This window comes from Vipera ursinii (assembly GCF_947247035.1).
Source record: "Vipera ursinii genome assembly, chromosome: 4".
Taxonomy (NCBI): Eukaryota; Metazoa; Chordata; class Lepidosauria; order Squamata; family Viperidae; genus Vipera; species Vipera ursinii.
The window spans coordinates 12,202,307-12,460,338 of NC_139514.1; the positions used below are offsets into that span (position 1 = coordinate 12,202,307).

Genomic DNA, 258,032 nt, shown 5'->3' on the forward strand with positions numbered 1-258,032 from the left:
ATTGAGCCAAAAATTTATGCTACTAAATGAGACAATTAGGTGAATTTTGCTCCATTTTACGATCTTACTTGCCACAGTTGTTAAGTGAATCACTGCAGCTATTAAGTTAGTAACGTGATTGTTAAGTGAATCTGGCTTCCACATAGATTTTGCTTGTCAGAAGGTCACAAAAAGCTGATCACATGACCCCGGGACACTGCAACCATCAGAACTATGAGACAGATGCCAAGCGTCTGAATTTTGATCATGTGACCCTGAGGATGCTGCAATGGTCATGTGAAAAATGGTCATAAGTCCCTTTTTAGTGCCAATGAACTGTTGTAAGCCAAAAACTATCTGTATTGTGGTTTGGATTGTTGTTTTCTTGCCAAAACTATAACTCAGTGGTCCACATCAGTTAGATTAATTAATTTCATAATGGAATTGGCCCTGACAGATGAGAACTCATCTATTAAAGGAAATAATTTAAGAGCTCAGCTTGTTAAAAGCAACCAAATGTTGGCAGAAACTTCAATGTTTATTGACATTTTTGCTCTCTTGGAGGTAAGTAATAGCCAAATCAATGAATGCAGCATGAAATATAATTTCTATTATTGATGCCCCTGGATTGACCATAATAAAGAGAGAATAATGAAAGTGGCAGACAGGAAAAAAGAATTTTTTTTAACAAATGAAAAAGCAGAAATGTTAAATACAGTTGAACATAGCCCAAGCAGTCTATAGTGAGACAGCCTGATTTGAAGCAATAGTTTTTTATTTATCAGTTGTCATAAACGTACTGCTGCCATAATGAATATATAAGCTATCAACATCACGTAGCAAAATAAAAAACATTGCGGTCAAATCTCTGCTTACGCAAGAAATGAATTATAATTATGAATTATAACCAATCTCTGAACGGTAGAGGTTAAGACACTCGCCTCACACTCAGGAGACTGAGAGTTCAATCCTAGGCAGTAGCAGATGCTTCTCTATTAGGCCGCAAAGAGAAAATATCTGCTGCAAACTCTGCATAGGTGTCAGGAAGGGCATCCGGCCAGCAAACGCTCAACTCCATTCACTAACCCTGACTCCACCCTTGTGCAACGGATTAAAAGTGGTTTTTTTTTAAAAAAAAAAACAATCTCTATATCTGAACCAAGACTCCTAGTAGGGTGGTTGTGAAGACAAAGTGAGGGAATTTTATATGAGAAATATCTACTCAAATAGAGGTCAACTATATGAAACCGCTGGGTGAGATCATTCGTGGCTTTGGAGTTGCCTGATCTCACCCAGCGGTTTCATATAGCTTTTTCTTTCGACCCCAAACCACCCCAGTGATGCCCTCAACGTGATGTCCCGTTGCCTGGAGGCGGTTCGGGTCTGGATGGGGAGGAACAGACTTCAACTCAACCCCGACAAGACTGAGTGGCTTTGCATACCTTCATCCCGGGTCTATTCGGATATTCCATCTCTTTCTATGGGGGGTGAATTATTACCCCCTGTAGATAGGGCTCGCAACTTGGGAGTCCTCCTAGATTCACGGCTCACCTTGGAAGATCACATGGTGGCTGTGACTAGGGGGGCTTTCGCCCAGGTTCGCCTGGTGCGCCAGTTGCGGCCCTATCTAAGCCGGGATGATCTATGCACGGTCACTCACGCGCTTGTGACCTCTCGTCTAGACTACTGCAACGCTCTCTACATGGGGCTTCCCTTGAGGACCACCCGGAGGCTCCAACTGGTACAGAATGCAGCCGCGAGAGTTGTGTTGGGAGTCTCCCGATACTCCCATGTCACACCTCTGCTCCGTGAGCTGCATTGGTTACCAGTTGTCTTCCGGGTGAGATTCAAGGTACTAGTAATGGTGTTTAAAGCCCTACATGGCAGGGGTCCGGAGTACCTTAGGGAACACCTGCTGCCGGCGTCGACTTCCCTCCGCCCTGTGCGCTCCCACAGAGAGGGCCTCCTCAGGGTGCCACCGGTCAGAGAATGTCGACTGGTGGCCCCCAGGGGGAGATCCTTCTCTGTGGACGCCCCGGAGCTATGGAACCAGTTACCGGTTGAGCTCCGGACGGCGCCCGATCTTCGCTCCTTTCGCCGCGATCTGAAAACATACTTGTTCGAGCAAGCCGGCCTGGCCTGAGGGGGGATTGGTGGGGTTTTTATTATTTTTATTGGGGTTTTTAGTATGTATTAATTGTATTTTTTAATTGGGCATGTATTTAATTACTTTTTATCTTTTGTAATTACTGTGTTTTATTCTTGCCCTGTACACCGCCCTGAGTCCTTCGGGAGAAGGGCGGTATAGAAATATTAATAAATTAAATTAAATTAAATTAAACTTCTGGAGGTCTCATCTGGAAGTGCACCTACTTTCTTGACAACAGTACAGAAATAGCTTCTGTAGTTGACTTCTTGGGAGGGAGGCCTTGCTCATGGTCACACTCATGCCTTGCTCACCTCCCATCTGGATTCCTGTAATGCACACTACCTGGGCCTGCCTTTGAAGACCTAGAATGGTCCAGAATGCAGCAGTGGGATTGCCTATGTAACCCCTTCTGTTATGCGAGCTACACTGACTTACAGTTTCTTTCTGGGTGCAATTCAAGGTGCTGGTCATCACTTTTAAAGTCCCACATGACACAGGACCATGCTATTTGAAAGTCCTCCTTTCTCTAAGGACATCTGCCTGGCTTACCAGGACAGATAAGGTGGGCAATAACCGAATCCCTTCCTGTAAATATTTCCTGTGATGGGAGCTAGAAATCTCTTTTCCGTGACAGCCTCTGCCCTATGGAATCCTCTGCCCACTGAAGTTTGGTAAGCCTCCACACTTTTAGCCTTCCAAAAGCCCTTTAAAGACCTGGCTTTTCCCTCCAAGAAGAGGGGGATCAACCTATTCTCCAAACATCTGAAGGTAGAATAAGAAGTAATGGATGGAAACTAATCAAGGAGAGGACCGACCTAGAATTAAGAATTTTCCTGATGGTATATAGGGCAGTGATGGCGAACCTTTTAGAGACTGAGTGCCCAAACTGCAACCCAAAACCCACTTATGTACAGTCAGGTGCCGGGTGGGCGTGGCCCATTGGGTGGCCGTGGCTAGAGTGCGTATGGCCTACTGGGTGGGCGTGGCCAGTTCTACATCGTTCGCATCAAGGGTGCCTATGGGGGCCTGGGCAGGAGTGGGACAGATCTGAGGGTCTCTGGCAGAAGGAGGGTCTCTGGGCCAGGGCCAAGGCAGTGGGAGCCGTTCCCTCACTGTTTCCAGGATGGCTTCGCGGGCCGGATCTGCCCCCCGGGCCTTGTGTTTGACATGTCTGCTATAGGGCCTGCGTTAGACCAACTGAAAGTTAGAAAAAAAAATGTAAATAAGTAGGGGGGCAGAAGACGACGAATCAGCGGTGAGAAAAAGAGCTTTTCTGCACCTGTGGCAGTTGCGCTGAAACAGTCTGTTTCTCATGTGGCCCTCTAGGAAAATTAATAATAGTATGATCCACATTCTGTACCTCTCACCATTCTTGCACGTCACCAATTCTGTCAATGGTGTCCCCTCCCACTGTGTGTGTATGTGGGGGGGGGGAGAAGCAGGTCCAAAGTCTCCCAGGACTCCAAGGAGCGGGAAACGTAGCACAGGGTGCTTCAGAGAGCAGAAAAGGACTTCAGAGGTCCAGGGCAGATGGGCTTGAGACTACTCTAGGCCTTCCAGGACCTTTTTTGGCCCTTGAGACACCCTGTCCTCCCCTTAACTTGGCTGTGTGTGCCGGCATCTCGGGAAATTCAGATTATTCCATCGTTAACTATGGGGGGGTGAGATATTACCCCCCGTAGATAGGGCTCGCAACTTGGGTGTCCTCCTAGACTCACAGCTCTCTTTGGAAGATCATATAGGAGCTGTGACTAGGGGGGCCTTCGCCCAGGTTCGCCTGGTGCGCCAGTTGCGGCCCTATCTGGACCGGGATGCCTTGAGCACAGTCACTCATGCACTCGTGACCTCCCGTTTGGACTACTGCAACGCTCTCTACATGGGGCTGCCCTTGAAGACTACTCGGAGGCTCCAACTGGTGCAGAATGCAGCCGCGCGAGTTGTGGTGGGGGTGTCCCGACACTCCCATGTAACACCTCTACTCCGCGAGCTGCATTGGCTTCCGGTTGTCCTCCGGGTAAGATTCAAGGTGCTGGTTACGACCTATAAAGCCCTAAATGGCATGGGTCCGGGTTACTTACGGGAGCACCTGCGGCCGGCATCAACTTCCCTTCGTCCAGTGCGCTCCCACAGAGAGGGCCTCCTTAGGGTGCCGTTGGTCAAAGAGTGTCGACTGGCGGCCCCCAGGGGGAGGGCGTTCTCTGTGGGCGTGCCAGACCTGTGGAACCGTTTACCGGTGGAGCTCCGGATGGCTCCCGACCTTCGCTCCTTCCGACGTGACCTAAAAACATATTTATTTGAACAAGCCGGCCTGGTCTGATGGATTTAGGGGTATTTTAATGTTATTGTATTAATTGTATTGAATTGGGCTGTAATATTTAATATTTTTTAAATTTTTGTATGTTGTATTTTATTGTATTGCCCTGTACACCGCCCTGAGTCCTTCGGGAGAAGGGCGGTATAGAAATTAAATTATTATTATTATTATTATTATTATTATTATTATTATTATTATTATTATTATTATTATTATTATTATTAACAAATGCATCAGGGAGAGGAGGGGGGGAGATGTTAAGCAAGGTGATCACATGGTTGTCTCACTTTTAATGACCATCATGACTTGCAACCATAATAGGCTCCGTTATGGTCATCAGTCAAGAATTACCTGTAAAGAAGTCCTTCCTTTATCCGTTCTGAATCTCCTCACGTACAGATCCCATGGCTGATCCAAAGTTCTAACCTTTCTAAATTAACTTTTATTGAAGAAAAATTACAAAATAAAATATTTAAAGGGGAAAAAGAATGCAAGGGGGAAATGGTGAGGAAAAAAAAAGAATATGGAAAGAGAAGAGAAACAGGTTGAATCATGAAAAAAAATGCCTTCCAATCTTCTTTACAGCAGTTATAAATGCACTAAAAGGTTACCTTCTTTCAACTTGCATAATTCCCTTCTTTTAATAATCTCTAATGTTGTAAAAGAAAACTTTATATTTGTAGTTTTAAACCGATTTAATAACACTGTTGCTATTTTATGCTGTTTTTTATACGACAGACTATTTATTAAAAGCGTTCGGTAAATAAAAAAATAATTCAAAATGTTGGGAAAAGGGGAAATGGCTATAAATATCTGGGCTACGTCTAGATCAGGGGTAGGTAACCTTGGCTCTTTTATGACTCGTGGACTTCAACTCCCAGAATTCCTGCAGAATTCTGGGAGTTGAAGTTCACGAGTCATAAAAGAGCCAAGGTTGCCTACCTCTGGTCTAGATAGGTAAAGGTTCCCCCGCACATGCGTGCTAGTCGTTTCCGACTGTAGGGGCCGGTACTCATGTCCGTTTCAAAGCTGAAGAGCCAGCACTTATCCGAGGACATCTCCGTGGTCATGTGGCCGGCATGACTAGACGCCAAAGGCGCACGGAACGCTGTTACCTTCCCACCGTAGTGGTCCCTATTTTTCTACTTGCATTTTTACATGCTTTCAAACTGCTAGGTTGGCAGAAGCTGGGATGAGTAACAGGCGCTCACTCTGTTACGCGGCACTCGGGATTCGACCCGCCAAACTGCTGACCACCTGATGGACAAGCTCAGCGTCCTAACCCACTGAGCCACCTGGCCTAGATACTGGAGCAGTAAAGATCTCGTTGCTGCCTTCTACTGGCTGCATGAATTTATGCAGTTCAGATATTATAGCCCCATAGAAGTGGAATGGGGAAGGTACCTCTTTCACTTACCATTAAAGTCAATCAAGTACATGCATTTTCTCCTCCTCATAGAAGTATGCATAAAAATAATTTCACCCTCATCTAGGTAAGTGACATTTGCTGTTGCCATAGGGTTTGAATTTCTTCCTACTAGGTCTTTTTAACGTCCCTGAGGGCAAAAATATCCAGGCTCAAATTACCTTGCTTTGGACACATCGTGCAGACACAGATCTTTGCTGAGAAAGGTGGAAAGGAAGAGAACTGCCAGCAGCAAGGTGGCTGGTGTCAATTACTGTGACAATGAAGACACTGTTGGAAGACTTAAGGGACTGGGTTGGGTACAGATTCTCCTGGAGAAAACCCTCATTGATGTGGTGGCTAAGAACGGATCTCCACAGTCCATCAAAAAAAAAGAGGCTCTCCAATTTAAGAAGCCTGCCAGCCCAGCGAAACGCACTGCCCAAGTGCAATAATTCAACAACTCCTAACAGCTGCAAGCACAGTGCATGGAGAGTTAATTGACCTATTTATTGCATATAATTGGGCACATTATTATAATTAAAGAAGCACGCCTTTTATGGTTGCTATGCAGTTTTCCAGCCTTTAAGGTGGCTGTCGGGGGGAAGAATGGGCAAACACGTAGAGAAGGAAACATTTTTGCTAGCTGATGTTCTCCCACTCGGCCTCCAGAAACAGAATATTTATATGTTGTCCGCGTTTCCACAGAGCTCTTAATGCTGTAATAAAGAAAGGTAGTGGATTAATTTGAGAATCCTAAAATAGGAAGGTTTTCTTTACGTGCTCTTTTTAATGTTTCAAGTATGTTATTATTCTTAGCTGCGCTAATGGCCCTTTAGAACGGAGGGAGGGAGACTATAAAAGTAATAAATATCTTATTTTGTATTTTTATCCCATGTCTATCATGAGTTCAGGGTGCTTTACATAACAGAAACCCTGTATGGTAGTTCAGGCTGAAAGATAACAATTCTCTCAAGGTAGGAACAGAAAACCTAGGCATCTGAGTTTTATATTCCCATCCTAACCATGACCCCAAACCTACAAACTGAATCAAAACTAATCCATCCAAAGTTGATAGTGTTGTGGCTAAATATCAGCGGTGTGATTTGGCATTTAAAAACTCAAAACTAAGGATGAATAGCACAAGCTTCTTGTTAAGAGTCATCCACAGATTTGAAGTAAGACATCTGTGGCACACAGCATTGCTTCGTGTAAATCATGACGTGCCTTAGCAGATTGTTTTTCCAATTCAGCAACTTTTTTTTAAGATGTATGGATTTCAACTCCTAGAATTCCTCAGCCCATGAGAATTCCCAGAATTCTAGCTGAGGAATTCTGGGGGTTGAAATCCACCCATCTTTAAGTTGCCAAGTTGAAAAAACCCTGCCTTAGCACAATGCAAAAGGCTTGTTCAAGAGGCCATTGCTTAATGCAATCATATACTACTATTCCCAGCTATTGACAATGCTAACAGAATGGGCAAAGATTGTGCAGGTACTGCTGGCTAAGAAATCTGAGAGTTTAGGATTTAGATTTATAAGGGAAATCAAAATTAACTATTAGGAAATAGCTTTGAATTATTGTTTAGCCCAGGTAATATGGACTTGAGATGGACTTGAGATATTAAAGGATATTTTATTAGTAAGTGGTGAGGTACTAGGATGAGAAATAGAACATCTTTATGAAATAAAATAAGAATATATTTAAGTAAGTAACATGTGTATTTTAGATACGATAATTTTTATGTAGTGAAATAAAGGAAATTTGGGTTGCCCGAAACGGATATTAAAGGTTAAATTGGAATGCTGGAATAAAAAATTGAAAATTAGGTAAAACTTAAAAATAGGACATGGATATGTATAAGCAAAAAATATATTGATAAAATGTTTTAACTGAGCGTGTTATAATTAGAAATTTACTAGCTTAAATATGATAGAGCAAATGTTAAAGGAAATAGAGAAGGAATTTTTGATGAGGTAACCTGAGATACGTACTAAAGGTTTTGTTACTGAACTACTGACTGCCCAATCACCATGCTGCTTTCCAAATACTTAAATGTAAAACTGGAAAAACCAATAAAATTTGTTATAAGAAATCTGGGAGTTTGTTGTCCAGCATGCCCAGATAGCGTCAGGTTCAAGACTTCTACTTTATGTAATCACAGACCGCAAAATTTGTATGCCTAAAATGCAGACTCTGCCTGGCAACTTGAAGAGCTGATCACTGTTGACAGAAACATGTCAGATGGACCCACGATAAGACTCATTAGCGAGCTATTTTCTAATGTAAGCTGCTTCTGAGATCAAGCATACAGACGCTTCTCTTAGTCCCTTTATATATGTTATAAAATAACGTTTTGGACAGTCTTCCCCCCCGAAATCACAATAACATCCTTGCAAAAGCCTCATCTTTTTTTTTAAATCCCATTTATATCCCGCCCTTCTCCGAAGACTCAGGGCGGCTTACAATCTAAAGCACAAATCAATGTGCTTAGCAATAGCCTTCATCCTATGTATATGCCTGCTTATTAGGGCTTTTGGGGGGCCCCCAAGCGGCATTATTACAAAGTCAGCTTATTGCCCCCAACAATCTAGGTCCTCATTTTACCTACCTCAGAAGAATGGAAGGCTGAGTCAACCTTGAGCCTGGTGGGACTCGAACCTGCACTAATTGCAGGCAGCTGGTGTTACTTAAGGAGGCATTAGCCCACTGCTCCACCAAGGCTCTTGCATGATTTAGACACGTGAGTTCTAAATGCACAGGAATTCTTGCTCAGGTCATAAAAATCAAAAGGGAGCCTATGATTTAGACGCGGAACACGCAGCTTTATAGCCCCACTGAATACAGACAGTCCTCCCACTTACAACAATTTGTTTAAGTGACCGTTCAAAGTTACAACAGCACTGAAAAAGGTGACTTATGACCGTTTTTCATAGTTACGACCATTGCAGCATCCCCATGGTCGGGTGATCAAAATTCGGCCATTTGGCCAGGGGTTCATATTTATGACAATTGCCGTGTCCCGGGGTCCTGTGATCCCCCTTTGCCGCTTTAAAATTTCTGACAAGCAAAGTCAATGGGGGAAACCGGATTCACATAACCAAGGTTACTAACTTATCAACTGCGGTGATTCACTTTAACAACTGTGGCAAAAAAAGTCATAAAATGGGGCAAAACTCAATGTCTCACTGAACAGCAGAAATTTTGGGCTCAATTGTGGTCGTAGGTCGAGGAGTACCTGCACACACCACTATGAATAGTGACCTCCTAAGGTGGAAAGCTGAGCAGAAGCCTACCAACCTGCCAATGTTCTTTTTCTGGCAGTTACCCAATGTTATTTCTACCAGTTTTGAGTTTCTACCATCCTTGCTGCTCTCTTTGATTACTTTCTTGAAGACATTTCATTACCCAAACTAAACAACACTGTATTGCACTGATGACATTACCTAGTATGGGTAATGGAACAAAGAAAACAGCCAAGCTCAGAGAGCAACAAGGGTCCCTCATTTCAACCCTGCGCTACAAATATTTTCCTTTATCGCTACACTCCCCCATCCCTGCCTCCATTTAATTGGCAAGCATTGTCGCAATTCTAGACTGTGCACACAGTTCAAAAAATGTATGCCAGAAGTGCTTCAGAACTTGGTCAAAAGCAAGCATCTTGAAAAAATGGGTGCTACCGCTTTAAAATTTCTTAAAGCAGCAGCACTACTTTTTTTTACTTTTTTTTAAAGCAATGTATGAAATGACCACCCCAAACTATTGAAATAAGGCTGCAGGCTTGCAGGCATTTGGTTCAGAACATCATCCACTTTTGGAGGGTTTAAAAGATGCTTTTCGCAAAGGGAAATAAGTGAGACGTGAAAAACCAAGTCCACATTCACCTTTGGGAAATCCCAGAATCTTTCCCACGTATTTAACTCTGCATTTGTGCAATCTCAAGCATAAACTGGACCCCATCTCATATAACTTTGCGGCAGTTCTTAGTGGACTTGTTTAACACTGAACGTGAATTTAAGGCCATGGCTATGTCAGGAGCACAGTTCACAGGAACCCTGAATACTTGAAAATGAATTACTGCATTGCAAAAACCCTGCCGGAGTCACTCATTTCTGCCAGTTTCTAGGCGTACGGACTTCAAATCCCAGAATCCCACAGCCAGTATGGCCGTAGACGAGAATTCTGGATATTGATGTTTATAGTTTTGGAAGTTTAGGAAATACTGCTCTAAGGCTTCTGCAAGAGAACGCAAGTGGGTTGTGGTCTTGTTTGATTTTAAATATATCTTGCATCAAGAGGGAAAAGCAATAGTAGCATTGAGACTTATATGCCGCCTCATAGTGCTTTACTGTAGAGTTCCCCAACCTTTTTGGGTTGGCGGCCCGGAGGGGGGAGAAAAGGGGATGGTTTTGTGGGAGGGCAGGTGCATGTGCGCACACATACAGGCGCATGAGCACCCACTGCTCACATGAGTAGGGCTGAGAGCACCTACGAACCTCGCATGAGTAAGGCCCTGGCTGCCTGCGATGCTCATGCGTGGGGCCACAAGCACCCGTGATGCTTACAGGAGGCTAAGTATTTGCGACACTCACGCGAGTGAGATCCCGAGTGCTTGCAACGCTCGGGCCGTGAGTTCCTGTGATGTTCGCATGCGTGAGGCCCCGAGCGCCCGTGACAGTGAGGCGAGTGAGGCCCTGAGCGCCCGCACACACCAGCCAGCCATTCACACGGCCCGGTTGCGAACAGTCCATGGACCAGTAGTGGGCTGTGGCTCACCGGTTGGGTTGGGGACCCCTGCTCTAAGCGGTTTACTGAGTCAGCATATTGCCCCCAACAATTTGGGTCCTCAACCTTAGAAGGATGGAAGGCTGAGCCCCATCAGGATTGAAATCCTGGCAGTGAGCAGAGTCAACCTGCAATACTGCATTCTAAGCGCTGTTTCTCCAGGATTTTTTCTTTCATGAAGTGTGAATTGTTTAAAAACCAAATAACACCAACATGCTAGCAAGTCTTCCAATATCTCAGGAGCTGCCCCAAAGAAGAGGGAGTCAAGCTATTCTCCAAAGTGCCTGAAGGAAGGACAAGAAGCAACGGATGGAAACTAATCAAGGAGAGAAGCAACCTAGAACTGAGGAGAAATTTCCTGACAGAACAATTAACCAGTGGAACAACCTGCCTCCAGAAGCGGTGAATGCTCCAATGCTGGAAGTTTTTAAGAAGAGACTGGACAGCCATCTGTCTGAAATGGTATAGGGTTTCCTGCCTGAGCAGGGGGTTGGACTAGATGACCTCCAAGGTCCCTTCCAACTTTATTATTCCCTATGATTTAAAATAAAATCAGAGGGAAAGTAAGGCTATTTCTTCCTCTGGACATAAGGTATCCTAAATACAGGTAGTCCTTGACTTACAGCAGTTCATTTAGTGACAATCTGGTTACAACAGCACTGAAAAAAGTCACCCATGACCATTGCAGCATCCCCATGGTCACATGATTTACCTTCAGATGCTTGACAACTGGTTCATATTTATGACGGTTGCCGGGTCCCAAGGTCATGTGATCAACTTTTGCGACCTTCTGACAAGCAAAGTCAATGGGGAAGCCAGATTCACTTAACAACCGGGTTACTAATTTAACAACTGCAGTGATTCACTTAACAAATATGGCAAACAAAAGTTGTAAGATGGGGAAAAACCCGCGTAACAAATTTCTCATTTGGCAATATAAATCTTGGCCTCAGTTGTGGCTGTTGAGAACTACCTGTTGTACTCAGCTGTTTAGCCACAATTTGCCTTTTACCACCACTGCCTTGGATTTCCTAGAAATCAGTTTTCACATTCTACAACACTCCTACACAGCAACTTTTCCAACATCCAAAATGGCAGCCACTGAAGCCTGCACAGATATATGACAGTGTTTCATTAATGAGCCATACACAGACCCGGGAGTGAGTTCTTACAAGCATGCAAACACAACCACATCAACTGTGTTCCACAGCTGCCACATCATGTGAAAAAAAAGACACCAGGTTGATGTTTTGGAGCTTACTTTAAGTGGACCTTGTCATCTTCCTTGGATTTACTCTATTAATGGAATGTGACATTTAGTACTGCTCACACAAAACTCTGTATTCTGAAATAGCTGCTCAGTTTACTTAAAAGCTAAACTTTAATGTATGCTACTTGCTCACACCGCAAGGCTTTGGTCTGTTTAACATACCTAGCTGATTCCCTCTGATGGGTGCCCAATTCACATGTTCTCTGCAACCAGAGGTTCTCACTGACATGAGACTGCCATAAAAGCAGCCTTGAACAAGGTCTGTCAAGGCAATCGTTCCTAGCCATCTTCCATAAATGCTACAGCTGCCGGTCCAGAGGTCCCAGTCAGCACGGCCTCTTGTAAGGAATTGTGCGACTTGTCATTCCAACGCACATGGAAAACACCATATCGGAAAAAGCTGGATTACAGACAGAGGTTCTACTAGTAATAGTGCACATACCACCCACCCTACGTAGTGCTTTACAGCACTCTCTGGGCGGTTTACGATGTAGAAGCGCTATTTGCATATTACCCTCCACAATCTGCGTCCTGATTTTACAGGCCTCAGAAGAATGAAAGGCCGAGTCAACCTTGAGCCCCAACAGGATCGAACTTCAACCTGTGGGCAGAGTTTGCCTGTGATACTGCATTCTAACTACTTTGCCACCAGGGTTCCTAATACAAGAAATGAAAAGTAGGGTATTTATGGTGCTCCAGTTATTGCCTCATCAATTCCCAGTGGTATCCCTACTATTGACCAGGCTGGCTAGGGCAGCCGAGAGACGCAATACAACAGTGCTTCGGGGTCCATGGATTACCCACTCCTGCCTAGACTGTATATTCACCTCTTCCTCAACAATTCATGAGGCATCTTTCGGCAAAAGCTAAAACATGTTCTAACTAGCCAAACTAGAAAAAGCTGTAATCTCCTCATGTCCTATTCTGCTGTTCAATTTGTACAATCAAATGCAACTGTCTTTTTGCAATAGCGGTGTTGAGGTCCCACAGGAACTCCATCAGCAATCCTTTCAGCAGATTCTCCATAGGAACAAACTGTAAGACCTGCTGGGAGGACCTGGAGTCGAGGAGGGTCCGCATAAGTTTATTTAGCTGTTGCAAGTATTGGAAAACTGAGTCTGGAAGACCTCGGTATCCAGCGCAGAGCAAGACAGCGTTGGTCCTTAGAGGCTGAGATGACGTGGAGCAAGCAAAGGAAACATGCTGGAAACAGTTCTGCAATATGAAGACTAAGCCAGCCATAAAGCGGGTGAGGCAAGAAAGAACGGGCAAAACCAACGCATCTCCTTTTTGAAGCTGAGGAAGTGCACCCAAGAGGCATTCTAAAAAATGCAGTTGATACTTTGGTTCTCCGTCGTGTAGTAAAGAACAGCTAAAAGCCAAGAGAGATGCTGACTCCACGTTTTTAACTTCCAAGCCAGACCTACTTTCATCATCATCAAACGGCGGGAAGCCTAAAACCAAGCACTTCTTTCTTGGGCTTGTGCCATCTTTGTCTGGAATATATTCACAATATTCCATAAGTTCTGACAGTTCAGACAGCACCGACGACGCTGTAAGAACACAGCAAAATTGGCATTCTGCGTACGTCGTTCTTGTAAGGTCACCGTTAATAGTTTGGCCGACTAGAGATTTTTCAACGGCTTCGTTGAGGGTCTTCAATACCTCACAGTCACAGAAGGGGGAAAAATTAACTCTTGGCAATTGCTGGCCTTCCAAGGTGTACCATAAACGACAGTCGAGGTTGCCGGGGGCTCCTTCTAAAACACAGCCCTTCCCAACATTACCAAAAACGTGTTCATCAATCCACTGGTTAAGGCATCCTTTTACTACCTTATCTTCCCAAGTCAGGGATTCCAGCAGTTTTCTCTCGTTGTAGGTGCAGAAATACTTGTTCCTCTGTCCAAACCATTTGGAATTCATGCTATAGCCAGCGTGAGGCTTCTTCACCAGCCAGTTATTTCGGGAAATAGGTTTTAATTGGAACCTCTGCAAGAAATATGTGACACAGCATTCCCGCAAAGCCTTTAACCTGGCCTGCTCCGCCTCGTCCATATAGTCAAAGAGTCGGAGGTTTTCTGAAATCGTCTCCGTTTGGTGCTTGTGAAAGAATAAACAGCATTCTTCATGGACCTTGAGAAACGACTCTGGAATTAGGTGCTGGGGAAACAGAGCTTTTGTCACCAGCTCTGACCCAAAGTTCTGCAGCATCTTAGATAAGGTGAAGTGAATGGCCTCCCGGCCCAAATAGCGCAGACAAACCACATAGACCTCAGAGTTCCCTGCTTTACTCGTAGCAGGTTTAAAAATGTGAACCTCCTCAAAGGAACAATTGAGGAGAAATAGCAGGTTAACCGAACTATGTTCAAACAAGGTGAACATCTTCAGAACAAAAGAGCCTCCATGGCCCAAAGTCATTAGAGCAGTGACAGTTTCACAGTAATGCAACGGAGAAACTAACGTCTCTTGCTCACCTGGGTTGCCCTGGCAATCAAAACTCCCGTCTGAGGTGACCAAATGAACAGTGGCCATGTTGCTTATGAAATGCTGCAACCCCGTGAGGTGATTCAGACTCGTGACATCTCCGGTATTCTCTGGACCAAAATACCACCAGGGCAAAGTATTGGCAATAAGCCGGTCATCCATAATCATCATAAGAGTATCGTTTGCTTCATGGTAGGGATTCAAGGTATTGGCAACCCAGTTCCAATCACAAGGGATACGGTGAGACTTCAGATAATGGTTGAGGCTGGCTATAAAGGCGCCAGGGGCCTCACATAGATGAACTGAGTTGAGTTCGCCATTTTGTAGCGCATCGCTCGGGAGAAGAGGAAAACTGCAAACGACCTCGTGGAATTTGCACCAAGCCTGAGTGCACAACTCGGCATTGACCGACTTCTTGACGTGGGCAATAACTTTCCCTGCTTTGTTGGTGAAGGAGGTGTGCTGATGCCACTCATCCAGTTGCTTATCGCTAAGTTTGTTCTTGACTTCGTTCAAGGAATCCTTGAGAGCCTCAAGAGAACTGAAGGCTTTGTGATTGGAGGTAAAAACCTGGCTGGGATCAGGCAATTGCCACTCATTGTTGGCTGGTTTGGTATACGAAAAGGTCTTCTGAAACAGTTTTTCGATTTCAGCAAGGATATCTGTGCCAAACTGGTCAAGATTTATAGACTGCTCATCATACGTGGCCTTCTGTCTATTCATTTTCAGATCCAGGAAAATCTAGAAAGAAAATGAAGAGCTTAAAGACCAAAGAAATGATTTAAGAACTCAGTAAAACACTTCCTTGACTTTTCATTTAGCGCAAAAAGAAAAATAAATTTCCCCTATGCGCTGAGCATTTCAGGTTAGAAGAAAAGATGAAACAACTATGAAAACAAAAACTTATATCCCAGTAATCAGGCAGATGAGGTGTTCTTGCCATACTCTTCCTATTCAAAACATGCTTTTTCCCAAACTGTGTATTGAGGTTAACAAATCCCAATATTTTAAGTACTGGGATTCAAGAGCAGCAGAGAATTCTGGGGGATGTAGTTGTAGTACACACAGTATATGTAAATGGGAAGGCGGACCCTGAATGAAAAGTACGTTAAGCACCAGAAAAAACGGAAACCTTCTAATGAGAATTTAGCATTTATTCTCAATGTAAAGAAAACTTAGGAGATCTCTGTTTTTCTTTTTAAAAAAATAGAATCAAAAAGGAAAAAGTAAAATATATAAATGCGGATAGTGATTGTGATTTTTATTTATTATTTAATTATCCATCTTTATTATTTTGATAAATAACTCAAGTCCATGAGTTGAAGTCCATGAGTCATAAAAGAGCCGAGTTGCCTACCCCTGACCTAGGAGTATTAGATATGTTCACCACCTTGAGTTAATAAAAATAAGAAAGGTAGAATAAAAGTAAAACCAAACCTTACCAGCTCATAGAGCCTGCTGAACTTAATGAACTTTATATGCAGACATGAAGAAGAATGTACCATGGCTATAAAATCCTAAGCGTGTCTAACTAAAAACAGTTTTCAAAAAGTACAATGATTTACTCACAGATAAATGAATTTTGATTTACTGTAGGGTTTTTTTTTGTTTTAGAAGGAAGGAATGCATTGATTACTGTTCCGAACCTCGTTGCAAATGCTGTACAAAGTTCCAAGTTCTACCTATTATGGAAAAGAATTCCAGTTTCTGCATGAAATAATCAGTCAGTTTTTGTTTTTACAATCTATTTTCTAAGTTGGCTGTAGTGGAGTTTTTAACCAGTTTTATTGATTGGCAGCACCAAACCTACTCACCAGGGTGACACCTGGTTCAATACTTGATGAGATACTACCAGTCACAGGAAATACCAAGTTTATAAACTATATTGGGAAGTTTAAATAAAAAGCAGAAGGCGGATCAATTTATCTTGTTGCCCAAGAAACAACATGAAGTTGTCCACGAAGTCACCGGAAGCTCAATTATGGATTCCTTTCAACTGAAGGTTTCTAAGGCAGCTAAACCCAATTGTACCGTATTATAAAATCCATCAAAAGCTATTTTTATAATAAAAAGCACTCTACAGAGAGAGTGCTAACTAGCAGATGACCGCAAGGAATATAAATCCTTCCGTTCTCTACCATTCACTCAGAACTGAAGAAGCTTCTTGGATGAGAAGCAAAATGTCTTCAAGGAAAAAACAAGAAAGTACAGTTGCCTCTTGAAAAAGCAGCTTTGGGAACAACCATGACCTGGATGACTGAGAATCCCCATAAACATGAAAAAATTTAGAAATATATCAGTATCATTGCAAAAAACAGAACATGGGAAGAAAAAGAAGCATGAATGGCACAATCCTCAAGTCACAAGGCCAAAATCAGCCAACATGGAAAAGTTAATAAAGGCGCAAGAGGCATTTCATCCAATATCAAAATTATTATAATTATGAATTATCATATTATCGTACATATCATTATTAAGAAGAAGGTGGCTGTCACATTGATGCAGAAGAGCATGACATCCAGTTTCTAATTTCAGGCAGAAACTCTACATGAAGTAGTTCTTGCAGAACAATAATTAACATTGTTTGACAAAGAGATGATTTTTGCCTTTTAGATATTACCCTCTAGCATACCAACAAGAGGCAAAATTTAAGCATATTCTTGTTGTGGATTATGGGAATTCTACCAGGATGGGGAACTCTGGCCTAGAAACTAGGACAAGGAAATGCATTAAATAGCTTCAGGGATCCCAGATAGATGCTCTTATGCAGGGCAATCCAACCTGGGCAACTTTAACACTTGTGGACTTCAACTCCCAGAATTCTCCAGCCAGCTATGCTGGCTGGGGAATTCTGGGAGTTGAAGTCCACAAGTCTTACTCGTCAAAGTTGGACCACCTTGCTCTGGGATCTCACAGCATCTGGCCAGATCTCGGCAGCCTTTGATGAACAGACAGCATCTCTTAAAGGATGTTTAAAATTTAAAAATATATGGACCAGCCCTTCCCACCAATATGAGCCACCCTTTTCGACATGACTTAACCCACCACCCGTTAACCGAGCCCCTCTTCATCTTTTCTAACCTGGCAACTCTCAAAAGTCCTCAGCTTCGGCTCCCACCATACCCTGTCAACAGATCCCCTCTGCTAGGGCAGAAAAATTCGGGGGGGGGGAAAACTCCCCTTCTTTTACAACTTCACCTTCTTTGAAAACAATTCTTACAATCGCGCCTAGGCTGAAACATCCGTCCAACTGATACACATGCGCACTTCCGCCTGTTCGGTTCCCGAGTTATTCAGAGAGCGCCTTGAACGCATGCGCGCCTGAAGGGGGAAAAGAAAAAAAAAAAGTCGCTGCGCGTGCGTAATCTGCCGCATTGATGTTAGGGCGTGGAAACAAAAACCTGCTGGCGTTTTGTTTGTTTTTTTGTGTTTTTTAAACAGACGTACATGCGCAGAAAGACTTTCCCCCGCGAGAGCCCGCCCTCGGTTCCCCGCCGCATTCTAATTGGACGAGAGACTAGCGAGGCGGGAAGGCGCGCGTTCTGAGTTGGCGGTTGATGGAGCGGTTATGACGCAAGCGGAAGCGGCTTAGCAGAAGCTGTTTGAAGAGATGCCCCTGAGGGTGAAGGAAGAGTGTGGGGTTTGGTGCGTACGTGGGTCTGTTGTCCTGATGGGGTCTGTTGTCCTGATGGGGTTGAGGACTGGGGAATTAATGGTTACAACAATTAGTCAGTGGAATGACTTGCCTCCAGAAGTTGTGGGTTGCTCCAACACTGGAGGTTTTTAAGAAGAGACTGGACAGCCATTTGTCTGAAATGGTATAGGGCAGGGGTAGGCAACCTCGGCTCTTTTATGACTCATGGACTTCAACTCCCAGAATTCCTGAGCCAGCTTGGCTGGCTCAGGAATTCTGGGAGTTGAAGTCCATGAGTCATAAAAGAGCCGAGGTTGCCTACCCCTGGTATAGGGTTTTCTGCCTGAGCAGGGGGTTGGACTAGATGACCTCCAAGGTTCCTTCCAACTTTATTATTATTGTAATCCGGGACCGTGTCCGACCTCTCTCTAAGTGGCGAGGCTTCTTCGATGAACCTGGGGCAGTCACGTTCTCTCAGTGTGGGCCATACCGCAGGATTGTTGTGGGGAGAAAAGTCGGAGGAGGGTGTAGGACGGGGGCGGGGGGCTTCAAACTCTGCCCTTTTATGACTTGTGGACTTCAACAGATGGGTGACCTCTCGTTTGGACTACTGCAACGCTCTCTACATGGGACTGCCCTTGAGGACCACTCGGAGGCTTCAACTGGTGCAGAATGGGGCTGCGCGAGTTGTGTTGGGGGTCTCCCGATACTCTCCCATGTTACACCTCTGCTCCGTGAGCTGCATTGGCTGCCGGTTGCCTTCCGGGTGAGATTCAAGGTGCTGGTAATGACCTATAAAGCCCTACATGGCATGGGTCCTGATTACCTGCTGCCGGCATCAACCTCCCTCCGTCCAGTGCGCTCCCACAGAGAGGGCCTCCTCAGGGTGCCTCCGATCAGAGAATGTCGATTGGTGGCCCCCAGGGGGAGGGCGTTCTCTGTGGGCGTGCCAGACCTGTGGAACCGCTTGCCGGTTGAGCTCCGGATGGCCCCCGACCTTCGCTCCTTCCGGCGCAATTTAAAAACTTATTTATTTGAACAATCTGGCCTGGTCTGATGGGTTTGGGGTTGGATTTAGTTTTAACACAGTTTTATTATTGTATTATATTGGGCATAATTATTTAATTCTTTTTAACTCTTTTTAACTTTTGTTTTTATATTTTGATATTTATTGCCCTGTACACCGCCCTGAGTCCTTCGGGAGAAGGGCGGTATAAAAATTTAATAAATAATAAATAATAATAATAACTCCCAGAATTCCTCCGCCAACGTTCCTGGCTGAGGAATTCTGGGAGTTGAAGTCCACAAGTCACAAAAGGGCCGAGTTTGAAGACCCCTGTTGTAGGAGTTCCCTCTTAAGCTCTTTGCGGGAGCTTAAAGGGGACGTAAATAAAAGCAATAATGAATACTTATTTTATAATATTGTGAGATTTGCACCGGTTTACGGTGACCTGGCTTGTGGGTGACCCCAAGAAATGGAAGTAAAATCGGTAAACTGCCTGTAAAAGGGTTGTGGGATGACAGCGAAGTAAAAAAGAAAACCAAGGTTTTATTGAAAGTGCTAAATTTAGCTAATAATGGCCATTGTAGTCAAGTGGATAATATGTTGGAGTGTTGTCATAGAGACCCAGGTGCAATTATACCATCAACCATGGAAGTTCCCTGGATGATTGTAGGCTACTCATTTTTTTCTCAGTTCAATTAACCTCACAGGGTTTTTATTGGGAAAAATGAGAGATGGGTGCCCTGTGTACCCTTCTTTGAGCTCTTGGAAGAAAAGCGAGATATAACTCTAATAAAATAGTATTGCGTGAATTTCTTTAAGTTTGGCCCTGTGGTGTAAATTTTTGTTTTTGAAATGTCCCTTTAAATCGGTTGCAGAATTGAGATTTGTGGCATTATTAAGGCTAATAAATCTGGAGAAATGCAACATGTAATAATTTAATTGAAGCTTGAATTGTGCATGCATTTTTAAGATGGTAAGGGCAACAGCATAAATAGATTTTCTTTAATACAAAATGGTAAGCTGGATACACTTGTTTTATCAGCAGTAAAGAAAAATTAATATCTTTAGAGCTAACAATCTTGTATAAGAGAATCTAAATTCATGACATGGTCGCTTCATGGAATTAGCAAAAAAAACAATAGAATTGTTGAACTGACAATGTCCCAGCCAATATAGATCAGTCTCTTTGTAGTTTTGTCTGGAATTGGTGAATAATCAATGGATTCTGCAGCAAACCTTATTTGAACTGGGAGAGGTGATTTGGAACACATGTTGGTGCACACATTGCAACTTTAGCATCCCCTTAGATTAATATGCAACTTTTTTAAATAATTACTATCAGATTTGATGTGCTATATCACCTTTTCTACTGTAAATCTGGGTTGCTGCATAGTACTAATAACATTTGCTAAATGCGCATTGGAAGCAGAAAAAGGAAGGAATCTGTACACAATAAAGTGAAAGTGTCTCCCTGAAATTTTGCTCAGCTCCTGGCTATATCTTACAATTTTCTGGGTAACAATTTAGAAATGGCTTCTTTTTCTCTTCTTGCGTTATGGTTTTAGGACTTGGGGAATTTAGTCTTCAGCAGTAGGATTTCCTTGTGATATTGTATCCATTCCAGCCCTGTTTAGTTTTTTCATGACAAGCAATAGGATTAGTGTTGTTAAAAGGTCTGTAGCTATTCCATTGAGATGCATACTTGTAACTTGGATTATTTCAGTAATAATAAAGCATTGCAGAAAGAATCAGAGGACCATCCAAGAAAGTTGTAATGGGTAATGCTGCTTAACTTAACTAGAAACCACGTTTTTCTAGCACTGGTACTTTACCCATGCAAGTCTGTTCTTGGATAACATTACAGGGCACTATAACTTGCTGTTAAGGAAATTAACAAACAGTGTGCTTAGGCCAGGTGTGTCTATGCTTCCTGAACAACTATATCCTGGATTGTCTGGGAGGCACTGTTTCTAGAAGGGGAAGATTTGTTTATAAAATGAAAAAGTCAAGTTTTTTAATGTTTAAATAGCACGTAAGCGTTAATGTAGTATTCTGCATATACTTTGTGTATGCACAAGCGTGCATTTTATTAGTGAAATTGTTCTTACAGATAAACTCTGGCTGTTAGTAAAGTGATAACTACTACTTGTATTTCATTTATATCTGATCCCACTTAAGATATGTGTCTGCATCTTATAAAATCAATGGATTCATTCATGTCTCTTCCTGGTATAGGAATTTGAAACCCATAAAAGTTTATATCATTTCTTAGCCTTCAAGATGCCGCAAGCCTTTCTTTCCATAGTAGGTTGCAGTGCTGGATGTTTCTCAAATAATTTGCATTGCTGTAGAAGTGCAGAGCATTGAATTGGCCTTACAGATAGTCCTCATTTATTGACCACTTGTTTGGTGACCATGCTAAAGTATAATAGTGCTGAACAGGTGGTACTTACAACCAGTCCTCAAAAGTTCTGGCTGTTACAACACACCCCTGCAGTGTCCTGTGGTCACATGATTTCTATTTCCGATCTCCCTGCTGGCTTTTCACAAGCAAAGTCAGTGGGGAGGCCAGCATGAAAAGTTACAAGTTGTTCTGGTACGTTCCCCTGGTTGTCCTGTAATAACCCTGGATCACACACACACAGGCCTTCCAGTGCTCACAGAGGCATCCCAAACCCTCTCCCACACCTCCCTTAACTTCATCCTTTCCCCATTCTTCTATGGCACTCCCATGCTCCTTAAATGGGATTCCCACCACCTTCTGCTTAACCAGTGATGGCAAACCTTTTAGAGACCGAGTGCCCAAACCACAACCCAAAACCCACTCGTTTATTGCAAAGTGCCAGAGGCGCATTGTGGTGCCCTCGGGGGGGGCAGGGAGGCACTTCTGAGTGCCGCCTCTGGCATGCAAAAACCAGGGGCGCAAAAATGGCCACCGTGCTGCAAAGCGCTGATACAAGGCGCTGCACCATGCAAGAATGGGGCAGGGCTAGTGAGTATCACGCAGGCACTAGCCCTGCCCCATTTGCAGCACACGCATGCTCGTGGCCACACCTGCACACATGCATGCTGTTAGGCATATGGTGTTAGCCTACAATGTTGGGTTGAAAATATATTAACCATAATGCTATGTCTTTAAGAAGTTAATTGGCCAATGGGTGTGTAAGTGTTCTCATGGCCATAAGAGGAAGCTAGGAATGTAGCTTCTCTCTCTCTCTGAATTCACTGATATCTACTGTTACTGTTTTTGCTCTGCTGTTGGTTTACTACTGTTGTAACCTGAACTGTGTATTGACCTCTGGACCGGTAAGAAGACTTTGTAGTTTGGACTGTTGCTATTGTTTATGACCTGGACTGTTTATTTTTTGACTGTGCATTTTTGTTCTTACACCACCTCAAAAGTAAACTACTTTTTGTTTTTATAACTCAGTGTATTCCTGTGTGTGATTCTTGCTGCTCTCAGTACCCTTCCTTGTCTGTGCAACTCTTTGGTAGCACAAGGAGACCTCTGCACAATAAATTCCTTAACACATGCAAAATGCTTCCCCCTCCCTATTCTTTAAGTCCACCAATCTACAATGGTTGGTGTCCTCTGCTCTACCACCTCTACTTGAGTTTGCTAGTTGGCTGCTTTGCCTCCTTTGTGCTGGGCGGGGCTCCTGCTCTGGGCGGTGGCGGCGTGATGGTCCTGCTGCTGCCAGCAGTGGTGTGCGTGCCAACAGAGAGGGCTCTGATTGCCGCCTCTGACACGCATGCCATAGGTCACAGGTCTGCAACCCGCGGCTCCAGAGCCGCATGCGGCTCTTTCAGCCGTCTCTTGCAGCTCCCAGTCCTCTGCCATGTGCAGTCCAAAAAAAAAAAAAGTGGGACTAAAAAAGTTCAACCAATCAATTCAAATATGCAGGGTAGGTGCATATCTCGCCTTGGCTCCACTCTTCAGTCAAACTCTGTTCTGCGCATGCTTGCATGTATGCGCACACGCACATATTTTTTGCGGCTCCCAGTTTTTCATTTTGTGAGGGAACCGGTTCCGAGTGGCTCTTTCACTGTTTCAGGTTGCTGACCCCTGCCATAGGTTCTCCACCACTGTCTAAGGCACGGGTCTTCAAACCTGGCCCTTTTATGACTTGTGGACTTCAACTCCCAGAGTTCCTCAGCCAGCGTGTCTGGCTGAGGAATTCTGGGAGTTGAAGTCCACAAGTCATAAAATGGCCAAGTTTGAAGACTCCTGGTCTAAGGGTTATAACAGCAATAGGAATTATTGCTAAGTGATGCAGTCCCATGATATCACATTTTACAACGGCATTGCTTGGTTACAACAATCCCCATTCCAACTGCCATTGTAACCTGAGGACTACCTGTATTTGCTTTTGTGGGGATTTTGGGGGGATAATTACCTAATGTAATAAATATGCTGTTTTCTCTGAAAGGGAACTTACACTTCTCTTAACTACATATGGAACAATTGCATTACGAAATAATAGATAATCGAAATAGTGGAAAATAATGTTTTGGAAAGATCCAACTGTATTTGTAATATCAAGAACTATATCGGCCAAACTGCTAAGACAATCTTGTTGGAGTGCCCTGAAAGCCTCAAGGATTAATTAAAAAAGATCTTGAGAAGTTTATTGATTAAAGATTTTTTGAAATTATATCCATTAGTGCCGTCTTCAGCAGCTCTTTTCTTTTGAAGCTGTTGTTGCAGCACTTTTTCTTTTATAATACGTATTAAATTATCCTTTGCCCTTTTGTCCACAAGAATATCTGCAGCAGTGCGCTGAAGCTGTGGGCAACATATTCTTTAAAATACACATGTCCTTGAGATGCTTTTAAATTGTGTATATTTGCCATCCTCAAAACTCTGTTTATCAGAACAGCATTTCTATGCCTTTCACTTGAACTGAGAAATTTGAAAACATGAGAGTATGGCTGAAAACAGAAGAGAAATACACTTATCCAATTCAATACCCACCATTCCTTATATTTTCACCTTTAATGCATATTGACTAACTTTAAAAGCATTTTGTATGAAAGGTCAGAACCCTTCTTGCCTTTCTGTCAGATCACCTTTTGTAACAAAGTAAATGGACTACTATGTTTTCAGTGTATATTTCCTTGGATACAGATGTCCATGTACAGCACTGAAGTGGTTGAAAGGTTGTTGATGAAAAACAAAACAACCTCTATGATCCATGAGAAAAGCTACAAAGCCAGTAGATTTTTTTAAAACTTGCATAATCATTCTGTATACCATTAAAATAACCTTTCTTGTCTTATTATACTCTCTCTCTCTCTCTCTCTCTCTCTCTGTGTGTGTGTGTGTGTGTGTGTGTGTGTAAAATATAAATATATAGGGACTTGATGGCTCAGTGGGTTAGGACGCTGAGCTTGTCGATCAGAAGGTCGGCAGTTTGGCGGGTCGAATCCCGAGTGCTGCGTAACAGAGTGAGCGCCTGTTACTCATCCCAGCTTCTGCCAACCTAGCAGTTCGAAAGCACGTAAAAATGCAAGTAGAAAAATAGGGACCTCTACAGTGGGAAGGTAACAGTGTTCTGTGCGCCTTTGGCGTCTAGTCTTGCCGGCCACATGAACACGGAGACGTCCTCGGACAAGCGCTGGCTCTTCGGCTTTGAAACGGAGATGAGCACCGGACCCTAGAGCTGGAAACGACTAGCACGCATGTGCGGGGGAACCTTTACCTTTAATATAAATACATTGTACATATATTGTATATAATAGTACTGTGTTAACTTTTTGACTGAGATATATTGAGGCTAAGCACATTTTCCTTGTCTTTGTAAATGCAGCATTGAATAGTAATTGTAACCAACAATGAGAAGAAAAGTGGCGGGCAGACTTAGACTTAGTCCTAATGAAGAAGCTCAGCTGTTGAAAGAAGAACATGAAAGAAGAAGAAAATTAAGGCTACAACAGGTATGGTTGCATTGGGAGGAGTCATTTATCTTTGAGGAATTAAAAAAGCAGAAACTATAATCAGCTGTTAAGTGTATGGCAACAGTGCATTCTGTGGAGTGGGGCAAGATCTATACTACCCTAGAGCTGCAGAGGTGTCTGGGAATAATCTTTTACATTTTCCAGTGATCTTTAACCTCTTCCTGGCTCCAGATTTAGGAGGAAGGATGGGATTTTCTGTTCACTGTTTCCATGCCGGCCAAGCAGACAAAATGTACTGTATCATAATCAGCAAGTCCAAACTTCCAGCTCTGGGAAGGGAATACATGACACTAATTTCTTTATTGCTAAGATCTCTGAGGCATGAAGTTAGGATTAGAAAGCAGGGAATTACTTTTCACCAAAATAAATGGATGGCATAGCCCAGTTATTTTATTTAATTTATATACTGCCCGAATCAACACTTTGGTGGTTCACAAGTTAAAAAAAAATAAAACAGTGAAAAAGAAATAGAAGAATATAGTGGTACCTCAGTACTCGATTGCTTCAAAACTCATGTAATTTGGTATCTATGCATTTTGATGCGAAAATGTTGCCCTGATACTCATTGTTTGTTTGGTACTTGACAAATTGCAATCGGAAGTGGGGGATAGCGATGGAGAATGGGCAGGAAGTTGGCAATGTTGGGAAGGACGTTGCAAAAGGAAGCAGGGGACGGCTGCAGAGGTCAGACAGGAAGTCGGCCATGCTGGGAAGTTCGCAGACATAGGAAATGGAACAGATAGGAAGTCCTTCCCTGCGGAAACAAAAGGTCACGTGGTAAACTACGTGGTTTGTTTGGTACTCATCATTTTTAGTAATTGTTGCGCCTCTCAGGACCAATTAACGAGCACCGAGATACCATTCTAGACAAGAATAAGGAGTAAAAGATGATAAAAACCAAATAGGAATGAAAAAGAGACCTCACCTTCCAGTTACTTCAAAACACCTGCCCTCTGCATGCAGGTGCTGCTACAGATAAAGCATGCTTATAGGTCCTAGTTAACGTTGGTGTTTAACCGAATAAGGCCAACCTGCTCCAACCCTGCTAGATTGAATCAGCCAGACAAGTACGTGTTCCATCATGTAAGCAGACTGCACACAGTCAATTGAAATAAAACAATAGCTGGAAATCGGGATATGGCAACTGGGCTGCATGGTAAAGCCTTCTGTGGAATTATTGACCAACAATGTTTCTCCTTTCCCCCCACCCCCAGGTCAGGGAACAGGAGTGGAATATTGCTTTGCAGATCAGGCAAGATGTTAAGCAGCGAAGAGATGAACACCTGAAGCAGTTGGCCGAAGAACTGGCGGCAGAATGGCAGAAAACACAGGATGAGAAGATTAAAGCTCTGGAAAATCTATACCTGTCAAGTTTAAGAGCCATAGGAGAAGGGCATAAAGAGGCAAAGGAAAATGTAGGTAAAAGATCGGGTCACTTCCAAAGCTTCCCGCAGATACTGTGTGTTTTAGTAACTGTATGATTTGTACAAATTTGTATTGAAAAGTTGGTGTAAACCAGTATTTTTCAACCTTGACAACTTTTTAAGAGATGTGGACTTCAACTCCCAGAATTCCTCATCCAGCATGACTGGCTAGGGAATTCTGGGAGTTGAAGTGCACACATCTTAAAGTTGCCATGATTGAGAAACACTGATGTACGCATTTGTTTCACTAGTAAGATGTTAAGGACATTTTCTCTTTTTACTGAGGAAATGTAGAGATAGTCCTCAAGTTATGACCATTTTGTTCAGTGAAGTTGCGATGCCTCTGCGTATAAGGACGTGCAACCAGTTCCATATCCCAGCAGCCACATGAACAGAATTTGATGCTTGGCTCATGTGTACGACTGGTTGCTGTTGCTAACCTCTGCTAGCTTCCCACATGCCAGGTCCATGCGGAAGCTGGCAGGGAAGGTCACAAGTCGCTTTTTTTCTTTTGCATGCATGGCAGTCTCCTGCTCTCTCACAGCGACCACCACTCCTGTCTGCCCTTGTTCGCACACATGCACACACCTTCCTTTTCTGGATATATCCTTGTGCTTCCACACACACTGCACCTTTTTTCCTGACCCTCCCTGAGCTCCTGCTGCAGCTCAGCATCCCAGCAAAATCTTGCTGGGTCTCTCCTACTTCCCTGTGGCACCTCTGCTTCCTCTTTAGTGACCTGCATATCTTGGAATGACAGCAACAACCAGAGCTTGCCCTGAATTCCTTTTGCTAAGTGATGCAGCGATGTGACATCGCCGTTTGCAACCACATTGCTCAGCAACAGCAATCCCAGCTTCTAATTGTCATTATAACTCAAGGACTACCTTAAGGCAAGAAATGAAACTTAATGGAACATTTGTTGATTTAGAGAAAGCATATGTTGTACTGAATAAGCTTGAACTGCAGAAGCTTTGTTGTACAAGAATAGAGTTGAAATTGGTGACTAAATGGAGTAAGAATAGCATATGGCAAAGTGAAGCATGTGTGAAACTAAATGGAATGCTTAGCAAATGTTCAATATTGAGCAAAGAATAGGACAATGATGTGTGATGTCTTCTTGGTTTTATTAATGTATTTATGGATAAATGCCTAAGGAATGCTTACGGTGAGAATTTGAATGTGCATGTAATTTTGTATGCTGACCATGGTGTGGTGTTTGTTCAGAAGTCAAATGATTTGCAGCAAATATAGATTATATGATGTGAAGAGGGGTATGGACCTGCAAATAAGGCCCAAATGGCACCAATGACCAAGGTACTTGTATTTGACAGGAAAAATGAAGTAAATATTCTATATTACTTATAAATATGCCAAATTAAAACAAGTAGATGAAATTGTCTGCATTGTTAAGATTTTTTTTATTAAAATGAGAATATGGGGAATATTTAAGCTGTGCAAATGATGGTAGAAGGACAGTAGTATTTTGAGAAGAATGAATGTGAAAAGAGGAAAGAAAAGTGAAAGGGGAAAGAGCAAGATTGTGAAAGTTTTGATTATTTGGAGTTTGCTACATTCTCAGAAAAAGATGAGAAGTTTAAAGAGAAGCGATGTATGAAGAGGTGAATCAATTCCTTTATAAAGTGTTTGCAGTACTCAGAGTTAGAGATAATTGCAAAGGTATGCAGTGGATATAAAAAGTCTACACACGCCTCTCAAAATGCTAGGTTTTTGAGATGTAGAAAAACAGGCCAAGATCATTCATTTGAGAATTTTTTCCACCTTTAACTGTGGAATTACTATACATTTTTATCATTTCCCCTAACCGATTTCAGTTTGTTTTTCAATTGAATTGTACAGTTTATACGTTACATTAAAGGGTACCTTCACTGTAATGTATGCATTTCATACATACCGTATTTATCGGCGTATAACACGCACCGGCGTATAACACGCACCTCATTTTAAAAAGGAAATTTCAGCTGCAGCTTCGGATAATGGGTCATTAACATTATATCGGCGTATAACACGCACACATCGTTTGCCCCCTATTTTCAGGAAGAAAAAGTGTGTGTTATACGCCGATAAATACGGTAGGTATTCTCTTAAGAAGAAAAGATAAGCAAATGAGATGGAGCACTCAAATTTGTAAAGATATGTTTGTTGGGGGAGGGAGGGAAGCTTACTTTTTCCAGGCACAATATTCTCTTTAAAGCAGGCGTGCCAAACTCGCGACAACACGTGACGTCGCACGACGTATTGCGACTTTTCCCCCATAGCCGGCAATGGGGTGGACGCGGTTTCAGTATGATGCATCTGGCCCGTGGGCCGGCAGTTTGACATGCCTGCTTTAAAGGGACATCACAGAAGAAGCGATGGAGGGTTTCTGCTATATACTGTCCGGAGTCAACCCCAAAGGTGCTTCTTTAAAAGGCAACCGGACTTCCTTTGTTTTTCCCTGAAGCTGTTTCACTTCTCATCCAAGAGGCTTCTTCGGTTCTGACTGAACGGTGGAAAATGAAGGATTGTTATTCCTTGCAGTTGTCTAGTTGCTAGCCTCTCTCTGAGAGTTGTTTGAGGCCATTTGGAGTTTTACCTTTGCCCTCAGGGTCACCTGAATAATGCAAAATGGTGTGGAACCTTCTTGCAACTGCTGAAAGGATTGTGTCGTGAACAGGAGATAGGTGATGAACGAACCTTTATTGTCAAAGTACAACCATGTATACGTTGAGATTAGCTGAGCCTCCCTTCGTGCTCCCACTCACCCCCAACTCACAGTGACAACAAACCCTCCATCTTATTACACCATGTGAATTAATTGCACCACACACCGGCAAGACGAAAGAGATGGTGCTAGACTTCCGGAGGAAAAAAGGAGGAACCTGCCCCACTTTACATCGGGGAGGACTGTGTGGAGAGAGTTTCCTCCTTTAAATTTCTGGGAGTCTACCTCTGCGAAGATCTGACCTGGAAAGTTCATACAACCCAGGTGGCCAGAAAGGCCCAACAGAGGCTTCACTTTCTCAGGGTCTTGCGGAAGAACAGGGTAGAACAACGGCTAATGACCCTCTTTTACCGGTCTACCATAGAGAGCGTCCTCTCGTATGGTATTGTGGTTTGGTATGCTGGTCTGACAGCCGCAGACAGGAAAGTATTACAGAGGGTAGTGAGCACAGCACAAGACATTGTGGGCTGTGCCCTGACACCACTGGATGGCCTCGCCAGGGCTCGTTGCCTTGGAAGAGTGAGGAAGATTCTCAGGGACGACTCACACCCTGGACGGTACCTCTTTACTCTCCTACCATCGGGTAGGAGATATAGGAGTATAGCCAGCCACACCAACAGGCTGAAAAACAGCTTTTATCCGTGGGCTCTTAGGCTTTTGAACGTCATATCCCTCCCCCTCTGTTGAGAGAGGGCGGTTCAATTTTAACCTAGATGGACAACCAGGACCTGGATGACTGAGAATCTCCATAGACGTCTCCAGAGTCAAGCAAACCTGGTTCTGGAATTTGTAGTCCCCAAACGAGCAAAAGCTCACCAAGTTGAAAATGGCTGCTTTGACTGCTTTTGTAGAGGCAGAAAATATACCAACTACTTTTTGAAAAGCAATTATTAAAATTAGTTTTCTTATTTAAGTTAACGTCGTGCGTAACGTGCTACCCGTGTCTGCCTGTTTTGTCGTTCCAAAGGAGCCTGATTTGGAGGCACTGGCAAAGCAAGCAGAAGAAAGGAAAGAAACAGCAAAAAAGAGGTATAAGGAAGCACTGAAAAAACAGAAAAGTCAGAAGGAGAAATTCCTGAGAGAACAAACCAGGTAACATTAAAAGATTCTTCCTTGTGTATGTATTTAAGTTTGAATTCAGCATTAATGTGACTGTCCAACTGAGCATGTTGATTTTGCCCTCCCCTCTAGTCACCTGCAAAAGCTGAAATGTATAAGCTGGGATATTAGGAAAAATTGCCAGAATTGAGGACTACCTCCACATTTTTTTTTCTTTTCCTTATTTTATTTATTTATTTATCGACTAACTGATTGGCTGACTTGGATCTGTATGCTGCTCTAATAAAACATAGATTTTGAGTGGTTCGTAAAACCTACAACAAAATAGCAAAGAAATAGACAAGTAAATAAATTGCGAAGTTTAGTACCCAATAGTGACAGATTTTATTTTCCTGGGCTCCAAGATCACCGCAGACGGGGACTGTAGCCAAGAAATTAAAAGAGGCTTGCTCCTGGGGAGGAAAGCCATGGCAAATCTAGACAGCGCACTAAAAAGCAGAGACATCACCCTGTCGACAAAAGTGCGTATAGTCAAGGCCATGGTTTTCCCAGTTGCAATGTATGGCAGTGAAAGTTGGACCATAAAAAAGGCTGAGCGCCAAAGAATTGAGGCCTTTGAACTATGGTGCTGGAGAAGACTCCTGCGAGTCCCTTGGACTGCAAGGCGATCAAACCGGTCAGTCCTAGAGGAGATCAACCCTGACTGCTCTTTAGAAGGCCAGATCCTGAAGCTAAAACTCAAATACTTTGGCCTCCTAATGAGAAGAAAAGACTCACTGGAGAAGAGTCTAATGCTGGGAAAGATTGAGGGCAAGAGAAGAAGGGGACGGCAGAGAATGAGGTGGCTGGATGGAGTCACTGAAGCAGTAGGCGTGAGCTTAGATGGACTCCAGAAGATGGTAGAGGACAGGAAGGCCTGGAGGAACGCTGTCCAAGGGGTCCTGATGGGTCAGACACGACTTCGCAGCTAACAACAACAAGTACCCAAAGGTATATTCAGACATCAGAAACAGACTATAAAAGGGGGCCTCCCTCTTCACAGCAGTTCGATATGCAAAGCCCTTTCGAACAATCAAGGGTTAATGATTTTTCAGAGTATCACCAGGGAGAGAAGCATGCAGTGCCTCAATATTCAGTCTTGAGCCCAGTACTGTTCACCATCTTCCTAAATGATGTAGATGAGGAGAATGTGTTCTATATCGGGTCCCCAGGCCGTGGACCGGTACAGGTCCGTGACTGTTAGGAATTGGGCCGCACAGCTGGAGGTGAGCGGCTGGTGAGCAAAACTGCGCATTCACGGGATCTAGGTTGTGTATTCCTCCTCCCCGCCCCGCTCCCCCGTCTGTGAAAAGATTAAATTGTCTTCCTTGAAATTGGCCCTTGGTGCCAAAGAGGTTGGGGGAATCCCTGTTCTGTGTAATCCTAGTAAAGATACTGTTCCAAAGAAGGATGGCTCTGAATGAGAAGATTTCTAGCTCACTTCACATGGCACTCTCTCTCGAGGAAAGACCCTGAAAAAAAATATTGTCTTACTGGACGGGCAGAAACCACTAAGAATTGGCTCCAAAGATACCTGGTCCCTATTGATGTAGGGCTCTATAGGTGACAACCCATAAGATAACCACCTTGAACTGATACCCAAAAAGTAACCAAGTAATGACCACAGCTCTGAACGGGGAGAGTGTTACATGATAATTCCTAGTGGTAATTATCACAACTTGAGCTGCTGCATTCTGAACTGGATCATTTCCAGGTGGTCTTCAAGGGTAGCCCCGTAGAGAATGGATTGAGGTAGTCCAAATGAAAGGTGCCTACGCTTTGAGTGATTGTAAGTAGGACTTCTTGGTTCTATAGCTAGGACTGTAAGGGATGCCCAGGATATAATTGTCTGAAGGCCTCCTAACCCCAGTTGTTATCTGCTCCTCAAGCACGCAAGTCAAGATTACTGACCAGTCCTGGAACATTTAGAATAGAATAGAAGGGACCTTGAAGATCTTCTAGTCCAGCCCCCTGCTCAAGCAGAAGAATCTTCTATGCCATTTCGGACAAATGGCTGTCCAGTCTCTTCTTAAAAACTTCCAGGGTTGGAGCATTCACAACTTCTGGAGGCAGGTTGTTCCATTGATTAATTGTTCTAACTGTCAATCAGTGGAATAACCTGCCTCCAGAACTTCTAGCCAAGGTAGTGTGACCTGGTCCAGAAGCAAAGACAGCAAAAAATTATCTCTCCATTTGTAGCTTAGAAGCCTTGGAAGAGAGCGGGGGGTCGATTAACCTGTTCTATTTCTTGCTACTTATTGTCTAAACTAGGCGGGCCAATGCGCGAAAGCATGCATTTGAGGTAGAAAGAGAAAGAGCTGCTAAAGTTGCGAGCCTGCCTCCTCCTCCCCCCCACCCTTTTGAAGTGAGTATTCTTTCCAAATAATTTACAAACGGCTGAAATTCCAGCACACTTTTAAGATGTGACCTTGCGATAATGGCTAATATAAGAATCTATAACGAGTCTAAGCATAACACTAATACCAGTTGGTTGATTGTAAGGGATTGGCAGCGTGAGTGTTGAGTGATCTTTTAGCTGGTAATGCAGCCAAAGCTATTAAAATCACTTTTGTCCATTCAGATTAATTAGTACATACCCGTGTTTTTCCCCGAAAGTAAGACCTACCCCGAAAATGAGACCTAGCTTGATTTTTGAGTATGGCCCTAATATAAGCCCTACCCCAAAAAATAAGCCCTAGTTTTGGGGCAAGGCACACAGCTAAAAATCAAGCTAGGGTGGAGATAGGGGTGTGGAGTCATGTGCCCCCGCACCCACTTACCTGGCAGCCAGATCTCTCCTCGCCAGCCCACGTCTGCGGCATCTTCTGCAACCAGGCCTGCATTTCGCAGCCGGAGCCCTTTCCGGAAGGCCTCTGCAGCCGAGAGCCGAGCTATGGATTCAATGCATTGCTCGGTTATCAGCTGCAGAGGCCTTCCAGAAAGGCCTCTGACTGCGAAGTGCAGGCCCGAGCTCCATTCTCAGCTGTAGAATGAAGCTGCTCGTTCGGCCACAGAGCGGGGCTTTCAGTGCCGGAGGTGAGTGGAAAAGACACCCCACCACTACCCAAAAATAAGACCTAGTGCCTCTTTTGGAGGCAAAAAATAAATAAGACTGGTTCTTATTTTTTGGAGAAAGAGAGTACATCAAATATACATCATGGCACTTGCTGAGGAAATTTTGAATGCTTTGGGAAAAGATTTTATTTGTTTCAACGTTTTTTCTTGTGCCATAATTCACTGAATGTTTTATGCAAAATGTTTCCTCTCTCTCTCTCTCTCTATCCCCCTCCCTCCCTCCCTCCTCCCTCTCTTTTGCATATGTACAGGTAGTTCTCACAACCACAGTTGAGCTCAAAATTTATGTCGCTAAGTGAGAAAATTGTTAAATGAGTTTTGCCCCATTTTACATCTTGCCACATTTGTTAAGTGAATCACTGCAGCTGTTAGTAACATGGTTGTTAAGTGAATCTGGCTTCCCCATTAACTTTGCTTGTCAGAAGGTCGCAAAACAGGGAATCGCATGACCCTGGGACACTGCAGTGAGCATAAATGTGAGTCAGTTGTCAAGCATCCAAATGTAAATCGTTTGACCATGGGGATGCTGCAATGGTCATAAGTGTGAAAAATGGTCATAAGTCTTTTCAGTGCCGTTGTAACTTCGAATGCTCACTAAATGAACTGTTGTAAGTCGAGGACTACCAGTATTACTGAAACATACAAATGTAATTGTTCAGACTCATGCTACTCAGAGAATCGGCATTGCCTCCTTTGTATTCAGTGGTCCTAATCAGAGATAATTAGTTCTTAAAACGCTTTGAAATTGATCGAACAAGTTAATTGTTACAACTTCTTTAATTTCAGGAAAGTTTAAGCATGTCTAATTTAGATCAAAGCGAGAACTTCTGGCTAGGATTTTGTTTTTTATACACAGGGCTTTACTGCTTCAGAATATTATATATTGCAGTTAATCTCCTTTTCTGATAAATGTTTAGAACATTTTGATGTTGTTTAATATTAAAAGTATGAGCTACAAGATGAAAGATGCATAAGTAAATTTAATCACAGCTGGAAATTCTCTAGCCTAGTTGTTATTTGTCACCCTTCACTGAAGTGGGAAGGGTAGTGAGGATATTAATGGCTACTGCTACAAGGACCCCTAAGCTAGTGTCTGAACACTACATATTTATTATTTATGGCACCATCTAATTATGTTTGGTTTTCAGTCCATAAAAAGTATGATTATTGTCATGCATTAATTTGCAGCATATTACAGATTGGAATATACTAAAAATGTAGGGTTCTTCTTAGGTATGCTATCTTCCTAAAGCTGTTTTATTATGATCATTAATTATGTATTTGTAATTTGTGCCATTCTTTACTGTTATTTTTGCTGATAACTTGTGATAGTTTATCTGGCAGGATTTGGCATTTTATATACAAGAGATAGCCATGCATTTTTTTATTTTTTTATTTTGGTGACTTCTAGTCTCAAAAAATCACTCTTGTAAAAGCAATGCATTCTTTCAACTTTTCAGAATATTGAATTGAAGACTATGCCTGCAGTGAAAATTAGTGATGTTGATAATTTTTCGATTAGTCGGCACCATATATTTGACCCATATGTGGACAGAGAAATGAGCACAGAACAGGTGATTTTCAGATTGCATGTGGTATATTCTGCCGTTATGTATTTTATCTATTAATTGAATACATTTATACCATGCTTTTCAGCCACAAAGTTTCTCAGGATAGAACATATCAATAAAATGTCTCTGTTTCCAGGTTCATAGTTTGGAGTAGGGGGAGATAAACAAGGAAAATGAGTTGTTTGTAAGGTAGCAATTCATAAGAGTTATAAACATCTATTTACCAGTTGAAATGAAAGCATTTTCTGATAATGCCCCAAAACATCTTGTAATGACTAGCTGAAATAGTTAAAAAAAGGAAAGATCTTCCTATAATCGCTTTTATCTCAGTTGCCTTAATGGAGTGGCAGACCTTTTATCCTTTTGTTGTGCCCTAAAGGTACAGTGATGGATCACACTGGGAGGAAAGAAAAAAAACTTCTCAGTGTATTAATGGGGGCCCTTTTCCTTCTGTCTCAGTGATAGCAAGATGGAAGAAGTCTAGAAAAATGTGAGCTCATGAGTTCGTGCTGTAAAATAAAAGGTTTGCACAAAGCCCACAAAAAAATAGATTTTCGCTTTTGTGAGGCTGACAATAGGAAGCCTGTTTCCAAAATTACAGCCACTGTTTCTGGTAGGCATTGCTGTCAATAAAAATGTCAAAATAAAAATGAAAACTTTTCGTCATTATCAAAACAAGTGAGGACTGTTTCCCCCTCCCCCCACTTCATGTATGCTTCTAAAAATTCTCAACTGGTGAACTAGCTTTGCAATACTAATTTGGTACAATTGAAAAAGGTACTACACAGAGCGAACGCGGACATAGAAATAGTAGAACTATTCACCCAAATTTCCCTTTTCATGCCTCATGTCTTTGGGAACGGTCCCTTTTAAAGACTGCTCGTGTGTGTATATCCTTTTTCGCTTGTCTTGTTGCATGTTTACATAATTCTCTAGAACAGGGGTGTCAAACTGCTGGCCCGCTGGCCGGATGCATCATGCCAAAACCGCGCCCACCCCATTGCCGGCAACGGGGAAAAAAGTCGCGGTACGTCGCGCCACATCACGTGACGTCGCGAGTTTGACATCCATGCTCTAGAACAAGGTTTCCCAAACTTAGGTGTGTACCTCCCTTGAGGAGTCCTGGTGGAGTTTTTGAAATTCTTTATTTTATTTATTTTATTTATTTTAATTCCATTTATATCCCGCCCTTCTCCGAAGACTCAAGGCAGCTTACAAGCTTAGCAGTAGCCTTCATTCTATGTATATGCCTGCTTATTAGGGCTTTCACACACACCCCCAAGCGGCATTATTACAAAGTCAGCTTAATTGCCCCCAACAATCTGGGTCCTCATTTTACCTACCTCGGAAGGATGGAAGGCTGAGTCAACCTTGAGCCTTAGTTGTATATTATTATAATAAATCCACTTTCCCCAAGTTTCACTTAGTTGTTTTCGTTGTTCATTTGTGTTCATTTTAGAGTTTTAGGGAAGATAAAATACATTAAGATTACACTAAAGGGAGATGCTGTGGCAAAATTTTAAGAACCTCTAGTCTAGAGCAGAGCAGTATAGATGCCATGCATGATTCTAGACTGTATGGGAACCTTTTGAGGTCCGAATATGTTGGGAGAATGTGTTGCCATGCTTTCCCCCAGGAAATGCATTTCTCCAGTATGGCAAATAGTAGCTTTTCTTTGGGACCGTATCATTGGTTCACATGCTAGATATAGGGAGGGGGCATAATTATCCCCTTTTCCCCCCCATCTTAGAATTTTGACACTTTGTTGATTTAAAGCTTCACGGTGGTCATACAAGCCCAACTCTTGGGTATTGAGGTTGGCCCCAAGTTTGTTTTGGTTTGATACATTTTAGCCATAGAATTTTTAATTATGATTTTCTTTGAGGCACGACAGAGCTTGGTTGTTAACTAGTTGCTGGTTGGTTGTCAGCCAGATGCTCGGTTGCTCGCCAAAGAGGAAGCCAAACAAAATGAAGAGCTGCAAAACGACAAAGAAAGAGAAAGGAGAGAACAGCTGGAAAAAGCCTATTTGAGAGGGAAACATGCCTTGAAGATGGTTCGGCTGGCGAGAGTAAGTAAAATGTAAACCTTGTGCTTTTTCAAACACGAGTAATAAAACGAGATTTAATAATTGCAAAGGATATCATCGCTTCAGTTGCTTTAAGAAAAAAAAAATCTTAACGCTGTTGTAAAGTATTTTGCTAAAATGTTGTGAGGTATTTTACCTTTAGCTTCCAGATTTGTAGTTGGAATGTTCTTTCCGTTGTCAGAGTAGAAATACATTTGATGATCTGAAAAGCCATCCTGCAGTAATTCAGGCAGAGAGGAAGAGGTTTGAGGCTATAAAAGTGATGAAATACAAACAGTATCTATGGGTGAAAAGTTGGCTATTAACTACTATATTGTCAGACCTGCTGCCACTTAATCCTCTAAATAGAAACAATCCTTGGCTCCATTTGTTGAGAAAGCTATAGTTTTATTAGAAGTCAAGTGTATAGCAATAACCCATAGCCAGAACTGAATCGCGGGCCAAAATCTGTAAGTTCAACTTTTCAGCTGGTGCAAACTGAATTTTAAATATAGTCATCTTTACAACATGACTTATTTTCAGGCAATTTTTACCCAATGACAATAACCAAAACTTGAACTGAAATAGTTAGCAAAGCGTTCAGCATTATACTTGTATTAGGAAAAAGATATGTGATGCCCAGTAGTTCTTTATTGAGAAATAAATATGCAAAGCACGTGTCGAGGCTGAGGATATGAATGTACTCGCACTTTTGTATGCAAATGATGGCGCTATTGGTAAAGGACACAAATAATTTGCTGTAAAAATTAGTTAAATTATATAATACAGTGAGCAACATGGATCTATAACTTAAATGTATTGAAGACCAAGATTTTTAGTGTTGGTCTGGAAAATGCAGTAAACAACTGCAAATTATATCTGTATGCAGTGTACAGAAAAGCTAGAGCAAGTGAATGTATTTATCCTGTGTACCTTGTTCAAATGTTTCTTCATCAATTTCGTCTACCAGATTCTGATACGGAAAAAACAAGTGATCTGTTCCAAAGAATAAATATTTGTCAATAGAGGTAGAAATGTTGTGTATAGGAATGTGTTTTTTTTATGGATATGAGGCTTGGATACGCCAAGAGAGACATAAAATATGTTAGATTTGCTGGAAATGGCTTAAGTTACGTGAAAGAAAGAAGTTATATAATCAAGATTGAATAGGTGCCAAATGAATATGGATGGATTACAGAAATGAGTGACCGGTATAAATGAAGTGAGTTGAAGTGGTTTTGTCATATAGAGAAAGGCAATGAGATTTACTTGTTACTGGCATTCAGTATCAATTGTGAACAATTCTGTTTGCTATTTATAACAAAGTAATAACCGTAGAGAAGAGAGACAATATTTATACAGGTGCATAAACATAAAAAAAAAACTTTTCTGATCAGTAGCTATTGAACTCAGAATGAATCTCGGTCCTGAGCGGAAAATGCAGCCTTTTTCTCTCTCTCATCCAATAGCCATGAAGGGTTTTTTTTTAAAAAAAATATTTTTTTTTAAAAAAAGTATAAACATATTCACACAATTAGCTTCCTTGTAAAAGTTAATAGACCGCCTTCCACATTGAATTCCTTCTGCACCTGCTGCTTGCTGGCTCCTACCTCCTTCCACTTCCTACTCTTGGTTTTGTCCTTGATCCCCTTGCCCAGCTGGAAACTCCTGGCATTCTTACCTTCGGTGCCCCATTCCGCCAGCCAAAACGATGGGCTGGATGTAAATCAAGTGCAGGTACTCCTCATTCAGAACTGTTTGAAGTTACAGTGGCAGTGAACAAGAGGACTTCCGACTATTCTTCACTGGTGCAGCTATTTCAGTGTCCTTGCAGTCATGTGATCGCAAGTCAGGCACCTGGCAACCAGCTCACTATTACAATGGTCCCAGTGTCCTCCTATCAGGTGATCACTGGCTCTGACCTTTACTGCCGGCAAAGCCAATGGGGAAGCTAATCGGAGGTTGCCAGCAATCACCTGATTGTGGGATGCTGCAACCACACCGTCGTAAATTGGCATAGTAACATGATGTCACATTACTGTCACTAAGCAGGGACTACTTGTAATAATAATAAACCTTTTATCTTACTCTGGGATCTTATCTTATGACTGAGTATTGTACCTTATGATTTATGATGATTGTATTTATGATTATGATCGTGATTTATCACTTGTTGCTTGTACGTACAGTGAGAGTTTATGCACCGGAGACAAATTCCTTGTGTGTCTAATCACACTTGGCCAATAAAGAATTCTATTCTACTCTTCTCTTCTCTTCTCTTCTCTTCTCTTCTCTTCTCTTCTCTTCTCTTCTCTTCTCTTCTCTTCTCTTCTCTACTCTACACTACTCTACTCTACTCTACTCTACTCTACTCTACTCCTGTTTCCTATATAACCTCTAATCTGTTTTGGTAACCCCCAACACCCAGATTCCTAGGACCCAAATTATGTCTCCGCTTCTCATAGCAATCCCCTATCAGTTTGCACCAGCTAATTACAGTCCCCTCTGTTATATGCTGTATATAACCAAAAAAAAATAGTAGGGCAAATAAATGAGTGAATTACTTCCAATTTGTATCTAAATTTGGTAGGCTGCATGACATACATCTAGATTTAAGTAGAAATACCCTTCTGTGGTATATAAAAGCTCTTCTTTCTGTTTCATAAATTGATTAAAATGGATGTTTATATGTTTCTTCACTTTATTAGGGATTAATTTATTTGTGATATTTTACTAATTCAGGAGAAACATTAGAAAATTGAGTTAGTAAGGGAGACTATAGATGGATTTACCTTCTCAGAATGCCTAATGTAATTTTAATGTACCTAATGTTGCAGAAAAAGGAAAACATTAATGTTTCATTTTGAGCAGCAATTAACAATATAGGTATTCAGCACACAAGAAAATTATCAGAATCGAAGCTATCATTTCATAATGAAGTATGACTAATAAAGGTTCGCTTTTGGACTATTAATCATCTTGAAAAAAGATGATTTGAAGCAATAGGTTCTACAAAATAATTTGCTTCAAAGTAACTTGCATTCCTGTATATATTAGGTGAGCACCTGTTACTCGTCCCAGCTTCTGCCAACCTAGCAGTTACAAAGCACGTAAAAATGCAAGTAGAAAAATAGGGACCACTACGGTGGGAAGGTAACAGCGTTCCGTGCGCCTTTGGCGTCTAGTCATGCCGGCCACATGACCACAGAGACATCCTCGGACAAGCGCTGGCTCTTCGGCTTTCAAACGGAGATGAGTTGGAAACCAACTAGCACGCATGTGCGGGGGAACCTTTACCTTTACCTTTTATATATTAGGTTAACATCTATATAAGTGTGAAAACTTACCCTATGATTTATACAGCTGAGGCTGCATTCTCATTAATAAATATGCCCTCTTTGCCTTTCAATTGATTTCTTTCTGAGATGTTTTTTACAAAAGAACAACAACAACCCCACCACACCTCTGTATCAAAACTGACAGTCAACGTTATGTCAATAAACTGGTGTTTTTAGGAATGACTTGTTAACAAAACATCTCTGCTTTAAAGGACAAGGAAAAGTTAATGGAAGAGCTTGAACAGATGCAGAATGTAGACCTGGCCCACAGAAGGCGGATCGTTGCCCAGATGCCCCCGCCACTGTTTGAACCGAGCTACAGACGGGTGGAAATCAAAGAAGAACGGCAGAGGGAGCTGGAGTGTGCCTTTGAAGACATGTACACTGGAAATATGAGTGAGCCTAATTTAGAACGGTAGACTTTTAATTGTACTCGAGGTTGATTCGGCTTTCCATCTTTCCAAGGTTGATAAAATGAGGACCCAGATTTTTTTTGGGGGGGGGCAATAGGCTGACTCTGTAAACTGCTTAGAGAGGGCTGTAAAGCACTGTGAAGCGGCATATAAGTCTAAGCGCTGTTTCTATATTGAATTTAAAACACGGACATTTTCAGAGGAAAATACCATTTCACAGTTGGTGAAGTCCAGTCACCGCTTCGCATGAAGCGGTCTGTGTACTCTAGAACAAGCATTAAATTTCTGCAGTGCAGGGTTTTTTTATTTTTTTCAAAAAATAAATAAATTAACAAGTCTCTTCAAAAGACACATTGGCATACTGTCAGATACAGGTAGATTTTACTTAGTAACCATTCATTTAGCAACTGTTTGAAGTTATAACCACACTGGGGGGAAAAATTGTGGCCAATTGACATCCTTCTCATTATCTTTACATACAGTGTCACATAATCCCCATTATTCTTCTGTGCCTTACCAGTGGAGTTTTTTTTTAAATTGTTATTATTCCCTCCCCCCCTCCCCCTTGCATTGAAGAGAAACTGGAGAAGAAGGAATTGGAAGAGAGTAAGCTGCTTGCTCTTCTGCACATCGAAAGCAGTGTAATCATACTGGGAGCCCAGGGCTGGGAGCCAAGGCGTGCTACAAAAATAGCCTACTGTATTCTCTTGCAATCCCTTCCTCTCTAACTGCTTCGCTCGGCAAGGGGAGGGAAAAAGACAAAGAGGGATTGGCTACAAAAATCATTTGCTTTCCCTCCCCCTGCTCAAAGAGCAGAGCATTTGGGGAAAAAAGCAATTTCAAAAGAGTAACTGTTTGCATAGCGTGCCCACATCTCCCAGCCTTAGATTGCCAGTGTACAGGAAGTCCTCAACCTATGACCACAATTGAGGCCAACATTTCCATTGCCAAGCAAGACAGTTGTTAAGTGAGTTTTGCCCCCTATTTTATGGCCTTTCTTTCCACAGTTAAGTTAATCGCTGGAGTTGCTAAATTAGTAACATAGTTGTTAAGTGAATCTGGCTTCCCCGTTGACTTTGCTTATCAGAAGATCACAAAAGGTGATCCCGTGGCCCTGGAACACAGCAGCTGTCATAAATAACATGCCATTTGCCAAGTGTCCCAAATTCTGATCAGGTAACCATGGAGATGCTGCAAAGGTCCTAAGTGTGAGAAATGGTCATGTCACTTTCTCAGTGCCATTGTAACTTTGAATGTTCACTGAAACGAATGGTAATCACATTGCTTTTGGTATGTGCAAGACAGCAAGCAGGCATTCAAAGGGTTTGAGAGTGGTTAGGAGGCAAACAAAAGCTGAAGGTGTGAAATTGATTCTTCTTGTCTCTAGCTGGAAAGCATAGTCATGGTCACATCATTTCCCACTTAGTGACCACTTCCCAATTAGGGTGTTTAGTGAACCCTTCCTGCGTTGATGCTGGGAACCCCTACCAGTTTATTGAGCCTTGTGCTGGTTTCCATCTAGTTGCAGTGGAAAAACTTAATATTAGAGACTTTCAGTGAATCTGTACCCATGGTACTTTCTTGGATTATTTGGATGCTCTTGATTAATGAGTTGCAGCTGACAGCCCAAATAAATTAGTTTCTACATGAATAAGAAGGAACCAAGAAGCACATACTGTAGTTTTCCTATCCTAATCTTTGTTTCTAATGTTTACGATTTGGGAAAGAAATCCATTTGGGAATCCCATCTGTTTGCTTTTAAGTGGATGGTGTTTCCCATTTTAACAGAAATGTATTTAGGGTTTGACAATGCTATTCACTTGCTAATTCTTAACAGCAGACAATTACAATTACCATATGGCTAAAGCTCTCATTATAAATTGTCTCACCATGAGATAATTTTAGCACAGTTAACCACGAATAGAAATAAAATAGTGGGATTTTTTTTACTCTATAACCTAGATCAGGGGTAGGCAACCTTGGCTCTTTTATGACTTGTGGACTTCAACTCCCAGAATTCCTGAGTCAGCCATGCTGAGGGGAAAGCGAGAGGTTTCCAAGCTGAGCCATGCTGGTTCAGGAATTATGGGAGTTGAAGTCCACGAGTCATAAAAGAGCCAAGGTTGCCTACCCCTGACCTAGACCATTATAATTTGGAAAAACAAAATATTGCACTGTTGATTTCATGTTGCTGTTTCTTTACGCAGAAATGAAAGGAGATCTTATTTTGCACCTTGATCCACAGCCTTTGCCAGCTCCCTCCGATGCATCTCAAGATGATGAACTAGAACTTTCCCAGGAACCAGAACCTGTATGTGACTTGCCTCCAAGATTGGAAAATGAGATGGAGGACAATGAGCCAAGCGGTACGAAGAATTATTATTATTATTATTTTGCTAAGAACTGAAAGCTGTAATCCAGCACTTCGTGCTTTCAGTCCACGCACGTGAACTGGCCATGTTCTTAGTCAAGCAAGATAGTAAAGGTAAAGGTTCCCCCGCACATGCGTGCTAGTCGTTTCCAACTCTAGGGGCTGGTGCTCATCTCCGTTTCAAAGCCGAAGAGCCAGCGCTTGTCCGAGGACGTCTCCATGGTCATGTGGCCGGCATGACTAGACGCCAAAGGCACACGGAATGCTGTTACCTTCCCACCATAGTGGTCCCTATTTTTCTACTTGCATTTTTTTTACGTGCTTTCGAACTGCTAGGTTGGCAGAAGCTGGGATGAGTAACAGGCGCTCACTCTGTTACGCGGCACTCGAGATTCGACCTGCCAAACTGCCGACCAGCTCAGCGTCCTAACCCACTGAGCCCTCAATAAATCAATAAAGCACAAGCTCCTTCTGCTTTGAAGTTTTTGCAGGACATGCTTAAAAAGTTAGTGGGACAGCAACAAAGCTCCATTGAAGGCAGAAGTGGGGCCTTCCCAAGAGTGCCAAGTTAGTACTCTCTACCAGTCAGCTGAACAGGAGGAAAGGCAAAGTAATTCTGCTTCCTCTGACTACATGGGTCTTGCTGGCCCCAATGCTTTCTGTTCGGTTGACCCTCAGCTTTTTCATACTCAGAAAATACTCAGAAACTGATAGGGAGGGCCTTCTCAGGGTACTGCCAGTTAAGGAATGCCGGCGGGTTATTCCCAGGGGAAGGGCATTCTCTGTGGGTGCACCGGCCCTCTGGAACCAACTTCCCACGGAACTCAGGACTGCCCCCGACCTTCGCTCATTTCGCCGGGACTTGAAAACCTGGTTCTTCGAGCTGTTTGGCCCAGACTGAGGGGTTTTAACAAATTTAATTTAATTGGGTTTTAGTTTAATTTCAGGGACTGTAATTTAATTATAGTTTTTAACTGCTTTTAATTTTTGTATGCTATGTATTTTAATTCTCCCTGTAAACCGCCCTGAGTCCTACGGGAATAGGGCGGTATATAAATTTAAATAATAATAATAAATAAATAAGTTGCCAAAGCTTGATCATGCCCCATTTCTGTATTGTTACCAAGGAAACTGCATGGATGTGCCCAGGTGGTCAGCAGAGGTCAGGTTCAGCTCAAGCTTAAATTGAACCAGTTGGATCTTGTGCAATAGTAGGCAGCATGGTGACAAGGCTTGGCGTGCACACTAGGTGTGATTCATATACTATCATAAATTGTGATATTGTTTGTTGGCTCAGCATGGTTTATGGCTTAGCAAGTTGTGTGAATGCTGCCAATACACCATGAACCTAAGCTGTGCATTTGAGATAAAGCCTTCCGAACTGATAGATTCTCCAAGTTTTATTTAAAATGCCTGCTCCGTGGCGTGTTTTGCATTCATCGTTTTGTGACTAGCCTTTGTGGGTTGCAATATTTTTAAGGGCTGCAGGGTAGTATCCTCAATAAATAAATTCCCTGCTTAAAATGTAGCCCTTAAGGCAGTTTTCCTGAAATAGTACGGTTTTTAAATTTTTGGTATCACAGAAGCAACTTGTTATAATATTCACTTGTACGATAGCTGTAGCCAGAAAGCTGCTGCTTCTTATTAGTGCTTTCAGGTTATTATTGCAGTTCATTTTATGTTGTTTTTGTTTTTAGGTGGTGAAGTGGAAAAGATATGCCAGCCTCCGGCAAAGCTAGCTCTAAAAAAGTTGCTAAACAAGATACGGAACCAAAAAGACCTTTGGACGTCAAGGTGTGACTCAGAGGCGCGAAGTGACATCGGGACAATCGAGTCAGGGACCATTTCTGGTGGAGGAGAAAAAGCCGATGGATTAGCATCACGGCCTGAACCTGAATCCAAGCATGATCTTGCTGCTGAACCTTCTGAAGGTACAGTTCCCCCCCCCCTAATTTGTCTGTACATCGAGAAACTGACCAAAATGATCATGGCTTTTTAAAAAGGAAAACAAAAGAAATCCACCAGCCCAGTGTCATCTCCATTTTGTTCATGCTGCAGCGAGAAGGAATTGGGTTGCTGCAGCTTAGATTCACGAAGACTTTTGAAGAAGTTAAAAAAAAAAGTATAGAATGTTGATGCACTGTAGTTGAATTTTATAAGGAAAAATCAGAAGCATAAATTATTAAACCTCAATATGGTGGACTTCTTTTAGTGAGATCCGTATAAAGAATTTATATGCCATTTACCATATTCTCCATAATTTCCTTCATATCTTAGTATTCTCCTATCATTTTAAATGTTTAATAATGTATGTTTTGCTTAAATTATTCAAACTCTCTGTAATCTAATGTTTTTGTTTATATTATTTTAGAGTTTCCAGAAATACTGGACCAAACTATTGTTGCTGGAAATGAACTTATAAAACAAGCGGAAGAGAAAACCACTAAAATTAGAAAGGAATTAGAAAGATTCACACAGGTACAGCTATTTTTTAGCAATATCAATACCTTAAGCGTTTTTGTAACACTGGTTTTTTCCCCCATATCTGAAATACTTTTAAGTGTTCCTTTGGTTAGGAATTACATTTAGCACTGTTATTTTCAAACTGCATTAATTCCTTTTTTTTCCTTTTTGGGGGTTGCAGAAGGCGTAGTATTTTTCGTACAGTGATATGTTTTACCTGGAAATCTATAAACATGAAAAAGAACGTTTCAATCAGTAGTACAGAATGGAAATATATGATGCATCAAATAATATCTAACAATAAAACTTATTAAACGGGTGAAGATAAGGACTGTGCTGGGTCAGGCCAGGCCATTTCCTGTAATCTGGAAGTGGCATGAACGTGACAGCCTCATCCCTTGGATTCCTTAATAACCAAACTGGATATGCCTGTAATTTCCTATTTGAGGAAAACTGCCTTAACAGCTGTATTTTTAAGCAGCAAATATTTGAACGTTTTAATAATTTGTCCAATCTCAGTCTAAAGTAGTCTGCAGGATACCTTTTTCCACTTTGCAAATATTAGATAAGCGAAGAAAGAAACCCACACAGGTCTTAAAGGAACAATGAATATTAGTTAACATAAATCTGCATATGCACATTTGAAAGTCATGATCATGCAAGGTTAGCAAATGCAGAAGTCAAGCTTCGGATACAGAGATCAGATTTAAGCAGTCATATTTAATTCATAAGAGTTCTTCCCACAATTCATGAATATGTTATGAACAATGCATAGCCAAGCTGACTGTTTTTCAATATGTGTGATTTTTTTTGCATAGCACTTGTGTTATAAAATTCTGTTAGATTTTACTTAGATTTTTTTTTACATTTTGCTTTGTTTGATTTGTATATATGTTTTATTTTAATTTGTAGGTGTAATTAAATTTAAACAATTATTTGAAAAGGACTGAATGATGTTAATTCAAATATTGAACTTTGCTGCATCGCTATTATAAAAGATGAAGGCAGTACAGGTAGTCCATGATTTATGACCACCGTTGGGTCCAGAAAATTTGTCATTAAACAACACCATCATTAAGTGAGGCATCATGGGACCACACTATATTTTACAATTTTTGCCATAGTCTTTAAGTGAATCACTGCAGCCATTAAATAAATCAGGCTTCCTGCATTGACTTTACTGGTAGGAAGCCATCTGAGAAGATTGCAAATTGTGGTGCTGTGACTGTGGAACACTGCAGCTGCCATAAATGTGAGCTGGTTTGCCAAGCGTCCAAATTGTGATGACAGGACTGCAAGATGATGCAGTAACCCTAACCTTAATGATGGGCCATGTCACTTTTTTTCAGTGTCATTACCAGTGCTTTTTTTGTAAAAGAAAAAGGTGCCGGAACTCACACATGTTATACAACCCGCCTTGCCTACCCTACAAGGTTCCATCCAAAAAAGGTGCCGGAACTCCGTTCTGAGCGTTCTATGACAAAAAAAAGCCCTGGTCATTACAACTTTTTTTTTAAAATTCCATTTATATCCCGCCCTTCTCCAAAGACTCAGGGCGGCTTACAAGCTTAGCAACTTTGAGTTGTCGTTCAACCAGTGGTTGTAAATTGAGCACTATCTGTAAGGATTGCCTCTTTATATATGACTCTTATGTAGTCTCTTTTAAAACAACCTGGGAATCTGGATTAATACTGGTAAAAAAAAGTATTAGTGCTCTCCTAGCAATATATTTAACATTTCTGCCAGGTATTATTTTGAGAAAACGTGAGTCCTCCTGCCATTAACATAGGATTCCAATTTGCCTGACCAGACAAAGCAGCAACAACAGCAGCAAACCACAGAGCAAAAAAGACAACTGGAAGTTGATTTTCTGAAGCCTAATGTGCAACACCAAGAGCAGGAAGCTAAGACAGAGCAGGAAAAGAAAGATCAAGAATGTCAAACAGAACAAAACGTTTTTGATTCTGTTGTGCACCAGAAGCAGGAAGCAGAATACAAGGTACAAGTAATGCAATTAGATAATGTGGTAGTAGAGATTATTCTCCGTGCTCATGGTAAGTTTGTAAAGGATCTTACAACAGTTCGCCACGGCCAGCTCACCGTGGCCAACTAGCCACAGCCAACTCACCATGGCCAAGTGTTACACTAATATCAAAGAAATGGTGGAATAGAATCATTAAAGAAGAGGTGCAAAAACAGGGACAAAAGGAAAGGTGACTGGCAAAATTTAAAACATTTTGGTATTTATTTTAAATAATTAAATTGAATTGTTAAATTGCCCTGCAGCAAGTTGTCCCACAGTGGGTTGGCCACGCTGAGTCGTCCTGCGATGAGTTTAATTCAATTAAATTTTTCTTTAGACTGACATTGCCCTGGAGTCACAGGCAGCCTGGTTTCCTAAAGAGGATGACCATCTAAAGAGGATTCACGACTGTCAGCAACGTCTGCTGATGCAAAACAGGTGGGTTTTGTTTTTGTTTTTTTGTTTTTTTGGTGTTGGGAGAGTCAGAATGTAAATTCTGGGATTGAATTTATTGGCATTTTTTGGACCCTTAGAATATTGTTCTGTTTGATCACATAATATGCCTGTTGTTGTAGGATGCATCAAGAATCGGTGGACGAAGCCAGAAGAAAATTAGAAGAATATCAGAATAAACTGCAGCAGAGATTCCAGTCAGTTTCCAGGGCATGGTTAAATCCCGAAGACAGACTTGCAAGCCTGAATTCTCTCCCTGATCCATTGTCACAAGCACAGGAGTTGCATCCGTCCCAGAGAATTAAAGCAACGACTTACACGCCATCCGAGAAGGTTTCTGTCGAAGAGCTGGCGCCATCGTGGCAGAAAAAAAACAAGGAGCAGAGGCTGGAACTTGCCAGTGAGGAGCAAGCTCAGCCCAGGGTTGATTCTGAAAGGCAAATGCCGGTAAATCAAAGGTGTTTCCATTTGGAACAAGGATCCTCTTCGCATCAGGAGAAAGAAAAACTGGATGCAGTGGGAACAACTGTGGCACGGTCATTGGAATTTCACAAGATTCCCGGATTGTTATTGCCAAACCCTGAGGATACCTCAGCTACCACCCAACCTGTTGTTCACATTCCAAATGCCCGATTCGTTTTACCTGAAGGTGATTCTCCAGGGGCTTCAGAAACCGTCTTGTCCGAAGCACCCATGCCTGACAAACCTCAAGCTGAAATGATTCTTTTGCCAACGTTCTTAAAGCACCGAGATATTCCTATGGAGAACAGGATAAACACAGTTTCTAACCAGACCCGCCATCTTCCTTTGCATTCGATTTCTTCCTCACGGCCTCCTGTAGTGGCCAAGACCGAGACCATCCAGGAGTCCTCGGCATCGAAAAAGGGACCTGAGGTTTTGTCCAGTTGTCCTGATATAGTAGAATTAAGAGACCAACTGCTGGCTTCCTCTGAGAGCATTGAAGTTCAGCAGGAGCACTTGAAAGAACTGCAGGAACGACTAGATGAGCAGCGGGAAACCCTCCTGTTTCGGCAGAAAATCCAGGAGGACTTGCTGCTGCAGAGACATGCCCAGCTGAAAGAAAAAATGGAGCGACAGCAAGAAGCCTTAAAAGGGATTATTAAACGGGTATGCTTTTTAGTACGAGAAAAAGAAACATTCAGACGTCTCGTCGGGGTCATTCTGAAAGAGGAAACACTCTAGTTGTCTTTCCATTGTTAAGGTAAAGGTAAAGGTTCCCCTGCACATGCGTGCTAGTGGTTTCCGACTCTAGGGGCCGGTGCTCATCTCCGTTTCAAAGCTGAAGAGCCAGCGCTTGTCTGAGGATGTCTCCGTGGTCATGTGGCCGGCATGACTAGACGCCAAAGGCGCATGGAACGCTGTTACCTTCCCACCGTAGTGCTCCCTATTTTTCTACTTGCATTTTTAGGTGCTTTCGAACTGCTAGGTTGGCAGAAGCTGGGACGAGTAACAGGCGCTCACTCTGTTACGCGGCACTCGGGATTCAACCCGCCAAACTGCCAACCTTCTGATCGACAAGCTCAGCGTCCTAACCCACTGAGCCACCGCATCCCTTTTTTCCATTGTTAGTTCTCATCTAAACCTATCATCTGCTTAGACTAGGTCCTGAGTAGGTGATCATTTAAAAGCTGACTTCAGTTAGCCATAATGCTCTGCAATTTCTGGATTTTTTGAAATAAGAAAATTCCGTTTTCCCTGGTTTTCCAGCAATTATCAATCTCATCTATTGCATTTTTGAAAAAAATCTGGTTATTGCTAGTACATTTTCTCTCACCTGCTGTCAAAAAAGACAAGATCGTAGTTGAGTAGCAAATCAGCAGAGGGAGTTTTATATCATGCATAGCTTGCAGTCCTAGAACCGTTTCTAATGAAATTCTGTTAAATGCAACAATTATCTTTTAATTCCAGAATCAGTTACTCTTTCAGTCCCTGGGTGTTGTGTTACATGTGGGGCACTAACATTTTCAAACAAAATCTAAACCTGCCAGTATTTCAAAAGATTTTATATAGGAACACAGGTTTTATAATATTTCTTCCCCATGAAATTTGAGGCATTTTTAAACTTCATCTTATATTTTAAAATGTTTTGAAGGTCTTGGAGATAGCTACATATACTCGTGTTACAGTCTCCAATTGCCCGTACTCTTAAGTATAAAACTTTGAACATTAAAAAAAAAACAACTAGATGTGTTCCTTTAATAAAGTCCACCATCTTCTTGGTCTCAAGAAGTTTGGATGACTTTTTAAACCAAACCTGGTTTTGAAAGAAAAATCTCCATCAGTCCAGTCCAAGTTGGGAATAATCAAAATGGAGACTGCTTTAGAAAGAAGGTTGTAGTTTATTGAAGAGCAGAGCCAGGTTTCTTTTCCAGATGGCTCTGGGAAAACTGACCACATGGAGCAGGGAGAGGTGGGCTTGTATACCTCCTTTGGGCTTTGTACTTGGAGTTCTTCCTGTTTGAGGCTTTGTATTTCCTGTGTCATGTCCTTTGACCTGAGTCTGAGTGTGTTCTTTTGGTATTGGTGGGTTAATCCTATTATGTCTCCTGTCCTTAGAATTTGGGTGGGGGTATGTAGATTGAAAGATTGAGGGCAAGAGAAGAAGGGGACGACAGAGAATGAGGTGGCTGGATGGAGTCACTATAGCAGTAGGCGTGAACTCAAATGGACTCCAGAAGAAGGTGGAGGACAGGAAGGCCTGGAGGAACGTCGTCCATAGGGTCGCGATGGGTCGGACACGACTTCACAGCTAACAACAACAACAACAACAAATGTAGATTTTAGGTGTCTTTGTCGTCTTAATAGCTTCCTGGCTCCAACCTTCCTGAATGGATTATCACATCTGCATTTCTAAAAGCTGTCCTCTGCCTAGTTTCTGCTTGGGGGAGAAGGGTTGGGGCTGGTTTCTGGGACCTGGTTTCTGTCTTTTTTTAAAAGATCTTCTCCGTTATTCCTTTGGGGAGATGTATTCTGCCTTTTTAATATTCCCCAAAATGTTTCTTTCTCTGGATTCTTCCCACAGTGGGTTTGCCACGTGGCATAGAACGATGGAAAGTCATCTTGTGTGATCAGACGTTACTCTCGGTACATTGGGCATTTACATCAGAAAATAAGTTTTTTTTTTCTTCTTTAAGGTAACACAGTCAAGGCCGGACAGGGATACAACAGAGGCAAAGCCCGACAGCCTCAGTTTGCTGAACGTGCTTCTTAATGAAGCGGAAGATGGCAAGCCAAAGCAGGTTCACTTTGATGATGTGAACAGCCATGCAGAAAATAATTCTTGGTTTCAAAAAGTGAACTCAATGGAACAAACAGGTAAGAGCGTTTCGAACATTGCGATGGGTGTTGGATTGCTTTCTTTCTCTTTCCGATTGAAACTGAAAGTGTGAATTTATGTTTCTAGGTCAGTAACCCTGTTCTGTCCTGTTCCTTTCCATTGTGGTCTGTTTTTGAAAGGGAAGAGCTTCCATCAATGACAATTTCACTGGAGAATATCTCACCTGGGTTTGGGTTCGGGACAGACCATTATCACTTCTGTCTTCGCAGTCAGTACAGCGAACGAACGAATGAATATTTTATTTGGTCGAATTTCAGGATACAAAGAGCATCTTACTGGAGATATATATTCCTCACTCCCACAGTTGATAAACTACAGTCCAGTAAAAGCCCCACTGAATCTTGAATCTTTACAGCAGAAATGGCAAACACAAGGCCCAGGGGCCGGATCCGGCCCACGAAGTGGTTTCATGTCGCCTGCGAACCCTTCCTAGAAACAGTGAGGGAATGGCCCCCGCTGCCTTGGTCCTGGCCCAGGCCAGCCGGGAGCCAATGTACAATTTCGTGGTGACCATCTATGCTGAAATGCATTCATTCTTACCTCCACAAGGCCGTCTGGAAACAGTGAGGGACCAGCCCCTGCCATGTCAGCCCCGCCCACTGGGCACGTGCTGGGGAGGTATCACCCTTTGTGAGGAATGAAGAAATGCACCATTTTCTGTAAGTGGCCAGCACATGGCCCTGCCTACTTCGGGCAGGCTAGGGGCTGGGCAGCATTGTGCTTCTCTTCAGATTCATGCCACCCAGCTCAGCCTCTCGGCACTGTGAGGAGAGCACCCCGCTGCCTGCCAAAACCGGGCAGGTTCGGGGCTGGGCAGCATTGTGCAGGTAACATCGACTCTCATGCTGCTTATGGCATCCCCTACCCCAGAGCCCACCAAGTCAGATATGTGAAGTGGGCGAGGGCCATGTGTTGGCTACTTCCAGGCGATGGTACATTTCTTCTGTCCCACTCCTGCCCAGGCCCCCATAGGTACCCTTGACGCAAATGATGTAGTGCTGGCCATGCTCACCCAGTAGGCCACACACACTCCAGCCACGCCCACCTAGTAGGCCACGCCCCCCCACCCCCCTGAGGGCAACCTCAGTGCTGATGCGGCCCTCAATGAAATTGAGTTTGACACCCCTGCTTTACAGGAAGATACAGATCTGCTAAGAACTATTTCTATAGCTGATGATAAATTTTATCTCTGGTGGAGAAACTCTCATGCAAAGCAATAGAATCATCATCATACCAATGAGGGGAGAATAAACAAGATAATAATGACAAATAGTAATATTACAGCCATATGAGTAATATTACAGCCATATATGAGTAAGTACATGTAGGCGTACACATCAGAATCATTATCCTTATATTGCAGGGAGAACAGCTTGTTTCACATAAAAATAGATGTAACTGGGAAAGTCTGAGTCCAGAGTCTAGGTTTCTATATAACATTTATCTCACCAATTCTGGTTCTGAACATATTTTTTACCTTGCAGGGCCATTTCAGAGCACGTGGACTAGAGAAGAGAAACAGAGACTTTCAAAGCCACCTTTGGTCAAAGTAAAACCAGGACTTGATTTGGAACAGCATGAACTTAGTGCTATACAAGAACTTGACACACCAAGGAGCGACAGATTTACCAGCACAGGTGAATTACGACAGTATAAATGCCAGTCAAAATCCTGTCTCTTTCTGCATTTAAGCACTTCCTGCTGGTGATGACCTATAAAGCCCTAAATGGTGAGGGTCCGGGATATCTGAGGGAACACCTGCTGCTGGCATCAAGTTCCCTTCGTCCTGTGCGATCCCACAGGGAGGGCCTTCTCAGGGTGCCGCCGGCAAAGGATTGCCGACGGGCAACACCCAGGGGGAGGGCCTTCTCTGTGGGCGTGCCTGCCCTCTGGAACCAGTTACCCGTAGAGCTTAGGACTGCCCCTGATTTTCGTTCATTCTGCTGGGACCTGAAGACCTGGCTCTTTGAGCTTTCCAGCCAGGACTGAGAACTTTTAATTTTTAACCTATTGCAATTGGGTTATTCATTAGAGTTAAGGGTTTTAGATTTTAATTAAGGATAATTTATTTTAATTTGTTATTAACTTTTGTATTGTCATATTGTTTTAATTGCCTTGTGAACTGCCCTGGGTCTTACGGGAGAAGGGCGGTATATAAGTTTAATAAATATAAATATAATATATATAATATATCCCATTAAACTGCAAAAGCATATTTTTGAGACAGCGATGGGCAGCCTGGAAGAGATGTCGCTTTCCTTCAATCCTAACCTTACTATTCCTTTCCTGTCCTTCATTACATTAAACGTAGCTTGTTTCAGAATACTTTCATGGTATTTTTTTTTATCAGATTCACATTGTGACTTGTTCTGTACAGGTATTGTGCCTTAGTGCTAACTTGGAGATTGTTTATATACAAGCTGCTTTGTGTATGTACGTGTGAAAATGTTCTTTTAGATTAGGCACAAAGAGAGTTTTGTCTTGCTGCAATGCACGTTTTGGGATACCTTCATTTGTCTCGTGAATTTTCGTCTTCTCAGGCTTATTGATGGGCAAGAAAAAGAAAAAAAAATAAGATAACAATATATTATTGATGGTTGATAACCGATGCATCATTCATAAGATATTGGCATAGATACTAACACTATTGGCAACTTGTGAAAAGCAGTATTTAACTAGTTTTTAAAACAATCCCTAAATCATTAAAAAAAACACAACCTGCTTGTTATCAGCCAAAATTATCATACAGGGGGAGCAGCTGCAAAATATAGCCTTGCTTATTTGTGTAGGAGTTGACCAGGTTTGAGTCCCTGTGCGCCCACAAGACCTTGAATGCCTCTCTTATCTCCCGCTCATTTCCCTTAACCGCCAGTTGGCCAGATTCTTGTTGAGAGAGCTTAACCTTGCAGTAAATCTTTAAACTCATTTGAACTGCCTGAATCTCCTGATTTCCCCAGCGCTTGACAATTTGCTTGTTTTGAAAAGATTTGTCTGGTCACCCCTACATTGTTAGGTGGGCAGCTAGCAAGAGTAATAAAAATATAATAGTATAATAAACACAATGCAACACAACAAACGAGAGAAACCAGATGGCCAATCCAACTACATCCAGGGTCCAATCTCACTAGGCAGGCCCCGGGAATTAAGCCAGCTCTTCATGGCTTTCCAGAAGTTTAAAACGGCGAGGTCTTAACGTATCTCAAGGGGAAGAATGTTCCACCGGTCAGGGACACTGAAAAAGGTCTGCCTTCCTGAGTCACCCTAGGACACTGAGACTTTGGAAAAAGTTTAGATAAGAGCAACTAAGATGATCCAAGGCCTGGAGATTAAAACATATGAAAAATGGTTGTAGGAATTGGGTCTGGCTGGTCCAGGGGTAGGCAACCTTGGCTCTTTTATGACTCGTGGACTTCAACTCCCAGAATTCCTGAGCCAGCATGGCTCAACGTGGAAACCTCTCCCTTTCCCCTCAGCGTGGCTGGCTCAGGAATTCTGGGAGTTGAAGTCCACGAGTCATAAAGAGCCAAGGTTGCCTAGCCCTGGTCTAGGTGGCAACTTTTAAAGGAGAGGATATAGAGCAAGCTCACTCTGTCTGATCCAGTGGGACGGTTGAACAGCAAGGACAGGTGTTTTCTAATAGACCTTTCCTCGTTGCTACAGAAATTTCAGGATGCAAAGAGCTTCTTACTGGAGATCCATTCCTCACTCCCCGAATTGATAAGCTACGGTCCAGCAAAAGCCCAACTGAGTCTTTACAGGAAGAAATGGATCTGCTAAGGACTATTTCTCTTGCTGATGATAAAGGACTAAATTCTGGTCAAAGCGTGGAGCACAGACAAGGCTCATGGCAAGATGAACCAATGTGGAAAGCTGATGGTTTGTATGACTCAGGTGAGGAGAGTTACCTTTTGGGAGAACGATGGCTTTTCAGTGGAAGCGGTGGCAGGGTTAAATTTCATATCAAAGTCAGGGACGATAAGCCAAATAAACTCTCTTAAATATCTATGTGTATATTTCATATTTAAGAAATATTCTCTAATCACCGCCGTGGAATCTTAACAAGCATTGGCGTTGTTTTTAGAATGTGATTTAAGGTCCAAGGGCTGGTTATGCAGCCTTCCTTAATGACTCCTCTCTTCATAGATTTGCAAGGACTTGGTACAGTCAAGAGTAAAATCTCGAGAAAGGGGAATATGGACACCTTGGATGAGTTGTTTAAAAAATTTCCTCAAAGATAGTAATTTTCCCTGTAAATAAATACAGGTAGTACAGGTAGTTCTTGACTTACGGCCGCCGTTGAGCCCAAAATTTCTGTTGCTAAGTGAGACAGTTGTTAAGTTAGTGTCTCTGAAGAATATCCTACATTTCTAAAGCCTGTTTAAATTATGACCTATGCAAATATAGGAACAGAAGACCTGGAGCTCTCCAGAACAATGTTTTCTCAACCTTGGCCACTTCAAAATGTGGACTTCGACTCCCAGAATTCCCCAGCCAAGTGGAATTGAAGTTGAAGATAAGTTGAAATCCACACATCTTAAAGTTGCCAAGGCTGTTGCAATTATTGTCAGCTCTCACTTGTGGAATTATGTCTATGTGTGACCACATAGAGTTAAACTTGAGTGCATCGTGGTTTGCCAGCTGCTTCATGTTGCTTCCTCTTCTTTATATTCAGTCCACTCCAAAGAATTTACTTCTATAGATCAAAATTTATCGAATTATTCCGCTGATAGTGGAAGAATAGTTACGTCTCCTGATCCATCATTGAGGCCAAACAGCCAAGTAAGTCGTAATAACTAGTGTTTAGTATGTTATATAATTGTACCGTTTACTTTAAACAATCTCGTTCTCTTTTAATATTTGCCTTTTAAATACTGTTGATTAGTACTCGGTACCTGGAAATCACATGAACAATACACTGTTCATGTTTTACACTTCATGCTACATAAGAAGCTCTAAGGCAGGGGTGTCAAACTCAATTTCATTGAGGGCCGCGTCAGCATTGCAGTTGCCCTCAGGGGGCCGGGTGGGTATGGCCAGGGTGGGCGTGGCCTACTGGGTGGGCATGGCTAGAGTGTGTATGGCCTACTGGGTGGGCGTGGCCAGCTCTACATCGTTCGCATCAAGGGTGTCTATGGGGGCCTGGGCAGGAGTGGGACAGATCTGAGGGTCTCTGGCAGAAGGAGGGTCTCTGGGCCAGGGCCAAGGCAGTGGGGGCCGTTCCCTCACTGTTTCCAGGATGGCTTCGCGGGCCACATGAAACCACTTTGCGGGCCGGATCCGGCCCCCGGGCCTTGTGTTTGACATGTCTGCTCTAAGGAGCTCCATCTGGCACATTAACTTGCATATGTTTTCCATTACAATTTTCCTTTTCTTTCCATTAATTTGCCCAAGATTTTTTAGATGGCAAAAATAGTGCAGCAGGGATGGTATTATTTGATATGTATGTAAATAACAGCATGGTAGTACGGTGTCTTCCTTAAAAGAACATTAAGCTTCATTTTGATTCGATTAAAAAAGTCATTTGCAAACAAAGTACTACATTTCTGAAGGCACTTTAAAAGATACACAGCTGAGACATACTGTATTTTATATTGTAATAGTACAAAATACAGATTTTTATCATTTAGTAGCCATAAAAGTGTCTTGAATTGCTTTACTGTTCCTCTGAGAGCCTCTTATTCACTGGTTCTGTGATGAGAAATAGCCAAATATGAGCACTAAAATGATCAGCTGATCTGTGGTGCATGATTTATATACTGTTCTGGGAAGCAATTCAAGCCTGAACCTGTGTGTGTGTGTTTGTGTGTATGATGATTTGTGAGTTTTGTGTGTGATGAATGAACGTATGAGTATAGTCTGAAGGTGGGTGGTTTTGCTGGAAGAGTGGGGGGGGGGAAGGAGAGCAAGAATGAGATTGACATGTTTTGAGCGATGATGAACCTGACATGTACTGACAGTTGAATACATGGAGGTTTCTACACTTGAACTGAGCTCAGAATGCAGCACGTTTTGATTTCAAGCACTTGTGAGTATAGCAATCTGGACTCACACACCTGTATAATACTCTTGTCCTAGGTAACACTATCAAACGCGTGGTCTCCGGGTCTGCTAACGCCGACAACTTGTACACAGCAGGTCCCTTGTGGCTATTTTACTTCAGAAACTCCTTCTGCTGCCAACTTTATAAAAAATCACAACCCAGATGATGATCTTGCTGGTAAAGGTAAGTTTGGGGCACGCTCAAATGAAAAGATCTTGACAGACCCGAACAATGGGCCCTATCCAACAACATGAAGTTTAATGTGGAAAAAAGCAAGGTTTTGCATTTAGGCAGGAAAAACCAAAGGTACAAGTACAGATTAGGCAAAACCCGGCTCGAAAACAGTAACTGTGGGAGGGACTTTGGAGTCCTAGTGGACAAACACTTAAAATATGAGCCAGTTTTGGTCAGCGCATTACAAAAAAAGATGTGAGACTTTGGGGGGAAAAAAGGTGCAAGGAAGAGCAACTAAGATGATTAAAGGTCTAGGGCAGGGCTTTTCAACCTTTTCACCCATTGTACCACTTTTAGGATATGGCAACATCCGAGTACCACCAGTCGTCTAGCAAGGTGTCAAAAACTTGATGACCAAAAAAAAAAAAAAGGGAAAAAAGTGATGGAAGTACAGGTAGTTGTCAGTTCGCTTAGTGACTGTTTGAAGTTACAGTGGCACTGAAAAAAGTGCCCCCCATGCCACAGCCAAGCAAGACACCTGCCTTCTGGGCTCAGAAGTACCAGGATCAGTGCTGAGCTCCATCTGGAGCCTGGCGCTGATCCTGGCGCTTCCGCTGAGCCCTGCAGCTCCAGCCGTCTCTCGCTCAGGCTTGTGCGGTGCTGCCACCGGTTCAGCTCATTCCCCTCCTCCGCTACCACTTTTCTAGGATGGTCACGTACCACCTGCCAGGTGCCAATGTACCACAGGTGGTACCCGTACCACTGGTTGAAAAGCCCTGGTCTAGAGACTAAAATGTATGAAGAACTGTTGCACGATTTGGGTTTGGCCAGTAGAGAAAAGAAGGACTAGGGGTGACATGATGGCAGTATTCCAGTGTTTGAGAGACTGCCACAAAGAAAAGGGTCAACTTATTCTCCAAAGCACCAGAGGGCAGGACAAGAAACAATGTTTGGAAACTGATCAAAGAGAGAAGCAACCTGGAATTAAGGAGAAACTTCCTAACGGTGAGGACAGTTAACCAGTGGAACAGCTTGCCTCCAGAAATTGTGGGCACTTCATCACTGGAGGCTTTTACGAAGAGACTGGACAGTCACTTGTCTAGAATGGTGTAGGTTCTCCTGCTTGAGCAGGGGGCTGGACTAGAAGACCTCCAAGGTCCCTTCCAGTTCTATTCTGATTGATTGGCCTGGCCTCTTTTTTACATTTTGCATAAATAAAATATACAATGACCTAGAACTCAAGAGTGCTTTTTTTTCAAAAGGCAACTGGGCTGTTTTTTTGTTTGTTTTTAATCGTCAGTACCTATCATTACATTATGGTTTTTTTTAACTTGAATAAAGTTGAGAATTATTTGTAATTGCTTTGCAGAGTCCTGTGCAGCCAAGCAGCAGACCAGCTTTTTCAGCTTTCCAGCAAAGGAGATCTCGAGCACTGCTTCATTTCTACAAAAATCTGATGATTCTTCAAAGCGTCTCAGTTCTCGCCCCTCTTTTGAAGAAACGGATTACGATGGAAGCAAAATCCAGGAAATAATAAACAAATACAAAAAAGATTTCGGCTGGTCATCACTGAGTAATGTATCTTCTGGCCATGGTAATGTAATTAGAAGATAATAAATGGAATATTCCAAAGCATTCTGTTCATTGTTTCCCATGGAATATACGGTTTTTATTGTGTGCAGTGAATGTGATTGTGGGAATGTCCCACAAACTTTACATCATACTGCGATGGAGTCCCCCCCCCCCCCGAAGGTTCCCTGGATCTCTGCATGAAGTACATCAGCTTGAGAGTGCACTGCTGTCCAATTGCTAAACAATCTAGATATCTGGGCATGAGTTTAGCCACCCCAGTAACTGCTCATACATAATTGAATGTTATATACATAATTTTATTCATTGCTCGTGCTGTATGTTTTTAAAATAATTCACTGCTCTGATGTCTTATATTTTGATAGACCTTTCACAAGCTGTTTTTGTGAATTTTTTATGCATTAATGCAACATTCTGTTAACACCATGCAAAGTACACACACACAATGTGTAGAGGATTAACAGAATTGTACTGACACAATAGACCTGAAGCTATGTCAGTGAAAAATTATTGTTTTAATATTGCATTTTTAAGTCGCTGTCTCTCTCAGTTTGTCATCTGGAAAGATTTGCATTGAGTTGGTGTTGCCTGTTGACACAATATTAGATTTTTTTTTTAGTATTGGCCAAATTTTCCTATTATGTACTCCAGGTGCTGTTTTAACTCGCCATTTTACGATTCCATTTTACTACACAATAATTAGTTTGTTGTCGTGGGCAGAGGAGGCAGGGTGTTGGGCACATAAGGTGTTCCAAATTAACATAAAACTTCTCCACTTCCTATGCATCGCTGGTTGGACCATGGTCTTGGATCGCTGTACAGGTAGTCCTCAAAATGCGACCACAATTGAGCCCAAAATTTCTGTTGCTAAGACAGTTGTTAGGTGAATTTTGCCCCATTTTACGACCTTTTCTTGCCATAGTTGTTAATTGCTGCAGTTGTTAACACGTCTGTTAAGTGAATCTGGCTTCCCCATTAACTGTGCTTGTCAGAAGGTTGCAAAAGGGGCCCCCATGACCCTGGGACACTGCAACGGTCATAAAGATGAATCAGTTGCCAAGCATCTGAATTTTGATCATGTGATCATGCCACCATCGTAAGTGTGAAAAATGGTCATAAGTCACTTTTTTCAGTGCCATTGTAACTTTCAACAGTCAGTAAAAGAATTGCTGTAATTCAAGGACTACCTGGCTTATTAATTGGCTTGCCTTGGAAGCAGAGTAAGAGAGTTATATCCAAGCACTGACTTTTATTAACAATGACGGCTCCTTCATTTTGCCTATTGTTTTTTTGCCCACAATATCTATCTATAGATATAGATAGATATAGATATAGATATAGATATAGATATAGATATATGTATGTGCAGGAACGCGGTGGCTCAGTGGGTTAGGACGCTGAGCCTGTCGATCAGAAGGTCGGCAGTTTGGCAGGTCGAATCCCGAGTGCCGCGTAACAGAGTGAGCGCCTGTTACTCGTCCCAGCTTCTGCCAACCTAGCAGTTCGAAAGCACGTAAAAATGCAAGTAGAAAAATAGGGACCACTCCGGTAGGAAGGTAACAGCGTTCCGTGCGCCTTTGGCGTCTAGTCATGCCAGCCACATGACCACAGAGACGTCCTCGGACAAGCGCTGGCTCTTCGGCTTTGAAACGGAGATGAGCACCGGCCCCTAGAGTCGGAAACGACTAGCACGCGTGTGCGGGGGAACCTTTACCTTTACCTATATGTATGTATGTATATATACACACACACACGTGTGTGTACGTGTGTGTGTGTGTGTGTATTGCCCATATTTGGGCCGACGAGGTGCTCAAAACACTACAGACAGACAGACAGACAGACATTTCACTTCATTTAATCCATGGATTCCCAGACTGTCAGTGTTCATTCTTGACACTTCCCGTCTGACTTCAAGTTTGCCTTAGTTCATTGTTCTGATGTTCCACATAAACAGTGGCATGCGCTATTTTCTTTGGCTTCTTGGTACATCAGCAGTTGGACCACCTTTTGACTTTAATGCAGCCACATCATAGGACCAGTGTCACTCATCCTTGCACTGTGTTTTTCAGTAGCTTGTTGGATATTTTCCCATCTGAGGGTTCATCTACCAGCATCACACTAACCTTGTCCTGGATGGGAATGTCTATCCTGTTTTCTTGGTTGAGCAGGTTGCCATTTCCCTTTCCAGTGCTTTGTATTCAGTCTGACTATCTGTTATAACTTGGTCATCCTAGGTTTGTGTAGTTCCCATGGTGACCACAAAGTAACAAGCCACAAAAGTGAACACTGAAACAAACCTGCGTGGTACCGTCTGAAATTCCGTTTCATTTCTTCTAGATCCAGCGGTTGAACTCGATGCTGCTGATATTGAAAGAAATTTTCCAAATTTTCACCGAGAACTTTTTCAGCCTTTGAAGCCGAGTTTTGACTTTGATATCTGCTCAACGCTTTTTCACTGCAGAATATCTCAAAACAGCAAAGACTTAAGCAAGGTATTTTGGAACAGAGGAAAACTGGGAACGTGTCTTCTTTTAAAAAGTTAGCTCTGGCTTAATGATCTTTAGAATACATTCATGAGGGCAAATAGGTAACTGCGGTTATGACACTTTTGCCAATGAGAATTAAGAAGTCAACACACAGAATGTATATATATAGAGAGAGAGACAATTGTGGTTTATTTCCATCATGGAAATCTCTGGACAAAGAGTGCTTTGGTCAACATTCAGATAATGTCAGTCATTCTCTCTTCTACTGTGTTGTTGGTTTATAAGAGGATAAAGAATGAGTCACTATGATATCAGGATAGACAGCTTACAACATGGAAATGCAAAAATAAAACAGTGATTTAGAGCAGCAGTCCCCAGCCTTTCTGGCACCAGGGACCAGTTTCAGAAGAAAAATTGTCTTCCGGGGAGGGGATGATTTTATGTGCAATCTAGATCCCGCACGTGCACAGATGAAACTTCACTTGCTCGCCTGTCGCTTGCGTGGCCCAGTTCTTAACAGGCCACAGACCGAGTTCGGTCTGCGGCCCGGGGATTGGTGACCCCCGATGTAGAGAGATCAGAGTTGGGCTAGGAACCATTCAAGTCTCCCTTAGTGCTGATAGCCTGATGGCATCAAGCTTCTTCTCAGCTAGATTGATCCAAATTCATCATTCCTGCCCTTAAAATATGAACTTCCCCCATGGGGAAGCCTATATTGACAATATTGCAACCAATCTTCTTGTCCAAAAGAAATATATGGGTGGCATACAAATTTAATAAATTATTATGGTCAGTCCTACAGTCAGCCAGATGTTTAGACTGCATTTGGCATATTTTTATCCATCTGTTCTTCTCAAGAACCTTGGATAGGCAGATGTTGACATTTGATGGTATTATTAATATTATTATTGTTTTGTTATCCACAAATGGAATGTCTCTGTTGATGAGATAATTAAATAATAATTAAAAAACTATTTTGTATTCCTGAGTATTTTCCGCATAATTCTACTATTATTTTCTGGCTGGAAGATGAAAGTGCTTATTGTCTGATTTTCTTGCATCAATGTCATTTGTGTCATAATGTTGCATAGTTGTACAGTTGACTTAACAGTTTTGTTGCTACATGAGAGTTGCAAAACTGTTCTGCCACTATTTGAATCCCAGTTATTCCGATTCTACCGCAGTATTTAGGTTAAGCTGAGAAAACTCCAAAAGATTTTAGCATGCCTTATGAAATTTTCATGCTATGCCTTGATTCTCCCTTGATGCATTTTTATTCTATAGATTTCAGATTTATCTAAGAGTCAAGATTTAACAGCTTCTACTCTGGAAGAAGGAAGCAACAGTACTTTATTTCTTAGCAGAGGAAAACTAAGCAGTTCTCAGCCAAAGGAACAGAGTAATGAAAGGATAAACCAGCCAAGGCAAGGTAATTGTTTAGTCCTTTGATCTTTGTAGTCAGGAAAATATTTTTAAAAATTAAACATTGCTGTTATTAACAAAAGGGGGGATATTTGAATAGGTGCTGACTTATTTCTGTTTGGCTTTGAAGTTTAGGTTCTGTTTGATCCGTGCTTCTCTGATTTAGAAATTGAGTAATTGATTTTTCCCAACAGATTTTACACAGCAAAGATATTTCTTATATATTAATGATTTGCTTTGATTTCTACAGCTCTCTCCCCCTCCCCCCCATGTCAGTAAACAACTCTGGGCAGCTCACAATTAAAATCTTAAAAACGTTTTAAAACAATAGAACAATATTATATTGCTAAGCAAGACAGAAGAAACATTTGACAACAAACCAGTTAGCAGATGTGTTGATTTTTTTGCTCACATCTGATAGCTTCCATGACATTTCCATCTGGCACTGAAAAATAATCATCATGACTTGGCTAATCAGACCTTAGGGGGGGGGAATTTTTTAGTGAGGAATTATAGCTTAGTAGTAGAGTGTGATTTTTCCCCCCATAGGGTCAGTCTGTGAGATCTTGAAAGTTCTAGTAAGGCCTTTGCTTGAGATTTTGAACGGGACAACCATCTGGCTTTAGATGAGCAGATGATTTGACCTGCTAGAAGACTACTTGTAATTTATTTTTAATATGAGTAATAATTGCTCCTTCTCTGCTTCAGTCTTTTAAAAATTCAGTAATATGCTGAATTTTACTGTAGTTAACTTCATATAAAAACTGGGTGTTTTTTTTTGTTTTGCCATTTCTCAGCTGTTCAACCAGTGGCCAAAGAATTGTCTGAACCCTTATCTCTGGAAAGTACCTTGCAGAACAATAGTTTTGGTAAATCTGGAGCCTTTAGTTTCAAGCCTGAACAAAACCTTGAGCTAAGCAAGAACTGTTGGGGGGACCTTGTAGTTATTTCACCCGAGACTGGATCATGTGAGGATCTGCAAGACGACGGTGACTCTCGCTATTTCTGTTCGTCCATCGAAAATTTTTGCAGCCTTACTCCAGTTGATGATCAAACCTCCATTTACGAGACGATTCCAAATTCTGGCACAAGGAAAAGTACTCACGAGAGGACAGAATTGGCAAAAGAGGGCACTAGCTCAAGGGCCGGGAGTCTCTGCTTCGTTGAACTAGCCACAACATCATCCAATGACAACAATGAAATGGAGACCAGGAACAGATTAGTCAAGGGGGATGTAGAAACTGACCTGACGGGATATGCTTTAAATTCCACGCAAGAGCAGAGTTTTCCAAGATCGAAGGTACTGCTGGCTTGGCCTCAAGAAATGAACTCTGGCAGTCCCTTTCAGAATTCTGCTCGGGAAATTACCAGCCAGCCAGTCATGTTTCCACAATCAAATATGGATGTCATCCAGGCTAAAAGCTCAGATTCCCGTTTGTCACAGTGTAGCATCCCTGTTTGGGTGAGTGGCCTGAAATGGAGACTCCTGGGTTAAATGTAAGCTGTCCTATTTAGAGACGATATGAAATGCACTGTTTTTCAGCTCACGAAAGCTGATTAGTCTAATTAAAAGATGAAGTGTAATAAATGAAGGTATAAAAATAACACCATTTAGTAGACACTTGCTCAAGTGCCAGTGGAAAGAACAACAAATTAACAGACATTTTATTTTATTTATTTATTCTATTTGGATTTATATACCGCCCTTCTCCCGAAGGACTCGGGGTGGTGTACAGGGCAGTTAAAACACAGTATACAAAGTTAAAATTAAATTAAATTAATTAGCCCATCACATTCTAAAAATTTAAAATTCCAATCCCTCAGTCCAGGCCGGCAAGCTCAAATAACCAAGTTTTCAGGTTGCGGCGAAACGAGCGAAGGTCGGGAGCCGTCCATAGCTCAACAGGGAGCTGGTTCCATAGGGCAGGCATATGCACAGAGAATGCTCTCCCCCTGGGGGCCGCCAGTCGGCATTCCCTGGCCAACGGCACCCTGAGGAGGCCCTCTCTGTGGGAGCACAGAGGACGATGGGAAGTTAACGCCGGCAGAAGGTGCTCCCGTAAATAATCCGGACCCACGCCATAGGCTAAATAATGTCAGAGCTAATCTGATTTCCCAAAGAGGATGGTCCGTGATGGGGTAGTTCCATACTGAGGGGTCCTGTTCCATCAATTTAAACTCTTTTGGTGGTATGGCTCACGATAACGACCTTTTGCCCTAAAGCAGGGTTCTCTAAACTTGGCCACTTTAAGACTCGTAGACTTCAATTCCCAGAATCCCCAGCTAGCATGGCTGGCTAAAGCATTCTGGGAGTTGAAGTCCACAAGTCTTAAAGTGGCCACGTTTGGAGAACCCTGCCCTAAAGGGTTGGGATAGAATTATGCAGTTCTTGGGGGGGGGGAAATGCTTGCCTCTGGCAGACAAATGTGTGTTTTTGTAGAAATCCCAATTATTTACTGTTTCCTGTAATTTTTAATTTTTTAGGAGACCCTTACAGGAAGAGGCATTATGGAAGAACCTGACCTGACGCTAGTAAGCTCTAACGACATCAGCACTGCCGAATCAGAGCTTATGCCCAGTGATCATTTGGAAGTTAGAGACCGTCCCCAGGTAAAAATTTGGGGGTGGTGTTCTGTCCCAGCCTACAACAGGCTCTGTTTTTGTGTCAGGGACAACCCCTTTTTCCTTTTTACAGTCAATAGGCTGGAAAAACCCAACCCAAATTTATTTACAGTTCAAACAAAAAAGCAACAGAATATTTCCTTCAATAAGTGAATCAAAATATCAAACAAGAGTCAACAAACAAGAGTTAAACAGAAGTAGCAAGAACAGACCAGGACTCTCTCAGAATGTCTTCAAACGGTTGCCTTCAGCAACCAGCCCCACCCACACCTTCCCCTTTTATTATCAGTCCCAAGGCATGGCTTCTCAATGCCTTCTCCTCCTCTCACTGAGTTGCCTCAGTGATTTCTCTGCTCTGCTGGATTGCCTTCTGCTTCTAGCGTCCCTGAACAGATTCACCTGTGACTCTTCTGAGTCCAACACCTCGTACTCACACAGCTGAGCCTCATGAGGAACATGACTGGAGGGGCCAGGCTGAGAGTCCTGCAGTGCATCAGAGCCTCCCTCGGACACCAAAGGCTCTCCAAACCCCTCCTCCTCAGAGTCATCGGACTCAGCTGCTGGGAGCACAGGCTGACACTGAATCACAACAGGTGGGGTCGGGGAGTGACAACACACATTTTAATTTGGCCAAAGTTGAAGAATGCTGGAATTATCTAGAATAGAGCGCTTTGAATTTGTTAGACCTTTTTGCTACTTCATAAGGTAATATTTGGCAAACTGCTTAACAATAACAACTGAGACCAGGATGGCTGTCACTAAGGCACCTTGACCACATCCCTTAGCGATGGCAATCCTGGCTGCTCTTGTAACCTTAAGAGGCACGGCTTGATTTGACGAAGGCTAGAGAGTACAAACTGTGCAGGCAGCAGGCTGCAATAGGGAGGAATGACTTAGAACCATCCTTGCCAGCTTTGTCTTTGCTTGTGGAAAACCACAAGGAGGCTGCAAATGGCAATCATACGACCCCGGCTCCTTGCAGCATAATAATGAGCCAGGTACCCAAGTGACTGGATCACTTGACCACAAGGTTGTTGCCAGGGCAGGGACTTCAGAGACTACTTGTACATCCATTTTGTCAGCCCTGAACTGTCACTGAACAAATGGACGTAAGCTGAGGACTGCCTATAATTAACGCCCCAAGGCCATTATATTCCAATTGAAAAGTACTTTTTTTAGCTTTAGCTATTCGTTGTTTTAGGTGCGCATGCCTCCCTTTAGTAGCTTTTCTTTTTAATGCATCAACCCTCATTACGCCGACAACACGTAACGTATTACTGTATTTACTTATTATTTTTTGACAGAGCAGAGGATTTTTCCCACTAAACCCAGAAGTGGATGAATTTCCCACTCAGTTGGACTATCCACCAGCAGCTCCAAGCCCTCAAAGTGATCCTGACCAAAGCTCCAAGCCGAGAGGTAGTATGTATGCAAATGTATGAGTGCAAATCTGAGCCTGTTGATATTCAGAGGTGATAGCAGCTTGAATTAAAAACTGTAATACTCAGGCAGATAATAGTCTTGTGAATGAAGGCAAATGTACATGTTCCAGGAAAATGTGGAAAGGATACAATCTGAGTCAGTCCCTGGGAGCAAAGACTTACAGTTCCAAGCCTTGGGGCTCATGCTGGAGCCCATTGTCGGGGGAACTTCTCTCTCTCCAGAACACGTGCACTGGGCTGTTCTACACGTTGTATTTATATGGTGCCTGGTTGTGTGTGGCTTTTAGTCGTTAATTAGGCTGTTGATGGCTGGCTCTTAAGTTGGCTTATAGACAGAGAAGTTCCCTACGAATGGGCTTCAGCAGAATCCCAAACCTTAGAACAGGGGTGTCAAACTGTCCAGATGCATCATGTGCAGGCCACGCCTGCCCTGGCTCCGCAAAGGCAAAGAATCGTCGCGGCATGTCACGTGACACGATTGAGTTTGACACCCGTGGCTTAGAAGATTAAACCTTTGGTCTCGGTGACTCACATTGGATCCTGCAGATAATAGTCTTGCTGCTGCTTCATTCATCAGATTGTTACAACATTCTCCAGTCTTGCATAGACACCCCCCCCCAAAAAAAGAATTTTAGTAAGACAGCTTTACTGATTTTCCTCTAAAAAGACTTTATAACATTTCCTGTATCAAACCCCATTGAGTAGCACTACCTTTGTATGCCACACTAAAGGAAAACTGCACCGAGCACATTCAATGACTGGTTTAATTACACTTGCATGCTTTTGCATTCAAGGTGCTTTTGTGGGTTCAGTCTTGCGTAAAGTCTGATACTACTTGCAGTATCTGACTCTTGATGTTAAGGCTGGTTTGCTAGTATTATTGCTATGCAAAAGGCTTCGAACTCAAAATCATTGCTAGGAATGTTACAAGCGTGAAAGAGCACAATTTTGGGTTGGAACGCTTCTGCCGTGATTAAACTGTTTTGTGTTCACACCGTTTCAAACCCCAACATTTGCCTTTAAAATGTTTTGCACATCCGTTAGCCATTAGCGATAAGGAGTCTGATCATTGTTCCTTATTTTCCATATTTATAATTGGTTATGCTCTTTAGAAGTCTTTTGCATAAATAGTTTCTTGCCCTCAAAACGTATTATGATTCTTGTTACTCAGTTTATTATATTTTTTTTTCAAAAATAACAGTGCTTTGTGGGGCTGGGTCTGAAGTTGTTGCAAATCACACTTCCTATTTGTAAAATGCATCTTTTTTTCCCCCTCACAGTAATATTGTCAGAGCTTGCCCCTGTCCACGGCAGCCTGCAGGAATCATTTTTGGAACGGAAGAAAGATTTCATTGAGAGATCTTTGAAAAGGGTGGAGAAACTAAAAAACCGAGAGCAAAGCTCTGAAAAGACCCAGAGTAAGGCACCGCCACTGAAAAAACCACAACTCCACCAACGAAACGTGAACTGGACACCTCACGGTAATTATCAGCAAACAAGTATAAATTGAGGGAATATGAAATGCGGACAGTCATTTTGCTTGGGGCCTTTGCAATCATCCAAACAATGAGTTGTTTAAAATTAACTTGTGACTATTGTGATTTGTAAACATTCCGTGGAGAGGGCAAGTGTGCAGGAACCCATGGGCAAAACCCCCACGCCTTTCTGTAGTTGTTCTCGTGTCTCAGTTTTATGCCAAGATTGGGAGTCATTTGCTGCTTGATGTACAATGAAAAGCAGTGGAGGAATTGCTTTTACCTCTTCTCTCTCCTGAAAGATTGTCTAATCTAAGCCTTGTGTTTCATGTGCCCCGGTTGGATTCTAGCGGCAGGTGTTCATCTTTTGAAGAAAGTGGAAGAAAAAAGGTGCTCTCCAGTTGACAGGAAAGCGGCCGCAGCACAAATGCAGCAACGGACTTCAAGGTATTACACACACACACACACACACACACCCAACTGCAGAGAAATTGAAACCAATGCACTTTTTAGCAAGCCATGTAATTTTAGCCGAAAGACCCGCCTTTTGATTGTGACTTTGCAGGCTGTAATCAGCACCTTGAGTTGCCCCCTGAAGCTTTACTGGCAGTCAGTGCAACCTTGCGAAGCAAAGGTGTCAATTTGCTGATCGCAATGCGTGCAGCTGCATTCTCGGCTGGCTGGAAGTTTCAAGGCCAGCCCCACACAGAACATTATTGTAGTAATCAAGCCATGAGGTGACTGGAGTGTGAGTGATGATCTGAAGAACCTCCCCATTTAGGAAAGAGTGCAACAGATGAAGCTGGGCAAAGACTTTCAAAGCTGCCCAGAAGCCTGGAATGGGGAAGGGCGACTCCCATTCCAGGATAAAGATGAAATATCCCCAAATATCCACAGCTATTCTGGCCCGGTAAAATTGAATTCAGCAGCATTTCCCTCCACATCCAGACCCTCAAAGTCTTCAGGCACTTTGGACAGGATGCTTTTTAGTTCTTTTCCTACATTTCAACACTGAATTTGTAATTGTCATGGCAGAAACAAACAAGTGGACAAGGCTTAAGTTTGCACTATAATTGCAGGTCTTTCTCTCTTTCCCCCCCAATCAATTTTGAGGTTGTTTAACCGCATTGTGAGTGTTGGCATTTTGCTTCTTTGTTTAGCACCCTGATAATACTGGGAAGTTCAGTCTAGAATGGGACTCTGCCATAGCAGTAGGGTTTTAAACTTACATCTATCTGGGCAGTAGTTGGTATTTCAAAAAAAGAAAGCACAAACACATATATAGGTATAGGTCAGGGGTAGGCAACCTTGGCTCTTTTATGACTCATGGGCTTCAACTCCCAGAATTCCTGAGCCAGCCACACTGAGGGGAAAAGGGAGAGGTTTCCATGCTGAACCATGCTGGCTCAGGAATTCTGGGAGTTGAAGTCCACGAGTCATAAAAGAGCCAAGGTTGCCTACCCCTGGTATAGGTTCTCCTGCTTGAGCAGGGGGTTGGCTGGACTAGAAGATCTCCCAAGGTCCCTTCCAGCTTCGCTTCGCTTCGCTTCACTTCTATTCTATTCTTTCTATTCCTATTTCTATTCTATTTATTCAGTTTATATAGCCGCCCATCTCATTCTGTGCAGCTTACAATAAAATGCATGAAATACACAATATAAAAAAGCAAATAAAAATAAAACACCTAGCCGGTCAGCCAGCCAGGAGACAAGCTCTGTGATATATCCAGGAACCAAAGCCAAGTTTCAAGGCCTTGTGGAAGGCCAACAGGAGCGGGGCCAATCTAACCTCAGGAGGGATGATGTACCAAAGGGCAGGAAAGGATTTCCTTCTGGATTGCACCAGAATGCTCTTCTTGACAAGATTGGGTACAGCAGGTGGGAACAATTGGGGAGGATTAGTCCCCACGCATTTCCACTAGAACAGGGGTGTCAAACTGCCGGCCCGCGGGCCGGACACATCGCAACGAAACCGCGCCCACCCCATTGCCGGCAATGGGGAAAAAGCTCCGATACGTCGCACGACGTCACGAGTTTGACATGCCTGCACTAGAAAGCCTGGGCCTAGGCATTGCTGTTTTTACTGTTATCTTGACTGGAAATTAGAAATTCTCCCGAACTATCGCTAGTCCCTTTGCACAAAGGATTTCCTTTCGAATTATTTACTGGTAACTGGAACAACTGTTTTCTTTCTTTCATAGACTCTATAATAATCTGGCAGAAGTGAAGAACAGAAAGGAAGAGAAAGACAGAAAAGAAAATTATGCCAGGAACAGGGAAAGAGCAAAAGAATTTCAGAAGGTAAAACATTTGCAACTGAATATTCCATCCCAGGCTCTAAAAGTAAAAACAAAATTAAAAAAAACCCTCTTAAATTTTGCTGCTTATAATTATTCTTTTAATTGTGAATCGAATTGACCGTAAGCTTAGGCATCGACTTAAAACAATATTTAGCATGAGAGGAATTCATCCTGTTTGCAATGCAGAAAACCAAATGTGGTTGGCAGCAAGCGCCAGAAGTAAAATCATTTTAATACCATATTGTTTCGTATTGTCTTTATCCAAGCAAGTTTAATTAAACAGCTGTTATGTTTTTCCATTGTGAACAAAGTTCATGAAAGCTACCAATATATAATAAAGGATAAGTCAGTTCCAATTAACGAGCAAAGCTTGATGTTGCCAATGATGCTGAACGAATGGCATAACCAGTCCTGGAAGTCCCAGCAGCCACGCCGTCACGATTGCCATTTGCAACCTTCCCTGCCAATTTTCCACAAGCAGTTCAGTGGGGAAGCCTGTAGAGAAGCTTGCAAGTTGCTTATGGCCCTTTTTCTCCTGAGCCCTGGAGCACAAAATCCCAGGCTTTTAATATTCCATTCTCACACTACTCCCCAGCCTACATCCAATTGCCACAGCACTTTCTGCTTCACTCACCCACCACCTTCCAGCCGCCTTTGGAGCCACCAGGCACGACTTCCAACTGGCTTCCCTACTGACAACTTGTGGGAAGCCAGCAGGAAATTGCAAGTCAGTCACATGAGGTTCTTGCTTTTAAAAAGGTGGCCTTTTTGTTTTAACGACAGCAATGAGGACTGCACTTTAGAAACACAATTCCAGTCCCAATTTTCAATAAGCAAAGGCCGATTTAAAAGGGGTGTGTGTGTAAAATGTGCAATATCCAAAAGGATTACCCACATATCATTGTAGCTGTTCAGGAGTTTGGCTCTCAGATCTTTCTGTCACCTGTGCCACATTTTGGTCACTTTTAAACTGCTAAGTGCTGTTGCTGTTATACTTCTGCCATTTATTCGTTGCTGAGATTATTTTCTTTCCCCTTCCTTTATAGAAAACATTGGAAAAACTACGAACCAGGAAAATCAATTTGAAAACCTAGTATTTTGCAGATTCCCACAAATGGAGGATAATTTTATCAGCGTTGAATTTGAGGTCTCCTTGATAATTAAATTATGTGGCAGAATTTGAGATAATTCACATTTGGTATGGATATCCTTGCAAATTTTCAAATGCTGTATATAGACCATTGTCTCCAATTATGGCTTTTCAATTCAAGATTTTTATTTTCAAATGTCATGTGTCTGCTTTTTGTACTATTTTAACTATTTATAATAAAAAACCTTCATTTGCAAAAAATGTAGAACATTTGCCAACTCATTCCAAAGCCATGTTCATTTTCACTTGCCTTTAAAAAAATTGTGCCGTCAGAATGGGAAAGGGAGATTTATGGTCAGCCTCCTGCCAAACAATCCAGAAGATGGAGAATGGAAACTAGTTGAAGAATCGCAAAAGCTACCTTTTAAATTTCAGCTGCCAGTAAGAGAAGACACTGAACACAGCTCGTACTTTTTCTTAACCTGCCTATTATTGCATTCATGAGCAGTATTATCTCTGACTCTACTATGTTGCTTTCTAGAAGCATATTAAAAAAAAGATATAATGTACACAAGATCAGGAAACAGAATTCACCGTTGTATGATTAATGCTTAATATCATTTATTAATCAAGCTATAATTAAACCACAGTACAGCAAAACTGCAAATACAGTTGGAAAAAGCTAGGTTATTCAAATAAATATCTGTTTTAACAATTAGAAGTATCCAAGAGTATGGCTGCTTAAAAGACACATATCGCAAGCTTTCGTTAAGAAAATAGTCACTCAGTGAATTCCACAATTTTTCAAGCATTAATGCCCAAATATTTGGCAGACCATTCTGTTCCAGGTCATCCCCTCAGCATTCTTTAAGTGCCAGCTACCTAAAATAGAAGAAGAGTACTTTTATGAGGTAAATCAATGTATTTTTGGCTTGGCCTTTTCTTTTCACCAACCCTCAAGGGAAATTTAGAGCTAGTTTAGCTGCTTATTTTGGTTCCCTGTAGCTCAAGGAAGATACTTCTTCTCAAGAGTGAATCAAATTTATAACGGACTTTCCTCAGCTTTCATTTAGCTATTCATCCTAAATGAGCTTACAAAGGGAGCCATCCAGATAATTTTGGCTCCCAAATGTGTCTCCTCTCGTATAGATCACAGAGCACTCCAAATCGCCTTGATATCCCGACAGAGGATTTCCATGTAAGGTCACCGCGTTAAGAGCTGCTTGTTGATCAGCACACAACCCTCTTTGAAGTGACCTTTTGCACAGCAACTTCCACAGCCTTCATTTTTACCTTTAGCTCGAGTCCAACTTTCAGCCAGCTTTGCAGATCCCCACTGAGATTTCCTCAGGGATATTTCGATAAAGGCTCACGACTGAAAACAGGGGAAAACATGGTAAGCATCAAGTGAATCTTGTTCGGATTTATTAATCTGTTTTAGATGAGAACGCAAGGAGAGCCAAGGTGCAAGGGAAGACACAGAAAGCTAGAGACATTCTTCAGTTTAAAGCTTTCAGATTCTGGCCCTCAATTCTTAATTTTCCCCCCCCTAATGTTCCCACCAGATTTGTTGCTACCATGGCAGCAGTGTAAAAAATCTAGAGGGGTTACTTTGCGGTCACGTCCACAGCATACCAGAAATAAGATTTTCTAGCAGCCTTGGTAGAGACCAAATACAGGTAGTCCTTTTATGACACCTGTTGGGCACTTGACAATGGGCTGTCCACTTTTATGGCCGTCTGCAGTTATGTGATCATTTTATGCTGGTTTTGGCAAAACCAGCTCCTAGTGAACCATTGCTTTGCTTAATGATTATAATGGATGGCCTGCTGTGTTTTGCCTAGCCTACACCACAAAAAAAGTTATAAAGTTGGGTCAGATGCATACTTATGACTGTCATGACTTACAACCATGATGGGCAAGCTCCAATACAATTATCCATCAAGGACTACCTCTAAGATATTAAGATCTAAAATAAAGGGTCTATTTATTTCAGCAATTAGCTGTGGGTTTTCACTTGCCAGCTTCAATGTGAAAACTGAAAGCAAGGTTCCACAGCTAATTATCATTTTAAGGCATTTGAAATATACCAGAATATGTTTTCATATTCTCCATCCTTGCAGCTATCTTCCCAGAATTTAGGACGCTGCAATCATATTTTCTTCAAGGAAATACAGGGTGTCTTGTTTCATGCTCAGAAACACTTCAGAATCTTGAAGTGTTTTAAGAAATCCAAATTTCAAGCTGAGCGTGGGATTATGTGCCATCAAGGCTCTAAAAGGCTACAATCAAAATAAATGAGGCAAAACTGGGCACATTACCTTTTCACGAACACAATTTCAGAAGGGTCTGCACAACTGATGTCATGTTCCCCCACACCTGCAGAGTGAGAAAGTATTTCTTCATGGCTGTCCTTTAGGAGGAACGCTTGGGGCTACCCTAAGATCTTTATTGTCTTGTAATTTTACTGCACCCATCAAGCACAGAGATTAATGGGTAAAACGAAATCACAAGTCCTTGCTTTATGAGGCGTTTCCAACGATAAAGAACCAACAGTTAGGCTCCATCGGGATAGACCTCAACATTGGCTTTTCAATATTGTTACATCTATACAGGTTCTATCTACTATTTTGGGAGTCAAGTTTTATCAGAATCGGAATATTTATTACATTTTACCACCTCCTAGTATTACATCAACTAATGTAGGTGTGCAAAAACCCCAGACAACGTTCAAATTACTGCTCACAATTTGAAAAATAAAAAAAGGAAATGAGATTCCATACCAAGCCGTGCCTTTTTCTTCATCTGAAGCAGCTGCAATTCACTTGTGCTATGGGCTCACAACTTGCAGCTGCAGAAAAACATAGATTGGAGTGCAAGGCTATCACAAACAAGTTAGTTAGCATTCTTCTTTTCCTATAGCCATGGGAAACTTCAGCTATCAATTTCCTACCTTGCAAGTTAAGTTGGGCTGAGATACACCAGCGAGCTTGATGGACTTTCTGCAAAATTTTATTTGCACAGACTCCTTATTTGAAAGAACTGCTGCTTTAGCTCCGGTTTTAAGGGACCAATCTCCAAGGAAAATATATTCCCCTGAAACAAGCAGCTCAATAAGGATTTCTCCTGTTCTTAAACCAGGGAGAAAAGACTAGGCCAGCGATGGCAAACCTTTTAGACACTGAGTGCCCAAACTGCAACCCAAAACCCCCTTATGTATCGTCAGGTGCCGGATGGGTGTGGCCAACTGGGTGGGCGTGGCTGCGGCGGTAAGGGCAGACTGGGTGGAACTAAAAAGTTCAATCAATTCCAATTTTGCAAGATCTTTTTTTTTTCATGCAAGAAGTTGAAATTGATTTTTAATTTTAATTCCATTTATATCCTGCCCTTCTCCGAAGACTCAGGGCGGCTTACAAGCTTAGCAGTAGCCTTCATTCTATGTATATGCCTGCTTATTAGGGCTTTCACACACACCCCAAGCGGCATTATTACAAAGCCAGCTTAATTGCCCCCAACAATCTGGGTCCTCATTTTACCTACCTCGGAAGGATGCAAGGCTGATTGATTGAAATTATTATTTTTTTGCACACAAGCAGCGGAGTTTATAAAACCCAGCTGAAGGCCTAGGACAGCACGTGTGCCCACAGAGAGGGCTCAGCATGCCACCTGTGGCACGCGTGCCATAGGTTCGCCACCAGGGGACTAGGCTATGTCACACAAACATTCAGGATTTTTGCTTTTCTCCTGATCTCCCTCTTACCCACAGGATCTTTTTAAACGACAGAAAAGCCTTTTAAGCTTATTTTCAAAGCTGTATGACAAGTTTCAGTTATTTCATCTAAAATGGCAACGGCAAAAAAAAGAGATTGATTTCTGGGGGAGGGGGGAGGAAATCTCTCTTGAAAAGAGCCGAGAGTTTGCACTCTATTCATTTCTGTCATCGCCAACAAGGAAGCCCCACTGTTCACCCACTCTTGTCTCCAGGGCGTTTTCTTCCATCAGTTACTTCCCATTATATTGAGAACCAGGTTATGCACAATTCGTAATCTCATCACCTGCTCGGCAATATAAAAATCCAAGGAATGTCATTGTCTACAGCAGGGGTCTTCAAACGTGGCCCTTTTATGACTCGTGGACTTCAACTCCCAGAATTCCTCAGCCAGGCATGCTGGCTTAGGAATTCTGGGAGTTCCAAGTCCACAAGCCATAAAAGGGCCAAGTTTGAAGACCCCTGGGGTCTACAGCAAAGGCCCAGAAAGTCAACAAGCTATTGTAGAAAGGCTACTTCAATCGCTTTGTTCAGAATGGCTGTTACATCACTCTCTCTGAATCAGAGCAGTTGAACATCAGGCCAATCATCACGACAATCTCCTCACCAGTCTTTTAAGAAAGCAACCACAATTTTCACCCCACGCTTTGGCGCGACCTTCTTTGCCGTTTTAAAATCCCTCCTACCGTAACCCACTAGATTCCAAACACACATCTACTTTTCTATTAGTAACGGTATCAGTTTCAGAATTCCTTCAATATCTTACCATTTCAGCCACCGGCAGCGATGGGAAGAGAATTATTTGTAGCTCAGGATTGAACAGTGGAGTCCTTGGTGCTTTCTGAGCTCGGCCATTTTCTTGCAGATATCTCATTATCAAGCTAGGTAACGTCATCAGTGTTAGCAAGGGAGTAGGGTTTTTTTCCTCATAATCTAGTACAGGGGTGTCAAACTGCCGGCCCGTGGACTGGAGCGTCACGGAGAAACCACGCCCATCCCATTTTCGGCAATGGGAAAAAGTTCCGATACGTCGCATGACATCACGAGTTTGACATGCCTGGTCTAGTAGCTTGCCTTGCTGGTAGGAGTGGCCTTGGTGGGGGTTTGCTGTTACGTTTGACAGGTCCTTGACTGAGTTATTGTTTGCTTCTCGATGGTTGGTCTAATATTAATCTTGGCATTAATCTGCTCATCTGGGTGTTTACTGATGGTGAGTAGTAGTTTCAATGCCTTCTGACTGCTAAATGGCGTTCCCAGACAGGATCTGCCAGTCTTTTGCCCGTTTATCCAGAGTGGCTGTTGTAGGCCTTGCAATTTATGTTGTAGATGACTCCCATCATTTCTTCTGGGGCTTCCGGTTTACTTCTATTTTGGAGGGCTTTAGTTGATTTGGGCGCTGCAGTGATGCCACGTGGTTGGAGTGGTCTGTTGAAGGCTGGTGTGGGCTTTACAACAGATTTGTTTCTAATTTGCCCTCATTGCCTCTGCTGAGAATATCCAGGAAAGGTTGGTCGTTTTCTTCTTCCCCACTTCTTTGAAGATGTCTTTGGAAGGTTTCCTTGCGTGGTCTCTAGCTGGTTCTTTTAAATTGTGACACAGGCGTCATCTACGTGCCCAATCTATATTTTGGGTTGTATGTACGGGAATGCTATTGACACCAGGAGGAGTTGTAGTATGGTCTCTGCTATTAGTCCTGAAAGTGTTGGTCCTGCAGGTGTTCCTATGATCAGTAGACAGATTTGTTAGTCGAACTAAAGGTATGTGGTTACGCAAAGGTTGATAAGGTCCATGATTCTGGTTACTTCAATTCTGGTGTATTTGCTTAGGTCAGTGCTGTGACATCAAACGATGAATATGATTTTGTCTTCACCTACAGTCATGTGTTGGATTATTTGGAGGCACTGGAGTTAGTGAGGAGTTATTGGAGTATTTGCTTCCCTCTGTGAGGTATCTGAGCTTATAAGTCAATCTTTTAGCAATACTGTAGGTTGTGGTTCCTGATGATACAACTGAACGGAAAGGTATTCCTGGCTTGCATACTTTGGGGCATCTATAGAAGTGGGGGAGCACAGGTCCACTACTTTTCATCCGCCACAGTCTTCTTTGGTAGATCTGCCCTTTCTTGGTGAGATTGCTGAGCGTTCTTCCTTGATCCAGGTGACTGTTTTTTTGTATCGGACTGGTGTTCACCGAGATGTTAAGTTATACTTTAATAATAAAGGTTCATTCATTCATTCATTCTTTTGCTTTTTGTGTACGTTCTGATGCATTCATGATAACCCTGGTTCAACCTTTGTCTGCTGGAAAGACGATAATTTGGCACTTCATTTTTGAGGGCTGCTGTGTCTTCTGCCTTGAGTTGGCTTTGTTCTTGCCTTCTTGTTTGGCGCTTTCTTGGGTCTCTGTGGGGGAAGGAATCCTCGGGTTTTAAATGCTCCCTCTAAGGCAAAGGTTTCTTGTTGGTTGGCATTGCCTGAGCTATAGTTTTGGCCTTTTCTGTAGAACATTGTGTTCTACAGTAGATAGTGGGCAGCTGGACATTATGACCAGCCTTTTGGGCTCCAGCCTTGGATACTGGGGTTTAGTTTGGCCTTCCTTTTTCCAGCCTGCTTTGGGGAAGTAGTCTTGATGTGGTTGTCAGCCTTTCTATATGGTCTGGTCCTGTTCCTTCAGATTCTCCATGGCATGTTATTTGTGTAGTCTGAAATGCGCACCTGGGATCATGAGTCGTATTTTCCGCCATCATCAGCACAGCAGCTTGAAAACCATCATCAGCCATAGACTAATACTTTGGGTTCCTTTAAAAAAAAGAGAGAGAAAATGTTTGCTTTGACTAAATCTGGTCGCTGAGTCTAAAGTTTCTTTTTTCCACTTCAATGAACAATGTATTTTATCGAACTGATTTACCCCGTTACTTATGGGTAAGGCTACACAAACAGACAAACTTTTTATCTTATGAGCTATCATATATATACATATCATCGCCAGCCAGTAGCAAAAAATCAGACACGGAGACTGATTTTTTTTTACCAAGCTTCCTGTTTGTGACGCAACAGATTCTAGCACTGACTTATAGACCTTCCAGTATTTTTATTTTGCTAATAAAACTGCAGGATAAATTTATCCCAGGTCTCATTGTCATCAATATAACTTGTTTTACAATGATGGAAGCATAACCTGTGTTTTCTGTAGCCTCACTGCATTGTTTGGCAAACACAAAATGAGTTGTGCCCGCACCGAATACTTCAAATGAGGCATGAATTTTAACTTGAGTCCACGTTACAAACCCCTGTATTCCCTTCAGGGGAAAGAAAAAAAACTATTATTCCCTTCAAATAAAAAAAAAACTATTACCTTCAAAGATTTGCTCAAATGATTGCAGCTTGATTTTACTTTTTGTTAGGATTTTTCTAGAATAGAAAATATTTTATTATGACATTTTTCAAGAACAGAGGCTGTATAATACAGGTAGTCCTCGACATACGACCACTACTGGGTCCAAAATTACCATTGCTAATAAGGAAGGCAAGTTAAATGACTAGCGCCCAATTTCATGGTCTTTTGGGCACGGTTGTTACACAAATCATTGCAGTTGCTAAGTGAATCATGCAGTTGTTCAACAAATCCAGCTTTCCCCTCAATTTTGCTTGTAGGAAGCCACCTAGAGGGCCGCAAATGCAGATCACAACTGTTGTAAGACTTCCAGTTTGCGCTGTAGCAATGCAGCTGAGGGACAGCAGGGCTCCGCTCCTCACGGGCTGATTTCTCCCTGCCGGGGGCCCTTAAAAAGTCTAAAGTCACTGCCAGAGAGGTGATGACGCAGGAGAGGACCCTCGTCGATCACAGAAAGATGGTGGTCCATCCATTTGATCTGAGGAAAGCCCTCCAAACTGGCAGAGGAAAGACTAGCTGCTTTTCTGTGGCTAGCCCAAAGCTACTGACAACCGAAGCAAGCAAGCACTAAATAGCAGATTGTGAACAGCATGCTTGGAACTGGGTGAGAAAACTGATTTTTTCTCTCTACTGCTTGATTCCCTGGAAAAGACAAATTCCCCAAAAGCAGGCTAGCCCAAAGCTACTGACAACCGAAGCAAGCAAGCACTAAATAGCAGATTGTGAACAGCATGCTTGGAACTGGGTGAGAAAACTGATTTTTTCTCTCTATACTTGATTCCCTGGAAAAGACAAATTCCCAAAAAGCAGGAAAGTCCCCAAATGCAAGAAGGGGATTTTTGCCCCACCCTTCCAGAGAAACAACTGTTGTAAAGTGCATGTGGTTGCCAAGTATCCAAATTTTGATCACATGACCATGGGGATGCTGCAACGGTCTTTAACTGCAAGGACCATTCGTAAGTCCTTGTTTTCAGTACTGCTGTAACTTCAAATGATTGCCAAATGTACAGTTCTTAAGCTGGCGGCTACTGTAATCATAGTAACATTCATAGTACAATGAAATAGAAGATATAACAATATGACTGGTTTTGGCAATCTCGAACCATTCAACAAGCTTCTATAATAAACACAATTGCTTCATCTTAGGAATTGTCTTCCTGCTGGCAGTGAAAACCCAGCAACAGATGGACTACTTGTTATACCAGCTACAGCATGGCGGCGTTAACAGGGGTAGTTCTTAAAACGCTGAATTTCCTTCGGTGCACACTGGTGAGCTTTTTGGCCCGAGCCAACACTTTTAACTCTTCCTGTCTCAACAAAAATACCAGGTTGCACAAGCACAGCAGCTTGAGAACCAACGATGCCACATGCTGAATTGATCTTGCACTGTTTTTTGAACAAGCCATCAGGAACAACTGCTGGATGCAGATACCATACAGTGCGGTTATCATTTTCTTTTTTTCAGAACTGCAAAGACATCTGTGTACTGCACAGCCCCCAACCACACTTTAATAAGGGATGTGAATCTTTCAGGAACATTCATCTCTGAAACTGATCCTTTCATGTATTTCAAGTACTAATTGGTGCCAATGTACCTTTATCTTCCACCAAAATTGGTTTTCCAATCTTTATTTTCCAGGAGCCTGAAATCAAGAATTGTCCACGTATCAGGAAACATTCTTATATGTCAAAATACCACGTATTGTGCTAAGCAATCAGGGGTTTAATTTTTCTAGCACAAAGGCTAATTGTGAAAAATGTGTTAACTTACAAAAGATAAATAATCATTTTAAATGCCTGTAGTTTCTGTGCTGTATGGGCAGTCCTTGACTTATGACTGTAATGGAGCCTGCCTGTCACGATCATAAGTTGTACTGGTCATAAAGCAAGGGCACTCACCTGACCAACCCAATTTTACAAGTTTGTTTCATGGCAGTCATTAAGCACACACCAGGTTCATTAAACAAACTAATAGCTCACTTTGGGCCAGTTTCGCCATATGCAAGAAAATGCTATATTTAGCAAAACCATTGTAAAACACAAGTCATGTGATGGTGAGATGCTGCAAACATCTGAAAATATGGCATAGTTGCAAAGTGCGGCGGGGAGTGGGGGGAGGAAGAGAACCGCAGCAGCCATTGGAACTTCTGAATTTGGGCTGCAAGTAACCCCAAAGAGGTCCGACGTATCGTTGATCATCATAAGTCAAGGACTACCTTAAAGTTTCTTGTACCAGTCAAAGAAACTTCATGCTTTCAGATATATTCTAATGTTAAATCCAGGCCCAGATATGATGATGTCCCTTCCTTTAAGTAACACAGCAAATACAAATTAGCTGTGGGTTGCGAAGAAGGTTGTATGTAGTCTTAGCACTGACTCCAACGGCTTTCATCTGAGAGACCAGTCAAAACCTGGAGTTGTGCTGCCAAACAACAACAGAAAAAATTCTAAATGTCTGAATACTTTACAAAACTACAAAACACAATTTATACCAGGGGTGGGCAACTCTGGCCCCCTTAACAACCTGTGGACTTCAACCTTGGGACTTCTGGGAGTTGAAGTCCACAGGTCATGAAGGGGCCAGAGTTGCCTACCCCTGCGCCTGTCTTTATCTTAGCCAATCAGTGGCAGAAAATCAAAGCTTTCCCCCCCCATGGATGTTTTAAAGAAACCCATTAGCCTCCATTTTGAACCAGAAAGATTTTTTTGTGGGGGAGAAGGGAATGATGCAAACTTACTTCCCACATAAGCTGAATTGCAGACCTTTTCTTTTCCAGATGGTATTGACAACCATTTACAAAGCAGAGCGCAAAAACCAGGGTGGTTTGGTTTTTTTTAGCATAGCTGAAGCTGGATCGCACTGCACCCGATGTTAGTTGACATCAGTCCATGCCACCTTCTAAATTTCTGTCCAGTTTTATGTTCTATTAAAGCCAAAGCTCAGACGCCAATCAGCCAGTCGAAAAATATTAAGCAAGCAATTTACCTCAAGAGTCGCTACGTGATGCAGTATCTGAAAGACAACTATTTGCAGAAACGGACACCATGTTTAAACTAGGGGGAACTCTGAGCAAACAGAATAGAATTCTTTATCGGCCAAGTGCGACTGGACACACAAGGAATTTGTCTCCAGCGCATCCCATACACCCATCAAGATACAGAGAGGAGCTCCAATTAAAAAAATTCAGCTGAGTCACGATGGCTTCATTGGCTGCAGAGATCAAAGTTGGTAGGATTTTTAGCTCTGTGGCAGCAGTTTTACCCATCATCTTTCTTACTCTGCTCCCAGATTAGAGATTTGCAAATGTAATCAATCCATCAAGGGGGCCATTGTGCCAGCCGATTCTTTGTCAACTTTCAGGAGGACAAGAAAAAACACAATGAACTTGCAAGGCATCACAGTAGACTATGAGAGGTCGAATGCATCCATTTTCCAAGCTGAGGCATTTCAGGAACAGTGAAATCACAAAAGCTTCTGCAAAGAACAATCAGGCCAGATCATTTTTTTGGCTTCATCCAGTCGTCCTCAAACTTTCATTTGAAATACTGCACATCGTGGAGGACAGTCAATGGTTTTGGCTAGTTCAAAAAACAAGAAAGAAAACGATCAGGTATGTATCAATTTGCAGCATTAACTCAGCTTCTATTAAAGATACACGTCATTTACTGTGGGTTTTTCAACATTTGTTCAGGTAGCCAATTTGTTCAAGTTGCCTCAAGCTAACAATTTCCTCTGCACTCAGTTCTGATCAGAGTATTAGGTTTAGTTCATTTGTGAATCATTTAGCAGTTGAACTAGAAACAGTCATCACAGGAACTATAGTGCAGATTTTAGGAGGGCAGTTGGGAAATAAACCTCCCATTTGGTTATCAACGACAAACACTTGCAGACACAGAACTTTTTATTGTACACCTTAGAAAGCTACATTACTTTTTGACGTAATCGCCATTCCAATGGAGGCACTTGTCACAATGTCTTACAAGGTTTGAAATTCCTCAGTAGTCGTCGCTGGGCGCCAAATCTGAGCAATAATAATAATAATTTTATTTGTATACCGCCCTTCTCCTGAAGGACTCAGGGCGGTGAACTGGGCAAACATATAAAAATACAGATACACAAAAGTTAAAAAAGAATTAAACAAAATGCCCAAGCTAAAACAATAAGTAAATATATTTAAAACAACAATAAAATCCCAACCCATCCCCCATCAGGCCAGGCCGGCTTGTTCGAACAAATAAGTCTTCAGATCGCGTCGGAAGGAGCGCCATCCGGAGCTCAACCGGCAACCGATTCCATAAATCCGGGGCGCCCACAGAGAAGGCCCTCCCCCTGGGGGCCACCAGACGACATTCTCTGACCGGTGGCAGCCTGAGGAGGCCCTCTGTGGGAATGCACAGGGCAGCCTGAGGAGGCCCTCTGTGGGAATGCACAGGGCGGAGGGAAGTAGACGCCGGCAGCAGGTGATCCCTAAGGTACTCCGGACCCCTGCCATGTAGGGCCTTGAAAACCATTACCAGAACCTTGAATCTCACTCGGAAGACAACTGGGAGCCAATGCAGCTCACGGAGCAGAGGTGTAACATGGAAGTATCGGGAGACTCCCAACACAACTCTAGGGGGGGGGGTCAAAAAATCCCAACGGGACTGCTTCAAAAGTCCTTGGGTGCGTCTAACGTTGTACGGGCAAGCATTATCATGAACCACCACACCAGAAGTGATGACCTAGAAAATCCCACCAAATGTGAAATGCCCAAGGAGTAACTTCTAATGAAGTTCACAGAGCGTGGTTCAACTATCAATTCAGACATCTACTGTGAAACATTATGAAAACTCAAGACGAGCCATCCATAACAGGCGCCGGGGCATGCTGACATCCGGCGTGGTGTTGGTTCACGATAATGCTCGCCTGCACACCGCTAGACGCACCCAAGGAATTTTGAAGCAGTTCTGTTGGGATGTTTTTGATCATCCTCTCCCCATAGCCCAGATTTGGTGCCCAGCAACAACTACTGAGGTATTTCAAACCTTGTAAGACGTTGTGACAAGTGCCTCCATTGGAATGGTGATTATGTCGAAAAGTAATGTAATGCTGTAGTTTTCTAATGTGTACACTAAAAGTTCTGTGTCTGCGAGTGTCTTGTCACTGATAACCAAACAAAGGCTCATTTACGAATTGCCCTTGTAGATCCAATTATATATCCTATAGAACAAAACACTGACATCCCCTTAAAAGCCACTAGCCTGGTAACGAAATGTTTGGAAACCAACCCACAAAGCCTGGAGAACAAACCTTCCTCCTCATTCTACATCTGAGCAACAGATATTCGGCACTGTAACATATATCCTTTAGTTGTCTGGATTACTGGATTTAGTGAGGGCTACTAAGAATTTAGAACTCATCGCCATACCTCATAAATGCAAATTTTAAGTGTTAAGAAAATACCTTTAAGATATTAGGATAAGAGGGGGAATGAAACGTATGTGCCCTCATTGTGACAAAACTGCGATTGCCTCATTGTCATGCCAAAATCTGTGCACGTGTTCTGAAAAGCAGTTATATCCTGGTGTAAAAGCCATTGTCTGATCAGAAAGAATTATACAGCTAAGCGCTGAGAGAGGAAAGAAAGAAAAAAATATACCTAAAAACCTGGCTTGTATTTTGCTTGCTTCTAAGAGACTTTATTAAGGTAGCTTGGATCTTCAGAATGGTACGTTTTATTTGCATGCCTCCTAGGTATTCCATTTTTATTTTTATTTTTTTTAAAAAAGTCCTTATTTCTAACAAAGTTGCCGCTCACTTTCGCCTTGCATTCGATTTCTTCTTTTTCTTGGGAATTTTGCTGCTTAATATGAAACAGCTGTTGTCCTGGAAAAGAGAAACCAGCAGGGCACTGAAAGAATGCCAGTATCAGAGCAATTAAGCAGAATCTCATTTCAAAAATGTATTTTGCAAACAAGCAGGCAGGCAAACCTGCTGGCATTCTGGAAACCGGTAAATACCTGGAATGTCCTGGGTTAGTGGTGGGGTCCCTTCTCCATTAATTTAGAAGGGGGGGATATCGTTAGCAAGACTTGCCGCCAATTCTTTTATCTTCTTCTAACTTACTCCATTTCCATTTTCTTTCCTTCTTTTCCATCTCCTTTTTAAGTCTTATTTTTGCAGGGCCCTGAACACAGAAAACTGTGGATCTAACACTTTAGTTTCTGCAACAAGCTGTGCAGCCTTATTCTGCAAGATCCAAAATTATGAGCAATAGGATGGCTGATAAGCCTTGATTTAGGGACAGGCCTTGATTTAAGACTGTTTACACCTTACAGAAAGTTAACTTACAAGTGAACTTGTGCTTACAAGCGTTGTATAAGCCCCAGAGTCATAATTGCAATTTGTGTGCTTGGCAACTAGCTCACACTTGCAACCAGTTGCAACATCCTGTGGTCGCTTGATCATAATTTCTAACTTTTTTTTTTGCCAACTCCCAGGGGGGAAAAAAACGGCCACTAGGAAAGCTGAATTTGCTTAATGACTGCTGTAAAAATTGGGTCTGTTTCAAGTTATGATGGCAATGACTAAGACAGAAATTCTGGTTCCAATTGTGGTTGTAAGTCAAGGACTACCTGTAGAAATATGGAAAGCAGGAATGCTAATTGTTACAATATCGTACACAATTAATTTTGCATTGGCCTGATTTCTAATGCATTTTCCCAAGATAGAGTGACAGAGGAATTGATGCAGCAAACTTCAGTTATCAGAAACTTACCACTACTTTGGCACCGATGTTTTCATTCCCAGAAACCTCATCATTGCTGAAACAGAATAATTATCATATTAGACTTAAATCCATCTTCTCCGGCATGATGTCTCCAGAATATGAGGATTACACTTTCAGCTGAATTTATGCTCTAAGCCTCAATATCCAGCTTTCATTTAGCCGTACCATTCACATTTTTTTCTTTTTACCTCTAGCCTTAGCTGCAAGAACCTGTATCATAAAGCTACAACTTCAGTTCAGTCGGAAATGTGTGGCTTTTTAAGCTTTTTTAAAAAAATTACGCATAGCGCTTGACTTACGACCAATCACTCCTCCATGGGATTCAGTTAACACCAGGAACGACTAGGATAGCTTTCACTAAGCAATGCAAGTTGCACTTCATGACTCCATTACTTAGCGATGGAAATTCCAGCTCCCAATTATCACAGCAAATCAAGGGCCACAGGTAGTCCTCGACTTACAGCCACAATTGAGCCCAACATTTCTGTTGTTAAGTGAGACAGTTGAGTTTTATGCCCCTTTCTTGCCAGTTCAGTGAATCACTACAGCTGTTAAATGAGTAACATGGTTGTTAAGTGGATCTGGCTTCCCCATTGACTTTGCTCGTCAGAAGGTCGCAAAAGGGGATCACATGACCTTGGGACACTGCCACCGTCATAAATATAAGTCAGTTGCCAAGTGTCCAGGTTTTGATCGTGTGACCATGTGAAAACAGTCAAGCCACTTTTTTTCAATGTCACTGTAACTCTGAACGGTCACCAAACAAATGGTTGTAAGTCAAGGACTACTTATTTATTTATTTGTTTATTTATTTTATTATATTTATATACCGCCCTTTCCCGAAGGACTCAGGGCGGTTTACAGGGTGGTTAAAACAAAAAATACAAAAGTTAAAAACAGATTAAAAAAATATTATATCCGTCCCTGAACAAATAAAACCCCAGTTAAAATTAAAATTAAAATTCTCAGCCTGGGCCAGAGAGCTCGAAGAGCCAGGTCTTCAGGTCCCAGCTTGTATTATATGCTTGTATTATATGCTTGTATTATATTCAGTGAAGAGAACTGGGGGCATTTAGTACAAAGCTGATCATATTTTTATTTTGGACAGCTAAATTCTTAAACCCTGAAAATATTTCGATTCTTTTACCAATTGAAAAGTGACTCTTGAGTAAAATTTCACCAGAAGCTTTACACAAAAAGGCATCAGATAAAATCACATGGTCTATTAAAGATGAGACTGTTGGTATCAAAGGGCAAAGTTCAATTAAAACTTCCAATAATCACACCATTGTGGCTGGGCTTTGGATTGCAAAAACCCAACCTTAGAGGAGGTCTAATTGTACCTACTTGGACTCTGCAATGGGAGAAATGGGTCCATCGTCATCCAGGTATTTGTGCCTCCGTGATTCCAAACATTCATTTTCAAGGTCGCCCTCAGCATTCAACTGCGTCAAAGACTTCTTCAAATGATGTTCGTATTTCAACATTTCAATGTATTTGAAAAACCCCTTCAAAGCTGCATGCTGGGAGAGAAGGAAAAAAATTTTTTCAGCCACAAAACAAAAAAGTGCATGTCTAAAAACCACCCCAAAATTAACATGGAACAAAACTGTTGTCAACTGCAAAGTTTTCCTTCCATCAACACAATCAAGAAGCAGCCAAGCATTCTCAACGAAACCGTTTGGAGCCTAGATCAGCCTTCTCAACTCATGCTAACCACCGTTAAAACATCTGGAAGTCAGCAAGTGCGTGGATGACAGCCACAAAAACATTACAGGTATTTGACTTACAAGCTTGTTTAGTGACTATTCAAAGTCACAATGGCCCAACGAGTTAACACTTTTTACACCCCTTTATGACTGTAGCGGCATCTCCAGGGTCGTGTGGTTTACATTCAGATGCTCGGCATATTTATGACGGTTGCAACATCCCGGGGGTTATGTGATCATCTTGCAAAGTCTACGGGGAAGCCAGATTCACTCAACCACCCTGCTACAAATTTTAAAACTGTGGGGATTGACTTAACAAATGGAGCAAGACAAGTCGTAAAATGGGGGTAAAGCTGACTTAACAAATGTCTCAGCAACATAAAAGTCTGGACTCCATTGTGGTCGTAAGTTGGGGACTATCCGTACTGAACATTCCCCCCCACAAAAAAAAGTAATGTGGAAGTATAATTTACCTCATATTCTCGCACCATTTTTAAAGGAAGGTGCTTCCGGCCGTAGTATTTCTCCACAAAAGGGAATACAATTCCTCTGTCTTTCATTCTCCTCCTCCGCTCCTCTTCTGAAATTCTGTGTCCTTCCGGCCATTTCCTGGCATACTTGTAAGGTCTCCTCACTTTCTTCTCCGTAGGGGTCCATCGTTTGCGGAAGCGGTGCTGCTTTCTTGTGAAGTGGTAATCAAAGAGGGCTCGAAGATCAATTTTAGGTTTGGGAAACTTCGTCTGACTCTCACCCTTCGTACGAGCCGGGGAAGGACTGCTCGGCATGGCCGCAGAAGATGCCCGCAGAAGATGCCCGCCCGGCAACTCTTGCTGAATTCAAAGCTTTTCTCCTCAAGTGCTTTGATGAATGTGGGTCGGATCTGAGGTAATGAAAGGTAAGAACTACTCCTTAGTAGCACTACAGATTTGTCCATCTCTCCCCCACTCCTAGCAACAAGTCCAAACCAATGTTGAACATTTTCTATAGAGATGGATGCAAAATGGCTGCTTGGAGGTGTTCTACCTACCAAGCATGGTAGAGAACTCATCTCTCTGTGGCTAGAATTACACACAGGACAAAGGCATATGATGGCTTGGTATAGGAAGCCAGCTATCATGGTTAATACAATTGAGGAAACCTGCCTTTAATGGAATGTGACTTTCTTACAGAGCACATGAAATCACAAAGGATAACGACATAGGAATAGGAAAAGAGATAATTTCCCTACAAACTGTGTGTGTGTATATATGTATGTATATACATACATACATGTATAACATATATATATGTTTTCATAGATTTTCACGGGTACAGGTATGTAGGTCTTGGTGTATCTTACACAGAAAAAGACCTGTGTGTGTGTGTGTGTGTGTGTGTGTGTGTGTATTGCTCAAAAAAATAAAGGGAACACAAGATAAGACATCCTACTATTAAATACAGTACATTGTGTTGTTTAAGTGTTCCCTTTATTTTTTTGAGCAACACACACACACACACACACACACACACACACACACACAGCTCAAAAAAATAAAGGGAACACTTAAACAACACAATATACTGTATTTAATAGTTTCAATGGCACTGAAAAGCAACTTATGATTTTTTTCCACACTTATGACCATTGTAGCACCTCCATGGTCACATAATCAAAATTCGGATGCTTGGTAACTGACTCATATTTATGAGAGTTACAGCAATCCCCTTTTGCAACCTTCTGATAAGCAAAGTTAATGCGGAAACTAGATTCACTTAACAGCCATGTTACTAACATAACAGCTGCAGTGATTCCCTTAACAACGGTGGCAAGGAAAGTCATAAAATGGGGCCAAACTCACTTAACTTGGCCACATAAAAGTTGGGCTTATCAGCTAGAAACAGTATTAATTCCAAATGAAAAGGTACAACATAAGGCTACAAGTGGAGCCATTTTTTCCCTACAATATTTGGGAAGGTATTAATAGGAGGCAATCTAATGTACAGACTAAAGGCAGCTATCCAATATGACTAATTAAAAGTCTGTTGAATGCTGAATATATACAATGAAATGCAGAACTAGTTTATTACTGAAGATATAGCTTTCATGACTTCAATAAAAAGCACTCACATTTCTGTATCTTGGTTATCAGGAACAGCTTCAGCTGCTAGCGTTCTTTTTTCATTAGCTACATTTGTTTTTGACCTTGAAAAGATAACAGAAATTTAGCTTCACAGAATCAAGGCTGAAATACCTAAGGCAGTCTATAAGTCATGAAATCCCAAGCACACTAATTCAAGAAACAAATAAATCAAGGTAAAGATTTGCTCAATATTTTATAGCAAAAAAAAGATTTATCTATAGATCTGATTTACCAGTTTTTAATAAGCTGTTTTTTCAGTAATCTACAAAATCTTCAATTCAAATCAACAAACAGCAAAATTATTGTAATTAATAGAAACAATTAGCATCCATCGGAAACAAGAGCTAAAAGATATAGCTTTACAGGCAGTATTCAATATTTGCATTCCAGCAGTTCCTTGCTTATTTAAAAAGACCACCCCAAGTCTTGTCAACATGCAGCAACAACAACAAAAATCCAAAATAACTTCTACCCTCTTATGATCTGGAGTATTTGTGAGAATTTATAGAGACATCTCAAAGATTGAATATATGAATCCATAAGTTATAAGACTTGACTCACTTAACAAGATTTAACAATAGAGTTTTTGGAAGTTGAGTCACGGCAACTGCATTTTTTTTTAGTTTGAAACCTTGGAAATATCACCCCTTATCCTTCCCTCCCTCTCCTTAACAACTCTATTCATCCTATTAGGCAAGAAATGAAACCACCCCGGGAGGACAGAGATGGGGTCCCCCTTACCAACTTCATCAGACTGAAGAAGCTACTTGGATAAGCAGTGAAACATTTCAAACCAAGAAAGAGAAGAACTCTAGTTTGCCATGCCAACGTCTAGTCCAGGGGTAGGCAACCTCGGCTCTTTTATGACTCATGGACTTCAACTCCCAGAATTCCTGAGCCAGCATGGCTGGCTCAGGAATTCTGGGAGTTGAAGTCCATGAGTCATAAAAGAGCCGAGGTTGCCTACCCCTGGTCTAGTCAATTCTGCCTGGTTGACTATGAATCTCCTTCGCCATGCTGCCCAAGTTTACATAGCTACATCCCAAAGTCCTGCCTTGACGTGGTGTACAAACCTAGTCTTTTCTACACCAACAGGGAAACAGCTCTATCACCTGTGAGACTCAGGTTGTCTTCCATTCTGCCACAAAATTTCTAAAATATTCTTTTAGAAGTAGACCACTATTTTTACTACCTTGCAGCCTAGCCTACCTCACAGGATTCATGTTAGGATGAATATGAAACAATACGCAGCAAAGGTCTCCTAATCTATGCTTTCTAGAAATGTACAGATACTGTACAGAGAAAGGCAGCCTTAGTTAATCAGAACAGAGCGCTGGAAGGGACCTTGGAGGTCTTCCTATCTTGTCCAATCCCAAGCAAGAGATTCTTTTATCATTCCGGACAAAAACCTCCAGTGTTGGAGCATCCACAACTTCTGAAAGCAAGTCTTTCCACTGATCAATTGGTCTCACTGCTGGGAAATTTCTCCTTAGTTCCAGGTTGCTTCTCTCCTTGGTTGCTTCTTTCTCCTGCCTTCAGGTGCTTTGGAAAATAAGTTGACCCCACCTCTTCTTTGTGGCAGCCCAAGATATCGGAAGACGGCTATCATGTCAACCCTTAGTCCTTTTCATTATACTAGGTAAAGGTAAAGGTTCCCCCGCACATGCGTGCTAGTTGTTTCCGACTCTAGGGGCCGGTGTTCATCTCCGTTTCAAAGCCGAAGAGCCAGCGCTTGTCCGAGGACGTCTCCACGGTCATGTGGCCGGCATGGCTAGACGCCAAAGGCGCACGGAACGCTGTTACCTTCCCACCGGAGTGGTCCCTATTTTTCTACTTGCATTTTTACGTGCTTTCAAACTGCTAGGTTGTCAGAAGCTGGGACGAGTAACAGGCGCTCACTCTGTTACGTGGCACTCGGGATTCGACCCGCCAGACTGCCGACCTTCTGATCGACAAGCTCAGCGTCCTAACCCACTGAGCCACCGCATCCCTATTTCATTATACTAGACATAAACAATTCCTGCAACTGTTCTTCCACTATGTTTTAGCATAACGTAGGGAATATGTTATGCTAAACACTGGAATACAGCTATACTGGAATACCTTCTCTTAGTCAAGATAAATAATTATCTTGGAGGGAGGTGGAAGGCCGCAACGTGGTTGAGCGAGTCCAAGTTTAGGATAGATTTATTTTTATTTTTACTGGGATAGGCCTATTTATAGGACTTGCCCATCTGAAAAATGTCACTTTCTGTAAATTTTAGCAATGACGGAGGAGAACTGCAGAGATCACTTGTCCAGTTCCGATGTTTCTTTCTTCGGTTTGGGCCAGGGGTAGGCAACCTTGGCTCTTTTATGACTCGTGGACTTCAACTCCCAGAATTCCTGAGCCAGCATGGCTCAGCATGGAAACCTCTCCCTTTCCCCTCAGCGTGGCTGGCTCAGGAATTCTGGGAGTTGAAGTCCACGAGTCATAAAAGAGCCAAGGTTGCCTACCCCTGATCTGGGCGAAAGCAAGGCGGCCCCATTTTCACCTAGGGGCGGGGGGAGGGGAGAAAGAACGAATCAGGATCTTAAAAATCCTAATTAGGGATTCACGTGTCTGGCGCTATAAGCCACCGGCTCGATGAAAGACAAGCATTGCTCAGCTCATCGATCACCCTGCCTAAACCGTCCAGCCGACCAACCCTACTGCGGTCTAACACGACGGGCGAATTAGAGCAATAGCCGTCAAGCGCACGCAGGTTTCCTATCGAGATGGCGGCATACAAGTTTGAGGAATAAGGACATAAACGAGCGGCGCTGAACCCAGACCCGAAACCCAACGGATGGCAACGGATCCCACACGACTCACCTCCCTCACGCGTGTCGCCAAGGCCGCGAAAGCCCCGGCGGGCCGCTTATATGCGACTTCGGGTCTCGCGAGCTCTTCGTAAAAAGTGACGTCACAGAACGGGAAGGGGAATGGGTGAGGCCGGGCGCGCCCTTTTGAAAGTGGTCAAAAGGAGCTCTGGGCGTGCCTGCGAGCCTACTAAGCCTTGAGAAGTTGCTCCGGGCGGAGGAGACGTCCTGCGCCCGCGCGCGCCTTTCTTCTAGTGCTGTAAGTAAAGCCAAGGCAATCAGGGGCGTCTTTTGCACGGTTTGCTTTTGGAGGAGTACTAATTTAAGGCAGTAATTAAGGCTCCGACTTAATACTTTCCATAAGTGGTGGTCCCAGCTTAATTTTTGGCTGTGGCTGATGGGATTTAACACATTTGGAAAGAGGAAAAACGCGGAACTTAGTCCATGCAAGGTGTGTTTACACGGGAGTAATCCCTGTTGTACTTGATGGAGCTTCTATAGGAGCAATAAAGCTTGTATCGGTCTCCAGGCCAATTTGCCGAACTTTGAGGCTACTTTGGAGAAATCTCTGTTGCAAATAGGTACTGGGGTTTACATGCTAAGATAAAGGTTGGGTAGGCTTGTGCAGAGGGCATCTTGTGCGGGTTCAACCTGGGTAGTTATAGTACTTTGGGTTCCAGGCTGTAAATCCAGAAAATGGGTGTTTTAGAAGAGCAGTGTTTTCCAAAACTGGGGACTTCTGGGAGATGAAGTCCACGCAAGTTGTCAAAGTTTGAAAATCACTGCTCTAAAGCCAGCCCAGGCACAACCGTTGAAACCTCATTTCTGAATAGGTTGCATTTTTATTTTATTCCTCTTAGAATTTCTGCCTTAGGAGATGTTAAATGGCTTGAGATGCTCCTGATGAAAATGTTAATTGAAAACTATAAAGACTGAGATGGCAATTTGGATTGGTATAAATAATACACAGGAGACTTTATAGGTCTAGGTAGGAAGTAGAATGTAAGTTGTATAAAGTGTTAGAAAAACATTAGCACAATAAATAATACTTTTTAATGTGATAAGTTTATCACTGAGGAATTGATAAATTCATACTAAGAAATGAGCTAATATTGTAAACAAGCTGTTCTCAAAACCTTGGGAAATATGTGGCCCTGATAATGGACAATTTGCATGATTAGTGGTTTCAACTGCTATTATTAATTTCTTCTTGCGAAATAAATTCCCTTGACTTTTTTTCTATAGAACTTAATAAACTGCAAATCCTCCTGCTTGTTCCTAGGCAGTAATTAATTGGAGCTTACTTCCAAATAATGTCAACTGTTGAAGAAAAAAAAACCCATTTCCTTTTTGTTGTTGTTAACGTTTGATTTGAAGCAACCAGCAAATAAACTTCAAATCTAATGTCTGTAAACAGTCAACAGTTGAGAAGTTTGCTTCTAAGTGATACAGACTATGTGCGAATGCCTAACTGGTTTATTGCAGGGGTTTCAAACTGCCAACCCACGGGCCGGGTGCACCATGCTGAAACCGCACGCACCTCAGCTCTGGCAATGGGGAAAAAGTCGTGATATGTTGCAACATGTCATGTGACATAGCGAACTTGACACCCCTGGTTTATTGAGTAAACCATTGCATTATTCTCACATTGCCTTAAACCATAAATCAGCCTATGTCCAAACAAGCCGCCTATGAATCCGGGCTTAAAGTAAGAACAGTATTGCAGCCATGTACTATGTTTGATTTACTTACATTATCTGTAGAAAAAAATATTCAGTTAAATTTATTCCTTTAGAATGAAATTGCTGGCTTATACTGTACACATACTTTTTTCCTGTCCAAAGTAGTTGAGGTATTGTAGATGCTGATTCATCAGCAATACTGCTTGTTGAATCATCTGTTTTTTTTCCTCTGAATAATCAAAAAGAGCAGATGTGGGCACTGACATTCACAACAGAAGGAAAGACTGAAATAGTGAAACAGTAGGTCCGTGACTTTTTAAACATGTATCACTCTCAGAAATGACTGAACATGTGTACTGTTAAAGCTTGGATTTAATCGCAAAACCAGTATGTTCATTAACAGACCTGTAACCTGTTCTCGATGTACTTTGATCTCTTAGGAGCTGACCCGCCTGGTTGGCTGCCTGGAATAAAACATGTCTAGAGTGGAAAAATTTGCTTTTCACACTCCTACTCTGGAAGAAGTGGCTGATGGTAAGCAAGCAAGCTTGTTTCTTTTGTGTTAGGAGAAGCTGTGAGAGAAGAATCAGTATAACAGGAACAGTTAGAAAAGCAGGATATAGTGCCCGCTATAGAACATGGTGTGTATTTGTTTGAAAAGGAAGCAAGTTTTCTTCCCCCATGTGAAGATGTCCTTGAAGGGAACACTTGGAAGTCATTACAGAAACAAGGGCAGAAGCATTCCGTAAGCCCTGGGAAAAGGGAGTTTCAAGAACATTCCCGTCAACACTAAGAGTCTTGTCACTGTAGCTATTTCAGTAAAATATACCGTAGTTACAGATAGTCTTTGCTTAACCATTTGTTCAGCAACTGGTGCTGAGCAAATGACAGTTACCTAGGGCTGTTGCAGCACCTCTGCAGTCACATAATCAAAATTTGAGTGTTTGGCAACTGGCCTGCACTTACAACCGCAGCATTGGAGGAAATTCTGGTGGAATTGCGGTTAGAATGCAGTATTGCAGGCTAATTCTGTCCACGTCCTGGAGTTCGATCCTGACAGGTCTCAAGGTTGACTCAGCTTTCCATCCTTCCTAGGTTGGTAAATGAGGACCTAGATTGCTGGGGGCAAGATGTTGACATTTGTAAACTGTTCAGAGAGGGCTGTAAAGCACTATGTAACGGTATATGTAACGAACTTTCCGTCGTGGTCTGAAGACCCATTTGTTTGAATTGGCCGGTCTGGCCTGATGGGGGAGTTGGGTTTTAAATTGTCATTTTAGATTGTATTATTGTTTTTTAATTGGGCATTGATTTAATCTTTGTTTTAACTTTTGTATAGTATTGTATTTTTATTTATATGCCCTGTGAACCGCCCTGAGTCCCCAGGGAGAAGGGCGGTATATAAATTAAATAAAACATAAACATAAACATAAACATATATAAAATCTACTTGCTATATGCCCTGCTCATTTCTGCCTTTTTGGCTCCCGGCACCCTGCTGCTGTCACCTACCCCTGCTGGTGCCCTGTCCCAACTGATTTTTGCTGTCTTATGCTGGTGATCCAGGATTCAGATGCTAGACAAGGACATGGCCCTGGGATGCATGGAGCAAATGTGACAGAGCCTCATTTACCAAAGGGCATTCACTGGGTCTGGCCAGGGGGAGGCAGAGCAGCACCACAGAGCAGAAAGACTGCAGTGGAAGGGATTACAAGAGAGTAAGCAGCCACAGAATGGGAAATATGCCAGGTTATTTGCATAACACACTCGCAGTTGCTAGTGCATTGCTTTCAATCTGTATTTCCCATTGTGTGCTTGCTCTCTTGTAATCAATCTCTGCTTTGCGAGGAGAGAAAAATGAAAAATGAGTCAGGCACAGGACAACACATACTGACTAATGGTGATCACATGTCTGAGGAACGTGTGAAAGTTGTAACTATGAGCACTGGTCGTAACATTTTTTTCAGCATTGTTAAAACTGAATGAGGCAGTAAGTGAGGACTATATGTAGGTATATGCAGATGGGCTATCCATTTGTTTTACAAATGCAGTGCCTGACTTTACATGCAATTAATTTGAATTGGCAGTAATTCATTCAGTTAATATTAAATCGTTGCCCTGGCTTTTTGCCTTTGTTTTAGGATGTGGCTAGTATGTACACACACAGTGAGCTTCCAGAAAACAGTACCAGAAAACAGGAAGAATTAATACTGAACTGAAGGGCTTCACCCTGGCCTTCAGTGTGGTCAGCTTTAACATGTTCCATTCTTCCATTTTTCTGTGAAGTGATCTGTTTTTCCTCCAGTTCTACAGAATGGACTTAAAGAAAATTTTGCAGATGTCCAGGCTTCTGTAGTGGATTGTCCTGATATGACTCGAGAACCTTTCTGTTTTCCTGTTAAAGGTAACACATGGTATCTGTGACAAAATATTACACGTGTTGGCAATACGTTGGTAACATGTGGGCCACCAGGCGGACAGGGACAAATTTGGCGGGATGGGTTTTCTTTAAAGAACGGAGTAAATTTGCTTAAGCCTTTTCAAGATTGGGTTATTCAAGCTACAGAGCCCTTGTTGCATGCCTTAAAACGCCGAATGTTCCTTTCGAAAATCCTATTTTTTCCTACTTTCGAAGGACTTCAAATTTCACAGAACAGCCCCACTTTTGTCATTACATCACAGGGTTGGTGACCATGTCTCCCTGTGATCTTGTGTAGGTCGGAAGGATGCTATGCTAAGTAATGGTTTGCTTTAGCTATGGTTGGTTATACAAGCCACCATTGCCTGGTTCATAATACAACCCACAATAATTGGATTAGAGGTCTACTAAATGCTGATTGCTTTATATTGTTTTGGATTAGTAAAAAAAAATCTGGAAAAAAATAATTTGCCCCCCTTTCCCCCCCCCTCTTCTTACAGGTATTTGTGGCAAGCCTAGAATAGCAGATGTGGGAGGGGTACCATATCTTTTACCACTTGTACAGAAAGACAAGGTAAGTAAAATGTGGTCCACTTTTGCAACCATATGCAAAGGTTTTGAGATTAAGTCGTTCCTCCAATAACCTCCCATTTTGATCAGAAACGATAATTCCCATTTTGGGAGGTTGGAATGGAATCAAATCATTTTTGCTAATATTGCAGTGATCCCAGTAAAGTCAGCCTAGTCCATTTTGCACCTGCATTAATTTGTAACCTTTTTTTAACCCTTTAAAAGGGAGACTTGGTTCAGATCCTAATTCCGCAATTTTAAAAATGCAGGTTAGTAGTTAAGGAAACCCACAAAATGGTTGCGTTATTTGAATTCACGCTACAGGTAGAGAGGGGTCCCTGGTGTTCTCTGAGCTTGCTTGTTTTCTTGCGGACGTTTCATTACCCAAACTAGGTAACATCATCAGTGCTAGGAGGAAGCGGGGAAGGGAAGATGGAGGAGGAGGAGGAGGAGGAGGAGGGGTCCTTGATGTTCTCTGAGCTTGCTTGTTTTCTTGTGGACGTTTCATTACCCAAACTAGGTAACATCAGTGCTAGTAATGATGATGCACTAATCACTTTGTGGATAGCACTGATGATGTTACCTAATTTGGGCAATGAAATGTCTGCAAGAAAACAAGCAAGCTCAGAGAGCACCAAGGACCCCCTCTTGTCAACCCTGAGCTACAAATATTCTCCTTTATTACTACAGGTAGTCCTTGGCTTACAACTGTAATTGAGTTTGCAATTTCAGCCGTAAGTCATGATGGTCATAAAGTGGGTCACCATGTGACCTTGACCGATTTTACAGTCTCTTTCTGGTGGTCATAAGGTGAATGTTGCGGTTAGTAAGGAAACCCATTGTTTTCTATAGAGAGATAGATAGATAGAGATAGATAGATAGATAGATAGAGATAGATAGATAGATAGATAGATAGATAGATAGATAGATAGATAGATATAGAAAACAATGGGTTTCCTTACTAACCGCAACGTTCACCTTATATCTATCTATCTATCTATCTATCTATCTATCTATCTATCTATCTATCTATCTATCTATCTATTTCCTGGAAACCAGAAGTAAATATTGGTTTTTGGCAAAACATAAATCGTGGATCCCTTCCTGCTGAAAACAATTACGGTGGACTCCAAAATAGCTTTTGTTTGTATGGGTTATGTTTATATTTACCATATTAAAAATTAAAATTGATGCATTCACTGCCACTTCTCATGATTGTTGGATGAGATTTTAATACTGTATTCCGGGGAGGGGTGTCCTTCAAACTTGGCTTTTTTATGACTTGTGGACTTCAACTCCCAGAATTCCTCAGCCAAGCACGCTGGCAGAGAAATTCTGGAAGTTGAAGTCCACAAGTCATAAAAGGGCCAAGTTTGAAGACCCCTGCTGTATTCTTTTTCAACCTAGGATGGCAATTCATTTTAAATTTGTGGACTCCTAAGAGCGCCTTGGGCAAGGGTAGGCAATCTTGGCTCTTTTATGACTCATGGACTTCAACTCCCAGAATTCCTGAGTCAGCTATGCTGACTCAGGAATTCTGGGAGTTGAAGTCCATGAGTCATAAAAGAGCCGAGGTTGCCTACCCCTGGTTCTTGGGGAAGGCCTAGGAAACCTCTTTAAGAAGCACTGCCCTGAACAAGCTGATGTAACCGTTCTTTTCTCATCTAGGTTTATGACCTGAACATAATAGCAAAAGAAATACAGTTACCCGGAGCATTTTTTCTTGGTGCTGGAGCTGTTTCCTCCAGGGTAGTGGGAAGCAATGCTGAGGTAAGATAATTGGTAGGAAAATATTAGCCTTAGTCACGTATACTTTAAAGCAGGGCTCTTCAACCTTGCCAATGTGAAGACTTGTGGATTTCAACTTCCAGAATTCCTCAGCCAGCATAGTTGATCTTGGCACTGCTCTCAATTTCTGTTTTAATTTTTGTTACAAGGATTGCACCATTAGGCTATAAAATTCCCTTTAAAGTTTGGTTTACTTAATTCAGTAGTCTCCAACTTTTCTAGCTCCAAGGACTAGGCGGGGGAGGAGGGATGGTTTCGCATGTGCAACCTAGCTACCGTGCATGCAGACATGAAGCTTCACACGTTTGCCCGCCTTTTCCATATAGCCCAATTCCAACAGGTTGCGACCTGGGGGTTGGGGACCCCTGACTTAATTGGATTCAGATCTTGCTTAAATCTATTTTAGTAGACTCTTAACACCTCTGTTGTTGTTGTTTTTCTGGACTGTCTCTGTGTTTAAGATGAGGCCTTAACCCCAGCTCATTCTGAGCCATAGTATGTGTTAAAGGATTTACTAAATGAACCATCATTGGGTAGGTTCATACTAAAAAAGGTGAAGGTAACGGTTCCCCCGTACATGCGTGCTAGTCGTTTCCGACTCTAGGGGCCGGTGCTCATCTCCGTTTCAAAGCCGAAGAGCCAGCACTTGTCCGAGGACGTCTCCGTGGTCATGTGGCCGGCATGACTAGATGCCAAAGGCGCACGGAACACTGTTACCTTCCCACCGTAGTGGTCCCTATTTTTCTATTTGCATTTTTACGTGCTTTCGAACTGCTAGGTTGGCAGAAGCTGGGACGAGTAACAGGCGCTCACTGCTACGCGGCACTCGGGATTCGACCCGCCAAACTACCGATCTTCTGATCAACAAGCTCAGTGTCCTAACCCACTGAGCCACTGTATCCCTTAGGTTCATACTACATGTTAACAAATAAACCATGATTTTCAAACCACGTAGCTGGCTTTCTGCAGTTGGAATAAGCTATAAACAAAATGTGCTGCTTGTTTAATAGTTGTGAAATGATGGTAGACAGTGCTGATCTATTTGAAGATGTTTGTCTGCTTCTATCTAGTTTATCCCAATTGTTCAAGCTAAAAAGGAAGAAAGGGCAGCAATCAATGGAAGTTACTTAGCCAAGATCAGCCCTGAGGATGGCAGTTGTCTGCTCCAAAAATACAGCTCTTTATATAATGATTGTGAATTTGGGCTGCTGGCTAACCTATATGCAAGTGAAGGCCTTTCTGGTAAGGTATGTGGCTCGGTCAGCTTTTTAAAATGTTTTTTTACAAACAAAATACCCAGGCAAGGACTACCCAAAAAACCCAATTAAAAGACAGAAAATTAAAAAAGCTAGCAAGCCCAAACAAACAAACTTCTACATGTGAACATGCTTTGCTTTGCTTTGCTTCATTTTATTGACAAATTTCTATAGCCACACATATTACCAATGGAATTTCTGGTGTTAAACACATATATTTTACAGCTAGTCCTCAACGTTCACCAATAATCGAACCCAGAATTACAGTCATAAATTATGCCGGCTGTTAAGTGGGTTATCAAATAACCAACCTGATTTTACAACTTTTTTTTGCAGTGTTTCTTAAGCAAACCCACCATTTGGAATGAGCTTTTTTTTTTGCCAGAAGTAAACGCTAGTTTACAGCAAAAAATGTAAACCCCAGCGAGGACTGTGAGATGCTGCAATCAATTATAAATGCAGGCTGCTTACTGAACATTCAAAATGCAATCATGTGACTGTTGTAACTTTGCAATTGGTTGTTAAATAAGGACCACCTACATACAATAAAGATATACATAAGTATATCCAGACACATACAGCTGTGTTCCACAGCTATATTCAGTATTTTACTCACAACAATACTATAACATTTCCCTATACCTTATGAATCCACAAATGTTATACGTGAATTTCTTCTTTTAACATCCTATTGACTTTATTTATTGGATGCAGAAGACTCTGGTCCCATGTAGTAAGATTACCAATGTCATTTTAGATTTGAGTACATTTTTACCCATTTAATTGACTTATGTTTTTGTAATGAAAAGAAAGGCAATATATTTGGCCCTTGTTAAACCCTTGGGTGATAACAATTCACAAATTGGCTGCAGTAAGAGAACAGGTTTGCAACTCCATAAGACCAGAAACAGTTTAAGAAAGGTTGGTTCCTGCCTGTCTTTTTAGTCTCATTAATGTTTTGTTTGCTACATTGTCTTTTTGCTTTAATTGGGCACACTTCCAAATATTTTTTTAAATTCTAGACCCTGTCCTATGCTATCAGACTATTTAACACCTAGATGCTTTTTAAAAAAAATACATTAAAAATGAAGATTGAAGATAGGGAACATATTGGATGCCAAGAATTCCCAAACATTAGTTTACTTACAACTAGATTAAAAAGGGAAATATAAAAAACTAACTCTCCCAGATCAACTTTCTCAACTTTTTCTGAGAGGAATAACTCAACCTACGGGGTCCTGGCCTTGTGCTTTTAATGTGGGAATAATGATTTTGACCATTAGAATTGTCAGGTGGAGATTATGGACACAAAATGTTTTAAGCAAGGAGCATTAAGTATGTCATAATGAAATCTTAGAAGTGTATTACTCTCAACTCACATTTCTCTGCTTAACATAACAATATTAATATATCTTCTTTTTTAAGGTCATTGAAGTCCGAGCAAAGAGGAGAATTGGTGAGCAGAATTTCATATCCTGCATAAGGAAAGCCTTGGATAAGCATTATGGTGACAAAACAGTTGGGATGGGAGGTACTTTCATTATCCAGAAAGGAAATGCAAAACTTCATATTATGGTAAGACAATTATAAGAAGTTTTTCCATTTTTCTTTGGGAAATATATGTTACACAACAAGAAGAAAAAAAAGTAAACACTACATTTCTGTAAACATTTGCAAACTTGCTTTTTTATTGTGTGCTATCAAATAGTAGGTGTCAATTCTTAGTGTTTACACACTAATATGTCCATAACCTGGTCCACCATTGTAATTAAGTCCATCTCCCTTTCCTTCTACTTTTCTGGCATTAGAGCTTTCTCTAGAACAGGGGTGTCAAACTGCCATGTTTGTACATGGAAGAAACAGACTTTCGCAACTTCAGTTCCTGTGTTGTTTCTTTATTCAAGTGCAGTCACTTTTATTTTTTTAATTACAGCCCTCTGAATTTTCTGCCTGCCCTCTGGAAACTGACGAGAAAGTGAACAATTGGCTGAAGTTTTTTGAAATGAAAGCTCCACTCATTTGCCAGCCTGTAATCGTTTCCCAAGATCCAGTAAGTCAAGTCTACTGATGTTTCTCAAGTAAAAAACCCAACATATACTGGCTTGGATGCAAAGTGATCATTATTTGAAATCATCATCAATTCTTCATGCACTGAATTCTGTAACATGCACCATAGGAAATGATACAGTGAAAACCAGTTTGGTGTAGTGGTTAAGGTGCTGGCCTATAAACCAGGAGACTCTGAGTTCTAGTCCCACATCAGGCATGAAAGCTGACTGGGTGATTGTGGGTCAGTCTCTCAGTCCAACCCACTTCACAGGTGACAAAAATAGGAAGGAGTATTATGTAAATTCCCCATCTTCAGTTATTTATACCTGTATTGGTGTAAATGCAGCTTATATTTTGGATGAAATATGTCTCTCACCCAAAATACACAAGTAGTCCTCATTTAGCTACCACTATTGAGTGGCAACTTGGTCATTAAGTAAAGCAGTCACTGTGAAGCCAGAAGTATGCTTACGATCTTATTTCAGCTTTCCTTTGCTTGTGAAACTTGTCGGAAATTTACTTTTTAATTATTCTCATAACTGAACGGGTAGCTAAATGAGACAGTCGCTAAATGAGGACTGCCAAAATAACACAGCCTTGTATAGGATGTACCTGAAAGGAAATGTTTGCAGCTTGGGGCCCTCCCTAGAGGCAGGAATTTATGGGTTCTTGACTTTTTCCCCAGGGTTTTGATCTGCGTGTGGAGCACACCCACTGTTTCAGCCACCACGGTGAAGGAGGCCACTACCATACGGACACAACACCAGAGACCGTAGAATATCTGGGGTATTTTGTGCTTGCTGAGTTCCTCTTTCGGATCGACAGACCAAAGGAGACTCACATGGTGGGTCGGGATTAAAGTCTAACCCGCCCAGGAAGCTGGTATTCGTTAAGGAGCAGAAAATCAAGAGATGACTAAATCTGCTTTTCAGTGAGGTCAACTAATGTCGAATCACAACCTGCCTTGTTTTGGCACTTAAAAATAAAATATGGCAAAACTGATTTTTCAGATTGGAAATGTAGCACATGCTGGCTGATTGCAAAACAAAACTACAGGAGCCCAATTTGTACTGAAATATTTACATTTTATATCATTTGGCTCTCCTACTTTCCGTCCTTAGCATCTAGATTTCGGCGGCAATCTGGGTGGGAATTCTATGCCTACCCCAAGATGGCTGAAGTACAATTTCTGTCATCTGTCACTGCATTACATCAGAGGAAGGAAACCTTCAGAGAGCGTAGCCCTCAATGGGCAAAGGAGTTAATTGCATAACTTGGCCCTCCTGCTCTCTGCTGCACCCTGGTGGCAGAGAGGCAAAACCTGTGTTGGCCAAGATCCCTTCCCCTTGTTTAGGAGAATTCTGAGAGTTTAGTTATCTATATTAATCAGAAGAGAGCTGAAACGGATCTTGGAGGTCATCAAGTCCAACCCCCTGCTCAAGCAGGAGACCCTATGCCATTTCAGACAAGTGGCTGTCCAGACTCTTCTTAAAAAACCACAGTGATGAAGATTGAAGGCAAGGTGTTCCACCAGTTCAGGAGTTCCCAACTGGGGGTGCAAGATGATATTCTAGGCCAGACATGTCAAACACAAGGCCCGGGGCCCAGATCTGGCCCGTGAAGTGGTTTCATGCGGCCCGCGAAGCCATCCTGGAAACAGTGAGGGAACGGCCCCCACTGCCTTGGCCCTGGCCCAGAGACCCTCCTCCTACCAGAGACCCTCAGATTTGTCCCACTTCTGCCCAGGCCCCCATAGGCACCCTTGATGCGAACAATGTAGAGCTGGCCACGCCCACCCAGTAGGCCATATGCACTCTAGCCACGCCCACCCAGTAGGCCACACCCACCCGGCCCCCTGAGGGCAACCGCAATGCTGATGCGGCCCTCAATGAAATTGAGTTTGACACCCCTGTTCTAGGCGGTGCGAAAACCTGGGTTTAGAAGTTTCAAAATTATAGTGTATATGCATAAGTTATTTCGAACTTTTGTAAGGAGTGTGAGAATATATCAGAAGCATTCTAGGGGTGCGGGGTATAGAAAAGGTTGGGAACTGCTACACTAGTTAATTGCTCTCAATGTTAGGAAGTTTCTCCTTCATTCCAGGTTGCTTTTCTCCTTGATTAGTTTCCATCCATTGTTTCTTGTCTTGCCTTCAGGTGCTTTGGAAAATAAGTTGAACCCCTCCTCTATGTGGCAGCCCCTCAAATACTGGCATGCTGCTCTCATGTACCCCCCCTAGTCCTTCTTTTCTCTAGACTAGCCAAACCCAAATCCTGCAGCCGTTCTTCATATGTTTTAGTCTCCAGGCCTTTAATCATCTCAGTTGCCCTTCTCTGCACTTTTCCCAAAGTCTCAACATCTTTTTTGTAATGTGACCAAAACTGGATGCAGTATTCCAGGTGTGGTCTTACTAAAGATTTATAAAGCAGTACTAACACTTCACATGATTTTGATTCTATGCTTCTATTTATACAACCGAGGATTGTATTAGCCTTATTTGGCTGCTGCCGCACACTGCTGGCTCATATTTAAGTGATTGCCCACTAAGACTTCAAGGTCCCTCTCACAGTTAACTGTTTTTGAAGAGAAAAATTTCTCCTCAGTGCAAAGAGCAACCCAAATTACAATGCAGTGGGAACTGTTCCTGGGCTAAAGCATTTCCAGGCTGAGCTCCATAGTACCAAATGTTGGGATACAATGTTCTTGGGTCATTATACAAAGTGTTTGCAAGCCCGAACCATGTTTCTTGCTTAACAATCACCGAACATAATTCCTTGTCTAAAACATGGAAGAGTCTGTGATGGTTAATTTTTTGTTTGTGCTAGAGGTGTAAATAGCTTGCTTCCAATTACAGGTAGTCCTTGATTTATAATTCGGATCAGAATTTCTGTTGCTAAGGAAGGAGGCTGTTAAATGAGTCAGGTCTGGTTTTACAACCTGTTTTTGCCACAGTTGTTAAGTGAATCACTGCAGTCGTGAATTGTGCAGTCGTTAAAGCGAATCCAACTTCCTCCATTGTCTTTGCCAGTTGGAAGCTGGCTGGAAAGGTTTCAAATGGCGATCACGATTCCAGGATGCTACAACCATTGTACTGTAAATCAGAAGTCACCAACCTTTGTCGGTTGTTGGACTGGAGGAAAAGGGAGGAAGAAGCATTTTACATGCGTGCGCACTGGACCGCAAGCACGCGTGTGCTGCAAATGGGGCGGGGCTAGTGCCCATGTGATAGTAACCCTATCCTGTTCTGGTGTGGCGCAGTGCTTTGTTTCTGTGTTCCACAGTGCGGCAGCAGCCATTTTTGTGCCCCGTGGCACAGTGGCGCCCTGTTTTTGTGCCGTGCACCGGGGGCCCATTTCTGCACCCTGCGGCACAGTGGTGGCCCATTTTTGCACCCTGCAGCCATGGCGCTAGCGCAGGTGGGGTGTGTGTGCACATATGCGCACATTGGCCAGCCTGTCCCATAGCCTGGTGACCACCAGGCCACGGCCCACTACCGGGCCGCGGCGCACAGGTTGGGGCCCCCTGCTGTAAATACACGCCAGTTGCCAAGTTCCCAAATTTTAATCACATGACCCATGGGGATGCTGCAACAGTCATAAGCAACCAGTTATAAGTTACTTTTTTCGGTGCTGTTCAGTAACTTTGAATGATTGCTATATGAATGGTTGTAAGTTGATTCTATATCCTAGAGTCAGCCAATAATGGGAGCTAGGATGATTTATAGGTGAATTTTTAATCCTAAATGATATGTACACAATTGCTAACACATTGCTGGCTGGGGAATTCTGGGAGTTGATGTCCACACATCTTAAAAGTTGCAAAGTTTGAAAAACATTCCTCTATTTCGTATTTCACGGGGCTGATCCTAGCAGGAGAACTTCCAGATGGGAAGTCACTGTGCAGTCTGATGTGCATCTACCAGCCACTATTAATTCCCATTTAAGTTCAAAGGGCAATAGCTGCAAGTAGCTTAATTCAGCGGCCTTGTTTGTGAATAGTTCTAGAACGACACTACTGGTGGTCCTCGCCTTACGACCACAATTGAACCAAAAAATAATTATTAAAATTAGTAAATGAGACATTGGTAAAGTGAGTTTTTGCCCCCATTTTACAACCTTTCTGCCACTGTTGTTAAGTGAATCACTGCAGTTAAGTTAGTAATAATAATAATGAGAAACTTCCTAACAGTGAGGACAATTAACCAGTGGAACAGCTTGCCTCCAGAAGTTGTAGGTGCTCCATTGCTTAAAGGTTTTTAAGAAAAGACTGGACAGCCACCACCTATCTGAATTGGGGGGGGGGTTGGACTAGAAGATCTCCAAGGTCCCTTCCAGCTATATTCTGACTGTGATGGAGGTCAGTAACAGTTAAGCAAAACTGGTTTCTCCATTGTCTTTGCTAGTCAAAAGAGGTGATTACATGACCTCAGGATACCGCAACGGACGGTCATAAATACGAGTCCGATGTCAAGCATCTGAATTTTGATCACGTGACCATGGGGACGCCCCAATGGTCGTGAGCGTGGAAAAAAAGGTTACAAGTCCCATTTTTCGCTGCCATCGTAACTTCCAAGCGGTCACCAAAAGGAACATTTAGTTTCGATGGCACTGGGGGGGAAAAAATGGGACTTATGACCGTTTTCACACTAATGACCAGTGCTTTTTTTGTAAAAGAAAAAGGTGCCGGAACTCACACGTGTCATACAACCCACCTTGCCTATCCTACAAGGTTCCATCCAAAAAAGATGCCGGAACTCCGTTCTGAACGTTCTATGAGAAAAAAAAGCCCTGCTAATGACCGTTGCGGCGTCCCCGTGGTAAACCGAGGATTACCTGCGTGTTGTTCCCGTATCGTCCAGCAAGAGGCGAGCGCCCAACTCCCAGCATCTCTCCGAGCCTTCTCCTGCTGACCGCTAGGGGCCGCCGGCGCGCTCGCTTGGAATCGCGGTTTTCCGCTTGTCCCACTGCGGCCCCCGTAGCTTCTTTTGCGCATGCTCTAGCCGGGGGGGGTGTGAGTGTGGGGCGGGGGTTGCTGCGAGCCGCCGAGGTGTGGGGGGGAGGGGGAAAAAAAGATGTCGGGGCTTCAGGCGGTGCGGATCAGCATCGAGTCGGCCTGCGAGAAGCATGTGCAAGAGGTGGGCCTTGACGGGAGCGAGACGTATCTGCAGCCGCTGTCCATGTCGCAGAACCTGGCCCGCCTGGCGCAGCGCATCGATTTCAGCCAAGGCAGCTCCGGTTCCGAAGAGGACGAGCCCGCACCGGCCGGCGAGAGTCGCGAATGGCCCGGCGGGGAGGAGGAGGAGGAGGAGGAAGGTGAGGGGAGCGGGGAGAGAAGCAGGGGAGCCTTCCCGAAGCGGGTGGAAAGACGCCCCCTCAGCAAGGAAGCTAACTAAGCAGGGTTGAAATCCGGCCAGTACTTGGATGGGAGACCACCAGGAGATCCCAAGGCTGAGAGATTAGGGTGGGGGGGAAAACCCCACCAAAACTCCCCAAGAACATTGCGTGGAGACTCTCAGCGAGGCCATCCTGGCTTGAAAGCAGATATTCCAATGAATAGGATAGAGCTGGAAAGGGACCTTGGAGGTCTTCTAGTCCAGCCCCCTGTTCAAGCAGGAGAACCTACACCGTCTCAGACAAGTGACTGTCCAGTCTCTTCTTAAAAACCTCCAGTGATGGAGCTCCCACGATTTCTGGTGGCAAGCTGTTCCACTGGTTAATTGTCCTCACTGTCAGGAAGTTTCTCCTTAATTCCAGGTTGCTTTTCTCTTTGGTCAGTTTCTAACCATTGTTTCTTGTCCTGCCCTCTGGTGCTTTGGTGAATAACATGATCCCCTCTTCTTGGTGGCAGCCCCTCAAATACCGGAACACTGTTATCGTGCCTGCCTCAATTTTGTTTAGTTATCAGATTGATTGATTGATTGATTTATGCATTCATGCATGCATTCATGCATGCATGCCACTCAGCTCCCAGATGACTCAGGATGGTTTTGCAAAGTGAACACAGAGCAAAATACAAAAGGAAGGCTATGCAGGCTAAAGCAACACCACCAACTTTGGAAGTGAGGGTAGGGCAGGGGTAGGCAACCTCGGCTCTTTTATGACTCATGGACTTCAACTTCCAGAATTCCTGAGTCAGCTGAGATGAAGTCCATGAGTCATAAAAGAGCCGAGGTTGCCTACCCCTGGGGTAGGGGTAGGTGCCACCAAAAAAACACCACATTTTACCCACTACCTAAAGGGTGCTATTTTAGGTAGATTTAAGTACGCTTGCTTTAATCCTGACCTGAGGATAGACGGCCTAGATCACAGGTCTGCAACCCGCGGCTCCGGAGCCACATGCGGCTCTTTCAGCCGTCTCCCGCAGCTCCCAGTCCTCTGCCATGTGCAGTCCAAAAAAAAAAGTGGGACTAAAAAAGTTCAATCAATTCAAATATGCAGGGTAGGTGCATATCTCGCCTTGGCTCCACTCTTCAGTCAAACCCTGTTCTGCACGTGCACGCATGTACGTGCATGTGCACACATTTTTTGCGGTTCCCAGTTTTTCCTTTTGTGAGGGAACCAGTTCCGAGTGACTCTTTCACTGTTTCAGGTTGCTGACCCCTGGCCTAGATCAAGGGTAGGCAACCTTGGCTCTTTTATGACTCGTGGACTTCAACTCCCAGAATTCCTGAGCCAGCCACGCTGAGGGGAAAAGGGAGAGGTTTCCATGCTGAACCATGCTGGCTCAGGAATTCTGGGAGTTGGAAGTCCACGAGTCATAAAAGAGCCAAGGTTGCCTACCCCTGGCCTAGGTTGACTTTCAGAGCTGCCCCACGGGAATCTTTTTGGAGGAGCTGGGATTCTGCCTGGGTGATTAGGAGATGGACGTGTGTGTCTGTGTGTGCGTGCACACGTGCTTGTTGCTGGACAACATGGTTGTTAATACAGTGCAATCCTAAATTTATTCACAAATGAGACCATTGAATTAAAATACTTGCAACCATTGCCTCATACTGTCCAAGGCAGTACAAAATGGAGTTCAAAGGAGTTACAAAGATCATTTAGTGCAACCTTTTCCACGGTGCAGAAAAACACGGCATTAACACATTCTGGGGCATCCGTTCTGTATCTCTGTCCATTCCACTTTTGTATAATCCAGGTTTATTGAGTCCCATTGTTCTTACATGTGATCTGCCTTGGTGGAGCAGTGGGCTAATGCCTCCTTAAGTAACACCAGCTGCCTGCAATTAGTGCAGGTTTGAGTCCCACCAGGCTCAAGGTTGACTCAGCCTTCCATCCTTCCGAGGTAGGTAAAATGAGGACCCAGATTGTTGGGGGCAATTAAGCTGACTTTGTAATAATGCCGCTTGGGGGTGTGTGAAAGCCCTAATAAGCAGGCATATACATAGAATGAGGGCTACTGCTAAGCTTGTAAGCCGCCCTGAGTCTTCGGAGAAGGGCAGGATATAAATGGAATTAAAATAAAATAAATAAATAAATATCCTTGGCTGTGTGTGTAGTGTAGTCAGTGTCGACTCTTGGTGGCCACATACATTTTCTCCATGATGATCTGTCCCTAACCTGGTCCTTCAGGTCCCCCAGCATCGTCCCCATTGCCACTGTAAAAGGAAAGGACCATCTTTTTAAGGAATTCCCTTTGGGTTTGCGGTTGGATTGTTTTTTAATCGCCTTTGCCTTTGAGAAGCAAAGAAGGGATGGCAATTCCAGAGCTTTTCGTACTACAAAGTTGTACAGATAATCCTCAATTTAGAACCACAAGGGAGCCCAACATTTCTATTGCTAAGTGAGACAGATGTTAAGTGGCTTTTGTCCCATTTTTCAAACTTCCTTGCTATAGTGCAGGGGTGTCAAACTGCCGGTTCGTGGGCTGGACGCATCACAAGGAAACCGTTCCCACCCCATTGCCGACAATGGGGGAAAAGCTCCAATACGTCGCATGACGTCACGTGATGTTGTGAGTTTGGCATGTCTGCTATAGTGAATCACTGAAGTTATTAAATTAGTAACATGGTTTGTTAAGTGAATCTGGCTTCCCCATTGATACTATGTGTAAGAAGGTCACAAAAGGTGATCACATGACTCCTGAACACGGCAACCGTGATAAACACATCATTGCCAAGCGTCCAAATTTTGATCACGTGACCACGGGAATGCTACAATGGTTGTGTGAAAAATAGTCATAAGTCACTTCTTACAGTGTTGCTGTAACTTCAAATGGTCGCTAAAAGGAACTATTGTAAATCGAGGACTGCCTGTGATAGGATTGATTTAAGAAAGTTCCAATAATAGCTTAGTCTTATTTTTCTCCTGTGCTTATATGTTTTTCAGGCCTGATAAAATTTCAGCCTTCTCTCTGGCCTTGGGATTCAGTGCGGAATAACTTAAGGAGTGCTTTGACAGAGATGTGTGTGCTTTATGATGTCCTCAGCATAGTCAAAGATAAAAAGTTTATGACTCTAGACCCAGTTGTACAAGAATCACTTACCCAAAAGCAGGTATTAGGCACAATTTCTCTTTATTCTGTTCAAATATTTGTTCCAAAGTTTCTTATCTTGGCTTGTAAAGAGTTTGCCCAGGGCTTTGCCAAGGGTGGATGAAGCCTATGTAGATTTATTTGGTTGGTTTCTATCCATTTTGTTTATCACATTTCTCATATTCATTATTGTTTTTTGAAGGGGTGGCTCCTGGTTTTAATACGTTTTATCTGTAGTCACCCAGAGTCATCGGGACTTAGGTAGCATATACATTTAAATAGTACGACTGTACTATAATTATTATGATATCAATAAGCAACGATGCTCCCTCCAGATATATCCTAAATCGGGGTTGGGTAATTTTTGTGCTTTTCTGTCTGGGGGACAATAAATACCACAACCATTAGCCACGGTGGTTGCATGTGATGGGGTCATGAACATCTGGAGGCATCTGATTTCATATTGCTGTATTAAATAAATAAGGTCATTGAACTTAATTACGGCAGCAAGACTTTTAGTAGGGCAATATTGGAAGAAGGAAGAACTGCCGACTATAGAGGAATGGACTTTAAAAGTTTCCAACCTGGCGGAAATGGCAAAGATCTCGGCATATTTGAAAGACCATTCGCAACAACGATATGTCCTGGAGTGGAAAAAATGGATTGATTACATCCAGAATAAATATGGGACTAAAAAGTTTCATTTAGCATTTGAATAATACCGATGTGATATTTATATTGCTTGTAGTCATTTTATAAGAGCTAAAGTGCGATAGACTTAATAGTTTATTGTTATTAGCATATGGTAGTTTATGTTTGTTTTTTACTTTTATACCTTGTATTTAGCTCTGGGAAGTCAGGGAGGAGGGAAGGGGAGGGGGGGAGGGTAGGGTTGGGCTGGGAAGGGGGGTGGGGGTGGGGAGGGGTTTTGTTAAAGATAAAATGTATTGAAAAACTTTTCAATTAAAAAAAAATAAATAAGGTCAGATTACTTCAGCCATTCGCATTAACGACAGGAGCAAATGTAAAAATATCCTTTCAGTCTATTATCTGACAGAGAAGGTTGCATTTAAATTGATTTCAATTCTTTCTTCATTTCTAGAATCCTCAGGTTTTGCAGCTGATCTCCAAGAAAAAGTACTTGGCTGGAGCAGCCCAGATTCTTCTTAAAGGAGCAGAAAGGTTGACTAAATCAGTTGCTGAAAACCAAGAAAATAAGCGGCAAAGAGATTTCAACTCAGAATTGCTCAGGTTGAGGCAGCATTGGAAGCTGAGGAAAGTGGGAGATAAAATCCTTGGAGATTTGAGCTACAAGAGTGCAGGTGAAGCCAGTTATTTATTTATTTATTTATTTATTTATTTATTTATTTATTTATTTATTTATTTATTTATTTATGGGATTTATATCCCGCCCTATCTCCCGAAGGACTCAGGGCGGCTAACAACAAAACATATAATAGGTACAGAAATTAAGATAAAAATTAAATTTAAAATCATCTGTGCAATAAATTAAAATTAAAAACTAAAAATAAATTAAAAATTGTAAATATAATTAAAATGCCTGTCAGTCCAGGTCAGCCTGGTGGAATAGGAGTGTTTTGAGGCCGCGGCGAAAGGACCGGAGATCTTGGGCCATCCGAAGCTCAGGGGGGAGCTGATTCCATAGGACTGGCGCTCCCACAGAGAAGGCTCTTCCCCTGGGGGTCGCCAGCCGACATTGTCTAGCCGACGGTACCCTGAGGAGGCCCTCTCTGTGTGAGCGTACTGGGCGATGGGAATTCGTTCCCGGCAGCAGATGGTCCTGCAAGTATCCCGGGCCTAAGCCATGTAGGGCTTTAAAGGTAAGTACCAGCACCTTTACAGTACGAGACAGTGAATTGGATGTTATTTGACAACCATTTGTCTGAAACGACATATTGAGCAGGGGGTTGGACTAGAAGACCTCCGAGGTCCCTTCCAACTCTTATTATTTATATATATACAGCTGGTCCTTGACTTACTTTGACCACAATTAAGCCCAAAATTTCTAGGACAAGAGTTGTTAAGTGAGTTTTGCCCCATTTTATGACCTTTTTGCCACAGTTGTTAAGTGAATCACTGCAGTTGTTAAGTAAGTAACATGATTGTTAAGTGTATCTGGCTTCCCCCTTGTCTTTGCTTGTCACAGGTTTACAAAAGGTGATCACATGACCTGGGGGAAACAGCTGCCGTCATAAATATGAGTCAGTTGCCAACCGTCTGAAATTGGATCACATGACCGTGGGGATGCTGCAGTGGTTGTTAGTGTGAAAAATTGGTTACATTTTTGGGGGCCAGTGTAACTTTGATCACTAAACAAACTGTTTTTAAAGTTGAGGACTGCCTGTACATGTCATAGATATTGGGTAGCTGTTGATGGAGATAATGTGGGTGCGTGCGTGAAAAAAAATATTTTTAAATTCAGCTTCATCATAATATAAATGGTGAAGAAAGTAGGAACCAGTATGTTTTGCTCTGATGATGGTTTTGCTCGATTGATATCTCCTTGTCCCTTTAGAGATTCTATGGGGTTGCTTTAATCCAAGATAGTTTTCTTTGAAGCGGTATCTGATGCTTTACAAAACACTCCTATTATGCCTACAGTCTATGCACACAGGGAAAGAGGCAAACATGTACAGGATATTTCAGTTCTGTGTAATGTAAAATATAAAGCATTGTTGCAATTTCTCTCATTTATAAAGGGTCTCTCTTTCCTCATCACGGCACATTTGAGGTCATAAAAAACACAGACATTGATCTGGATAAAAAGATTCCCGATGATTACTGCCCTCTAGCAGTTCAAATTCCAAGTGATTTGGAAGGTTCTGCCTATATTAAGGTTTGTCAAGATTATTTGTTTATGCATTGATTTGATTAAAATGCCTAGGGGGGGAAAAACCAGAACCTAACATTGTTTTTTTTTTAACATTTAGGTATCTATTCAGAAACAAGCACCAGATATAGGGGACCTTGGGATAGTGAATCTGTTCAAAAAACCTATTTTGAAATCTAAGCCAGGTATTGTTTCAGAATGTAAACTAATATTTCAGAGAAGCATACACGTTTGTATAAACAGACAGACAGTTCATGTTCTATTTTTTACTGATTTGTAAATAACGATTCTCTTACTCAGGGGCTCTGCATTGGCAAACAAAACTGGAGACCGCACAGAACGTTCTGTTATGTAAAGAAATATTTGCTCAGCTTTCTCGGGAAGCGGTGCAAATCAAATCACAAATTCCTCACATTGTTGTGAAGAACCAAATCATTTCCCAGCCCTTCCCAGGTAAGATTTAAGATAGTATTAAAAAGGTGAATTTGATCCACTTGTTTGTTTGAATGAATAGACAAGATTCCATTTGAAATGCATTTGAAGCATTTTATTTAGTTCAAATTTATGTCCATTATTCTGGCTCCTCAACATTACTGTTTCTATCCATGTAGACAGGGATGACTCAGATACATGACATGGACTGAACTTAACCAAACCATTGATCCATCCTTCCTTCTTCCTTCCTTCCTTCCTTCCTTCCTTCCTTCCTTCCTTCCTTCCTTCCTACATACCTACCTACGTATACCCTAATATTTAAGAAATCAGTGGCTACGTATAGACAACCAGAATGTAATAACACTCCAAGATGTTCACAGATACGCGTCCACATTTTTGCATTTCATTTTGTAGGATTGCAGCTCTGCATTTCCTTGTTTCACTCCTCAGAAGACAAGAAATCCCAAAAGTCTACTTTTGAGAAACAAGGTCCAGAGGATCATCTTTATGTTCTAGAGCATAATCTGCACCAACTGATCAGAGAGGTAAAAAGAACTTTACCACAGCGGAGTTCGGCTTCGGATTCTCGCTTCTTCACTGAATGTCGTCAGGCTTTTAAGGGGTACAAAAAATAGTTCGTGTTCAGCACGTTCCCAAAAACGGAACCTCTTGCAGACGCTGAACATGGCATGACTCACGAGCAGCCCGTGTTTTATCTCGGCTGTGAGATTGGACGTGGAATGATGGGTGTGTGGCTGCACCATAGGCCTGTCTGTCTCTTTAAGGACCCCGCCACGGAAGGCCTTATGAGCTGGCCCTTTAAAAAGAACTTGACGACAACTGAGTGCATAATGAAGATAGGAAAATCCCCAAAGAGACCCAGAAGTAGAGTGGCAGATTTTAAAATGGGAGAGTTGAAGAAGATCAACATAGCTGAGTCTTTAGTCACGTCCTCAGCAGTGGTCCGAGGGCAGTGAGAGCAATTGAGCAGCCCAGAGAACCAACACTGGGGAGAAGCCAAAATTGCCGGTCCTGAGAGCAGCCCGGGGTATTTGCAATGCCGAACGTTCCATTATGTGGGGAAAAAAACCACCTCGAGCAATGCCATTCAGACAAAAGGTTCTGGACACCAACTATCCTTATCGCTTAAGGATCAAGTCTAGAGAGATTAATAGCGTGAAATACTTTGCACATGCAGGGGAGTCCTCGATTTATGACCGCACCAGAGCCTGGAGTTTCCGTCGTAAATCATGACAATAGTAAGTCAAGGCACCCCCCTTGACTGAGCCCAATTTTTATGACATTTGTCGGGGCAGTCATTAAGCAAACCCTGTGGGTCATCCAGAGAAAACTACTGTTGAACTCTTTGATGGCGGACAAGAAAGTTCGTAAAAATGGGACAAAACTCAACAAGCTGTCTTTTCCTTCCCAGTTCCACAAGCAGACCCTGAGTAGTAACATGATGCCTCATCCGGCGAGTGCGCCTTTCGGCCACAAAAGAATGAGACTGGCTGGACCGCAGGCTTTTGATAAGAATGAAATCAGCTCCTTGCAACCCAGTGAGGGGCTGCTGGAGAAAATCATAAAGCAGGCAAAGCACATCTTTCTGCGACGGGCGTAAGTAGAGATCTACGTGCGGCGGGTTCCCTTGTAACTAATAGTGACCTGCTCTTTCCTATGTAGTCAAATCAGTGCCCATTTCTTGTATCCCTTTATTGATAACAGGTAGTCCTCAACTTGCAACCATAATTGAATCCCAAATTTCGGTTGCTAAGCAGGGCTGTTCTTTTCACACACACACACACACACTATTTTGTGACCTTTTTGCCACAGTTGTTAAGCAAGTTCTTAAGGGAACCATGCGATCACTTAAGCAAAACTCCCTTTCCCCATTGACTTTGCTTGTCAGAAGCTGGCTGGGAAGGTTAAAAAAGGTGGTTGTTAAGTGAATCGTGCTCATCAAGCAAAGCTTGGTTTCCTCCCCCCACACATGGAATCTGCTTGTTGGGAAGGTTACAAACGGTGGCCACGTGACCCCAGGACAGGGCAGCTGTCACAAATACATGCCAAGTGACCAAATTTTGATCACGTGACCGGGGCGATGCTGCCATGGTCGTAGGTGTGAAAACCGGTCATACATCATTTTTCTTTAATGCCATTGTAACTTCAAATGGTCACTAAATGAATGGTTGTAAGTCAAGGACTACGTATCTGTGCCAAAGCTAGTGAATGCCATGAAGTATTTAGCATCCAAAGGCACAACTTCCTAATATCACTTAGGAAGCAAATGCACTAAGTATAAAGCAGGAGTAGGCAACCTTGGCTCTTTTATGACTCGTGGACTTCAACTCCCAGAATTCCTGAGCCAGCCATGCTGAGGAGAAATGGAGAGGTTTCCATGCTGAGCCATGCTGGCTCAGGAATTCTGGGATTTGAAGTCCACGAGTCATAAAAGAGCCAAGGTTGCCTACCCCTGATATAAAGGAATGGCAGTTTTGATGGCCTTGCAAGGATATTCCTAAAACCAGAGTTTCTCAACCTTGGCCATTTGAAGCGGTGTGGACTTCAACTCCCAGAATTCCCCAGCCTTGTTCTGAACTAAAACTTTGCCTCGTTCTGAACTAAAACTCTTGCGATGGGATTTTATTTCATTTTAGAACCGCTCGAACAATTGACAGTCTTGCCAGCCGAATCGAGGATCCCCAGATCCAAGCCCACTGGTCCAACATCAATGACGTGTACGAGTCTAGCGTCAAGGTTCTCATCACCTCCCAGGGTTATGAGCAGATATGCAAGTAAGTGTGAAAACAGGGACCACGTTTACACCTTGCCTTCTTTTAGCAGAAAACTGACAGGTAATCTTCGACATGATGGCCTTAATGGAGCCTGCCCATTGCAGTTGTATGTTGTGACAGTTGTAAAACAGATCTGTCAGGTGACCAGTCTGATTTTACAACATTTTTCACAGCGGTTATTAAGGGAGCGAGTGGTTCTCCATTGGTGTGGTTTAGCCAATAGCCAGAAGTGAGCGCTGGGGTTTTCGGGAAAACCATCGTAAAACAGTCATGTGACCATCTTGTTGTTGCAAACAGCAGTAAATGCAGCTGTGTCATCAGGTTTGGTCAGATAACTGTAGAGGAGGGCCAACTATTAGAGCAGACATGTCAAACACAAGGCCCGGGGGCCAGATTCAGCCCGCGAAGTGGTTTCATGCGGCCCGCGAAGCCATCCTGGAAACAGTGAGGGAATGGCCCCCACTGCCTTGGCCCTGGCCCAGAGACCCTCCTTCTGCCAGAGACCCTCAGATCTGTCCCACTCCTGCCCAGGCCCCCATAGGCACCCTTGATGCGAACAATGTAGAGTTGGCCATGCCCACCCAGTAGGCCATACGCACTCTAGCCACACCCACCCAGTAGGCCACACCCACCCGGCCCCCTGAGGGCAACCACAATGCTGATGCGGCCTTCAATGAAATTGAGTTTGACACCCCTGTATTAGAGCTTCGGAACTAGGCTGTAACTAGCCCCAAGGTAGGTCTGTCATAAGTTTGAACCGTCATCAAGCAACTGGTTGTGAGTCGAGGACTACCTGTATTGGACATTTTATAGTTTCTCAGTTGGGGTGGAATCTGGAAATGTGACTATTCTTCTGATCAGGACCAGCTCATTTGACAGCTTCCTGAGCTAGTGGAAATTCAGCTGATGATAGCAAGTGGCAGTGATTGCAGCTCCATTGTGGGATATCTTGTCTCATAAAGAGGAAGTGACTGCTTGGGAAAAGCAGTTTTATTCCAACAAGGTTTTGCCTGCTAGCATTTCTTGTTTTTACGTCAGGTTTATGCCTGAGCTGTGTCCTTGGACACTCTTGTGTTTTTATTATTCTTTATTTCTCTATGCTTTTACATAGCAGTAAGGCTGTCAATAGGGATGCGGTAGCTCAGTGGGTTAGGATGCTGAGCTTGTCGATCAGAAGATTGGCAGTTTGGAGGGTCGAATCCCGAGTGCCGCATAACAGTGAGCGCCTGTTACTCGTCCCAGCTTCTGCCAACCTAGCAGTTCGAAAGCACGTAAAAATGCAAGTAGAAAAATAGGGACCACTACGGTGGGAAGGTAACAGCGTTCCATGCTCCTTTGGCATCTAGTCATGCCAGCCACATGACCACGGAGACGTCCTCGGACAAGCGCTGGCTCTTCGGCTTTGAAACGGAGATGAGCACCGGCCCCTAGAGTTGGAAACGACTAGCACACATGTGCGGGGGAACCTTTACCTTTACCTTTAAGGCTGTCAATAATGCACAGACACTAATACAGTGGGATAAAAACTTCCATGTGAGAAGCATTCATTTGCTAGCTAGTATTGCAAATTGCTTTCATTTATGGAGATGAAAACAATTTGCAATACTAGCTAGCAAATGAATGCTTCTCACATGGAAATTTTTATCCCACTGCATGAGTGTTTGGCTATGTTTGACTTAATTTCACTTTGATTTAAAGATAATTATGCTTCAAGGAACGCTTTTTATTACAGAGCAAGGTAATTTGTTTTGACTTTAGCACTACGTAGTACAACACTTGCAATGATAATCTTGTGATTTTCAAAGGTCCATTCAACTGCAATTGAATATTGGCGTCGAACAGATCAGAGTAGTACACAGAGATGGAAGAGTGATCACGCTGTCCCATCAAGAGCAAGAATTACAAGATTTTCTTCTTTCTCAGGTAAAAAATGAGATATTTTTTCCCCTTGTTTGCGTGGAACTTTTTTTTTTTAAGTAGAACCGGCTTACTAAGACAGCAAAGTCTTCATTCCATTATTATTGTAAAAGCGATTAATTAAAATGCCAACAGTTAAAGAGGTTAGCTAAACTACCAAGAATTATGTTAGCATAGCTCATAAAATAAGTGATTGGTATTTTGAGAGAATGTAACAGAAGCTATTAGGGATGCGGTGGCTCAGTGGGTTAGGACGCTGAGCTTGTCAGTCAGAAGGTCGGCAGTTTGGCGGGTCGAATCCCGAGTGCCACGTAGCAGGGTGAGCGCCTGTTACTTGTCCCAGCTTCTGCCAACCTAGCAGTTCGAAAGCACATAAAACTGCAAGTAGAAAAATAGGGACCACTATGGTGGGAAGGTAACAGCGTTCCGTGCGCCTTTGGTGTCTAGTCATGCCGGCCACATGACCACGGAGACGTCCTCGGACAAGCGCTGGCTCTTCGGCTTTGAAACGGAGATGAGCACCGGCCCCTAGAGTCAGAAACCACTAGCACGCATGTGCAGGGGAACCTTTACCTTTACCTAACAGAAGCTATAAAAAAAACAACTAAAACACACTTTTTTCTTTTTTTAAAAAAATTCCAGATGTCACAACATCAGATTCTTGCAGTTCAGCAGCTGGCAAAGGTTATGGGTTGGCACGTGCTCAGTTTCAGTAACCATGTGGGGCTGGGCCCCGTAGAAAGCATTGGCAACGCCTCTGCCATAACAGTAGCATCGCCTAATGGAGATTACGCTGTTTCAGGTATTGTATTAGTAATTTAATTCCTGGAGAATTATACTTCTTCCTGTGCATCACTTAAATAGAATGGGATGTTATTCCCTAAAATAGTAAATGCACTACTGTATATTCTGTAATTGTAGGGGTTATAGAAAAGCTTTTAGGTACGGATCTAAATACTGTGCAAGCAGCGAATCACTGCAGTTGTTAAGTGAATCACAACGATCTATAAGCAGATCCATCTTCCTCCATTGATTATACCATATTTTTCCGTCTGTAAGACTCACCCTTGTATAAGACGGTCTCCATGGCAATCAGCTGTTCGGCAGAACGCCGAACAGCTGAGCTGGCAAATCTGCAACTTTGGCCGGCCAAAGATCTTGCCCCCTCCCCCATCCCATTAGTGGCAAGCCCACAGGGGCTTGACACCTGCACCAGGCGGCATGGCAACACACACAGGCATGCCCTGGGCTGCGGAGGTTACCATTATTTTTCCGTGTATAAGACGCACCTGATTTTTGAAGAGGGTGTTTGCAGGGGGGGAAAAAACACAGCGTCTTATACACGGAAAAATACGGTACTTATTGGAAGCTAGTGGGGAAGGTCACAAATGATCACATGGCCCCAGGACACTGCAACCATCACAAATGCATGCCGTCTGCCAAGCACCCGAATTTTGATCACGTGAAATAGGGATGCTGTGATGGTTGAAAGTATGGCACCGGTCGATCAGTTACTTTTTTGATTGCTGTTGTAATTTTGAACATTTGCTAACCGAATGGTTGTAAGTCAAGAACTGCCAATAGTGTAGCGTAGATTATTTTCTACACTAGTGTTCTTTCCAGAGGAATCCAGAAGAGTTTGTAAAAGAATAGTAAAAATAAACCAAAAAACAATAGTAAACAATTCTAAAACGAAAACTTGTTAAGAGAGGATTTGGTTGAAAGAACCGTCTAAAAGCAGTTACAGTGTGGTTTCACTTTCTCGTGCAGTACGTAACGGTCCAGAAAGTGGCAGCAAAATCATGGTGCAATTCCCACGGTGCCAGTGCAAAGATCTCCCTAAAAGTGATGTGTTGCAAGACAACAAATGGAACTACCTGCGTGGCCCTTTCAAGGAAGTCCAGTGGAACAAAATGGAAGGGCGTAACTTTGTATACAAAATGGAGCTCCTCATGGCTGCACTGACTCCTTGCTCCTAGGTTAGGGGATAAAATCCAAGGAGGCGATTCTGAGACCAGCATAAGCAAAGTGAGTGTGATAACAGCACATACATTCCAGGAAGCAATCTGTTTCTTGATACCTCCATGGATTTCTCTTTTGCATCTTTTATTGCCTATGCTGGATACAGTCACCCCTGCAAGTTCTGAATATTCAGTTAAACTCTGACAGCTTTTGAAATAATTACTCACGTTACTGAAGTTCCATGTTTTATTAAATACTTTATTGGAAACTTTGTACAAAGGATAGCAGGTATACATTTATGTTTTGTCTTAGCTGTTTAAATTGCCTGGTTACATCTTTTGAACAAATGGACTAATATCCTATTCACAAGAGAAATCCAGAATTTTATTTGGGTCAAAATAGCATTTTGCCATAGCTATTCTTGGCTTGGCTTGCTCAAGAGCAGAAATGTCACTTGCAGGTTGGCTGTTTTTTGTATTTTTGTTGTTTTTTCGTTTTTACACTTAAAAATGAGTGTTCAGCCCATCCAGGACTAATGTGTGCTAGTGAAATAAAAATTGATAATATCCTATTGGCTGAAGGCCTTGCCACAACCTGGTAACAGGAAACAATGGGAAAAAAATACAAAAATAAATGGAATGTTTAATGTTGCCTTCATCAAATATTGGAAAGTTAACAATACCACAAATTTCCATATAATAATAATCTGTTGGGTTTTTTAAATCCATCAGTAACTTTTTGATGGTGGGGCCTAAAACTATGATAATGTGTTTTTGAATATAATTTAATAAAGAATTGCAGTTTTTCTAAAAGCAATGTGGTCTTCTACTGGGTGGTGTGGTAGCCTAGAGGTAGAGCTCTCACCTAACAATCAGGAGGCTGTGTTTGATCCTAGGTAGCAACAGATATTTCTCACTCTCGGCGCAATGAGTTATTGTCTGCTGCAAACTCCAGGTAGGCATCAGGAAGGGCATCTGGCCAGTAAACGCTTGAGCTCCATTCAGTTATCCTAACTCCAACCTGCTGTAAGGCATTACAGGGTCTTTTTAAATTTATTTTTAAAAAGTGTTGTATGGATTCAAGGCTTTGGTACCTTTCTTCTGACATGTTCTGTTGAATCGTAGCATCTTGATGTTATGAGAGAAAATTCGATGTCTTGTGAACGTGCAGGCAAACCTGTAGGAACTGCAGGTCATTTTTTGAAACGAGTCCATTATAAATTATGATGTGGAAAGGACAGCATTTCTCAAACCTTCTGTGTATCACCTTCATGGACCTGTGCAGTTATTTGACAAAATGGATATGCTCAGTCCTTTGTTTACCAATCATGTTTTTCATGCTTTGCTTCTTCTTGAGGTAGAAAACTGATTTGTGTCTATGTTACAGTATTGTACAGCTAACACCCCATTGTTTGAAGCTCTGTCTCTTCAGTCTCGCTCGCTGTAAATGAAAGGAGGACACTGTTGATTTAAGACTGGATCAGACAGCAAGGAAGCTGATAGAAATACAGATCTACAGTAGTTGGATTGATGGTATACCAACCTCTTGAGAAGCACGGACAATTAGTGAATGGAGAACTAGAATTGACAGACTGGCTGTACTCTGCATTGTATCCCTTTCCAAATCTGTATTGATTAATTCCAACTCTTATTCTTTTCCAGCTAGAATCAGGCTTTCAATTTGGGCCTTTACAAGTGATTTTTTTAAAAAAAAATGCAGAAGCCAACTCAAAAATTAAATTCACTTCTCTGCTCAAAACACAAATCTCTAATCACGTGGAATACACAACTCAATATGATCATTTAGTACATGAAGGCCGGTATATTCTCTAATCTGCTCTATTGTTAAGAGAAGCCTACAGAGAAGAAGGGACGCGGTGGCTCAGTGGGTTAGGACGCTGAGCTTGTCGATCAGAAGGTCGGCAGTTTGGCGGGTTGAATTCCGAGTGCCGCGTAGCAGAGTGAGCGCCTGTTACTCGTCCCAGCTTCTGCCAACCTAGCAGTTAGAAAGCACGTAAAAATGCAAGTAGAAAAACAGGGACCACTCCGGTGGGAAGGTAACAGCGTTCCATGCGCCTTTGGTGTCTAGTCATGCCGGCCACATGACCACGGAGATGTCCTCGGACAAACGCTGGCTCTTCGGCTTTGAAACGGAGATGAGCACTGGCCCCTAGAGTCAGAAACGACTAGTACGCATGTGCGGGGGAACCTTTACCTTTACCTTGCAGAGAAGAAATACGAAAGAGAGGAGGAAAAATTGAGGCTTCTTCAAGCTGCTGAGAGGTTTCCCACATGGGATATCTGGCCTCTCCATTGAGCAGACCCTGTCAGAAAAAAAGGTGGGAACCAAAACCCTTTGTGTTTGTGTTTTAATTTAGGCTAAAATGTGATTGCCTCGACTTTTGGCTCAGGGCATTATATGGATGCAAGCAATTGCGGTTAATTCAAAATGCTAGAAAGGTGTCATGTGGGCCCTATTAGTTAAAACTAGGGGGCTCTTGATGAAGAGGCAAAGCTCTAGTGATAAAAATTGGCTGTGTTTGTGTGAATCAATCCCTTCCTCCCTCCCTCAGAACTCCAGGGTTTTGTGGAATAGAGTTGGGGGGGGAAAACTCTGGGAGTTCAGAATACAGAATGATATATTTAAATTCATAGAACTAGAGTGTTCAGGGGGACTTTTAGAGATCATGTCGGATCCACTACGCTACACCATCTCTGACGGATGATCATCTGGCTTCTATTTCAAGGCTTCCAGCGAAGGAGATCTCATCACTCTATGGGGTAGCTTATTCTGGGAGCTAACAGTTCCTCTAGTCCAGGAACTTCTTCCTAACATCTATTGAGCCCTCGGTCCTTCCTTTTAAGTAAATGGAGGACCAGGCAAACTTCCATATAATTAAAAACTGCTGTACTAGCACACCTCCCCACAATTCTCTCTTCTGCAAGTTAAACGTAACTGGGTTTATGAAAAGCAGAAATGTCTACAATGTAAGAAGTTTGATAGTGGAAGCAAATATCCAGAACAGAAAGAGGTCTCCATTTATGATGCTTGGATTTGCACTCTATTGCATTCATTGCTATTTATGATGCTTGGATTTGCATTCTTCCTTGAGCAGAGTAGACTAGTCTAAATTTGTGTTTCTCAACTTCAGCAGCTTGTAAGATGCATTGACTTCAACTCCTAGAATCCCCCAACTAGATTCTTAAAAGTTGCAGATACTGGTTAACACTGAACTAAATTGTTTCTTCCAGGTCAGCAATCTTAAATAAATATCAGGGCAAAGAGATGCAAAGTTTAGAAATCAAGAAAAGAGGAAAGAAAGGAATGGAGGGATTTCCCCCCCCCCTTTTCTACTGATTGACTGCTCAATTTGTTTTATCTTGTCGAAAACAAAATAATGAATAAATATAGAGAGCTACTTTGATGCAGGGGTTAAAGGCACCAGTCCAGATATTGAAATAATACCCTATCTTAGGCATAAAGCCAGCTGAATGACTTGACCAGCACTCTCTTCTCAGTCCCAAGAAAAAGACAATGGCAAACCGCTTCTGAAATTTTACCAAGAAAGCTGCAAGGATTTGTTCAGATTGAACACTGATATAATGATGTGCGTGCTGCACACACGCGCGCGCACAGAGAGAGAGAGAGAGAGAGAAACATTTTAAAAGACAAGCTTCCAAAGGTAAAAAATGTGAAAGGGAAACTAGCACGACAAAATCCAGCAAGAAGACTTGGGATTTTCCTTTCCCAGTCTGTTAAATAAGTCTGTGGTGTCAAATAAGCATTACCTCTGAGTTGCTGTCTCTCTGTTTGGAGAAAGTGCACGTACTTATTGCATAACCACATCAAGCAGATCAGAACAGCGGACACAGCGGTGAGAAAGGCAAAGAAGACGACCACAAAATGCAAATCTTCATAGAGAATTTCTAAAGGAGGGAGACACATAATGCAGTGAGGTTTGACCACACAAATACATCAGCTTCACTTAAGCTGCTGGGAAATGCAATTCCAGACTTCCATCAGCCTTTCTGGCTTTTTCCTCACCATTCCCCCCCCCCCCCCCCCCGCCACACACACACACACCTTGCAGAGACACAAACATACACGTACCACTTTTTCCCTCTAAAATTTAAAGGGACAAGAAAAAAATATTTTTTTAAAAAAATCATAGCATTGCATTACGGTGTTCTCTGTGCAAGTGGAAAAGCTGAAGAAACACAGGAGAGCTAAAGCTTGAATATATGTTGACCCATGCTGTTTGCTTTACTTCAAGATGTGTAGCTTTTGTAGATACAATCATGGATTAATATCAGGCTTATAATGTATGTGACATAAATTCCTGGAACTGTCTTGGTTTCTTTCTACCCGCCTATGGTCAACTGCAGGTCAAAATATGTGGAATAATGGACATGATATGATCAAGATCCTGCTTGTGGATGGAACAGAAAATTCAAATGGCCCACTCCCCACACATATACATTTCCTGATCTTCAGAAAGTCAGTGACGGGTGTCCACAAAATTTAATCAAGAATCAAGATGGTGTTTCCAACAGTGCAATTCGACTTTTGTAGCGCACAAGCCAATAAAGCCCTTGAAAGCTAAAGACCCAGGACTCCAGAAGCAAAAATAAGGAGCCATCTATAATACAGGTAGTCCTTACGACCATAATAGAGCCCAAATTCTTTTTCGCTAAGCAAAACATTAAGTGAATGTTGCCCTATTTGACGACTTTCCTGCCACGGTTGTTAAGTGAATCACTGTGGATGTTAAATTAGTGACACGTTTTGTTAAGTGAATCTGGCTTCTGCAGATTCCCCATTGTCAGAAGGTCACAAAAGGTGATCACATGACTCTGGGACCTTGCAAGCATCATTAAAACATGGAGAATTGTTGCCGTGCGTCTGAATTTTGATCACATGACCTTGGGGATGTTGCAAGAGTTGTCAGTGAAAAACAGTCATAAGTCACTTTTTCCAGTGCTGCTGTAACTTTGAACGGTCCCTAAACGAATTGTTGTAAGTCGAGGACTACCTGTATAGCGTGAAAGGACTGTTAACAGCCACTATGAAGGACTGACAAGCAGAAGACTAGGACAGCGCATCCACGATGCAATCAGAAAACATGATGAAAGCCCCTCAGTTGCATTCCACATAGACAGACCTAACCACAGTTTTAACTGGGAAACTGAGAATCCTAGACAACTAAATCCGGAAACATTACAGAACTGCTTGAAGCCTGGCACTCAGACAAATCAGCCATTAACAGGCCGATAAAGAGATAAACAACATCTACATACCATTCAAAAGAAACAATCAGAAAACTAAAAACAAAGCACCTCACCGGCAATCAACATCCAGATAAGCAGAGATTAACACCGGGATTAATATCAGACAAACCAGCAGTAAATGATAAACAGTAAACAAAAAAAAAATCAAGGAACTACCAACTCAGACAAACACACAGTAAACAACAGCCTAATCAAGGAATTACCAGGAACTTTCCTACCAACACTGACAGGGCAATACACTAGTGCAGGGGTAGGCAACCTCGGCTCTTTTATGACTCGTGGACTTCAACTCCCAGAATTCCTGAGCTGGCTCAGAAATTCTGGGAGTTGAAGTCCACGAGTCATAAAAGAGCCAAGGTTGCCTACCCCTGCACTAGTGTATAAACAGAACAAACCACACTCCTTCCAGCATTTATGTTACTTAGATGGGTAACATAACACTTGCAAGAAAACAACACAAAATGCCCAGAGAGCATCAAGGATCTCCACAACTGAACCTCTGTCTACAACTCTGAAATTTCGTGGCTTCTTATCCTGGAAATTTCATGGTTTGTTCTGAAATTTTAAAAACAACAACAGTCGGGGCTTCAATTGCACCATTTCCACCGCCATCTTGACTTTTTTGACCACATCCTGTGGACACCCCTTCATTATCCCACTAAGCTTTGGCAGCAGAGCTGTTTTCCCTGGCTTTCTGGATGAGCAGTTGCTATTATTATTATTATTAATTTTATTTGTATACCGCCCTTCTCCCGAAGGACTCAGGGCGGTGAACAGGGCAATACATATTAAAAAAACAAGATACAAAAATTAAAAACGATTAAACAAAATGCCCACGAATAAGTTAAAACACATTAAAAAGTAGGTTAAAACAGATTAGTAAAACCCAACCCCATCCCATCAGGCCAGGCCAGCTTGTTCGAAAAGGCAGGTTTTGAGATCGCGCCGGAAGGAGCGAAGGTCAGGCGCCATCCGGGGCTCGACCGGAAGATGGTTCCATAAATCCGGCACACCCACAGAGAACGCCCTCCCCCTGGGGGCCACCAGTCGACATTCTTTGACCGGTGGCACCCGGAGGAGGCCCTCTCTGTGGGAGCGTACTGGGCAGAGGGAAGTTGACGCCGGCGGCAGGTGCTCCCCAAGGTATTCCGGACCCATGCCATGTAGGGCTTTGTAGGTCATTACCAACACCTTGAATCTCACCCGGAAGACAACTGGAAGCCAATGCAGCTCGCGGAGCAGAGGTGTAACATGGGAGTGTCGGGAAACTCCCAACACAACTCTCGCGGCTGCATTCTGTACCAGCTGGAGCCTCCGAGTGGTCTTCAAGGGTAGCCCCATGTAGAGAGCGTTGCAGTAGTCCAGACGAGAGGTCACAAGGGCGTGAGTGACCGTACATAAGGCATCCCGGTCTAGATAGGGCCGCAACTGGCGCACCAGGCGAACCTGGGCGAAGGCCCCCCTAGTCACAGCTACTATATGGTCTTCTAGAGAAAGCTGTGAATCTAGGAGGACTCCCAAGTTGCGAGCCCTATCTACGGGGGGTAATAACTTATTATCTGGAATACCTGATTCCTGATGCACACAACCATTTCTACTCCATGCTTACAACCCTACTGGAGCCTGCCTATCATGATCTTAAGTTGTGCTGGTCCTAAATTGGGTCATTCACCTGACCAACTCAATTTTACAACCTTTTTTTGTGGTGGACGTTAAGCAAACACTGAGGTCGCTGTGCGAACTTGCTATGATTTGACATTGCTAAAAACCAAATGGTTAATGCCGATTTTCCGCAAAACTTGTTAAACATGGTCATGTGACCACAGGATACTGCAAACAGCCATAAATGCAGGCCAGCTGCTGAGGGCTTGGCATGCAATCACATGGTTGGCCGTCAGAACTTCGGAACCAGATTGTACGTATCCCTGGGCAGATCTGTTGTAACTTTGAACAGTCACTAAGCGACCACTTGTAAGTTGAGGACTACCCATATTATCTATTTTGTGTTTACCGACACTTCAGGGAGATGTGTATCACTGGAGATACACCTTGACTGGAGTGGATCTATAATCCCTGTATATAAATTAAAAATAATAAACTAACCCTGGCTATCCGATCAAGCCACTGTTTCCCATCTACTGTAGCTTTTGGGCCTACTAGCTGTCATGTTGGGAACTTACTTTCAATAGATGGACCTTGAATGTTCCGTTAGAAAAACAAAGCTCACAAATTTGCAATGGGCCCACATCTGCTAAAAGCGGACATCAGACATTAGAGAGAAGATGAGGTCCTTTCATGCCATACCATGAACATTCAACAGGATGGTGCCATAAAGGATGATTCCCAATTCGTCTCTCACCGTGACTAAGTAATAACCGGAATCTTTAAGGTCCACCTTCAGCAGTTGTAGAGAGCCATTTTCATAAATGCTCACTCTGTCTTTGTAAGTGCTGGATATGTTGGCATAAAAGCCAGTCTTCCATTCTGCTATTTTGGTTGTCCCACCTGCCATTGATGTGTGTTTCCACTCAATTACTGGGTTTGCCTCACCAGTATAGGCCACTGACAGCAAAACGTCCTCAGCCAACGAACTATTGATGTTTGGTTGTGAGACCAGTAAGGATATTTCTCCTCCCAGAGCTGAAAAATCAAACAGAGGCATTACGGTAAAGCAAAGTTCACCAATGGTCCCTCCCAGTTTAACGACCCAATTAGGTTTTTCCCAATTTTTTATTTTTTTATTTTTTGGACTGACAGGCCCGTCTCGCATCCCTTTAACCATAGCATAAAAATATCTACAAACCATTTTTAAATACAGGCAGTCCTCAGCTTATGATCACAAAATGTATGAGCCCCAAATTAGACAGCCTACGTAATTGTTAAGTGGGTTTTGCCCCATTTTATGACACTTCTTGCCATGGTTGTTAAGTGAATAATGGCAGCTGTTAAGCTAGTAGCATGGTTGTTAACTGAATCTGGCTTCCCCACCGACTGTTTGAAAGAGAGTTACAAAGGTCGATCACAACGCACTGGGCACAATGCATGGTCATAAACTACTATTGCCAAGAGTTCGAAATTCGACAACATTATCCTAGGGATGCTGCAACTCTCGCAAGTGTGAGAAGCAGTCACAAGTCACTTTTTTTCAGTGCCGTTGTAACTTTGAATAGCCACTATGAACGGTTGTTAAGTGGAGGACTACCTGTACTATGATTTCAACTCATACCCTTCATTTTCTTCTCAACTTGCTATGGAGAAAACAACATCATCTTTATTAAAGGTAAAGGTAAAGGTTCCCCCGCACATGCGTGCTAGTCGTTTCTGACTCTAGGGGCCGGTGCTCATCTCCGTTTCAAAGCCGAAGAGCCAGTGCTTGTCCGAGGATGTCTCTGTGGTCATGTGGCCGGCATGACTAGACGCCAAAGGCGCACGGAACGCTGTTACCTTCCCACCGGAGTGGTCCCTATTTTTCTACTTGCATTTTTTACGTGCTTTCGAACTGCTAGGTTGGCAGAAGCTGGGACGAGTAACAGGCGCTCACTCTGCTACGCGGCACTCGGGATTCGACCCGCCAAACTGCCAATCTTCTGATCGACAAGCTCAGCGTCCTAACCCACTGAGCCACTGCGTCATCTTTATTAGGTCAGGTTTTATAGTAATCTTTTTCTGAGAGCTGTTATTTATTTATTTATTTATTTATTTATTTATTTATTTATTTATTTATTTATTTATTTATTTATTTATTTAAATTCCATTTATATCCCGCCCTTCTCCGAAGACTCAGGGCGGCTTACAAGCTTAGCAGTAGCCTTCATTCTATGTATATGCCTGCTTATTAGGGCTTTCACACACACACCAAGCGGCATTATTACAAAGTCAGCTTAATTGCCCCCAACAATCTGGGTCCTCATTTTACCTACCTCGGAAGGATGGAAGGCTGAGTCAACCTTGAGCCTGGTGGGATGCAAACCTGCACTAATTGCAGGCAGCTGGTGTTACTTAAGGAGGCATTAGCCCACTGCTCCACCAAGGCTCATTTAGTCTGTGATGCTTCCTTGATGACCTAGTATCAGGTTTTTTTCAGTCTAAGCAACTTTAAAATGGGTGGACTTCCACTCTCAGAATTCCCCGGACACCCTAACCTAAAAGTTGCACAGATTGAGAAACACTACAGTAGAAGATACTGTCAAAAGCCTCCCTGAGTCTTCGGAGAAGGGCGGGATATAAATGGTATTAAAATTAAAATAAAATAAATAAATACTTTAAACCACCGGTGATTTTAGATCCCAGGTTATTTCCTCATCATCACCTGCTTCTTGTTTCAGGAGAAACTAGAATTTCTCCTGGCAACTCTGTAAGAACTGCTTTGGTGTCCCTCAAGGTGATGTTGAAAGGATGAAAGCAGGAACAAAATGTTCCAGGACCAAGTGAAATGAAACATTTTAATGAAAAAAAGGACTAGGGGTGACCTGATGGCAGTGCTGCAGTATTTGAGGGGCTGCCCCAAAGAAGAGGGAGTCAAGCTATTCTCCAAAGCACCTGAAGGCAGGACAAGAAGCAACGGATGGAGACTAGTCAAGGAGAGAAACAACCTAGAACTGAGGAGAAATTTCCTGACAGAACAATTAGCCAGTGGAACAACCTGCCTCCAGAAGTGGTGAATGCCCCAACACTGGAAGTTTTTAAGAAGAGACTGGCCAGCCATTTGTCTGGAATGGTACAGGGTCCCCTGCTTGAGCAGGGGGCTGGACTAGAAGACCTCCAAAGTCCCTTCCAACTCTGTTATTCTGATTGGAGGTGAGCAGTTGTGCTTGTGTATGTTAATGTGGATAAGCATGAAGGATGATATTTGGATCCTGACAGGGAAGGGGGGAAATAAAGGGTCACCAAGTAAACAGGGTGGATCATCATACCTGTGGCTTATCGAGAAGAAAGGGCTGAAGCAGTGGGCAAGGTCCTACCACAATTCAATATGTTAGGGTAGGCATCTGAAGCATCTTCAAAGATAACGTCCAATTTTTTTTTATTTACTTAATGTATTGATTTATATAACTGCTCACCATCTCACAACTGTCACTTTGGTTGGCAAATATGTGAGTGAAAACCAACAAAAGAAAAATAATAGAAATGACAACGTTGACATCGGGGGATAATCACTCAGCTATACAACTGCAATCATGGCAAAGAAAAGCTTCTTTCATACTTGTGTCACATCCAACAAAAACAGGTTTACCAATCAAATTTTCTTTGAAAAAGAGCAGTAAAAGTACATATACACCCTATACACACAGACACATACCCTTTGATCTACCTATTATCTATCTGTCATCTAACTATATTTCTCTCTCTCTCTCTCTCTCTCTCTCTCTCTCTCTCACACACACACACACACACACACACACACACACACACACACACACACACACATATATATATATATATATATATATATATATATATATATATATATATATATATATATATATATATATATATATATATATATATATATATGTATCTATATACAGGGCTTTTTTCTCACAGAACGCTCAGAACGGAGTTCCGGCACCTTTTTTGGATGGAACCTATATATGCTAAGGCAGTAGATATTTGTTTTTTATGAATGGTTGTTTTATTGTTTTTATTCCTTAACAATAAACAGCTGTTTTTATTTATCCCAGAGTTTGAAGATTCTTATATCTCTAACATATATATATATGTGTGTGTTTGTGTGTGTGTGTGCGTATACATGTATACATATATACGTATGTATATACATATACATATACACAGACACAGACACGCACATATACATAAGCATATACACATACACCTTGTATAAACACACAGACATGTGTGTGTATCTAGGACTAGGGGGGGGGATATGATAGCAGTATTCCAGCATTTGACAGGCTGCCACAAGGAGGAGGGGATCAATTTATTTTCCAGAGCATCAGAAGGCAAGACAAGAAACAATGGATGGAAACTAATCAAGCAGAGAAGCAACCTGGAAATAAGAAACTTCCTAACAATGAGGATAAATAACCAGTGGAACAGCTTGCCTTCAGATGTTGTGGGTGCTCCATCACTCGAGGCTTTTAAGAAGAGACTGGACAATCACTTGTCTGAAATGATATAGGGACTCCTGCTTGTCTGGGGGGGCTGGACTAGAAGACCTCCAAGGTCCCTTCCAGCTTTATTCTAATTCTGATATTCTTGCTGTAATAGGAACCTATTGCTAAAGCAGGAAAACCTAGCTGTGTCCAGCACTAGAAAGATCATTGTACAACTTTTTAAAAGAAAAGGCCTGCAATGTTTGCTCAAAGAATGAGAGAATGGTGCCAATGTAAACTGCCAGTAAGGAAACCACCCCAACAACCTTAATCAGTTCTTTGGAATCTAGCGAGACAAAGCAAAGCCCAACTAGGCAGAGTTGGTCCTGGAGCCTAGGAAATCTCAAGGCTGTAGCCTTGACTGAGATAGTTGGAAAAAACATTCTAGAAGAAGTCAGTGGTAAAGCACTTCCATACAGGTGATCCTCCTTTTGTGACCACAGTTGGGACCAGAATTTACATTGCTAAGGAAGGCAGTGGTTAAGTAAGCCGTGCACAATCTTCTCTGCCCTGGTTGTTAAGCAAATCACTGCAGTTGCTAAGTGAAACATGCAGTTGGTAAGCGAATCTGGCTTTCCCCTTTTGACTGTGCTAGTCGAAGCCAGGACCGGTGGCAAATAATTACTTTCACTGCCATTGTAGCTTCAAATGGTCATTAACCAAATTCTTGTAAATGGAGGGTTACCTGTTTTATGGCTAAAAAAATTACAGGGACATGTTGCAAAGCTGAGCTCAATGTAGTGTATAAAAGTTATGGGAATAGAACGGAGTTTCAGACATCTGTTGCTCAAACCATGGACTGGCTCGGTTAAATCCAGGAATTGTGACCTGGTACTACCTGTGCTACGGCTACTGAAATGTACGCATGATGTTTTTGAGGATTGGTTTTATAATGATGTGTGTTTCTGTCACTGGTTCAGGGTAATGTGGGCTTTTCAAAATTGTATAAAATGGGGTCCATAAGGGTATGCTCATTTTGGAACTTGAGTCTGGATAACCTTTTATTTGTAAATAAAAGTCTTACTCCTTTCCACCTTTTGGGTGTGGTTCATTGGGCCTGCACACCAAGCAAAAGGACTCCGGCTTGGTGTGACAAGAAGAAGAAAACTCTGAAGTTAGAAAGGTTCACACACAAAGTTTGAGGGAGAACCGGCCTCCCATGGTTATTATCCATTAGAAGATTATTTTATGCAGATGAGTTCACTAATATTGCTTTCAGTTTGAAGGAGAGGCTGAATATGAAAGGTTGGGTAGAGAAGTAAATTAATTTTTGTGAGCGTACTAAATGGTGGATTTCTGACACCAAATCCTGTGCTTCTGGTAAACGAGGGCAGGTCTGAATAACTATGTAGTGCATCTTCAGCCTCGTGAACAAATAAATCCAGATGTCAGAACATGATGTTTCACTCCATCTTGTTGACTCACTGTTTTGAATTTAAATTAGAAATCACTGCATTTCTGGAGAACAGCAATTTATTAGACTAAGTCTTGGGACAAAAGAGGCTTTCCCTTAATGACCTGTTTGCCTGCCAGTGAATCTGCAAGGTTGCACATCAAAAGAACAATGGAGGCAATGTTCAGTACCGTGTCCTCTGCAAAAATAGGCTGAAAATCTCTACCTCTAAATGCCGAACTATGCCGCAATACCAAGTGCAAAAAAATTGCAAAAACAATTGTAATTAGTTTATCAGAAAATTAGAACAATAATTTCCTTTGCTAAAGGAAGGAGAGAGCCAGTTTGGTTTAAGTGGCCAGAAACTTGGAAACTGTGAATTCTAGTTCTGCCTTGGACACAAAACCAGCAGGGGTGACCTTGGGCCAGTCACCCTCTTCCAGCCCTAGGAAGGAGGCAATAACAAATCCCTTCTGAAAAACCTTGCCAAGAAAATTTCAGGGACTTGTCCAGGCAATCTTCAAGAATCATACATACGTATTTTACAGAAGAAAAAAAAAGGGAGAAACCTAAAGAATTTGACAGCCCCTCAAAGTAGTCCAGAGAACAAGCACAAACCACGGGACTAACCCAACCTTTATTGTAAGGTTATAGTAACAGAATCTTGCAAGCAGTGGGTGGCTTAGATGTTCTAATGCTCACCTCACACTCAGAAGGTTGAGAGTTCAACCCTAGGTAGCGATAGATGTTCTTCTATCAGGGCACAAAGAGAAAATATGTACTGTGAACTCTGTGTAGGTGTCAGGAAGGGTATCCAACCAATAAATTCTCAGCTTCACTCAGTTGCCCCAACTCCACCCCAATACAAGGGATTAAAAGGTAAAGGTTTCCCCGCACATGCGTGCTAGTCGTTTCTGACTCTAGGGGCTGGTGCTCATCTCCGTTTCAAAGCCGAAGAGCCAGCGCTTGTCCGAGGACGTCTCCATGGTCATGTGGCTGGCATGACTGGACACCAAAGGTGCACAGACCGCTGTTACCTTCCCACCAGAGTGGTCCCTATTTTTCTACTTGCATTTTTACGTGCTTTCGAACTGCTAGGTTGGCAGAAGCTGGGACGAGTAACAGGCACTCACTCTGTTACACAGCACTCGGGATTCAACCCGCCAAACTGCCGACCTTCTGATCGACAAGCTCAGCGTCACATGGTTGTAAAAAGAAAAAAAATAGTAATAGAATATTTCAAGATTAAAAGTATTTCTTGCTTCTTCCTTTTCACTCTTTAGAAAACTAGGGAGGGTCCCTTCCAACACACTCCTTTTCCAAAAGGCTGAGAGACCTTTTGTATGATAGTTATCTTGGCCAGGGCACCCCAACCTATCTAGGTTGGCAGCCCGGGGCAGGGAGGGATGGAGGTGCCTTTACACACACAAGCACACAAACGTGTGAATGGAGCTGTGCATGCACGAATAGGGTTGTGATTGCGCATGCAACACAAACGGGGTCATGAGTGCCTGCGCAATGCTTGGGCGACACTAGCACCGCTGCAATGCCACAATGAGTGGGGATGTGCGTTTGCAGCGATGACAGTGCCGGCATGACGTGCCATGCACTGGCCAGCCACTTATGTGGTCCAGTGGCCAACAGCCCATTGCCCGGTAATGACCCCTGATCTAGGCTGTGGCTCTTCTCTCTCAAAGTTCTCACAGACCATTACAGAATTCCTTTTGTATTCTTTCATTAAAAATAAAATACAAATTTCCAGAAACAGGTAATCCTCAAGTTAACAACCATGATGGAGCCTGCCTACGTAGCATGGTCATGACTTGTTGCAGTTGTAAAGCAGTTCTGTCGCATGACTGTCCCAATTTTACCACCTTAATTGTAGTGGTCATTAAGCACATCACCCCCGTTGTTAAGTGAATCTGCTGTCCTTAAGCAAACACTGCAAACACTAAGTGAACCAAAGGTTTGTTATTATGGGCGCAGTTTTGCTGTAAACCAGAAGTCAATGCCGGGTTTTCTCAAAACCGTTGCAAAACATGATCATGTGACCACAGGACACTACAAACAGCCAACGTTTTTGCCAATTATGTGAAGTGCAGTCATGTGACTGTAAGGTGGCAGGCTGACCATTGGAACTTCAAACCCAGGTCATAAGTGCCCCCTAGGTAGGCCTGTCAGAACTTCAACTGGTCATTAAGCAATTTTATTTTATTTATTTTATTTTAATTCCATTTATATCCCGCCCTTCTCCGAAGACTCAGGGCGGCTTACAAGCTTAGCAATAGCCTTCATTCTATGTATATGCCTGCTTATTAGGGCTTTCACACACACCCCAAGCGGCATTATTACAAAGTCAGCTTATTGCCCCCAACAATCTGGGTCCTCATTTTACCTACCTCGGAAGGATGGAAGGCTGAGTCAACCTTGAGCCTGGTGGGATGCGAACCTGCACTAATTGCAGGTAGCTGGTGTTACTTAAGGAGGCATTAGCCCACTGCTCCACCAAGGCTTTAAGTAAGTAAGGACTACCTGTTTACTTCCTGTCTTGCAAACTATGCTCCCAGAGATACTTGCTGTCAGGTGCCACCTTACACTTGCTTGTGTGCTTCACCTATTAGGCAGGGACAGTCTGTCATGAACTTTGGGGGAGGGCGGATGGGAGGAGGGATGCTGGGGGGGAAGCGAAAGTAGTGCTCTATCTCCCCAAGATGCTGCTGCAAGGTCACCTGGCTGGGAGAAGAAGGCGGCTGCATACCAACCAATGTGCCCGTTCTAAAAACATCTTGCCTGGACCTGATTGGTCATGGGGGGGGATCAGCGATGGGAGGCAGTTAAGGGAGGGAAAAGTTGAACTTAGGGATTTTGGCGCACAATTCTCAGTTCTGGCTATGTGTTAGTGCCATACACTTGCCTTCTAATAAAATTTACACCCGTCTCAATAAATGGAGGTAAGGATCTTTTCTAATTAGAGGCTTAAGTGCTGGCAGGTCTGACATTTGCCCTTTGGGAAAGGGGAAGAGTGGTCATTAATGACCTGCAGTTCTTTCTTTGCAACATTTTTCTCCATGAAACAATCGCTCTGCGTGTTTTGCATGTGTGCAGAAAAAGACGTTTTGCTTTGGGTTAAGACAGGGGTAGGCAAGGCGATCAAACCGGTCAGTCCTAGAGGAGATCAACCCTGACTGCTCTTTAGAAGGCCAGATCCTAAAGCTAAAACTCAAATACTTTGGCCACCTAATGAGAAGGAAGGACTCACTGGAGAAGAGCCTAATGCTGGGAAAGATTGAGGGCAAGAGAAGAAGGGGACGACAGAAAATGAGGTGGCTGGATGGAGTCCCTGAAGCAGTAGGCGTGAGCTTAAATGGACTCCAGAAGATGGTAGAGGACAGGAAGGCCTAGAGGAACATTGTCCATAGGATCGCGATGGGTCGGACACAACTTCGCAAGTAACAACAACAACAAGGCAACCTCGGCTCTTTTATGACTCATGGACTTCAACTCCCAGAATTCCTGAGTCAGCTATGCTGACTCAGGAATTCTGGGAGTTGAAGTCCATGAGTCATAAAAGAGCCGAGGTTGCCTACCCCTGGGTTAAGACAAAGGCCTCAGAGAGGGAGAAATGGATTTTTGAGAAGGGAAAGATTTTCTCTCTCTCTCTCTCTTAAATCCTACTTTCCCACCGCACCGATCCTGTCCGTGACCGGGAAAATTAGTCCTGACTTATGCCTCTGCTCTTAAAACAATATAAAAGCGGCAGTTATTTGGACTGGAGAGGAGGAAACAGAAGGCAAGAGCATCAGATAGTTCTTATATTAGCATAAGCAGGGCTTTTTTTGTCATAGAATGCCCAGAATGGAGTTCCGGCACCTTTTTGGGATGGAACCTTGTAGGGTAGGCAAGGTGGGTTGTATGACATGGGTGAGTTCCGGCACCTTTTTCTTTTACAAAAAAAGCACTGAGCACAAGGGATATTAATTTTCAATGCTGCCTTATTATTTATTCATGCAGAGGTACAATGACCATGTTTTCTTGGAAAAAGCAAAGGACAAGAGTGAAAAGGGTAAATTTGAAGGAGGTCATGAGAACAAAAAAAAATATTTAGATTTATAACTTCGCTTTACAAAGGGAAATTCAAGTGCCAAAAACCAGGAAAATCAATAATTACATCAAATTAATCTAATCGTTACTCTAGTCTTGAAACATTCTCTCCCAGCTTCAGCTTTCCTTTGCTTAACAGACCCACAAAAGCCGTTAAGTGCGAGGATTGTATCATAAAGTTCATCACTGTTGTAATTGCGAATAGTCGCTGAGCGAAGCAGTTGCTAAAGAAGGATTTATTTACCTGTGCTGCTTTTTGAAACATTTTTGTCAGCTATTGCAGGGGTCCCCAACCTCCGGGCCGTGGCCTCTACTGGGCCGTGGCCTATTTGGAACCGGGCTGCGCGAGTGGTGGGCTGGCACACATGCACACACGCAGTTCAACCTGCGCAAGCAGTGGGCTGGCAGACATGCACATACACAGCTCAACTTCCAAACGTCAAGCTGCATGTGCATGCGCACTAGCCTGCCACTCACACAGCCCAGTTCCCCTTCCCCCCCCCTAGCTGGGCTACCAAGCTGCAAAGGCTGGGAACCGCTGAGCTATTGTCCACTTTTTGCTATTTATTGCTATTGTATGAAATTTACAGATTTACATTTTAGCATGTTATTTATATCTGCACTTCTCCATCCAGGCATCAAGTAAATTTATTTGTCATAAAAATAGCCATTTAGGTGTGTTTGGCTTATCTCTGTTAATTCCCTTGGCTAGCCCCAACTTCCCTAAGAATGGACAACCCAAAACAATTAACAGATACGAGCAGTCCTCAACTTACAACTGCAACTGAGGCCAGAAATTTGTTTTCAAGCCACTGCAGTCATTGAGCAGGTCAACATGTGACCTAACTCAATTTTACAACCATTTTTATGATGATTATAAAGCAAATCACATGTTAAGGGAATCCAGGGTATCGAATGGCCATTTTCTGCCAGAAATCTAATCTTCCAAGATGGGATATTGCATTTTCTGGGAGCCCGAATTGTATTCCTTTCCATGCCAAATTCAAGTACATAAAAGATATGCCCTATATTCCAGGGGTAGGCAACCTTGGCTCTTGTGGACTTCAATACCAAGAATTCCCAAACCAACCACGCTGACTCAGGAATTCTGGGAGTCGAAGTCCACAAGTCATAAAAGAGACAAAGTTCCCTAAACCTGTCCTATTCTGTGCAGCACATTGCCCAGTCCAACAAACCCTGACGTCTTACCACACAAAAAAAAAGGATGGGGGGGGGGAGAGGAAGAAGAAATTGGAAAAAAGGTGAAACAAGAATATAACTGAGAGAAATTGGCATTCTCACCCGCTCATTGCCACAGTCTTTGAGAGCTGCTTGCACGTTGAAAATTAGTGATTGGACGGCCTCACAAATCAATAAAACAACAAAACCAAACAAAATCCAACATAAAATAAAATAAAAAATGAATAAATATTAGGAAAGGGGGTAAAAAGAAAGTCCAATTAGCAGATGACGGATCTGCGGTGACAGGTAGTTCCTGACTTACGACTCTAATGGAGCCCGCCCATCAAGATTGCAAATTGCGACAGTCATAAAAATGGGTCAGTCGTATGACCTGACTTGATTTTACAATCTTTTTGAGGTGGTGGTCATTAGGCGAAAACGGCGGTCATTCGTTTCGGTCCATTGCTTCCCGTCCTGCTTTCAGGCCCTTTGGAGAAGAGCTTGACTCCCTCTTCTTCGTGGCAGCCCCTGAGATATCGGAGCACGGCTCTCATGTCCACCAACCCTCGTCCTTCTCTTCATTAAACTAGACCAGGGGTAGGCAACCTTGGCTCTTTTATGACTCGTGGACCAACCATGCTGACTGAGGAATTCTGGGAGTTGAAGTCCACAAGTCATAAAAGAGCCAAGGTTGCCTACCCCTGAACTAAGGTAAAGGTAAAGGTTCCCCCGCACATGTGTGCTAGTCGTTTCCGACTCTAGGGGCTGGTGCTCATCTCCGTTTCAAAGCCGAAGAGCCAGCGCTTGTCCGAGGACATCTTCGTGGTCATGTGGCCGGCATGACTGGACGCCAAAGACGCACGGAACGCTGTTACCTTCCCACCGTAGTGGTCCCTATTTTTCTACTTGCATTTTTTATGTGCTTTCGAACTGCTAGGTTGGCAGAAGCTGGGACGAGTAACAGGCGCTCACTCTGTTACGCGGCACTCGGGATTCGACCCGCCAAAGTGCCGACCTTCTGATCGACCCCTGAACTAGACATACCCAATTCCAGCAACCGTTCCTTACAGGTTTTAGCCTCCAGTCCCCTGATCATCTTTGTTGTTTTAAATGCCAACAACTGAGCAGCTGGGAGGGAGGGAGGGAAAAGGACCTGGGAAGGGGGGGGGAGAGAACCAAACGGCCACTAACACCTTGTTCCAAAAACCCCCCCCAACAACCCCAAAACAAAACAACCCCATCTGGTTGGCAACGGCTTTGCTCCCAGGACACGTCAGGCAGAAATGCAACAGGCGCCACTTTCCCCTCGCCGTCTCCCCTGCGCGAGCAAAACGACACCCGTTCAAGCGTCCAGGTGTAACCAGACTACGTCCTCGACTTACGACTACGACGGGTGTTTCAATAAAACAACAAAACCAAATGAAATCCAACATAAAATAAAATAAAAATAAAATAAATATTAGGAAAGGGGCTAAAAAGAAAGTCCAATTAGCAGATGACGGATCTGCGGTGACAGGTAGTTCCTGACTTACGACTCTAATGGAGCCCGCCCATCAAGGTTGCAAATTGCGACAGTCATAAAAATGGGTCAGTCGTATGACTTGACTTGATTTTACAATCTTTTTGAGGGGGTGGTCATTAGGCAACCCCAAAACAAAACAACCCCATCTGGTTGGCAACGGCTTTGCTCCCAGGACGCGTCAGGCAGAAATGCAACAGGCGCCAACTTTCCCCTCGCCGCCTATCCCCTGCGCGAGCGAAACGACACCCGTTCAAGCGTCCAAGTGTAACCAGACTACGTCCTCGACTTACGACTACGACGAGTGTTTCAATAAAACAACAAAACCAAATGAAATCCAACATAAAATAAAATAAAAATAAAATAAATATTAGGAAAGGGGGTAAAAAGAAAGTCCAATTAGCAGATGACGGATCTGCGGTGACAGGTAGTTCCTGACTTACGACTCTAATGGAGCCCGCCCATCAAGGTTGCAAATTGCGACAGTCATAAAAATGGGTCAGTCGTATGACTTGACTTGATTTTACAATCTTTTTGAGGGGGTGGTCATTAGGCAACCCCAAAACAAAACAACCCCATCTGGTTGGCAACGGCTTTGCTCCCAGGACGCGTCAGGCAGAAATGCAACAGGCGCCAACTTTCCCCTCGCCGCCTATCCCCTGCGCGAGTGAAACGACACCCGTTCAAGCGTCCAAGTGTAACCAGACTACGTCCTCGACTTACGACTACGACGAGTGTTTCAATAAAACAACAAAACCAAATGAAATCCAACATAAAATAAAATAAAAATAAAATAAATATTAGGAAAGGGGGTAAAAAGAAAGTCCAATTAGCAGATGACGGATCTGCGGTGACAGGTAGTTCCTGACTTACGACTCTAATGGAGCCCGCCCATCAAGGTTGCAAATTGCGACAGTCATAAAAATGGGTCAGTCGTATGACTTGACTTGATTTTACAATCTTTTTGAGGGGGTGGTCATTAGGCAACCCCAAAACAAAACAACCCCATCTGGTTGGCAACGGCTTTGCTCCCAGGACGCGTCAGGCAGAAATGCAACAGGCGCCAACTTTCCCCTCGCCGCCTATCCCCTGCGCGAGCGAAACGACACCCGTTCAAGCGTCCAAGTGTAACCAGACTACGTCCTCGACTTACGACTACGACGAGTGTTTCAATAAAACAACAAAACCAAATGAAATCCAACATAAAATAAAATAAAAATAAAATAAATATTAGGAAAGGGGGTAAAAAGAAAGTCCAATTAGCAGATGACGGATCTGCGGTGACAGGTAGTTCCTGACTTACGACTCTAATGGAGCCCGCCCATCAAGGTTGCAAATTGCGACAGTCATAAAAATGGGTCAGTCGTATGACTTGACTTGATTTTACAATCTTTTTGAGGGGGTGGTCATTAGGCAACCCCAAAACAAAACAACCCCATCTGGTTGGCAACGGCTTTGCTCCCAGGACGCGTCAGGCAGAAATACAACAGGCGCCAACTTTCCCCTCGCCGCCTATCCCCTGCGCGAGCGAAACGACACCCGTTCAAAAGCGTCCAGGTGTAACCAGACTACGTCCTCGACTTACGACTACGACGGGTGTTTCTTTTTCCCCCACCCAGCCACCCACGTCCCCCCAATCTCCATACGGTCCCAACCCGGGCCTGGAAGGGAGAGGCGGGCGAGGCACTCACTTTGCAGAGCCCACTGGGCGGCCAGGCACAAAGTCAGCCAAGCGAGTCGGACCCGCGGTCGGCCAGGCTGTGGGCGGTCGAGAGGCCTCATCAGAAAGCGGGGAAACGCCGCTCGGGTTCATTCAGACGATCCTCCCGGGCGGACCTGGCAGAAATAACGGGTCGGGTCGGGTCGGGAGGGATGCGGGAATTATTATTATTATTTTCCCGCCCTTCTCCCAAGATCTGCTCCCGCGTCGGCATGGAGACGGCAGAAGAAGCCCGTCTGCGGCGCCGGAGAGGCTCCATGCGCAAGCAGCGTTCCTGGCCGCGGCTCTTCCCTTTCCTCAGAATGAGGCAGAGCCGGGAGGTGAAGGCCGGCCTCCGCCTCGGCTTCAGCCCTGCCAGCCGGCCTTTTTTGCTTTGCGCTGCGGCTGGCCGAGGGCCAACAACCAGCCGGGCTCGGCGCTCGCCCTGCCCAGACAGGAGCCGCCCAGTTTCTTGTTGGGCAGCCTGGGGGAGAAGATGGATTCTTAGAGCGCCTTGGAGTCAGTCAGAACTTTGAAGGGGGGGTCCTTGGTGCTCTCCGAGCTCGCTTGTTTTCTTGCAGACGTTTCATTAGCCAAACTGGGTAACAACATCAGGACACTGAGGGTGTTACCTAGTTTGGGTAACGGAACGTCTGGAAGAAAACAAGCGAGCTCGGAGAGCAGCCAGGAAGGACCCCTCATGTCAAATATTCTCCTTTATTAATCAGAATTTTCAATCAGAATAAAGCTGGAAGGGACCTCGGAGGTCTTCTAGTCTAGCCTCCTGCTCAAGAAGGAAACCCTGTATCATTTCAGACAAATAATAATAATAATAAGTTGGAAGGAACCTTGGAGGTCATCTAGTCCAACCCCCTGCTAAGGCAGGAAACCCTATACCATTTCAGGCAAATGGCTGTCCAGTCTCTTCTTAAAAACCTCCAGTGTTGGAGCATTCACCACTTCTGGAGGCAGGTTGTTCCACTGGTTACTTGTTCTAACTGTCAGGAAGTTTCTCCTTAGTTCTAGGTTGCTTCTCTCCTTGACTAGTTTCCATGGTTGCCCAATCTCTTCTTAAAACTTTCTAGGCTTGGCGCATCTACAATTTCGGGAGGCAAGTCATCCCACTGATTAACTCTTGTAACTGGAGAGATGGGACATTCTAATTCCGCGTGCATAAGTGTGGAACCGGTTGGGGGACTTTGGGTGTGTGTGTGTGTGTGTGTGTGTGTGTTGGTTTGTCTGTCCCTGTCCCTCCTCCCTCTCTGACCTTGTCTCCCTCCCTCTGCCTCTCTTTCTCCCTCTCCCTCTCATCAACCTATCTCACTTGATTGTTGTGGAGAAAAACAGAGGTACAAACATTAGGTATGCTGCCTTGAGTTGTGCATAAATATAGGAAGTCCTCGACTAACAGCCACAGCAGAGCTCATAATTTCTATGGCTAAGCAAGGCAATTGTCAAGTGACTTTTTGCCCCATCTTATGACCTTTCTTACAAGGGACGCGGTGGCTCAGTGGGTTAGGACGCTGAGCTTGTTGATCAGAAGGTCGGCAGTTTGGCGGGTCAAATCCCGAGTGCCGCATAACAGAGTGAGTGTCTGTTACTCGTCCCAGCTTCTGCCAACCTAGCAGTTTGAAAGCGCATAAAAATGCAATAAGAAAAATAGGGACCACTACGGTGGGAAGGTAACAGCGTTCCGTACGCCTTTGGCGTCTAGTCATGCCGGCCACATGACCACGGAGACGTCCTCGGACAAGCGCTGGCTCTTCGGCTTTGAAACGGAGATGAGCACCGGCCCCTAGAGTTGGAAACGACTAGCACACATGTGCGGGGAAACCTTTACCTTTACCTTTTATGACCTTTCTTACCACCATTGTTAAGTAAATCACTGCAGTTGTTAAGCTAGTGTCACAGTTGTTAAGTGAATCTGGCTTCCCCATTGACTCTGCTTGTCAGAAGTTTGCAAAAGGTGATCCCGTGACCCTTGGACATTGCAACGGTCATAAATATATGCCAGTTGCCAGGCATCCAAATTTTGATCACATGACCTCAGGGATGCTGCAACAGACTTAAGTGTGAAAAACGATCATGTCACTTATTTCAGTGCTGTTGTAGCTTTGAACAGTTACTAAACAAATGGCTGTAAGTTGAGGACTGCCTGTTTTTAAGGAAAGGAACAGGATAAAAACTTGAAAATAGCATGCTTCACCTAGGCATCTCAAGCAGGTTCAAAACACTCTACTGCTAATTTTAAAGACCCAATGCCTTCCAACCATCAGGATAACACATTATTTTTTCCTTTGCTATATTTAACTCACCCCGCCAGCCCACGATCACATTTCAGTGAGCACTATAAAGTCAAGGAAGAAGTGCAAACCCAGAAGATTTCAAAATACTTTACCTATCCAAGGAACCTTGGGGATACCCCCAAACTGTCTTAGGAGTCTATTGAAATCAAAATTATTTTCCAGATATTAGATACGTTTGCAAAATTACGAAACAATGTCTTCTCATTATTATTTGTAATTTAAAAGAGGGGTTATTCATATAAAATATTTTTATTTAATGTTGTATCAATAGAAGCTCAGGGATGAACTGTGGGGTCTTTGATGCTCAGGTGCTCTTGGTTTGATATTATTTCTACCAAAACCTGATGAGGATTCGCTAAATCTTCTCTCACCCAATCTTCTCTCACTCTTCTAACCCAACTGGGCCACAGTTTATTTTTCTATATTTTTTCATATAATAAATAAGTATTGACTAGGATAGTAACTACTTAGATTCTTCCATATTGAAGTTGGATGCCATATATTATTTTTCAAATTATTATCAATGGCACTGGGAAAGAGGTTACTCAGGAAGAACATCCCCCAGGTATAATATATGCTGAGTATGTAGCCAGTTTATGAATAATGCAGTTGCCTTGATAGCATAATATTGCAAATCATAAATTAAGCACACGGGTTGGTAGTGTATCACATCCTGAATTATACTTTAGCTAGACAGATTTTCAATGAAAGGCTTTTTCTGAAACAGTTGGAAGGAACATGCTGGCTGGAGAATCCTCAGTGTTGAATCCAGATCTCTTAAGGTTGCTAAGCCTGAGAAACACTGATTTAGAGTGTTGACTAAGGCTAAATTTGGAGAGACACAGTTTCAAATCTATGTAGTCCATGGAAAGTCTTTGAGTTTTGCATTCTTGTTAGAAGCACCGAGGTGCTTCTGGGTTGAAAGTGACATCAGCTTTGCCCTGGGAATGCCCGGTTGGGGGCTTCTTTCATGACCCCAGCAGGAGCTGGAGCGAAGGACAGAAGCTCACCCCATCCCACAATAGCTCTCAGATCTTGAACGCAGGCTTACTAACCTTCTACCCATGTCCTAACAACTATTTGAGTAACCTTAAGCTACTCCTTATATCTCAGCTCAGTCTTATGTCCCAGATGTCTCAGCTCTCTGAGAAGACGGTACTATCAATGCCATTCTGGAACTCTGGGCATAAAATGGATATCTATCTAAGAAAACAAGCAAATAAATGGAAGGATGGATCTAGTTGAATTTTAACTTCATCTTTGAATGCCTTACTGGTGGAAGAGGCAAACTTTAAGTGGTTTTGAACACCTATGATCACATTGTTGGCATTCTCTGAAACACCTCTGTACTTTTCTGTAATTTTATTGTTACTGATTGTGTCCAACACGTCATCCTTTGCTGATTAGTTCTGGAGATCTTCACCAGATTCCTACTAGTACAAACCAGGAGGGATAATTGAGTTAAGCCCTCCCCAGGCTCGTGCTCATGAGTTGTATTGGAATTCATCTCCCATTATACCCAGTCCAACACTTAAAAAATTATGAGATTTGACGTCTCACTCATTTGCCAAAATAGGAATGCTACGGGATCAGAATTCAAACAAACGCACTTATTCGCGTTATTAAAAACCTTTCATGGGCAATCTCTGCAAGTTGTACGATAAAATCTTAATAGGACCTCTGTTCCTGGCAGCAAAACAAGCTGTAATAAAATGCTGGAGAGCTTTGAAGAGACTGGCACGGACAACAGCAAGAACAGAAAAGCAGCTAGAGAACATTAGATTAGCATAGCTTACCAATTGTTCATAGTTATGATAAATCCTCCCAAAGAGATTTAACAACCCAGTTTTGAAGTTCCAACATCACCCCCTGCCCTGTGGTCACATGACCCCATTTGGGGTGCTCAACAACTGGTCTGTGTTTACGGCTGTTTGCAGCACTTCAGGGTCATGTGACCGTGATTTGTGATGGTTTTGTCAGAAACCATCATTATGCTGATTTCTAGCAACAACAAAAAAACAACAGCCCATAGCAAACAATGGATTTGTTTAATGAGCCTGGTGCTTTACAACTGCCATATTCATTTAACGACTGCTGCAGAATAGGTTGTAAAGGCGAATCCAGTCACATGGTGACCTGTATTATGAATGTCACAGCCTACTATTATCATTGCCAGGCTCAGTTAGGGCTGTTAACTCAAGGTCTATTTGTAAAAGTGTTAGGAATGCAGAGTATCTGCCAGCTCTCGTACTAGATTTTCCATTTTTCCATAAAAGAGAATAGCCCCTTGTCCTACAGTGTTAGTCCACATCTGCATGAGGGAGATTTGGACATATTGGTTATCCTCTTCTCCTTTCTTCCACCTTTCTCAGCATTAGAGCTTTCTCTAGAGAGGGACATGGTGGCTCAGTGGGTTAGGACGCTGAGCTTGTCGATCAGATGGTCGGCAGTTTGGCGGGTCAAATCCCGAGTGCCGCGTAACAGAGTGAGCACCTGTTACTCGTCCCAGCTTCTGCCAACCTAGCAGTTCGAAAGCACGTAAAAAAGGCAAGTAGAAAAATAGGGACCATTATGGTGGGAAGGTAACAGCGTTCCGTGTGCCTTTGGCGTCTAGTCATGCCGGCCACATGACCAGAGACATCCCCGGACAAGCGCTGGCTCTTTGGCTTTGAAACAGAGATGAGCACTGGCCCCTAGAGTCGGAAACGACTAGCACACATGTGCGGGGGAACCTTTACCTTTACCTAGAGAGGTAGGTCCTTGTAAAATACGTCTTAGGTTTGGCAATGTTAAAATAAAACAAAGGGCAGAATTAGGGAGAAGTGAAATATAAGGATGGGAAAAGTAAGGGATTGCCCTCACTCTTTGAAGCCTCTGAATAGCAATAGCAGTAGCAGTTAGACTTATATACCGCCCCATAGTGCTTTACAGCACACTCTGGGTGATTTACAGTGTCAGCACAATGGAAGGATGGAAGGCTGAGTCAACCTTGAGCTGGTCAGGATCGAACTCCTGGCTGTGGGCAGAGTCAGCCTGCAATACTGCATTCTAACCACTGCACACCACAGCTCCTAATAAAATTTAAAATCTTACAAAAAGGTGTCATTATCAAATGCAAGTTTATAATTCTATGAAAGAAGTATCATCCTGGATATTTTATAAAAATGATATGCCTCAAAGTTGGCCTGCCACAGGAATATTGACATTAAGAGTCTTTTATTAATTGTGAAAGAATGTATGCTTTAATCCAGTATACGTATGTTTTATATATTTTTTCCTGTTTCCTGTGTTATATTATTTTAATTTGGTTGCACAGAATTAAACAAAAATGGGAACTATATTTCTAACTCTTCTATATGTTCCCTCTTTAGGTATCAACAGTTCAGTTTTCCTGCCACCTTTGTATCCTGTGAGGTTTTAAAGTTTCTTTTGGGATCTGAAATAATTAATAATAGAATTAAGAATACACTTAGAAAAGGGCATCAGACTAACAGGAGCCAAAAAGGTCTTATCTGCTACATGGTGCATTAGAAATTGCAAAGCTTTTACCCAAAGATGGCAGTTTCCATCTTCTTTTTAATACAAAATCTGGCTTTCAGACTATTTTATTAGATTAACGGTCAACTGTCTGCCTTTCACATTGTTGGCAGAAGGATTTTTTTTTCATCTTGTGCTTTGTCAGAAAATTCTTGTAGAGGATCATTCTAAACATACATATCCACATTGAATTTAAAAATGTAGGCTGCCGAAACTTAAGATTTTTATGTACAGGTCATTTTGATGTGTTCCTCAGAACAGATGTATAAAATACATGGTCTCTCTGATATCCGCCGTGAGACTCATAAGCATTAAGCAAAGAATCCAAGTTGGTATGATATTTTGAAAAACAGCGTGGCAGAACAATATTGTATGGATATGGATGGATATTCTCTACCAGTTGTGAGAAAAAATGTATGTGTTGTATACTGGGTTCTTGCTGGAAAGCAGGAGACTAGGCGAGAGAGTTCAGGCAGGAACATGCTTTATTGAAATGCAGGAAGTGAACTGAGAACCAGGGCTGCAACGCAGCTATTTATACTCTGGCCACTAGGCGGCGGCCAATAGATTTAAAGCAACCTATTGCCGCCCTAGAGCCAACCAATGGTTATCCTGGAGACTGACTGTCTGAGGAGCTGGCGACCGTTACCAGCTTCCTGCTTAAGCAATCTCACAGCATTCAAACCCTAGGTGGTACAGCTCAAGTTAACTAGGCCCAATACATTACAGTATGAATCCAGGAAGTTACATTGGAAATTGAGGGGGTGGGTGGGGGTTGTTAAATTTTGTATCTGGAATGACAATGAAAGCAGAATATCCAGTTTAAAAATGTTGGGGACATGGCAGATTTGGAACCTTGAGAAAATGCTGAGGTTCCGTCATAAATACGTCTGCTGTTGAAGGAAGGAGAAATGTACATTGACAAAATGCACTACAATGATATCAGCAGATCCGAAACAATCTGAGAAAGCAGATTGCTGAGTGCATAATACAAAGTCTGTAGATCAACGTTGCTTGGCAACCTGAAGATGTGTGGACTTCAATTCCCAGAGTTCCCCAGCCAGCATATTGGCTGGGGAGTACTGGGAATTAAAGTCCACATATCCTCCAGCTGCCAAGATTGAGGAACACTGTTATAGATATACAAGTGTCACACAAAGTCCTAATGGAATGGAGCAACCTCCAAATGTAGCACACTGTACATGGCAACATTTTTATGACAGGATGCACTTGTTCAATGGATATATTAATAATGTAAGGATGGTTTGGGTGACTGGGTTGATAAGAAAGAAGATCTTTGCTGCCCAATATTAGTTTCTAATTGTTGGGAAGTATAAATTAGGGCCTAGACCACAGGTGTCAAACTCCCGATGTCACGTGACATGTCACGACATATCACAACTTTTTTCCCATTGCCAGCAATGGGATGGGCATGGTTTTGGCATGATGCATCCGGCCCACGGGCCAGACTATAACAACAGTATCTTTGAGAATATAGAATGGGTTGTTAAATGTGCTATGTAATCATTGTTGCTATTTCTGTATAATTTCCCTGCAAGGATCTGTGGTTTCCTCATGCACTTCTTTTAAATTTTTAATTGTAATATAATCAGTGCCAGAATCATTTTGGAGTCAGGTAGCCTCAGAATATTAAATCAAATAAATATTCAGTAAAAACAGCGAGCAGCGCTTCCCTAACTACATCTGAATTCATGATCTTGGCATTAAAAAGAGCGCAGATATCCAACTTGCAAAAGTGCCCCAGCTGTTGTAATGCGAAGACACGGTTGTTATTTTGAATTCTGGCCTATCTGCCAACTTTTTTTTTTCATTGCTCAAAGGAGGCTCCAACCATCAGTGGTCACAGAAGAGGAATATCAAATATCTTCATAACTGCTTCCTCTGCTTGCTCACAATTCCGGATTTTTTCGTACATCCATCTGCCTTTCTCCACAGGAGAAGGGAACAGGCACTCTGTCATCCGTAATAACTTGGCAAATGTCCCATTCAGCAGGAAGGATTTTGCTCTTAAACATAAAGCTGGCCAGATGGGAAGCTGAGAAGATGGCGAACAGCGTGAAGAGCATGGTGGCCATCTTGAATGGAAAGAGCTGGACGTAAACACCTTCTACAACTGAGCATCCCGGGTAACAGATTACAGGGGGGATCTTCAGAGATGGTTCTCCTGCTAATAGCCGTAGAAGAAAGCCAAGGAAGAACCCAACCGCTGAGCCGTAGGTGTTGGTGCTGGGAAGAAACAGAGCACAACACAGCTGGGGAAAGAGGAGAGTGTATACTAGCTCTCCACTCAAAAACCAGAGGTCATAAATCGAATGGGAGTAGTAAGCCAGAACTGCTGAAATTATCCCAAAGACCACAATGGAGAGTCTCATTGCCCATAGGACACTTTTCTCAGATGCCTGTAAAAAATCAGAGGGAGGGAATGGGAAAGGGAGAAAAAAAGATTGCATCCAAATTAAAATGGGCGCAAATTCATTCACAGGCTGAATGTTGCATATTGGCCCCAATCTCATAACAAAGAATGGGTCTACATTTTTCAAGATTCTTCTTTCATTCATAAAAATACACACTTATTACAAACCTGATGTGTACAGATAGGCCTTGACGTTCAACCCAATTTGAGCCCCAAATGTATGTTGCTAAGTGAGACGGTTGTTAAATGGGTTTTGCCCCATTTTGCAACCTTTGTTGTCACAGTTGTTAAGTTGTTTAACACAGTTGTAAGAAGGCCGCAAAAGCTGATCACTTGACCCTGGGACGCTGCAACTGTCATAAATATGAGCAGTTGCCAAGTATCCGAATTTTGCTTATGTGACCATGGGGATTCTGCAAAGGTTGTTAAGCGCGAAAAACAGTCATAAGTCACTTTTTTTCAGCGCCCTTGTAACTTTGGTCAGTAAATGACTTGTTGTAAGTCAAGGACTATCTGTATAAAGAGCTAGATCAAGAAAAGAATAAAAGGTAAAGATAAAGGTTCCCCCGCACATGCGTGCTAGTCGTTTCCAACTCTAGGGGCCGGTGCTCATCTCCGTTTCAAAGCCGAAGAGCCAGCGATTGTCCGAGGACGTCTCCGTGGTCATGTGGCCGGCATGACTAGACGCCGAAGGCGCACGGAACGCTGTTACCTTCCCACCATAGTGGTCCCTATTTTTCTACTTGCATTTTTACGTGCTTTCGAACTGCTAGGTTGGCAGAAGCTGGGACGAGTAACAGGCGCTCACTCTGTTACACGGCACTCGGGATTCGACCCGCCAAACTGCCGACCATCTGATCGACAAGCTCAGCATCCTAACCCACTGAGCCACCGCCTCTCTTTGAAGAAAAGAATAGTTAGCATCAGAAAAGAGAAAGGTCAGAATGCTAGAGAAAATTTAAAGAAGTTCTTAAGCTGCATTCAGAATAAAAAGAAAAGAACCAGAAAGAAGATAGTAAAATGCTAACAGGACACAGAAAAGGCATTGGATTCCACTAGGAAATTGTGAAAAGCAGGAGAAAGGATCTTGGCTTGCATCTTTATTCTGAATTAGTTTAAAACTCCATGACGAGATTAACTGCACCTGTGTCTAAGGAACAAACTAGTTATGGGGGCCCACAGGAAAGGATCAAAGTCTCTGTGAAAGTGGGTGTGGTATTGTGATTGGAGCTCCACCCCCTTTCTACATGGCAGGATTTTGAATGTGGGATCTTGCCCGCCATTTTGTACATTTGGGGTTTTCACGTATCTGTCATGCTTCCAATTAATGACCATTTTTAATAAATTTGATTAAAATTTTAATAGTGTAAAATGCAAATGAGAGTAAATATAATAAGGAAATGGGAAAGGATAAGAAAGGGAGAGAACTGTAGGGTAAGGGAGAAAAAAAAGCATTCCAACTTTTTTCAGTGCAGTAAAATACAAAATAAAATTACAGCCTCAACTTTTTTACAAACTTGGTCATTGCTAGCCATTTCCATAACAAACTAGTCTAATCAGCAAAGCTCAAAGTCAGGAGTTCATTTTATTTCTGTCTCGAACAAAAAGTCCAGTAGTGGGTTCCCATTTATGACCATTTTAAATACTATCCACTCAAAGGTGCATATAAATTTAATAAATCCTAATCCTAAATCCTAAAGGTATATGACTATTGAGGAAGCTTTAAATGTTAGGAGGTAATTTTTTTTAACAAAAGGAATTTCTCTTACACTGCTATATATGTAGCCCCTGACTTACGTCCACAACTGAACCCAAACTTTATGTTGCTAAGCGAGACAGTTGTTAAGTAAGTTTTGTCCCATTTTATGACTTTCCTTGCCACAGTTGTTAAGTGATTCATTGCAGTTACTAAGTTAGTAACACACTTGTAAAATTAATCTGGCTTTCCCATTGACTTTGCTTGTTAGAAGACTGCAAAAGCGGATCACATGACCCCGGGACACTGCCACTGTCCTAAATATGAATCAGTTGCCAAGCATCCAAAGTTTGGTCACATGACATGACCATGGAGATGCTGCAATGGCCATATGTACTGTATGAAAAAATTCACTTTTCTTAGTTCCATTGTGACTTTGAATGGTCACTAAAGAAATGATTGCAAGTTGAGAACTACCTGGAATAATGTTCCTGTATCATTTGTGAGGCAAACGTTGACAATCAGTCACTTACCTTTCTCCAGAATATTTTCCTATAGATGTTGTGAGCAAACATGGAACTGGCAGAGAGCAACGCAGAATCTCCTGAAGACATCACAGCAGCTGCTATGGCACCCAAGCCACCAATGGAGATGTAAGTCGGGCAGAGATGCTGAAGGACCAGTGGAAGTATGAGAGCAGACTCATTTCTTTCATTTGGGCTGGGTAGACCATAGTCGGTCTGGTTCCAGTCTCAAAAATGAAATATAGAAGTGTCATTTTCAAAACATTGGTTCAGAATTGAATCAGTCATGACATCGGCTGCAAACAGACAGAAGTCACTTTTTCAGTGCAGCTGTAACTTTGAACAGTCACTAAACGAACTGTTGTAAAGTGAGGATTATCTGTCATATATATTCGTGAGGGAAGTATGGTCTTTGAAATTAATGGCAAAATTGACTGCTTTGCCCAGAGACAATAGCATGAATAAATTTCTTTTGACTTAGAGATATTGATAGATTTCTTATAAGATAAGGTGAAAAATCAAATTTTGAGGATTAAATTTAATCTGACAAGAGAAATGTTGTGTTAGGGTCAAGGTTAGTTCTTTAAATATATGATTATTCATATTTGATCCTTACAATTTGAACCAAAAGTCCAGCTGCTGCATGGATGCAATTGGGCTAGGTGACCTTTGAAGTCCCTTTTTCATGTACGTTATTCTATTTATTGTCTTCTTTTATTGATTGAATTATAGTAGTTTTAATATTGTTTTTCTTCTATGCTATTTTGAGTACATTTTGTGAGATATTACATACACATTGACCAGATTTTCTAGGCAGCTATCCAAGATGATACGCATGGTGGCTTAAGCATCTTCCCCCAAATTATTTTATGCAAAATGATAAGACATTTCACAGGATCACCAGATAACATGAGATTGTACATCTAAGCATGCAGATTCTGTCAAGAATGCTAAAATTGGATGACACACCTGTTATGTATGCAGGCACCTGCATAGCAACAGCCACCAGGGGGCGTTGGCCTGGACAGTTTCGGCGGGAAACCTAGGGCCCACTACACAATAACACCAGCATTTTCGCCTGAGACATAACTAGTTGTGTACCGTATCACACAAAGCTTCATCAAAGAAGGTGGAAACCTTGTGGAACTGTTGGACTTGTGCATGTGAGGCATGTGTAATTTCTTACCCACTTTTTCATTAGTGAAAAAAAATGGCAAAAGCAGGATTAATTTTTAAAAAATCAGAAATGTTGTGAGTTGACCAGAGGAGAAATGGGTAGGCCATCTTTCTCAGAGATTCTGTGTTATTGGTCCTGTTTTTTAAATTGAGGTTTAAAGATACAAAGATTAAAAAAAAAAGCAAACTAAGAAAAATATTTTTTAGCTTCCTCAAGGCCAGCTCTATATTCCTTTATATATGATACTGCTTTGTGTTGATAATTCTTTTTTACAGGCTCCTTGAACTGCTTAGAATATAAGAGTTTATTCACCATTTATTCAGAACAGTGTTTCTCAATCTCAGCAACTTTAAGATGTAAAGACTTTAACTCCCAGAATCCAGAATTCTGGAAGTTGCTGAAGCACTGACATAGAGGAACAACCCTCCTAAAGTAGGGCAACAGTATTACAGGTAGTCCTCGATTTACAACAGTTCATTTAGTGACTGCTCAAAATTAGGAGGCACTAAAAAAAGGGACGCGGTGGCTCAGTGGGTTAGGACGCTGAGCTTGTTGATCAGAAGGTCGGCAGTTTGGCGGGTCGAATCCCGAGTGCCGCGTAGCAGAGTGAGCGCCTGCTACTCATCCCAGCTTCTGCCAACCTAGCAGTTCGAAAGCACGTAAAAATGCAAGTAGAAAAATAGGGACCACTACGGTGGGAAGGTAACAGCGTTCTGTGCGCCTTTGGCGTCTAGTCATGCCGGCCACATGACCACGGAGACGTCCTCGGATGAGCGCTGGCTCTTCGGCTTTGAAACGGAGATGAGCACCGGCCCCTAGAGTTGGAAACGACTAGCACACACGTGCGGGGGAACCTTCACCTTCACCTTCAAAAAAAGGGACTGATGATCATTTTTCACACTTACTGTATGGCCATTGCGGCATCCCCAGGGTCATGTGATTTATATTTGGATGCTTGAAAACTGACTCAGATTTATGACGGTGTCCCAGAGTCATGTGATCTCCTTTTGCGACCTTCTGACAAGCAAAGTTAATAGGGAAACTAGATTCACTTAAGAACCATGTTACTAATTTAACTACTGCAGGGATTCAGTTAAAAAATGTGGTTAAGAAAAGTTGTAAACTGGGGCAATACTCACTTAACAAATGTTTCACTTAGCCACATACATTTTGGGCTCAATTGTGCTCGTAAGTCAAGGACTACCTGTACTAGGGCTGAAAGCTGTAGCTTACCAGTTTTTATTCAGCCATGGTTACCTGTGGAGGCAGCAACTGCTCCTATCAGTACCGACGGGATAGCCATAACGAAACAGCCCAGTCCAGAAAAATAGGAAATTAGTCTGGCTTCTTTGTGGGAGGAAGCCGCGAGAACTCGCTGGAAATAGGTTTGCCATGGGATGGCCCCAAGAACCTGGAAGAAAAATAGAGTCTTGAATGGAACTGAAATTAAAAACAGATAGGACAGTATTCTTGATCTTAGCCGAAAAGTCAAAACTTAAACCAGATTGCCTTTAACGTAACAATAGGGATGACTCTGGGAAGTTTATCTAACATGAAGCACGATGGGCAATTCTTGTAGCATCTCCATAGCTTGCTTTCTGGATCATGCTAGAATTTCTAATCTTCATTTGCCTTTCCTAAAGCAAACAAACATTCCAACATTAGGCTATCACCCCGGTCTGATGCATATGTCAGCCCTGGCATTCTTAATTGCATTTCATCTTTAATTTAGAAATGTATTTTTCTCAATGTCTTGTGGAAAAGCAATTTTCCAGCCATCTAGAAGAGAAAGGGCGGCATGTGCATCTCCTTTTCCAGTTTGGAACTATATTAGGACATTTTGTGTATATATTAAGAAGCAACGGATGGAAACTAAATCAAGGAGAGAAGCAACCTAGAACTAAGGAGAAACTTCCTGACAGTTAGAACAATTAATCAATGGAACAACCTGCCTCCAGAAGTGGTGAATGCTCCAACACTGGACGTTTTTAAGAAGAGACTGGCCAGCCATTTGTCTGAAATGGTATAGGGTTTCCTGCCTGAGCAGGGAGTTGGACTAGATGACCTCCAAGGTCCCTTTCAACTTTATTATTATTATTACACTGCTATTTATTTTTAATCCCTTCTTGTGCAGTGAATTTACCGTATCAACAACATACCCCACATATCTTTTTTTAAAAATAAAAATAAAAAAATAGTGTTCTTTGTGGTGAAAAGAGCATGGTTTGCTCTTAATTTAGAAGAACAAGTGTTTTCATGATTTAGTTGGATACAGTAAGTGTGCCAAGCCCCCAATTTTCCATCCACTTCAGGAACAGATCTTACCAAATATAAGAAATCATCAAACCATCTTCCGTAAAACTCTGTTTCTATTTTTCCAATCCAAGGTGCTTGGGATATATTTTGGGAAGCTGTATAAAAAATATTTTCTGTGGCAGGGTTCATGATGGCAAAAGGGATACAAATCCACTGGCAGCAAAAACAGAAACATTAGAATTAAAACGTTTTCTGAAGGGTTTCTGATAGTCAAAATACTCCGTGTGTCCACAGTCATGATACTGAATTAATTTTAACAATGTAAGTGAGTTGCAACAGCATCACCTGCTGCTTTCAGGTCTTAATCCCACCCACTTCTGTGTTATGACTCCACCCACTTCTTTGTACTTGGCCCTCCCCTTAAATCAAATCCTGCCTCTACTCTAAGTGTATCATGGCTACTTCACTGTTTTATTCATGTAGTGCAGGGGTAGGCAACCTTGGCTCTTTTATGACTCATGGACTTCAACTCCCAGAATGCTGACTCAGGAATTCTGGGAGTTGAAGTCCATGAGTCATAAAAGAGCCGAGGTTGCCTACCCCTGATGTAGTGTCTCTTTTCCATGAGTGCTCTCGTCCCTTCTGTCGGGTTATTTTGGGTAATGAAACGTTTGCAAGGAATAAAAAAAAAAGCTCAGAGAGCACTAAGGACGTCTCATTTCAACCTCGAACTATAAATATTCTTATTTATTGGTTCAGATTATTTCCCATGTCATCCATTGGCATCTCAAAGATCAGTGCTTCTCAGTCTTGGCAGCTTTAAGCTATATGGACTTCAACTCCCAGAATCGCCCCAGCCTGCATGCTAGCTGGGGAATTCTGGGACTTGAAGTCCATATACTGTGTTTTAAAGTTGCCAGGGTTGATAAATCCTGTCATAAACAATGAAAGTTTGCTTCATTCTGGATTGTCAATCACTTCCAATAGTTCAAGTGAGTGGTAATATAACAAGATAGGAACTTACCAGACTGAGCAATAGAAAGATCAGTTGTATCACATCTGTGTATGCCACTGAATACAGACCTCCTATCAAAGTATACAATATCACTGTGCATGCAGAAAGAATGATGGCAACGTAACCCTGGATGTCCAAAATGACCTTCATGGTTGCTCCTATAGGAAAAGATGCAGTAATTACTATTCAAATTCAGTAATACATTTTGTGCTATGCCATTTCTTTTCCCAAATATATTAATTTACAGGTACTCCCCGATTTACAACCACAACTGAACCCAAAATTTCTGTTGCTAAGTGTGACAGTCACTCAGTGAATTTTCCCCATTTTGCAAAATTTGGCCACTATTGTTAAGTAAATCACTGCAATTAAGCTAGTAACAGGGTTGTTAATTGCATCTGGCTTCTCTACTGACTTTGTCAGAAGGTTGCAAAAGGGGATCACATGACCATGGGCCAATGCAACCGTCGTAAGTACATGCCAGTTGCCAAGCATCCAAATTTTGATCAGGTGACCTTGGGGATGCTGCAACAGTCATAAATGTGAAAAATGTTTATAAGTCACTCTTTTCGGTGCCGTTGTAACTTCGAACGATCACCAAATGAATGGATGTAAGCTGAGGACTCCCTGTGTATGATTTACAAAATAAGTGATCCATTTGTAACAAAAGCATAGACACTGTTATAAAACTTCTGATCCTGGGATTCTCACTTTTTGGGCATTCCACTGAAATTCTGGGAGGTGAAGCTGACCCACTAGAAGGGAACCAGGTTGATCTATGAATTATGAATTGCTGGAGTCAAAGAGTCACACATCAATTCTATTTTCATAGGTTAAATGGCCATCATATGCTATGATCTCCGTTCCTAAAATGGTTGTCATACTGAATGAGCTTAGATGAAATATTAGAAGCAACCTAGAACTAAGGAGAAATTTCCTGACAGTTAGACCAATTAATCAGTGGAACAGCCTGCCTCCAGAAGTGGTGAATGCTCCAACACTGGAAGTTTTTAAGAAGAGACTGGACAGCCATTTGTCTGAAATGGTATGGGGTTTCCTGCCTGAGCAGGGGATTGGACTAGATGACCTCCAAGGTCCCTTCCAACTTTGTTATTATGATTATGATTTTCTGTATACAGACAGTCCTCGATGTATGACCACAATGGAGCCTAAAATTTCGGTTGTTAAATGAGACGTTTGTTAAGTGACTTTTGCCCCATTTTACGACCTTTCTTGCCTCCGTTGTTAAGTCAATCCCTGCGGTTGGTAAATCAGAAACCCTGTTACTAGCTCAATAAATTCAATAAAATAAATAAATTGCAGTGATTTACTTAAGAATAGTGGCAAAAGTTTGTAAAATGGAGGAAAATTCACTGAACAACTGTCTCACTTAGCAACAGAAATTTTGGGTTCAGTTGTGATGGTAAGTCAAGGACTACCTGTAAATTAATATATTTGGGTAAAAGAAAGGCTTCACTTGTCAGAAGTTCACAAAAAGCGATCATATGATCTTGGGACACCACAACGGTTATACATATGACCCAGTTGCCAAGCATCTGAATTTTGATCACATGGTCATGGGGATGCTGCAAAGGTACTAAATGTAAAAAACAGTCATAAGTCACATTTTTCAGTGCTGTTTTAACTTTGAATGGTCACTAAATGAACTCTTGTAAGTCTACCTGTATTCTTGCTTTATACAAAACAGCTAGTATGCTGTTTCAAAACTATTCCTACACTGAAGCACTCAAGATTCCAGGGAGGAATTACAGCATAACTGAAGAACCTTCTAAAATATCAGTATTGGAGATAAAGTACTTTTAAAACATCTAACGCTCCAGTTTACGTATGTGCAAAAGTGTTCTCACCTCACCTCTAGATCTAAATTACAGATTTCTGTGGTGTTTCTAAATTATTTAGAGACAATCCTTCTGTCTTATCATCTCCTTATCTCCTGTTTATACGCTAGACTTCAGAAATGTGACGCAGATGGAGATTGGAGTGACAAACATCCTCACAGGTTGTTATTCTGAACACACCTTCAGTAATCAACAAATCACTTATAGGATGGAAAGCTAATCTCAGCTGTATTCCCTTGGTTTCCAGGGGGCTAAATTTAGTTTCTGCCAAGACAAGTGAAAGACACCATATTACCTAAAGAGGCAAGAACAGCGGCAAACCAGAATATGTCCGCAATCAATGGAGGAATAAAAAGAAGACAGCCCATCACGTTCCCATACATCTCTTGAATTGGGTCCATCAGAGTCATGTAATTTCTCGTTCTCATTGGATTGACAAAAAAGAAGCCCCCTGTTGTTGTTTTTTAAAAAAAGTTATATTACAATCAGTTATCTTTACAAATAGAAAGGCATCATAGTGCTTCATAGTTCAGGTAAAGGTAAATGTTTCGCCTGCCAAGTTGTGTCCGACTCTAGTGCTCCTCTCCGTTCCCTAGCTGAGGGAGCCAGCATTGTCCCAGGACATTTCCGTGGTCATGTGACCAGCATGACTATACGCTGAGGTGCACAGAACGCTATTACCTTCCCACCAAAGGGGTACCTATTAATCTACTTGCATTTGCATGCTTTCAAACTGATAGGTTGGCCGGAGCTGAGGCAAGGAGGGGAGCTCACCCCATTTGCGAGTGTTTGGGTCTCAAACTGCCAACCTTCCGGCTGACAGCCGAGTATTTTAACTACTAGGCCGCTGCAACCCTCTTTTGCAGTTCAAGATGCTGATTATTATCCTGCATGGGACAAGACCATCTCTCCCCAAGCATTTCTATTCATCTCATCAGATCAGAAGCAGTGGACCAGGATGTTACTTGAGCCCAATACAGGTCGTCCTCGACTTATAACCACAATTGAGCCCAGAACTTATGTTGCTAAGTGAAAAACATGTTAAGTGAGCTTTGTCCCATTTTAGGACTTTTCTTGCCACATTTGTTGAGTGAATCACTGCCGTTGTTAAATTAGTAACAACAACGGTTGTTAAGTGAATCCGGCTTCCCCACTGACTTTGCTTGTCAGAAGGTCGCAAAACATGGTCCCACGTCCCTGGAACTCTGCAACTGTCATAAATATGAACCAGTTGTCACGCATCTCAACATAAATCACGTGACCACGGGGATGCTGCAACGGACATAGATGTGAAAAACAGTCATAAGTCCCTTTTTCCAATGCTGTTGTAACTTCAAACAGTCACTAAACAAACTGTTGTAAGTCGAAGACTACCTGTGAGTCTGTTATGGTGGCTTGGCTGTTGTATTATGGTTTTATTGTTATTTATTGTTGTTGTTTTTGACTTTGCTTTCAATGTTGTGATTGGAAATTTTGATATTTATATAGCCACTGTCCTGGACAAAACCCAGGAATACAGTACATCGGTAAGATGGCTCCCAAAATGGTGTTGAGAATAAGCCTGAGACAGCAGCAGACATGGGAGGAAGATCAAGCAGGAGAAGAGCCACGGCAAGGCATGAGATATACCATCCACAGACAGCTGAGGTGGCAGACATTAGGAAATCCCACCACTGGCCAGGCAGATGGTAGAGGGCAGGGCAACCATGCAGTGGCGTCAGGGGCGAGAGCAGAAGCAGGGGGCGGGGCAGTGGTGTCAGGGGGTGGGGCAGCAGTGTGAGGGAGCGGGGCAGTAGCGGCCCTCCACAACAGTCCCAGTTCCTTATGTGGCCCCTTGAGAAAATTAACTGCCCACCCTCGGTTGAAGAGTAAAAAGCTAGAACACAGGTCTGCAACCCGCGGCTCCGGAGCCACATGCGGCTCTTTCAGCCGTCCCCTGCAGCTCCCAGTCCTCTGCCATGTGCAGTCCAAAAAAAAAAAGTGGGACTAAAAAAGTTCAACCAATCAATTCAAATATGCAGGGTAGGTGCATATCTCACCTTGGCTCCACTCTTCAGTCAAACCCTGTTCTGCACATGCATGCATGTATGTGCATGTGCTCACATTTTTTGCAGCTCCCAGTTTTTCCTTTTGTGAGGGAACCGGTTCCGAGTGGCTCTTTCACTGTTTCAGATTGCTGACCCCTGAGCTAGAATATAAGAGTTATTGCCCAACTATATCAAGTGAGTTTCATTTCTACACATCTAGTAAGTATGCAGTGACAGACAGGAAAGAGTGTAGTGAGATATGGGAGAAGAAAGGTGATCAGAAACAGCTTATCTCGATTCTGATGTGAGGATAATGAATCATGCCTTTTTCCACAGTGTGTGATGAGACCGCCGGAAGAAATCTCAAAGCATAAGACTATTTCAGCAATGCACATTATAAAACTGTTTTCAGGAATGGGGTTGTTATTGACATGGACTCTACAGAGGCTCGTGAACAAGAAGACTTCCAGGTGTCTATTCATTGTTTCAACCCCCCCACCCCCCACCCCCGTTAGTTTAAGAATCTTTTAAAATCTTTACCAACAAGGAGAGACAAAGCAAAGCCAGCTGGAGCTTGAACCCACACCAGCCCTTTTGAAGGGAGGTAGACAATTTCAGCCGTGCCATTGATATAGGCTCCTCCAACCCAGGTTGCTGAAAGAAACCGAGAAAACGGAAAATGAAGTTAATGAAAGATACATGGATAATGGGACTTCCAGTTTGCCGCCACGGCCACCGTGGACGTTTGGATGGCAAGCTCCGTCTTCCACGTCCGATTCCGCATCGCTGGAGGACCTTGGAAAGGGTTGAAAGTCGCCCTGCAGGGGCGACCAGCAAGGAGGGGATCCCCGCTTGATTGCGGGAGGGCAGTAGCCCTTCCACTTGATCCGGGGCAGCCCTCCAAACCAGTGGACAGAAGACCGGCCATAGAAATATGGCCCATCACTAGGCTGCTGACAGCTGAAGTCAAATTTACCATCAGGCACCTACAAAGCAGCGCGGATGAGACTGGGTGAGATCTACCTCTCTTCAATCCTACTTATTTTTTTTTACCTGTATAAGTTGCCCAAAGTATTTTTGCCCCTGTAAGAGAGGGAAGGGAGATTCTATCCCACCCTCTAAAAACAACGGCGACTGACTATCCAGGAGAGTGTAAAACATTGCAAGAATAACCTGATTCTACCTGTACTAAAAGATGTTTTATTCTTATTGAAGATTTGGATTTCTACCTGCAAAAAAGAAGTAAAATTGGAAAAAGGATTATAAAAAATTCAGACTTAAAAAACACACCACCTAAATGGTATGGGTGACATCTTGTGGCTAAACCTGATATTACAATTTGTTATAGAGACCTGGCTCAAGACTTGGTTCGATGCCCAGATTATAGATAAGACTTTTGCAACCTTGACAGGTATCAGCTGAGAGAAGCCCAGCTGTGTTCTATACTCAGTGACAAAATTATTTTCATTCTCTGATTGTAAAGCTTTTAACTTAACAGTCTGATAAGAGAACAAGGATGAAGATCAGGAACAGATTCTCTTTATGTTGAAAGCAATTTATGAAACTATTCTTACAGCTACAGATGAAATAAGAATGTCATGCCTCCGTCGGAGCCTGAATCTGCGAAGGAAAATGAGCTGGAACGGGACCCTATGGAGGGTGAGGGAGAGGTGTCTGTGGCTTCAGAGGAATGTGAGGAAGAGCAGGCCAAGGCAGGCCACGGCCTGTCAGGATTGGGACAGGATGAATAGGAGAGACAGAGTTCAGGCGATGAGCAAGGGCCACCCCCTCCTAAGAAGAAGGGAACAATGCAGGCAGGTTCAACTACTTGGGAGGAGAGTGGCCCACCCCTCTCCACAAGGCATATCTAGAGACTGAGACTTAAGGAGATGCTATGGGGAGATGCATTTGTTGGGAACAAACGCTAATTCCTTGGAGTTTTGTGTGTTGTTGCTGACCTATTGTTCTGTGACTTCTGCTTGGAAACCTAGAAACTCTGACCATTGGACTGACTGACAACGTTGCTTGGATGTTCAAAGACCTCGGACTGTATTTTGGCTTCTTTTCTGAAACTGCTCAGGAAAGCTTGTATTCACACAGACTCGTTAGGTTATGGTGTATGTGTCATTCCTTGTTATCTCCGTGGCCTTGAGTAAATTCCTCTTCTAATCAGACTGTTTGTGAAACTGCTTACAGCCAGAGGCGGCTGAAGGTGTGTGTTTCTTCCTTTGGAGGCCTGCCAGAAATGTGGGAGCATTTGGGGAAAATTTGGAGCAATTAAAGGGCAGTTTGCATTGCCAGCTCACTGCATTGGTTCTGTGCTGTACCCTGGGTAATCACAAAGAAGCTACAGAAAAGAACAAGATGTCAGCCCAGATATACAAACTCAAACTTTGATTACAACTAAAGAATCAACTACACAGAATATAATAGAAGAAGTGGAGCAATTAAATACTATGATAGAAGATTCAATTGATCAACAAACACAGTTAATGGAAAACCTGGAAAAGAGATTGACAACATGGAAAAAGGAAAAGACTTTCTATATAAACCAGAAGAAACCTGAAGATCAAGAAGAACAGACTGAAGGGAAGATAAACATTTCAGGACAACTACGTCAAGATGGAAAAATAGAGAAATGATTTGTTAGTCCTTCCAAAAAAATGGCAACCAGATGGCCTTTTCGACTTCAAACAGTATATATAATAACACAGGGAGATCTACTGGATGACTTAAAAGCACAGACATGGAAGGCGAGTTGGCAAAGAAAGAAAGCTAGAATAAGGCTGAGGAAAATTGGGGTTTTGATTTATTAGTAAGAATTAAAATAGAACATACTCAGATAAGATGAGTACTTTGAATACTAGATTTTGTATGAGCTGAGATAAAGAAAACTTTGGTCATTTAAAAGTATAAATATTAAAAGTTAAACTCAGATATTGATTTGCTTATAAAGGTTGAATGTAAAAGTAAGATATATATATATAAGCTAAAAATCTATTGATAATTGTAATAAATATGTTTTTACTTAGCTGTTATAATAAAAATTACTAGCTTAAATATAAGATAGTAGACATCAAGAGAAAAAGAGACGAAGTATTAAATGTTGAAATAAGAGAAAATTTTGGTTACTAAATTTAAGACTTTTGGAAATTAATAGAAAATAAGAATGTTATAGTGTATTCTTAATTAGTTGATGTAAGATGGTGAGAAATAGAATATATTTAAATAGATAAGACGTGTATTCTGAATGTTAGATTTTGTGATGAATTACAATAAAGGTAATTGTGGTCATTTAAAACTTGGAAATTATAAATGTTAAATTTAAATATTAATGGTAAACTAAAAATTGGGGAAAACTAATTAGGACATTGATTGTCTATAAAGATTGAATGTTAAAATAACCAGGATATGTACAAACTAAAAATTATTGACAAACGTAAGAAAGTTATTTTTATTTAATTGATATAATAAGAATTGTATTAGCTTAAACATGAGACAGTAAATACTAAGGGGAAAAGAGAGGAAATACTTAATGTAGTAGCTTGAGACTTGTACTAAAGATATTTGCATGTTATTGAATTATCAATTAATTCAGCTGCCACGTTGCTTTTTAAATATTTAAATGTAAAATTAGAAAATTAATAAAACTTTTTTTTAAAAAAAGATACATGGATAATTACAGGAAGTCACTGACTTACGGTACAACCACAATTGAGTCCCAAAGTTTTGTTGCTAAGCAAGGCAGTTGCTAAGTGAATTTTGCTCCATTTTACAACCTTTCTTGCCACAGTTGCTAAGTGAATCAGTGCAGTTATTAAGTCAGTAATTGGATTGTTAAGTGAATCTGGCTTCCCCTTTGACTTTGCTTATAAGGAGGTAGCAAAAGGTGGATCACATGATCCACGGACACTGCAACCGTCGTAAGTATGAGTCAGTTGCCATGTGTCGGAATTTTGATTACATGACCTTGGGGATGCTGCAACGGTCGTAAGTGTGAAAAACAGTCATATGTTGCTTTTTGCAGTGCTATTGTAACTTCAAATGGTCACTAAATGAACTGTTGTAAGTTGAGGACTACTGGTACAAGGCAAACATATATTGTTTTAGTCAGTTTGACTTCCCACTAAGAATCATGGACATTTTCATTGGAGACAACTGCTGTTGAAAATTCTTTGGCTTGTACTGGATGGCTCTGCGTTTGAATGATGCAACTTCTGTCATCCACAACTGTTCTTGTTTTTGAAATCAAAATCTTCCTATCATCAGTAACTTTCTGCTCTGTTCATTTTAGACAACTGAATGGACATTATGGACACTGGGGAAATGCTATTATTTGATCACCAACAAGAGAAAGTGAATTAGATTAGAAAATAACTCTGAAATAATCATTTATTACGATCTGTTATGATTAAGATCTGAACAACACTGTATTTGATAATACCTGTTCTGTAATGTTTCATGCAGCAAGAAAGAAAAATGTGTTTCATACATTCTTAGGAGACACTGCTAGGCTCCATCAATGGAGGCTTTTAAGAAAAGACTGGACAGCCACTTGTCTGGAATGGCGTAGAGTTTCCTGTTTGAGCAGGGGGTTGGACTAGATGACCTCCAAGATCCCTTCCACCTCTGTTGTTCTGTATTTCTGTAAACACACTTATGAGGCAGTAAACCTCAATGCATTAAATCACCTATTATTTACTTAATATGCTTTGCTGCCTTTCAAAGCTATGGCCTTTCCAAAGTGGTTTATTGTGCATTTTAAAAACAAGCCAGCTGAAATTAAATAAAATATCAAGTATACCCTCAGCAGTAGATGCTATGAAATATTTTTTTGTTAACATAAGGAAGTTGTAAAAGCCTTTTCAAATGAACATACATGGCATTATCTCTGCTACGGCAAGTATGTGTGCCTGATTTTATAGTGTAGGAGTCATTGAAGGAAAAACTTTCTCTAATTCCTGCTGAATTTACAGATTGTAGATTAGGCTTTGGAAAACTAGCCTAAAGCATAAAAAGATAGGACAAATATTTCCATAAAATTATTTTTTTGCAGCCAGAAGCCATAGAGATAGGTTGCTGACAATATTACAAAACTGAGCAAGATTTGCAAGGACTTGTGGGTGAAGTTAGGCTTTAAAAAAAAGAAAAATAGAATTGTAACTCCAATCTTATATTTCATAACTTCCATTTTAGCATTCTCATTTAAATTTACCTATCAATTTAGGACCATCTATCTCACTCTTAAATAGTCAAGATGTGGTCTGCTGCCAAATTTAAATAGCAGCACTATGGCTACGGAGTGTGCAAGATGCAAAGCTGGGAATGTGGGCCACAAATGACCCATGGAATGAGGTGAGAACTCTATAAGCCTTTAAAGGGCAATGCCAACTTTTTTAACTTGGGTCTTAGAAATGGATAACATTTATTATATCTTCTTATCAAATCTTATGGGACATTAATTTGGACACCGCCCAGAACCCCTCTGAGAGAGAGTGGTTAAGTAGTTTGATATTTAAATAAATAAATAAAATAAAAATAATTGCATGAACAATTACATCCAGAGAAGGATGCTTACTGTAATGCGGTTGGTATATTTTCCATCTTTCCCTGTTTATCCATCAACTTCTATCTAATGTAACTTTACTTTCTTTGCTCACTGTTTCCTAAGAATACTTTTTTGCATTCTTCCTGCCTGCCAGTCAGTCATTCTTTCCCAAAGAGATCAAGTAAGTACCACAGACCCGTCTGTTAAGTCGTGGGCTCTGGTGAGCAGGAACGATGACACGAAGCTGAGTACAGGTAAACTCATTCTTGCTGGAACTGTACTGGGGCTTGGGCCGCAACCAGCCACAATATATAGCCTAGCCCCTAGGTGGCAGCCAATAGGTTTGAACCCACGCTTGCCGCCTGGGGCTGACCAATTGCAGGACCGGAGACGGCCTGTCTGGGTTGCTGGAGAGCCGTTAGCTCCTTCAGCAACGCAGGTGGTGTAACACCACAAGCCCAATACATAATACCTTCAATTTCCAGTTTTGTTTTGTTTGTTTTTCAAAAATCCATGGTGATTAAGAATATTGAAGGTTGTTGTTGTTTTTAGTCAGCTGGGGAGAGTCAGATCGCTCATGACTGAAAGCATGTTGGTCCTAATCCCCAGACTTTGACTAAACCTGTTTTAGCTCATTTTCTGTTGGCACAACACCCCTGCATTCACTTTAAGAGAATAACAGAGTTGGAAGGGACTTTGGAGGTCTTCTAGTCCAGCCCCCTGCTCAAGCAGGGGACTCTGTACCGTTCCGGACAAATGGCTGTCCAGTCTCTTCTTAAAAACGTCCAGTGTTGGAGCATTCACAGCTTCTGGAGGCAGGTTGTTCCACTGGCTAATTGTTCTAACTGTCAGGAAATTTCTCCTCAGTTCTAGGCTGTTTCTCTCCTTGACTAGTTTCCATCCGTTGCTTCTTGTCCTGCCTTCAGGTGCTCTGGAGAATAGCTTGACTCCCTCTTCTTTGTGTCAGCCCCTTAGATGTAGGAACACTACTATCACACCACCCCAGTCCAGAGTAAGGGTTAGAATAAAGATCATTCTGAAACCTTTGTACTTACCAGTTGCTGTGAACAATCCAACGCAAAAATTCATGTGCCTTCCTCCCACTATGGCAACTTCACTGGGCTTCTGGTGTTCCTTCTGTCTGGTTTTCCGAGAAGCCCATATTCCAATAGCTAAAGTCAGGGCATAGAATAAAAGCAGAGCTACTAAGCCGCTGATATTCAAAGCCATTTTTCGTAGAATCTCAGGAATGGACTGAAAATGGAGCTGGGGAGTAAGCAAGCGACGCTAGCCAGCCAGAAGAGTCTTGTGGAATGATCACTGGCCTTGTACACACCGTGCAGGAGAGCTGTAACCTTGTGATAAAGACAGTTGTTTCCTTACTAGACAAAACAATCTCTCAAGTCTTTAAATATTAGATAATGATAATTCTTTTGCGGCTGAGTTTAGTGCTCCAAATTCATGTTGTTGTTGTTTTAAAAATGACATTGTATCCAGCCATAATGGATTTTTTTTTCTTTTCTTTTTCCATTTTTATTTTGGGGGGGGGGCTGTTTCTGATCCATCTGAAATTGCAAATTGTGTTAGGTGCGCAGCAGTTGTCTGCTGGGATCCCCCCCATTAAATATTTGTAAGAAGCAGCAGTTGTTGGACTGGACCAGCTTAGGTGTATGTGAAAGCATTGACTTTTTTCCAAGTTCTATGCTCCGGTATAGAAAGTTCAATGAATTAGATCTTGGGTTCACTATTCCAGACTGAAGACTGCAGATCCACCTGACATTGCTCGGGCTGTTCAACCTGTGGCAGATGACTTAGATCTCAAGCTACTATTTAACACAGGGGTCCTCAATCTTGGCAACTTTAAGACTTGTGGACTTCAACTTCCAGAATTCCTCAGCCAGCCAGGGCTGGCTGAGGAATTCTGGGAGTTGAAGTCCACAAGTCTTAAAGTTGCCAAGGTTGGAGACCCCTGGTTTAACAGGACCAAGTGACTGGCTAGAAGTTTATATTTCAATCTAATTTTTCTTTTCAAGTCATTGTGTGTTGTTAACGACGTTCTCCCTAAGCTGTGCTATTTGGGAGTACCCTTGGACTGACACCTACAACCATCTGAAGTCCTGTTATTGTATTTACACCTGACCCTCTTGCCTTGGTAGAGATTTTTGTTCTATTCAGTGACTCTTAAGTTCTCCCTCCCCCACTTCGCACAGAAAACAAAGAACTATGATTTAAGCCTCACCTAAGACTCTTGGATCACAAACTACACTGTTGCAAGGAGCATTTCCTGTGCCTTATACAGACCTTGACTGGACCTATTTTTTTTCCACCATGATCACCAATTATCTTAGAATGATAATTTTCTTCATAATATATCCTCCAACCTTGCAGCTTTACCCTCCAAAATTGCAGCTGACAAGATTGCTGGACTACTTTTTTGTTACATATCATTCTTTCACCACCAAACTGCCCTTGAAACGGATTGAGGTCTGGACCTTTACTTCTTTTCTTGATATGTTTATTGTGTATCTCAAAGGCAACTTTTGTTGGAAATGTGACTCGTATTTGGACTTGAGGACTTACAACCTAGACCAGAGATGGCAACTATGGTTCCTTTATGACCTGTGGACTTCAACGTCCAGAATTGAATTAAACTCCCATGCTTGTCCAGGAAGTCCATAGGTCATAAAAGGGCCACTGTTGCCTACCCCTGACCTACAGAAACCCCTAAAGACGGTTGGTATTGGATGTGTGGGACTGTTCCTGAGCCAACCATCTTTAGGGTTTTGTCTAGGTCACGGGTCGGCAACCCGCGGCTCCGGAGCCGCATGCGGCTCTTTAAGCCGTCTCCTGCGGCTCCCAGCCACCCGGTGCACGCGCACCTCTTCGAACGGGCAGTGGTGCGCGCGCACATCTCCAAATGGAGAGTGGCACCGCCCGTTTGGAGAGGTGCATGCGCACCTCTCCGAATGGGCGGAGGTGCGCACGCACCTCTCGGAATGGGCGGCGGCGCCGCCCATCCGGAAAGCTGCTCTCAGCCCGTCCGGAAGAGTAACGAAGAAACGCAGCCAGAACGTGAGAAAGCGAAGTCAGCGTTGGCTGCTACCTGCAACCAACGCTGCTATATACCCCCCCACCAACGCCCACCCCACCCAACCACGCCCACCCCCTTTTACCACCCCACCCTTCCGTGGCAATGTCTCCTGCCCCACTCCTGCCTCCCGACTCCCGAGTGGACACACACGCGCGCACTTTTTGCGGCTCCCACTTTTTTGTTTGTGTGACGGAACCGGTTCTGAGTGGCTCTTTTCCTTTTTCCGGTTGCCGACCCCTGGTTTAGGGTTTCTCAACCTTGGCAGATGGAAGATGCGTGGGCTTCCACTACCAGAATTCCCCAGCTGGCACAGATGAACTACTGCTCCCAGGATCTCCCAGCTGACATAGGATAACTTTTCACCAAAGACTGACCATGAAGCCGGATAACTTGCTGCTCCTTTGAAGCTATATCACAGCTTTCTGAAACTCTTGTTAAGTCCACCCATTTACAAACACACAGAAAGACACACACACATACATACATACACACATTCTGGACACGTGGCACGCTTACTATCCCTAACTGCATTCAGTTTCAGATAGCATATGGTTTCTTTAAGTGAATTGGATCCCATAAGAATTGGTTCAGATTTGCTCCCGTTTCAGCAGCTTCTCTCACTTTGGAAAAGTGCCCAAGGAAAATACATTGGATTCATTAATGTTTATTTTTTATTTTCTTTAATTAAGCAAAAGCCAAAAGACATAATGATAGAAAAAAAAGACAGGGCCAACAATAGAAAAAAAGAAGATCTATACCCAAAGAAGGTTATATGTTTCCAACGCTGGAGAGTCCACTTTTGTTGTCCATCAAATTCCGTTATCAGGTATGCCCCTCTGCTAAGTTGCGTGCTAGATAGCAAGTCAACGGAGGGAGAGAAGGAATTTCATTTCTCAAAATGGCAAAAGGCCATCGTTTCTCTCTTCAAGATAAGGGGAGAAACGGTGTACAAGTCGGTTAATGCTCTGGTCGCTGAGAAGCATCACAAGTGTCTCAGAGATGAACAGCGGATTAAAAAAGTGGGTGTATGCCAAGACAAGGCCGACAAATAGACAGCAGCCAAACAACAGCAGCATCAGAATTTTGACTGCCATCCACAACCAATGCAGAAACTTCATTTTCTTTGACCTGTCCCGGGCCACCCCCACCAGCCTGGCCTCCAGTAGTTCATGCGTCAGGATGCCCGCTGGCATCTGGTTCTCCTGGTCCAGCCGCACAAACATGGCCTGCTGCACACAGAGATCCCGTTGCTTCTGCAGATCTTTGATGCGCTTCCTCAGGTTTTCTCTGACTTTCTGCATAGTTGCAACTTTCTCTTTCAGTTGGCCGGACTGGTTTTTTTCCACACAGTAGTTGTGCTCATTCTCAGCCAGTTTGTCCTCCAGATTACGCAGGTACTTTTGAACCTCTGATGGAAGGTTCCGCATCTCCCTGAAGTCATTCTCGTGGGCAGGCTTGTCATTTTTGAAGACGGCCACTTGGCTGGTGGCCTCGTGCATTTCCTCATTGAGGTCCTTGTTAACTTTCACCAAAGACTTGTTCTGCAGCGCTAATTCGTGGATCACTGCGTTGGCAAGGTCCAACTTTTCTCTGATGTCCTCCACAGTTTTCTGCAGTTGTTCCATTGTGGACTTAAGGTCATCCACTGTCTCCCGTAGACATCTCTGCTGCTCTTTGATGTGCTCCTTGTCTCTGAGAAAATCCTGGTTTTCAGACTCCAAGTAGGCTACATTCTCGGTCAGTTCCTCTATCTGAAGACGGAGATTCCTATTGGTTGCTGAAAGATCCTCCAATGACATTGTCTGCTTTTCTGATCTTGCCCCCTATTGAAATAAATACTAAATAAGATTTTTGAGTCCCTTTTCTTCTGATCCAGTTATTTTGAACTGGATCTGGCAGTGCTGCTGTGCAAAAGAATCAGCGATGCCAGAAATGTTGACACTTGCCATGGCAACCTCCAGCCAATGAAGTTAGGAGGAACTCATGATGTCATTAAGAATAATTTTGATTTGCCTTTGAAAAACAACAACCAGTCATCTGATTGCCTACACATCAAGGCCTGGCACTTTAATTTATTAGCAAATTATTAAAGAGTTTTTCGCAAGTGAGACTTGCATTAACTTCAACCTAATCTAGTCCATCTGAATCACTTTGTGTAGGCTTAGAAGCTGGCTTTATCATGCTGGCTCAGGAATTCTGGGATTTGAAGTCCACAGGTTGTAAAAGGGCCATAATTGCCCACCTATGACCTAGACCAGGGGTCGGCAACCAGAAAAAGGAAAAGAGCCACTCAGAACCGGTTCCGTCACACAAACAAAAAAGTGGGAGCCGCAAAAAGTGTGCGCGTGTGTCCACTCACACGCATGCGCAAAAAACATTTTGCGCATGCGCAAAATGGGAGGCACCTGCGCGGCGACGGGTCTCCCCTTTGGAGAGGTGCGCGCCGTCCCGTCCGGAGACCTGCCGCGTTCGTCAAACGGGGCCAGGCCGGCGCGCGCAGGGGGGAGGGGGCGACGGGGGCTTTTGTCCTAAGAACAGCAGCTTTTAAAAGTCCTAGGCCTCCAGCTGGGTTTTATAAAACCTTTTCACTTTAGGCCTCTGCCGCTGTGTGCAAAAAAACCCAAAAGGTTCAATCAATCAATTTCAACTTCTCTCAGGGAAAAAAAAATCTCGCAAAGTTGGAATTGATTGAACTTTTTAGTCCCACCCAGTCTGCCATTACCACTGCAGCCATGCCCACCCAATGGGCCAAGCCCACCCAATGGGTCACGCCCACCTGGCACCCAATGATACACAAGTGGGTTTTGGGTTGCAGTTTGGTCTCGAAAAGGTTCGCCATCACTGGTCTATGAGATGCTCAGCCATCCAGCTCTTCCTTCTGTCTCCCATGGTTATTCCCAAATACCATTAGATTCAGAGACTCCAGGATACGTGGTGAAGGGGATTGCACGGGACCTCAGAGGACATTCCCCAAGGCAAGGGAGACAGAGGGGGTCAGACTGGCTCACTTGCTCGAAGGTCAGACCAGTCCCACACGTGCAGTGATCCATCGCTTGCAGCCGAGAGTAATGTTTGGGGCTTCCAAGGGTGCCAAGTGTGGGTGGTGACCATTGGACTGCCCCCATCCTTGCCTGGGGTGCCAAAGGTGTGTCCTTTGTGAATGAATACCGGTTTGGCTTCCTGCCTTGAGGAATCCCAGTCCTTTGTATTGTAGACCTGAACGGTCCCGTCAAAACCTTGAAGAAATGAGAAATACAAGTAAATGCCTCACTGGAAAAGTGGAAGAGAGACAGAAGGGTGGGTTGAAGCTGGGGGGGGGGTGGCACATGAGGGGAAAAGGGTGTGAAAAAACATGTTCTTTATTAAACCCAAAGTCCCAACCCAGAGGGTTACGGGGGGGGGGGAGAATCAAGAAAAGGGAGCATTTGGTCTATTGGTTAAGGTCCTGACCTAGAAACCAGGAGATTATGAGTTCTGGTCCCGCTTTAGGCATAAAAGCTTCTGGGTGACTTTGAGTCAGTCATCAGCAGGCTGTGAGTTCCAGTCCCGCTTTAGGTATGAAAGCCAGTTGGGTGACCTTGGATCAGTCCCTCTCTCCCGGCCCAACCTACCTCATTGGGTTGTTCTTATGGAGACAATAGGAGAAGGAAGCTGTGACCCACAGGTGACATGACCCAGCTGAGCCCCTCTGAACATTGGGGCTTCATTTAGGTTGCTCCTTGGACCACCCACCCCTGCAGACCCCATAAGACTGATGGCGGCAAAAGCAGCTAGCGGCCTTGCCAAACGAAGCCCCATCACAGCTTACCTGACACTGCTAAGGTGTTGCCCAGTACAGGAGCGAAGCTGATGGACAGGAAATCTGCCCCCCGGAGGTTAGGGGTGGGAACGCAGCACTGGGCCACTTTCAAGGGGCTGGAGGGGTATCTGATGTCCGTCAACACAACGAGGCCAGCCGAGGAGAGACGGGCAATCAGTGGTGTCTCTCCAGAGCCGATTCCTGCACACCAGCTCAGCCTCTCTGTCGGGGCCCAGGGGGTCTGAGCCTCTTCCACAGCTCCCAGAATGCCCTGGTGCTGCCGGAAGTCCACAAGGAACAGCTGCCCTTTGGCACCACACACCACAGCAGTGACTTCATCCAGGAAGTCCAGACTGGCGATTTTGTCAGGGCTGGCAGAGGCTGTAGATCAAAACAGGAAAAAGAGCTGAGTTGGGTTGTGGGGGAGAATTCTGCCACCTCCCCCACAAAACCTGACTTTGAACCAGTTATGACGAGACAACGGGTTCTAATCTCTCTTTAGGCACGAAAGCCAGCTGGGTGACTTTTGACCAATCACCAGGAGGCTGTGAATTCTAGCTCCGCGTTAGGTGAGAAAACCGGCTAGATGTCTTTGGGCCAATCATCAGGAGGCTCTGAGTTCTAGTCCTGCCTTATGGATGACTTTGGCCTAGTCCAGGGGTAGGCAACCTCGGCTCTTTTATGTCTCAAGGAATTCAACTCCTAGAATTCCTGAATCAGCTATGCTGAGGGGAAAGGGAGAGGTTTCCAAGCTGAGCCATGCTGACTCAGGAATTCTGGGACTTGAAGTCCACGAGTCATAAAAGAGCCAAGGTTGCCTACCCCTGGCCTAGTCACTCTCTCTCAGCCCAACCCAGCTCAAAGGACTGTTGTGGGGAAAATAGGAGAAAAATGTGTTACATATGTTTGTTCCCATGAGTTACTTATAAAGTAAAAAAGGTGGGATGAAAATCAAAGATACACACATTAAAGTCTATTCATTCTCCTTCCTGTTCCCTTGAATTTAACCTGAGATCAAGAATCAAAAAGAGAAACAGAAATAAGGGGGGGAAAAACACAACTAGCATATCTCCCTATTTCTAACCCCTTGGGAAGTTGTGTTTCTAAGAAATGGACCCTCGGGATTTTGCAGAGGGTTTTCAATCAAATTGTCTACCTGCCACCCAAAGATTTTGCCCCGATTCAACTTCCATCATTTGGAGATTGCAGATTCTTTGCCCATGGAGGATGCAGGCTTGTTTGGCACAGCTGGTTGCAATTTTGGACCAGGAAGTATCTTCTGTCTTTGTGGGAGAGATGACACTCAGTAGCTTAATCACATCTAGGGTGGAGAAGAGGAAAAAATAAGAATTTCCACAAGACTTAATTTCCATCTACAAGTAGTCCTTGACTTATGAACTCAATTGGGAACCGAACTTCCCTTACTAAGGAAAGTGGTTGTTAAATGAGACATTCAATTTTATAATAATTTTTGCAATGGTTGTTAAGCGAATCAGTACAATTGTTAAACAAATCAGATGGTCATTATGCAAATCCATTTCCCCCTCCCATTGATTTTGCTTGTCAGAAGCTGCCTGGCAAAGTCATTAATGGCAACCACGTTACCCTGGAGACCCCAAAACTGTTATAAATACACTCCATCCAAATTTTGATCACGTGACTTTGGGGATGCTGCGATGGCCGTAAGGGCAAGGAACGGTTGTAAATCACTTTAGTGGCACTGTAACTTTGAATGGTCGCTAAACAAACCGTTGTAAGTCAAGAACTGCCTGTAGTTTCCAAAGCATCACTTTTCTCCAATTTCTCTCCCTTTTGGAGATTGCAGCTTAGCTTTTTTTTTTATCCTGGTTGTTCTACTGGGTGCCTGGCTGAAATCATACTGACATTGAGAAAAGCACCAGTTTCTGAGCACTGGTGAGCTGCACTTTTGTCAAGAATGATAAGGGCGAGGCCAGACGAAAAGCAATTCCTGCTTTCTTTTGTATCCTCAAAGGAGTAGAAAGATGTCAGAGGTGAACAAACATCATCCAACATCAGTCTGGAAGAGATGGGCGATGTGCAAAGCTTTCGGGAAGTTTTTTTTCCCACCCCATTCAATTTCACCAAACCAGATATTCCTTCAAAATTCACACAATTGGCATTGTTTGTGCCAGTGTGTCTCACAGCTAGCTTTGGAGTTCTGGGAATCGAAGTCCACCCAATCTTCAAGTTTCTAAGGCTGAGAAACACTGGTTTATGCTAACAGTTGGGAGAAATTTTTGTTCTGAAGATAGACTCGGCTGTCTTCTTTAGAAAAGCAATGAATTAAATTGTGGGAACGAGAAAACTTTTCATCCTTGTCCCTGCAAATTTTGAGTGGGGTTTGGCCATCCTAAAGTTGAAACCCAGTTGGGAAGCAAAGCAGTTGCTTGGAAGCATACTGTTGTGATTCAGCGTCAGCCTGTGGTACCGGCAGCTGAGTCTGATGATTCTGAAGAGGAGGAGGAGGAGGGGTTTGGAGAGCCTTTGGTGTCAGAGGGAGGTTCTGATGCACTGAAGGACTCTCAGCCTGGCCCCTCCCGTCATGTTCCTCATCAGGCTCAGCCGTGTGAGCACGAGGTATTGGATGAAGATGATTCACAGATGAATCTATTCAGGGACGCTAGGTGCAGGAGGCAATCTAGCAGAGCAGAACAGAGAAAGGCAATGAGGCAACTCGGTGAGAGGAGAAGGCAATGAGAAGCCACGCCTTGGGATTGCTGATAAAAGGGGAAGGTGTGGGAGGTGCTGGTTGCTGAAGGCAACCGTTTGAATATCTTCTGCTAGAGTCCTGGTCTGTTATTCCTGTTTAACTCTTGTTTGAACTTTTGATTTCTTTGTAAATAAATTTGGTTGGGTTTTTCCAGCCTGTTGACTATAAAAAGGGGTTGTCCCTGATATTCAAACAGGGCAGGTTGTAGGCTGGAACAGAACACCTACCTGTTTCATCTGATTCCACACGCCAAACCTGCAGAGCACTGTCTGGTGGTCCACTGGTTACCAGCAAGCTGAAAGCACAAATCAAGAAGAAACCGAGTGATGAAGATAATTCCACTTTGAGATGGATGGAGTAGAAGGGCAAAAAACACAGAATTCTGGAAGCTGTCGTCCATCGATCTTAAAGTTGCTGATGTTGAGAAACACTGCTCTAAAAAAAGCTAAGCTGGATTGGACAGTTGGTGGGTTAGGATGTTGGTGGGAACAGCTCTAGCCTGAACACCACAGATGACCTACTATGATACAACATAGGTTTTGTTTGGTTGCATATCTCTCAAAGCCATCCAAGGTGGAACCATCCTCTGATGTTGTGGCAATGAATTCCATAGGCAATGATGCAGTAGAGAGTCACTAGCATGCGAGCCCACCTTATTCAGAAATGTGTGAACAATGTGGCAACAATTTCGGGTTAACCTGGGCTTTGAGCTCAGAAAAGAGTGGGAAACCAACTTAACTGCTTCATCATGTCTCACTTCTGTCCCGTGAAACATGAGGACTTGGTGATCTTCTGAAGGGGCCCCAGAAAGACTTGATGTGGAGTCTGTTGAATTCACAGAGGACCATGAGATTCATGCTGGGTATCCTTAAACCAGGATGAATATGAGGAAAGCAGATGAATACGGGTGAAATTCAAGGTGCTGGTTATTACCTATAAAGCCCTACATGGCTTGGGTCCGGGGTATTTGAGGGAACACCTGCTGCCAGCATCAAGTTCCCTTCGTCCAGTGCGCTCCCACAGGGAGGGTCTTCTCAGGGTCCCACCGGTAAGAGATTGCCGGCGGGTAACACCCAGGGATAGGGCCTTCTCAGTGGGGGTGCCTGCCCTCTGGAACCAGCTGCCAGTGGAGCTGAGGACTGCCCCCGACCTCCGTTCATTCCGCCGGGGCCTGAAGACTTGGCTCTTCGAGCTCTCTGGCCCAGGCTGAGGATTAATTTATTTAATTGGGGTTTTATTTGTACAGGGATAAATTTAATCTTTTTTAAACTGGTTTTAACTTTTGTATTTTTGGTTTTTAATTCCCTGTAAACCGCCCTGATTCCTCCGGGAAAGGGCGGTATATAAATGTAATAAAATAAATAAATAAATAAGAAACATAGAAGGAATGCGTGGCAATTGAGGCAGCCTTGAAGTCCTCAATGTAACTGATGTGTTTCTTTTTATTAAGACTATAATAACTCTTGCTTGAAGTACAGGTAGTCCTCGACTTACGACCACAATTGAAGCCAAAATTTCTGTTGCTAAATGAAAACATTTGTTAAGTGAATTTTGCCCCATTTTTACAACCTTCCTTGCCAAAATTTTTAAGTGAATCACTGCCGTTGTTAAGTTAGTAACAGGTTTGTTAAGTGAATCTGGCTTTCCCCAATGACTTGGCTTGTCAGAAAGTGATCAGATGACCCCGGGACACTGAAACCGTCATAAATATGAGTTAATTGCCAAGCATCTGAATTTTAAGCACGTGATCATGAGGATGCTGCAACAGTTGTAAGTGAAAAGCAATCATAAGTCACTTTTTTCAATGCCATTGTAACTTTGGTCACTAAATGAACTGTTGTAAGTCGAGGACTATCTGTAACATGAGGTTTGCGGATTAATATTCATGCTTACATCATCTATTAGCTACGCATATGTGTGACTATAATTTTCTCCTCCTTTCCTGAAATATATGAGGGCATTCTTTTGTCTGCAGGAGTTCCTATAGTGCACAGTCTTACACAAATACTGCAGTGAGCCTTGATTATTGGTTTGGGGGAGGGTCCTGTGTCTACTCGCACATGAGCATCCTGAATGCTTGAGAGCCTAAAAATCACAGTCCCCTCAACCACCTCATGGCTGTGTGCAATATGGGAAAGTCGCCAGTGTATTCACAAGACCACCATATCTCTGGCCCAGGCTAGCGCCCATGCCTAAGGGCCGGTAATGTTTCTTTCAAATATAGTTTTTGCCTCTCCTTTTAGGCCTTCTAATAACAATAATAATAACAACAAGAATAACAACAATAATGATGTTGGAAGAGACCTTGGAGGTCTTCAAGTCCAACCCCCTGCTCAGGCAGGAGACCCTATACCATTTCGGACAAATGGCTGTCCAGTCTCTTCTTAAAAACTTCCAGTGTTGGAGCATTCACTGCTTCTGGAGGCAGGTTGTTCCACTGGTTAATTGTTCTAACAGTCAGGAATTTTTCTCTTAGTTCTAGGTTGCTTCTCTCCTTGATGAGTTTCCATCCGTTGCTTCTTGTCCTGCCTTTGGGAGCTTTGGAGAACAGCTTGAGTCCCTCCTCTTTGTGGCAGCCCCTGAGATAGTGGAAGACTGCTATCATGTCACCCCTAGTCCTTCTCTTCGTTAAACTAGACATACCCAATTCCAGCAGCCGTTCCTTATGTGTTTTAGTCTCCAGTCCCCTGATCATCTTTGTTGCTCTTCTCTGCACTCTTTCTAGAGTCTCAACATCTTATTTACATCGTGGTGACCAAAACTGGATGCAGTATTCCAAGTGTAGCCTTACCAAGGCATTCCTAACTCAACTTGTCATCAACTTGTCTTAAATCACCTACCTGGTTCCCGGGACGTGTTTGAGCCTGTAGATGGGGCGATCACAGATTCCACCCCTTTCAACCTTGAAATCTCTCTCCGGACATAAGCCCTGCCAAAAAAAAAAAAAAAATCCAAGGATCCACTCATCATATTGAAAGAAAATAAAACAGACCAGAACAGCAAGATAACATTGGGTACAACTTTTTTAAAAAATAAAATAAAATAAAATAAATAAAATAAAATAAAATAAAATAAAATAATAAAATAAAATAAAATAAATAAAATAATAATAAAATAAAGGAAAAAGTTAACATCTGCACTGGCTGTACCCTGCTGGTGCTTCTGGCTACTGGTAGCATCGAGATGATTTTGGCTGATTGTGGGAAAGAGAAGCAGATTCCGTCTTGGTCCACTGGGATAGCTGAGTACAGGTAATCCTTGATTTACGACCACGAATGAGAGCAGAAATTGCGTTGCTAAGCAAGGCTTTTCCAAAAAGACAACTTGACTTTCTTGGGGTTTTTTTTTTTTTGCCTTGAAAACATTTTGCTTCTCATCCAAGACACTTCTTCAGTTCTAACTGAATGGTGGGGAATGATTTATACTCTTTTTAGATGCTTCAAACAAGGTGGTTGTCAAATGAGTCACACCTTGTTTTACCTTTGTTGCCGTGGTTAAGTGAATCACTGCATTGTTAAGTGAATCACATGGCTTCCCCCCACTGCTTGTCAAAGACTAGCTGGGCAGTTTGCAAGGGGCAATCGCGTGATCCCAGGATGCTGCAACTGTCATAAATATACACGCTGATCATCAAGTGCCCAAATTTTGATCATGTGACCGTGGGGACCCTGAGAGCTATTATATCTACCCTGGGCTACATACGGGTCCAATAATCATTCAGCATGATGGGAGCTGTAATCCTCATATTTGGAGAGTATCAGTTTGGGCAAGAAGCTCTGGGTTGCTGGCTAAGCTTGGGGTGATATTTCTGTCTTCCGATACTTCCTATATACAAGTAGTCCTTGACTTACAACATTTAGTGACCGTTCAGAATTACAGCGGCACTAAAAAAAGTGACTTAGGACCATTTCTCACAGTTACGACCTTTGCAGCTTTGTAACCTAAATCTCCTTAATATTTGGTAGACAGCGCGTTGTCTGGGTTTATATTTAAAAAAAAATTGTAAACAGGATCTATGACAAGGCAAGATGATCAATTAGAAAAGAAGCTTTATATTCAGGTGGCTATTATTTACAGAAAAATGAGAAAATGTTTATATTTAACGGTCATTTATTCAAATAATACGAACTGTATTAATTTAAGGTTGGCAAAAGGGAATGTTATTGGAAGAAGAGAAAATCAAGCAAAGCCCTTATATGGACTATAGCAGTGGTGGCGAACCTATGGCACACGTGCCAGAGGCAGCATGCAGAGCCCTCTCTGTGGGCATGCGCACCGTCGCCCCAGCCCCGCCTCCCCCCGCGGCCCCCTCCACACCAGCAACCCCCCCCCGTAGGAGAGTTGCCCCCAGGCGCGGCCCACACGGAGCAGTGCAGCCAAGGACATGGCACCTGGGCAGCAGGGACAAGACTCCGCCCTCACGCCCCATCGCGCGCAGATGATGCTGCATGTCACGGGCAGAGGGCGTGGCCGCCATGGCGCTACAGGGCTGCCTAGGCCTTAGAGGCGGGAGGCAGCCTTGTGGGTGGGCAGGGCGAGGCGGGGGGCGTTTTTTGGGCACTCGGTGTCAAAAAGGTTCGCCATCCCTGGACTATAGAATTACAGGATTAATTATTATTGGGAGCCAGATTCACTTAACAACCACGTTACTAATTTATCAACCACAGTGATTCACTTAACAACTGTGGCAAGAAACATCGTAAAATGGGGCAAAACTAACTTGAAAATGTCTTGCTCAATTGCCAAGCATTACCCGTAATGCAAATCCAGATATTGGGTTTTCTATCCTGGGTGAATTCATCCAGTCTCCCTAAAAAGCCATCTAAGTTAACAGCTTAGTTAACAGCAGTCCCTCCATTTAGTGGAGGTGAGTTCCACATGACCCTTTTGCAGCCGCCATCTTGCAGACGACCTTTCCAGTGTGGTCTCTACCTTATTTTGTTTTGCAAGCAGCCTGGGAGGAAGAAGGAGCTGCAAAATTTCGTTCCTGCTCTCGTTCTCGTATCCAGCGACACAAATGCCTGGGGAGAGAATCACAGTCATTCTCAGTGTTGCAATGTCATCAGGCAAGGTGGCCACATTGCAAGTTGTCCTCAACTTACAACCAATCCTTTAGGAACCAAAGTTACAATGGCACTGAAAAAAGTGACTTACAACTTGTCCTCCCACTTACAATGATCGTAGCATTCCCACGGTCATGTGATCAAAATTTGGGTGTTTGGCTATGGGCACACATATTTGCAATATTTATGGCTCCTGGGATCACGTGATAATCGTTTGCAATGTTCCCAGCCAGTTTCTGACACACAAAGTTAATGGGTAAAAGCCTGATTCACTTAACAACCACATAATTTACTTAACCACTAGCGATTCACTTAACAACCATGGCAGTGGTGGGATTCAAATATGTGAACCACTGGTTCTCTGTGTGGATGCCGCTTCTGGAAGTCCGTTCTGGGCCTGGGCAACAAAAAAATTAGCCGAAGTGGTGCGAACCGGCTGAATCCCACCACTGAACCATGGCAAAAAAAGTTCATAAAATCCAACTCGCTTAACAACCCCTTCTTAGCTACACTCATTCTGGTTCCAGTGTTGGTTGTACGTTGAGGACTACCTGTGCTTACTGTGAACCCACATTTTTAAGCCCTCTTCTTACCTAGCCCATTGGAGCAATTATTTTCAACTTAGCCTTCCCAGAAAGGGGATCCCATTTCATGACTTGCTCTACCAGAGAGGCAGATGGTGGTCTTGGAGGAAATCACGATCTGTCTCTGTGACATGGAAATGTGGAACCCTGGGGGAAAAAAAACCCTTCTAAGGACCCCACCCCCACAAACACACACAGCAGCTACCCCCAACTCATCCAGGTCAAACCTTGAAAGGCAATGGTCACTCACGTTGGTCCCCTGTCCATTCGATGACTCTGGTGGGCCCGGGAAGTTCAAAGAGATGGAGGTCGTTGTATCTAAGCAAGTTGAAAGGGGGGAGGAATATTTAGAAGGGTCAAGAGTCAATGGTCTGCCCCACTGAAGACAGCAATGCTCCCATCTTGAGGCTAGAACAGGGGAGCATCACCTGGACCTGCAAACCTTGGGGTTGTCTGAATAATGCAGGGATCTTCAAACTTGGCCCTTTTATGACTTTGTGGACTTCAACTCCCAGAATTCCTCAGCCAGGCACATGTGCCTGGCTGAGGAATTCTGGGAGTTGAACTCCACAAGTCACAAAAGGGCCAGGTTTGAAGACCCCTGGAATAGTGCAATAATAAGCAACATCATCAGTAGATGGAGCACTTCAAGGCAACTCATGCTGGTAACTACAGATAGTCCTTGGTTTACAACCATTTAACAACCTTTTCAAAGTTAAAGGTAAAGTTAATGGTTCCCCCACACATGCGTGCTAGTCGTTTCCGACTCTAGGGGCCGGTGCTCATCTCCATTTCAAAGCCGAAGAGCCAGAGCTCTGGTCTCTATTGTGGTTTTAAGTCTAGGATTACCAATAGTGGAGCTCACGTAACACTTAAAACAGGTCCCCAAATTAAGCCATTTTCTGAGTTCACACAGTACTGAAAAGCCACAACATAACCTGAGATTTTCATGAGAAAATCTACCATGGGGTAGTTAATGGTCGACATCTACTTGAAGGCACATAATGAATGGAAAGGCCAACAGGCTAGACTGGGAGTAGAAAAAAACAGACCAAGATGAAGGCCAGTCAAGGTTAGCAGTTGGTGGGAAAGCCGGCTTGCAACTGACCTTTGCTTGACCACTCCAATGGCAAAGGGGGAGGGTTCGGAGGGGTGGGTGGGAGGCACCTTGAAAGCAACCCCTTTCATTAGGCTAACAATCCAATGATATTGCAATGACTAATGCAATAGCAAAGCCAGGAACAGACACCCCCCCACCCCACCCCGCCCCACCCCATCCATTCCCTCCCATCAGCCAGTTGTTTCTCAGGGTGGCGTTCAATGCATTGCCCATTGAAAGGATCGGAAAGGGATCCAAGATGAATAGAATAGAATAGAATAGAATAGAATAGAATAGAATAGAATAGAATAGAATAGAATAGAATAGAATAGAATAGAATAGAATAGAATAGAATAGAATACAGTAGAGTAGAGTAGAGTAGAGTAGAGTAGAGTAGCGTAGAGTAATAGAAATGGAAAGGGACCCTGGAAGTCTTCTAGTCCAGCCCCCTGCTCAAGCAGGAGAACCTACACCGTCTGGGACAGGTGATTGTCCAAAGGATCATCCAAGATGAATAGAATAGAATAGGATAGGATAGGATAGGATAGGATAGGATAGGATAGGATAGGATAGGATAGGATAGGATAGGATAGGATAGGATAGAATAGAATAGCAGGAGAACCTACACCGTCTGGGACAGGTGATTCTCTAGTCTCTTCTTAAAAACCTCCAGTGATGGAGCACCCACAATTTCTGGTGGCAAGCTGTTCCACTGGTTAATTGTCCTCACTGTTAGGAAGTTTCTCCTCAATTCCAGGTTGCTTCTGTCTTTGGTCAGTTTCCAACCATTGTTCTTGGTCCTTCCCTCTGGTGCTCTGGTGAACAAAGTGACCCCCCCTCTGCCTTCTGGCAGCCCCTCAGATACTGGAACGCTGCTATCACGTCTCCCCTATTTCTTCTTTTCTTTTTGCTCGAATTTGGAAAGGAAACCCCGCTTGGCTAAAATGAGAGACCGAAGGCGAGTGCGCGTGTGTGTGTGTGTGTGTGTGAGTGTGTGTGAGTGTGTGTGTGTGTGTGTGTGAGAGAGACATGGGGGAGGGGAAGGCTTGGGGGGGGGGCGCTTCACACCCAGTGAGGATCCCCTCCCCCCCACCCTCCCTCTCTCCCAGGCACGAGGGTAGAACTCCCATCATTCTGGGGCAGGTCGGGGAGGAGGCTTGGCTGGGGAGGATGGGAATTGTCTTTCCCCTCCGGGCCAGGGAAGGCGACTCACAGCCTGAGAGAGTCCATCAACCACGCTTCCTCCTCCTCCTCCTCCTCCTCCTCCATCGCGGAAGCAGCCGCGGCCTCGCGAGCGTTCGGCCACACGAATGACGTCGCCTCTTCCTGGGAATTCCGAGGCGGGGACACCGAAGCTCCGCCCCCTCCTCCATCCGCTCCGCCCCCTCGGGTCCTTCCAGTCCCCGGGCAGGCGGAGGCTGCAAAGACCGCGGGTCTTTCGCGGCTCTGCTGGTGTCGCTAGCGCGTTGCCTGTGGATGATGGGCTTTGCGATCTGGTCCGGGCTAGCATTGGCAGAGATTTACCTTCCCGCGACACCTTCGCCTGCGCGCAGAAGTGACTTACTCGCTTGCAAAATTGATCTCTTAAGCTAGCCCAAGGCATTGGATTTGCATCATACACGCGGGCACGTCAGAACGGAGCTGGAAGGGACCTTTGGAGGGGGGGGGGTGTCTTCTAGTGCAAGCCCCCTGCTCAAGCGGGAGATCCTATATCACTTCAGTCGAGTGAATGTCCAGTCTTTTCTTAAAAACCTCCAGGGATGGAGCACCCACAACTTCTGGAGGGAAGACGTTCCACTGGTTAATTGTTCTCAGTGTCAGGAAGTTTCTCCTTAATTCCAGGTTGGTTCTCTCTTTGGTCAGTTTCCAACCATTGTTTCTTGTCCTGCCCTTCTGGTGCTTTGGCAAATAAGTTGACCGCCTTCCTCCTTGTGGCAGCCCCTCAAATACTGGAATATGGCTATCATGTCTCCCCTACTTTTCCTTTTCTTTAGACTAGACCAGGGGTAGGCAACCTTGGCTCTTTTATGACTCGTGGACTTCAACTCCCAGAATTCCTGAGCCAGCCACGCTGAGGGGAAAAGGAGAGGTTTCCAAGCTGAGCCGTGCTGGCTCAGGAATTCTGGGAGTTGAACTCCACGAGTCATAAAAGAGCCAAGGTTGCCTACGCCTGGGCCAGCCAGACCCAATTCCTACAACCATTTTTCATATGTTTTAATCTCCAGGCCTTTGATCATCTTAGTTGCTCTTCTCTGAACTTTTTCCAAAGTCTCAATGTCCACACTCTACCTTACGTATTCTCTAAATGAATTTATAGCTTGTCTGTCCTGCAGGTATGCCGGTAGATACACTCCTTCCTCTTGTCATGTGAATGCTGTTAATTAACTCCCTTAAAGCGTGTTCCCTGCGGAGAGCAAGCAGGCCATGGTCTAGGCATGTTTGTTTTTAACTTGATCAGTGTTGAGCTTTCTACCTCCACATCTTTGCCCGGACATTCTTGATCACAAATGCCACCTTCCCTTTCCTTCCCTAAGTACAGGTAGTCCTCGAGTTAATAGCCATAACTGAGCCCCAAATTTCTCTTGCTAGGCAAGACAGTTGTTAAGTGAGTTTTGCCCCATTTTACAACATTTTCCTGCTGCCATTGTTAAGTGAATCTGGCTTCCCCATTGACTTTGCATGCTAGAAAGTCCCAAAAATGATCACATGACTCTGAGACATTGCAACTGTCATAAATACTATACATGTCAGTTGCTAAGCATCCAAATTTTGATCACATGACCACAGGGATGCCGCAACAATCGCTTGAAAAATGATCCTAAGTCACTTTTTTCGGCACCATTGTAACCTCGGACGGTCACTAAACAAATGGCTATAAACCGAGGACTAGCTGTATTGGGGTCTACTTGCAAAATTCTTCAGCACAGTCACAAACTCACAATCGATCAGCTACACCAGGGATCTTTAAGCTTGGCAGCTTTAAGACTTGCGGACTTCAACTCCCAGAATTTCTCAGCTGGCTGAGGAATTCTGGGAGTTGAAGTCCACAAGTCTTAAAGCTGTCACGTTTGGTGACCCCCGAGCTACACTAATACTTCCTATTCATGATGTGTTCATTCTTAGCCTTTTAGCTTCTTTGGGTAACTGACAAAATAGGCATTTAGATGATTCTAATAATGGCTCTATCAAGCCAAAGTCCAAATATAGTGATTTAGATTGACTAGCTTTGGTTGAAGCTAATTCAGGCCTCGCTTGCAAAAACCTCTCAGTAGTTTGCTACTAAAATTAATGGGCCAGGCCCTGATGGGAAGGCAACCAGAGGATTGATTTCCCCCAAACTTCAGGTCCAAGCCAAATCAAAGTCATTCTTTGTGACATCACTTGCTCCTCCTAACCTCATTGGCTGGGTGACCATGGCAAGTGTCAACATTTCCAGCATTGTTGATTATTCTGGATAGCAGCACTGCTAGATCAGGTCCAAAATACCTGGATCAGAAGAAAAGCGACTGCAAAATTGTTTTATTTAATATTTATTTATCTAGGGGGTGAGATTAGAAAAGTGGGGTTCAGCATTACCCCAGAGAAGTGGTCACACCTGCTTTGAGATCAACCTCCACACCTCTGACTGAATCGCACCATCCACAATGGCAAAGGTACAAATCTCCGTAAGAGGGTTAGGGTCAGGCGGCACAAGGAGAAAATATCTGTTGTGAGCTCCACATAGGTGTCAGGAAAGGCATCCGGGCAGTAAATGTTCAGCTCCATTCAGTTGCCGCGACCCCATCCTGATGCAATTATTTATTTATTTATTTTATTTATTAATGGGACTTATATGCCGCCCTATGTCCCGAAGGACTCAGGGCGGCTAACAACAATAAAATACAATAATACAGAAGTTAAAAGAAAATTAAATTAATGGCCCCTGTAGAATAAATTTAAAATTAAAATTAAAATAAGTTAAAAATTAAAAACATAATTAAAATCCCTGTCAGTCCAGGTCAGCCTGATGGAAAAGAAGTGTAGGGGGGGGGGGGGGGAAACAGGGTCTTTGAAGATTAGTTTTACCTTTGGAGTGTCACTGGGGATTTTCCAAAGAACTCACCCTTGTGACTGAACTATTTTTTATTTACTTATTAGATTTTTAATCTCACTTTTATTTTTTATAAATAACTCAAGGCAGTGAAATATCTAATGCTCCTTCCTCCTCCAATTTTCCCCACCACAACAACCCTGTGAAGTGGGTTGGGTGAGAGAGAGGGAGAGAGAGAGAGAGAGAGGGAGAGGGAGAGAGAGAGAGAAAGAGGGAGAGAGAGAGAGAGAGGGAGGGAGAGGGAGAGGGGGGAGAGAGAGGGAGATAGAAAGAGGGAGAGGGAGAGAGAAAGAGAGAGAGAGAGGGAGGGAGAAAGAGAGGGAGAGGGGAGAGAGAGAGAGAGAGGGAGAAAGCGGGAGGGGGAAATGGCCCAAAGCAGGTTAGCAAAATCACCTCTGGACTGAGGGGAGGGTGTGACTGTGTGTCTCCATTTCTCAAACAGACCAGCATCTTGAAAAAAACTCTGAAGCAGACGGAGACCCTGGAAGATCTCTCTGCAACCAACAAGAGTCTCCATCTCCAGTTAGAGGAATTGAGAGGGACCTTAGCCTGCTTGGATGCTGAGAATCAGATGTTTCTCAAAGACAAAGAATGCATCAAAGGGCAGCAGAAGTCTCTCCGGGACACAGTGAATGACCTTAAGTCCACAATAGAACACCTGCAGAAAACGGTGGAGGACATCAGAGAAAAGCTGGACCAGGCCAACATGGCGATTCAAGAATTAGCTCTGCAGAACAAGTCTTTGGTGAAAGCCAACGAAGACCTCAACGAGGAAATGCACGAGGCCACTAGCCAAGTGGCCATCTTCAAAGACGACAAGCCTGCCCAAGAGGACGACCTCGAAGAGATGCGGAACCTTCCGTCAGAGGTTCAAAAGTACCTGCGTGATCTGGAGGACAAACTGGCTAAGATGGAGCACAGCTTCCATGTGGAGAAAATCCATTCTAGCCAACTGAAGGAGAAAGTTACAGATCTTCAGAAAGTCAGAGAAGACAGGAGGAAGCGCATCAAAGATCTGCAAAACCAACAGGATCTCTGCGTGCAACAGGCCACGTTTGTGCGGCTGGACCAGGAGAACCAGATGCCAGCAGGCGTCCTGACGCATGAACTACTGGAGGCCAGGCTGGTGGGGGTGGCCGGGGACTGGCCAAAGGAAAGGAAGGTTCTGCATTGGTTATGGACGGCAGCCAAAATTCTGATGATGTTGCTCTTTGGCTGCTGTCTGTTCCTTGGCCTTGTCTTGGCATACACACACTTTATTAATCCGCTGTTCATCTCTCACAGCCTTTTGGTGCTCCTCAGTGACCAGAGCATTGACAGACTTGTGCGCCGTTTCTCCCCTTATCTCGAGTGGAGAAATGATGGCCTTTTACCGTTTTGAGAAGCAAAAGGAATCCTTTCTCTCCTGTAGTTGTACATATGAAGAACCTTTGTATATGTGTAATATATATACAAATTCTTTATTAGCAATTTGAATAATTTACACAAATAATGAGCTGTCATAAGTTGACTATATCCTGTGGATAAGCCTTGAGTCAGGCCAAAGCAGGAAAGAAAGAGTTAATTAGCAAGGTGCATTCAAAAAGCCTTGACAAATTCTTAACACAGAAATGTGTGTGTGTGTGTGTGTGTGTGTGTATGTATATATATATGTATATGTATATATATATGTGTATATATGTATGTGTGTGTGTGTGTGTGCGTGTGTGTGTGCATGTGCATATACATGACACTATCTTTTTTCTTTTTTAAAATTTCTATTAGCTTTTGCTTCGTTAAAGAAAGTCAAAAATAAAAATTATTGAATCCTACAGGTTTTCCTTGTGCAACTTAGCTGGGGTTGGGGTGGGGTGTGGAAAATATGCTCAGAAGCAAGTTCTGGTGAGCAAACCCTAACTGTTTCTCATGGGATCCGGTTAACTCGAAGAGAGCTCAATGAGCTTGGTAAAACAATTGTAAAAACAAAAGCTCTTCTCCTTTTTTGTCCAAATGAACGAATGCAAGACACAATGCCAGCCATTCTTCTCACTCTTCCCCTTCTGCTAAGTCCTGCATGCTGAGGATTTGCGTTGGCCATGAAGGATGTGCCTAGTGTGTTTTGTCTCCCACGTTTTAATGGGCTGGCCACTCCACATCGGTCAACCGGAATGGACAAATCGCCACAGCCAACTTGCCACGGCCAACTCAATGCAGCCAACTCACCGCAGGCCAACTCGCCATGCGACAACTCAACAATTCAATTTCATTATTTAAAATCATTTTAAAAATTATTTTAATTTTTGTCATTCACATTTCATTTTGTCCTTCCTTTGGCATCCTTTCTTTAATGAATTTATTTGAGGCTTTGTATTCCTGTTTCATGTGTTTTCACCTGAGTCTGAGTGTGCCCTTTTGGTATTGTTGGGTTAATCCTATTATATCTCCTGTCCTTAGAATTTGGGTGGGGGTATGTAGATTTTAGGGGTCTTTGTCTTCCTAATTTCTAGCTTCCTGGCTCCAACCTTGCTGAATGGAGTATTGCATTTGCATTTCTAAAAGCTGGCGTCTGCCTATTCCAGACTTTTATAAGACTTGTGATGGTGTAATGGTTAGAATGCATCATTGCAGGCTAATTCTGCTGACTGCCAGCAGTTCAATCCTGACCGGTTCAAGGTTGACTCAGCCTTCCATCCTTCTGAGGTCAGTAAAATGACTCAGATATTCTGAGTTTGTAAACCGCTTAGAGAGGGTTGTAAAGCACTGTGAAGCGGTATATAAGTGTTATTGCTATTATCAGAAGACTATAAACAATCCTTCTTTCCTTACAACCAGACGAGTCAAACTTGTGCCGTCACATGACGTCATGCAACATATCGGGAGAGTTTTGCCATTGCCGGCAATGGGGTGGGCATGGCTTCCGGATGATGCAGCCGGCCCATGGGCCGGCAGTTTGACACCCTTGCCTTAAACTCTCAAACCAGAGAGATGCAGATATTGTCACTGTGTTAAGAAATTTTATGAACTGGAATAGCCATAGCAAGAAATCAGCCAATGAGAACTGTTTTTGATTAAGACACAGTATTGGCTGCGTGAGGCATGTGATCCAACCTAGGTCTGGGCATGTCTTAGTCTTCTCTTTATTTTCCAATCTTCAAGTTAAGAGTTATTGATGTTTCCCAGAAATGAATGAAACCGTATGTATCATGTTTGTATATATTTTATAGATAAGGTTTTTCTAAACTATGCCTCCTGCTCATTTCGAATGTGTGCTTATTTTGGGGGGCTTATTTTTGCGCTGGAAAACTGTAAAACTCTAACAGATACACCAATACCCATGTACTGGGTTTTACATGACTCCCACTTTCCCCTCTTTTGAAGAGGGGGAATTATATTTTTTATACAATATATATCCTGTATGGTATCTTCCAGCATCAGATGACTGGTTCCCATTCTCATGACATTCTCATGTGTCCCAAAAAGGACAAAATCAGTCTCCTGGTGCCCTATGGTGGTAATAATACTGTAGAATTGATTTATAAGGAAATTCTATGGTCTTTTGATCATGCATTTTCCCATGTCTTCATTCTTTTCCAAAGTGTGGTAGTACTTGGTCTTTACTTACTGTTGAATTATAGTGCTTTCCACTCACCCTTCTATTTCTCATACTGACAAATTGTATTAAAAAGTGCAAGGTTTTGGAGTTGCAGTTCGTTTGATCAGATGCAATGGAGTGTTATTCTGCAGAAGTACCACCAGATTCCTTCGGATTTTTGGCTAACACAATGCTCCTCCGACAAGGACCTCTGATCCTTTGAATCAACGGCAACTATACTGAAATGAGATTTTGTGACCTCACGGTGATTTCCGTTCTGCCCCAGTTGCTGCTACTCCTGTGAGTAAATGTATTTTCTGACTTCCCTCTAAAATTACAAGGGACTAAACCTAACAGATTTTATATGCTTGAAGGCTGCTATTGGATCGTGAATGAATAAATGGGAAAAGATTGGAGGATTACAGAAAAGGATTACATTAACGGAGGGATAGAATCAAGATCATGCGAGGTACTAGTGCAGCTTTATAAAGTTTTACTAAGGCCACACCTGGAATATTGCATCCAGCACATTATAAAAAAAAGATGTAGAAACTTTGGAAAGAATGCAGAGGAGAGCAACAAAGGTGATTTTTTGATGATTGAGGGACTGGAGAATAAAACATATGAAGAACAGTTGCAGGAACTGGGCTTGGCTGGTCTATTGAAGAGAGGGATTGGGGTGACATGATAGCAGTATTCCAATATTTGTGGGGCTATCACAGAGATGAGGGAATCAATCAATTTTCTAAAGCACCTGAGGCCAGTCAAGAAACAATGGATGGAAACTGATCAAGGAGAGATTCAACCTGGAAATAAGGAGAAATGTTCTGACAGTGACAACAATCAACCAATGGAACAGCTTGCCTTCAAAAGATAATGGTGCTCCATCACTGGAGGCTTTCAAGAAGTGACTGGACAGCCCCTTGTCAGAAATGGTATAGGTAGGGTCTTCTGCCTGAGCAGGGGATTGGACTACATGACCTCCAAGGTCCCTTCCAACTCTGTTATTATCATCAAAGTGATTCATAATTTGATGCTGCGGAGAGCAAGCAGGCCATGGTCTAGGCATGTTTGTTTTTAACTTGATCAGTGTTGAGCTTTCTACCTCCACATCTTTGCCTGGACATTCTTGATCACAAATGCCACCTTCCCTTTCCTTCCCTAAGTACAGGTAGTCCTCGAGTTAATGGCCATAACTGAGCCCCAAATTTCTCTTGCTAGGCAAGACAGTTGTTAAGTGAATTTTGCTCCATTTTACAACATTTCCTGCTGCCATTGTTAAGTGAATCTGGCTTCCCCATTGACTTTGCATGGTAGAAAGTCGCAAAAATGATCACATGACTCTGAGACATTGCAACTGTCATAAATACTATACATGTCAGTTGCTAAGCATCCAAATTTTGATCACATGACCACAGGGATGCCGCAACAATCGTTTGAAAAATGATCCTAAGTCACTTTTTTAGGCACCATTGTAACCTCGGACGGTCACTAAACAAATGGCTATAAACCGAGGACTAGCTGTATTGGGGTCTACTTGCAAAATTCTTCAGCACAGTCACAAACTCACAATCGATCAGCTACACCAGGGATCTTTAAGCTTGGCAGCTTTAAGACTTGCGGACTTCAACTCCCAGAATTTCTCAGCTGGCTGAGGAATTCTGGGAGTTGAAGTCCACAAGTCTTAAAGCTGTCATGTTTGGAGACCCCCGAGCTACACTAATACTTCCTATTCACGATGTGTTCATTCTTAGCCTTTTAGCTTCTTTGGGTAACTGACAAAATAGGCAATTAGCTGATTCTAATAATGGCTCTACAAAGCCAAAGTCCAAATATATATGATTTAGATTGACTAGCTTTGGTTGAAGCTAATTCAGGCCTCGCTTGCAAAAACCTCTCAGTAGTTTGCTACTAAAATTAATGGGCCAGGCCCTGATGGGAAGGCAACCAGAGGATTGATTTCCCCCAAACTTCAGGTCCAAGCCAAATCAAAGTCATTCTTTGTGACATCACTTGTTCCTCCTAACCTCATTGGCTGGGTGACCATGGCAAGTGTCAACATTTCCAGCATTGTTGATTATTCTGGATAGCAGCACTGCTAGATCAGGTCCAAAATACCTGGATCAGAAGAAAAGCGACTGCAAAATTGTTTTATTTAATATTCATTTATATAGGGGATGAGATTAAAAAAGTGGGGTTCAGCATTACCCCAGAGAAGTGGTCACACCTGCTTTGAGATCAGCCTCCACACCTCTGACTGAATCGCACCATCCACAATGGCAAAGGTACATATCTCCGTAAGAGGGTTAGGGTCAGGCGGCATAAGGAGAAAATATCTGTTGTGATATATATATTATTAGTGTCTGACAGTTGTTAGTTTGTTTCTTGTTCTTTTTCTTTATTTTGTATTTAATTTGGGGGAAAAATTAAAAAGGGATTGTTGTACGTTAATTAGAATCAAAATTAGAAGCTCTGGTGTCCTGTCAAAGTCACTGGGGATTTCCGAAAGAACTCATCCTGGTGACTGAACCATTTTTTATTTATTTATTAGATTTTTAATCTCACTTTTATTTTTTATAAATAACTCAAGGCAGTGAAATATCTAATGCTCTTTCCTCCTCCAATTTTCCCCACCACAACAACCCTGTGAAGTGGGTTGGGTGAGAGAGAGAGAGAGAGAAAGAGAGAGAGAGAGGGAGAGGGAGAGAGAGAGAGAGAGAGAGAAAGACAGAGAGAGAGAGGGAGATAGAGAAAGAGGGATAGAGAGAGAGAGGGAGGGTGAGACAGAGAGGGAGGAGAAAGAGGGAGAGGGGAGAGAGGGAAGGAGGGAGAGAGAGGGAGAGAGAGAGAGGGAGAGAGAGGGAGGGAGGGAGAAAGAGAGGGAGAGGGGAGAGAGAGAGAGGGAGAGAGCGGGAGGGGGAAATGGCCCAAAGCAGGTTAGCAAAATCACCTCTGGACTGAGGGGAGGGTGTGACTGTGTGTCTCCATTTCTCAAACAGACCAGCATCTTGAAAAAAACTCTGAAGCAGACGGAGACCCTGGAAGATCTCTCTGCAACCAACAAGAGTCTCTGTCTCCAGTTAGAGGAACTGAGAGGGACCTTAGCCTGCTTGGATGCTGAGAATCAGATGTTTCTCAAAGACAAGGAATGCATCAAAGGGCAGCAGAAGTCTCTCCGGGACACAGTGAATGACCTTAAGTCCACAATAGAACACCTGCAGAAAACGGTGGAGGACATCAGAGAAAAGCTGGACCAGGCCAACATGGCGATTCAAGAATTAGCGCTACAGAACAAGTCTTTGGTGAAAGCCAACGAAGACCTCAACGAGGAAATGCACGAGGCCACCAGCCAAGTGGCCATCTTCAAAGACGACAAGCCTGCCCAAGAGGACGACCTTGAAGAGATGCGGAACCTTCCGTCTGAGGTTCAAAAGTACCTGCGTGATCTGGAGGACAAACTGGCTAAGATGGAGCACAGCTTCCATGTGGAGAAAATCCATTCTAGCCAACTGAAGGAGAAAGTTACAGATCTTCAGAAAGTCAGAGAAGACAGGAGGAAGCGCATCAAAGATCTGCAAAACCAACAGGATCTCTGCGTGCAACAGGCCACGTTTGTGCGGCTGGACCAGGAGAACCAGATGCCAGCGGGCGTCCTGACGCATGAACTAGTGGAGGCCAGGCTGGTGGGGGTGGCCGGGGACTGGCCAAAGGAAAGGAAGGTTCTGCATTGGTTATGGACGGCAGCCAAAATTCTGATGATGTTGCTCTTTGGCTGCTGTCTGTTCCTTGGCCTTGTCTTGGCATACACACACTTTTTTAATCCGCTGTTCATCTCTCACAGCCTTTTGGTGCTCCTCAGTGACCAGAGCATTGACAGACTTGTGCGCCGTTTCTCCCCTTATCTCGAGTGGAGAAATGATGGCCTTTTACCGTTTTGAGAAGCAAAAGGAATCCTTTCTCTCCTGTAGTTGTACACATGAAGAACCTTTGTATATGTGTAATATATATACAAATTCTTTATTAGCAATTTGAATAATTTACACAAATAATGAGCTGTCATAAGTTGACTATATCCTGTGGATAAGCCTTGAGTCAGGCCAAAGCAGGAAAGAAAGAGTTAATTAGCAAGGTGCATTCAAAAAGCCTTGACAAATTCTTAACACACACACACGTGTGTGTGTGTGTGTGTATGTATATATATATGTATATGTATATATATATGTGTATATATGTATGTGTGTGTGTGTGCGTGCGTGTGTGTGTGCGTGTGCATATGCATGACACTATCCTTTTTCTTTTTTAAAATTTCTATTAGCTTTTCCTTCGTTAAAGAAAGTCAAAAATAAAAATTATTGAATCCTACAGGTTTTCCTTGTGCAACTTTCCTGGGGTTGGGGTGGGGTGTGGAAAATATGCTCAGAAGCAAGTTCTGGTGAGCAAACCCTAACTGTTTCTCATGGGATCCGGTTAACTCGAAGAGAGCTCAATGAGCTTGGTAAAACAATTGTAAAAACAAAAGCTCTTCTCCTTTTTTGTCCAAATGAACGAATGCAAGACACAATGCCAGCCATTCTTCTCACTCTTCCCCTTCTGCTAAGTCCTGCATGCTGAGGATTTGCGTTGGCCATGAAGGATGTGCCTAGTGTGTTTTGTCTCCCACGTTTTAATGGGCTGGCCACTCCACATCGGACAACCGGAATGGACAACTCGCCACAGCCAACTTGCCACGGCCAACTCAATGCAGCCAACTCACCGCAGGCCAACTCGCCATGGGACAACTCAACAGTTCAATTTCATTATTTAAAATCATTTTAAAAATTATTTTAATTTTTGTCATTCACATTTCATTTTGTCCTTCCTTTGGCATCCTTTCTTTCTTTAATGAATTTATTCTGATGAAAGAAAAATCTTCATCAGGGTCCAGTCCAAGCCGGGAATAAACAACATGGAGACTGCTTTAGAAAGAAGGTTGTAGTTTATTGAAGAGGAGAGCCAGACAAAAAGACGGCTCTGGAAAAAGAGACCACATGGAGCAGAGTGATGGGCTTTTATACCTTCTGGGGCTCTTGAGGTTGTTTCCTGTTCCTATTTGAGGCTTTGTATTCCTGTTTCATGTGTTTTGACCTGAGTCTGAGTGTGCCCTTTTGGTATTGGTGGGTTAATCCTATTATATCTCCTGTCCTTAGAATTTGGGTGGGGGTATGTAGATTTTAGGGGTCTTTGTCTTCCTAATTTCTAGCTTCCTGGCTCCAACCTTGCTGAATGGAGTATTGCATTTGCATTTCTAACAGATGGCGTCTGCCTATTCTAGACTTTTATAAGACTTGTGATGGTGTAATGGTTAGAATGCATCATTGCAGGCTAATTCTGCTGACTGCCAGCAGTTCGATCCTGACCGGTTCAAGGTTGACTCAGCCTTCCATCCTTCTGAGGTCAGTAAAATGACTCAAATATTCTGAGTTTGTAAACTGCTTAGAGAGGGTTGTAAAGCACTGTGAAGCGGTATATAAGTCTAAGTGTTATTGCTATTATCAGAAGACTATAAACAATCCTTCTTTCCTTACAACCAGACATGTCAAACTCGCGACGTCACATGACGTCGTGCAACGTATCGGGAGAGTTTTGCCATTGCCGGAAATGGGGTGGGCATGGCTTCCGGATGATGCAGCCGGCCCGTGGGCCGGCAGTTTGACACCCCAGCCTTAAACTCTCAAACCAGAGAGATGCAGATATTGTCACTGTGTTAAGAAATTTTATGAACTGGAATAGCCATAGCAAGAAATCAGCCAATGAGAACTGTTTTTGATTAAGACACTGTTTTTGATTAAGGCTTTGTGAGGCATGTGATCCAACCTAGGTCTGGGGCATGTGGTCAACCTAGGTCATAATTTGATGCTGACAAAGAAATGGAATAAAGAATATCTCAGTTATAGGTTGAGGATAAGATGAAAAACTATGTCACAAAGAGTTTGGTAGGGCATGGTGGAAGTCAGGTTCACTTGATAGCTATGTTACTAACTTAACAAATTGCAATGATTCACTTAACAACTGTGGCAAGAAAGGTCAAAAAATAGGACAGAACTCACTTAACAACTATCTCACTTAGCAATTAAAATTTGGGGCTCAGTTCAGATCAGTACAAAAGTTGAACCAGACCTTCTAAACTTCTGCAAATATCCAGTCCCCATCAATGCTAGTATCTCGCAAAATTCCATTTCAGCTGTACATGATATTGTCAGCTGCCACCTTATGCTAGCATGTGCTTCGCTATTATTCAGTGAGAGACTGCCATGAACGCTGGGGAGTGGGGAAATATAACAGGGAAGGCTTGTGGGGGGGGGGAATGAAAGTAAGTTCTGTATCTTCTCCAGACACCGCTTCAAGGTCACCCGGCATACCAGTTGCATACCAAACTGTGCCTGGGCTGTCTATTATGAAAACATCTTGCCTGAACTGTTATGTATTAAGCTTTATTGCAGACATGTCAAACACAAGGCCCGGGGGCCGGATCCGGCCCACGAAGTGGTTTCATGTGGCCCACGAAGCCATCCTGGAAATAGTGAGGGAACAGCCCCCACTGCCTTGGTCCTGGCCCTCCTTCTGCCAGAGACCCTCAGATCTGTCCCACTCCTGCCCAGGCTCCCATAGGCACCCTTGATGCAAATGATGTAGAGCTGGCCACACCCACCCAGTAGGCCATATGCACTCTAGCCACACCCACCCAGTAGGCCACACCCACCCTGGCCACACCCACCCGGCCCCCTGAGGGCAACCACAATGCTGATGCGGCCCTCAATGAAATTGAGTTTGACACCCCTGCTTTATTGGAAACCTAAAGCTGTGTTTAAGAGTCACCACCAGGAGGCGTTGAACTGTAACTGTTTTGGCAGGAAGCAATTTCAGCGGGAAACAGAGGTTCAATCCGATTGGTTGGTTGTGTACCTGGCCAGGTACTGGCCAGGTATATATAAGAGTGCAGGCAACCCCTATTCCCCAGTACAGTCACTTCCACCTAATAAAGAGCTGTTATGTTGTACTCATCATCTCGGCGTCCTTCCTGCTCTACAGAACCCACTACACAACATGAACCTCATTGGTTGCCTGGCGGTGGGTAATGGGAGGTAGCTAAGGGGTTGGGGAGTTGAACTTAAGAGATTTGGGTGCGCACTTCTCAGATGTGACTTTGCATTACTGCAATACACTAATAAAACTATACCTTTCTCAACAAATGGAGCCAAGGATCCTTTCTATTTAGGAGTTTAAGCTGTGGCAGGCCTACGACAATTCACCGTGGCCAACTCACCACACCAGCTCACCGTGGGACAACTTGCCATGGCTAACTCACAGCTGCCAACTCGCCACGGGAAAAGAGTTACACTAATACTGAAGAAATGATATAATTGTGAGAAGAATCCAGAGAAAGAAATATTTTGGGGGATATTAAAAAGGCAGAATATATTTCCCCAAAGGAATCACAGAGAAGATCTTTTAAAAAAAGACAGAAACCAGCCCCCAGAAATCAGCCCCCGTCCCTAAGGTATTCTGATTTTTTTTCTTACATTCAGAATACAGAATAACGGTGTTGGAAGAGACCTTGGAAGTCTTCTAGTCCAACGTTGGGACCATGTAGTTGCTAGAATCAGCCTTTGCTGATATTTTGTTAAAAATACTTCAAAAAAAGCAAAATATAATAAATACACAACTAGGTATTGCTTTATAGCAATTTTACTCTCTTGTGGTTTTTTGCAAACATTTCACTACCAAACTAGGTAACATCATCAGAGCTCAAAAGAGAATGGGGTTGGCTCTCTACCTTTTAGCACTGATGATGTTACCTTGTTGGGTAATTAAACATCTGCAAGCAAATCAGCAAGCTCAAAGAGAAGCTATATAACAGAATAAGAGTTGGGAGGTAATGACCTATAAAGCTTTAAATGGCTTGGGTCCGGATTATCTAAGGGAACACCTGCTGCTGGCATCAACTTCCCATCGTCCTGTACGCTCCCACAGAGAGGGCCTTCTTAGAGTACCGCCGGTTAAGGAATGCTGGCGGGTTATTCCCAGGGGAAGGGCGTTCTCTGTGGGCGCGCCGGCCCTTTGGAACCAACTTCCCATGGAGCTTAGGACTGCCCCCGACCTTCGCTCATTTCGCAGGGACTTGAAAACCTGGTTTTTCGAGCTGTCTGGCCCAGACTGAGGGGTTTTAATTATTTAATTAATGGGGTTTTAGTTTAAATTCAGGGATTTAATTTAATCTTAGTTTTAATTGATTTTAACTTTGTATGTTATGTATTTTAATTTTTCCCTGTAAACCGCTCTGAGTCCTACGGGAATAGGGCGGTATATAAATTTAAATAATAAATAAATAAAATCTTGGAAGTCTTCTACTCTAAACTGCTTCTCTCTATACCATTTCAGACAAATGCCTGTCCAATCTCTTCTTAAAAACGTCCAGTGTTAGAGCACCCACGGCTTCTGGAGGTAAGCTGTTTCATTGGTTAATTGCTGTCACCGACAGGACGTTTCTCCTTAATTCTTGGTTGGATGGTGAATGTCCTACCTAGACAGTTCAGTTCAGACTTTACATCTGCCTTTTAAGAGTATTTGGAAATTCAACTGGTACAGAATGTAGTGTTGTGGGCAATTGGTGCCTGTGATTCACAGCACATAACACCACACTGTTGGCTCCTAGGATTTATTTATTTATTTATTTATTTTATTGGATTTGTATACCGCCCTATTCCCATAGGACTCAAGATGCTTCCCTGTGCAATTCAAGATGCTGGTAGCTACCTTTAAAGACCTTCATGGCTGTAGACAGGGTTACTTACCAGATTGTCTCTCGCCAATTGTTTCTACCTGTCCTACTGGATCAAGGGAGGATCAACTATTAGGAGAAGAGCCTTTTCTGTTATGCACTTTCCCTTTGGACCCACCATTTGCTTGGAGATCTGATTAGCTCCAACCTAGCTGTTTTTTTTTTTTTTGCAAGGCCCTGAAAAATATAGACCGGACAGCCATTTGACTGAGATGGTATGAGATTCCTGCCTTGAACAGAGGGTTGGACTAGAAGACCTTCAAGGTCCCTTCCTGCCCCGTGATTCTAAGATGTCTAAGACCGGATTCAAATTCCCTGTGAAGCTTGTTTTGGCGTCCACGTCTGGAGCCCTAGGTGTCTGATGGAACAGATTGCCTGGCTTTGCTAATGGCTGTTGTTGATTCTTAAACCACTTACAATAATTATATGATTCTGAAGTGCATCTGAAGCGCCTTATAGCGATTTAATGACAAGGGAGCTTCATTTCAGAGAAAGGTACCCAGCAATTTATAAATTACGTCAGCCTTGCTGAGGGTTTGGGCAGCAGATAAAAAAGTTCTGGTTTGTGCACTTTTAAAAAAGTGACGTCACAAACTACCCAAAATTGCTTCTCTATGAATCCTGACTTTATAATTTACATGTGTGTTTAAATAAGCTAAGTCTGGTGTAGAATATTGTCTTTTCGTCTCCCACCCACTCCTTCACAGAAGAGATTCTGGATAGCATACCAATTTTACAATTTTTTTTTAAAAAAACCCTCTAATAATAGTGAGACAGAAATGGGTCTTTTAGTGGTCCTATCTCCAAAGAAGATCTGTAGGACAAGTGGAAATTAGCCTGATTCTTACTTATAATTATGATACCCCCCTGGTTTGAGGATCTGGTGGCTTATTAAGCTTATTAATAATAAATTAGAGGCTTCTATAAGCAATGAATTAACTTTAGCCAGAGTTATTAATTGTGTTTTTGTCTGCTAGAAATAACAGTGTTTAACACTTGCAAGAGCTGGAGGGGATCGACCATAAACACTCCATAAATTGACCGCAATGTCTCCTATGTAGACTAAGCAGCAAGTTGTGATTTTGACACTCAGGTAAAATACCTTGCAAGTAAAACCATTACTGGAATCAAGGAAAAGAAAGTGATAATGATATTTAGCTGAAGCGGTGGTTAGAGAAATCCAGACAAGGGTCCAGAGAAAAGTAAAGTTTATCATTAGCCTAGTACAGGTAGTCCTCGACTTACGACCACAGTGTAGCCCATAATTTATGTTGTTAAATGAGACAGTAAAGTTAGTAAAACAGTTGTTAAGTGAATCTGGCTTCCCCATTGACTTTGCTTATCAGAAGATCACAAAAGGTAATAATATGAGCCTGGGATATTGCAATCGTCAGGAATACATGCCAGGTTACCAAGCATCTAATTTCCCAAGGGGACGGTGCAAGGGTCATAAGTGTGAAAAAATGGTCATAACTCACATTTTTTCAGTGGCGTTGTAACTTTGAATGTTTACATCAGTTTCTGCTACCTGAGAGCATATAAATGTTTTGGGATGAAGGTGTCAGAATTCCCAGTTATATAACTCTTTTCTCTTAATCTTCGTTTCCACTGCTGCTATTAAGTTATTCTACTCAGCTTCATACTCTTTACCGTTCTTCAGTCACTTTTGTTGCATTTAGTGTTGTTGCCTTTAGGCACAATGACAATTTTCCTGATTTTTTTCCCCTTCATTTATTTTTGAGATGATCAGCCTTTGAATGGCACTCAGCAGCCCATTTCTGGTCCCCAAAAATAGTTCAAGATTGTACTGTTGAAATATGGTAGCCACACGTTGAACCGTGCAAGGCCACTGGGAGTCAAGTTGACCCCATTCCCACCTTTACTTCTCCAATCCACAAATCCAGAGGTCCCCAACCTTTTGGGCATCAGGGACCGGTTCTGTGGAGAGAGGTTTTTCTGTGGACTGGAGAGTGCGTGATTTTGTGTGCTGCCTGCATCCCGCAGATGGGGCTTTGCTTGTTTGTGTGGACTGGTTGCTGGCATGCCGCGGCTCGGTACTGGTCCACAGACCGGGGGTTGGGGACCACTGCAAAAACTGGGAAATCAGCCTCAGAATTACAAAGAAAAGCAGTTATGAGCATTTTTCTTCTTTTCTTTTTTTCGTTCTTTTTCTTTTCTATTGTTAAAGGTAAAGGTAAAGGTTCCACCGCATATGCGTGCTAGTCGTTTCCGACTCTAGGGGCCGGTGCTCATCTCCGTTTCAAAGCTGAAGAGCCAGCGCTTGTCCGAGGACGTCTCCATGGTCATGTGGCCAGCATGACTAGATGCCAAAGGTGCACGGAATGCTGTTACCTTCCCACCGTAGTGGTCCCTATTTTTTTACTTGCATTTTTACGTGCTTTCGAACTGCTAGGTTGGCAGAAGCTGGGACGAGTAACAGGCGCTCACTCTGCTACACGGCACTCGTTAGACCAAGCTAAATTCAAAACATTAGAGAATTCCTGGAAGGCTGCCATTCAGACAAATTAGCCTTCAATAGACAGGTAGAAACAAACCATTTGTCTTATGGTTAGTTTGTCAGAATTTTTTCTAGCTGTTTCCCTCTTAGAGTACTAATCTTACTTTATTATGCATTTATTGCACACTGCCCAGAATTATGATGGAGTCAGGGAGCTAAAAAAATAAGCATGATAATCTTTCCAGTATAGATTAAACAAATCTCCACAAGGAAGAAAACCTCTTGAGGTGCTTAGCTATCCATGGCTGGATTTTTTTATTCACCAGTTTTGTAAAATAAATATTTAATCTCCTTTTTTGTGGTGTTTTAGGTGGCATTATTGACTGTATTTTAATTTATTCTTCTATATGAATATTGTATAATATGTTCTAATTGTTTCCTTATTGGAAAGTAGAATATAAGTGCACAGGTAGTTCTTGACTTATGATCACGAGTCCAAAATTTCCATTACCAAGCAAAGCACTTGCGAAGTGAATTTTGCCCCACTTTATGACCTTTTTTTGCCGCAGTTGCTAAGCAAATCACTGCAGTTGTTAAGTGAATCATACGGTTGTTAAGCGAATCTGGCTTCCCCCATTGACTTTGCTTGTCAAAAGCGGCTGGGAAGATTACAAAAGGGGGGAATCACATGACCCTGGGACAGTGCAACAGTCAGAAATACATGCCAGTTGCCAAGCATCCGAATTTTGATCAATGGTTGTAAATGTGAAAACCCATCCTTAAGACACTTTATTCAGTGCCATTGTAACTTCAAACAATCACTCAACAAATGGTTATAAGTCAAGGACTACCTGTTGTAGCAAGTACATAAATGTAGACAGCATGATTTTAGGCAACTAAGACAGTCACTTAAGTGGAAGGCTCCAGTTTTGTTCATAGAATAAAATCCCATTCTTCGTTTTATTTATTTATTTTTTATTTTAATTCCATTTATATCCCGCCCTTCTCCAAAGACTCAGGGTGGCTTAGAAGCTTAGCAATAGCCTTCATTCTATGTATATACCTGCTTATTAGGGCTTTCACACACACCCCAAGCGGCATTATTACATTCATTCATTCGTGCGTGTGTGTGTGTGTGTGTGTGTGTGTGTGTGTATGCCTACCTAGGTAATGATTTGGGGTGACTTACCATTAATATAGTAGCATCTGGGGTGGGTGGGAAATACTGATCTTTAGCTACATTAAAAATATTTTGGATCTTCTGCTGTATGCATGATGCAAAATTGAATCATCCTACAGGGCAATTAACACTAAAACATATCGAAATACAAGTACCAATTAACCTGGGCTAGGTAAAATTAAGGATGGAGTTTTGAGGCTTATTTAGCAGATAGTTACTGCTGATATGGCATTCATCCTGCCCACAAAGATTGTAGTATAAATACAACATGATATTGACATTAAGTTTTACTCCCTGCAATATATGATGGAACAGTTCACCATATTGCATAATTTACCACATGGTGCTTCTCTCTTTTATTTTAATATAGGCTGACCTGAGCAGTGGTCAAGACATGAGCACAGCTGCTTATATACAGTATGTAGTCCTCAACTTGCAACAGTTTATTTAATGACCATTCAAAGTTACAATGGCACTGAAAAAAGTGACTTATGACTGTTTTTCATACTTATGGTCATTGCAGCATCTCCAGAGTCACGTGGACAAAATTCAGACACTTGGCACTGACTCATATTTATGACGGCTGCAGTGTGATCACCTTTGGTGACTTTCTGACAAGTAAAGTCAATGGGGAAGCCAGATTCACTTAACAATCGTGTTACTAACTTAACAACTGCAGCTATTTATTTAACAATTGTGGCAAGAAAGGTTGTAAAATGAGGCAACTGTTTCACTTATGAAAAAAATTTTTGGTTCAATTGTGGTTGTAAGTCGAGGACTACCTGTGTAGCAAAGTGTTATCGCTTATGCAAAGAGAGGATTATCATTTTTTTTCCAAGAACAGGAAGAACTCAAGTTGCAAAATTCTGGACAGTCTTAAAATAAGAGGTGAAGGTAAAAGTAAAGGTGTCCTTGTGGGTTTTATTCTTTAGGGCAGAGGTCCCCAACCTATGGGCTGTGGCCCACTACCGGGCCGTAGCCTCTTGGCCACTGAGGTGCGTGAGTAGCTGGGCAATGCATGTGCGCATTTGCACGTGCTCACCTGCCCTTGTGCCACCGTTGCCACGAGTGTTGTGAGGGCAGCAGCGGCTCTGCTAGTATTCTGTGGGCAGTGGCTTTGCCACGAACTTTGTACAGGCGGTGGCAGTGCCATGAGTGGCAGGTGGGCAACAGCACACCACACACAGGTGGCGGCATTGCCACAAACCTTATGTGGGCGGCAGCAGCATTGCAAGCAGTAGGCTGGCTGTGGTATGAGCCTTGCGCTGGTGGCGGCATCACTGTGGGCTATGGTACGAACCTCACGTGGGGGCGGTGGCGTGATCCTTGTGCCAGTGGTAGCATCACTGTGAGCCTCGTGGTGATGGAGCCACAAGCCTCACAAAGGCGCTGGAGTTGCTGAGATTCTTGTGTGCATGCTCGCAGCCCTGCTTGCATGGTTGCATGCTCGCCGCCTGTTTGTGCACACAAATGCACATGTGACCACATTCACATTTTCACATGCACACATAAGGCCCCTACCCCTCCCTCTCCCACCAGGCCGCCAGACCAGAAAGCTTGGAGACCCCCTCCTTTTTTTGAACCAGTGCTGTGCAAAGATGTTTCCATGGTCATGTGGCCAGCATGAGATCGTTCCGTAGCGCAGAGCATATGACGAAACACAGAACACTGCTACCTTCCCACTGGAGTGGTACCTATTTATCTACTTACGTTTGCATGCTTTTGAACTGCTACGTAGGCAGGAGCTGGGGCGAGGAACAGGAGCTCACTCCTCCATGCATCTTTTAAACCACTGAGCCACCACACTTAAAATAAGAGGAGAGCAGTAAGCAGTAAGAAGTAGGGATGCTGACTCAGGGTGGAGTGGGGAAAGTGAAATTATTAGGGTGAAGGGAAAAGAATGGAATGAGTTATAAAATTGTCTTGTGATTCACATGAAATCTCTGTGTAAATCGTTTCTAATTTCATGCAAGGAAGCAAATCGGAAATGCGCTTTCATTATGTGCATATCAGCACATTTCCATCTGTTGAACTAGCAATTAAATTAAGGGCAAAACATGATCTGATGTACTTTTAAAGGAGTTCCATTAAATTTGTGCCTAAGAAATCCGATTTGACATAGCTACCACAGCTTATGCCACTGGCCTCATGGTGTCAGTGACGTTTTTAAAAATATAATTCATGTCAATATGTGAAAACCTGAGGCAATTAAACTAAAAATATTGATTAATCTTGAGACTTATGATATAAATTACACCTAGGGGTCCAGCTTGACATTGAAACAATTGACTTGTCCATTATTTAGAGATCATAGTCTGAATTTGGTCCATTGTATTTGAAGTCCATTAACTGGACGTCTCATTGTATATGTAACTGATTTTGAAATGCATCTGTGGCGAAATCTATCTTTGCATTTTCCGATCTTCCAACAGAACCTTTTGTTTTTCTTACTTATTCTCCAAGTCTTGGGAGAATGCTTTATCTACTTAACAAATTTTTATGTTGCCTCAATCTTGGTGGCTAACAAGATGCTTTTCTGAACTTCTTTTGATGCTGTTTTTGAGCTTGCATTACTGCTGGATGAAGGAGAGAATGCAAATAATTGTGCGGTCCCAAAGATCCTTTTTCAAAAGGCAACCAGACTTTCATTTTCTTTGAATATGTTTCGCTTCTTACCCAAGAAGCTTCTTCAGTTCTGAAGCGTAATCCAATCCTATTATCCTATGAAAAGGATAACGCTACCATACATCAAACATAACTTGGAAACATGCAACAAACTATCCCAAAGAAAGGCAATTGGACTTCCTTGGTTTTTCCCCCTTGAAAATGTTCGCTTCTCATCCAAAAAAGAGAATGGTTGTAAGTCCAAGGCTACCTATAATGATCTTATACTAATAGTATTGCAATAGCCTTCTCATCAGGGACCGAACACTGGCAAAACGTCTGAAAGTAGAAGCAAGACACTTCTTCATTTTAGCCAGCAGCATGACAGGACAGGAGGCCTGCCAGTTTCAAGCAGGAAGAAGATAAGATGAGATGAGATAAGATAAGATAAGATAAGATAAGATAAGATAAGATAAGATAAGATAAGATAAGATAAGATAAGATAAGATAAGATAAGATAAGATAAGATAGATAAGATAAGATAAGATAAGATAAGATAAGATAAGATAAGAAGATAAGATAGATAAGATGAGATGAGATGAGATGAGATGAGATGAGATGAGATAAGATAAGATGAGATGAGATGAGATGAGATGAGATGAGATGAGATGAGATGAGATGAGATGAGATGAGATAAGATAAGATAAGATAAGATAAGATAAGATAAGATAAGATAAGATAAGATAAGATAAGATAGATAAGATAAGATAAGATAAGATAAGATAAGATAAGATAAGATAAGATAAGATAAGATAAGATAAGATAAGATAAGATAAGATAGATAAGATAAGATAAGATAAGATAAGATAAGATAAGATAAGATAAGATAAGATAGATGAGATGAGATGAGATGAGATGAGATGAGATGAGATGAGATGAGATGAGATGAGATAAGATAAGATAAGATAAGATAAGATAAGATAAGATAAGATAAGATAAGATAAGATAAGATAAGATGATAAGATAAGATAGATAAGATAAGATAAGATAAGATAAGATAAGATAAGATAGATAAGATAAGATAAGATAAGATAAGATAAGATAGATAAGATAAGATAAGATAAGATAAGATAAGATAAGATAAGATAAGATAGATAAGATGAGATGAGATGAGATGAGATGAGATGAGATGAGATGAGATGAGATGAGATAAGATAAGATAAGATAAGATAAGATAAGATAAGATAAGATAAGATAAGATAAGATAAGATAAGATAAGATAAGATAGATAAGATAAGATAAGATAAGATAAGATAAGATAAGATAAGATAAGATAAGATAAGATAATCTTGTCATTTTTTACTGTGGGCACAATGGCACACATCAAAAATGAAATTTAGTTGCCCGCTCTCAAAGTGAAACACATACATGACACACACCTAAAACATACTGCATACAACATATGTATAGACCCACACCCATAACAATAAAATATAAAATACTGTCCACCTTAAATATATAACGGAAGGAGGAAGCTTGAGAGTTCACAAGGTTAATGCTGTACGGAATGAAACTATGGCTGAATCTGGATGTTCTGCTATGGATACCACGAACCCCCCTCCTCCCAGAAGGCAACAAGGAAAACAGATTGTGAAGAGGATGTGTGGTGTCCCAGATAATCTTATGGACCCTACTCAATCAACGTTTCTGTGCTATGTCCTGGATAGGACGGAGGGAACTGCCAATGATCTTTTCAGCCATCCTCACCACTCTCTGCACCGCCTTCCTGTCTGAAGCAGTGATGCTTCCAAACCAGACTGTGCTGCTGTATGACAGGATGCTCTCAATCGTCCCCCTGTAGAAAGTGGTCAGGACAGGGGAAGGAAGATGAGCTTTTCTCATGCGACGCAGAAAGTGCAGACGCTGCTCTGCCCGCTTCACCAGTGTCTCGCTGTTGAGCGACAAGCCAGCCTACTTGTTAGCTGCACACCCAGGAATTTGATGCTGGTAACCATCTCCACAGGTGAATCATTAATGCACAGAGGAGTGTGGCTATGCCTGCCTTTTCTGAAATTGACAATGAACTCTTTGGTTTTTCCGGTATTTAAAACTAGGCTGTTTTCCTTACACCAGTTCACCAAACCCCCTCAACCTCCTTGCGGTAAGTTTCCACATTGTCATCACGAATAAGGCCCACTATTGTTGTATCTATTGTATCTACTACTATACCATTTCAGACAAATGGCTGTCCAGTCTCTTCTTAAAAACTTCCAGGGTTAGAGCATTCACAGCTTCTGGAGGCAGATTGTGCCACTGGTTAATTGTTCTAGTTGTCAGGAAATTTCTCCTTAGTTCTAGGCTGCTTCTCTCCTTGTTCAGTTTCCATCCATTGCTTCTTGTTAATATTTTCTTAGACAAATTCCGCTCATTTTGGTGGCCCCCAGGGGGAGAGCGTTCTCTGTGGGCGCGCCAGACCTATGGAACCGCTTGCCAGTTGGGCTCCGGATGGCCCCCGACCTTTGCTCCTTCCGGCGCGATCTCAAAACCTCTCTTTTTGAACAAGCTGGCCTGGTCTGATGGGTTGGGGTTGGGTTTTGTAATCGGTTTTAACTTCAATATGTATTAATTTATTACGGGCATTGTTATTTAATTACTTTTTAATTTTTGTATCTTGTTTTTTTATTATGTATTGCCCTGTTCACCGCCCTGAGTCCTTCGGGAGAAGGGCGGTATACAAATTAAATTATTAAATTAAATTAAATTAAATTTAATGAGTGTCTAATTTTGCGGGGGTTTTTTATTTGGGATGCCAGAAAATGTTCACCCAGAAATGATTGTTTGCATCTGTTTACAATGATTAAGTTGCTGCTGCTTATGAAACAGAAAAAGACAGTTCATAATCAAACTTACAGGTAGAGGGACCACATTTGCTTGGGAAAAGTAAAGAGAAAACTGAAAAAAGGGGAAAAAATGGAAAGAGATTCATAAGGATAATACAAAGAATGTTTACATTTATAACTTTGCTTGGCAAGAAGCCCATCATCAGAGCAAGCCCATGTGGTATCAGGCTTCCCTCTGTTCGCTCATGTTTTCTGCTCTGCCCTTCCTCAAATTAAGCATGGGAGGGGCGTCACTTTTCTCCCTGCTTAATTAGCTGGGATTTTTATAAGCAGGAGAGGTTGAGGCGCTTTTGCTAACTCCTGGCTCGAACAGCACACCCTTGCACACCCATGCCTTCTGTAAAACTGCTCGCTTGCCTTTTAATCTGTATAATCCTGCCGTTTTTAATCTTAATCCAAGCAACCACCAGAATCTATTACATTGGAGCTGTGGAAGAATATTGGGATTATGCACCCACGGGGAAGAATCAGATCACGGGACAAAAGCTCACAGAAGACAAGTAAGATCAGAATTCCTTGTTGCAATGGCAAAGGTTTTTTTAAAGTTATTTCATCCCATTGGATAAATTGTGTATGCCACCCCACCCCCACCCCGATGCAGCTTGCTGGCTTAGTGGCTTACATGTTGCTGGCTTTCTATCATTTCAAAAGCAAATCCAGGCAATTTTTAACAGCAGCCTTAATATTCATCTTGAGATTGTGTTTTTTGTTGTTGTTGTTGGTTTTTGGGGGGAAGGGGGTGAAAAAAATTGTGAAACATGATAATGTATTTCAGGGCAGATCCATGTCACACAAGTTGCAAATATTTATTTATTTATGTATTTGTTGTTGTTAGCTGCGAAGTCGTGTCCGATCCATCGCGACCCTATGGACAACGTTCCTCCAGGCCTTCCTGTCCTCTACCATCTTCTGGAGTCCATTTAAACTCACACCTACTGCTTCAGTGGCTCCATCCAGCCACCTCATTCTCTGTCGTCCCCTTCTTCTCTTGCCCTCAATCTTTCCCAGCATTAGGCTCTTCTCCAGTGAGTCTTTTCTTCTCATTAGGGGGCCAAAGTATTTGAGTTTTAGCTTCAGGATCTGGCCTTCTAAAGAGCAGTCAGGGTGGATCTCCTCTAGGATTGACCGGTTTGATCACTTTGCAGTCCAAGGGACTCGCAGGAGTCTTCTCCGTCACCATAGTTCAAAAGCCTCAATTCTTTGGCACTCAGCCTTTTTTATGGTCCAAGTTTCACTGCCATACATTGCAACTGGAAAGACCATAGCCTTGACTATACGCACTTTTGTTGACAGGGTGATGTCTCTGCTTTTTAGTGTGCTGTCTAGATTTGCCATGGCTTTCCTCCCCAGGAGCAAGCATCTTTTAATTTCTTGGCTACAACCTCCATCTGCAGTGATCTTGGAGCCCAGGAAAATAAAATCTATCACTACCTCCATTTCCTCCACATCTATTTGCCAGGAATTGAGAGGGCCAGATGCCATGATCTTGGTTTTCTTAATGTTAAGTTTCAACCCAAGTTTTTCACTCTCCTTCTTCACCCGCATCAAGAGGCTCTTTAGTTCTTCTTCACTTTCTGCCATTAGAGTGGTATCATCTGCATATCTTAGTTTGTTGATATTTCTTCCGGCAATCTTAATTCCAACTTTTGATTCATCTAACCCTGCCTTTCTCATGATGTGCTCTGCATATAAGTTAAATAGGCAGGGCGAGAGTATACAGCCTTGACGGACTCCTTTCCCAATTTTGAACCAATCAGTGATTCCATGTCCAGTTCTCACAGTTGCTTCTTGGCCCACATATAGGTTTCTCAAGAGACAAATAAGATGGTCTGGTACTCCCATCTCTTTAAGAACTTGCCACAGTTTGTTAGATAGCGCCCAATGTTCAGGTCTGTCAAGATCCTTCTGTATCTTAAACCTATATTCCTGAGTGTTGGCTATTCCTGCCAGCTTGGTGTCATCTGCAAATTTGATGAGTTCCCCATCTATCCCCTCGTCCAAATCATTGATGAAGATGTTGAAGAGCACTGGGCCCAGAACAGAGCCCTGGGGCACCCCACTACACACTTCCCTCCATGTAGATATGGTTCCATTGAGGACCTCATGCTGAGTACGACCAGTCAGCCAGCTACAAATCCATCTGGTGGTGATGCTACCTAAGCCACATTTTTCTATCTTATCAAGTAGTATATATATTAATGAAGGAGAGAAGCAACCTGGCATTAAGAGTAACTTCCCTACAGTGAGAACAATTAACCAGTGGAACACCTTGCCTTCAGAAGTTGTGGGTGCTTCACCACTGGAGGTTTTTAAGAAAAGACTGGACATTCACTTGTCTGAAATGGTGTAGGTTCTCCTGCTTGAGCAGGGGGCTGGACTAGAAGACCTCCAAGGTCCCTTCCAGCTCTATTCTGCTTGATTGATATTGTTTGTTTAATCATGTACTTTGATTTATTTGTGTCTTTTTTTAAATAATAATTCTGTTTTGTCTTTTTATTAACTTTTTTTCAATACCTTTAGTTTAGCATTGACAAGTTTACATTTAATGGACATTTAAAGTTTGTTTCTTTATTTAGAAAATATATATCTTAAATACATAACTCTTGGTGGCAGAGATTTTGCAAAAAATAAAGTTATACACGAATCCCATACCCAAACAGAATTAAAACAATTCAAACAGAGAAAAAAGTATCCAGAGTTTCAAAACAAACACATGTATATCAGTCATTCCTTATATCCAAGCACTAATGCCTGAGGAAAATGTTGTAGACTTCTAGGACAGCGGCCCCCAACCTTTTGGGCACCAGGGACCGGTTCCATGGAGAGAAGTTTTTCCTGCAGACCTAGGGGGTGTGGTTTCACACGCTGCCTGCATCCCGTGGAGGGGGCTTTGCTTGTTTGCACAGCCCGGTTGTTGGCATGCCACAGCCCAGTGCCGGTCTATGGACCGGAGGTTGGGGACCCCTGTTATAGAAGGTCAATAGGGTTAGATCCTCCCAAATTTCAAGTTGAGTGTTTGCCAACGTCAAATTTATGAACTTATATGTATGTAGGTATATGTAAGGGGGTGTGGTGGTCAAGCAATTAAGTTCTGGGCTTGTTGGCCAAAAGGTTGGCAGTTTGAGTCCCTAGTACTATACGACAGGGTGAGCTCCTGTTCCTGCCAACCTAGCAGTTCGAAAGCATGCAAATGTAAGTAGATAAATAGGTACCACTTTGGTGGGAAGGTAACAACGTTCCGTGCTCCTCAGCATATAGTCACCCTGTCACATGACCACGAACAACACAGGCTCCCTCGGCTAAGAAAGAGAGATGAGCAACGCCCCCTAGAGGCGGACACAACTGGGCAAGGGAAACCTTTACCTTTATGCAAGTAGATGAGAAATTACCTCATGGCAGAAGAAAAATGGAGCTGGAAATCCATATTCAAGATATAACTCATTTGTGTCTTAAATTTATGAGTACAAGGTTCTACTTATCTTCTATTTCTCACTGGTTATCATTCATCACAGCTCCACATCTGTTAACTGAACCCCGGGTCATTCAAATGAAAGCACTGTTGGGTACTTGCCATCATGCTCTCTATTCTTCTCGCCATTTGTGAACAAATATTTATCTGGAAACACTCGTCCCATCCTACACTTCTGTCATATTTATATTAAATGACATATTGCTTCTCTCTCTTTGCTGGTTTGTTTATTAGGGTATCTGTAATACCTGAATTTCAGATTCCTAGATTTTGTTTTGTATCAAGCTTAAATTAATATACACATTTAATCTTTTTTTAAAAAAAAATATATCCCCATATTCTGGAAAATGGAAGTGATACGGTACCGGTAGTCCTCAACTTACAGCCACAATTGAGCCCCAAATTTCTGTTGCTAAGCGTGAAGTTATTAAGTGACTTTTTCCCCATTTTACGAACTTTCTTTCCACGGTTGTTAAAATAAATCACCGCACTTGTTAAATTAGTAACGTGGATGTTAGGTGAATCTGGCTTCCCCACTGACTTTGCTTCTCAGAAGGTCGCAAAAGATGATCACTTGATCCCAGGACTCTGAAACCGTCATAAATATGAGTCAGTTGCCCAGCATCTGAATTTTGGTCACCTGCCCATGGGGATGCTGCAACAATTGTAAGTATGGAAAAAAAAAAGATCATAAGTCACTTTTTTCTGCGCCATTCTAACTTTGAACAATCACTAAATGAACTCTTGTAAGTTAAGAGCTACCTGTATTTTGAACTTTAATCTTCTACCGTGATGGGAACCTCGGCTGGAAATGGGTTTTGCCACTTTTCATTGTAGGGAGGCAAATAAGACTATGAGAAGAGGACCTAACAGGATTGGACAAGTTTACAAGAAGGCAATTTTCAGACAGTTCACCGATGATTCCTACTCTCACGAGATTGCCAAACCATCTTGGCTGGGTGTTCTTGGTCCGGTGCTGAAGGCTGAAGTAAGGGACACCTTTGTGATTCATTTTAAAAACTTTGCTTCCCGGCCATATTCTGTACATCCGCATGGCATCTTCTACAAGAAGGACTCAGAAGGTAAAACAACTAAATTCTTTTCTTCCTTTCTGTTGCAGAAGTTGTTGTTAGTTGCAAAGTCGTGTAAGACCCATTGCGACCCCATGGACAACGTTCCTCCAGGCCTTCCTGTCCTCTACCATCTTCTGGAGTCCATTTAAGCTCACGCCTAGTGCTTCAGTGACTCCATCCAGCCACCTCATTCTCTGTCGTCCCCTTCTTCTCTTGCCCTCAACCTTTCCCAGCATCAGGCTCTTCTCCAGTGAGTCCTTCCTTCTCATTAGGTGGCCATAGTATTTGAGTTTCAACTTCAGGATCTGGCCTTCTAAAGAGCAGTCAGGGTTGATCTCCTCTAGGACTGACTGTTTTGATTGCCTTGCAGTCCAAGGGACTCACAGGAGTCTTCTCCAGCACCACAGTTCAAAGGCCTCAATTCTTTGGTGCTCAGCCTTTCCTATGGTCCAACTTTCACAGTGATATATTGCAACTGGGAAGACCATAGCCTTGATTATAAGCACTTTTGTTGGCAGGGTGATGTCTCTGCTTTTTAGTGTGCTGTCTAGATTTGTCATGGCTTTCCTCCCCAGGAGCAAGCGTCTTTTAATTTCTTGGCTGTAGTCCCCGTCTGTGGTGATCTTACTCTCCAATAATACTGCTAGTGTGACTCTGGAATAATGTGCTGGAACTAGATTGAAATGGCCTGGTCCTTCAAACCTCAGTTAGTCTGCTGAGATATATAAAAATATCCCTTGATGTATTGAGCCATATTCTGGATCAGTCCAGTGCACTGATTCTCACAATTACCCAGGTAATTCCAAGGAGTTCATTAAAAAAAAGGCTATCATTCAGCAACCAGCTCAAAATTAAGGATGTTACAATGTCCCATGATCATGTGATAACCATTTGTGACTTGCACTGCCAGCTTCTGGCAAGCAAAGTCAGTGGGAAAGCCAGCAGGAGGTCACAAATGGCAATCCCATAGCTGCAGGACACAGACTGCGCAGGATTCGCCTAACAATAGCAACTCTTACTGTTGGAACTACTACTGTAAGTTGATGCAATCACATGACATTGTATTTTATAACCACATTACTTAGCAACCGCATTCTGGTCCCATTACCATCGATAAACAAGGACTACCTGTATTTCAAGAAGGTTTTTTTCAGCTTTTCCCATTGAGGACCTGTCACAAAAGTATGTATAGTCAAGGCTATGGTCTTCCTAGTTGCAATGTATGGCTGTGAAAGTTGGACCATAAGAAAGGCTGAATGCCAAAGAATTGAGGCCTTTGAACTATGGTGCTGGAGAAGACTCCTGTGAGTCCCTTGGACTGCAAGGCGTTCAAACTGGTCAGTCCTAGAGGAGATCAACCCTGACTGCTCTTTAGAAGGCCAGATCCTGAAGCTAAAACTCAAATACTTTGGCCACCTAATGAGAAGGAAGGACTCACTGGAAAAGAGCCTAATGCTGGGAAAGATTGAGGGCAATAGATGAAGGGGACGACAGAGAATGAGGTGGCTGGATGGAGTCACTGAAGCAGTAGGCGTGAGCTTAAATGGACTCCAGAAGATGGTAGAGGACAGGAAGGCCTGGAGGAATGTTGTGCATGGGGTCACGATGGGTCGGACACAACTTTGCAACTAACAACAACAACAATACTGCACAAGCCAGAAAGAGGGCAGTGAAAATATCTACAGATCCCTCACATCCTGGATATAAACTGTTTCAACTTGTACCCTCAAAATGTCGCTATAGGGCATTGCACACCAAAACAACTAGACCCAACGACAGTTTTTCTCCCCATGCCATCACTCTACTAAACAACTAATTTCTACAACATGGTCAAACTATCTAGTAAGGCTGTATTATGCATTACCATTATTCCTCTCATCTTTCCTTTTACCAATCTCCTACTCTACTTATGACTATAACGTTGTTGCTTGTATCTTACGATTTATATTGTTTTATTTAGTATCCTAATATGATTTATGTCGATTGCTTATTTTAGTGTCCTGTGGCTAAGTGTTGTATCTTATGATTTATGGTGTATTTTTATGATGACTATGATCATGATTTATCACTTACTGCTTGTATGTACACTGAGAGCTTATGCATGGGAGGCAAATTCCTTCTGTGTCCAATCACTTGGCCAATAAAGAATTCGATTCTTATTGTGGGTTCTTGGCCGCATGGTCAGACAACAGACAAAGGATTCAGCATGGCAGCTCTTTATTGGTGGTAGTGCAGGAAGAGAACAAAGGGGTTACCTGTACCCCCTTATATACCTGGCCAGGTGCACTGGCAGCCAATCCCTAGTTTGGGTTTTCCCACTGAGCACTTACCAGCCAATCCCGTTACAGCACAGCGCCACCTGATGGTAACAACGAACTGCTGCTTATATTTTATTATCCCCATACATAACTATTCTATTCTATTCTATTCTATTCTATTCTATTCTATTCTATTCTATTCTATTCTATTCTATTCTATTCTATTCTATTCTATTCTATTCTATTCTATTTTTTAAATGGCACAAGAATAAGAATAAGCACCTTTGAACTTTGGAAGCAGAAAATGTGCTGCTACACCGTTAAATGAAAATATTACAGATTCAGACAGTCTTCTTTCCTTATCTGTTTCAGGGGCTCTGTATCCTGATGGAACAGGTGGAAAGAGTAAAGAAGATGACTTTGTTCTCCCTGGGACCAATTACACATACACATGGCCAGTTACTGAGGATTTTGCACCTACTCCTGCTGATCCACCATGTCTAACCTGGATTTACCATTCACACATTAACACCCCAAAAGATATCAGCAGTGGGTTAATTGGACCTTTGCTGGTTTGTAAGAAAGGTAAAGATTTTAATTAATATGAATATTAATTAAGACAAGACACCAGAATACAGTATACATTGACAGCAAACAGCAACGCCTTACTAGCAGTGATGATATTACCCAATAAGGGTAATGAAACATCTGCAAGAGCATCAAGGACTCCTCATTTCAACCCTGAGCTACAAATATTCTCCTTCGTTGATAATTATGTAAATATACATATAAAAATGTCACATATAAAAATTGAATTAAATGATATAGGGAGCAAGACATTAAAATAAATGTATCCCCTCTCCAAGAATTCCCTGGTAAGCATTCAACAATCTCTTGTAGGAGAATGTGTAGGAGAATTTGCACATTACAAAGTGCACGTTGTTGGAATTAAAGTATTGTCACCTGAAATCCTGCTGTATTTCAATAGTGCACAAAATCTGGCAAACATGCAAGATTTGGGCAATATTCAGTTCTTTAAAAAATGATTTTGGCGTTCCCCGGATGCCTGGTATCTGTGTGGGCTGGACTGCTGTTTCTTCAGTACATTATTTCTAACTTGGGGTTCGTTTCAGAGTAAGAAATTTTGCAGATTTGACCACGTTCCAAATAAATGTCCTTAAGAGGGGTTTTGTGGTTTTTTAAAATTTCTTTTTAAAGGAGTTTTAGACAACACGTCAGCTTCACTGGCAGACAACTTCAAAGGCTTTGCCCTGATGTTCAGCAATATAGACGAAAATTTCAGCTGGTACCTGGATGAGAATATAAACACTTTTTGCTTAGATCCTAGTACGGTCGATAAAGAGGATGAAGATTTTCAGCTCAGCAATTTTATGCTATGTAAGTTGTTGCCATAACCGATGCCATTGTAAGAGGCTGTTTTATAGCCATAGTTGGTTTGGAGTGTGAGATCTACCGTAGCTGCTGCAGCTTTTCTTAAGTAAGAAATTTGAAATGGTAAGTTGTTGTTCTTAGCTGCGAAGTCGTGTCCGACCCATTGCAACCCCCTGGACAACGTTCCTCCAGGCCTTCCTGTCCTCTACCATCTTCTGGAGTCCATTTAAGCTCACGCCTACTGCTTCAGTGACTCCATCCAGCCACCTCATTCTCTGTCGTCCCCTTCTTCTATTGCCCTCAATCTTTCCCAGCATTAGGCTCTTTTCCAGTGAGTCCTTCCTTCTCATTAGGTGGCCAAAGTATTTGAGTTTTAGCTTCAGGATCTGGCCTTCTAAAGAGCAGTCAGGGTTGGGACTTCCGGTGGCTCCGCGGCGACGGAGGGAGCCTTCCCGGGCTGCCCGCGGCTTAGCTGGTGTTTTTTCGCCCGAAACAGCGCCGATCAGCTGTTCGGGCGAATCTGAAGCCCCCTCCTCGGGAGAAGAGGAGGAGGTGAGCCCCCAGGTGGGGGTTGAGTTCTCCGGGGCCGCCTGAGCTTGGAGCTTGGGCGGCTGAAGGATTGAACTCCCCCGTAGCCTGGGCTGCTCCCAGCTGGCTAGCGTCTCTGCTCCGGACTTCATGGAGCAGAGCCAGGCGTCTGCGACCATCCCTGCTTGAAGGAGAGACTATGAAAGGGAAAGAGCAGGCAGAGCAGTACAAGAGGGAAAGATGAAGAGATGAAGAAGATTTTATTTTACTCTCAAGCTTGATGGACTTTGCTTAAAACTTAAAGTGAAAGTGCGTCACAATTGTAAGTAAAAGATGGCGGCTAAACCTCCCCCTAGAACTTTTCGGAGTGCTGGAAATTCTCCGGTGCAACAACAATCATTGCTGCAGGCGTTGCATTCTCCTGATGTATTGACATCGAAGGATCTTGAAAAACATACCCAGTTAATTTTGGAGTCAATGGGTGTTAAATTTCTACAGATGGAGGAGAAATTGGAGAAATTGGAGCAGAGAATGGAAGAAAGGATGGAACAGAAACTTAGAGAAATGAAGGTAGACATTTTGTCCTCAGTGCAAAAAGTTGCTAAATGTGTGGAGGTGCTGGATGATCAAGTGCAAGATTTGATTCAAAAGAATGCTTTATTAGAAGCAAAAGTATTGGAAATTGAAGATTTAAAAGACAAAATCGACAGTGAACAGAGCTTGGCTCAATTTTACCAGATGCAGTTTGCTGTGAGAATTAGAGGCCTAAAAGAGAATATTAAGGAAGATTTAAAGCAGCTGGTTTCTGAGGCTTTTGAGGGAGTATTGAACCATCCAGCATCTGAATTAAAACAAGGTATGGACAAAGTGTTTCGTGTGAATTCGTGGATTGCTAAACAGAGAAAGTTGCCTAGAGATGTGGTGGTTTATTTTGTAAAAAGGGAAATTAGAGATGAAGTTATACAAGCTGCCTACGATACCAAAGTTGTGATTGCTGGTCAACAAGTTTTGGTTCTAAAAGAAATTCCTCCAAAGATTTTAAAGAGAAGGAAGGATTTTATATTTCTTGTGCAAGAGCTCAAGCAAAGAGATATAAGGTTCAGATGGGAGATCCCAGCTGGGTTGAGCTTCATGTATGATGGCAAAAGGTACTGTTTGAGTAATGTGAAGCAAGCGCATGATTTTTATAATAATGTCTTGAAAGTAACCCCATCAACACTTCTGGAAGCTGCAGAGGGATCTGGAGAAGGAGAACATCAAGAGGATGAAGATGCACAGATAGACGAGAAGGGTACAGGAGGAGTTCAAGCTGCAACTCTTTTGGATGATCTTAGAGAACAGAGGGTGACGCGTGCTGCCTTAAAACGCTCAAAAAAGGAAAAAAAATAAGATCAGTAGAAATCTATGGAACTTCCACAAAATATTTATAGTTAAGTGGTAGTTGTGTTTTTTTTTTTTAAAAAAAAAAAAAAAAAGTTTTGGGATGCTATGTATGGTAATAGATTTTTTTTTTTTAATTTGGAATTAATGGACAACTTACTACAGAGGAAGAGGAAGAAAGTTTTGTGGGTTAATGTGGGTTAATTTGTGTAAGAACTATTTATTAATGTGCAAATGAGAATATGTTAAGGTAATAGTGAATTGTGGAAGAATATAGATGGGAATGATGCTAGTTTTCTTTTATTTTAGTTTTTTATATATATTTAGTATTATTAAGGATTGGTTTACTATATACAAGCTAGAGAGTGATGGATTTTAGAGTTTATAATTGTTAGTATATGATTGTTTATGATTGCCTTTTAGATATATACCTTGTATTTTGCTCTGGGAAGTCGGGGGGGGGGGGGAGGGGGGAGGAGGGGAAGTGGAGGGGGGGAGGTAGGGGAGGGAGGAGGGGGAGGGGGAGGGGGGGAGATAGGGGGGAGGTAGGGAGGGGAGGAGGGAGGGGGAAGGTGGGTTTTTTTAAAGGAAAATTGTATTTTATAAAACTTTTCAATAAAAAAAAAATAAAAAAAAAAAATAAAGAGCAGTCAGGGTTGATCTCCTCTAGGACTGACCAGTTTGAACGCCTTGCAGTCCAAGGAACTTGCAGGAGTCTTCTCCAGCACCATAGTTCAAAGGCTTCAATTATTTGGCGCTCAGCCTTTTTTATGGTCCAACGTTCACTGCCATACATTGCAACTGGGAAGACCATAGCCTTGACTATACGCACTTTTGTTGACAGGGTGATATCTCTGCTTTTTAGTGTGCTGTCTAGATTTGCCATGGCTTTCCTCCCCAGGAGCAAGCGTCTTTTAATTTCTTGGCTACAGTCCCCATCTGCAGTGATCTTAGATCTTTCTCCCTGAAAAAGAGAGATTATGTAAACCAGGTGAGGGTGGATTTTAAGCTGGTGAGATTCATTTCATTAAGACCTCCAGCTGGAGTTTAATGTAATGCATAAATGCATAAAGGACCAAGTCGTAAACCAGAAGACCACAGCAAACAACTTGAAAGATGACCAGACATTATCAGAACTAAGGGGACATTATCAGATAAAGTTCCATTAATTCAATAACCAGTATACATGGGCAGGGTAAGTTTAGGGCCTTAGAATTTTGTTTCAATTAACACAAATAAATAGTGGGAATAGCATTTTAGTCTAGAAAGTGTAATACTTTGAAATTCCCTGTTACTCTCCTAAGAATGAGATGGTGCAGAAATAAAGGAATAAAGGAGTTGAAATGGACCCTAGAAGTTGTCCAGTCAGAGTAGTCTAACTGTCAGGAAATTTCTCTTTATTTCTAGGTGTCATGGTTCTGACAGATGAAACTCTTCAAAAGAACTTTGAGGCATTGCTTAACTTAAAGGATCTTTTATTCGAGAAACAAAGTATTGGCACTACGTAGTTAAAGCCAAAAACTGAATTCCCCTCCCCTGGGCACAAAGTAGCAAAGCACAATTCCCTCCTCCAACTGACAGTCATAAATCACATTCCCCAATTAACTTGAAGCAAGGGCTTTCTCCCCATCTCTCCTGCCTGCCAAATTTCTGTCAACTCTGGACCTAATAACCTTGGGTTCCCACAGCTGAGTTATTATTGTTATGACTAACTGGACTCTCATCCACATCCCCCCTCCCAGCATCAACTAACTCTAAAAGCGAAAGAGAAAAGATGGCTACATTTCCATCTGTTGTCAAAGCAAGAGCATCCGATGTTAGCAGCATTGACACTAGGTTGGTTGTCTCCTTGATTAGCTTCCATCCATTGTTTCTTGTCCTGCCTTCTGGTGCTTTGAGAATAGGTTGACTCCCTCTTCTTTGTGGCTGCTCCTCAGATATGCTATCATATCACCCATAGTCCTTTTCACTAGACTTTTCACTAGACTTATCGAATTCCTACAATTGTTCTTCATATTTTAGCCTCCAGTCCCTTAAACATCTTTGTTGGTCTTCTCTGCACTCCTTCTAGAGTTCTCAACATCTTTTTCACATCATGGTGATCAAAACTGGATGCAATATTCCAAGTGTGGTCTTAACAAAGCATGATAAAGTGGTACTAACACGTCACATGAGCGTGATTCTTTCTCTCTGTTAATGCAACCTGGAACTGCATTAGCTTTTTTGGTAGCTGCAACACAATGGTTGCTCATAGTGATTGTCCACTAGGACTCCTAGATCCTTCTAGCAGTTTTTTGCTGTTGAACCAGGTACCAGTTACTGAGCAAATAATACAATAAAGCTATAGAACTCAGGACAGATGGCCCTTCAGCCTCTGATTAGTTAATTCAGGAGAAACCACATTAGTGGCAATCAGTTTCACGCTGGATATTGGTACTCCCGTTAGATATTTATCTAACGTTGCAAAATGTTAGATAAGCATATTCTGAAGATTTGTTTTGGGAAGAAAATGCTTTGCTGCATTCCCATGTCTCCTAACTTTTGCTGATTTTATTTGTGTGGTACATTTATAGCAATTAATGGATATATGTACGGAAACCTCCCGGGATTGGAAATGTGTGCTGGTGATTTGGTGTCCTGGTACTTGATTGGAATGGGGAGTGAGTTGGATGTTCACTCTGTGCACTTCTTTGATCATGTCCTGATTAACAGAGGATATAGGACAGATGTCATTAGCCTTTTTCCTGCCACCTTCGTCACAGCAAGGATGGTTGCGCAGAACATTGGGAAATGGCTTGTAAACTGTGAAGTCAATCGTCACATGTCAGGTAAGCAATTCAACAAGCAGTTGTGTGCTGTGTTCTAAGGCAGGGTGGAGACTTCTCAGTTAGATTTGGGCCAGAATTTGGATGTAAGCAGATCCTAAATCCATGGCAGACCTGAATCTAACCTAGTTCTAACCCAGGGTTTCTCGGCTACTTTAAGATGTGTGGATTTTATTTCAACTGGGGAATTCCGAAGTTGAAGTCCATGTGTCTAAAGTTTCCAAGGTTGACAAACACTGTTCTAGACCCTACCCTAACCTTCTATTGCTAAATAAAGGTTGTCCTCAACTTGCGACCATAATTGAGCCCAAAATTACAGTCGCTAAGCAAGAATTTGTTAAGTGACTTTCATTCCATTTTACTATCCTTCTTGCCACAGTTGTTAGGTTAAATCACTGCAGTTGTTAAATTAGTAAGACAGTGGTTAAGTGAATTTGGCTTCCCTATTGACTTTGCTTATCAAAAGGTAGCAAAAGGTGACTTCATGACCTTGGGACACTGCAATCGTCATAATGACAGGCCAGTTGCCAAACTTCCAAATTTTTATCCCATGACTGCAATGGTCCTAAGTATGAGAAACAGTTGTAAATCACTTTTTTCAGTGCTGTAGTAACTTCAAATGGTCACTAAATGAATGGTTGTAAATCTAGGACTACGTGTAATCCTGAGACATATAAATGAATTTGGGCCATTCCATATAGAATTTTTGGGGCCACTTGGAAATTTGTGCTGAATAGAATAGAATAGAATAGAATAGAATAGAATAGAATAGAATAGAATAGAATAGAATAGAATAGAATAGAATAGAATAGAATAGAATAGAATAGAATAGAATAGTTGGAAGGGACCTTGGAGGTCATCTAGTCCAACCCCCTGCTAAGGCAGGAAACCCTATACCATTTCAGACAAATGGCTGTCCAGTCTCTTCTTAAAAACTTCCAGTGTTGTAGCATTCACAGCTTCTGGAGGCAGGTTGTTCCACTGGTTAATTGTTCTCACTGTCAGGAAATTTCTCCTTAGTTCTAGGTTGCTTCTCTCCTTGTTTAGTTTCCATCCATTTCTTCTTGTTAATACTTTATTAGACAAATTCTACTCATCTTAATGTGTCTAATTTTGCATTTTTAATATATTTTGGATGACTGAAAATGTTTACCCAAATGTCCACTCTTTGAAAAAAGTTCACAGTTCATTTACAAATTGGTTTTGAGAGACCCAGGAGTGTAACTGATATCAGCTGAGCATGTGAATGGACTGTGATAAGCATCTTGGATAAATACATTTTTGTGGGATTAGATTAGACCAAAAGCAATTAAATGCTTCTCATGTTTCTTTTTTGCACTGCAGATGGAATGTCAGGATTATATAGCATCAAGTCTTGTGGTCAAAACATCACTCCTTCCTGTAGTGGTCATAAAAGAAAATATTTCATTGCCGCTGAAAGAATTCTGTGGGATTACGGACCTGGTGGTATTAATACATTCACTGGACGACCTTTAAATGCCACTGACAGGTCAGCATCATTGGTTAATCTATTCAATCCTAACCCTTTTCCTTCCTCTTTTATTATTGTGTTTTCCCCTTCTCATTAAGACAAGTTGCACGTTGCTTTGCAAGCGTCTAAAACTTTTAAATTAACTTGTTTGTCCCACATAAATTGTGTTGGCAACACACAAGCTGTACTTTCATAATGTGAGCCATTTGATTAGGTTTAGCATCAAATGATTTTGGTTTAATATCTCCTGCAAGCCCAGAATAAAGCTTATTTGGTCAGTTTGTGAGTCAGTGAACAAGTGTACCAGGTTATGAATATTTCTGGGAACATAATACATAGATCTTAGCAAGGGCACGTAGACTTATATACCGCTTCATAGTGCTTTAAAGCTCTCTCTAAGCGGTTTACACAGTTAGCATATTGCCCCCATCAGTCTGGGTCCTTATTTTACTGACTTTGGAAGGATGGAAGTCAATCTTGAGCTGGCCAGGATCGAACTCCTGGCAGTGAGCAGAGTCAGCCTACAGTACTGCATTCTAACCACTGCATCATCACGGCTCTTATAAAATGGCTGAAGTGCCAGATTCAGATCACAAATTGATTTGAATGGAAATTCATTAAGTGACAATGAGCAAACTGCTTTTTCCTAACTTCTGTCCCTGCTTTGAAGTTTATCACCTGGTCTACTTTAAATGAGTCACCTATGCAGGTACATGAGTCAGGTTGCCCTTCTACATATCCCAGCATTACAAATCCACAGGGAGCTTTGTAACCGACATTCACACTTCATGTTTTCGCAGTGACTCAGCATCTTACTTTAGACAAGGAGATGATCGAATTGGAGGACGCTACTGGAAAGTCCACTATGTGGCCTACACCGACGGTAGCTTTCGCAGAAAAAAGACTCGACCTGCATCTGAGGCCCATCTTGGCATACTTGGTATGAGGTGGGGGAAACTTTGGGTTTTTTTCATGGCACTGGATTCAGACACACGACTCTGATAACGGCAGGTATTAAGAGCAGTTCTGAACCCAGCCAAGCCATGATGAAACCCTAGTCAATGATACTGAAATAATGTCTACATCAGAACTTAGCCATACCTTACTGCAGATATGGGCTTCCTAATAGCATTGTGTTCATAAGATATAGTTTCCTCTGTATGAGGAACTTTAAACCCTAGAAGACTCCATCTCAGTTTTATGAATGAAAACTAAACTAGGTTATGTCTCTAAGGTGCTTTTTCAAAAGGCAACTGGAATGATTTCCTTGGGGAAGTAGACATTTTGCTTCTCATCCAAGAAACTGTTCCTCCTCCTCCTCCTCCTCCTTCTCCTTCACCTCGTCTTCCTCTTCCTCCTCCTCTTCTTTCTCCTCCTTCTCTTCCTTCTTCTTCTCCTCCTCCTCCTCCTTCTCTTCCTCCTCCTCTTCTTTCTCCTCCTCCTCCTCCTCCTTCTTTTATTCGTCTCCTTCTCTCCACAGACATTTAGCCATAAATTGGGTCATGTAACTAAACTGGATACAGGTAGTCCTCAACTTACAACCATTTCTTTAGTGACCATTCAGCTCCACTTATGGTACTGAAAAAAGAGATTTGCAACTCACTTAAAACTATGGCAAAAAGTTCATAAAAAGGGGTGCAACTGGCTGTACAATTGTTTTGCTTAGCAACAGAAATGTTGGTCTCAGTTGGGGTTATAAGTCGAGGACTGCCTGCACAACATCAGATATTTTGGGTGGGCATGGAATTAGAATTGTTGCTGTTCGTGGCTGTGCTTGGGAAGAAAATGTTCCAAAGGAACTACATCTATAACCCCATATATAGTTTCTCCCTTTCCTACGGTATATGTTGTTTTCTGTTTGCAATGGCACGGGTGGTGGAAAGTATTGTGTAGCGGGTTCTTGGCCGCATGGTCAGACAACGGACAATGGACTCAGCATGACAGCTCTTTATTGTTGGTAGCACCGAAGTGAACAAAGGAGTTACCTGTACCCACATATATACTTGGCCAGGTGCACTGACTGCCAATCCCTTATTTAGGTTTTCCCGCCGAGCGCTTCCCAGCCAATCCAGTTACGGTATAGCGCCACCTGATGGTCATAATGCTGCTATATTTTATTATCCCCATACATAACAGAAAGGGCAAGGCACAGTACTTTAGCTGTAGCCTAGCCAAATGTGTTTCATGCATCAGCGGAGAGAGGGAGAGCCACAGTGCTGAGAGTGCAATTTGATTACATGGAGAAAGGAAGCTTGTAAAGTGATTTCTTAGTAAAGATTGGAGTGAGAGTCACAAGGATGAATGTGTGGAGGATGAAGGAAGTAGGGATAATTTCTGATGCAGAGATAAGATCAGTGGTGGGATTCAAATATGTAAACAACCAGTTCTCTGTCTGAATGCCACTTCCGGAAGTCCATTCTGGGCCTGGGCAACAAAAGTGCCAAAGTGGTGCGAACCGGCTGAATCCCACCACTGGATAAGATGATGCTTTCAACTAATAATCCTTTTTTTAACAATTAATTCATTTATCTCTAATTTCAAGGTCCAGTTATCAAAGCTGAAGTTGGTGATATCATCTTGGTTACTTTTCTCAATAGAGGAGACAAGAACCATAGCATGATGCCCGACGGTGTGGCTTTCGATAAGTCATCAGAAGGATTCCCTTATGCTGACGGTAAGTCAATCTATGTTATTTCTGTGTATAGGTAGTCCTCAACTTACAACAGTTCGTTAGTGAGTGTTCATAGTTACAACAGCACTGGAAAAAAGTGACTTATGAACATTTTTCATATGAACATTTTACAACCCATGAACATGTGACCAAAATTCAGATGCCTGGCAACTGGTTCATATTTATGACCGTTGCCGTGTCCCAAAGTCCTGTGATCCCCTTTTGCAACCTTCTGACAAACAAAGTCAATGGGGAAGCCAGATTCACTTAACAACCAGGGTATAAACTTACCAGCTGCAGTGATTCGCTTAACGACGGTGGCAAGAAAAGCCATAAAATGAGGCAAAACTTAACAAATATCTCACTTAACAAAAGAAATTGTGGGCTCAATTGTGGTCACAGATTGAGGACTACCTGTATTTTGTTTTCTATCCAGGAGATTAACAGAATACATAAAACAGGCACAAATGAATTACTGGTAGTCCTCCACTTACAATAGTTCATTTAGTGACCACTCAAAGTTATAACGGTACTGAAAAAAGTAACTTATGACCATTTTTCACCCTTACAACCATTGCAGCAACCCCCTGGCCCTACGCTCAGAATTCGGATGCTTGGCCACTGGTTCATATTTATGACAGTTGCAGTGTCCCAAGCAAAGTCAATGGGAAGCCAGATTCACTTAACAACTGTGTTACTAACTTAACAAATGCAGTGATTCACTTAACAACTGTGTCAAGAAAGGTCGTTGAATGGGGCAAAAGTCACTTAACAACTGTCTCACTTAGCAACAGAAATTTTAGGCTCAATCGCAATCGTAAGTCAAGGACTATCTGGAGTTGAAATGATTTTGTTCACTGTTTTGAATGGCAAACTTCTGCACTGCATCAGAAATAGTTTCTAAAATATTTATTTGCTATGTGGTGGGGAAGACATGATGCAGAATGAGGCCTTCCAGGCCCTAATTTGTCACTGAACTCATAAGAACTTTCTTGGAGAACTTAAGATGCTTGCCACCTACCAACAAACCTGCAAAGCAGTTTTTAGTTGCCCTGTCACCTTCTGCTCTGCTACCTCAAAAATAAATGCTGAGGACAAAGAGTAATACTCTCAAGGTGTCCCGGTCCAGGACTGGGACCAAATTAAATGACACTTAAGGGAAGTCAAATTACTTGCACAGTCATCAATTCACACCCTCACCTCACTGTTTTTAATTTATCTGGAGCAAAGCAGCACAAACTGCTAAGCTTGTAAGCCGCCCTGAGTCTTCAGAGAAGGGCGGGATATAAATGGAATTAAAAGAAAAAAACACTTTGGCTGCATCACCTCACACATTGGGCCGGGCGGTTGGACTAAATGGTCTCCAAGGTCCCTTCCAACTATTCTATTCTATTTTTTTCTATTCTATTCTATTCTATTCTATTCTAGTCTAGTCTAGTCTAGTCTAGTCTAGTCTAGTCTAGTCAAGTCAATCCTATCCTATCCTATCCTATCCTATCCTATCCTATCCTATCCTATCCTATCCTATCCTATCCTATCCTATTCTTCTTTAACTTAACTACTGAATTCATCCCTTAGCAAAATACTTTGAATGTTACATTTCCCAGATGGGGTAGGTATATAAATGAACCAAAGGTCTCTCCTAAACCGCTGCTTTGATGCGTCCTTTCAATGTTAATTGCTCTGTTCCTGACAGCCAAGTTCTAACCAGCCTCAATAATGAGACTGGTAAGTAGTGATATCCCCTCAGATCTAAAGTGAGACAAATTACAGGAAGTAATTAGTGGATTTCCTGTTGACAGGGAAATTTCCACCACTCATTCTCCTTAAAACTGCAATTCTAAGAACTCAACCTCTTTATTTATACAAACATTTTTATCCAGCTTTTCCATGTAGGCTCCTATAGGACAATATTTATTTCTATGAGTAGGCATACAGTACAGGTAGTCCTTGAATTACAAGTTTGTTTAGTAACCATTCGAAGTTACAATGGCCCAGAAAAGATAATGTATGACAGTTTTTCACTCTTACGACCGTTGCCGCATCCCCGTGGTCACATGATTCAAATTTGGACGCTTGGCAACTGACACATATTTATGACGGTTGCAGTGTCCTGGGATCCTGTGCTCACCTTTTGCGACCTTCTGACAAGCAAAGCCAATGAGGAAGCCAGATTCAGTTTTTTGCTCCATTTTACGACCTTTCTTGCCAGTTATTAAGTGAATCGCTACAGTTACTAACTTTACAACTGCAGTGATTCACTTAATAACTGTGGCAAGAAAGGTCGTAAAATGGAGCAAAACTCACTTAATAACTGTCTCACTTAGGAACAGAAATGTTGGACTCAATTGTGATCGTAAGTTGAGGATTACTTGTACTCAAATGACCTTTGGATTTCAATTAGAGTTTAATTTCATAGGGATATTTTGACTTTTTTCTTTTAAGGATATCCAAAGCCAGGAGCTTTTGTTAAACCTAATGAGACTTTTAAGTATGAGTGGAGAGTTCCTGAAAGTGTTGGGCCTACACAGAATGATCCAGCATGCCTCACTTACCTCTATTATTCAGCAACTGATCCGATGATGGATACTCAGTCTGGTCTGGTGGGACCTCTTATCATTTGTAAGAAAGATACTTTGAAATCCAATGGAAGCCAGGTACAAAACTGGATAATATTCTGAATGGTTACCTGCATAGATGGAACGAAAGGATAATTGTTGCACACCTCCAAATGCAAAGTAACAACTTGACAACATAAGACTTACCTTGCTGGTCAGAAGACATCAAAATTAGAAAGATTTTTATGTCCACCATAATGTTCAGTTAAGACCCCAGGAAGGAAGACAAACTTATATAGCCAAAGTCTTGATGTTTAGTTCTAGCAATCTTGGTCACAATTACCAAATTCATTATGTTTAGTGCTTTCCTCAAGTCAAGCATCCACCAGATAAGTGGACTTCAGTTCCCAGAATTCTCAGCAATAGCTCTGCTAGTCAGCAAAGTTGTGGGAGTTGAAGTCCACACATCCGAAGAGCAGCTTGTAGGAAGGAAAACAAATACTTCAAGACTAGTATCTTCCAGATCAGTGAATAAACTTCGGTGAAAGTAATTAAGCTACTAAAAATACATCAAAAAATGCAATCTGACCCATCCTGAATTGTATAAATAATCCACTCAAAAGAAGACCATGAAAATGAATAAATCTCAGGACTCTCTTGAGAAGTTGGTTGGTGATAAAGCTTAGTAATAATAATAAAAATCAAGTTGGAAGGGACCTTGGAGGTCATCTAGTCCAACCCCTGTTTCGGACAAATGGCTGTCCAGTCTCTTGTTAAAAACTTCCGGTGTTGAAGCATTCACCGCTTTTGGAAGCAGGTTGTTCCACTGATTAATTGTTCTAACTTTCCGGAAGTTTCTCCTTAGTTCTAGGTTGTTTCTCTCCTTGTTTAGTTTCTGGCTTTAGACTATAATGGAGGTTCACATACAAGTACTCTTGCCCACTTGTGTCATCTGGTTCCGAATGGACCAAGGTCCTGTATTGGGCTGTGGCCCGCAGGGGTCCATAATCCCCGGGCCACAGCCCAATACAGGACCTTGGTCCATTCGGAACCAGATAACACAAGTGGTGGGCAAGAGTACTTGTGTGTGAACCTCCATTTGTGTGAGTGGCGCGTGTGCTTGTGGAACCATCCCCCTCTCTTCCCTTGCTGGTCTGCCATGCCAGAAAGATTGGGGACCGCTGCCTTAAAAGAGTGGAATGTCACTTTATTTAACAGTAACAATCCTGAAATTCTTTGTCCAGCCACAGAACTGAATCTTGTAACGATCAACAGGTACTTTAACATACAATCAGTCCTTGACCTACAACCTTTCATTTAGCGACTGTCCAAAGATACAACAACATTGAAAAATGCACTTATGACCAGTCTTTGCACTTACGACCATCGTAACATCCCATGATCACTTAAGAACCGTGGTGGCGCAGTGGTTTAAATGCAGTACTGCAGGCTACTTCTGCTGACTGCTGGCTTCCAGCAGTTCAGCAGTTCGATACTCACCGGCTCAAGGTTGGCTCAGCCTTCCATCCTTCTGAGGTCGGTAAAAAGAGGACCAAGATTGTTGGGGGCAATATGCTGGCTCTGTAAACTGCTCAGAGAGGGCTGTAAAGCACTGTGAAGCGGTACATAAGGCTACGTGCTGTTGCTGATCAAAATTCAGGCATTTGGCAACTGGTATGTATTCATGTGTTCCATGATTACACCCCCCTCCCCCTTGTGACTTTCCCAGTCAGCTTCCAACAAGTAAAGTCAGTGGGGAAACTGACATGGCAAAAAAGGTCAAAGCTCAAAAAAATTGAGCATGATTCACTTAACATCTGTCTTGTTTGGAAATGGAAATTATAAGCCAAGGGCTACCCCTACTTTATGGACAATAGGGGAAAAGTGGGTACTTAGATTAAGAAAAAGCTGTGATATGTTGGCTAAAGGCTACTGGCGGTAAGTCTGGCATGTTGGCAATTTTAAAAAACTGATGACAGGGTGTTTCAATGATATTACTTTAATTCTTTTTAAAAAATGCTTATCTTAGGTAGTAGCCACAATGCCCCATCTGCATGTAAAGGGAAGCTGTTTGAAATTTCTTTCTGGTTTTCTATTTATTCTGCAGATTAAACATTTGCAGTTTTAATGAACAATATTTATGTTTTGACTACAGAAAGGAGTAGACAAAGAATTCTATCTGCTCTTCACTGTCTTTGACGAGAATGAGAGTTTTTACTTTGACCTAAACATTGACGTTTTTACTGGTGATCCCTCAACGGTTAATAAGAAGGACAAGGATTTTCAGGAATCCAACAGAATGCATGGTATGAAAAATATACATTTGGGAAGTTAGGCAAGGGAGATTTTCAACATGATGCAAACATATAGGGTAGAATTATATATTGTGAGATAAGCATAGGGCTATATAGGAATTTATGCTATTATCTGCCATCCGTTCTGAGGAGTAAAGTAATTGTCTCCATCATAAGAATACCATGAATTGATAACAGGGTAGAATTACTCTTTCTTTCCTTCACCTGATCATGGAAGGTGGCCAAAATTTATTTATTTATTTATTTATTATTGGGACTTATATGCCGCCCTATCTCCCGAAGGACTCAGGGCGGCTAACAACAATAACGTACAATAAATACAGAAGATTAAAATAAAAATTAAAATTAAAGGCCCCTGTAGAATAAATTAAAATTAAAATTAAAATAAATTAAAAATTAGAGTTAAAAATTAAAAACATAATTAAAATCCCTGTCAGTCCAGGTCAGCCAGGTGGAAAAGGAGTGTTTTGAGGCTGCGGCGAAAGGACTGGAGATCTGGGGCCATCCGAAGCTCAGGGGGGAGCTGGTTCCATAGGGCTGGCGCTCCCACAGAGAAGGCTCTCCCCCTGGGGGTCGCCAGCCGACATTGTCTAGCCGACGGTACCCTGAGGAGGCCTTCTCTGTGTGAGCGTACTGGGCGATGGGAAGTCGTTCCCAGCAGCAGATGGTCCTGCAAGTATCCCGGGCCTAAGCCATGTAGGGCTTTAAAGGTAAGTACCAGCACCTTAAATCTCACCCGGAGGACAACCAGTAACCAATGCAGCTCACGCAGGAGGGGTGTAATATGGGAGTATCGGGGTGCTCCCATCACTACCCGCGCGGCCGCACTCTGCACCAGCTGAAGCCTCCGGGTGGTCTTCAAGGGCAGCCCCATGTAGAGAGCATTGCAGTAATCTATACGGGAGGTAACGAGTGCGTGGGTGACTGTGCATAGGGCAAATGCTGTTGCTTTTCTTCTCTCTTTCTCAAAAATTGGGAGGGACTTGTGGAACAGCAGTTAAATGATTAAGAAATGGATGGACTAGTGGTTAAGATGCTGGCTTGTCAACCAGAAGGTTGACAGTTCGAGACCCAACACTGTGTGATGGGGTAAGCTCCTGTTCCTTGCTCCAGCTCCTGCCAACCTAGCATTTTTTAAAGCATGCAAACCTGAGTAGATAAATAGGCATCATTTTGGTGGGAAGGTAACATATTGTCATGCTGGCTGCATGACCACAGAAACATCTTCAGACAATGCTGGCTCTCTCAGCTAAGAAATAAAGATGAGCACCACCCTCTAGAGTTGACACAACTGTGCAGGGGAATCCTTTACCTTTTTTAAAATGAAAATTGGGATAGATCTGAAAATGAACAGAATTATTTCTTGGATTTGTTGGGACTCAGAGATAATGTCCTTCACTCCCCAAGTCAGAGAAATCTTGCAGAGTCAGCCAAATGATTTTTTATATCTACTATGTCTTTTCCACTGAATTGATTTTTGGGGATAAGGAAAGAAGTATTCTTGCTGTTTTTCTATCGTTCAGCCAGAATCTGCCTTACTGCAATTTTCTTTTCCTCCTTTCAGCGGTCAATGGCTATCTGTTTGGTACCTTACCTGGCCTCACCATGTGCAAAGGTGATGTTGTTTCTTGGCATATGCTTGGACTAGGTAGCAGTACAGATGTTCACGGTGTCCATTTCCAAGAAAACACTATCCATTTGGGAGGCACAATACGGGACAGTCTCCCTTTGTACCCCCATGTTACAAACACAGCACTGATGCAGCCAGATCAAACAGGTAAATCTTACAAATGAGCTCTAAGCATCGTCCCTTGACTTGCCACCTCTCCCTGTACTAACTTAACATGACGGCAGGACACAAATTATGCATACTTCTGAGTAATTAACTTTTTGAATAATTCCTCCTAGGGATTCCAGTTATCTTTTTACACCTATGATTGTAAATTCAAATAGACAACAGGTTCTAATCCTGGTTGCAGGTTTGGTTTTATTTATCTCTTTTTTTTTCTCAACTAAAACTTTTCCCCTCTTCTCCAAAATATAATCTATATATATATATATAATCACAACTAAACATCCAGTCCTCACTGTGATCAGCTAGTATTACGGTCAATGTCTCAATTTCCTTTCAGGGACTTTCCAAGTGGCTTGTAGGACATTTGATCACTTTACTGGTGGGATGAAGCAATGGTATAATGTTAAATCCTGTGGCAAGGGGTCATCTGATGGTAGACACTATGGAACAGTGAGGACCTACTATGTTGCTGCAGAAGAGGTAGAATGGGATTACGCCCCTAATAAGACCTGGGCTGAGAAGAAGATGGAAGGAATGAGCAAAAAAGAAAGGTTAGGATGGATTACGTTCTACCAATTGTTTATCTACCAACAGTGCGAAAAATTAAACAATGGAACGTCCTGGAGTTGTGGGTGCTCCACCACTGGAGGTTTTCAAAAACAACCATTTGACCAGGATCTCGTGCCTTGAGCAGGAGGTTGGACTGGAAGACCTCCAAGATCCCTTCCAGTCCTATGAATCTATATTCTATGTTCAATAGAAGAGAATATTTGTAGCTCATTGATGATGTTATCTAGTTGGGTAATGAAACATCTATAAGAAAACAGCCAAGTTCAGAGAGCACCAAGGACCTCTCAGGTTATGTTCTGCATCCAGGTGAGAAGGCATGGCTTCTTCATCGGATCCCTACCACTTGTCTCTTTAGAAATTAAACCCAGCACATTGAGAGCACTTTCAAAATAGGTCAGCATAAACATGCTGTGAGCCATCTGGGGAGGAAGCTTTGCATTGAAAACAAGATTTATAAACTTATAGCTGAGCTTACTAAAGTCTTGACCCCAATCCATCTAATCATAACTAATCCCTATTAAAAACAAGGAAGAAAATATAGTTGTTTGATTGACATGTCCATTTCTTTTAGGAGATCCTGCTGTCAAAGCTCTGGATATTCACTTGCACATATAGTCGTCTGTATTCAGAAGGGCTTCTCTGAAATAGTAGAGGTGGTCCTTGTCTTATGACCACAATTGAGCCCAAAATTTATGTTGCTAAGTGAAACATGTGTTAAGTGAGTTTTGCCGTATTTTACATCCTTTTGTGCAATAGTTGGTAAGTGCATCGTTGCAGTTGTTATGTTAGTAACACAGTTGTTAAGTGAATCTGGCTTCTCCAATGACGTTGCTCGTCAGAAAGTTGCAAAAGCTGGTCACGTGATCATGTGATCCCAGGATACTTCAATCTTCATAAATATGATCCAGTTGCCGAGCGGCCAAATTTTGATCATGTGACCATGAGGAAATGCTGCAATGGTCACAGGTGTGAAAAATGTCACAAGTCACCTTTTTAGTTTAGTTTAGTTTAGTTTAATTTGATTTCTATACCGCCCTTCTCCCTAGGGACTCAGGGCGGTTCACAGGGCATATATAAATAACAATACAAAAGTTAAAAGGAAATTAAACCAGTGCCCGATTAAAAACAACAATAATAAATACTAAAAATCAATTTAAAAACCCATATTCCCCCATCAGGCCAGACCAGCTAATTCAAATAAGTGGGTCTTCAACCCGCGATGGAAGGATCAGAGGTCTGATGCCATCCAGAGCTCAACCGGCAGTTGGTTCCATAATGCCGGAGCGCCCACAGAGAAGGCCCTCCCCCTGGGGGCCACCAGTCGACATTCCCTGACCGGAGGCACCCTGAGGAGGCCCTCTCTGTGGGCACATACTGGGCGGAGGGAAGTTGACGCCAGCAGCAGGTGGTCCCCGAGGTAACCCGGACCCATGCCATGTAAGGACTTAAAGATCATGACTAGAACCTTGAACCTCACCCGGAAGACAACTGGTAGCCAATGCAGCTCGCGGAGCAAAGGTGTAACATGGGAGTACCGGGAAATTTTTAGTGATGTTATAACTTTTAATAGTCACTAAATGAACTGTTGTAAGTTGAGGACTACCTGTATTACATAGAATCGCTCAATGAGGGATATGGGTGGTCTCTAACTACAATGAAAAAATAAATTTGCAATTGAACATAAACCCAGGGAAACTTGCATTTAAGTAAAAAGGCATGAAATTGCCTTGCTGGTTGTTTCAATTAAATTGGATCACTATAATTTGGTTTACCGCTCTCTTCTTTTAGAATACAAATCTGGTGATCAAACTATTTGGGTTACCTGTTTGAATATCTACTGCCACCCCCTCCTTCTCTTTGTCTTGTGATTTTCCAGCTGAAGTTGGCCAGTTTTCTTCATGATCTGTCCAAGGGCTTGGGCAGAGTAAAGATAGCCTCTAATTTTCTATGACGTGCCCATATAAATTAATTGGACTATTCAGAATCAGAAACAGAATACAGCTTGAAGGGGCATTCGAGGTCTTCTAGTCCAACTTCTTGCTCAAGCAGGAGACCCTATACCAGAGGTCCCCAACCTTGGCAACTTTAAGACTTGTGGACTTCAACTCCCAGAATTCCTCAGCTTAAAGTTGCCCAGTTTGAAGACCCCTGCCCTATACTATTTCAGACAAGTGGCTGTCCAGCCTCTTCTTAAAAACCTCCAGTGTATTATTGTATGTGTATTACATGGAATGACTACTTTAGTACAGGTGGTCCTTAACCTACAGCTATAATGGAGCCTGCCCGTCACAATTTTATGAACTTTGGCGGTCATTAAGAGAACGCCATGCTCCTTAAGTGAACGATGTGGTTGTTAAGGGTGTGGCTTTGCTGAAAACCAGCCTTTCCTTCGATGTTTGTAAACTGTGGTTAGATGACTGCTGGATGCTACAAACAGACCTAAATGCCGTGTGGTTGTTAAGCACCTGAAGTTTGGTTACATGACTGCATCTAGTCCTTGACTTACAACAGTTCATTTAGGGACCGTTTGAAGTTACAGCGGCACTGAAAAAGTGAGTTCTGACCGTTTTTCATACTTAGTTGCAGCATCCCCATGGTCCCGTGATGAAAATTCAGAAGCTTGGCAACTGATTCATATTTATGATGGTTGCAGTATCCCCTTTTGCGACTTTCTGATAAGCAACGTCTATGGGGAAGCCAGATTCACTTAACAACTGTGTTACTAACTTAACAACTACTGTGGTTTAACTAACAAGAGAGGCAAGAAAGCTCGTAAAATGGGGCAAAATTCACTTAACAAATGTCTCGCTTAGCAACAGAAGGGATCAATTGTGGTCGTAAGCTGAGGACTATCTGTCTACGGCCTGACCATGAATACTGGCCGTAAGTAGACCCAGGTAGTTCCATAGGCAACTGATCCTTAAATTGGAGACCCCCTGTGAACCAAACACGATCCTTTTCAATGGCAGCAGTGACTAGTATGCTATACTTCAGGCGTCAATCAGTCTGAACTTTAAAATCCCATATTTTTTTTCACTTGGTCATTTTTCATTGACTTGATCTGCGATTTCATGATTTCAAGAATTCTTGACTATGGATGTGTACAAATGACTAATTATTATATAGAGTTATGAATATTATCGTACTTTTACTTATTTTCAAGTTATGGACATATATTCGTGAGCCAAGGTGAACATACGATAGGTTCGAAGTACAAGAAGGTGGTTTATAGAGAATACAAAGACGGGACATTTATGGAGCACAAAAAAAGGACCTTAAAAGAGGAACATCTGCAAATTCTTGGTAAGAAACTTGGGTAAACCGTGAGGCAGATTTTTGACACACGAGTTTTAAAACAATTCCAAAATGTTTTCCTTGCAAAGGGGAACCCTGCTGATTTCAGTTAAATGTATTCCTCAGGATGTGTGCGTAGGAGTGTAACATCAGTGTAAAAGGGTAAGAAATGGTTGAGATAAATTCCCTTAAACCTCTATTCTGTCAACAAAAGTGCGTATAGTCAAGGCTATGGTCTTCCCAGTTGCAATGTATGACTGTGAAAGTTGGACCATAAAAAAGGCTGAGCGCCAAAGAATTGAGGCCTTTGAACTATGGTGCTGGAGAAGACTCCTGCGAGTCCCTTGGACTGCAAGGCGATCAAACCGGTCAGTCCTAGAGGAGATCAACCCTGACTGCTCTTTAGAAGGCCAGATCCTGAAGCTAAAACTCAAATACTTTGGCCACCTAATGAGAAGGAAGGACTGGCTCAGGAATTCTGGGGGTTGATGTCCACGAGTCATAAAAGAGCCAAGGTTGCCTACCCCTGACCTATACCATACCTGTCCATTTAGTTTTTCTTGCCTAAATGTAGAACCTTACTTTTTTCACCATTGTGCCATCCAGAAGCATCTTCTCTGATGTATTTTCTCACATTTGAAGAAATTGGCAAATTATGCTTCTCACCAGAAGATGGAGCAGCAGATCAGCACTCGTTGACATGGAGAAATTCTGGCAAATCAGGCTGCAAATGAGTCTTGTTGATTTTTAAAGCAGTGTCATGGTTTAAAATAGGTTATTGACATTAATTTAAGTATCGTCATGCAGGGCCAGCGTGAATTATTTATTGCAGCGGCCCCCAGCCTTTTGAGCATCAGGACTCGTTTCCATGGAGAGAGATTTTTCCCTGGACCGGAGGGGGCATGGTTTCGCGTGCTGCCTGCATCCCATGGATGGGGTTTCACTTATTTGGCTGGCCCGGTTTCTGGCATGCCATGGCTCGGTGCTGGTCCATGGACTAGGGGTTGGGGACCCCTGATCTATTGTGTTGCCTAATAGAACAACTAAATGAAAACAGCTTCTACTTCAACACTTTATCCACTAAAAAAACAGTAAAGCAGAGTAGTGATCTACAAATTATAATTTTTTACTATTGTGTAATTAATTTCATGCTCCTTTTTAGAGTTCTTGCCATTCTCTGCATTTTAATAATAATATAAATTTAATACAATATTAATATGTTATAGAATATATGAACGTATAATACAATTAATATATAATATTTCATAAAGGTAAAGGTAAAGGTAAAGGTTCCCCCGCACGTGCATGCTAGTCGTTTCCGACTCTAGGGGCCGGTGCTCATCTCCGTTTCAAAGCCGAAGAGCCAGCGCTTGTCCGAGGACGTCTCCGTGGTCATGTGGCCAGCATGACTAGACGCTAAAGGCGCACGGAACGCTGTTACCTTCCCACCGTAGTGGTCCCTATTTTTCTACTTGCATTTTTACGTGCTTTTGAACTGCTAGGTTGGCAGAAGCTGGGACGAGTAACAGGCGCTCACTCTGTTACGTAATATACATTTAAAAATATATATTTCTAAAAAAATTAAAGTGATTGTTTTTTTCTTGTTTTGCCTTAGGGCCTTTCATTCATGCAGAGGTTGGTGACTTGGTAGTAATTGTGTTTAAGAACAGAGCCAGTAGGCCTTACTCCATATCAGCTCATGGAGTACAAGAAGATGCTGGGACTAAAACTAAAACTCACGTTACCATGCCAGGTACAGTAGTGGATCAGAACAGGAGATACAATCCTCCTTATTTTCAAGCAAGTCCTTTGAGTTGGATTTGACACCAGATGACTTGAGCCACAAAATGGAACAGGTTTCCCATTGCCTTCTTCCAAGAAGTTTTTTTCAGCTTTCCTAGGGAACATACAAAACTGGGGATTTCCTTTCCGTCTTTCATCCCACAGGTAGTCCCCGTCATACAACAGTTCATTTCATGACTGTGTGAAGTTACAATGGCACTGGGGGAAAAATGACTTAGGATCATTTTTCACACACTTATGACCATTGCAGCATTCCTATGGTGGTGTGATCAAAATTCAGATGCTGCAATCGCTAAACAAGTGGTCAAAAGCTGAGGACTACCTGTATTTGAAGCCTTTTTAATATAAGGAATTTTAGAATGTGATTGGTACTACTGTGCAGCTCCTGAGCTACAAGCAAAATAATAAACCTTCATTGTTTCTGCAGTTTAGTAAACATTCTGGTGTTTGGGCAATTCAGCTAAGTGCAAAAATCATAGTGAAACTATAGTATGTACAGGGGTATTATTATCAGCAGCACAGAATCATCTAAAACTAGCAGAGTTAAACTGTAAAACGTAACAGTCTTCAAATCAATACTCCCCAGTATAATTGTAATGCAAAATTGATTCAACCGAATTAGCAATTTGTATCCAATTCCATTTAAGACTATGAGAAACAGCTGAGCTGCCTCCCATACACAAAGGATTGCATTATTAGATGGATTTACACATCATACAAAACCATTATGTGGTTTGATTAATCTTGGTTTAGTGTGGCATGAACTCATGCAGCCATAGTCTGTATGTAGTTGAACCAATTTAATATGGTCTGAAAACAACTTTTTTGTCACTTAAAAATCCATTACAATGTCTTTAGTGGATTGCTAGCCATGACTTAAATTGCTTATACAGGTAGCCCTCACCCTGTAACCGCAACTGAACCCAAAATTTCTGTTGTTAAGTGAGTTTAGCCTCATTTTATGACCTATCTTGCCACGGTTGTTAAGTGAATCTGGCTTCCCCGTTGACTTTGCTTGTCAGAAGGTCGCAAAAGGGGATCACATGACCCCAGGACACTGGAACCATCATAAATATGAACCAGTTGCCAAGTGTCCAAATTTTGATCACCTGACTATGGAGATGCTGCAACAATCGTAAGTGTGAAAAGTGGTCATAAGCCACTTTTTTCAATGCCATTGTAATTTTGGTCACAAAACCAAGGGTTGTAAATGAAGGACTATTTATAGTTTGAGTATTGATGCTTTTAAGCAGAATTTTGGCATTTTGAGGACTTCACCATAGACTTCTAATCTTAGGAATTAAAAGCAAATCACTCTTTTTTAAAAAAAAAAGTAGTTGGTATTTTACCAAAATTATCAAGTTGGATCAATTTTCATCGAATTTTGGATGTTGATCATCTTTATTTTAACTTTCTCTTCTCCCCAAACTTACTTTTCTTAAACACAAATGTTTGCATGCAGGAGAAACAAGCATTTATTCATGGAGAATTCCAGAACGGTCAGGTCCTGGCGTTTCTGATCCAAACTGTATTTCTTGGGCTTATTATTCAACAGTGCATTTTGTAAAGGTAAATGAAATACCATATGGGGTATACACAGGGCTTTTTTCCTCATAGAACACTCAGAACAGAGTTCCGGTACCTTTTTTGGATAGAACCTCATAGGGTAGGCAAGGCGGGTTGTATGACACACACAAACAAACAAACACACACATCCATACATTGCTATCAAATAAGGGAACCCATTCTCTGTCCTGTTTTCTTTTTTCCTGTTCTTTAATTTCAGGATTTGTGCAGTGGTTTGATTGGAGCCCTTATAGTTTGCAGGAAGGGGATATTAAATGAGAAGGGCTCAAGGAGTGATATTGATCGTGAATTTGCTCTTCTTTTTATGATTTTTGACGAAAATGAATCGTGGTATTTAAATGACAACATTGTCAAATATCTGCATAAAAACCCTGAAGAATTTAACTCTACTGGTAATTTTACGAAAGGGAACAGAAAGTATGGTATGTGGTTTACTACATGGAATAAGAGAATTACTTTTTGAAAAATATAATGTTTTTTCAATTGTTTAGGTTTTGCATCATAGTGCAATTTCCCCAAACTCAAAGCCAACCTCGGCTTTCAAAATAATAATAATAATAATAATGTGTTGCAGTCTTATTGAGCCACTATAGTGCTATAAACTTTAGAAGAATTTAAAAATAATTCTCTGTCTTTTAGAATAAACTTGAGAAAAATGTTCCTGGTCTAACTTACGGTAATATACTGATCAGCTTCAAAGATTATACTGAACTATAATGTGATTTGCTTCTGTTGGGTTGAATAGGTTGTGTGAATGTAGCTGGTTGCAAACTAGGATATAAGGTAGTAGCCACATTTTTGTGGTTGGGAGCCACACAATATTTAAGAGTAGAAAGACCATCACACACTGTTGGCAAAACCAGAATTATCAGCCAGTGGAGGCGAGTATCAGTAGGTTTTCAGATCAATATTTTTTGAGGTTTTTATCTTTATCTTTAAAAGTACATTCTGTTTTAGAGTTTATATTACAGTTTCCTTGTGTTTTTAACATGATAGAGCATGTGAGCATGTGAAACAATGCTCCTGGGCCCACAAATGAAGATTTGGCCTGAGGTAATCCATTCTCGTGAGTTATAGCTCAGGGTATACTATGCACCCAACTACGGTAACTCTGGTTTATTAGCCATTATTAAGCAACCATGGTGCAACACCTCAGCCACTATAAGCAGGAAAAGTTTCAGTTGGAAAAACATTCAAATAAGTCAAATTTCCATGAGTCCCATTTTACTCTCAAAATGCATGGCTACGTGAGCTGTTTTAGCAGAAAGGTGTGCAAATGAAGGCATGGTGATCAGAGACATACAAATAAATTTCTCAGTGGGTAACTTCAATTCCCACTGGATCTGAGGTTATCTGGGTGTCCCTCACAGTTGCCCCTGGTGCTCAAAGAATTTCTGCAATAGTCAAATATATATTAAGGGGTCACCCAATGGAAGGATGTAGAAGTCAGAGAAAGGAAGACTGAGAACTTGCTTACGCAAAGGACTCTCTGGATCCAAACTAATAATTCCAAAAGTCTTTGGAATAACATATCCTGTGTTTCAAGCGAGGGCTCCTTCGTGCTCTCTGAACTTGGTTGTTTTCTTGCAGGCATTTCATTACCCAAACTAGGTAACAGCATCAGTGCTTGATCCATGCTCGAGCGCTGATGATGTTACCTAGTATGGGTAATTACATCGCACTCGTGACAGAAGCACTGAGGTGCTTCTGGGTTGAAAGGATAAGCCGATTACATCACGATTCACCAGAGGATGCTTCTTTCATGTCGTCAGCAGGAGTTGGAACAAAGGACAGGAACTCACCCCAACCCAAGGCAACATTCAGGTCTCAAACACAGGCTTGCTAATCTCCAACTCAGCGTCCTAACCATGCAATCCACCGTGCTCTTTTAGTTTGGGTAACGAAAGTTCTGCAAGAAAAGAACCAAGCTCAGAGAGCACAAAGGACCCCTCATTTCAACCCTGAGCTACAAATATTCTCCGTTATGGCTTTCACGTCACAGAGGAACACTCAGATCTGTGATTCATTCCTTTCACATCCATCCCTTGTGTGTTTTTTCAGCAATCAATGGGAAAATCTTTAATAATCTCCCTGGGCTGATAATGAATGAAGGAGAAGACACAAGTTGGTACCTGATAGGAATGGGAAATGAACTTGATATTCATACTGTCCACTTTCATGGTGAAACCTTTCTTTTCAAGGTTGGTATTGACCGGGCTGGGCAATTCTTTTTGTGCTAAGGGTCACCTTTGGCTTGAGCGGCATATTCAGAGTGAGACTCCCAAAAATAATTGGTGGATCCAGGACAAAAGAAAATAAAATGGGGAAAAAGCAATTTCATTTACATTTGATTTTAATCATATAGTTATGTGATCATATAGTTAATATGAGCACTTTCCAGTCTTAATCACTTTCTGTCACATTAAACAATTGCAATTTGGTAATAGATTTAAAATGCTTCATGGGGCCTACTCCATACTTTCAGAGCCTATATGTACTTCTGAGTAAAACAATAAGTATGATTTGTATTTTAGTAAATCTATATAGGAAATGTTAGATTTTCAAAATACTGCAAACAGGAAGCACAGAAGGCCTGGAGGAACATTGTCCATGGGATCGCGATGGGTCGGATACGAATTCACAACTAACAACAACAAATATTTTGTGGACCAAAAATTATTGTTTTATGGATTTGACATAAGCCACTCTACATGGAGAGTTACATACGTACAATAATTTTCTACAATTGCATTCAAACAGCACACTTACAGTAACTCAGTTATTGAATTACCTTATGTTTTGAGCTTGTGCAATATAGTAAACTATAAATGAACAACATGCTAATCCACTAAAGAAACAAAATAAAATTAAGTCTACACTATATCAAACTTAGCACATTGTGCAAATGCAGATATTAACTCTGTAACAAAACTGCTTAGGTGTATTGTGTGAACACAGCCATTTAATCAGCCTGTTTGCCAGAATATATGAGTTATTTTAAAAAATGAATGGTAAAAGAGGAACAGAATATGTTTCCTGAACTGTAACTCTAGCAGTACAGGTAGTCCTCAACTTACAACCATTCATTTAATGACCATTTGAAGTTACGACAGCATTAAAAATAATGACTTACAAGCAGTCCTTGCAGCTATGACTGTTGCAGCCTCCCTATAGTCACATAATCAAATTTCGGGCACTTGACAATCAGAATATATTTGCGACAGAATGCAGCATCCCGGGATTAGGTGAATGCCATTTACAACCTTCCCAACCAACTTCCGACAAGTAAAGTCAATGGGGGAAGCCAATTTCACTTAATGAATGCATGATTACCTTAACAGCTATGGCAAAAAAAGTCATAAAATCAAGGTGTGTTTCCATTAACGACCACCTGACTTATTGATGGAATTTTCAGTTCCAATTGTGGCAGGAAACGTAGATAAGGTAGGCTCGGAAAGTATGGCCCCTCCAAACCATAACCACGGGCTCTGAATCTGTTGTTGGTGTCCATTTCGCTCTGTGAATTCACGGAGACCTAACTGTAACCTTAAGTGGGGTTTTACCCCAATGGGATTTTCCCAAGTATTTCACCACGAAACGTAGTAGAAGGCCGGCTTCAAAAAAATGCATTCTCCTAAACATTCCCATGGGCTCCCAATCCATTGGCGGTGTCCATTTCGCTCTACGAATTCATGGAGACATAATGCTAACCCTAAGTGGGTTTTTGTCACCGATGGAATTTTCCCATGTACTTCACCGGGAAATGTAGATAAGGCAGGCTTGGAAAGTATACGCCCACCTAACCATACCCACGGGCTCCAAATCTGTTGTTGGTTTCCATTTCGCTCTACGAATTCACCGAGAGTTAACCCTGACCCTAAGTGTATGAAATCTTTATAATGCTTCCTGTCTTTCCACAGATAGATCACCATCACAGAGGAGATGTGTATGACCTTAACCCTACCACTTTTCAGACAACTGAATTTGTAGCATTTAATCCTGGGACCTGGCTTTTACATTGCCATGTGCACAATCACATTCAAGCAGGGATGGAAACCACATACACCATTCTAAAAGCAGGTAATAAAATAGGTATAAGTATAAACAAAATAATGTATATGAAAATAATATATAAAACAGGCTACCATTTTTATTAACGATTTTAGCAAAAATTATTAAAGGTAATAAAAATAGGCTACAGCTCTTTTGCAGCAAATGTTGGGCTGGATTTGTGGGAAATCCTCCTTCTTCTCTGGTTTTATCTATGAAAGCCACCAGGATGGCCCCACCCTCTAGATTCTTCCCAGAATGACCCAAGGCAATCTTGTTCTAGGTTAGGCATAGGGACAACAAGGTGGCTAAAGCACAGCTTTAGTTTAGTTCAAATTTTGAAAGGATATTTATGGCGAGAGAAACACACACAAGAATTATTGGTGCATTAGGCCAAAGGTCAGAGGTCAACCCTGTTTCAGTCTTATACAAAGTTCCAGAAGACAAGGAGAGTAAAACCCAAGTTCTGAAGAAGATGCTCCAGTTCTTCTACCAAGCAGTCCCAAAATCTCTCGTCCTTAACCATTACTTCAAAGGCCTGAGTGACTCTCTAGCAATATTCTGGAGGTCATAACCTCAATGCCTTTACTCAGGTGAGCTGACTGCAGCCATCCAAGCATGCCGACCTAGTTTTGAGTAGACCTTCATACCCAAGACCAGGGCTTTTTTTCTCATAGAACGCTCAGAACGGAGTTCCGGCACCTTTTTTGAATGGAACCTTGTAGAGTAGGCAAGGCGGGTTGTATGACATGTGTAAGTTCCGGCACCTTTTTCTTTTACAAAAAAAGCACTGCCCAGGACATTATCCTACACAAGCAAGCACTTGGCATCTCTCTGCCTTCTGACACGCATTCAGTTCAGTAGTGCAATTCCTGTGAGCTAAATGGCTATATTAGCTCAGGAGCAACAGCACATCCTGGGCTCTAGGCCCTGATTCAACCGGAGCACAAGGCTTAGAATCACTTCACCCACTCTTCTAAGGAGCTATTCTCAAATGAGGCCCTAACCCAAACAACATGCCAATTGCTATTTGCTATCGTTGTTATGAAATGGCAGCTACGCAGAGATTCATTCAATTATTCCTTGATCTGAGGATACACACTTTCTCCAGTCTGGCGCATGAAAGATAGCAGTTCTCCACAAAGCATAGGAATACCCACATGCTCACACTTTTGTTTACCAACAAATCCTTAAGAAGGGATAGGGGCTTCATTTAAAAGTGTGATGAGGCTTATCTTGAACAATGATGGACCTTTTTAAAAAAAACAAGTTAGGATGTTTTTCTGCTGCTGTTTGTTGAATGCCACTGCTTAGTTATTCTTAATGTAATCATTAGTTGCTTGATGAACAGAAATTGTATGGTGAAATCCAGTCCAGAAGTGTCATACCTTAAGTACTGAATGCCTATTCACATAAGTTGGATTTATTTATTTGGGTCTATTTCAGTTCAAAACTGGAATTCTGCAAAATATCATCAATCCACAACTACATTACGAGTTAAGGTAGAGAAAGGGTTGATTTAAAAGGGCTCCTGGGGATAAATTCTTCAGAGATGTAGGTAGATTTAATAAGTGTTTCTAATTAACGTAATCTGTAGTTTTAGCTTAGAATCCATCCATTGCCATTTGTGATGTGATAATGTGTTATAGTTGAACCCATCCATGTGTGATTTGTATTAGGTGAACTAGATCTCTATGGCCAGTTCACTAAATCTTGGATAAAGCACATCTCAGCTTAATGCAGGGGTCTTCAAACTTGGCCCTTTTATGACTTGTGGACTTCAACTCCCAGAATTCCTCAGCCAGTGTGCCTGGCTGAGGAATTCTGGGAGTTGAAGTCCACAAGTCATAAAAGGGCCAGGTTTGAAGACCCCTGGCTTAATGCAATGCATGAAGAGTACCAGACAATGTATTGGCAGTGGTAGACTTCTGCTTACTAATGAAACCAACTTTTTCTTGCAGAAAATGGAAAAGATATTGATGAAAACAAGACTACTACAAAAGGTAAAACTCCAACTTATTGACAGATTATGCAGACACCACTAACTGCCATCGCAAATTCATGCAACAGGCACTCAGTGGTATCCATGGGTATATGTGTGTGTGTAATAGTTGGCAAGATGGAGGACAGGATGTTGCATGGTGGACCAGCCTGTTCTGTCCATGCATCTACACTGCAGACATGTCCAAAGAAAACACATTTGTATTGAAATATTTCATCCACTGTCTTATGGATCTTGTCATGCACACATTTGTGTTTCTGCTGCAGATATATTTTAGAATAGAATAGAATAGAATAGAATAGAATAGAATAGAATAGAATAGAATAGAATAGAATAGAATAGAATAGAATGGAATGGAATGGAATGGAATGGAATGGAATGGAGTGGAGTGGAGTGGAGTGGAGTGGAGTGGAGTGGAGTGGAGTGGAGTGGAGTAGAGTAGAGTGGAATGGACTAGAGTAGAGTGGAGTGGAGTAGAGTGGAATGGAATGGAATGGAATGGAATGAAATGGAATGGAATGGAATGGAATGGAGTGGAGTGGAACGGAACAGAATGGAAAATGGAATGGAAAATAGAATACGTAGAATAGAATATAGAATGGAGTGGAGTGGAGTGGAGTTGAATGGAATGGAATGGAATAGAATAAGATGGGATGGGATGGGATGGGATGGAAAAAAGAATGGAATGGAATGGAAAATAGAATAGAATGGGATGGGATGGGATGGTGTTCTGTACCAGCCTGCTACCGGCCCTGCAGAAAAGGCAAGGACAACCCCTTTTTCAACAAGGCAAGAGGCTGGAATTACGCCTGCCAAATTTATTACTACAAAAACAAACAGAACAAGACAAACCAAGAAACAGGAGCTTTAAGAAACATGAGCTATCCGAGCGGTTGCCTTCAGCAAACCAGCCCTCCCAGACATTCTCCTTATATAGAGTTCAGGGCGTGGCTTCTCTCTGCCTCCTTCCGAGAAGCCCCATTGCCTTCCTCTGTTTACTCCTAATTGACTGCCTCCTGCTTCGGGCGTCCTTGAACAGGGCCAGCTGTGGGTCATCTTCATCCACGCTGTCAGGCTCACACAGCTGGGTCTGCGTCGTGACCAGATAAGGGGGGCCTGGCTGGGGGCTCTCATCAAGCTCTTCAACACCCCCCTCCTCCTCCTCCTCTGAGTCGTCCAACCCAACTGCCAAACCCACAGGCTGACCCTGAATCACAACAGATGGGATGGGAAGGGATGGAAAAAAGAATAGAATAGAATAGAATAGAATAGAATAGAATAGAATAGAATAGAATAGAATAGAATAGAATAGAATAGAATAGAATAGAATAGAATAGAATAACAGAGTTGGAAGGGACCTTGGAGGTCTTCTAGTCCAACCCCCTGCTCAAGCAGGAAACTCTATACCATTTCAGACAAATTATTGTCCAAACTCTTCTTAAAAACTTCCAGTGTTGGAGCATTCACAGCTTCTGGAGGCAGGTTGCTCCACTGGTTAATTGTTCTCACTGTCAGGAAGTTTCTCCTTAGTTCCATCCGTTGCTTCTTATCCTGCCTTCAGGCATTTTGGAGAATACCTTGACTCCCTCTTCTTTGTGGCAGCCCCTGAGATATTGGAACACTGCTATCATGTCACCCCTCACCCTTCTCTTCATTAAACCAGACATACCCAATTCCAGCAACCGTTCCTTATATGTTTTAGCCTCCCGTCCCCTGCTAATGCATCAGCATCTTCATCTCATGCTATTTTAATGAATAGCAGAGAGTGGCTGTGCTCATACCTGCTTGCAGTCAGAAGCCTTTCTTCCTAATCAATTGTATCCTCACTTGGAGCTGTGCGCCTTGTTGCCAATTCTTAATACAAGGTATTGTTTATGAACTGTCCAAGATGACCATATTTTCCTCTTTTAACAGGTAGCGGAAGAAAAGAGACAGAGTTCTTTGGCAAATGGCTGGACTTGGAAGAAGCTGGTTCTTTCCTCCAAGTGCTTTTCCTCACTGGAGTCGTGCTTCTGTTCACTGTTTTGACATTCATGTCTGTTGTAGCTTTCCAGGGGAAAAAGACCTACTATCACTTCATTGGGCGCAGATCAATGGAGTCCCTCTAATTTGATTCTCTGTAGGACTGTATTTCTAATTCATTTTTAAGAAAGGAGAATATTTGCAGCTCGGAGTTGACATGAGGGATCCTTGGTGCTCTCTGAGCTTGCTTGTTTTCTTGCAGACGTTTCATTATCCAAACTAGGTAACATCGTGGGTGCCTTGGTGGAGCAGTGGGCTAATGCCTCCTTATGTAACACCAGCTGCCTGCAATTAGTGCAGGTTCGAGTCCCACCAGGCTCAAGGTTGACTCAGCCTTCCATCCTTCCGAGGTAGGTAAAATGAGGACCCAGATCGTTGGGGGCAATTAAGCTGACTTTGTAATAATGCCGCTTGGGGGGGGGGCAAAAGCCCTAATACATAGAATGAAGGCTATTGCTAAGCACATTTGATTTGTGCTTTAAATTGTAAGTCGCCTTGAGTCTTCGGAGAAGGGCGCTGATATAAATGGGATTTTTTACAAAATTACTCATCATCACTGTAAATGGTCACTTGATTCCGCCCCCCCCCCATGGTCACATGACTGCATGGCAGGTCTTTGACAACCAGTTAGCTTTATGATTGCAGTCACATGACAGCGATTCGTGATGTTTTTCGATGGTTTCTGGCAAGAAAAAAAACCCCCACCCATTTGAATGAATGGCTTCACAGGTAGTCCTTGACTTACGATCACAACTGAGCCCAAAATTTATGTTGCTAAGCAAGACAGTTGTTAAGTGTGTCTTGCCCCACTTTATGACCTTTCTTGCCACAGTTGTTAAATGAATCATTGCAGGTGTTAAGTTAGCAACATGGTTGTTAAGTGAAGCCCATGGATGTGGCTTATCAAAAAGTCACAAAAGGTGATCACATGACCCCAGGACACTGTAATTGTGATAAATACATGCCACTTGCCAAGCATTACCCATTTAGTTTGTGTGAATATGGGGATGCTGCAACAGTCATTAGCGTGGAAAAACGGTCATAAATCACTTTTTCCCCCCAGCGTGGCTGTAACTTCAAACAAACACTAAACAAATGGCTGTAAGTCGAGAACTACCTGTATCCACAACGTTCGCTTAATGATCACCTCAGAAATGATAATAAACTCACTTCCTGTCAAATGGGTGTTTTGATTTATAATGTAATGATTCTATGGTTCCAATTGCAGTTGTAAGTCAAGGACTACCTTTAAGGCAGAAGACAAATCAGGATTTGTAAGTAGAAAATATTCTAGTAATGCTATACAATATAATATAGTAATAAAGAGGAAATATTGCCATAGTAATTGAACAGTGGTACAATAGAGTAATGGTTATAGTAACAATAATTAGCACAGAAATAATAGCAATAGAATAGAATATAGGACAGAGAGAATAAAAAGTACATTTAGATGCGTGGGCTTCACATTTGTTTTATATCTTGTTTACACTCCTCAACCATTATAGGGAGAGAGAAAAAACTACCTGTGCATGGTCCAGTGCTTTTGTGGGTCTTTTGAATTTGGATTAATCTAAGATAAAAGTTTCCCAGTTCAGTCATGTCTGACTCCGGGGTGTCGGGCTCATCTCCATTTCTAGGCTGAGGGAGCCAATGTCGTCTGTGGTGCGGGGAACGCTGCTACCTTCCTACTGAAGTGGTACCTATTAATCTACTTGCATTTGCATGCTTTCAAATTGAAGGAGCTGGTGCTCACTGTTATGTACCCAGGTGAAGAGAACACATACACACATAGCAGCCACCACCAGGGGGCATTGAACTGTAACTGTTTTGGCGGGAACCCAGTTTCAGCGGGAAACAGAGGTTCAAACGGATTGGCCGGCTGCTCACCTGGCCAGGTATAAAAGGAGGGCAGGTAACCCCTATTCCCCAGTACAGTCACTTCCACCTAATAAAGATCTGCCATGCTGTACTCATCGTCTCGGCGTCCTTTCTGCGCTCCAGAACCCACTACACAACAATCACCCTGTTGTGCAGCTCTCAAACCCCAGGCTGTTAGCTTTCCAGCTGACAAGCTCAGCATCTTTAATGGCTAGCCATCACGCCTGCCTGGATCAATCTAACTGAGTATAATTTTAAAAAAGAACCCACGATTACATGGGCAATTCCTGTGTAGAAGTTAAGGGTTTAGTCTTAAGCAGCCTTAAGCAGCCAAAACATCTGCAGAGCAGTGTTGGTGATCAGAGTGGAGTCCACAATAGTGGCTAACAGGAGCTGGGCGGATCCCAACCTCTGATCGCATCCTTAAGCCTATTATTCACAAAGCAGGCTAGATTTGTTTGTGTGGCCAAACTATGTAGGAATAAATGGAAAAGCACAAACTAAAAATGAAACAGCTAAAGGTGACTTTAAGCTATCTCAAGAGTGGACAGGCATGTCATCATGAAGGCAACTTCATGATGTCATGGTAGAAAAAAGAGGTAGTTGAAACATGTTCATGTTGTGATGAGGGGCAAGTGAGAAACAGCCCTCAGATTGTTGCTACAGAATTCTGAGCAGAATTTTAGTTGGGATGAAATTAAGTTGCTAACTTTGCAGAGTTTGCAAACCCAACTAGAGACTAATTCTAATCCAAACTGGATGTAAACAGACTTGGGGAAGACTCAGACTCAACCCAGAAACCAAAATAATTGCTCAAACATGTAGAAAACATCTGGAAAATATTAACTGAAGATGACCTCGGGGGCTCCTTGATGCAATTTAAAAGTACAAATCCAACCCTGCTGGCCTTGAATTAGTCATCCTGGAAGGATATTTACAAACTTCCACCATTTTCTGCAAGAAGATAATTGTTCTGTTCCAAAATAGCAACCCATTATGATCCTTGATCTCATAATGCATTGCATATAAACAAGCCAGAAACAAACCAATATTATATAATAGTTTAACATACTTTGCCATAAAGTGGTGTGTTTGTTTATTTTGGCCATAACTTCGTGTCTCAGGGTTTTTTATCCTGATAAATTAAGGAAAGAAGGCAGGGTGAAGTTACAGCTAGAACTCTGAACCAGTGGAAAGAATGTTGGAAGAAAAGTAGAATTAACATCAAGAATTGAATTTTAGCTTATTTCACTACTGACGTCTGTCTTCTTTGGTTTTTGACCAATGCACTATGCAAACCCAGCCACTGTGATTTCTTTATATAACATGCTGTGCGAATCCAGTCAATTCTGATTTATACACTAAAACATGTCTCAAAGGTGCTTTTTCAATATTTTAACAATATTTAACATTTAACAATAGAACATAGTTAAAGAAACCACGCTGTAGAGTACAATCTGTCCTTGTTTATTCTTTGAAGTGAAATGATGGCTAGATGTTATTGCAGCCATAAAGCATGTCAAAGCTTGTTTGAGTTTTCAGTTTTGTTATAAACCTCAGTAGGAAGTGCTTTTCTTTTGCCTCTTGGGAATCTGCAAAGATGTGATGCCTCCTGATTTCCTTGGAAGAAGATAAAAGAAATACAAGGGACAAGTAAAAAAAAAAGATACCAATTGCATTTTATTGATTACCAAAGAAAAGCAGTCATTTTCTCAATGGAAATTAACTTTCTATATTTTTTTTCAAATCTTGGTTACAGGTGGTCTTCCACTTATGACTGTAATGGAGCCTGCCCATTATGGGTGTAAGTCATTATGGTCTTAAAATGGGTCAGCCATATTATCAATCCGATTATACTTTTTTGAAGCAGTGATTAAGTGAATCACTGCAGCCATTAAGCAAATACCACAGTCATTAAACGAACCCATTTTTCACCATAGGGTATTTTTTGTTGAAAGCTGGAAATAAACAGTGGTTTCCAGCAAAAAGATTGTAAATTGCAGTAATGTAACTGAGGGACACGGATGCTGAGTGTCTGAAATGCAGTCATGTGACTGCAGCGGGGGAGGGGCCTCATAATTGGAACTTCTGTCAGTTTGTCATAACTTCAAACAGTCACTAAGCAACCGGGATGTAAGTCAAGGACTACCTGTAGTTCATTCATGAATCAATTCAGATGTCATAATAAATTATATTTTGCCAGAATAGGAATGAGTGTCAAAAATTTGGGTTCACATGTTCTTCCTGTGTTCAATAGAGGAACTGACTAAAAGCTTCCACTTTTTTTTTTCAACCGACCAGTCTCTGCTATATTTCATTTCAGAAAACTATGATTTATTAATCATAATAAACAATACTTTTAGTTAATGGGATCAGAAGTTACAGATGAATCATGGTTTGCTCATTAATTAATTAGCATCTAAAACAGCACAATTTCCCAAATAGTTGATGGAAAAGGAACCTGTGATTATAAACAGGAATGTAGGGTGTGGTATGAACCTGAGATTTGTACAGGCTCATTCTCATAAACCAAGATCTGCTATTTCATGTGAGCCACTGTCATCTTGATTTCTTTAAACGAAGGTGTAAGTAACAATGATTGTGAACATGGTATTATGGCTGGAAGAGATCCAGCAACTGACAGAAGAACAACTTGTCTTGGCTGTATACACTTTTCTAGTAGCAAGCAATTTTTGAATGTTTTGACAATGTTCCAAAATCTTATTTGCCTAAGGATAATACCAAGAAAAACAAAATCAGTAGCGAAGTTTGATTTGATTTGATTTATATGCCGCCCTTCTCCCTGAGCACTCAGGGCGGCTCACAACCATAAAAATTAAAAAACATAAATTTAAAAATTTAAAAAGAATTAAACAATAGATGCAATAAATACAAGACAATTTAACCCAGTAAAAAGCCTAATTAAAAGCCGTAGTCAGTCCAGGCCCGCTTGTTGGAACAACCAGGTCTTCAGGTCACAGCGGAAGGACCAAAGGACCAAAGTTCATAGAGCATGCCAAGCTACAAAGTAATTGTTAACCTTTTGAGGTAATCTATGTCAAGAAACTGCCTGAAATACTGGAACTTTTATTGTTATGGAGTTTAACAGGAGAAGCTTGAGTGCCTAACACAGATTCTTTCCATTCCTTTTTATATTAAAATGGGGAAATCTTGTCCCCCCCCCCACCTTTCCCTCTTTCTGGGATAAGCTGATGTTTACATAATGATTGCTGATTTTCTTCAAGGCCATTAAAATAGTCCTCTTAAACCATCTCCCATCAACTCACTTTCCTCTTTCACATGCCAAGAAATACTGAAGAGGTTTTATGAGAATTCACTCCAGATTTAGGTATGGATTTTTGTTTGCAGCTCCCCAGTTCTTACCACACAGATTCCCCTGTCCCTTCCAGTTGCATTTAGGCAGTACTGGGAAGTCATTGAACCCCAGAGGAAGAAGAGCAGGCCTATGCTTCCCATCACTATACAGGTAGCCCCCCAACGTATGATTACAATTGAGCCAAAATTTTATAATGCTGAGTTTTGTCCCATTTTATGGCCTTTCTTGCCATAGCTTTTAAGTGAATCATTGTAGCTGTTAAGTTAGCAACGCAGTTGTTAAGTGAATCTGGCTTCCCCATTGACTTTGCTTGTCAGAAGGTCACAAAAGGGGATCACATGACCCGGGGACACTGCAAGCATCATAAATATGAACCAGTTGCCAAGCATCTGAATTTTGATCACCTGAACACAGGGATGCTGCAATGATCGTTAAGTGTGAAAAATGGTCATAAGTGACTTCTTTCAGTGCCATTGTAGCTTTGAATGGTCACTAAATGAACTGTTGTAAGTTGGGTCCTACTTGTAGTTTTCCTTCTGTCTACTCACAGTGGTGGCAGAGCATGGGGATGTGACTTGGGCAGGGGATTGGTATGGGACTTTCAGATGAACGTTGTGCATGAAGTTGTGGGACATGGACATCTGTTTTGCTAAGTCTTCCATGACTGATTTTCACCCTTGAAGGTAACCCAAATTCAGGAAACAAAATTATATGACCTTCTGGAGCTGTATTATTATAAAGTAGAATCACAGAATCATAGGCTGGAAGGGACTTTGGAATTCTTCAAGTTGAACCACTTGGCCAAGACAGGAGTCTTTATTCCATCCTAGAAAAATGGTTGTCCAATCTTTTTTTAAAAAAAACCTTCTTAATGGAGCACCCACAATTTCAGGAGGCAAGCTGTTCCATTGACTAATTATTCTTGTTGTCAGGATTTTTTCCCCCTTAATTCCAGGCTGAATCTTCTTCTGACGAGGTTCTATCCATTGCTTCTTATCTAACCTTCAGTAGCTTTGGGGAATAATTACATGATCTATGTATAGACATAATAAAGGTAAAGGTAAAGGTTCCCCCGCACATGCGTGCTAGTCGTTTCCGACTCTAGGGGCCGGTGCTCATCTCCGTTTCAAAGCCGAAGAGCCAGCGCTTGTCCAAGGATGTCTCCGTGGCCATGTGGCCGGCATGACTAGACGCAAAGGCACACAGAACGCTGTTACCTTCCCACCGTAGTGGTCCCTATTTTTCTACTTGCATTTTTACGTGTTTTCGAACTGCTAGGTTGGCAGAAGCTGGGACGAGTAACAGGCGCTCACTCTGTTACGCGGTACTTGGGATTCGACCCGCCAAACTGCTGACCATCTGATTGACAAGCTCAGCGTCCTAACCCACTGAGCCACCATGTCCCTCATAGACATAATACATAGACATAATCTTGAAAACTTGATAATAGTTGATTTAGTTCTTGGCTTCCTACATTATATGAATTGTGATCTGTAAACTATGGCCTCTCACTAACTTTGGTATATGAAACTAAACACAGATTGTTTCACAAACAATTCATTGAATGATGGCATGGCATGAGCTATGAACACAGTCAATATGTACAGAACCTTATGAGTAACTAGTTTTTTGACATCTCAGCGAGTTGCTGTATGTGCCCTAAGGATGACAAGCTTTAAAAGTCAGAAATATTTCTTGGCTACCATAGAAAGTTCTTGATAAAACACCTACCAAGAAGACTAGCTGCCCACAAGATTTATTATTCTGTAATAGGAAAGTTGGAAGGGACCAATTTTTCTAGGGGCCAACTCTTGGTCTTCTAGTCCAGGGGTATTAAACTGCTGGCCCACGGGCTGGATGTGTCATGCCAAAACGCGCCCATCCCAGCTCCAGCAATGGGGAAAAAATCGTGATATGTCGCGACACGTCACGTGACGTGGCAAGTTTGACACCCCTGTTCTAGTCCAACCCCCAGCTCAAGGTTAATAACCAATCAATTGGATTGAGATGGGCAGCTATAGAAATGGAATTAAATACTATAGGTTGCCCTGCCCTCTCATCATAAATCTAAAAAGCTGTTAAAATATAAAAAGTCAAACATATGTGTTTATTGTTACAAGATTTTGGATCAATCTGTAACTGTTGGAAGTGGCAACATGTTATGGTAGCATTGGAAACTACTACCATAATAATATACGTTGTTTCTAAACTTTGCATTATTTTCAGCTGTTAAAGTCTGTCACAGTCCTAGAAGGCTTTAATTATCAAATATAGTACCAAAAATTACCAAATGTAATAAAAGCTGCTGTTTAATGTTAAAATTTAAAAGGGATTAATTAAAAGGCGTGTGAACCAACTGCAGGCTAAGAAACTGATTTGAACTGATTGTTAACTCAATAATTTGGAAGGCCAACTTGATTTTTCTAGTATTTCAGAAACAGTGTATCTGCTTTCATTTACCACTTCAGTGTTATTTCCTGGTCCACTTCAGAAGTAGATGTAGATTGAAAGATTTGGCTGAATCAGTTTCAAATTTAATTTCCAAATTAAAGCTTTGTAGAATTCTAATTAATTCCCTTGTATTTGTTAGGAAATATGGATGGATTGTAGGCCAAATCCAAAGGTCTATTCCAGCCAACATTGGATTTAATCCAATATTTGCATCTACTAAAAACTTTTGGCAATATCAATTTTGGTTCATGCTTCATCTTAAGCCACAATTTAGTTTGTTTGATGTTGCCTTTATATGTTGTGCAAACACAAGAGCAATTGTCTATGCAACTTTAGCTGCTGTGATTAGAAATATGAACAAGGTTTTCAAACTGCTGAGGTCATTGTGATTTCTTAATTATATCCAGTTGTTCCAGTTCAGACTTTGGTTAAATTTATGCCTCACACTATGGTTACTTGGTAATTCATAGTTTATATGATTCAGCAATCAGTTTTATCTGTGAACCATTTTTTCTGGTTCAACAGATCATGGTTCAAAACAAATTATGGCTTAGTACGGCAACACTTAAGCCTTGAGGTCATGGATAAGAGCAAATAGGTTCAAACAGGGCTAGTTAAACTAATTTCATCTAAACTTGAAATAAGGGGGTTATACTAAAATCAAACCATTACAGCCAGGGTTTGAAAAACTGGACTCAGGCATATAGTCTTCATTTTACCTTCAGGAAGAGAAAGAAGAGACTAATGTTCATAAAACATCACATAATTCTTTACACTGCATCTTCAAGTAATCTCTTCAAGCAATTTAATGTATTTTAAAGTATAAGCATTAAACTTTGAATTATGTTTCAGACTGCATTTCCTGTAATTACTACAGTTATTAACCGACTACATATTGCTTAACACTTTTTGCTGTATTACCTGGCTGCATAATATAATATTATTGGTTTGTTAATATAAACATTTATGCCTCACCCTTGGAGTGTGTTTCCATTACAGATGGCACACAAGTCCATGTAAACCCAGCATACAAAATTTAAATCATCTAAAAGACCACTAAAAATGGGATAACAATGTGACCAAAGAGGAAAAAAATATTTTAGGTAAATTTTACATTGCCTGGAAAATGAATGTCTTGCTTAATTTGAAGATCTAGGAAAAGATGACTAGGGAGTCTTTTTAAAAATGAAATTAAGGTAAAACATATCACCATTAATAAAACTACCATATTTACTAATATAGCATCACCAATACGCTCTGCATTTAATGATCTTGGGGCAAACGTGTTGTGTAGCCATGCTTTAGAAACACAAACGTCTTCTGACATTGAGATATTGAATTAACCCATTTCCTGGCTTTGTCCAAGCTGAGCTGAACCACAAACGAAGCCAATCAATGGGGTGTGCACAAAAACCACAAAAAAAGATAATGGCTCCTAAACTAAGCTACTCATCATCAAATGGACAGGTTTTGGTAATTTTCTTAGCCAAACTTGTATCAAACTAGCTTGCTTATTCCTCTAGGATTTTTTAAAATTTCCCCATCTATCTTATTGCCCTGAGATTTCCTGGTGGTCTCCCATCCAATCAGGACCAATCCCACTCTGCTAGATAACCCATATGTTGCACTACCCTATATAGAACATTATCAGGCAAACACCTTCCCACTATCTCTTACTTACAAATAGTTCTCAACTTACAACCATTTGTTTAGTGCAGGGGCGTCAAACTGCTGGCCCACGGGCAGGATGCATCATCCGGAAGCCACGCCCACCCAATGCTGGCAATGGCAAAACTGTCCTGATACATTGCGCGACGTCACGTGATATCGCGAGTTTGACATGTCTGTGGGTTGTTCAAAGTTACAACAGCACTGAAAAATCGTTTTTCTCACTTACAACTATTGCATTTATTTATTTATTTATTTATTTGATTTATATACCGCCCTTCTCCCGAAGGACTCAGGGTGGTGTACAGGGCAATAAGAATACAGGATACAAGATTTAAAGTTAAATGATAATGTTAAAACCCCAAACCCATCAGACCAGGCCGGCTTGTTCGAATAGATAAGTTTTTAGATCACGCCGGAAGGAGCAAAGGTCGGGGGCCATCCGTAGTTCAGCCGGTAAGCGGTTCCAAAGGATTGGTGCGCCCACCGAGAATGCTCTCCCCCTGGGGGTCACCAGACGACATTCTCTGACCTCAGGTGGTACCCTGAGGAGGCCCTCTCTGTGGGAGCGTACAGGACGGAGGGAAGTTGACGCCGGCAGTAGGTGCTCCCATAGGTAATCCGGACCCATGCCATGTAGGGCTTTGTATGTCATCACCAGCATCCCCATGGTCACATGATCAAAATTCAGGCACTTGACAACTGGCATGTATTTATGGCATTTGCAATGTGGGGGAGGGGGGGGGTCATGAGATCACCACATGTAACTTCTTCAGCTGGCTTCCAACAAGCAAAGCCCATGGGCAAGTCAGATTCCCTTAACAAGCACACGATTCATTTAACAACTACATTGATTCGCTTAACACAATGTGACAAAAAAGTCATAAAGTGGGACACAGCTCACTTAACAATTCAATCAATCAGAATAGAGCCAGAAGGGACCTTGAAGGTCTTCTAGCCCAACCCCCTGCTTGAGCAGGAGACCCTATACCATTTCAGACAGGTCCAGTCTCTTCTTAAAAACCTCCAGCGATGGAGCATCCACAACTTCTGGAGGCGAGTCGTTCCACTGTTTCATTGTTCTCACTGTTAGGAAGTTTCTCCTTAATTCCAGGTTGCTTCTCTCTCTGATGAGTTTCCATCCACCCTT

The 258,032-nt window shown here is 42.4% G+C and overlaps 10 protein-coding genes across 16 annotated transcripts; 5 read left to right on the plus strand and 5 right to left on the minus strand.

Annotated features, from left to right (window-relative positions):
- Positions 1 to 12,814: 12,814 nt before the first annotated feature.
- Positions 12,815 to 17,637, minus strand: CMTR2 (cap methyltransferase 2; the record flags this gene model as incomplete). Its single annotated transcript, XM_083362795.1, has 2 exons — positions 17,468 to 17,637; positions 12,815 to 15,127 (listed from the first exon to the last, which is right to left on the minus strand). Exon 2 carries the CDS (start codon positions 15,107 to 15,109, stop codon positions 12,815 to 12,817), a length of 2,295 nt encoding a protein of 764 aa, XP_083218921.1. The 5' UTR covers positions 15,110 to 15,127; positions 17,468 to 17,637.
- Positions 17,638 to 17,931: 294 nt separating this feature from the next.
- Positions 17,932 to 72,337, plus strand: CEP295 (centrosomal protein 295). 3 transcript variants are annotated; one of them, XM_083362090.1, is made up of 29 exons: positions 17,932 to 18,031; positions 24,837 to 24,963; positions 26,199 to 26,399; positions 30,101 to 30,225; positions 32,503 to 32,596; positions 34,767 to 34,880; positions 36,808 to 36,948; positions 40,496 to 40,679; positions 42,904 to 43,062; positions 44,765 to 44,998; positions 45,439 to 45,545; positions 47,341 to 47,529; positions 47,891 to 47,991; positions 48,129 to 49,134; positions 51,162 to 51,342; positions 52,849 to 53,001; positions 55,025 to 55,255; positions 56,037 to 56,143; positions 57,440 to 57,587; positions 58,948 to 59,172; positions 61,506 to 61,660; positions 62,939 to 63,083; positions 63,874 to 64,538; positions 65,561 to 65,686; positions 67,003 to 67,117; positions 68,421 to 68,621; positions 68,966 to 69,062; positions 70,816 to 70,915; positions 71,961 to 72,333. In XM_083362090.1, exons 2-29 carry the CDS (start codon positions 24,862 to 24,864, stop codon positions 72,006 to 72,008), a joined length of 5,454 nt encoding a protein of 1,817 aa, XP_083218216.1. In that variant the 5' UTR covers positions 17,932 to 18,031; positions 24,837 to 24,861; the 3' UTR covers positions 72,009 to 72,333. The 3 variants fall into 3 exon arrangements, with proteins under 3 accessions (XP_083218216.1, XP_083218217.1, XP_083218218.1); XM_083362091.1 differs by lacking the exons at positions 17,932 to 18,031; positions 24,837 to 24,963; positions 26,199 to 26,399; positions 30,101 to 30,225 and adding an exon at positions 33,558 to 33,617 and having other exon boundaries at positions 32,519 to 32,596; positions 71,961 to 72,337; XM_083362092.1 differs by lacking the exons at positions 17,932 to 18,031; positions 24,837 to 24,963; positions 26,199 to 26,399; positions 30,101 to 30,225; positions 32,503 to 32,596 and having other exon boundaries at positions 34,822 to 34,880; positions 36,812 to 36,948; positions 71,961 to 72,336.
- Positions 72,338 to 72,608: 271 nt separating this feature from the next.
- On the minus strand, positions 72,609 to 92,696 carry TAF1D (TATA-box binding protein associated factor, RNA polymerase I subunit D). Of its 4 annotated transcripts, none has more exons than XM_083361786.1 (10): positions 92,620 to 92,696; positions 89,753 to 89,827; positions 88,119 to 88,525; positions 87,284 to 87,459; positions 85,925 to 85,970; positions 84,806 to 85,032; positions 81,930 to 82,745; positions 80,762 to 80,809; positions 79,128 to 79,183; positions 76,719 to 78,571 (listed from the first exon to the last, which is right to left on the minus strand). In XM_083361786.1, exons 3-6 carry the CDS (start codon positions 88,428 to 88,430, stop codon positions 84,961 to 84,963), a joined length of 606 nt encoding a protein of 201 aa, XP_083217912.1. In that variant the 5' UTR covers positions 88,431 to 88,525; positions 89,753 to 89,827; positions 92,620 to 92,696; the 3' UTR covers positions 76,719 to 78,571; positions 79,128 to 79,183; positions 80,762 to 80,809; positions 81,930 to 82,745; positions 84,806 to 84,960. The 4 variants fall into 4 exon arrangements, 2 of the variants coding, with proteins under 2 accessions (XP_083217912.1, XP_083217911.1); XM_083361785.1 differs by having other exon boundaries at positions 81,905 to 82,745; XR_014492413.1 differs by lacking the exons at positions 81,930 to 82,745; positions 84,806 to 85,032; positions 85,925 to 85,970; ... (2 more) ...; positions 89,753 to 89,827; positions 92,620 to 92,696 and adding exons at positions 72,609 to 72,886; positions 73,298 to 73,379; positions 74,326 to 74,383; positions 74,788 to 74,855; positions 81,383 to 81,667 and having other exon boundaries at positions 76,540 to 78,571.
- A 17-nt stretch (positions 92,697 to 92,713) lies between these two features.
- Positions 92,714 to 103,366, plus strand: LOC310639849 (ester hydrolase C11orf54). Of its 2 annotated transcripts, none has more exons than XM_083361787.1 (9): positions 92,714 to 92,865; positions 94,729 to 94,822; positions 96,594 to 96,692; positions 97,208 to 97,281; positions 98,946 to 99,047; positions 100,136 to 100,312; positions 101,747 to 101,896; positions 102,255 to 102,371; positions 103,056 to 103,366. In XM_083361787.1, the coding sequence occupies exons 2-9, from the start codon at positions 94,765 to 94,767 to the stop codon at positions 103,227 to 103,229; spliced, it is 951 nt and encodes a 316-aa protein (XP_083217913.1). In that variant the 5' UTR covers positions 92,714 to 92,865; positions 94,729 to 94,764; the 3' UTR covers positions 103,230 to 103,366. The 2 variants fall into 2 exon arrangements, with proteins under 2 accessions (XP_083217913.1, XP_083217914.1); XM_083361788.1 differs by lacking the exon at positions 92,714 to 92,865 and adding an exon at positions 92,873 to 93,057.
- Positions 103,367 to 107,439: 4,073 nt separating this feature from the next.
- On the plus strand, positions 107,440 to 122,486 carry MED17 (mediator complex subunit 17). Its single transcript, XM_083361939.1, has 12 exons — positions 107,440 to 107,682; positions 110,698 to 110,864; positions 111,945 to 112,164; positions 113,563 to 113,699; positions 113,794 to 113,878; positions 113,994 to 114,146; positions 114,543 to 114,673; positions 115,561 to 115,745; positions 116,786 to 116,923; positions 118,729 to 118,846; positions 119,483 to 119,642; positions 120,611 to 122,486. Exons 1-12 carry the CDS (start codon positions 107,442 to 107,444, stop codon positions 120,817 to 120,819), a joined length of 1,944 nt encoding a protein of 647 aa, XP_083218065.1. The 5' UTR covers positions 107,440 to 107,441; the 3' UTR covers positions 120,820 to 122,486.
- On the minus strand, positions 122,035 to 142,670 carry VSTM5 (V-set and transmembrane domain containing 5). Its single transcript, XM_083361940.1, has 4 exons — positions 142,090 to 142,670; positions 128,395 to 128,730; positions 124,591 to 124,728; positions 122,035 to 122,242 (listed from the first exon to the last, which is right to left on the minus strand). The coding sequence occupies exons 1-4, from the start codon at positions 142,178 to 142,180 to the stop codon at positions 122,199 to 122,201; spliced, it is 609 nt and encodes a 202-aa protein (XP_083218066.1). The 5' UTR covers positions 142,181 to 142,670; the 3' UTR covers positions 122,035 to 122,198.
- A 5,743-nt stretch (positions 142,671 to 148,413) lies between these two features.
- On the minus strand, positions 148,414 to 168,752 carry LOC310640513 (high-affinity choline transporter 1-like). The gene is made up of 8 exons (XM_083362813.1): positions 167,532 to 168,752; positions 161,469 to 161,582; positions 159,197 to 159,352; positions 157,052 to 157,200; positions 156,097 to 156,240; positions 155,029 to 155,182; positions 152,604 to 152,821; positions 148,414 to 150,360 (listed from the first exon to the last, which is right to left on the minus strand). Exons 1-8 carry the CDS (start codon positions 167,704 to 167,706, stop codon positions 149,851 to 149,853), a joined length of 1,620 nt encoding a protein of 539 aa, XP_083218939.1. The 5' UTR covers positions 167,707 to 168,752; the 3' UTR covers positions 148,414 to 149,850.
- Positions 168,753 to 172,551: 3,799 nt separating this feature from the next.
- LOC310640058 (WD repeat-containing protein 73-like) lies at positions 172,552 to 184,164 on the minus strand. Its single transcript, XM_083362157.1, has 8 exons — positions 184,057 to 184,164; positions 181,995 to 182,062; positions 181,030 to 181,118; positions 178,938 to 179,026; positions 176,325 to 176,392; positions 174,523 to 174,687; positions 173,376 to 173,747; positions 172,552 to 172,803 (listed from the first exon to the last, which is right to left on the minus strand). The coding sequence occupies exons 1-8, from the start codon at positions 184,110 to 184,112 to the stop codon at positions 172,562 to 172,564; spliced, it is 1,149 nt and encodes a 382-aa protein (XP_083218283.1). The 5' UTR covers positions 184,113 to 184,164; the 3' UTR covers positions 172,552 to 172,561.
- Positions 184,165 to 190,614: 6,450 nt separating this feature from the next.
- Positions 190,615 to 194,554, plus strand: LOC310640479 (uncharacterized protein). Its single transcript, XM_083362776.1, has 2 exons — positions 190,615 to 190,804; positions 193,504 to 194,554. The coding sequence occupies exon 2, from the start codon at positions 193,633 to 193,635 to the stop codon at positions 194,440 to 194,442; it is 810 nt and encodes a 269-aa protein (XP_083218902.1). The 5' UTR covers positions 190,615 to 190,804; positions 193,504 to 193,632; the 3' UTR covers positions 194,443 to 194,554.
- A 14,240-nt stretch (positions 194,555 to 208,794) lies between these two features.
- HEPHL1 (hephaestin like 1) lies at positions 208,795 to 243,817 on the plus strand (the record flags this gene model as incomplete). Its single annotated transcript, XM_083363088.1, has 18 exons — positions 208,795 to 208,964; positions 212,771 to 213,015; positions 215,637 to 215,849; positions 216,483 to 216,662; positions 221,138 to 221,392; positions 222,734 to 222,899; positions 223,682 to 223,821; positions 225,424 to 225,555; positions 227,998 to 228,209; positions 230,266 to 230,416; positions 231,990 to 232,202; positions 232,558 to 232,771; positions 235,954 to 236,093; positions 237,700 to 237,837; positions 239,350 to 239,456; positions 239,674 to 239,896; positions 241,536 to 241,679; positions 243,399 to 243,817. The coding sequence occupies 18 exons, from the start codon at positions 208,795 to 208,797 to the stop codon at positions 243,629 to 243,631; spliced, it is 3,276 nt and encodes a 1,091-aa protein (XP_083219214.1). The 3' UTR covers positions 243,632 to 243,817.
- Between the last annotated feature and the right edge of the window lie 14,215 nt (positions 243,818 to 258,032).

Coding starts and splice junctions, on each gene's coding strand:
- CEP295 (XM_083362090.1), top strand. CDS start 24,862: ATGAGAAGAAAAGTGGCGGGCAGACTTAGACTTAGTCCTAATGAAGAA. Junction 44,999..45,438: donor TGCTGCTGAACCTTCTGAAG/GTACAGTTCCCC, acceptor ATATTATTTTAG/AGTTTCCAGAAATACTGGAC. Junction 67,118..68,420: donor CCAAAGCTCCAAGCCGAGAG/GTAGTATGTATG, acceptor TCCCCCTCACAG/TAATATTGTCAGAGCTTGCC.
- VSTM5 (XM_083361940.1), bottom strand. CDS start 142,180: ATGAGGCCTCTCGACCGCCCACAGCCTGGCCGACCGCGGGTCCGACTC. Junction 124,729..128,394: donor CATCCTGTTGAATGTTCATG/GTATGGCATGAA, acceptor TCCCTCCTTTAG/AAATTCTCTATGAAGATTTG. Junction 122,243..124,590: donor AGAGAGACAGCAACTCAGAG/GTAATGCTTATT, acceptor TTTCATTTACAG/CGAGCGAGACTGAAGAGACA.
- LOC310640479 (XM_083362776.1), top strand. CDS start 193,633: ATGTTTCTCAAAGACAAGGAATGCATCAAAGGGCAGCAGAAGTCTCTC.
- LOC310640513 (XM_083362813.1), bottom strand. CDS start 167,706: ATGGCTTTGAATATCAGCGGCTTAGTAGCTCTGCTTTTATTCTATGCC. Junction 157,201..159,196: donor CGCTGTTCTTGCCTCTTTAG/GTAATATGGTGT, acceptor CTTTTCCTATAG/GAGCAACCATGAAGGTCATT. Junction 156,241..157,051: donor TCTTTCTATTGCTCAGTCTG/GTAAGTTCCTAT, acceptor TTTTGCTGCCAG/TGGATTTGTATCCCTTTTGC.
- MED17 (XM_083361939.1), top strand. CDS start 107,442: ATGTCGGGGCTTCAGGCGGTGCGGATCAGCATCGAGTCGGCCTGCGAG. Junction 114,674..115,560: donor TGCACCAACTGATCAGAGAG/GTAAAAAGAACT, acceptor TTTCCTTCCCAG/TTCCACAAGCAGACCCTGAG. Junction 115,746..116,785: donor CACATCTTTCTGCGACGGGC/GTAAGTAGAGAT, acceptor ATTTCATTTTAG/AACCGCTCGAACAATTGACA.
- TAF1D (XM_083361786.1), bottom strand. CDS start 88,430: ATGCCGAGCAGTCCTTCCCCGGCTCGTACGAAGGGTGAGAGTCAGACG. Junction 87,460..88,118: donor AAATGGTGCGAGAATATGAG/GTAAATTATACT, acceptor CTTCTCTCCCAG/CATGCAGCTTTGAAGGGGTT. Junction 85,971..87,283: donor TCTCCCATTGCAGAGTCCAA/GTAGGTACAATT, acceptor ATTCTGTTTCAG/CAATGATGAGGTTTCTGGGA.
- LOC310640058 (XM_083362157.1), bottom strand. CDS start 184,112: ATGGAGGAGGAGGAGGAGGAGGAGGAGGAAGCGTGGTTGATGGACTCT. Junction 176,393..178,937: donor AAACACGTCCCGGGAACCAG/GTAGGTGATTTA, acceptor TTGTGCTTTCAG/CTTGCTGGTAACCAGTGGAC. Junction 173,748..174,522: donor GCAAAATCTTTGGGTGGCAG/GTAGACAATTTG, acceptor TTTGATCTACAG/CCTCTGCCAGCCCTGACAAA.
- LOC310639849 (XM_083361787.1), top strand. CDS start 94,765: ATGTCTAGAGTGGAAAAATTTGCTTTTCACACTCCTACTCTGGAAGAA. Junction 96,693..97,207: donor TTTCTGTTTTCCTGTTAAAG/GTAACACATGGT, acceptor CTCTTCTTACAG/GTATTTGTGGCAAGCCTAGA. Junction 99,048..100,135: donor TAGTGGGAAGCAATGCTGAG/GTAAGATAATTG, acceptor GCTTCTATCTAG/TTTATCCCAATTGTTCAAGC.